Source organism: Globicephala melas, chromosome 7 (assembly GCF_963455315.2).
Source record: "Globicephala melas chromosome 7, mGloMel1.2, whole genome shotgun sequence".
In the NCBI taxonomy this organism is placed as follows: domain Eukaryota; kingdom Metazoa; phylum Chordata; class Mammalia; order Artiodactyla; family Delphinidae; genus Globicephala; species Globicephala melas.
Window position 1 is genome coordinate 42,725,067 of NC_083320.1, and position 288,358 is coordinate 43,013,424.

The window sequence follows — 288,358 nt, forward strand, 5'->3', positions numbered from 1 at the left end:
AGAAAGAATAGTGTTTTCAACAAATTGTGGTGGACTATTGGACATTTATATGGAAAGAAAAAGCAAATTTGACCCATATTTTGCACTATATACAAAAATGAATCTAAACCTAAATGTTAAATCTAAAACTATAAATTTCTTAGAAGACATAAGAGAAAATTTTTGTGACTTTGAGTTAGCCAAAACATTTTTATATACCACACTAAAAGCATGATCCATAAAAGAAAAAAAATTGATAAATTGGAATTAATCAAAATTCAAAACTTCTGCTCTTTGAGAGACACAATTAAGGAAGTTAATAGACACAAACCACTGACTGGGAGAAATATTTGTAAAACATGTTTGATGAAGCATTTATAAATTTATAAAGAACCTTAAAAATGCAATATTAAGAAAACAAACTATCCAATTTTAAAAAATGGGCAGAAGATTTGAACAGACACTTCACCAAAAAAGATATATGGGTGGCACACAAGGACATGAAAAGATGTGCAATATTATTAGTCATTAGGCAAATTAAAACTGCAATGAGATATCACTATACACTTATTAGAACTGCTTCCTCAGCACAATACCAAGTGCTGATGAAGATGCAAATCCACTGGAAATTTATTCATTGCTGGTGGGAATGCAATATGACATACAGCCACTTTTGAAAGCTGTCAGTTTCTTATAAAGTTAAACATATACTTACCCCATGATTCACTTATCTCGTTTCCGAAGAGAAATGAAGACTTATAGTCACATGAAAACCTGTAAGCATATGTTTAGAGTGGTTTTACTAATAAACACCAAAAATGGGAAAGAGCTCAAAAGTCTTTCAACTGACAAATTGATTTAAAAAAAAATGTACACCCGTATAATGGAGTACTACTCACCAGTAAGGATGAACAAACCAATGATTCATGGAAAAAATGTGAATAAATCTCAAATGCATTATGCTTAGTAAATAAAGCTATACACGGTGTGACTCCTTTTTTATGACATTCTTGAAAAGGCAAAGATATAGACAGAAAACAGATCAGTGGTGGCTGAGGGCTGGTGGTAAGGTGAGGGGTGACTAGAAAGGAGCACAAAGGAATTTTGGGGGTTAATGAAGATGTTCTGTATCTTGATTATGGTGGTGGTCATACAACTGTAGCATTTGTCCGAAGTCATAAAACTGCTGTACACTAAACAGGGTGAATTTTATATATTATATAAATTATACCTCCATATACCCGACTTTTAAAAGAATGAGAAATGGGGTGGGGAGGAGAGAGGGAGAGGGAAAAGAAGATGCAGGTAAGCCAGGGCATTGAGGAGGTTAGAAATTCACCATGATGAAATGGCTAAGGGATTTTAAGAGAGTAATATCTAAATTTCATTTCCATCCTCAGCTACTTTTACTTAAAAAAATAAACCTTTTACCACCAACAGCATCGTGGGAAGTTCAGGAACAGAATGACGTAGGCAAATGTGTTTGCAGCCTTGCTCAGCTGAGGCCGACAGCATGAATCACAGCAGCATGTTATCAAGGGGGGACAACAGAGTCCACGAGGACCGGGATTCAGGTAAAGGGAGGTCTAAGTGGGAGCTTCAGCCAGAGCGTAACAGAGAAGTGGGCTGGTGTGGACCGACCCTGGAGCAGAAAGGAGACAAGCTTCCCTTTTCTCCAGAGGCACCAAAGAAGATGATCCTTGAATGGACACAGGCAGACACTTGGATTATAATTCAGAAAACAATCCAGACTTAATTTTTTTCTTCTACTGCCTATCATCAAGTTGTATTGGCTCAATCTTTTACAACAGAAGTATAAACACAGCCCTGCGTCAAGGATTTGCTTGTTTTTCTGCTTTGTGAATTATCACCACTATAACAGATACATTAAATATTAGTCCCACTTAAAGCTATAAAAACATCAAAATCCATCTTTGCATTGCTAACAAATATGATGTCAAGACTCTTCATTTTATGAAGAATGAATAGCATCTTTTTTTTTTTTTTTTTTTTGTGATACGCGGGCCTCTCACTGTTGTGGCCTCTCCCGTTGCGGAGCACAGGCTCCGGACGCGCAGGCCCAGCGGCCATGGCTCACGGGCCCAGCCGCTCCGCGGCATGTGGGATTTTCCCGGACCGGGGCATGAACCCGTGTCCCCTGCAACGGCAGGCGGACTCTCAACCACTGCGCCACCAGGGAAGCCCTGAATAGCATCTTTTAATTTTACTTTTTTAAATGATGCAGGGTTCAACTTGGAGAAGAGTTCAGTGCTGCTCTTTAGAAATACTCTTTCTACAAATTAGTTAGGTTCAGCATTTTATTTGATTTAGTTCAGCTAGTCACAAACAAATATACTAAGGAAAAGTAGTTCTCCTCTGTAAGCTTCACAAAAGAGAAAGGAAGAGGAAGAAGTGCAGTCAAATCAGTTGGGAAAATGTGGCACAGCATTTCCCCTTAGTATTCACAATGCACATTGGTCCTAAAGAATCTTCCAGGAAGCAAGCTTCCAGGAAGCAAGCCTGTGCTCGACCGGGTGTATTTTGCCCAGTGTCCAGCACAGCTCCTGAGACAAGGAGGCACTTTGTCTCTTTTTTTGAATGAAGCCAGTACTTCCCATGCTTTAACCAGAAGCATGGTTAAAACAACTTTCTTTTATAACATCTGTTCAACAACCTGCATATCGGTGTTTTCAGGAACTTCTGAGTTAGCTATTTTTAAAAATCAATGAAGAAATTTAAAAGGAAAATTTGCATTGCTCAATAAAGGAGAATAGAGGAAAATTTTTATTAAAAAATCACTTGAGGCCCTACTGTCAGATATAGTCATGTCCTTCCTTTGCTGTTTAGAGTTTAGCTAAAATGTGGTGAGTTTAGCAGTTTTCTAATTTGGGGGCTTTTTTTCTTAGGCCTCAGGAAGTTCATTCAAATGATATTCTGACTTTTTACCACTATCATGTCATGTTTTTAAATGACAGGGTGAAAAACAATAATGTGAAAAGCTACAAATTATGTATTTTGTGGGGGTTGGAAAAGTTCAGTTAATCATAATCCTTTTAAGATTGATTTTCACAACTTATCTCGTCCCAGAAGGGTCTGGAAATAGGAATTGTCAAAATAGATTAAGAAAGCCAGTCTTCAGCTCTGTAGATCAATTAGACAGCCAAAAATCTCATAATACAGCTCAGTTCTTTGGGGGGAGGAGAGGAATGGGAGAGGTTGGAAGGCTGCTAAGGCTTAGGAAAGGCTTTTGCCTGATGGAAGCACTGCCCCCATGGGAGGGCCCACTAGGATGTGTGGCTTTCAGCTTCCTCCATCGTCCTCGACAGTCCTTTGCTGACAGAGTCAGGGACCTTCTTTCTTCACCTGAGGAGTCTTGCAGGGAGGTGCTGACAACATATACTTGCCTGCACACAGTAAGAGCACTTCCTGCTTCCTCCTTTGCCACCTGGGCTTCCTGGCGGATTACCAAATGCAGGGAGAGGCAGGAGCCCTGGATGCCCCAGGCTTATCTTTCCTGGAGATCCAGCATGAATCAATCAGGGCTCAGTCAGAGAGGCAGAGTCCCTCTGTGTGTTACAGGATAAAGGACTTCTTACAGGAATTAGACCTTACTCAAGTGTGGGAGTTTCTCTCTATATAACTTGAGAAGATGGAGGAGATAATCCCTAAGGAAGTTTCTAATTCTAAAATTCTACATCTATGGAAACTTTATATCTGGAGAGGTGAGTTTGCCATTTCATGCAGAGGATGAAAATCTGCCAGAGAAAACCTCCAGCTTATGGAAAAGAAAAAGCAGTAGTCATCAATTCTCATTAGCAGCACCAGATTCCGCTACCTCAGCTGGATGCTGGTTAGTCACCTCCAGTAATAACCTCCACTCCCAGCTCCACGCTGCTGCCCAGGCTCAGGCTGAAGTCTGTGGTTATGAGTCACAAACTCTTAGATCCAGGAATCGAAACGAGACCACGAAAGGCAATTTGCCTTCCATAACTGGTGTCCTAAGAACTGGCAGGGGCTTCCCTGGTGGCGCAGTGGTTGGGAGTCCGCCTGCCAATGCAGGGGGCGCGGGTTCGTGCCCCGGTCCGGGAGGATCCCGCGTGCTGCGGAGCGGCTGCGCCCGTGAGCCGTGGCCGCTGGGCCTGCGCGTCCGGAGCCTGTGCTCCGCAGCGGGAGAGGCCGCGGCGGTGAGAGGCCCGCGTACCGCAAAAGAAAAAAAAAAAAAAAAGAACTGGTTTCTTCCCAAAAGAAAATAATAGTATTTGTGGCTTATGAAATATCGTGTCCTATTTCCTCCTAGACACATAGCTCCAGATATGAATTTTAATCTCCAATTGGAAAAACCAAGATTTTGGTTTTAGTTATTGTCGGTTGTTGGATCCAGAGCTCCTTCATGGGACATTAGGTCACAGCAAATGCAGTGCTTAACCGAACACGATCATTGACACAATCTGCTCCTATCTGGGAAGTCTGATGAGGCTACTTGTTCTTTTGGCATTTTCGCTTTACTTAATTTTAGGGCATGGGTTCAAAGCATGGCTTTGTGATAGCAGTGTCCTTCTAAGGCCATCCTGCCCACCCCCCTCCCCATAGGTATGCTCACCTGAGCTCCTTGCTGGGCTTCTACTAGGTATCTAATAAATACTCACTGTCAGTCCTCTCCCTGCTGCTACGTTATGAGAAATAAGAAGGAGGTGATGCCAGTCCTGCTTTTAGAGTACCACATGCAGGGCAGCCTTCACTGCCTAATTTCAAAGTTTGAGAGGAAACAGGAAATGCAATTTGTGGACTATAAAAAGAGTCTTGGAGAGGATCAAAGGTTGGATAGAAATGGAAACCCAAGTGTCTTCTGCAGAGCTAGCACACTGGGCCCCAGGGAATGGCGGGGAGTGGCTGTGTGGACAGTGTTACTGCCAGAATTTGGCCAAGGGAGATAAAGGGCAAGGCTGAGGGTGGGAGTGTGATCCTGGGAATCCAAAATGAGTACATGAGAGGATAGAAGCACAGAATACAAGCGAAGAGGCTGAGGAGAAGCGAGGAAGACCACGAAGAAGCAGTGCAGAATTTAAAGATCAAGCAAGCTGAAAACCCAAGACGTGCTGTTTCTTCTAAGACCTCCCATGGGAAGGGGAGGGGAGTGGGAAAGTGTTCCCAGAAGATCCATTTCCCTTCCAACTTCCAGGGGAGGTGACATCTGTGCTGGTCTTAAAGACTGTGTTGGAATGAGTTAGTGATACTGCACAGACTAGGAACCCAGACAGCTGGGCTCCAGCCCAGCCCTACTGCATGCTAGTTGTGTCATCTTAGCCTTAGCTGTGCCTCAGTTTTCTCATCTGTAAAGTTCATTCATTCAACAAGTCTTTGCTGAGCCCTACAGTGTACTAGGCAGCATTCTGGTGAATAAAACAGACAGAAATCTTTGCTCCCTACAGCTTACCTTTTAATGGATGAGAATAATGATAGTAAGAATAATAATACCCAAGTCAAGGGGTTGTCATGAAGATTAAGGAGCAAATACATATCAAGCACACAAAACAGTGACAGCATATGTAACAGATGCTCAACAATGTTATTATTATTATTATTTTAATTGTTAGGTGGGCAAGGAGGCGAGGGCATTCCAGTCAGAGGTGGGAAGGATGTGGTGAATATGGAAACAGCATGAAGTTAATTATGGCCACCTTGGTGGGTACCAGGGGTAAAGATAAAGTTGGAGAGTTGATTTAGGACTCCAGCTCCCTGAGCCCTCAGCACTTCCTACACATCTTCAGAGGCAGCAGTGTTCAGGCTCTAAAGTTTGAATCTCAGCTCAGTTGTTCACTAACTTGCTTACTATGTGACCTTGGATAAGTAACTGGAGTTCTCTGTGCCTCTGTTTCCTCACTGTAAACTGCAGTAATGAGATCTATTTCACAAAGTCGATGGAGGATTAAGGAGCTTAATACTTGTTAGCTCTTAAAACCTTGTGATCGCAACTCAGGGAGCATCTAATAAATCTAAGCTATAATTAGTCATTCTCATTATTATTATTTCTGTCATCTTCCTCAACTCTCTAGTTTACCCATAGGTGCTACAGTCATGTTTTATCCTTCTCATTGTTTTTCTTTCCTTCTATCTCCAACATAACTTGCCAGGAAGCTCTGCCTTTTCCCTTCATTGGGTCTCTGGGATGCTTCCTTTTTCTCCTAGGGTTTCTTTTCTAGTCTAGGCCCTCACTGCTTTGTTCCAACAACAGAGCAGCAGTTTTCTAGTTGGCTTCTTTTTCTGAAGCCATCCTTTATCCCAGTCCGTTTTTCACAGAGCTGCCATTAAAATCTTAAAGAGCATCGTCCACGTGTTTAAGAATCTATATTGTCTGTTGTACATGTTAGCCTCATCCTGGCATGCAGAATAACTTCATAAGCCCTGCCACCTCAACCATCACCACTACTATCCTACACCTCTCCTACCCCTCCAGGATGGCTAGCTCAGGTGCAAGGTAGAAAAAGGTACCCTGTCCTCAAGATATTTGACTGCCATCTGTTATAAGCCAGGGTCTCATCAGGAAACAGATGGTACATTGGAACTGGATAATTTAGGTACAGTTAATAAAGGACTATTTACAAAGCTTTGGGTAGGATTTAGGGAAACAAATAATGGAGAGTGTAGTGCCCCAGGGCTTGCAACAGTCAGGAGCCATTATCACGCACTAGGCCTGGAGGGCAGGGTGTGGTTATCACAACCCAGAGAAAGGTAGCTGTATGGAAAGGGCTGTTTGACAAGAATTGTGGCCTTCAGTATAGGGATGTGGGCAACCTATGGTGACCCGGTAAAGAGAACCAGGGGAAGACATGCTCCCACCCCACATTCCTCTTACCCTCTGATTTTCTCTGAATCCAACCAGAAGCCATTGAGATAGCTCATACAGGTCAATTTCTTGGACACAGAGCAAGGTGAAGAAGTGCAAGAGTGGAACGGGAGGAACAGATGGGAGATGCTCAGCAGAGTTATAATAACAAACAGAAATCTATGATGACCGTACAGTTGCACAGTAAATAATCTGCACAGCCGAATGCAGCAGCCCTGACACCACACTATGACCAGAACTACCTCCACCTCCAACCACACTCCCACCCCTGAGCCTTCCCCACCAAGGCAGAGGCTTGGCCGGAGGGAGCCTCTGTACAAATTAGAAGAAGGTATCCCTTCCCCAAGACATTTGACTTTTATTTGATGGAAAGGTTTTGGAACATACTGAGCTGGTTAGAATAAGATGTCGTACAGTCATCTGTCAGAAAGTGTTTATTATTATAAAGATACAAGTCTGCAATGCGAATGAGGTCTATGACTTCGGGATGGCAGCTCGAGGAGGCCCACAGACCCACTCCCCAGAGAAACAAGCAAAACTGGTGAAAACCACATTTAAAGTCTCGGAAATTGTCCTGAGGGAATAAGGCAAATGAAGAAACATTTTTTCAAGAAAATCTACCAAAGTCAGAGAGATCCTGTGGCATTTGAACCACAGCCCATTTCCTCCCTTCCCCCTGCTTCCCCTGCAGCTCAGCGGCATGGAAATTCCACTCCAGGCAGGGGTAGCCACAAAACTGGGGCTTCCTTCCCCCCTTGGCTCCCTATCAAGAGTTAATATACCTCACCAGGGGAGGACGCAACCAGCATGCCTTACCCCTACAACTCTGAGTTAAAGAGGCTGAAGTCCTTCTGAGTGTGGCTGAGAGGTTGGGGATCTCTTCTGCAACTCAGCTACCACTCATAAGAGGGGGCTCTGCCCCAGGCATGGAACAAGAATCCTGGAATGTGGTCACTTTCACCTCAACTCACTGATAGGGTATAGGTTCTACCCTAGACGAGACAGGCTGAGAAGACGAGAGACTCTTGCCCTATGGAGCACCCAGAATAGTGGCTTAGAGATTTTGACCCGGGGGAGACAAAGTCCACAAGAAAAGGGAGCTCCAATGCTCTTCCTAAAGAAATTGACTTATTTATTTATTTATTTATTTAATTTATTTATCTTTGGCTGTGTTGGGTCTTCGTTGCTGTGCATGGGCTTTGCTCTAGTTGCGGTGAGCAGGGGCTACGCTTCGCCACGGTGCGGTGGCTTCTCTTGTTGTGGAGCATGGGCTCTAGGCGTGCAGGCTTCAGTAATTGTGGCACACGAGCTCAGTAGTTGTGGCTTGCAGGCTGTAGAGCACAGGCTCAGTAGTTGTGGCGCACAGGCTTAGTTGCTCCACGGCCTGTGGGATCTTCCCGGACCAGGGCTCGAACCCGTGTCCCCTGCATTGGCAGGCGGATTCTTAACCACTGCACCACCAGGGAAGTCCCAAAATTGACTTTATTTAAAACAAAGTGTGAAACGGAGCGGAACCCTGTGGGGCCCTCCTGGGTACAAGTCCCTTCTGTGTCCCCCATTTCTTGTTTGCAGGAAATAGGCTTCATTCAGCCTGCTAAAATCACTGTCATTCCAGGGTGGTGCTGTACAGACCCAAGTTTCCACCCTCTGAGGAGAAACACTCCCAGAGGGTGAGACAGCAAGGGAAACAGCCTTCACTAAAATAGTCTAACCTAGTCACTAAATAAATAAACAAGCAAACAACACAAACTCCAGAGACAAGGGAGGGAAATTGGAATCCAGAGTTGCTACAATATGTTACCTAAAATACACAATTTTCAACAAAAAGTTACAAGACAGGCATAGAAAGAGGAAAGTGGGACCCATACATGGGGGGGCGGGGAAAGCAGGCAACAAGAACTGCCTTGACAGGGCCCAGATGTTGGATTTAACAGACAAAGACTTCAAAGCAATCATTATAAAGATGTTCAAAGAACTAAAGGAAACCATACTTTAACAAGAAAAGGAAGATATGATGATAATGTCTATCAAGTAGAAAATATTAATAACGGGATAGCAATTATTTTTTTAAAAAAGAACTAAATGGAAATGCTCAAGTTGAAAATACAATAACTGAAATGAAAAATTCACTAGAGGGCTCAACAGTAAAAGTGAGCTAGCAGAATAATGAATCAGCAAACCTGAAGATAGATGGATAGAGACTGTTCAATCTGAAGAAGAGAAAATAATGCAAAAAAATTGACAGAGCCTTAGAGAAATGGGACACACCTTTAAGTACAGCAACATACGCATAACTGGAGTATCAGGAAGAAAGGAGAGAAAAAGGAGCAGAAGAAATAATGGCTGAAAACTTCCCGTTGTGAATGACAGCACTTTAGATGTGATGCTTTTTATGTGACACACAACTTGTGCAACTGTACATGGCAGTCTGAATTTACCACCACAGTCATCACCACCATCACATCGCTTCATCCCTTTTTCTTCTTCAAAAGAGCAACTCTGCTCTAATCAGTTCAGTCTAAGCTGTTATCTGAACTTGTCTTAAGTCATTCTAGCACAAGTCTTTTCCCTTGACATCTCTTATTCTTGGCTTACCCTTCTGGTTTCTTTTTATTAGTTACAAACCCATCATTTCTCCCAAGTTCCCAAGCCCATGTATTTTTTATCTAATTATATATATTGCTGACATGCTTTTTCTTTGTTGTTTTAATATTTCATTTAGATATCTAACAAATATTTATTGAATGCCTATTATGTTTCAGGCATCTTACTTAGCACCAGCAAACAATAAGACAAAGACCTTGCCTTCATTAGCCTACACACAATACGCAAATAAATAGCATAATTTTAGATAGCAACAGGTGCTATGTGAATATAAAGCAGTGTGACAGAGTTTACCTGAGGGAGGACAGCTGTTTTAGATAGCGTCCAGAGAGGGTCTGGCTGATATTGAAGACAAGGAGCCAGCCAGGTTAAGAGCAAGGAGTGAGAGAGTGGCACGGACATATATACACTACCAAATGTAAGGTAGATAGCTAGTGGGAAGCAGCCGCATGGCACAGGGAGATCAGCTCAGTGCTTTGTGACCACCTAGAGGGGTGGGATAGGGAGGGTGGGAGGGAGACACAGGAGGGAGGGGATATGGGGATATATGTATACATATAGCTGATTCACTTTGTTATACAGCAGAAACTAACACAACATTTTAAAGCAATTATACTCCAGTAAAGATGTTAAAAAAAAAAAAAGGCAGGGGAAACAGCAGGGGTGAAACAGCAGGGGTGAAAGCAGGGGAAACAGCAGGGGTGAAAGCCTTGAGGCATTCATGGTGGGTCTAGAGAAAAGCAAAAAGGACAGAGTGATAGGAGTCCAGTAAACCAGTAGGAAAAGAGTAGGAGGTGGGTTTGGAGGAGCAGGGGGAGGGAGCTCCGTTGTGTAGGGCCATATTGGTGTGCCCTGTCTCTCCTTGGGATGTCTGTCTGGGAGTACTTCTTGAAATACCCAAATCCTCCCTCATCCTCTACCCAGGCCCAATCTGTCCAGTGAAAGAAGGGAAATTTTTATATGCAGGCCTCAGAGTCCCTGTTCTTGAAACTGAGAACTGTTACAGTCAAGAGTGAGGGCCAGATTGACTGGGGAACAGGAGGCACAGAGCTGAGGGTTAGAGATCAGTGATGGTCACTAACAATGGTAGGGCCCCAGCAAGTCGACAGATAGATTTATTGGAATATTACTTACTGTACACTTAATCTATGTCAAAGCCTTTATATACACAACACCATTTAAACTTGACCACAACCCTGTGACACAGGCATTACTATCCTATTTTACACAGAAGGAAACTGAGACACAAAAAGGTTAAGTAAGTCGTCCACCGTCGCCCTGTTGGTGGTAGAGCTAGGATTTTAATCTACATCTGTTTGGTCCCAAAGCCCAGACTTTTAACTGACCACTACACTACCCCATAGAAGCTCAAAGATTTAACAGGAGGCCCACCAGAAGAACAGGAGGAAAAGGAGGAAAGCAGTGAAGGAATTTAACAGGAAGAATTCCTTAATTCCTTTGACCCGAGAATGTTTTAAAAACATAAGTAAATATTCCTGCCTATGGTCAATCTGTTCTTCTTATTTCACATAAGTAAGCAATCGAATGAGAATTGACTTGAGAGTACAGAGATGAAATCCTGGAGTTTTTACTGTAAAACCAGCAGCAAGCCTTTTGTTTTCCTCTTGCGAAAACGTTGTGTGTTTTTTTGTTTGTTTAATTTAGAAAACACAGAGAAGAAAATAGAAAAAAACAAAAATCACCTAGAGAATACTCATTCAGCTTAAGTGCTGACATACCTGTCTAGAATCTTCTGGGTCCTCATTGTAAATTCTTAGGAGAATCTGATTGGTTCAGCTTGGATCATATATGTTCCTCAATCCAATCACCTGTAGCCAGGAGGGTTAGGATTATACAGTGATATTGGAGTTGCAGAGACCCACCCCTTTTGATTTTTAGAGAAGGATATCATCAAGGACCCCAGAGGCTATGAAATCTGGTTGTGGAAGGCTCTCTCTGAAGGCAGTGTGGGGCGGGGGCAGGGTTGGGGTGCAGCAGGACCAGAAACAGAGAGATGAATTGGGGGCTGTTGCAGTGATCTAGGTGAGAAAAAAAGGGCTCCTGAACTAAGTAGTGGCTATGGGATGGAGAGCTGAAGAAGGAACTCAGAGAAAATTAGGAGGGAGAACCAATTGCCTTTGGTGACTGATTTGATATGGGAGATGAGAGTGGGTTTAGGTAAGAGGATAAGAAAATCGGTTAACAAGATCATGATTTTGAGATGCCTGTGGGATATCTAAGCAGATGTGTCCCATAGGCAGTTGTGAGCAGTCAGAGCTTAGGAGAGTGATCTGGGTTGGAGTGAGGTGGCGGTTCTAGCCTGGGGTGGGGGGTGGGGGGTGAGGATAAGATAATCAGGGAGAATGTGTAGAGTGAGAAGAAGGCTGAGGACAGAACCCAGAGAAGGCTGTTAATGGATAAGGGACAGGTCAATTAGGAGGCTGCGAAGGGGTGGCAGAAGGGTAGGAGTACCAGCATGGAGTGCTGTCATGGAAATCAGCAGAGAGTATTGTCGGAAAAGCTGACGGGAAATGCTGCAGACCAATCCAATGTCACAGAGCCTAGAGAGAGCCTGTTCAACCTAGCAGCAAGGTGGGTTCAGCGTGGGGAGGGGTAGAGGGTGAAGCCAGGCTGCAGGAATGATCACATAGTGAGAACAGAGACCATGTGCAAGGACTTTCAGGAAGCTTGGCCATTAAGGGAAGAAGAGAGGGTAAGGGCAGAAGCCAGAATAAAAGAAATATGGACAGATGACAGTGTGTGTGTGTGTGTGTGTGTGTGTGTGTGTGTGTGTATAAGACAAAGAGAGAGGAAGAGGGAAAGGGAGAGAAGAATGTGGCTAAGTGCCTTTAGGAAGTCTAATAAAGAGTAAGATGCAGGAGACAAAAGGAACCCTGAGGACAAGAGAAAAAGACGTACCAGTGCCTTAGACAGAGAAGAGTGAGGGGTGAGTCTGGGTGGCGGGCAGTGTGTAGACAGAGAAGCAGCGGGCTGAGAGATCTCTGCCTGGTGGCCTCCTTTTTCTCAGTAACCAGATAGAACAGGTCATCGCCTGAGAAGGTGGGAGGAGGTGGGATAGGGCTAGAGGAGCATATGAACTTTTTGCTGTGTGAATTGGAAATATAATAGAGACATTTCCCGCTGATACCGGAATCCATGATGCTGTGGTGACCTTAGTCTGAGCAGTGGGGACTTCTCTGTCAAACTCGGCAGCTGGGGCTGAAGAGAAAGAATGCTCATGGTTAGGCTGATCTGGTTTGGGGTTTTGGCTGAAAGTGGGGGACAGAATGGCAAAAGGGAAGGGCTGGAGGACATAGAGAAGATGGAGTAGGAAGTGGGAAAGGAGGAGTGGCCAGGGCCAAGGTGTGACAGCAGGAGTACAGCATTATGTGATGGAAAATGATCTAGTTTCTCCACCAGGTGGGATTGTATGGCCACTGCTGACAAAGCCTTGACTCTTTTGTGCTTTGATGTTGTCACTCTGTGTTAGGCTTAGACAGTCTGGCCCTTAGTCAAGGGCTTTCCTACCCACAGTGGTAATAACAAACTAATAATAAGCTAATAATAAACATTTCTGAGCTCTTCGGAACATTTGTGCTAGTGGCTTCTCAAGTTTTACGTCATCTAATTCCCATGACAAATTTTGTCCTGATGTCTGGTAGTACCCTCATTTACAGAGGACATTTGGATTCAGGGTCTAATCAACTCCAACAACATGTGAGCTTGGTTGATTTTTAAAAATAACCCCTTCCCCCAAATCAGCTCCAAATGGGGTGTTAGCTTCATCTATTGAACATTCTACCAGAGTTCCTGACAGCCTCATATATAACCAGATAACCCAAAGTAGATCAAGAAATATCAAAGAATACTCATTTTTATTTCCATAAACTGTATGAATTGGAAGAGAAGTGGTCCTTAAGCCCATGGGTAAAGGGCAGGGGAAGCAGGGGAAGGGTAAGGATGATGGGGAGTACCCTGAAAGTGCTGAGAACCCCCCAGAACTGCAGATTCTTAACTGAGGTGTATCTGGCAGGAAGCCCCAAAACGCCTAAAATCTTGAACCCTTTGATCAGTGGCTTTTCTGAAAACTGTTTCTTCCTCGGCCTGCCCGACACGTGCAGGACTGAGAAATCTTATTAAAGGCCTTTCAAAAAAGCTCCACGTCGTGGAGCATCTGCTTCTGGTGTGCGGGAGATTATACATGCGTGATCTCTGCCAGAGGGACCCAGCCAGCTCTAGGCTCCGTCAGGGAGACAGGACTTCAAAAGAGACACGCTCAATTAAGGACACAGCCTTTCCTGGTCTTGGCTCTGAATCTCATTTCCAGCACAGGCTCATCTGGTTAATGATAAGAAGCCCAGGATAAGAGCCTGCTTGTCGCCTGAATGGCTTCCTTCCTGAGGGGGGAGAAGAAAAGGAGAGAAAAAGATTAGCACAGCATCAGGCTCCTGATTTAGCTTTCTTTCTGAAAAAAAAAAAAAATTTACAAAGAGCCCTTTACCATCTGAGGCTGTTTGGATTTCTCTTCTGGCACTGCCCCATTCAGGTTGTGTCTTATTTTTTATGGTTGACCCTGTGCATTGTGGGGTATTGTGTCCTTTTTCTATGGAAGGCACTTAATGCATTAAATCTGAAAAGAGTCAATGGTAACCAGACATCCATTAGAGAGGACTATTTACATGCAGTCACTCCTGCAGTTTTTGAAAAGCACAGAATTAAAAGAAAAAATTGCTGGAAAATACAATCATTAGAGTCCTTTGTCCCTCCTGGATATTCCTCTTCATACCCCTCCACCTGCTATGGGGGAGGGGAAGGCACCGAGTCACTTCCACGGGATTGAATTGGGAGGGTGGGCGTGGCTTCTGGGGTGAAAAGGACAGCGAGGACCGATGAAGACTGTGAGACTCCTGGTTCTTACCGTTTTCCATTCCGCTGCTGCTGGATCTGAGGGTCTTTTCCTCCGGCGCTCATAGAAACTCTCTTGAACAATCTGATTCAGAAAAACATCTAAAATTCTTTACAAAAAAACCCCGAGATGGCCTGATTTGAAATTTCAGATTCAACCTTGTGCTTGTACTTTAAATCAATAAGAGTCCTGGGCCAGAGAGGTACTGACAGGGAGCTTTGAGAATTTTACATCTCCAGCTCCATCCATTAGAGGATTTGCACCTTTGAGTCCTTCATTTAAAGGACTATGTTATTATTTTGTTTTGTTGTAACAATCTACACACTGAAGACCTCATTTTTGCTTTTCTTGTGCTTTGCGATCTTCACAGGGTTAGCACAGTTGTTAGCCGGGCACATCTTAACTCATTAATGGAGAAGGCTGGTAGCAAACACCAGATTCATGTCTTTTCCAGGTCATATTCATTATGGATGCAGAAATGGGATCTTTGCCTGATTTAGAGAAAGTACCCAGACGAGAGGAAATGCAGAATCAACACACTCATCTGTTAAGAGATAAACTGAGGCATATCAACAATTTTAAGCGTTTGAGCAAAAATCAATTCAAATCAGATAGCATCCAATTTAGCAGAAAGAAAGGAGCTCCAAGGAGCTGTACAAAAGGAGAGACTGTTAGAGCCAGAAGGGAGCAGGAACAAGGAAGTTATACTAAGCAAAAAAGTGGTTGGTTATTGCAAGGTCACTTTCCTTTAGGGGATGGCAGGGGTCTATCAGGCAGATGACCTCACTAGTGCTGATTAGGTGATTCCTGATTGACTGGTTTAAGATTCCATTTCAGGGAGAGCTGACACTGTAATTAAGACTCAGTTTGGGCTTGTTGTCTTGGTTTTTTTTTTTTTTAACAGATCTCAAATCACTCTTTAAAGTAGAAAGGCTTAGGGGTTATAAAATTAATAAAAATTCAAAAATCTTTTGTTAAGTTGTATTGACAGCCTAAAGCAAAATGAAAATCAATTCAGCAAATATTTATTGACTATGCTAGATGCTTCTGGGAGTCAAAGATAAATTTAACATGAATGAACGTCAAGTCCAACATTTAGGTTCAATCAATTACATAAACTCACAATACATGGAACATGGATGAATCAATTAGGAGTTCCATGTGAAAAAGGCCTTGAACCTCTGATATGAATGGAAAACAGCTGGTGAAGCCTTGGGCTGCTCCAATTGAGGTACGATACCTTTTTTTTTTAATTGAAGTATAGTTGGTGTATAATATTATATGTTACAGGTGTATAATACAGTGATTCACAATTTTTAAAGGTTATACTCCATTTACAGTTATTGTAAAATATTGGCTCTATTCCCCGTGATGTGAGATACAATACCTTTTACAATAGGTCAAAGTGGGCGTGGCCTCAGAGCCTCCTCTCTGGTGGGACCATGTCTGGAATATTACATTTATTCTGGGCATTACACGCACTACACTACATTTTAAAGTAAACATTGACAGAGCAGAATCCACGCAAAGGGAGGCACACGTGTGGTTTTCCAGCTTGGAAAATACGTCATCTGAGGAACAGTTGACAGAATGGAGACTGTTGAACCTTGAGAAGATCCAATTTAGGAAAGAACTAGAATCACAGAACTGAGAATGACCTCTTCTACATCTTTTACGCTAATCGCTGTCTCTTACAGATGCAAAAACAGGCCCAGAAAAGGGAATGCCTTGCTCATCTCCATCTATAGTCTTGCCTCAACCTGGCAGTTTTATTCCTGTATCATCAGGTTACCTAACCCCAGTACTCACTATATAGCTCAGCTTATGCGTCCGGTCATTTGGTTGATTCCAGTTGTCAGAAGGATAGACCTTCCCTGCCCTCAAAGTAGTAGAAAGAAGAGGAGACCAGGAGTCTAATTCCTCTTCCATCCTTTGCCTGACAAATTCCTACTCATCCTTCAAGACGGGTCAGATGTCACCACTTGACTGAGCCCTCACGGTCCTCCACTGAAAATTAGTTACTCCCTCCTCTTAGGTGCCATGGCTCTCTGTTAATATCTCACTGTAGCATCTTTCACATTGAATTGTAATTATGTATTGCAATTATGTGTATGTTCATCTTTCCACTAGATTCTGAGCATCTGGCCTAACATGACTCAAAGACTCAGCCTGGCTGACACTGTTGCCCAGCACCCCATGTGACCTCTCCATTTGACCAGGGCTTCCCCACAGCGCGGCTGCCTCAGGGTTAGTCAGGCTCCACGAGCAAGTGTTCCCGTGAACAAGGCAGAAGCTGCATAACCTTTTATGACCTTGCTTCAGAAGTCACACGGTGTGATTCCCACCATGCCTGCCAAGATTCAAGGGGAAGGGCACAGACCCTACCTCTCTATGAGAGAAATGTCAAAGAATTTGCAGTCATGTTTTAAAACTACCACAGGTGGACAGAAAATAAACTAATAAATACATAAAATACTAGACAGTATGTCTAGTGGTGATAAATGTTACAAAGAAGAATGAAATTTTAAAGGGGGGTAGAAAGTACAGTGACTTGAGGAATTGGGGGTGAAGTTCTAGATAGGATGTTCAGAGAAGGCCTCACTGATAAGATGGCATTTGAGCAAATACTTTTCCCTACTTAATCTTTAATCCATATGTTCAACTATCTTTCCATTCCTTCTGTGTGTTTAGGCCTTATTCTTATTGACTTCACAGCACTTAAAGTTGTTCCAACCATGGACTTTTAAACTTTTATTTTTATGGCATCGTCTGTCAGAGTCTGCAATGTGGATTCCCCCTGCCTATTGCTCAGGAGATATCACATATAAGCAATCCTTGTTTGCATGACACTGTGTAAATGGAAACTCCTGCATTTCAAAACTGTCCTTGGGACTTCCCTGGCAGTCCAGTGGTTAAGACTCTGCACTTTCATTGCAGGGGGCGCAGGTTCGTTCCCTGGTTGGAGAACTAAGATCCTGCATGCCTCGCAGTGTGGCCAAAAAAAAAAAAAAAAAGGGAAGAAGAAACTGTGTCCTTGCTAAGAGGTGAGAGGTGTCAGTTACTACGGAACCAGGAAAGGGAGCACACAGTCCCTTCCTATTTGCATGAGTTTCAGTTAATGTGGTGCTGTGCAAAGCAAAGACTGCCTGTATTCTCAATGGAATATTACTCAGCCATAAAAAGAAACGAAATTGAGCTATTTGTAATGAGGTGGATAGACCTAGAGTCTGTCATACAGAGTGAAGTAAGTCAGAAAGAGAAAGACAAATACCGTATGCTAACCCATATATATGGAATTTAAGAAAAAAAATGTCATGAAGAACCTAGGGGTAAGACAGGAATAAAGACACAGACCTACTGGAGAACGGACTTGAGGATATGGGGAGGGGGAAGGGTGAGCTGTGACAAAGCGAGAGAGTGGCATGGACATATATACACTACCAAACGTAAGGTAGATAGCTAGTGGGAAGCAGCTGCATAGCACAGGGAGATCAGCTCGGTGCTTTGTGACCACCTGGAGGGGTGGGATAGGGAGGGTGGGAGGCAGGAAGATGCAAGAGGGAAGAGATATGGGAACATATGTATATGCATAACTGATTCACTTTTTTATAAAGCAGAAACTAACACACCATTGTAAAGCAACTATAGCCCAATAAAGATGTTAAAACAACAACAACAACAACAAAAAACCCCACGTTATTATTTCAAGCCTCTCCTCAGTACTTAAATACCTCTCCTTTGCATGCACTGCTTGGCATGTTTGATCCAGGACGCTTAAATGTTTGGGATGTTGAATGAGTGTTTTCTAGTAGAGAAAAGTTCACAGAGGTGGAAGAATAGTCAAACACAACCTCGTGGGATAACACACAATTATCCCTCGTGGGATAACCAGAACTGAGGTAGCTGGTAGATATTGTGTGAGTGTCTGCATTTTGCGTCTTCCTGTGGGCTCACCTGCGTGCCCTTTTCTGCATTCACATAGTGTTTCTCACAAACAAAATGGCACATAAGCAAAGGCAAAATTAGTGTTATGCTCAAATTACTCCCTAATGCATTGATCATGTTAGAACAAATTCACAATTTCAAAATAAGTGTTATAGCAGAACTGACTATATTGTACTGAGCTTGAGATGCCTATTGTCAGGCAAGTGGAGCTGTTGAACAGGCATTTATCTAGAATTCAAGGAAGAGACCAAAGCAGGATATATACATCAAGGAACCATGAGTTTATACATATATCTAAATCTACAAGATCATCCAGGGATCGAGTATAGATGGAGAAGGGAGTCAGACTGAGGTATTCCAACATTTAGGGATTAGAGAGATGAGGAACAACTAGCAAGAGAGCCGAAGAAAGAGCAGCCTGTGACATAGGAGCAAAACTAATGACTGTTCTAGAAACAAAGGGAGGAATGTATTCCAAGGAGAAGAGAACGATCAGCTTTGTTCAATTCTGCTGGCAAATCGAACAAGATGACGACTGGAGGTTAATAACTGATGGAATGGTAGGAGCCAAAGCTTCACTGCAGAGGGTTCAGGAGAGAAAGGCAGGAGAGATATTGGAGACAGTAAGTATAGGTACCTCCACCAAGAGTTGTGCTCCATCAAGGAGAGCAGAGAATTTGTCCATAACTAGTATGAGATATGAGGTCAAAAGAGATTTTAGAGATTTTTTTTCCCCAAAGATGGGAGGAATGGCAGTCTTGTATACTGACAGAAATGGGGAGGGGAAAAGGAAAAATTACTGATGCCCTGGGGGAAGAAATAATTAAAGGAGAGAAGACATTCCGTATGTGAGAGGGGATGGATGGGATTCTGTGCCCAAGTGGAGGGGTTGGCGGCAGATGGGGTGTGGACAGTTGATCTGTGGTAACAAGAGGGAAGGCAGAGAACACGGTACACATATAGGTAGGTATGTACATGAGGTGGTGGGAGTTCTTGTAATAGCTTCTTTTTCCTCAGTGAAATAAGAAGCAAGATTAGGGTTCATGAGATGATTAAGTAATAATCATATAAAGTGTTTGGAACATTGCCTAGCACATCATCATAATTAACTCATTGGTAGCCATTTGTTATCATCATCATCATCATCATCTCACACTCTTTACTCTTAAGAAACTTGAAGCAATCTTAAAAAGAGGGAAGAGGGATTTAATATTGAACATTTAATGTAGCCTCCTTACAAGAATTTTCCATTACTATTGCCCACCACAAGGCCTTGCTTTTAACTAGATCAGAGTTTGTCTACCAATTCAGTCACTTACTCTAGGCTGCTGTGACGATTATACAGGCAACTCTGGGAGTGTCATTCACTCCCAAATGTGACCCAAATTGAGCTATCTTAGAACCCTATGTCTCTGGTAACAGTAGTCCATTGCATGGTAGGCACATGACCCAGTCAGATTCTTTCCCTATATTGCTATATAAAGTTGAGAGAGAAAGAGAGAATTTTCTTTCTCTTGGGTTGCCTAAACTGGGAGATGCTCCATATTGTTGTCCAGTTGATGCTTTCAACTGATTGCTGGTGCATCTCCATTCCTTCTTTAGAACACACTGCATGATGCCCACAGCACTTTGCATACTCACTCACTGCTTCTAGGGGACGCTCGTGTTTTCTCATTTCTGCTCCTATTGGTTGAGTTATATACTTACCGAGAGTTGGTTGCATTTGTTCCAAACCTATTTATAACACCTGTTCTTGACTATAAATGTATAATGTAATGTATACTGTATAAATCAATGATATCTATGTGTGTAAAGAGAGTTGTGCCTATGAAAACAAAGTCAAAGTCTTTGGAAAGACTTGATAAAAGCAAAGCACTACACAGAATAAAGTTGCTATCAATTTAAGTGTAGGCAAGAAAACTTTAAAAGATTGACAGAATCATAAAAATTGAGATTTAAAAGCATCTTGAAGTTCTCCCTCCACAGTAAAGAAAGCAAAAATAGAAATGATAAATAATACACAACGGAATGGCTTATGCAAGAAAGGTCACTTAGAACTGTAGTCAGAGAGAGCTCGGCCCTTCATCCAAAAATCGATGAATAAATGCACCTTAAAATGTTTTAGGTTAAAATAGAATGTTTAAGATGAATGAGTATCATTTTTTAAATTTTATACTGTAATCAATTTTTAAAAATTTACCTACCAACTCCCAGACCTGATCCCATAAGATAAGAATAATTCTATAGCAGTTTTTGAAAGCTCTATGTTCCAAATTTACTAGGAGGCAAAATATAGACAGTGGAGGGTTCCATTAGATAAGTGGCATGCAAGAGCAGGCACTGAATGGGGAAGGGGGGCTTGGGCCAAGGTCTGATCAGGAGTCCAGCTTAAATTGGTTTTGGGGTGTTCCTTGATGCCCCCACAGATCTAAATGGAAAAGAAAACAGTTTATGGGAATTTAACTAGAGCAGGAGGATAAGTGTTTCCAGGCACGTATGGGGGGTGATGAGAGAGGCAATCAGTCTAGAGGCAGGATTCACAAGTCATGCAAGCAAAAAGCAGGAGTGGAGGTGAGCACTGACCCTAAGGGAGAGGTTTTGGGCTGTCTGTACCACCTTATGCTGCTAATAGGGCCTGGTAATCCTGGGCCTCAAACTGCTATCCAGAGCCAGAAGGATGTCAAACAGCCTCAAGGTGAATCTCAACCCAATTCGAGAAAGAGCTAGAGATGCTGAGATTACTTCACATTATGAAAGATTTTGACATTAATTTTTAGTGTGTAGGCTAGTCTTATTGAACAAAGTTATTTGAAGTAGGAAGGCAAAATACTTTCTATTTTGAAAAGATTATTCCAGGCATTACTCATGACTGAGATTTTTTTGTACTTAAAGACAAGTGCATATATCCTCAATGCCAGCAGGCCTAGGAAAGAATTTTAATTCCTCTTCAAATGCCATATCAAAAGAGCAAACCTCACGTACCCACCCTGCACTTAATCAGTTTCCACAGATAAATCAAATACAGTCACAGGCTTTAAGTCTTCATCACTTTTACTGAAAAGCCAAAGGCCCCTTTATGTATTTTGAGAACATACTGTAAAGCTGGATTGATTACTGATACAACATAAAGTCTAACTTGAATTTTTTGCTATATTCAAGATTAAGTCTCCAGAGTTTTATGAGGCTTTCTCAGAAGACAAGATGAAGACATCTTGCTGTGCATCAGAATTAAACAGTAACTGTACGATCTGAATTTCTTTTACTTCAAACAACTCATCAATTACATATGTTTCAATTGCTTGGACAGACGGTAACCTGCTGAGCCTCCTATGTGATCAATGCCTGTTTCGTACCCTGGCTAAAATTTATTTTAAGGCTCTGTAAAGTCAATTTCTCCATCTACAGAAGAAAGTATTCATAATAAATATGTGGAAGGATCTGGAGATGTAACAGACTAAGTCCCCCCAATGTATTTGGATTCAATTCTCGGTGGAAATCTGGCCACATAGGTCTGAGGTCAAGTGACAAATTCAATCCAAGGAAGCTTCATAATGATCTTAAAACTGCAATTGAACGTTTTTGGAGCAGTCAAGTTGTAATCTTTCATTTGTTCATTGGTTTTCTTCCTTCACATTAAACATATCTGAAGGTTTTATGTGGAAAATGTAAAGGTGAGATAGGACATGGTTATATGGAAACTTAAATGTTATTAACAGGTGCTCAATAACATAAAAACCAAGTAGCAACAAGATAGTCCATTTCTAATTGCTAGTGAAGTGGTGTTGGACAATGCATGTTGTGAATTAAAAGGAGGAAGAAACTCTCATGAGTTAATGTGCAGGATGACATCCAGAACAAGCCAGGACTTGAGCAGGGTCCTGGAGGATACGCTGGAAACAAGGAAACGAAATGCACAGGATGAACTAGGGAGAGGGGAGGATGAGGTACCGGCATGGAAATGACCGTGCTCGTTTAGCAGGATGGACCAGTCTACCTGCGGTAGCTGCCAAAATATTTTTGTTGAGTTTAACTGATGGCACATTGGAGGAGAGTTTTCAATGCTGGCCTACAGGTAAAGGAAAGCCTTTGAAGCCTCTTGAGCAGGGGCCTGGAAGGATGAAATTACAAAAGAAATTCCTGCTGTAGTTGAGGTATAATAAAACAAGGGCCTGGATTGGGTGCATGGGCCACAGTGATTGGTTCAGGAAAGTGAAAATAGTATCACATGTATCCATTTAAAGTGAATCCTAACATTTTTGTGGGACGTCTGGAAGACAAATAGGCCTCTGTTGTGATATAGTTCTGGACAATGAGATGTAAGTTGAAGTTTTGGAGAGGGGCTTCCAGGATAACTCTTTCAAAGGTCAGATTCAATAAACACGCACTATTTTGCCTTTTTTGCTTTTCCTTAATTCCTGAAAATTGGAAGTGCTGACTAGAGCCACGAAAAAGAAGGGCAAGGGGGGAATTCCTCGGCAGTCCAGCGGTTAGGACTCTGCGCTTCCACTGCAGGGGGCCATGGGTTCTATCCCTGGTCGGGAGACTAAGTTCCCACATGCCTCGCGGTCGGCCAGAAAAAAAAATTTTAAAAGGCAAGAGCCTTACTGACATCTTGGCCTCGATGATTTTGAGCCACCCAATGAACATCAGCGGATAACTGCCCATTTCTTACTAGTTCCACGAGAGAAACAATTGCTTACCTTGTTTTAGCCACTGGTATTTGGGTTTTCTGCTATATACAGTCAATTTCGCCTCTGCTAACTTCTCTTCCTTAATTTTCCAATTTTAAGTTTCTATTTTCCCCCATACTCTTTCCTTATCCTGCTCATGTATTTTCTGCTCCAACAAGAGCAAAATACTTTCAGTTCTTTCAACAAGCCATGTCTTCTTACCTACAGGCCTCTTTCTCTCTCTCCCTCAAACCCTTCCCTGGTTAATTCCTGTTCAACCTTATGCCTCCCCACAGGGGCACTTCCTCCTTGAAGGTGTCACTTTCCTGCCCCCTCCCACCATCGCTGACCCCTGTCCAGATTTTAAGCCTTCCTATGAATTCCAAAGCACACGTTATTCTCTCCATAAGAAAAACAGCACATCAAAGGGGCTCTTTTAAGAACATCATGCCTTTCAATATGCTCAACATATGGGAGAAACACAGTGTGGTAGCAAGGTTTACACATCCAGGTTAACCGTCTAGCTTTGCTCTTTCCCAGAGAGCCTCTCTGCCTGACAGACTGTCAAGAGATCTCGTCAAGTGCTGGATTCCTTTACTCCCGAGGGAAGATCTTTTACCCAACAGAGTAGAGACCAAAAAATGGAGCAATGTAGTTCATATCCTCTACCACACTGATCTGAGAGCCGATTCAAAACATAGGCAGAAAAAAAACCAAAACCAAAACAAAACAAAAACAAAAACATAGGCAGGCTCAGCCTATCCTTTTTCGCTGGTAATTTAATACCCAGCTCGCTTTACCATGCTATGATGTACAAGATCCAACAGAGCCTGGCCTCAGTTTTACCATGGTTCCATCCTTTACAGCAGTTTATTTTCCATTAAAAAAACTAGTAATTGTGGGTGGATAATTTTCTCCACCTGTATTCTTTCCTTTTTCCTTCCTTCTATTCAAGGAGGTCAGGAAATCAGCCTTGTTCTCATGGTCTCTGGGTAGGTTTGTAACAGGGATGGATCAGAAGTAGCTTAGAGAAAGATCTGGCTTTGTCTTACAAAAACCTTCTCTCCTGTTCCTCCCTCTCGAAGAGGATCTCTTGGCCTGCTTGTGGAGAGGAAGAGGAGAAAGTGAGAGAGAGAAAACAAGTGAGAATGAGAGATGGGAACAGGTGAGTTCTGAGAGAGAAAGCCACAAGCAGAGGCCACAAGTGTTGCTCTCTCCAGAAGCTCTGAGGGGAAATGACTGCATGGTGCATCTGGGGAAGGGACCACAGGCTTCTGAGCAAGCATCCCCATGCTCCAAAGATGTAATGGAAACAGTAGAGAGCCACCAGCCCTGCAGGCGATGTACAGATAAGATGATGGATATCACAGTGGCAACGTGTGTGGACAACCAGAAGTTGCCTCCCTGCTCTCCCACCTCCCCACCCGAGGTCTTGGAAGTTCAGAGTATACAAGAACTCTGACACCTACCCGGATGGGATCGGGGAGAAGCCCAGGAAAGACAGCCAAAGGTTGTCAGGACTACTGCACATGCATGTGTTGGTGGCCAACACAAAAGTACCTGGCTGAGGGGTGCGGGTACAGGCTGGGTGAAACCTATGTGTTTCCTGTGCCCCAAGCTCTGTACCTAGAGGAAGAGGCTTTTTGTGATTTGCTCACCTGAGGTGTGTTTTGTGATTCTACCACCTGGAAGAGGTGCGTTTTGGAAACCGAGTGTTAGTGGAGCCCTGAAAGTTGACTTCCACCAACCCAGAGTCAGAAATGAATGAATTCTAGAGAGTTCTATTCTTCCACACCTGAACTGTGGATGGGATCCACAGCCACTACACGTGTGCCAGGCCTACCTGATGGATGGCTGAGCAAATCAAATGAGGTAACATGTGTGAAGAAAGTGCTTGAAAACTGGTGACATGCACGTATGCTGGAGGCATTATTATCAACAGCTTTGTGCTTTGGGGCCAGAACACTTCTTTCTGTGTTGGATCCATAGAAAACATTAAACGTCTCTTGGATGCACTTCACTTGGCAGTGAGAAGGGCTAAGCCTACAAAACTGCATGTTCACTTGACTCATGTCATTGCATTTGGCTTGTGGAATGGTCGTTCTAGGTCCTTAGATCATTTGTTTGTTTAACAAAGGCAATACATGTTCTGTGTACTATTAAAAGAAATTGTGACACTAAAATTAAAACTATAAAGGACCATGAAACTCAATTAAATTGTTCTCAAAGGACTCTGAAAAGCAAACTTTCACAGTGCCAAAATAATTTCTTCTGTTGGAATATCAGACCAGGTTTAAAATGAAAATATTGTGTGAACATAAAACTAAATTGTTTTGTCCTATATTGTCACAGTAAGAGTTGAACCCAGGGACTCTGTTTTGGAAACTGATTCCAATAAGACTTCTATTTTGGCTTTGTAAAGGCCTTTCTCTCTTTCCTATTCCTGTCTCTTTTTATTTTTTAAGCTATAACTAAAATTACTTAGTAAAAAAATGTTTTGAGACATATGAATTCATTTACAAAGTAGTTCTGCTGTAAAATATCTTTTTGGCATCAGTTTCAATGAGCTCACTCTCCCCCTCATTCTTATGTTTAAAAATGATAGAAACTGGTAGGAGGAAAAACTTGGGGGGGGCGGGGGAATGGTCGGAGCCCTCAGGACTGCCAGTGATAGGAAGTCCCAAAGGAACAACCCACGGTTACAGGAAGTCCCAAAGGAACAACGCACGGTTACAGGAAGTGAGGGGCCTCTCTTCCCAGAGTCTTCTGCAGCTGTGTCCACTGAGAAGGCCACATTCCTGCACCGACCTCTACTCAATTACCCTGACCAGCAAAGCCCCAGACTTTGACCTCAAAGTTGTGAGAGTATGTCCTGATTTGAAAAGTAGCTTTGGGGCTTCCCTGGTGGCGCAGTGGTTGACACTCCGCCTGCCGATGCAGGGGACACGGGTTCGTGCCCAGGTCCGGGAAGATCCCACATGCCGCGGAGCGGCTGGGCCCGTGAGCCATGGCCGCTGAGCCTGCGCGTCCGGAGCCTGTGACCCGCAACGGGAGAGGCCACAACAGTGAGAGGCCCGCGTACCGCAAAAAAAAAAAAAAAGAAAAATAAATAAAAGTGGCTTTGACTCCTCACCTCTCCTAGGCCAGCCACTGCCGGGCTCCACCCCCTGGAAGTGCCTCGGGGCCTCCTCTTCTCCTGGGACTATTCCCAGGCACAAGGTACAAGAGCTGGGTGAAACCAAACAGCCTTAAAAGGAAGAATAGCAGACTGACAGTCTGTTGGATTTTACACATCCTCCATTTTCTCTTAGTAAAAGTGTAATATCTCAGGGGATTCCAACCAGATCTGACGAAAATTTGTATTCATAATAAAAAAAATAGTAACTGGCTAGAGGAAACAGAAGTTATTGACCCAGAATCTGGAGTTATATATATGAGTCGTTTTACAACATTTCTAATACCCTGGGCAGGAAAAAAAATGTCCCAGCAAGATATGTTTGCTTTCGACCTTCAGAGGAGGAATGTGATTTCAAGCCTTTTCAATAGTTGAAATACCTTTAAGCAAAAAGAAATACGCTAAGTTGAGAGAGCAGATTGTTTTTCAGTGGTGGGAATGGGATGCTCTTAAAACTCTTGCCTTTGTTTCCTATTAGAGTCTTTGGGGAAGCCATAAGAACTCATTTAAAGGCACATTAGTTCTTCTAGGTCACTGGGTGTCATTAAGTAAATTACTGGCCCAAAACATTTTAAGGTGCCTTTGAGACCTGAAAGAATATGTGCTTTTCTCAAAGAAGGACTAGATCACTGATGGTTGGCCTGCCTGCCCTTCTTCCCAGGAAAATCAGAACCAATCCATCTCAAACTCATGTTTAATTCTAGGAGGTTGCTATATATCAATGCCAGGAGCCAGCTTCTGCTGAATTGCAACTCTGTGCTTTGTATAAAGGCTTGATACACTGATTCTTCACCCTGAAATGTTCCCAACGTTAGGCTAGTGTTTCTCAATGCTTTTTCCATTATTGTTCTCATAAGGGTTCTTTTAAAACATTATTATTAATTGCTACCCCTCTTCCTGGAAAATTAAATACTAAGGAACTAAGGAAGAAGATTTTGCCAGGTAGGGTTGAGCCGCTGTAACATGTAATTTACTGTCCTTGTTGAGAAAATATGCATTAGACCAGGGCTGCTCAGCTTTGGCACTACTGACACCTAAGGCGAGATAATTCTTTGTTGTGGAGGCTCACCACACAGAGTAGAATGTTTACAGAAGGATGTTTAGAGCATCTCTGGCTCCACCCACTAGATGCCAGTGGTACCCCACTCCCCTGCCCCAGTGTGACCACCAAAAATATCTCCAGACATTGCCCAATGTCCCCTGGGGGACAAAAGTGCCCCCATTTGAGAACCACTGCTTTAGACATATGAACAAGTAGGAGGTGTGTCAATGTGCAGCAAGAGTCAGAACAGCATTTTTGACAAAATGCAGGAAAGACAACTTTTAAAGAAAGAACTCAAGGAAATCTAGGAACTAGAAGGTCTGATGCAGAAGACAATAGTGAGAAAAGTGAAGTGCAAAAGGCAATGCTATGTGGGGGCATGGGAAAGGGAACGGTTGGGAAATCAGACCTATTTATTATTTGTCCTGGAGGACAGCTCTCTGATCTCACTCCCCTCACCCGTTCTGCCCCGTCTGCCCTCGGGCTCCCAACACTTTGAGGGCCTGATGGTAGCCTGTATGCTTATCTTTTATTTATAACTCTGTGGATCAGTTTTTTGATGTTTTAAATCATTAGTTCTGCTTCTTTTTGTGAAGTCTAGGGGAAGAGTTGGCAGGGCTTGTTCTGGATTTGGGTTGAGTTGCTAGGCAACCGGCCTCAGTTTATAGCTAGAGTTACCAAAGTGAACAAGAATTTTGACTTCCCTGGGGCTTCCCTGGTGGCGCAGTGCTTAAAAATCTGCCTGCCAGGCCTTCCCTGGTGGCACAGTGGTTGAGAGTCCGCCTGCCGATGCGGGGGACACGGGTTCGTGCCCCGGTCCGGGAGGATCCCACATGCCACGGAGCGGCTGGGCCCGCGCGTCCAGAGCCTGTGCTCTGCAACGGGAGAGGCCACATCAGTGAGAGGCCCATGTTCGGCAAAAAAAAGAATCTGCCTGCCAATGCAGGGGACACGGGTTCGAGTCCTGGTCCAGGAAGATCCCACATGCCGCGGAGCAACTACGCCCGTACGCCACAACTACTGAGCCTGTGCTCTAGAGCCTGCGAGCCACAACTACTGAGCCCACGTACCACAACTACCAAAGCCTGCGTACCTAGAGCCCATGCTCCACAACAAGAGAAGCCACCACAATGAGAAGCCCGTGCACCGCAACGAAGAGTAGCTCCCGCTGTCCGCAACCAGAGAAAAGCGAGCGCACAGCAACGAAGACCCAACGCAGCCAAAAATAAAATAAATAAATTTATGGGAAAAAAAAGAATCTTGACTTCCTTGACAAACCCCTTTTCATAATCAGTAGCACTCATCCTCTACTAATTGATTCTAAACGAGTTAAGAGATGATCTAGACCAGTAATTTGCCTGTGGCCCCACCCTTGCTTCAATCAGTACAATTGTGCTTCAGTCTGTTTGGAGTGTATTCATAAGATCTTATTCGAAAAAAGAATTCTTCTACTTAAAAACATTGATCATTTAGAGGTGGTGAGTGACATCCTAGAAGTGCATTTTACATAGAGTGCTGAGAAAAGAGCTAAAGGTATCAGAACAAACACAAATAAAATACTGTACCTCTGCCTTATTATATCTGATTCCAAGGAGTTCTGAGGATCTGCGGGACACCCCTTGAAAACCAGCAATTGATATAGTTTTGTTGTTAAGGAACCCCTATAGTGATGACAGGTCCCACCAAGGATGGGCAACAATGGCTTAACATGACCTGGAATAGCCCTATTTAGATTGGTATGATTAGATTTCATCTCTACCTGTGAGAGTTGGAGAAGACTGAGAAGGCTTAGGGAAGTACAGCAGAAATGTGTAAGAAATCGTACACCTGAAATTAATATAATATTGTAAATCAACTATACTTCAATTAAAAATAAATGAATGGGGCTTCCCTGGTGGTACAGTGGTTGAGAGTCCGCCTGCCAATGCAGGGGACACGGGTTCGTGCCCTGGTCCGGGAAGATCCCACATGCCACAGAGCGGCTGGGCCTGTGAGCCATGGCTGCTGAGCCTGTGCGTCCGGAGCCTGTGCTCCACAACGGGAGAGGCCACAACAGTGAGAGGTCCGCGTATCGCAAAAAATAAAAAATAAAAAAAAATTTAAAAAAATAAATGAATGAAGTAACTACTGATAAAAGCAAAAAGAAAAAGAAGTATGTAAGAAATAAGAACCAGAAGGAAAGGATTAAAGAATGTTCATTTTCTTGAAAGGGAGAGGCCAAGAGATGATTTAGTGCAGAAAAAGGAGAAGGTAGTTTCTAGATAACATCTTAGAGTCATTTAATCTTTACAATAAGCTAGAGTGTAATGCTACCATTTGCCCTGTAACATTCATTCTTTCCTTTTGCCATGGTAATAACATTTTCAAGTGGGCTGATAGCCTCCAAAATAAACACTACGTTATATGCCGCAGAAGCTGGAACAGAAGCAACCACCTTGGGACTTCAGGTCAACTTGGTAATGTAGGCTGCTATGGACAGAGCCACAAGATGAAATGAGTCCCTAACAGCATGGAGTGCCATACCCACTCTGGACCAACCTCCAGATTTATATATGAGAGATAAATAAACTTCTATCTTGTTTGATCCTTTGTTATTTCAGATTTTTCTGTCACTCAAACTTATCCAGTCTCAGCTAATAAACCTAGGTAAAGGCCATTAACCTCCTTTCCAGATGAGGAAATTGAGGCTCAGAGGTATTAAACAGTCCAAAGTTTGAAGTGCCCTTTGTCCAATGCCAAAGCCTATGTGCTTTGTATTATACTGCAGCTAAACTACCATATAAATTTAGACAGGTCTAGGTAGAATGAATCTTATTACTGCTGCTCTTCATATCTGGGACAGAAAGAATATAGGTTTATCTTACAGTAAGTGTTTGGTAGACCTATTGTATTGCCTGATCCCTAATTAGGAGAGGTCAGACTTCATCACTGAATTTGTATCTATGGTTTAAGTATAGACCTGCCTGACAAAGAGGACGATCTGAATTTATTCAATCTTCTGTGAACAAATGTCTAATGAGCATCTCTTAACTGCCGGGCACTGTTCTGACACTGAGGAGACAGCAATGAACAAAGAGGCAAAAACTCTTGCCTTCATGGAGCTCATTTTTTCTAGTAGAAGTAGAAAATAAACAAAAGAGTAAAATGATAATATTTTAGATGGCAGTAAGTATTATAAAGAAACCTATATTAAGGAAAGGAGATAAGAAATGGGGAGGGGGAGGAGGGGAGTTTGCATTTTTAATAGAATGGTCAGGGAAGGCCTCACTGAGAAGGTGACATTTGAGCCAGACCTGAAGTAAGTGAAGGAGTGAGCAAGGTGGATACCTGAAGGAACAGCATTTTAGGCAGGGGGAACAGCCAGAACTAATGCCCTGAGATAGGAGTATATCTACTGTGTGTTAGCACAGCACAGAGGCAAGTATTCCTGGAGCAGAACATGAGAGGTAGTTAGAGAGATAATGAGAGGCTAGATGGCAGAGGGCCTTGTAACTCATTGCAAAGAATTTGGCTTTTACTCTAAATGAGGTGAGAAATAGAGGGTTCTGACCAGAAAAGTGAAATGATATGACTTTAATGCTAAAAGGATACTTCAGACTGCTGGGTAGAAAACTGAAAGGGCAAGCCTGGGAGCAAGGAGACCCATTAGGTGGCCATTGCTATACTCTAGGTAAGAAACGATGGTGGGTTCTGGTTCCGAGAATGGTAGAGTAACATGTATCAATTAAACCTCTCACAAATAACAGTTATAAACTCTGAACAAAATGTTTTTTAAGAATTTTAAGGCACTGTCAAGTGATCAGAAGCAGGTAAAAACTGGAGAGAATTCAACCCTTGGAAGAAAGGAATCACACTAAGTGAGATTGTGGGTTTTCACTGGATAGCAGGCTCCAGTCCATGTAACATGGGGCAGCTAGAACTCTCTCAGAAAGCAGTCTTACCAATTTGAAGAGACAGATAGAATTTAGAGGCTGTAAGAGCAGCTGGAAATTGAGCAAAGAAGTCTCAGAAAAAAAGATTCCACAGAGTGGGGACCCCAAAATTCTGCATGTAAATTCCATTCAACTCCTTGGTGGACCCCTGAACTGCAAACACCTGGGGTAACAAAAGTCCAGAAGAAAACAATAGGAAGAAGACTATAAGAACTGACCAGAAATTTTAACTGCTGCTCACAGAAGGGGAGGCAGAGTTTGGAGTTTAAGTTCAGCCAAGTAAATTGTTTGCTAGAACAAGTGGATAACAGAATCCAAGATTCTCCACAATATACCATCCAAAATGCCCAGTTTGACATCCAAATCACTAGACATGTGAAGAAAGAGAAAAATGTGACCCATGGTCAAGAGAAAAAGCAATCAATAGAAGCTAACCCCAAGATGACCAGATAGTGGAATTAACAAGCAAGACCTTTAAAGCAAGTATTATAAATGTGTTCAATGACTTAAAGAAAAAGGTAGCCATAATTATTGATGAATCTCAACAGAAAAAATGGAAACTATGAAAAAGGTTAAAGTTCTAGAACTGAAAAGTACAATACCACAAATGAAAAATTCACTAGATGGGCTTAACAACAGACTGGAAATAGCAGAAGGAGGAGTCTGTGACCTTCAAGATAGATCAACAGAAATGATCTAATCCACAGAATAGAAAGAAAAGTTTTTAAAAAATGAATAGAGGGCTTCCCTGGTGGCGCAGTGGTTGAGAGTCCGCCTGCCGATGCAGGGGACACGGGTTCGTGCCCTGGTCTGGGAGGATCCCACATGCCGTGGAGTGGCTGGGCCCGTGAGCCATGGCCACTGATCCTGCGTGTCCAGAGCCTGTGCTCTGCAACAGGAGAGGCCACAGCAGTGAGAGGCCCGCGTACGGCAAAAAAAAAAAAAAAAAAGAATAGAGTTAAGTGACCTGTGGAACAACATCAAGTAATATATTATCTGTGTACTTGGAGTTCCAGCAGGGCAACAGAGAGAATATAGAATAGCAGACCTGCACTACTAAAATGACAAGAGAAGAACTGTTTTCAAAATGAAGACAAAGGACACCAGATGGAAATACAGATTTACAGGAACAAATGAAGAGCACCAAAATGGCAAAAATTAAAGATCGCATTTTTCCTCTCTTTATTTTAAAGATTGCTCACTTTTTAAAGCAAAGAATATAATATTATATTATTGTATTATGAGATTTATAACATATGTAGATATAAAATACAGAAGAAGGGTAATTCAATTGGATATCAAAATATATAATAAAAGTAATGGAATATAATGCATTCAATAAAATATGTCCCTGAGTTCATACTGATATAAACAAATACATAATACATAAATAAATGGGAGATGGAAAATCTCCTTTTCACAGAATAATGACAACTAATAAATTTAGACGGAATGCTGGAATTTGAAAAGTATCAATGGAAACTAAAACTAGTGGTTGAAAATTTGATGAGGAATAGCATCTTTACATAGTCTTAAAGTTAATTATAATTTAACACTGAAAAACCAGGTAGATACCATTTTAATCAAGTGACCAAAGTTCAGAATAAAATATATGTATGTTTATTTGTGTGTGTGTATCTGTTTGTGTGTGTTACATTTGTGTGTTTGAGAGAAGGAAGAAAAGAGAGATGAGTGAATGACAAAGAAATTGAAGAAAAATGTAAAACATTGGAAAATCTGGATAATGGGCATATGGGAGCTCTTTATACTATTTTGGCAACTTTTTTACATGTTTGAAATTGTATTGAAATAAAAGGAAATGATGGCACCTTGAACCAGATTGGGGTGGTGCATGCCATAAGAAACAGATTCCTGTTTGAAAGTAGAGTTGGAAGGATTTGATGATGGGTTGGCTGTAGGGTGTGAAAGACGGAGGTACCAAAGATGACCCCAAGATTTGGGACTAAGGCAAGTGGAAGGAAGAAGTAGACATTTACTGAGATAGGAAAAATGTGGGTAGAGAAAGTCTGGGGAGGTGGAAATCAGGAATTTGGTCGGGCACATAGTAAGTTTGAGATGCCTATTAGCCAGCCAAGTGGAGCTGTCCAGTAGGGTATTAGAATATATATCCGGAGTTCACGGGAGGGGTCTGGGCTGCAGATATACATTTGGGAGTCATCAGTTTATTTAAAGCCACAAGAGGATGTAGGAATTAACATATCAATAGAAGGCAGAATTCTGGGATACTCCTGATGAAGACCTTCCTGCTTTAATCTATAAACGGCATAAAAGTCTACAGTCTAGATTTAGCTATTTGCATACTCATGGTACAATTTAATATGTTCTTCTAATTTATTCATTGAAATTTTATAAAACAAGCATTTATTGAGTATCTTCAGTATGCAAGGCACTGTCTTGATGTGCCTATAGCATAAGCATCAACATGTCTAAAGGATTCCACCTAATAATAGGACTTAGTAGACAGCATAAGTAAACAATCCAGAGTCACGTATCTTATCATGCTGCCTAACTGATCCATAGAAATTTATTGCCCTGATAAATTACAAACATGTTTTAGGTAATATCAAGCACGCTTTTGCAAGAGAAAACACATAACTCTATTTTCTCACCACTTCTGGGAGAGCAGGGAACAAAGCTTATCACTGTTTTGTTTACTTATTTTTTAAAAATAAACCTGTTCATGAAAGATTACAGTAAATTGGAGGAAACTTAACCCAAACTCCTCTAGAAGTAAGTTTGCTATGTCAAATCAACCCATGACCTCTGTGAGACATTGCCTTCCCAAGCTAAGTTATGGAAAAATTCACTCAATTTTTTGGTGGTTTTATCTTCTTTCTTTTTCTTCATATCCTCTTTAATTTTACTGTAAAATAAAACACTAATATAGACAACTACATGAATTAAATGTATGGCTTACTGAATTACTATAAGGCAAATGTCTCCAAGGTCCTGAAATAGCACTTCACCAGTCACGCCAGAAGCCCTTCAATGGGTCCCAACCCAACCGCAAACCCTCCCTTCCCCATAAGTAACCACTATCCTGACTTAGTCTTCTGTTCTCTATATTTCCTGCAAACTAGAAGGTGAGTCCAGAGACAAGGTTAGACTCTGGTTCATCCCCTTGACAAATCTGTAGGTGGTATTATGAAGACTTTGGAGGCACATAACATCTGATTGTCATTCATTTTGTGTTTTTAGAAACTGCTGACACTTAATACCTACCACAAATTGTGATTTTCTAGTTCTATAAATTTTTTAAATTTATTCATTAGAATACTTTCATAAAGAATCACTCCCCCTCATCCATTATTTGGTTGTACTGTGATACAGTTCATATAGGAAAGGAGGGATAAATATTTGGTTATTTAGCTCTACCTGCCAGTTTTCAAGATAATTATTTGATTTTCTATCATCTGCCAAAAGTAATAATTACTTTCCGTATTTTTGTGAAATCATGGATTAAAGATATTTGATGAATTTCAATCCATTGCAATTATCAATATTAACTCAAAATTTTCCATCTTTGGCTAGTGAGAGCCTCCTCAGGTTGACTCCAGGGTCCTTTAGACACAACCTGAGCAGTGTTTTTTTTTTTTTTTGCGGTACGCGGGCCTCTCACTGTTGTGGCCTCTCCCGTTGCGGAGCACAGGCTCTGGACACGCAGGCTCAGTGGCCATGGCCCACGGGCCCAGCCGCTCCGCGGCATGTGGGATCTTCCCGGACCGGGGCACAAACCCGTGTCCCCTGCATCGGCAGGCAGACTCTCAACCACTGCGCCACCAGGGAAGCCCCCATTTATTTCTTCATTCAATTATTTATATCAGTATGGACTCGCATTCTTTTTTATTATGTAAGTTTCAGGTGTACAGCATTATAGTTCAACATATGTATACGCTACAGAGTGATCACCACCACAACTATAGCTGCCATCCACCACCATACAATTGACCCCCTTTACCCATTTCACTCACCCTCCTACTCCCTTCCCCTCTGATAACCACTAATCTGTTCTCTGTAGCTATGAATTTAGTTTGTTTGCTCATTTTTTTGTTTTATTTTTAGATTCCACATATGAGTGAAATTGTATGGTATTTGTCTTTCTCCATCTGACTTATTCCACTTAACATAATACCCTCAAGGTCCATCCATGTTATCATGAATGGCAGGATTTCATTCTTTTTTATGGGTAAGTAGTATTCCACTTATCCATTCATCCATTGATGGACAAGGACTCATATATTCCTATTTTATAGGTTATAATCCATTACTATCATTATTCATTTTGTTGTTCAAATTGTCCCAGATATGGCCATTGGGAGTGCCTTGAAGTTGGATTTTAAAAAAACTTTGCTAATTTATTGATGTATAAAAAGCAATCTGGGGACTTCCCTGGTGGTCCAATGGTTAAGAATCCATCTTGCAATGCAGGGGATGCCGGTTTGATCCCTGGTTGGGGAAATAAGATCCCACATGCCGCGGGGAAACTAAGCCCGCATGCCGCAACTACAGAGCCCACGCACTCTGGAGCCTGCACGCTGCAACTACAAAGCCCACGTGCTCTGGAGCTGCGTGCCACAACTAGAGAGAAGCCTGCACGCCGCAAGGAAAGATCCCACGTGCCGCAACTAAGACCCAACGCAGCCAAAAAATAATAAAATAAATAAATAAATATTTTTTTAAAAAGCAATCTAAGTAAAAAAATAAGATAATTTTTCAATCTCCTTCATCATATTGCTGACCCCAAGTCTCTCCCATTTGGGCATTCCAGAGGTGTCCTACTTCCAGGCTATGAGATTTGGACTTTATTCAGTAGGTGATGATGCGTCGAAAGAAAGAAAGAAAGGAAGGAAGGAAGGAAAGAAAGAAAGAAAGGAAGGAAGGAAGGAAGGAAGGAAGGAAGGAAGGAAGGAAGGAAGGAAGGAAGGAAGGAAGGAAGGAAGGAAGGAAGGAAGGAAAAGAAAAGGCAGGAGCCAGCTGATCAGGACTGCAAATAAGAAAACATGGTTCTGATACAGTCTGAAGTTTGGAGGCTGGAGGCAGGTAAGGCAACAACACTCTAGCAGGACCAGTGAAGACAGGGAGGGCGGGTTATTTTAAGAGAATGGAGGTGCTACTGCTCTGGTGCAAGGAAGAAAGATCTGTGACATCACGTAATACACAGAGGAAATGTGCATGGAGGGCTGACTATATGCCAGGTGCTCTGCTAAGCATCATCTCACCCTCTCTTCCTAAGAAACCTGTGAGGTCAGTACTATCAGCATCCTCACCAAGCATGGCCGCCTCTGATGTTTGGCCCGGCACCCTGGACTTTAGAGCAGCAGATTCAAATAATCTCTAATGGACCTTGAGCCCTGCATCACTCCCCAGAGACCCAACATTCCACAAGTGTCTGAGTCAGTATGAAGGTCCCATGACCCAGGGAGGAAAAATATCTGCTGCTTTTAACTTCTGTGGTGGGTTCTGCCTCACTGCCATTCTTGTATTCCCTTCTAAATAGAAAAGGTATTAGAGGCTGGGCAGCCAAAATAATGGGTGCATAATCCAAAATTATAGACAATGATGAAAGGAATATCTTAATGCTTCAGTTATAGAATGCTTGGAATTGTTATGGCTTATAGTGTATATATTTATATACTCCCTTCCAAAGGATTGTACCAATTTCCACTTAGTCTTTGACACTGTGGATTGGTTGATCCAACAGTAAATTTCAATCTCCTCCTCTCTTGCTATTTTCTACTATAGAGGCTGGAAAAACAAAGCACTTGGTTTTCCTGCCACCTTTGCGCTAGTAGTGACTTTGTGATACAATGTGATACAATAGAAGATTACAGGGGAGGATTCTGAAAGTTTTGTTTTTTTAACATCATCCTAGTTTTTTCTTTCTTTTTTTATTTTCTTTCTTTCTTCCTTCCTCCCTCCCTCCCTCCCTCCCTCTCTTCCTTCCTTCCTTCCTTCCCTCCTCTCTTTCTCCCTCCCTCCCTCCCTTCCTTCCTTCCTTCCCTCCTCCCTCCCTCCCTTCCTTGAATGCAGATGTGGTGTCTGGAGATGCAGCATCCATTTTGCAAAAATGTGGCAGTAAGCATGAGGGAAAGGCCAAGAAAATCAGAGACACTGCCATGACATCAACAGGCTGCTGAACCATCAACAGGCTGTCAGCACCTATTTGTCTCCAGATATCTTCTTCTGTGACAAAATAAACCCTTCTTGGTTTAATTCACTATACAGAGAAACAGAACTAATAAGATGTGTCTATATATAGAAAGAGATTTATTTTAAGGAATTGGTTCACATGATTTATAGGGTTGGCAAGTCCAAAACTGCAGGGTGGGCCAGCGACTGAAGACCCAAGGAAAAGTTGATGCTGCAGTTCAAGTCCAAAGGCCATTTGCTGACAGATGCTTGGGGGAGGTCAGTCTTTGTTCTATTAAAGCCTTCAATTGATAGGATGAAGCCCACTCACATTATGAAGGGCAATCTGCTTTACTCAAAGTCCACCTGTTTAAATGTTAATCTCATCCAGAAACACCCTCACAGAAACATCCAGAATAATATTTGACCAAATGTCCGAGTACTATGGCCCAGCCAAGTTGACACATAAAATTAACCATCACAGTCACTGTAATTCAGTTTGTGTTACTTGCAGCCAAAAGCATTTCTGATACATAGTGCTATTTGAAATCTATGGGTTGGCCAAAAAGTTCGTTCATGTTTTCCCGTAAGACATTACGAAAACCCAGACAAACTTTTTGGCAAACCCAATATGAAACTACTTAGATAGTCCAAACATTTCTCATTCTAGTTCACCTCAGTCATACCACACAAAGTACTTGCCTACTCTGTCTTTATGTATGCTTCATCTCCTACATTCTCAACCAAGATCTATGCATCCATTGTACATGAAAGGCCCTAGGAAACACTGGTAAATATCTACATATTTTTAGATAGATAATTATTTTTTTCAAACTTTTACTCAAATGTTTGTTATGGTATAGACCTATGACCTTTAATACGGTAGCCACTAGCTACATGTGGTAACTGAGCATTTGAAATGTGGGTGGTTTGAATTGAGCTGTGTGGTAAGTATAAAATATACATTGAATTTTGAAAATTTAATTCAATAAAAAGATATAAAATACCTCAATAACTTTTTTACATTGATTGCATGGTGAAACGATAAAATTTTTGGATATATGGGGTCAAGTAAAGTATACTAAATATATGATTAAAATTAATTTTATTTGATTGCTTTTACTTTTTTAATGTGACTACTAGAAAATTTTAAATTACATATGTGAACTGCATTTGTGGCTCACATTATATTTCTAATGGGCAGGGCTGGTATATGCATAGAATTTTCTGAAAAATTTACTGTCATTTTGTAATTTATTAATATTGCATGTACATTTTACTTCAATTTAAAATTTTTATTCAACTATATAAGTTGACTTATTTGTTTTATTATTTTTTAAAAAGGCTAGCTGAAACAGTTCAGAAAAACAAAAATTATAATGAAAAAATCCTATCTGTAATGAAAGGGTTATAAGAGCAGAGAATCAGCACTTTGTGTCCAAAAAGTTTAGCAATTTTCCCAGCTCACTGAATTGTGGGAACTCAGCTTTTCCAGGGAATAAATATGCTATTTTTAACATTTTTATTATACAATTTGTCACAGGCTGTCTCATGAGAGTATCAACAATCAGTTTCAAACAGAATCCAACCACAAATACTTCTCCACATGTGACTTGGAACATCTGTCCTGCTCGAGTACCGTCCATATCAGGAGAGAGCTGGTCTGCCTTTGATTCTTACTCTCCTAAAATCCTTTGTCCTACTTCCCACACTGGACATGAGACAGGGTGAAAACCATCTTCTAAAGAGCCAACCTTAAGCAAGTCCTTCGCTTCCCCTCACTGTAGACTGCAGACTGCAGACCCTTTGTGATGGAGGCAAGTGCTGCACTCCAGGGATATCACTGACTCAGTGATTTATGTGGCATTTTCCCTAATGAGTCAAGATGAAAGCTTTGATCTAGAAAAAAATCCAACCAGCACCTCTTAGCTGAGGAGCTCATCATACCTGCCCTGAGCAGAATGCTTTAAGCAGGAGGTGCACATTCTTAGGAGACTATACCCTCAGGTAATGAAGAAAAGGCTCATGACTGGAAAAATGAAAAAAGAAAATGTGCTCATTCAGTTAGGGGTTCTGAAGCCAAAAGAGGGTGATCTAGTGGGATGTGGAGAATTATGTAAAGGGAATCCAGGAATCTTACCTCCCCTTTAAACAATATCAGTCTTTTTGAAGTTAGACACTCAGAATTAAAAACTCACTGATGGGACTTCCCTGGTGGCGCAGTGGTTGAGCGTCCGCCTGCCGATGCAGGGGACACGGGTTCGTGCCCCGGTCTGGGAAGATCCCACATGCCGCGGAGCGGCTGGGCCCCTGAGCCATGGCCGCTGAGCCTGCGCGTCCGGAGCCTGTGCTCCGCAACGGGAGAGGCCACAACAGTGAGAGGCCCGCGTACCACAAAAAAAAAAAAAACCAAGAAAAACAACAAAAAACCTCACTGATGTTGTTGGCTATCTAAACAAGTTCCATGGTGAGTGCTTTCCTAAAAGAAAAAAATCTTTGGTGAAGCAAAACTATCCCCAAATTATGTTTTCCAAGTACAGATCTCTATACCAGTTTTTCTTTAAATGAGCGCACACGTAGAAAATTCTAGTTCATAGGAGAGGTAGAGTCTTTGGGATAGCATGTATTTACAAGTAAATGCTTGTTTGACACTTCAGCTCACCCCTATGCAATAGGTAAACACATTACACCTCTCACTACTCCATGACTCACATGAGAAAATACACACTTAGTTGTTCTCAGCAATGATAACAAGACTCACAAGAAAGCATTTGCCTCAGCAGGAAACAGATTTCATTTTTAGGATGGTTATTATCAAAGTAGTTGAAAATATTTAAGCAGACTTGATATGAATAAAAATTTTACTGTAAGATGAAATATATTTGAATGAATATATGCCATTCCTTTTTTATTGTTATTAATATTAAATATTAGTATGCTTGTTCCTTTTTGCCATACTCATAATTGTATGAAATAAATGACAGAGAAGATAGCAAAAGATTCAACTTGAGTTAGACTCAAATTAAAGTCACTGCTACAATAACTTTTAAATTCAGTCTTTTAACTGCAATGACAATGTTACATGTAGCATATGTATATATTTTGTACATAGGGCACAATTTTTATTTCCAGACTTTTACAGGGAGTATTATATACTTTTTATGTCATTACACAGTCATCATAGTATTCATCTTTGTGAGTATTTAATGGGTGAATGAATAAATGAAAGGGAAGCAATAATGCAGGAAAATAAAAGAAATTCTGCAAAATCAATATAGTATTTTCGGGCTTCCCTGGTGGCACAGTGGTTGAGAGTCCGCCTGCCGATGCAGGGGACACAGGTTCATGCTCCGGTCCGGGAGGATCCCACATGCCGCGGAGCGGCTAGCCACGTGAGCCATGGCCACTGAGCCTGCGTGTCTGGAGCCTGTGCTCCACAATGGGAGAGGCCACAACAGTGAGAGGCCCGCGTACCGCAAAAAAAATATATATATATGTATATATATAGCATTTTCATTGGGAGGATGTTCACACAATATGCCTTTTAATTTTAATGTCTAATGAGAATTCATGCAACTTGTGGAAAAGGTTAACCACCTTATCTAGTTGGTGAATGGTCTTCCACATCAACAGTGCGACAACCTCTCGTTTGATTTTTCCCTTTGGAAGAAGAAAAGTTTGAGTGATGTTTAGATAGACCACAACCGGGGAAGGAGAACCAGCACTAAGACCTACATTGCAGGGCCGTGATCAAGTTCTTCCTCTTAATAATGATGATGTTGGAGTAATGAGTAGATAAAATATTTATGACTATTTAAAAAAAGCCAGGTTATTAACACTGTAATGCTTCCTCCAACATTTCATTGGGTTTTGCCCATGCTGAAATCCCCTCTAACCACACAGATAGGCTGTATTCCAAGAGTTAATTAAGTTCATTGTTAGACACATGAATATCTTTTCCTTTAAAAGTTGTTGTAAAAGATAGTTGGGATCCTATGCTCATATCCAAAGCTTATTCATATTATAATGTGGCTGTAACATTATGTTTGCAATGACATATAGTTGAAAATAATACTATAAAATATTAGTCATTAAGAGAGAAAAATAATGAGGTAAAATAAAAAATATTTTCACTGGAAAGCAGCACTTAAGGAAAAGTTTTAACTAGAAAAAGATAAGGAGATAGAATCTTATGTTTACTTTCAAGGATTTTAGAGCTTGATCATACTGGTTTTTTTATGATGTCTACTTTCAGTTGCTTTTTCTTTTATTTAAATGAGGATAATTTGATGCATTTATTAATTGAATGTAAGCTCCAGGAGTCTAGGGACTTGTCAATTTTATTTGTCATTATATCCCAGTACCTAGGATAGTATCTGATATATAGTAGGTGCTCAATAAATACTGCATTCATTCATTCAATAATTCAGCAAATATTCATTGAATGTCTGCCTTGTGCCTGCAAATATATAGAAGCTGGGAATATAATAAAAGAAGTGAGAAAAACCAAAGTCACCACCTTCATGGAGTTATTCTCCTGCAGGGGAGAGAGAAATTCACAAAAGAATCTCACTAATGAATGTAAACATTCAAAGTAAGCCAAGTGCTCTAAAGGAAAGTGTTACTTTGCCATGATTAGCACACATTTTTTGGCTCAAAAATGCCACGAAGATGAAGAAGAAATAAAATTCTCCTGAGAAAACTGAGAGGCTAAAGGGCAAGAAGGAAGGAGATTATAAAGAGTATGTGTAAGCAGAAAAGGATAAACTTTCCAGAGATGCAGTGAACCAAGCTGAGAGAACAGAAAGACAGAGATGAAGCACAGCACCCCTAGGAGAAGGTGGGGTAGAAGGAAGGAAGCGTGGGGAGGCGATGTCCTCCGCGGGCAAGAAGCGATACTGTCCAGAGCAGGTCAATGAGAGTGGAGTCGTGGGGAAATGAGGGAGCTAAAATGCCACGTCATTCAAATACACAAGATGTTTCGTCCTTAGAAAGTTCCTACGTTGTCTTTCTGAAAAGTTAATTTTATGATTTAGATAATAACTTGATTTAATGAGATTATTTTTATAACTGAGCTCTGGCAGACTAAGTGGCAAGAGAAGTGTTAAGGGTATAATAGACACTTTATTAGTTGGTAAGCCATCTAACTCGAACTGCCTCTACACACGGCCATTTTCCATCTACACAGCCAGTTTCCTCCCACTTATCATCCAGCCCAAACCTCCATCCTTAGCCCTGGTAGCTGTGCCTTGACCGCTGCTCTGTTCAGACTGCTTGGCTACATCCCCGTCTCCACGACGTCGTCATCAGTCCTCCTATCTCTCTCACCCTTTTTCCCCAACAGTCTGTCAGAATAGCCTAGAGCCAACACACTAGTCCACCCTGCAGAGAGAGATGGAGCATCTTCCTGATGGCATGAAGGGAAGCAATATTTTTCCAGTAGGGAAGGAATTAACAGTGGTGTTTAGGGGGCTGGCATCTGGGACTTTGCATGGTGGAGCATGGTAGTTACAGAGCATGGAATTCTATTTTGTTATTTGCTTTTTCAAACTTTTAACCCAAGCGTTATGGTCTTTGAGGGACAGAACATATTGTTTTCAAGGGAGGCAGAAAGATGCAGGATTATGTTGCAAAATAGTTACAAAAATATATCCAGTACTTCCTGATGAGATGCATCACAGATAAGGAAATCTGCCTATTTGCAAGATGAGGTTAAAGTTCAAAGAAGCAAGTGCATAATGAGGTATTTTTCCTTTTTCTTTTTGATGTCTACCCATATGCACATGCGCGCGCACACACACCACCTTCAGAGCGGAGGATTCTGAACACCTTCAGTTTTGGAGAAAAATTTAGCCACAAGAGAGACTGAATCATATGGTTTCAAAGAATAACATACGTTTGATTATTTTAAATATCCGTCTGTCAGTCACAAGCACATGGAAATCTTATGACTGTTAGGTCAAGAGAGGCCCCATATCTAAAATTTAAATGCAAATAAGGCTCCCCATGTTGAATACGTGACAGAAATAGAAGGAGGAAGAGTCTATATGTTAGCTTCTTAGCATATAATCCCCAAGGTTTTCAAGGGGAAAAGTAGTAAGCTATTCCCTACAAAACTTCAATGAAGCACACATTAAACTATGCAGATATAATTATTTCTCTTTACGGTCCAGAGCACCAGCTGTGCAGACTCAAGAGCCACAGTCTGCAGGCTGTCTCTACTCTATTAGCTGTCACTCACACCAAGTGCTGAAGGACATGCTTAAGATGCTGAAACCACCACCCTATTACTCCGTACTTCGGTAGTTGAAAAACTACTTTCAAAACTGTAGCCATTTTTGCTTGTAACATACCTGATCATATTATTCTAATTCTCTTCAGTAACAGAATTATTCTATTTGAGGGCCTAGAAAATAAGAGAGGCAACATAAAAAGTAATAGCTTACTTTTTTTTTTTTTTTAAAGAAACATGTGCTATACAGAATATACCCATGAACAACAAAATCTATCCCCAGTGGAATAATACAAATATGTCTGTCTTAGGCATATTCTGAAAAGTTTAGCATTTTTGTAAATTCTGCCTCTCATCATTTTACTTTTTACATTTCTTTCTGATAACTTGTTTTTGAATTTTTCTCTGACTGGAAGTGGCTTCCAACATATCAGCTCCTCAGAAGTGGCAAAGTGCCAGGCTGCCACACTGAAGCAGCGTATGTAGCTCTGGGGCTGTGTCTTTGGAGGGCTGCTGACTACCCTGCGTGTAGGGCTCCTAGGGCCGGGATAAGTACCATATGCAGGTGAAGAAAAGGAGGGTGTCAAACCTCTACTTTTTAAGCGAGGACCAGATGCTGCTGTCATTTTGAAGAGAGCAGACTTCTCCAGATCTGCTTCAGAGGAGAACCAAGGTGGAGATCACAGTCACAGGCTTTATACAGGTGTTCTCTAATCATATCTTCAACTGGAACACAATTTACTGTGGGTCATTTTAATCTTCATCAATTTAATATCAATTTATCAAAAGCATTGACTTTCAGTTACTAATTTGTTAAGAGAAACTTGTGAGCAATCCTCCCCAGATATCTTCAGGGCCACACTCCAACGGCAATAATTTGGGCTTCTGCTTTGCACTTGTCTTGAGGAGGTTTCGAGATGGAGGGATTAGAGAGATTGAGATAAGCAAGGAGAATAACAGGGCAAAGTGAGCATTAGTGAAAGGTTTGTCCTTAAAAAAAATAAACATGAGCCCAGTGTGTGCTACAGAAGCCCTGGGCTGTGTGTGTCTGTAAACCAGGATTAAGAACTAATGGAGCGGGACTTCCCTGGTGGCACAGTGGTTAAGAATCCGCCTGCCAATGCAGGGAACACGGGTTTGATCCCTGGTCCGGGAAGATCCCACATGCCGTGGAGCAACTAAGGCTGTGCGCCACAACTACTGAGTCTGTGCTCTAGAGCCCATGCGCCACAACTACTGAAGCTGGCCTGTGCTCCGCAACAAGAGAAGCCACTGCACCGCAACGAAGAGTAGCCCCTGCTCGCTGCAACTATAGAAAACCCACGCACAGCAACAAAGACCCAACGCTGCCAAAAACAAAACAAATCAAACAAATGGAGCTGACCGACTGTAGAAGGAGCTTCCAATCTGCTCTAAAAGGCTCTTCCTAAAAGATGTGAGGGCCCCCAGAGTCTAAGCAGTGCAAATGTGTACAAACACCCATCTTTACTTTGTTTATCTGAGGTTGCAGGCATTGGCTTACTGCAGCCTCATGGAACTCAATGTTTCCCTGATCCTTCCCATTAAATAAATGGTGTGTTGCAAGCAGCCACATTGTTCTAAAAAAAAAAAAAAATGAAGTGCCAAGTCTCCTACAGACTTAATATTGTTACTTTACACATGGTCACTATCAAATAAACTTAAAGTAACAATTTCCCCTAAGAGATAAAATACCTAACTGCTCTATGTCTTCTCAGACAGCTGGGGGTATCTGTTCTCTCCTCTTTCCTTTGGGGAAATCAAAAGAGTCTACTATCGACTTGTCTGAAAGAGCCCTGAACCCAAGGAAAGGATCATCTGAGTTAACGTCTGACTCTGCCTGGCACGAAGCACAAAAGGCTAAGTCCAGTAGGATTCAAGTAACAATTTCATGGACTTGGGAAGATGCAAATATATTTCTGAAATGGGTGTTCCTGCTGCAGGATAGTTGATACTTATATTAAAGATAAGGTTTGTTTTTGGAATATACACCATCTTAATTCGCTTAGAGATAGCTTCTATAACACCAGAAAGAATGAAGACCAGGGGAAGACTTATTTAAGTATTCATATAAATGTTACTTTCCAGGATCGCAAGAGAGAAAATTTCTTTCTGAAATATTTGCCTGGGAATTTAGAACAACCCGTCTGCTTGTGCCACTTCCTGCCAGTGGGATGGTCTCACAAAGTTATGACACAAAATTATTGGTGGTGGGGAGTGGACAGAGGTGGGAGTTGAGTTTTTATTTTTTTATTTTTGCGGTATGCGGGCCTCTCACTGTTGTGGCCTCTCCCATTGTGGAGCCCAGGCTGCAGACGTGCAGGCTCAGCAGCCATGGCTCATGGGCCCAGCTGCTCCACGGCATCTGGGATCTTCCTGGACCTGGGCACGAACCCGTGTCCCCTGCATCGGCAGGCGGACTCTCAACCACTGCGCCACCAGGGAAGCCTGGGAGTTGAATTATTATAAATAAATATCTTTGGGAAAAGCAGGTTTGAACATTCAATTGTATAAACTGAACGAACAAGGACAAGTGAAATCTTCATGTTTAAGGGGACTGGAACACTCGGGCAGGGTGGAGGTGGAGGGACAGAGGGTTAGAAATGGAGAAGTTGTGCTTCCATCTGCTCTATCTGCTGAACAATTACCATGTACTGGGCACTGCCAGTTTGAGCTTCTACACTGGGGTTCCATCTTTCCTGCATGATTTTTTATATTGTGGCATCTCCCATTAATACCCAGCACTATAAATTCATAAATGAAAATTCAGGAGTTTGATCATCCTTTTCTAATCCAACTAAGGGAGCCTGTGGTGGGGAGTAGAAAAACCAGGAGACATGAATTGCAATCTAGTTCTGCCAGAGACCATAAAAACTTGGACCAATCACTGAATCTCTCTGGGCCCTGACTTTTCTTATCTGTGATGTAAAGGAACCGGAAGATACAGATTGGCAATTCTCAAAGTATGGAGTATTTGCAAGGGGTCCATGATTCCACATGAAGCTCTGTCTGTTGATCGTACTGATGACTGCAAATGTATGTAGTTCCTTTTTGCAAATGTGCTGAGATGTTCTATGATTAAGCAAGTGCAAATTTACTTAAGTAATCAACTTAGAAAAATTATGTACCTACCCAATCAGAAGATGCTAAAAGCATGACCACCATCATGCAGGCCGTCATGCATAAATTAAGAAGGGGTCTTCATACTAGAAAACATTGGGATCCACCCAACTAGATGACAGACGTTCTCAATATTGTTTCACGGCTATTCTTGAAACTCCAATGTGTAAAGGAAAGATTCTCTTTTTAGGTAAGAGTTGAAAGTGCTTTTCCTTCACTAACACTTTTAATCCTCGGCAGCCACATTCTAAATCAAGGTGGCAACCTGGGAGACACTCTCAATGTACCTTCATTTGAACAGCAGCGTCGGGTTTCTACCAAGCAATCAGCTGGCATTTTTGTCTAGTGACACACATTTGGCAAGACTTGTTGAGGTGAAGTCTAAGATAAAGCAAAATGGCCCATTCAGGGATCTGATTCTGGTTTCAAGACATTTTATTAGCTTCATGAAAAGAACAAGTGGTAATGCAATTATTGAAAAATAAGTGAGGTGATCACATCAAAATAGGACTCAACGTCAAAACTGGAAGAATTTAAATTTTTACACTCAACGTAAAGCAGTTCCCATTACAGAATGTACCATGTCTCAGCAGAAAATATAATTGACCCTTGAACAATGCGGGGGTTAGGGGAACCAATCCTCTGCACAGTCGAAAATCCATGTATAATTTATAGCTGGCTCTCCATATACGTGGTTCCTCCGTACCTGTGGTTCAGCACCCAGGGATTCCACCAACTGTGGATCGTGTAGCACTATAGTATTTGCTGTTGGAAAAAAATCTACGTGTAAGTGGACCTGCGAAGTTCAAACCCATGTTGTTCAAGGGTCAATGGTATAATGAAATCCTGAAGTGGTTGCCCCAAAGTATTCAAAGATGGGTTTGTTTGGGAGGTAAGTGGCAACCATGTGACTAACGATGACTTCTAAGGAATCCAGGACGAGTAGAGCAGACCTGTACCAATTTTCCTAACTAGCCACAAATGCCCATCAGAAATGGCATCCTTAGACAGGGATATGAATGGTGTCTGCATCTGTACATATCAAACCACACTTGTGAAATAAATTATTTCAACAGACTTTGTGTGTCTGGTGTGGGCAGTTCAAGACACCACATGACATCTTCATCTGTGGGGTTTCTTTTCTAGTGGAAGGAACAAATTGGGGGGTGGATTTCCTTTTCATAATGTTTCAGCGACAGCTCCCAACTGCTTTTCCTTTAATGTTACCAGATCCCTTTTTTTTTTTTCAGATCCAAGTCCAGCTTGTGCAAGGAAGTAAAGAAAGCTGTTACCAAACAGCCTCCGAGATGATCAGAAAGACTAGGTTCCAACTACTGACACTTCCTGAATCCCTACCTTAATTTGTGCCGAGTGAGTCCATAATACCCAGACACAAGAACTTTTCCCCCATTTATATTCAAAGCTATAGTAAAGTGACCATGTTTTCCAACAAAAAGACATCTATGAACATCTCTCTTTTTATTTTTGTTTATAGTCACCCAAATTTTACAAAACAATGATAGAAATAAGTTGTCTCCCCTCCTGAGTAAATGGTATGCCTGGGCAGCATTAAACTTGTCAAGCCCTTTTTGAACTTGAATCTCAAAAATGCCAGCTGGGACATCTGAATAGAAACTTGCTGATTTTCCCCCATCAAAAAAGTATTCAGTAGTTTCAACTGAATAAAATGGTGCTGAGTCCTATCTAATAGATACAGTTCTATCTTCCGTGAGCTCTATTCTAAAAGCAGTTTTCAAACTTTAGGAAATTCATTTCAGGTCATTTTTAGGGGCTATAACAAGGAGAATGAGTCATTATAATTACTCTGCTTAAATATAACACTATCCCCTTTCAGAAGATAGAATATATTCTAAGAGACAACAGAATGGCAATATTACCATATACATTATATTACTGAATAAACAATGAAGATGACCTTGTAGCTGAAGGACTACTTTCAGGTTTCTAAATGGAAGAAAGTTTTATTTTCTTCTATGCAGTGCCTCAACAACTCCATCCCTCTCCCTTCTGTGTATGAGCTGAGACCCATACGAGCTTCTTCCTTATTTGACTTACAGATAATGCGTACCTTTCTGGGAAATTATTATTGTTGCATATAAAATCAATATTAAACATATTGTTTGCCTACAATTTGCCCCTCATGGGGGAGAAAAAAAAAAAAGGATCCATATGCCTTTACTGCTCCACTCTGTCAATTAAAATCTCGACCTCAGGAAAGCTGAGTTTGCAGTGATCATTTTAGAGAAGGCAATTCTGAATTTAACTAGCTCAGAACTGCACACAAGAGAATGGACTGGGTGATTACTAGGAAATGATTTAGAAAAATCATTTTTTTCTAATTAAAAAAAGTGTGGGAGTACCAGAGAAGCCACAGATGCAGAATCCACCTGCAACACCGCCTGGACTCATCTACAAATATTATCTATTTCTATAGATAGATATTATCTATCTCTATTATCACTGCACAATGTAAGCTGTTGTAACAGACTGAAAAAATATTGCAGAAGATTGTTAAAGAACTAGAAAAACCCTCAGAGGTCTCTCATTATCTACCATCAAAGAACTTAATCGAAGAGGGAAACACCTAGAAACAAAAGAAAATACTCACATGCACTTACATGATAATTTTATGAAGACTTTATGGAAAATTGTAAATGGGGATGATTAGTAATATGGATAGGAACCAATGAGTTAATGGAAAACCAAAATATCACATAAAATTAGAAGTTGTTAATTTACTTCAAGGAAACCTTGAATATTTTCCCCATATGATCCCATTAGGAACTCCCATGCCCAATCCCTGTGGCTAGTGAAGGGCTAATTTTAGAAGTCCAAATTTTTGGACTTCTATCTTTTGAACTCTATCACTACTCAAAATACCTGAAAATGTGTATTTATTAGTTTTAATGCTTTCCCCCCTCCTATCACAAGAACGTAGGACCTCTAAGAGTTATGAATTTCCCTTCTAAGTGACTATGACAACATTTCACAAAGCTATAATAACCGACACAGTTTACTATTGACACAAAGATACATAATCAATGTAATAGAAGAGAGAATAAACAGTGCAGTAGGGCAAGGATGACCTTTTCAATGAAAAGTGCCGGGTCCACTGGGTATCCATATGGAAAAAAAAAGAATCTTGACTCCCTAGCTCACACCATTCAAAAACAAACAAAAATTCCAGTAAACTAAAGAGCTAAATGTGAAAGGCAAAACAATAAAGCTTCTAAAAGAAATCATAGACAAATCTATTCATAACCTTGGGTAAACAAATATTTTGTAAACTGGAAACTAAAAAGTACCAACCATAAAGGAAAGAATGGGCAAACTGGACTACACTAAAATGGAATGTCTATTCATCAAAAGACACTGGTAAGAGAGTAGAAAGGAAACCAGACTGTGAGAAGATGCTGACCTCACACACATCCAATAAAGGTCTCATATCCAAAACACACGTGTGCAAATCAAAAAGACAGACAACCCCAACAGAAAAAATGGCAAAATACTTGAATAGGCACTTCACAAGAGATGATAAGCAAATGGCCAATATTGAAAAGGTACTTGAGCTCATTAGTCACCAGGAAAATGCAAATTAAAGAGCCATCAGAAGGATCAAAATGGAAACGACTGACAAAACGACTGACAATACCAGGTGTGGCAACTGCGACCCCATACACTGCTGGGGTGAGTGTAAACTGGTACAGATTCTTTGGAAGTCAGTTTGATGGAATCTACTAAAGCTGAACATATCTTACCCTATGACCCAGCAGCTCTATCCCTAGGTGTATATCCAGCAGAAATGTGTACAGATATTCACCAAGTGATGTGCACAAGAATGTTTGCAGAAGCACTATGCACAATAGCCAAACGCCCATCAACAGCAACGTGGATTACAAAAGTGCCATCTACCCACATGATGACGTATCACGCAGCCAGGAGAACAAACTTTAGCTACATGCAATAATATGAATGAATTTCACAATTACAGATCTTCCTCAACTTACGATGGGGTTACGTTCCTGATAAACCCATTGTAAGTTGAACATATCACAAGTAGAAAATGCATCTAATACACCTAATCTATGGAACATCATAGCGTAGCTTGGACTACCTTAAACATGCTCAGAACACTTACATTAGGCTACAGTTGGGCAACATCACCTAACACAAAGCCTGTTTCATAATAAATGTTGAATATCTCATGTGATTTATTGAATACTATACTGCAAGTGAAAAACAGAAGGTTATATGGGTACAGAATGGTTGTAAGTGTATCAGCTGTTTCCCCTTGTGATCACGGAGCTGACTGGGTGCTGCGGCTGCAGCCACTGGCCACCATCACGAGAGTATCATATTGCTAGCCCAGGAAAAGATCAAAATCCAAAATTTGAAGCAGTTTGAATGAAAGAGGCCAGAAGGAGGAGTATATACTGGATGATTCTACTTATAGGAAGTAAAACAAAAGGGCAAAATTAATATATAGTACTAGAAAACAAGAGAAAAGTTACTTTTATAAGGAATTATGTCTGGGATGGAGAAGGGGGCTCCTGGGTGCTATCTTTGGGGTGCTTCTTTTTTCGGTGCTAGTTACATGGATGTGTTCACTCTGTAAAAATTCTTTGATAGGTCCATTTCTGGTTTGTGTACATTTCAGATGTATATGTCGTTAAACAAAAATATTTTAAAAGAGAATATGCCAGAACCATTAATTGGTGAGAGAAAGAAAGAAAGGAAAAGAAAAAAGAAAGTTGGGATGAGTATAAGTGAAATGACCTAAGAGAATACTCTTAAAAGTCCTCATCACAAAAATTAACTATGAGAGGTGATGGATGTTAACTTATTGTGATAATCATTTCACAATAATACACCCATAGCAAATCATTATGTTGTATACCTAAAACTAAATGTCAATTATGTCTCAAAACTGGATTAAAAAAAACATTAAAAAACTAAGTGAAATGATAAGGTAAGCTGGCTGATCTATTGATATTTCTTTCTCTCAGTACTGCCAGGCCTTTTGGTGAACATGGAATTAAATTCTGTTCCCAGTTTCCTCCTTAAACGCTGAGAAGCTGAGACTATTTTCCTCACAACCTCAGATTTTTGTTGAATTTTATGTAACTGAGCAGAGGGATCTGGCCACCATGCCAGCAAAAAAAAGTTAATGAGGAAGAGATTGTGGTTTACGCTGTACTGTGATTAACTCCAGATTCTGAAAATGATCTTCAAACCAAAGAGAACGAAGCAAATGATTCCAAGATTTGGAAGAAAACAACTGAAAAACTAATTTTCTACTGAGTGGCTATTGGAATAGAAGCTGATGAGACCAGAAAGCAAGTGCCAGCTGGTCAAGACCGCAGCTTCCTAGGGTTTAGCTAAGCAAACCCTGAGAATGAAAGCGCACGGAATGGGAATTGTTAAAATGATATCCAAAGAAAGAGCACCTCAGCTCCTCAACATTGAATCTTCAAACGGACAATGAAAACTCACAGCTGCTACTCTTACCAGGAGGAAAGAAAAGCAGAACTACTGGGCTTCCCTGATGGTGCAGTGGTGGAGAGCCCGCCTGCCGATGCAGGGGACACGGGTTCGTGTCCTGGTCCGGGAAGATCCCACATGCGGCGGAGTGGCTAGGCCCGTGAGCCATGGCCGCTGAGCCTGCACGTCCGGAGCCTGTGCTCCGCAACGGGAGAGGCCACAACAGTGAGAGGCCCGCATACCGCCAAAAAAAAAAAAAAAAAAAGCAGAACTACTGCCCTTCGTTCCACTGCACTTTTTTGTGAATTTGAGTACTGCAGTATTAATGGAAAAACAATGCCCAGCTTAAAAACAAAGGCTCTTACTACAATGCCTTTTGGCAAGAGCCTAATATAATAGACGATTATGGAATTTACCAGCAACATACACCATTTTAAAAAGTGCTTCTTATTTGAATATCTTAGGGCCTAAATTACCTTACCTAGTACATGAAAAATAGCGTATAAAAACAAACAAACAAAAAAGCTGTTGTCTATTATATTTAGCCTCAAAAGAATTTTAAACCATGCTGTAATTATCATAATTACACTCAGTTACATGAACTTCAGAGTTCTCACTCAGCATATTATTGAAATGACATGATAATAAAACTGTTTATTCTCTTAGATTTCAGCCAAATCTTCAATACTAAGGATGTCCCTGATTCTCAGAACCCTTGGCCCTGGTGCTTTGCCATTACAGACATACCTGTAACCCCTGGGGTATGAGCAAAGGTACTCAAACTACAGCTGAAGGTCTTACATCTAAGTACTGGGTCCAAGTTATTATTCCAAGAGTGTGAAATACAAAACCGTAACCAGTCTTTAAGACAGTAACTTTCCCACGTTCGCTTCTTACCTTGTGGTAGATGGATGTCAAAGTCAAGGGTAACGGCATCAACAGCACTGCAAACTTGGCGACTACCATGGTCTGATGTTGGTCCTCACTGCCTGGTTACTTTTTTCAAGCACAACATCTACAAGCCACTCCAGGGGCTGGGCAACTAAGTGGTGGTTGGGAACAAGTTAGGGCTGTGTCACTAAGGTACACCAATACTTTAATTCTCCACTGCAGGAGAGTGACAGAAATTCAAAGATACAGAAGTACTGGACGCACACCCGCTGTAGTAAGCAACATTACAGCTTATCAGTAACCTCTAGTCAGGCATGGGGGTGGGTGGGCAGCACAGGCAGGTCTGGCCAACAGTGCCGTGCCCCTGTGAACTTCCGTTCAGGAAACAACCCAATGATGATCAGTAGGGGACTGGATAAATACATTATAGTGCACCCATACAACGGAAGACTATACGGTACAAAGAATGAAGAGCGAAAAAGGCAAAGTAAAGAACAGTATCTATAATAGCTTTTGTAAAGCAGGAGGAAGATAAGAATCTCTTTTTATTTCTTCTTGTAAGCATATGCATAAAGTAAAACCAATTAAAAACAATGGTTAACTTTGCAGGGAGGCACAGGAACTGAGCAGATGGGTGACTGATGGGATGGAGAATTTGTATTACATATCTTTTTACATTTATTTGTATGTTGAACAGTGTGAATGTATTACATATTTTTAAAAACATTTTAATAAAACACCTCTCAATTCCAAATTTCTACTCACCTATTTCAGTAATCATCAATCTACCACTTTATATACATGTTGGAAAAGACAAAGAAAGTAATTATATCCTCTACCTGAGCCAATAAACACAAAGGCTTCTGAGAATTTCTTTATGGGAGCAACTTTTTAAAGTACAAAAGTTAAAAGAAAATCCCCAGAAAATACTTTCAACGAATGTTTCTGGTTTACAAAAGCTAAGTGAAATTCAATTACACAGAGAACGCGTAACGTTTGGATTGTAAAGCCTTTCTGTGCAACAATACATTGACATACAACGTAAGAAAATAGCTTGAAATACAAAAATACAGTTGTGATCCAGGAAATGGCACCAAATTCGAACAGTTTTATTATTTAACATACCAATGTATATACATTATCCTCCCAAATGAGAAACGATTTGATTCCGAAGTTTAAAAGATAGTTTCCAAAGTGAATCCTTACTGTGAATTTGGGGGGGAAAATTCTGCAAATTAACACACACCATTTTGATCCTTGGCTAAAATATGTACCCTGTACTAATCATCTCTCTCATACAAAATGTATATTATAAATAAAACTTTCAAAAAAGATCTCGGATGTCTATTGCACATCATATAGAATGCTTGCCACCATCTGAAAGGCTTTCAGCCTTTCACTGTAATTTGGGTGAAAACAACACTCTGCAGATATTAGCATATCTAGGATCATATATGATGTTTACCAGAAACAGGAAAGTATAACCTTACTGGACTGCTTCTGTCACTTTTTCTAAAATAAGAAAGAGTCTTTTCTACCGTTAAAAGCAATTACAAGAGATCTGAACACTTTAAAAGTCCTGTTCAAATGTCAGTTTTCTCTTTTCAAACAGAAACCACACGTAGAGGCAATTTTACCGAGTCATATATCAATGTATCTACTTCCTAGGACCAGCCCTTCTTGAAGTATATATTGTTAAAGATCATACTACAGGGTTCCTAACAAATGCTGTCCATCATCAACAGTTACTGTTTTGGTCTCAACATTTTCAAACTCTCTTAGCCCTGGTACAGCCAGCACAAACCAGCCAGAATGCAATGGCCTTAAAACAAAAAAAAAAAGGTTCCTAATAAGTTTTCGTATCACCTAGTACAATGCCTAGCACAGAGCAGGCATTCAATAAATAGTTGATGAACGGATGCACTATCTGTTAAGACCGTTTCCTACACTTAGATGTATTAATGATTTATGAGTAATATATTGCTTTAGGGCACAAAGATCTAACATGATGACTAAACAAGGAACACGCACGACATGGCATAGTTATTGTTAGTTTCTACAATCTTGTCCCAGGACAGAATGTGTACTTTAAGGGTTAAAACTATTCCAATAGTAAAAACTGATTAGTCAAATATTTTTATTTTGCCAAGGGACTCTAACAGTATTAACCTTTGGCAATTCCCGAACATACAAAGAACCCCAAACAAAGCAAAACCAAATTGCACTATTACAAAGAAACGAGTCCATGGAAGCAGAGGGGAGGCGCCAGTTAAGGGACAGCGACTTCAAGAAGACGGTTGTTTTTTCGCTTGCATGTTGGGACACTCCCATTTTTCTGGTTGCCCTGAATAAACTTCACACATACTTTGTCTTGTCTGAACTGCACCAGGAACCTAGGAGGAAAGAATAAGACAAACTGAAGAAAAGTACACATTAAACAGCTGATGATTACACTAACATCAGCTTTTGTTTTTTAATGGATATTTACCTTGACAAGTATTCCCCTTTCCATCAGCCCTTCTAGCCACAGGATCACACCAACAGGTATTACACTGCATTTTGCTTCCAGTGGCCATAATTTAGCCCTAAGTAAACTCAAGTTCATTAGCTCATTATATTCCTATACCGTAAGAAGGGCTATGAATAATTATTTCCATGTTTCAGACGGAAAGATGAACGTGCTATTTTCCATTTTTCTCCATTTCTGCATAGCAAAAATATTATCAACAAATTGAGAAAATGCAATACAGAATTTCAGAAAAGGGGCCTAGGGCTTCCCTGGTGGTGCAGTGGTTGGGAATCCACCTGCCAATGCAGGGGACACGGGTTCGAGCCCTGGTCCGGGAAGATCCCACACGCCGCGGAGCAACAAAGCCCGTGCGCCACAACTACTGAGCCTGCGCTCTAGAGCCCGTGCTCCACAATAAGAGAAGCCACCGCAATGAGAAGCCCGCGCACCGCAACGAAGAGTAGACCCCGCTCTCCACAACTAGAGAAAGCCCGCGCACAGCAACGAAGACCCGATGCAGCCAAAAATAAACAAATTAAATAAATAAATTTAAAAAAAGAAAAGGGGTCTAGAGACACTCCAGACTATGGTTTCCAAATGTTGGATATTTACATATACCCTACACATCTTTTTTCATATCTACACACTAAATAAATGTTTCAAAATAGCTGTGACCTACTGAATAAAAATGATGAAATCATGAGTCTGATCTGCCAGTTATATTTTTAATATCCACACATACATAAAAATCTATCAGTGTACACCTAAAGCCACCTCTTATGCTACCAGTGGTATATGTGGTACACTGTGGGAAACCATATTCTAGTTCAAATCTTTCCTTTCATGGATCGAGTGCCTGCCCACAAGATTATCTGTCACTCCTTCCTACAATAGACATATGACTGGCTTCCCCCTGGGCTGGGTGCTGTGAGGGACAGACATCCAGATGTATAAATTGAGGTCTCTGCCCTCCAGGACGGCATCACCAAGGAGGCATGAGGGCAGTATGGCTGAACCAGAACCCAGCCCTTCCCAGCTCAAGGCCTGTGCTCTTTTCTCTCCACCATCAGAATCAGTGTAATGTTACCATGCTTTCGGTTATGTTTCTCAGGGAACTGTTTTCTGAGTCACTGGCATACAATTAAGTGAGTCACTCTAAAAACCATGTGATGGGTCACACGCTCCCTGGCACCCACGATGACAGCTCTGCTCTGTACATGTTAGTCTCTGTTTCAAGGTCTAAAGAGGCCACATTTTGCAAACATTAGCTACTGGAGTGAAACGTGACACATAAGTTTGTACTCATCGGTGGTACTTCTGAGCTTTCAAATGGGCTGTTTCTTTTCAACTTGAAAGCACTAAAAAAGAAGCTCTAGTTCCAAATTCGCCTGAGATCTCTCTCCAGCATGTATACTTATATCTATGTGCCTCAAAGGAAAAACAAAACCTTTCAAGTTGAACATAAATAATCAAATATTTTTACATTTTAATTTTTAAAGGCCACTTGTAGTAATAAATGCACGGGGAGTTCTTTTCCCAATAACTTTAGCATACACCGGCTGTCTCTGTGTTCGCAATTCATGACCGTGATTCACTCTAGAGATAACGGTAACTAAACTTCACCGAGTATTTACTACGGACCACACTGTTCTTAGTAAGTTACACATATTAACTCAACTTTAAAACAATCCTATGAGGTAAGTACCATTATTTATCTCTATTTCATAGAAGAGAAAACTGAAGCCTGGCCCACAGTAAGGACAGAGAATCATCCTACAGCAAATAATCATGTCAGATGCATGATTTCACAGCACCAATAACAGAACGTCACAATAAAAGGAACATACATTAGTTGTTTGGATTTGAAATATTCAGAAAAACAACTGTATAACTTAAATAATATATGTGTATGTGTGTATTACATGTATGTGTGTATCACATGTATGCATATACACATGCATATTTAAAATACTGAATAGAAAAATTCACTTTAGTTTCTATTACTATAGATTCATTTTTAGAAATACTATAGATCTTATTTAAGGTTATCCTTAAAATGCAATCTATTTACAGACTGAATAGTTTGGGAGTTTAAGGACTGGGGATTATAAGGCAGTTGAGTGTCTCACTGAATTCAATTCTCACTTCTACATGTGCAGGTTAAAACTGCTCTAAGGAAGTAACAGGCCTTTGACTTTCCTCCTATAAACTGACATATAGGGATTGTGGAGACTGGGTTTGTTAGAATAACTACTTCTACTTCTGAAAAGGATCTACTGAGGAAGGTCCTGGTCACAGAACAGTATGCTGTTTACAACACTGGTCTGTATAGTCTGCAAAAATACGTCATGGGCACTCCTCCCCATGACTCTGTAAAATTTTGTTTAAAATGCAAAATTTTGTTTAAAATCCTCTCCAAAAAGGAGTATAATCCCTGCTTAAGAGCTCCCAGAGATTATGAATCAGAGGCTACATGGGAGCCTTGCTCTGCCACGTGGCTTCCTGCACTGCCCAGGAAGGGACCACGGTGCTAGGCAAGCTTCCATCAGCTATTTTATTTTTATGAGACCAACTAATAATTAGGAATAGGGGAAGGAAAGGTGTTCTGGACTGGTTTATAATGCTAATAAATGTTTGTTTTCTTCACGTGGCCACACAGAATCTTCGCACAGTCAAGCCTGTTTATTAAAAGCCTACACAGCTAGAACATCACACCCCTCTCCTGTGACAAGCAGGGTCCCTGCCGCCCTGAAGCAAACTATCCCCATCAGTGTTCCGAGATCATGTGCCTCGAACAGAAATTGTGAGAGCCACTGGAGGGGTCCTGTGGTTGATACAGCACATGGCACCCCCCGGAGCCCCTCAGGAGAGTCACAACGTGCAACAGGACTGCAGAGGCTCTGGGAGGTGCTATAGTGAAGAAGGACTGTACACTTCTTCACAGCACATCACTACTAACATCCTGCAAAGGCAGTGTTCTCAGAATGCCAGTTTGGGAGGTGCTTAAAGGCAGCAATCCTTTGTGGTCTGGATGCTGGCGCGATTTTCTCTGCAAAGATGGCCTTATTAATGTAGCAGACCAAATGCGAGGCTGCTTCATCCATATATCAAGGAGCTTCTCCATCTGAACACACAGAATCTTTCCACGATGAGTGGGAATGACCAGTCCCACCAAAACAAGAAGTGTAGTTTCCTGAGTTATGAAAAACTTCAACTAAAGAGAGTTTAAAGATCTAACAGCCCTCACAGGTTAAAACCTTAATTGCCTGGAACCCAACAAGCCCTTATCTTTTTTCCTAATTTCTTTGTTTTATGAGAAAGGACTCAATCATAAGGAAAGTTATTTTGTGTAAATTGCATTTTCCAATATAGAGTATACATAAAGGCCAATATCCCCACACCCCCGCGCCCCATCTAAACACCATTCTTAGAACAGACAATGAACCTAAGGTTCTGTCAATCCTAACACATCAAGGAGAGTTGGTTTGGTTTACAAGGGGACAGGAATGGGTATGAATTTATTTTAGAGAGACTTTTATAAAGACTTGAGATAGAATAGGCTGGCAAAATCTTCATGAGTAAATAAAATCATTTCCTGAGCGATATGGTGTTGCAAATTTTTACTCTGCGTGCAAGGAAGTAGATACAGAGATAGTAAACAATCTATTAAAAAGTAATCAAGTAAGTGGCAATCCACATAGTAACTAAAATTCATGTCCATGATCTCATATTGACCGATTTAATAAATAGACGGATGCCCCAATCTGCATACAAATCACACGTCTCCACAATCAGAGCCCTAATGTGAAGCCAAAAAAGCGAATTTCAAACTCATAGCCGTCTTGACACTAGTGAACCGTTGTCAACATGGAACACTTACTCTATAGCTCTCGTTTACATGTGAGAAAAGGTATCTCAAGTACCTAACACATCCCAAACCGGCACTCCTGACTCCCCACGCCTCAGCCACCCCCAAACCCCTCTTTCTTCAGTGTCAGCTACTGCAGTAAATGGTACCATGGAGGCTCAGGCCCAAAACCTAACACCCAGTATGGTAATAAGTTCTCGTTTTCCTTCAAATCACACTCAGAACCTGACTACTTCTCACTACTTCCCCTACTCACATCCTAGCCTAAGCCTCAACGTCCTTACCCTCAAGAGCTCACAGAAGCTCCCAACTATCTTCTCTGCTTTCACTCTTGCCTCCCTAACAGTCATTCCCCACCCTGCAGCCAGAGAGCTCTTCAAAAATCATAAATCGGATCACGCCACATTCTTGCCCATAACCCACAGTGACTTTTCATCAGCAGCAAAATCTCAATTCCTGACCTCAGCTACCAGGCTCTGCACAGCCGGGTCCCTCTCCCTCTTGCTCCAGGGTCTTTCCTCCCCATTTCACTCTGCCACCACGTCCACTCCTGCTTCAGGGCCTCTGTACCTGCTGCCTCCCCCGGAAGGCATCTCCCTAGATTCCAGTTTCGATTCAAATGTCACCGCATCAAAGAGGCCTCCCGGATCTCCATATCAAAATTAACACCATTTGACCTTTAACCTGCCTTTTTTTTTTCTCCACAAGCACTTGACACTAACCAAAGTCACACCACCTATGTATTATTTCATCTCCTCCACTAGGATGTCAGGTACGTGAACGTGGGGACTTGGTCAGTGTCCCTCGCTGCCCATCCATCAGCTAGAACACACGCCAGACACACACTTGGTACTTAATAAGTAGTAGTTGTAAAAATGAATGAGACCAGATCGCTCAACTAAAACAATCAAGTTAAAAGAAGGCATAGTCACACCATTCATGAACATACTCATCAGAAATTTCAATATTGAGCTTCTGTTTGGTCTGGCTGAGAGTCGTCCGATAGAGCTTGGTGGCCATTTCAATCAGGTGATCACTGCTGAAGAGAAAGTCTCCTTTACTAGCTGCTTCCGAGCCCTGAAAGGACAAACCGAGAGTCAGGTTATCATCATTAAAGACAGCTCGGGAGATACGTGTTTACAGGTTTGTCTGAAAACACATTTATAGTCTCTTTAAAAATATCAGCTCCTGGAGTCCATCCTCCCGAAGAAACAATAATGACAAAAGCAGTATTTCTTCCAAGTTGCTCCGAGCACTTTAGTAAGGTTACCTAAGCCCTTGCCACCCCACGTCGGTCGACGGACCAGAAGCACCATCCACATCACCTGGGAGCTTGTTAGAAAAGCAGACGCTCAGGCCTGACCGCAGGCCCACGGCAGATGGTTCCACAAGAAGACCCCTGGGTGAACTCAGGCTCGAGAAGCGCTGACCTAACCTATAACTCATTCTGAAAGGCCTGTTCTAAAAGCTCCTCCATGATTTGGTTAAAAAAATAAGAACAACAACAACAAAAAGACTTCCAACAAATACTCTCAGGCAGTGGCTTTCAACCTTAGCTGCACAAGGCACTCAGCTGGGGAGCTTTCAAAATACAGGATGCTTTTGCCCCATTCCAAGAAACTCTGATTCGGTTGGACTGGGGAAATGGCCTGGGGACCAGCATGTTTTAATATATAATTGAGGCTCGGAATCACCGATTTAATATGCTCCTTTAGGCTAAAATCCAGAGTGGGGAAAACAGGCTGAACTAAGCTTATGGGATTTTCTTATGTTTAGAATCAGCTAGATAGGTTACTATCTATTAGCTAGGTATATGTACCTATATATGATTAATATTTGCTGACATCTGTTTATTCAGTGACTATTTGTTATGTGATAGGCCCTACGCTAAAAGCACGTTACATAGTTTCTTTTAACCCTTACAACAACACTATGAAGTAGGTACTAATATTTTCCCTATTTTAAGAAAAGGAAAATTAGGTAGGCATATTAAAGTTAAATGACTTGGCCAAGGTCACTGTAAAGTTAGTGACACCAATACCAGAGCCTACACTCTTAACCACTCAGTTGAAGTCAGTAGGTCTTAGTTAAGCTGACATTAAAAAATCTTTAGGTCAAAACTACTAGGCAGTTGTGTTATTATAGTTGCATCCTTTAATTAAAAACCCCCAAATTAATGATGAACAAGAAGACATTTACTAATTTAATAGATAGAAGAAACAAAAGAAGGAAGTATAATTTTGAATGTCTTGATAGTTCTAGGAATTAGTCTCAAAATAAGGCACATCATGGTGGGTGTAAACAAAATGCTACTCAGTGAAATGAGAACTCAAGTGAACGAGTCAAAAAGAGTCATTAATCTTATTTAGTTACTGAAAAACCAAGCCTGAGATTTTACATGCGTGAATATAGACCAAATTTGCAGGTCGGTAAACAGAATATATAAACTTCAAGTAATAGGATTATTCACATGTGGAAACTTTTAGATCAATCTCTGAGAGATTGGACCAATGCAGAAATCTTTCAGTCAAATAGTTAAAGCTTTACCTCTTTGAGGTGGACGGCAAAGAAGCCATCATTTTGTGAGCTCATCGATACTTTGGTTACATCCACCAGGGGAACCTCTGACTTGATCTGTCCAGACTTTTGATCAGCAAGAAGGAGATTATTATTTGTTAAGAGGAAAATCCGGGATGTACTCTACAAGAAACCAAAACAAAAAAGGATGTAAAACCAATGATCAAAAATCCCCCCAAAAGAGTTCATGAGTTTAAAGCACTGTTATTTGTAGAAATGTAGAAAATATTATCCTAATATTTTTCAGCATGCACACCTACGTAAACGAGAACACACTAAAGAACACAGATAATCTATTTTAACTCACAAAAATTTCAGAGAACAAGGAAAATTCCACCTAAGCTTAAAGGTAAGAGAAAACAGCTCCATTCACAATCACTCTGTAGAGTATACGAAATGCAAATTTTTTTGAAGTATAGTTGATTTACAATGTTGTGTCAGTTTCAGCACAGAGCAAAGTGATTCAGTTATACATATGCACACAGACACACACACACACACACACACACATATATATTTAGATTCTTTTCTGTTATAGATTATTACAAGATAATGAATATAGTTCCCTGCGCTATACAGTAGGACCTTATTGTTTATCTATTTTATATTTAGTAGTGGGTATCTGTTAACCCCAAATTCCTAATTTACCCCTCCCCACTCCTTTCCCTTTTGGTAACCATAAATTTGTTTTCTATGTCTGTGAGTCTGTTTCCGAAATGCAAACTTTAACATTCAGAAAACTGTCCCAACTGATAAACACTTCTTACAGGTCTTCAGGGTTAGCGTTTTTACCTTCCCATTAGCACGGTTAATTTTGTTCACCACTTCAGCAATGATAATCTTTTCTTCAATGGCATCTTTGAGTTTCTTATACTTGGGATTCTTGTTGATTTCCAGGTAAGGCCCTTGGAATGGCTGCCCAACACTAAAGGAAAAAAGTTCCTCACGTAAGAAATGGTTTCACATGGAAGTACTACTAACTAGAAAAAGGTAACAGGTCAGTTGATTTTGAAATTCAAATTTCAAATATATATTTTTTTTTTCTTTTCTTTTTTTAACATCTTTATTGGAGTATAACTGCTTTACAATGTTGTGTTAGTTTCTGCTGTATAACAAAGTGAATCAACTATACGTATACATATATCCCCATATCCCCTCCTTCTTGCATCTCCCTCCCACCCTCCCTATCCCACCCCTCTAGGTGGTCACAAAGCACCGAGCTGATCTCCCCGCTGATCTCCCCATGCAATGCAGCTGCTTCCCACTAGCTATCTATTTTACATTTGGTGGTGTGTATATGTCAATGTTACTCTCTCACTTTGTCCCAGTTTACCCTGCCCCTTCCCCGTGTCCTCAAGTCCATTCTCTACGTCTGTGTTTTTATTCCTGTCCTGCCCCTAGGATCATCAGAACCAATATTTTTTTTTTTTTGGATTCCATATGTGTTAGCATACGGTATTTTTCTCTTTCTGACTTACTTCACTCTGTATGACAGACTCTAGGTCCATCTACCTCACTACAAATAACTCTATTTCGTTCCTTTTTATGGCCGAGTAATATTCCATTGTATATATGTACCACATCTTCTTTATCCATTCATCTGTCGACGGACACTTAGGTTGCTTCCACGTCTTGGCTATTGTAAATAGTGCTGCAATGAACATTGTGGTACGTGACTCTTTTTGAATTATAGTTTTCTCAGGGTATATGCCCAGTAGTGGGATTGCTGGATCATATGGTAATTCTATTTTTAGTTTTTTAAGGGACCTCCATACTGTTCTCCAGAGTGGCTGTATCCATTTAGATCCCCACCAACAGTACAAGAGGGTTCCCTTTTTTCCACACCCTCTCCAGCAACAACATTAGAGAAATGCAAATCAAAACTACAGTGAGGAATCACCTCAAATATATTTTTGATGTGATCATGGCATTTGGTTGGTAAGACTTTGATAAGAAAGAAATCACTCACAAGTAGGAGAGCCAAGACCCATGTGCATGGACTCACAGGAAGGAATAGGTCATTCCTTTTAATCTGTTATTATAAGGTTAACAGCTGCCTACACAGGATTCATTAATATCTTTAAACAATACGTAGCAATGGTAAAAAGAACACAAATCATTACCATCACCTGCTCCAGAGAAAATTTTCATTTTCTCACAGAGAGTAAGGAAGTGAGTAAGCCTTCTGGGGAAGAACAGATCCAGAGCAACCACTTGAGAAGAAAACTGCAGAGCACTTAATATTACCGTGTAACTCTGGCTCTAAGTAGGTCATATATGAAAGAAAAATCGGGTCTTTCCTCTTAGGATATGCCCCTAAATGGACAGAGGTGGCCAAGGCAAACATTCAGAATCAGAGCAGTTTTCTTCCAAACTACTTCTTGTAAGAGGCGTGATCACGCACACGGCACCAAGGTGGCTTTCCCTAAAGACCTGCGGGGTGACGGGGAGGCTTCTTCAAAGACGTCAAGGAAAAACCACGGCTTCATTTTGAGCTATAACGTTCTCGCAAGTTGCAAATACAACTTTAAATGCTTGTGCTGTGTGTGGAGGATCAGGGAAGAAAATCCACGTAGGTGGTCAGTGTTTCACAGCTCCCAGGACAGAAAAGGCCAGCACCCCTAAGGGCTGCCACTTCACACAGCGGTGGGAGGGTAAACGATTCGACCTCTCTCAATGCTAGAGGGTGAGCACGCTACCATCCCCGAAAACTAATATAACTACCCAAGAGGACTTGGCTTGATATGAACATTTTTTGGTTGTTGTTCATATTCAAACACAGTTTTAATAATACAAAGTGCTAACAGTCTTTGAATTTGTCTCTTCAAAAATGCATTTTTTTTCTCCTTCCAGTTTCTAAAGAGTCATCCATAGGGAATGTTAATTAAGAAGGTCACTCTATAATTTAAAGACATACAAAGAAAAAGTTGAATGAATTAAGTTGGTGGAGAAAGAATATAGACAATCTACCTGTCTGAATATGCTTTACAGAGCAGGCACTTTGAACAATGTTGGATTTAGACGCTGTGTTTGATTGAGGGGAGTGTACACACCCCCTCAAGCAGCCAAGTCAGCTGACCAAGGAAGCTGTGCCATTTAAAATATCTAAAGCAAATGAGTTTGACAACTTATTGCTCATTTAATCCTTTAGGAAGAAGCGCTTTCAAATATGTGTAGACGTAGAGAATATAGACACCCCACACGCAGTATGTGTGAATATACTTAGCATATAATGTATTTTTATTTCTAAGACCTTCTTTGGGAAAAGCTAAAAGTTGTTACAGATTTGGCTTGAAATTGTACAATCTACTTTTTTAGAAACACCAGATGTAAAGGGGATAGGAATCCTAGGGGGGAAAACGATGAACTTGGGAGATGTAAGAATACTCTGATAAGCAGTTTTTACCAAGAACTTCGCTTGGCAAACTTGCCGTTGGTGTTCCTTCTTTTACTGAGTACTTGGTGTCTACAATAAAGGAACTGAACTTGCTGCAGAGGCCAGTGAACTCACAGCCAATAAGTTAGCCGACCAAAGGCCACCAGGGGCCAGTGCCTCAGAAAGTGACAGACTGGCTCATTCTTCATTTATCTTACAAGTGAGATTCTGACCCAGCTTGTTAAAGCAGGAAGATTGGAGTGGTGATTACAGTAGATTGCCATCAGAAACCAGCTAGCGTCCAAAAACTATAGAAAACTAACGGGAATTTACAGTGTAAATTTATCTTAACAGCCTAGACAATTTTTATTTTAAATGACAACCTCTAATTATTTAGGAAGTGTTCAGGTAATGCCAATAGAGTAAAACCAACAAATGTGATCTCACTTCTCTACGTATACTATGGAAGCCCTCGCTCAAATGTGTTACATTCATATCCAGCTGATCATAAAGTAATTCATGAAATTAAAAACCTGTGTAGTACTAAAATCAAAACCCACTAGAAAATGCCTACGAATATATCTGAGAAACTTTTAAAATATTGACTTTTATGGGTAAAGCAAAGCCGTAATACCTAGATGGGTATAAAGCCTTCTTGTCTTTGAAGAGTTCACTGGCTTCTAGTTTCTCTTCATAAATAAGTTTCTGTTGGTCTGTGAATTGGTCCCTGTATTTTTTACACTGTGAGATATGAAAAGAAGAAAAACAGAAGGACATCACTTATATAAATAAATCATTACTCATCCTTAAATATGCTAAGCCAGTTTAACAGCAGTAAGAATAATCGTAAATGTGTATGAAATATTCATTTCAAAGGCCAAGAGGATTTTTCCTTCCTGAGCTTTAAAAGGTTGGTCTTAGAAAATGTCATAAAAACTACTGTTTGTATGGCAGAACTTGCGATGCTATTTCAAAACATCTGGCCTGGGTCCCCTGGGAGTACCGTTTCCTCCCACTGTGACGTCAGCCCTTGGACATCCACAGTCCTGAGCTATCATACTCTTTCAGAGACTCACAGTAAGGAAAACATGGTACATCACAACCCAGTGCACATATTCATAGACACACATATAGACAACTTACACAAAAGCTTCACAAAACAATACTTATCCTTTCTACAATGTCGTATATTCCGTTATTTTCTATCGTACTGTATTTCATTTTAAAATGCTGGTAGTAATCAACTAAATTGATTTCATGACCCACAAGTATGCTATCACCTATGGTTTGAAAAGCACTGTTCCGAATCCTCCATTACCATTTTATAACGTGGACACGGGACCTGAGAAATCTTCCCTTCACCCGATTCTGAGATTGCACTGAAAGGAGACGGGGGTGGTGGGAGGGACAGGACCAGGTTCTGTAGATGAACTCTCTAAGAAATTCAGTTCAGGGGTGGTTGAGAACCACCCACATAATCATATAAAGGAATGCTAGCATTGCTGCCCACCCCTGGAATAAACTCATCCCTCCCATTCTCCACCCCCAGTTCAATGGAGGTAAAGGCAAGGCTCAGGGGCTGGGGGAAGAGGACAGGCAGCATTAGAAGCTCCCCGTCATTACTTCTGAAAATAGTTTCCATATCAGACTCAAAGGGGGAGATGAACATTGAAGACATTGGTCAATCTTGCCAAACTGACTCACTAAGTTAGGGAACAGAACTCAGAATCCAGTTCTATATGCTGTGTTGGTATCACTGATCAGTGATAATGTCTCTATACATAATTGATTTCAGTTAAGAAGAAGCCCATAGTACTGGGCAGGAAAGTTTCCCAGAAGACGTATCCATCAATCGTTCACTTACTAAATACAAGCCCTTCAACCTAATGATTCCATTCTATCTGAATGACATATATTTAGCATTCCATATATCAACTAAGTTACTGAAATGAAGTCAACCTCTGTACAAGTACCCCATGTATTCCACACAGAGCACCACCTAAATTACATGTTATGCTCTCATATAAAATTAAGTGAGCCAAAATATAAGGCCAAATCAAGTAGATTTTCAGCTTCCCTTTCACTCAGGTAGGGAAATTTTAATCTCTTTAATGTCCTTTGGGTGACTTTAGAGCTTCTTCCCCCCAGTCCATTAAAATGTGTGTGTTCTCATGTGTGTCTATGTACGTCTTCATAGAAAGTAAACTCATACAATTGTCGAGACTTCACTACTCACATGAAGATGTTCAAATTTTATTACTTCTACCTCCAGCAAATATTCCTTCAACTAAAGAGGAAAACAAAACCAAAAAACTCAACTACTTGAAAGCAACTGGAATCTGGACGGGAAAGACAATGCAGCCTTGCTCTTTCCTTCCCAACCACGGATGAGAGAAGATGTCACAGGAGCACCTGGGGCTCTAGGAATTCTCACAGAAAGCCAAGCACGGTGCCCGCTTCAAAAACACCAACTTCCTCAACTAATTCTCCTTGAGGCTAGAGGAAGATTCTGCTTTTACGTAACACTCCTCAAACACTCAAAATATACGAAAAGAAGTCTCTGAAAAAACATAGCAAGACAATTTTTACCCTCCACAAGTGGAAAATCCTTTTCAGCTCCTTGTGAGTAGAATCCAAGAATAGGTAAGGTCTTGATGGCCAATTCTTATCTATCGGAGATAAGGAAGGCACCTTATTTTTCATTTCCAAGAAGTATTTTTGCACCTGTGTTGGGTTTGACAGAAAATACCAGATGAGTAAAATACACCAGAAAAAAAAAACACTGTTTGACATAAACCAGACTCAAAGAAACCAGTCTTTAGTGGAATTTACCAAGTTTTAGTCCATAAGACTTTGTAACGCTTCTGGAAAGTCTCTATTCCACTCTTCGCATTGGTTGGAGAAAGCTGAGCTCCACCAAATGGTTAAGAGAAAAGAAGAATCCTAACGCGCATACTAATTTTAATATTAACATTAATACTAATACCGGTCAACATTAGAGAGCTGCAGTGTTTAACAGGTAGCCAGTAGGCACAGGTGGTTATTTATACTTAAATTTTAAGTAATTAAAAAAATTAAAAATCCAGTTCGTCAGTCACACTAGTTACATTTCAACTGCTCACTAGCCACACGTGGCCAGTGGCTACTCTACTGGACAGCAAAGATACAGAACATTTTCGTCACTGCAGAAAGTTCTACTGGACAGCACCGCTCTAGAGCAGTGGTCCCCAACCTTTTTGGCGCCAGGGACTGGTTTTGTGGAAGACTGTTTTTCCACGGAGGAGGGGGATGTTTCAGGCAGTCATGCAAGCCATGGGGAGCGGCAGATGAAGCTTTGCTCGCTTGCCTGATGCTCACCTCCTGCTGTGCAGCTCGGTTCCTAACAGGCCTCAGACCAGTACCAGTCGGCGGCCTGGGTGTTGGGGACCCCTGCTCTAGAGCACTTAACATGGGCCAGGCACTGTGGGAGCTTTATAGTGTTACTTCATCTTAATCCTTACCATACCTCTACAAGTTTAATGCTATTATTATCCCCATTTTACAGATGACAAAATGAGGCTCGCAAGTCTGTGAGCGGTGGAGCAAGCTGTCTCCAGAGTGTGCGCTCTTCACCACTACATCTACGCCTTTTTGGAAAGATGGAAGGGAACTTCAGAATCCATCCCGGGAGAGGGGCATAGCCTTGTTCTCCCTCACCCCTCCACCCACTAGCTTGTTTGCCAACCTTACTTTGCAGCCGCTCGTGGCAGTTTAGCAGGGCAAGCTCTTGGCATTCCCCTCAAATTCCTATGCTGAAACCCTAACCCCCAAAGGGATAGTGTTAGGAGGTGGGGCCTTGGGGAGGTAATGAGGTTGAGAGGAGGTCATAAGGGCAGAGCTTCCTAGATGGGATTAGTGCCCTTAGAAGAGACAGGAAAAGAGTTAGCTTCTCCTTCTCTTTGTCATGGGAGGAGACCAGGAAGAGGCCCTCACCAGAACCAGTCCATGCTGGCACCCTGATCTTGGACTGTCCAGCCTCCAGTACTGTGAGAAATAAATGTTTATTGTTTAAGGCACACAGTCTATGGCATTTTTGTTATAGCAGCCTGAACTAAGACACCTGGCTTTCTTGGGTTCACTTTCCCCGAAGTATGTTCTCTCTGTCAAAGAAGAAGAATATTTGATTAATCACGTACAGGCCTCTTTCTGACACAATTCTACTTGAATTTTAGAACCGATGATAAAAAAGGTCACAAACTCTCAGTGGCACAGTTATGATTTAATCGTTACCAAACAAGTCACATATTACTGAGTTGATGCTATTAACTAGTTAATGCAGTAATGCTAATTAGCCATATGTAAAGTATAAACTTACAATTCTCTGAAGTGTAAATTCATAAATTTTCTTTCCAGCATTGGCTCTGAAGAATTTCCTGTACTCCCTGCGGACCTTTAAAACGAAGCAGCAGAATACAGAGGTTAATGCGCGGCCAGCAGATGCCCATAAAGGTGATAACACCTCTGTTAAAATCGAACATAGATGGAACAAGTAAATTTATGAGTGTCTTTCTGGATACAGTAAAATAATTGAAGCATACTGAGACAGTGGGTTTTAAATTGGAGAAAAAGAAATTCAGAGATGCAAGATAATACCAGAGTGTTTTGATGTTTTTAATCCTCTTAACTAGTTTTTAAAGAGCCTGACAATCTGATGAGAAACGCTTTATAGGCATAGCTGCAAACCCTACACAAATCGAAATACATTCCAGAAAAAATTATATAAGGTAATTTTCACTTCAAATTGTTCTTAGAAGGCAAAAAAATGCCTGAAGAAATATATGGCAGTTTCCAAAAGCCTTGCATATGAAGACAGGACTTTAGTACTGCATACGGAGAAGTGAATGTGACTAAAAGTAAGAATTTAAAAGGAAGCTATTGAATGATCATTATCTCCCATTTAATTGCATTACTTTTTCTCTTACCTCTACTCCCATCAAACTGTCTACTAATACTAATCACAGCACTTAAGACCTCATATTACAGTTTTAGTTTACCATTTCTTCCTTGCTATATTGTCGTATTTACCTTGTATACTAGTGTCTAACAAATAAAATAACTGAGGTGTTTGCTAAATGAATGAATGATAGCTAAATTTGGAAACGGAAAACATTTAAAATGTTTATCATCATTCAGTTATAAATGGGAGAGTTAGAATTTAGCAAAATATTAGCCTACTTGAATAATTCAGACATTATGTATGTTTTTCTTATATCTTTAGCTTTCTGGGTTCAACTGCACATGTTCAAAATATTTCTACATTAGGGGCTTTACGTAAACTAGCAAACTAGTAACCAATTGTCGAAAAATGTTTTATATGCACATTTTAAAATTAAGACCTTCACACAGGAATTCAGGCTGCAGGTTTCTCTTACAATTTTCTAAGATCTAGCAACAGTGAGTCCTATTCCCATGTGACAAGGACTGAGTGGACCAGAGCAGCCATTGCTGCCTTTGGAAGAGAGCTGTAACCTCCAAACTGCAGGAGGCCCGCAGGAGGCCCGCGGTTCCTACCCTACCTTCCATCTGCTACTTCCCTTGTCCATGTGACCTGCCTGGTCCCTCTGGGCATTTGAGCACCAGACCTATTCTCTACATCTGTGGATTATTAAGGGTTAAAAATTCTCCCATACACCACATAGGCAGTTCTTCCTTTAATTCATATCTTATGTTACTGATTATCATTTCTCTTTTAGCCATGGAGTTGTCTATAACTATTTCAAATCTCACTTACAAGGTTAGAAGGAACAAGAAGAAAAATGATACCTATTAATTAGCCCCTGAAATTGTAAGAGTGTACAAAAGCAGAGAAGTTAAAGTGAGTTTCATGAAAACATATCCTTAGAAATATACTAGAAGTCCTATATTTACTTGAATTTCATTGTAACTGAGCTCAATGCAACGTTCTTTTTGATACTCACAGGACAGGCCCTTTCTCCTGAAAAACAGCTACACACAGAAGAGGCCTGGTGACAACATGCTGGCATACAGAATGGGTTCCCTTCATGGGGCCTGGGGTCTTAAAAAGGGTCCACTGAACTTTGTAATCAATTCCACAAGAATCAAATCATTTAAAAGGGCAAAATTACTGTTCATATCAACATACTTCTTTTTTTAAAAAAATACAAAATTATTACATTCTTGGACTTCAAAGATGTTTAATCTTATAACAATAATGGTAACATATTAAAATACTCCTGTTTTGTGGAAACTGGAAAAAAAAAGACAGTTATGTCTATAGAGTAAGCCCAGTTAACTTCAGCTAAAACAGTATTCACCTGTGAACTGAATTTGTGTTATAGGATGCAAGCATACACTCTAACCTAAAAGTACTTTTTAAATCATATGCAATTAGTTAAATCCAGAAAACTGAAGATAAACATGATGTTGCTGGTAGAAATCATTATAGAGAGTAAAAATCCCGACTCAATGTTGTTTGTTCCTTCCTTTTATGAAAATTAGAATGCAAATTAGAATGTGAATAAAATGGGAAATAAAATCCTCCGTTTTAACTTTAAAAAAGCAGTAACAGAACTTGCTCAGAATTCTTGAAATAGAACATCTTAAATTCATATTTAAGTTACTTCTTAATTACCTCAACAATTACTTGATGAATATTCATTATAATAAAAAAGTTAATTTACTAAAAGTTTATAGGCTAAACTTTCAGGGAAAAACGCAGATTGTTCAAAGCAGAGTTTACAGATACTGCTAAAACAGTTCAGGTTCAGAGTCAATGGTTTCCTGGAGAATATTCAAATATTTTAAAAAAATGAATTATAGTATTATAGTAAAAATAACAAAGAGGAAATGTCAAAAAAAGGCCTAATTATCCCCAAATGACAATATGGATGGCTCCCTACAGTGAGGAGTAACTGAATATTAGGAAGACAAAATCCTTATATTGCCTAAAGGTCGTTCTCAAGGTTTTCCAGAGCTCAGAGTCATATTCGCTAACATGCAAGCTTACCTCAAGTAGGAAGTATTGCTTTAAAATAAACTCCGCCCTAAATTAGAGGGCATTTGAATCTAAAGTTCTCTTTAACCTGAATGATCTACTGCTAGTCTTATTTGTCAAAATCTGTATATTTATGCAAAACCCTTTCGTTTCTATGCTGAACAATTAGAACGATGGGCACTTTGAAGAAAGCTCTGCTCCAGAAGCCGTCAATGGGACAGAATAGATGGGTAAAGGGAAACAAAAGCCCAATATTCCCAGGCTGGTCACTGCAATGGTAGGTCAGCTTCTAAGCTCAACTGCTGTAACTCTGTCTCATAAATGAAAAAAAATCTTCATCCTCATAAAGAGAACATTAAACAGAACTTGGATAACAAAGAATAAAATATGCTACATTACTATTTAAAGTAATATGCTATTACTTTTAACTTATTATTTAAAGAAAGACAATGCAATAAAATCAGAAAATTTTGGTGTACAGGATTGTTCTCAAAAGGAAACCAAATTAGGCAAGATGACATTGTAAAAGACTGTGCAGACCATGAGCAAGCATAATCAATCGTTTGGTCAGAGTTAGTAGGTGCTAGGCTTCACTGAGTTCACCGTGGACAGAAAGAAGAGGTTGAGGAAGTACCTTCAGTCCAAGCCAGTAAGCCCAAATGACAGCAACTGCATGCTTACGCCTAGCCTCCTCCTTCAAGCGTTTCAATTCCCTTCGAGCCTAGAATGTTTTAGATGGTAAATAAAAGAGACAGCCCAATGCAGACAGCACAAATGACCAGAAAAAGACACCCCACCAAACAGAAGAGCCAATTTATGTATCAGGATTTCAGAATGAAAGAGAAATGGTGCACAATCATTTAAACCCAAAGCATCAGTGTCAGGCTAGCGTAGTCCCTTGTATTTTCGGTGCATTGAGACTCTGTCCCAGAGGAGGGTACCTGAGGGAAGCACTCCCCTGCCCTCCCCCTTACTTCCATTCTGTTTCTTTTCTGTCCCCTGTTCTCTCTCCCTCTTCACTCCCTTCTCCACACTCTCTCACTCCCCTCCCTCATCAAAGCCTTAGATCTGTGAGTGGCACCTAACGATTTACATAGACTTCCCTTTGCTGCCAGCCCACTGGGCTAAAGAGGCTGTGAATTCCTGAGTTCATGCATTTGGATGTATAAAAAGATAACTCTTGTGAACAACCATTTAGAAAACTGGAAGGAATAAAGGTTGCCTCTCTGAAGTTTTGAACAAAAACAACAAAACTCCCAACTTTTTCCAGTTGGAAAATTAGAAGTAGCATGTATCAAAATTCAATATTAGGTAAGGCCCTAAACAGTGAAATATATGGAAGCAAGATTAAAAAAGTGAAATAACTCGTAGGTTTAAATCAATCTTAGGGAAAAATTAATCTGAGGCATGCTATTTTAAAAGACAGGAACAGACAGGCACTAAGGTTTCATTACATTACAGTACTCAGGCTGGGAAATGGATTTCTCTCATTCAGTGGAGAAAGCCCAGAGTAACTGTCTAGGAGTCCCTCTGCCTCTGCTAAGACAGCTCCCTCAGTTTATAAAAGGGAACTAGTCTGTTCCACACAGATTTTCAGGGGAGAACACAAATGAACAACTTTGGTTAGTTTGTGGCAAGTTAACATCTTTATACAGGCAAATGTTGACTTTTCTCATTTTTCTCACAAGACGGGTTTATAATGTTGACAAGGTAGACTTAAAAACAGGACTGTAATGATATTTGAGTTTCTAACTGGGATACACATGCTTAGCAGAGATGATCTTTGATTTTCTAAGTGACAAATACATCTAAAGTGCTCCCTCCCTTGGGATATGTGAAACGTTCACAGAGCCCACGACTCTGCCTGGGGATTAGTGAGAGTATTTCAGGAGGCCTTTGTTTCTGATCACAAACAGCTGATGCCGAAATTCCTGGGATTCTTCAGGGGCAATGACAGCTAGCTTTGCATGAACAGAGCTTTCTGCTAAATCACAGATGATATTTCTTTTCACATATAATATTTTGCTTATAATAATCAACAGCTGCCACAGTGAGCCTAAAAAACAATTTCATTCATGGATTAATATTTTTGTCGAGCATGCGTTAAAGGTGTTTCTATTATTAACATGTTGCAGAAGACCAATCGAAACCCAAACTTTAACATTCCCATCATGCCCCCATAGCGCATAAAAACACCTTCAGAAAACTGCCAGGATATATTAGGGGGGTAAAAAACAAACAAAAACCCCCCCAAAACTAAACATGCATGTTACTCGAGAGTTTAAAAAAAAGAGCAACTATGCTAGTACCTCTTTAGTAAGCAATTAATTAGTCTTTTTTGCCTACGCATGCTTAAGCTTCCTAACGTGCTCTCTTGGCACGAACATCTCCAGGGTTATTAAATGTGGCTACTAGGACATGCGCCAGTGTGAGCCACTGTTAACCATGGGTCTTCACCCCCTGAGATGCTAGAGATACGGATTGATTATTGCGGATTCCAGGATGGGAGTGATGGGATGTGCATTTCAAGTACCTTAGATCCAAGCCAGTAAGCCCAAATAACTGCAATAGCATGTTTATTCCTAGCCTCCGCCTTCAGCCGGCTCAGTTCCCTTCGCGCCTGTGATGCATTTGAAAAGGAGTTACAGAAAAGTTTAAGGCAAGAAAGGTTACTGCTGATTCCCAATGGAGAAAGAGGAAGAGAGACACCGGTCACCATCAAACAGTAAACACAGAAGCGTGTGCCACCACCCCACACCGAAACGTTGGACAGAGCAAGAGGCAAACACGTGCTCAGGAGCTTAAGCCAGTGAATCCCGAATGGGAGGGTCCGTTGCTCCACACATCACTCCTGACCCGCTGCCTTCCTGGGCGTCTCTGGCCTACCTGGGTACCATGCCAATACGCTGCAATGGTGGTGGCTGCTTCCTCACAGCGCTTCTGATGCTTCAGTTCCCTCAGGATTTTTCGGGCCTAAAGCACAGAATGACCCAGAAAGATAGAAAATCAACACCAAAAAACTATATCCATAGTGACTTGAAAAAACCTACCTGAAGAGATAACCATAATCCCCCTTCTCAAGGGAAAAATCAGTAGCTTAAAGAAAGGAAAAGGGAAGGTTGCTCTATTAGCCCAAAATGGACCATGAGAAGGTGGTAAATGAAGACATTATCAAGCATGACAGTGTAGCCCCACTCAGATAGACAGCAGCCTCCCATGCCCTGACACGTGACAGGAAAAAATCTGACCACAGCAATACAAACTGGACACGGCAGATGGAAGGAACAGTTCTCAGAAGGTGGTCAGCGGATCTCCAATGATCCACCAAAATCCACTTGATCACTTTTATTATTATTGTCTGGAAGGAACTGTAGCTGTACTTTTTTTTCAAAAGAGATGGCTAAAAGCTTGCTATAAAATAAAATTATCTCACTGGTTCAGTACTAGTGGCTTCTTCCAGCAGTTGCTTGAAAATGATTTAGTGGGGGCCAGGAGGACAGCCGGTTTGGAGGCAAACCCTGAGTTCTGCCTCTGAAGTCTCTAGACGGGATGCCTGGACCCAGGACTCGGTAGTAGGTCAAAGAAAAACCTGTGTGCAGCAATCTCACTTACTCTGAGCACACCAGACTTGTATTTGGCAATTGCTGTGGGACAACCACTAAGCACCTGGGCCGCCCACGGGCCTAGACAAAGGGCAATGGGAACGGCAGGACTCCTGAACCAAGATCTGGCTTGTGGGCTATAGTGTGCTGACTCTGAATCACACTTTGGCAGGAAGGACCCAGAACCAGGTGGTGGGGGCACTAGGACAGCCAGCGCTTAGGATCTTTCAATCATGATGGGGCAGCCTGCAAGATGGTCACAGGGAAGGTATGGAAGGCACTGTGCTGGGGTGCTGACGTATGGCAGGGCTCACAGGTATGGAGGCAACAGTGTGAGACAGCCTTTTGCGCTACAGCTTCCCTCGCAAACAGGGGGCAAGAGGATATTGAAATCATGTACGGTATTATTTCAAGGACTTCCTGCTCAGAGAACAAAGCTCTTGAAAAGAAAGCAGGAAGCAGCCAAGACATGTTGTAGGGCCGGAGCTTGGCCCATAATATTTATTTTTTCCATCTGACTGTTTACAGGGTAGGCAGGAGATGAGGAACCCTCCCCTGCAGGGTGAGCCCGGAGACATCATCCTTTGTAAAGAACGTGAAAACCTCACATAAATAAGGATCACTTCTTTTAAACTCACCTTCCAACCCCGGATGTAAGACTGAATTACCAAGGTAGAGCTCTTTATCTGTTGATACCTCTTTTGTTGCTGTCGGATGAAAAGGGGAAGATATCAGCAATTCTATGTACATATCCATAACATGCATACTGAGAAAGAGAATTTGCTCACTTAGTGCAAGGAACTCTCGATCACCCATATTCTTTCCGGGAACCAATAAGTACAGAAATCAAAATATCCAACAATCCAAAATTATTATGATTAATTCAAAGTTTGCTTCAAGGATGGTAAATATAATTAATTTCAAAGTGACTCAGGACCCACCATTATTAACATCTGTTCTTTGTGTCATGCTGTTATAATACAACGTCGAGCGCATAGCAGATACCCAGTGAACACACATGAATGAATACATGCTGAGTTCTGCATCTGCTCCTAAGCCTTCTCTCTTCTTGGTGCCATTTCTCAGCGTGCTACTCACTGGGTCAGCCTCTAACGGCCCCAGTTCTTTCTAGGTTTGCTGCTTTTACTGCCTCAAGCTGGGAAACCAGCTAACAAATTGAAGTCAACTCCTATCCATCGACTAAACTTTATTTATTGAGCTCCTACTCGCCATAGAGCAGAACCCGTGAGGATGTTCAACTGCAGCAGAGGTTATTTCCAGGTGGGGAAGGTTAAGGAAGACCCAGGGAGATCTTCCCAAGAGTCGGCTCGCAAGCGCGATGCCCAGAGGCCCTTACTTCCAGGGCCAATGCCTTGGAGAGTGGAGGCTGCTAGAACACTATCCCTAGATAAGTGAGCGCTTACTGTATTTAGCGGGGAATATTCACTACAACGTGGGCATCTGTGATGAAATTTCACAGCTTTTCAAACAAAATACTGAAGCCAGGCTGTGACTCAGACCCTGGAAATGGCAGACTGCCCAGCTCCCTTTCTCTGAGGGGGAACAGATGCTCCCAAGACTCTAGGCTATGTTCTGGAAGCTCAGAGAAAATGAGCAGCAGAACAAAAAAGGGTGCCAGAGAGAAAGGTAAAGAGAACCCTGGGACCCTGTACAAGTCACCACCTTCTCTGGACCTCAGTCTCTTCATCAGTCAACTGAGGAGCTGGAAAATCTCTAAGATTCCACACGGAGTGATAGTCTACGGCTGTAGGGTCTAAACTGTACCTACAATATCCGACCATCACTTCTGACATTCATTTGGTACCTCAATGTCTTCTTTTAAAATTCCTACATGGCTTGAAAATAACTGTCTTTAAAATTCACCTCAAGGAGCCATGAAATATCACAGAATATGGATTTTAAGATAAGTAATAACTGAAAATGGTCATTCAGAAAATCTTTGAGTTATTTGGTCAAGGGAAAATCACTGGCTTGGATAACTGTAGTTAACTGGTGGAGGTATTTACAAGCATACCTTGTTTTATTGTACTTTGCAGATATTGCGGGTTTTTTTTTTTTTTTTTTTTTTTACAAATTGAAGGTTTGTGGCAACCCTGCGTTGTCAAATGATGGTTAGCATTTTTTAGCAACGAAATATTTTTTAATTAAGGTATGTACTTTTTTTAAAAGATATAATGCTACTGCACACCTAATGGATTACAGTATAGCCTAAACATGACTTTCATGTGCACTGGGAAACCAAAAGATTTGTGTGACTCGCTTTATTGCAATGTTTGCTTTATTGGAGAGGTCTAGGACCAAACCCACAAAGTCTCTGAGGTGTGCCTGTAGTTCAAATTCTAAAACAGAAATAACACTAGAGCAAAATTAATACTTCCTCTAAAGTTTGGGCTATTATTTATCATTCTAACTCTCAGAATCACAAATTAATGATACATATGGTGACTTTTTAAAAATCTCGAGATACAAAAGCTCCTTATTGGGAGGGAGGGTGGAAACAACACTTGCTATTTTTGGTTCCTTGCCTTTACTCCTCATCCTTCTGATGAAATGGCCCCTTCCAGAAGGTCTTCCTTGACCACCCTATCTAATCGCCAGTCTCCTCATTACTCTTTATCTCAGTTCTCTAGTTCCTTCCTAGCACTTACTCTACAATCTGTCATTGTTCTATTTATTTGCTTAAACGCATATTGTCCCTCACTAGCCATGAACTGTATGAGGTCAGGAATCAGGTTGTTTGGTTCACCTTGCTATCCCCTGAACCTGGCAGAATAAGGGTTTCAAAACTATTGGTAGAATTCAATACAGATGAATTCAGGATGCTTCAAAACTTGGTTTTTCTTAATGACCTCAAAATAAGAAATAATAAAAGGGGTTCCTTGAGGACTGCCTATTTGTGGGTCCTCCCTTTCTCAGGCAAACAGAAAACAGAGCATTATGAATCTGCCGAAGGGCCAAGTACCACTGCTATGTGCAGCCAGGTTGGTGACACCAGTCTTCTGGGCCTTTGCAGGATACATGTTAATGAACCCATCGTTAACGTGGCTGGCTAGGGTCATACTTTAACACTTGTACTGTTGGTTACACTCTTTTAACTTGAGGAAGCAATTTTAAAGATATTCTTTTAAAGATCACATAATTTTTCCTTACTTTTCATTTAAGTAACTCATTAATTTCTAAAACTTGGAAATTATACACTAAAATGTATTATATGAGAACAGGTCAGCATAAATTATGTCCTGATTATACACACCCTTAAAGCAAAACTTCTCTACAGCTGAAAAAGAGGAAGAACACGCTAAAGGAGATTTGATTGCAATTTTAATTCATTTTCCAACTCACTCTCTAGTGAAAAAGCAGAGAATGAAAATGTGTTTGGAAGCAGTGCTCTTATCATTAAAATTCATTTTGTGAGAACGCAATGCCAAGTTCAAGCTAGCCTAGAGGTAAACCTTCAGGTTCCCCTCAAACCTGTTATGCCTCCAATGAAACATCTATAATTGAGTGAGAAAGAAAACTCCCCAGAGAAATTCCATATCAATTAAATAAACATACTTTATTTTGGAGTCTTTTCCCAAAGGACCAGATATCTGAGGACTAAAGGAGATCCAACCCTTTAACCCAAACCCAGAATTCTACTAAAATGTGGCATTAGCTTTCTGGAATTAAAGCCACTTTCAGTCTTCCTACAATAAATGGAAAACAGCCAATTATTTGGGAAAATTGACCCTACTACTTTGAATAGCAAAGGGTTAAATGACATTATCTCTTCCAATCTGATAACCAAATTCAAGATGTAGATCTCCCACTACATGTATCTCCATCAGTGGAAGACAGCAAGATAAACTAGAGCTTTGACGTTGTCCTGGATTCAAACCCCATCTCTGCCTCATAGTAGCTGTTACTTAACAGCTCAATGACTTAGTTTTCTCATCTTTAAAAAAGGGACCAGAAAAGCACCCATTTCACGAGGTCATTCGGAGGATGAAGTATGTAAAAAAAAAATACCTACACAGTTAAATACGTAACAAATATTTGCAAAAAAAAGCATCGTGATTACAGCTCAAAAAAATGTCAGGGGCTCTCACCGCGTATCTCCTGTACCAGGCAGCAATCACGATTTGGCTTTTTCTCATCAGCAGGAAGTGTGTGCGACATTTCCACCCCCGATAAATCTTCTGAATGAGAGTGGCCAGGTCCTCAAGACGCTGCTTCCTCAGGTCTTCTAATTTGAATAACTAATAAATAATAGATGGATTTATCAAAAATCCACAAAAACTCGTGGCATATGTGAACATCATTCTCAGGAAATAAAATGTCACAATGTTGGTGTGAACCACATTGAGGAAAAAAAAATTACTTAATTACAGATATTATGAATAGTAGTCCAGAAGAAAACTATTGGGATGAATTCACGCAAGATACACAATTTAGAGTACAGTGTTTTAGAATTTATGACGAATCATGTAAGGGCTGAACTGAGCTCTAGATGTACCTTCACACTATCTGTGAGGATGAAATTACCGGAAGGGAGGTGACGGCAAGGTCTCTCTCAGACGATTTGAACACTTTCCTAATTCTCCAAATTTCCAATAAACTGCTATGTAAATTATACTTCATGCTAGTCTATTCAGTTATAAAAAGGCTCCAATGGAGTTCTTCACTAAGTAGAATTTTAAGTGTTCTTTTTAACTTAAAAAAAAATTTAATTTGGGTGCCTTCGTGTACCTCTGAATAGCAGTGTTGTCTTTCCTAAAATTACTGTATAATTCAGATATTACAAATACAGACTGAAGTAACCTCCAATTTTTACGAGTTAGGGAGGTTTTATTGTAATACCAGTTTCTTTATGATTTCTTAAATGCTGTACAATCTATCAGCTCAAAAGTTTTGGTGTTTCATAAAAAATACAAATGTTTTTCCATTATCCCTTATTAAGCCACCCCTTTGGATATTTGCAGAAAAACACAAAAATGTGACATTCGTGGTAGCATCTTGGGTAACATTATAAAGTTAAATATCCTTTAAGAATTTGCCCATATGATTATAACACAAATTCAGAGTGTAACGTTTCGATTACATACTGTTCTTGGGTTTCGAATGAATATCTTTGATCTACCAAAGGAGTACTCTTCCACAGGAATCTCCAATTCATTAAACAAAACCTCCACACCAGCTCTATAAAAATAAATAAAAACAACAAATTTTCTGAGTTACAAAAGTAGGCTATCTTATCTTAAAACATGGTATTAGGTTCTCAGTTTTTATTATTATAAAAAAACCCTTCAATTCCAAGTATAAATGATCTTTCAAGTAAGCATCCTTCCATCAAAGAATTTCCAGAGTGAATTCCACAAATTTAACCAAATCTAGTAAATGCTCAAAAAGCATTTTGGGTTTAGAACTACGTATTCTAAGAAAATATGGTATTAAAGACAATTTCTTGATTTCATTAGCAGAGGTGATCAAATATACTTGTAACAATGGACCAACCAGAGCCAGAAGGGTATGCAAGAAACTCACATCTATTTTGAACCCACTCAGTTACTTCTTGCAAACATTTTAAACACTGCTCCTGCTACTCAGATTGTGGGCAGGTCCCAAGAGTGCTAAGTGCCAGGCCAATGGGATGCAAAAGAACACAGGGTGGGAGCAAGGCCTGGACTTGACTCTGACCTCTCCATCCTGGACCGTGGATTTAATGTCAGACTTTAGTACTAAACTTCGTCCCACCAACCTGTGGACTGGATGCCAGGCTGGGAGTGAATCCTTGTTCTGTGTATTATAGTAGATGCTGACCATAATACCCTGGAAATTAGCAGTGGGAAATGAAATAGTACCCAGACCCTACATTATTTGGGTATTGAATTATGCATCAGGGACCACACCATATGTCTGGAGTTTATCTTCTTGTAATACACGGTGAAGTGTCTAATCCTACTGATTTTCCTGTGAAAGGCCAGGTCCAGTGACAATGTGGAGTCAACACCAGTATAGTGAAAGAAAAATCCCCATAAAACAGGCACGTCTGCCCTGCTGTAGTAGCTGGGAGAGCTTCTGTGGCCTGCAGAAAAGGGGCAACTTCTGGGACTGGTGAGAGCAGAAGGAAGGTCACTGCACAGACAAGGCCTGGTTTCTCTTCTGCAGCAGCCCCCTGCCAGTACACAAGTTCTCTCTGCATGTAGAGCTCACAGGGGCTGCTCCATGGGATGAGTCTGCAGTGGTCCAGCACTCTGTCTGTGACTGGATGGATGAGTGCAATTTAGGGCAGATGAGCTGAACGCCACATGGCCCCAAGTTCTGCCATATTCTCCAATCCAGCTTTACTCACAATAACACTGACACTGTGAACCCTATCTGCTCCTGTATCTATTTCTCGGTTGGTATAGACTTGATCAAAGAGTGGGACCCCCACCCTTCATTCACTCTCTCTGGGGTTAATTCCCCAGAAAAAAAAAACCCCGAAGAGCTGAGAGCAGTGATCCAAGATGCCTGTAGCTCTACCCTTGTATGAGTCTACACAAATATACCCATCAATTACAAATTCTCCTCCTGCTAACTTGCCACGACATAGTTTAGAAGTTTTATTGACATACAAGTTCCAAATGTGGATTTGATAAGCCGTGTTTAAACCTTAAAGAAAACCAAGACTTCTAATAATTAATAAGAATTAGCACAAAGTGGTATCCTGCTGGAAGATGGTCCAAAACAGAGGTTACAGCCAACTTTTCATAGAATTCTGTTTTGCCTAAACAGCACGTGAAGAAAACAACATGGTATCTGTATGCTTTAAAACTTCATAATTAAATATGATCAATGAATGTCTTACCTTGCTGGTCCTTTCCAATGAGGCCATGTTTGTTTACAAAGCATTTTGTATCTTTCTAAGCAAGGTTCATAGGCCTGCCTGAAGGCGTAGCCTGCTCTCCTCACGCGGACATTCTCCAAAAGACCCAGATACCTGACCTGATGACATACTAGACCCTCGTTGAAGATGTGTGCTGCCTTTTTATCATTCGGTTTGATACACCTAAAAGATGACACAAATTTTAGGTTTTAAACTCCTTCTCTTACGGATTTATCTGTCCATGTTTTACAAAGCATCATATATAATTATTTCAAGGTGAGATAATTATTTATTATTCTTGGAAAACCTAGTCATTTCTTTTGAAATTATTTCAAATCGTTTTACGAAAACCTGAAGATAACTACACTGCAGATACAGCAATAAAAAAGAATAATGCATACAATAACATGGGTAAATATCACTGACATTCTGTTTAATGAAAGAAGTCTGATGTAAAAGAGTACATATTTTGATTACATTTATATGAAGTTCTAGAAAAACTAATTCCTAGTGAGAACTCAGTGTTGCTTTACCTCTGGGGAGAGGTAGGGGTGGAGATCGACAGGGAAAGGGCACAAGGGAACCTTCTGGGTTGATAGACTTGTTTTATATCTTGGCTTGGATGAGGCTATACAGGTGTATACATAGGTAAAAATTCAACAACCTGTACAATTAAGATTTATATACTCTATTGTATTGTACATACATTACATACCTCAATGAAAAGGTTAAAAACACTGCTGTCTCGCTAAATCCCTATTACCTCCCTCCTTTTCAATAGGGCACTTTGCTGCCCAAGGAAAGACTACATTTCCCAGCTTCCTTTGCAAGTAGGTGTGGCTATGTGACCAAAATTCTAGCCAGAGCATAAGTAATGTTTGCTACTTCCAGTGTGTCCTTAGAAGGAAGGGACTTGTTCTCCCTTTGCTCTTCTGCTAAATGCTGGCAGGAATGTTGACGAGGTGGAGAGCTATCTTTGACTATATAGATAAGAGGAAATACCCTGGCAACTGCAGAGCCACAACATAGAAGGCGTTGCTCTATTAGCACTGGAGTCTATACACTTAGAAGTACACAAGAAATAACTGTCAATCTTGTTTAAGCCTCTATTATTTCCAGATCTTGTTGGAGCAATCTCTATATCCTAATTAATATATTGTTAAACATTTACAGTTATGTCTGCCTCACTTCAACTGTCAAATTCCACACATACATGTAATATATGGACAACTAAATCTTACCTAGTTTGACCTTGGTGTTTTTATGGTTTTTCTTTTACATTTAGAAAAGTAATGTCTACTTCTTGGCTTAAGGACAAACAGATCAATGGAACAAACTAGTGAGTTTGGATCTAGACTCCTACACATACATTCAATTGATTTTCGATAAAGGCATCAGGGCAAATGAATGAAAATGGAGATTTTTTTTCTTTTCAATATGTAGTGCCAAAACAACAGGATAACTATATGGAAAAAATAGACCTTAAAATAAATCTGAAACTGTAAAGACTCTAAAAATATATATATAATAATATATTCACAACTTTGGAGTTTATTAATTAAGACTTCTTAGAGATACATTAAAACCACTGAAAGGGAAGGGGAATAAAGGAACTTTCTGGGGTGACGGGAATGTTCCATGTTTTGACCTGAGTGGTGGTTACCAAAGTGTATACAATGGCGAAAAAACAATGGAGCCATTCACCTAGGATCTGTACATATCACTCCATGCAAATTATACCTCAGTAAAACAGAATCTTAAGGTTAAAAAAAAAAAAGTTTACTCAAATGAGAATAACAAAAGCAACTGATCACACAAAGTTTCTTGGTTAATTTTTTTTGAAACTAGGATCCTTAACCTAATATATGTTCTAACCTGTTTGCAATCAAACCAGGGGATTTTACCTATTTACATTTGTTATGAATATAAATACTAGGTCAACAAGTTAAACACAAAAATGTTCTTCACTCTAACTTCCTCATAACTGAATTTTCAAAGACAACTGTAGAAGGTACATGTGGGTGTGCACCTGCCACATGAAATCTGACCCATCAGATACACACCTTCTATTACCTAGTTCACCAAATATACACATCACAAACTCTAATCCTAGTTGGTCTTTACTGAATTTTGAGAACTAAGATGCCCTAGAAGCAAACCAAAAAAAAAAAAAAAAAAGAGAGAGAGAGACAGAGACCAGATGCTTTTTAAGGAGTTCTTTCTACTGTTTTGAAAAAATTATTTAGATTGTTTCAGAAATCATTAGTTTCTCTGGGCCTATAACTCTCACAGGGAAGAAAGAGGCACATACTTCCTCACACCAGACGTGCAACTGAAGCCCCAGGCGCTTCAATGCTCCAAGTCAATATAACAAGAATCCAAAATGAATCCACCAAAACAGTTTATGCAAAACGCTTACCAGAAAAAAATTTACATTTTGTTTCTTAACTTGTCATTAAAAAAAACCCCCAAAAAACCCAAAGTTGAGAACTCCTATGTGCCAACAACCCAATTTCATTAAGTATCTATTCCCATCCCCCGCCACAATTTTTTTCTTTTCCCTTTTTAAAATTCCCTATTTTGAGGCCACTGGAGTATTTTTTAAGCAAACCCAAGACACCGTATTATTTGACCCCTAAGTACTTTAGTTATCCTCTCCTTGGGTTACGCTCAGATTTAAGCAAACAGGTAAATGATCTTCCTTGAGAGTGCCTTCATAATTGAATGGTCAAAGAATTTTATGTGCCAGAAATACCTAATGTAGTTTGGATTCTTGGTCTGTAGGTTTTTCATCAGAGTGGCCACCGATGCCTTGAACTGTGAGCCGGCTGTAGGAGGCCTTTTTAGGTTGATCTTGGCAGGGTTCCCTTCGGGGAACAAAGACTTGATGAGGGCATGGCCGGCCTTCCACATGGCTTGGGACAGGTCTCTATAGAGAAGGTCGTTGTTCTTATCCACAAATCCTTCCACTTGGTACAGCACCTATGAGCAGCAGCACATGGGACTCAGTGGCTGACACACTGCACGCTAGAACATCAAACAACTGTTAAAAATATCCCGAGACTATCTATACTGCAGCCTCTTCTTTCTCCATCAAAAAATCTCCAACAAGTTAGTCACACTCTAATACCAAATTAGCCTCCAAGTTTAAATTCCATCTGTCTAAATCACAGAAGAGTTCAAAATAAATTCTATTACCCTTCAGGATTTGCAAGAATAAACTCCAAAAATGTTATTATAACATTTTCAAAGGATTTTAGGATTTTTTTGGTGTTCAAGCATATTTTTGAGGTTTTACTTGTATTTTTTAGTTTACATGTGCCAATTCTAGTGTGTTTAAAAGGAGACGGGGGAAATTGAGATAACACAGATATTTTCATAGACATCCTAAACCAGCAGAGAAACTGACCAGGAAAGTATCTCTTAATAACATGGGCTAGTGAAAAAAAATGAAGTACCAAGTTCCAGCATTTTGAAATTAAAGGAAAAGGTACTATATACTTCATTTTTACTAAAGCCATAATCAGATTTTTTCCCCTTTGAAGTTTGCAAGCTTATTTATAAGAAAGGAGGTATTAACTCCAATCAATAATCATTCAGGACCCCCAAAATCAATCTATTGTCCCAATTGTTTTTAATATTATCTTTATATAGTTGATGACATAAAATTAATTACCCCAAATACTAACCAAATTAATAAATGCTTAAAAAAAAAAGCAGATGTTTTCTCCAGTGTCGTTTCAAAATTCAATCTAAGAATTCATTATTTTGCTAAATGGTTGGTGCTTTTAAAATCTTACTGTAAGTCTTTTTTATTTTTTAACATCTTTATTGGAGTATAATTGCTTTACAATGGTGTTACTGTAAGTCTTTAGTGAATGCTAATTCTTTACTGGCAAATCTTTTATCAGTGTTGATAGATCTTTTTTATAGGCTAGCTTTCAGAGCTTGAAAATAATAAAATCGATTTTTAATATATACTTGAACTCTTTCATTAAAGCCACTGGCTTTCCTTTCAGCTCTCAGTAAGATTTTGCTCAATATGGTCCATATTCTATTCCCACTGAACATTTACTGACTCCATGCTTTCAGCAGCTCCATTTATCCTCTGGAGCTGGCGCTGGTCAGAACGCCATCTCTGAGGCTGAGGCTCGGGGTCCTCCAGGGGGGCCCGGGCTCCCGCACCTTGCCGGCGTAATGCTGGATTCTGAAGCAGCTGTGAGGCAGGGACGTATCGTTGAGGAACCGGGAACACTTGCTCATCCTGCTCTCAAAGTGCTGGTGAGTGGCGCACACTTGGTTCAGCTTTTCCAAGAAGGTCTCGTCGGTGACCGTGCCTGGCCTCAGGCACTCCTCATCCAGCATGGCCAGGATTCCGTTTGTGTTCTGGGCGAAAGGAGATAAAAGGGTTTCCTTCCTTCCTCGCTGTATTAATAATTATTCCTAATTATGCCATTAAACACAATCGACTTAGTCACAAGAAAATTCCGTTCAGGCACAACAAAGAGCAGAGAATCAAAACAAGTAACAAAACGCCCCCCATAGAAATCAGCCCTCTTCCAGCGGGGTCCCAGGTGCTCTGGGGGGTGGGGAGGGAGGAAGTATCTGCATGAGTCTCCCCCCCCCCCCCCCCGCAGCCCACGATGCCTCCCCGACGGCAGAACAGGACTTAGGTATCACCTCAGCCACGGGTTGATAACTGAAATTCATGTTGTTTAGCAAAAGGCAAGTCAGACCTCAAAGATTCATAAACAAATCTAAAAGTCAGAAACTAATGTGACAATTCTGTCTCCTTATATAATGTGGTCATAAATCACAAAGCATAGTCTCTTAAGGCCATTATTTGACTCACAGCTTGAGAAGGAAATTGGTTTCACATGTTTCCAAATTGTTCCTATGTTCAAAATAAAGTTTATTTTCTCGAGGAAAAAAAGTGGTGTGATTCGGGAGGCTGCTTTTAATGATCAATGCAATCAAGCTGTGTTTCAAGAATATCTGTTTAGAATAAAATTCTCCTTCCCTATAAAATTTCGAAATGGATGTTAAACATGGGTGAGAATTCGTTTGTTGGGTATTCAGACCCTGTGATCATATTTACCCCAAGAGCAGTCAGCCCAGCTAAAGAGAATCAAAAGTCAGGAATCTTCTACTTTGCTAAATAAAGGCTGTTGTTCCTTTGATTGCCCCTACAGGCCCACACATCTCCATTCCACAGAGAACAATCCACTGACCATGAGCCCCACCGGCTTCCGCCAGGGCAAAGTCCCCCTTGGCTCCTCTCCCCTTCTCCTTACAAGGCCATGACATCCTCTGACCAGCACTTATTCATTCCACACAAAATCTGGGGGAAGTGTGGATTCTCAGGAGTCAAGTGTGTTCATAACATCCCCGGAGTAAACATTATTGTTAGGCGATGCTGGAAGGAAACATTTCCTTTATGTATCCAGGCTCCTACGTGAACATGAGTTTCTTCAATCATATATGCAAGGGGATTTTTGGCTGAGATAATCTAGTTAAATTAAGTGTATTACCACTGTTTTTTTTTTTCTCCCTTCTTAAAGGTAAATAATTAAGTGCAATGTTACCTTTATGAAGAAAAACGTGATAGTCACGACTTCTGAAAGTTAAAACCTCCCCAGCAAACTACTTTGGTCACAAAATTTACCAGAAAAAATTTTCAGGAAATCCACTGATTTTCTAAATTTTAGACTAGAGTTTTAAATTGCTTAGGTGGAATATTAGTGTTCACAATCCAACACTGTTTACATTTTTCAAAACAAAGTTTATTTTTTAATTGAAAAATAGTAATGCTTCAGAATATTTTTTTAAAAGTTCAATTTAATCAAAGAGGTGGCTTTCAAGAATATCTTGAATACTGAGGGATAAGATACTGGCTAATTAATAATATCCAAAACGTCTTGTTAAAGATGAAGAGAAAATGATTTGCTGGACATTTGGAGCCTGTGAGTCTATTGCTGAAGCAGAGCACTCACCTACACTGAGAGCTAAAAAGACTGTAGAAAACAAAGTTTATGCATTGTTTCAAACTACTTTGTTATTAAGGCCAGGAAGATTTAGTAAGACTAAGCTTTTACACACAAATCAGTCTTCTTGCAATCAATTCGTTCATGATAAACTACATGATAAATATGATGTAAAAACAAAAATCTCAGATTCAGAAAGGTTACTAAAAATTATGCAGTAATTTTTCACACGTTAAGCCTTTTCACGTACATAATTTGTAACCTGAAAAATCCCACGGCCCTTGGCACCTGTCAAGTCACACACACACCATCTCTCACGTCCCTGAAGCAATCTATGGTCCATACCAGCCACTCCTGGGATCCTACTTAACTTGGCTCCTGAGATGGTCCCTTTACCCTCCTTTATTTTTACTTGAACAGCATGGAGTTTTGTTGTCGTTGTTACTTTTTAAGAAAATTTTTCCAGCTTTACTGAGATATAATTGACATAAAATACTGTGCAAGTTTAAGGTATACAACATGTTGATTTGATACACTACCATAGTGTTAGTTACCTCTATCACATCACGTAATTACCATTTCTTTTTTGTGATGAGAACATTTAAGACCTACTTCTTAACCACTTTCAAGTATATAATATATAACACAGTATTGCTAACTATAATCTCCACACTGTACATTAAAGCCCAGAACTCACTCATCTTTCAAGCGGAAGTTTGTACCCATTGGCCTACATCTCCCCATTTCCCCCAAACTTTAGCCCCTGGCAACCACTATTCATTTTATTTTGTTTCTGAGTTTGTTTTTTTTTAAGATTCTACATATAAGTGATATCATACAGTATTTGTCTTTCTCTGACATATTTCACTTAACATAATGCCCTCAAAGTCCATCTTTGTTGTCACAAATGGCAGGATTTCCTTCCTTCTCATGGCTGAACAATATTCCATTGTACATATACATCACATCTTCTTTATCCATTCATCTGTAGACGGACGCTTAGGTGGTTTCCCTATCTTGGTTATTGTGAATAAAGCTGCAGTGAACGTGGGAGTGAAGATATCTCTTTGAGATCCTGATCCTGTTTCTTTTGGATATATACCCAGGAGTGGGATTGTTGGGTCACATAACAGATCTAATTTTAATTTTTTATAGGAACCTCTATACTGTTTTCTTTTTTTTTTCTATACCAATTTCTATATCGATTGCACCAATTTACATTCCTACCATCAGTACACAAGGGTTACCATATCTCCCCACATCCTCACGAACAATTATCTTTTTGATAGTAAGCACTGAATACTATGTTAAGAGGTCGCTAGAATTTTAGAAATGAAATGGATATTTTGACTTGGCAAACACCTTCTTTTTTTTGAGTCTCCTCTGATCAGTGCTCATATTTCCACGAGCTGTGGATTGGACCTGGGTTCCCAGCACACAAGAAAGAATGGTGCACCTAAGGGCATGGCATCTGAGCGTCATGAATGGGCTCTGTGATACGGCAACAGGATTAGCATGGGGGAACCTGGCTAAGTATCAAAAAGTCCAGCTGTCTATGTATGTGTTCGAGAACCATGTGTGAGTTCTTAAGGTTGTAATAAAGTTTCCAGAACTCTGTATTTCTCTGAAGTGTCGAAATAGTGAAAATACAAAAGCTTGACAACACTGAAGGCAGTGAGATCGTTCGTAAGTAGTGAATTACACTACCAAGAACTTCTTTGGGAAACTGTACCTAATACTCACATTTTCTATTAGGTCACAAATGATAGCATTATTGAAGTACTCAATGTGAGTCCATTCTATGTCCTGAAAAAGAAAACAGAACAAAATCAAATCCCATATGATGATGCTACAACACTACCATCTCTAACATAAGACTTTGCCCATCTTACTATACTCCACTTCCTCTCTGAAAATTTCCTTTATAAAAATCAGTGCTGCAAATGTCATCTTCCGGTTCCCAAAACTTTCATAATGCAGCAGTCTAGCACTGACACGATCCGACTGAAACAACCGCCCTTGACCTGTGCTGAGGCTGTCTCCCCTTCCACCCTCCCATCTGTGGCAATTTCCCATGCACTTCGCTGGCCCCGGGTCATTTCTTCAACAGGCCCTTGGGTCAATATTACTTTTTGTATATTTACAATGTTTACAAGGAAATAAGTCAGAACTTGATCCCCAGATTTTTCTGTTCTTAATTTGTAATCACAAGGAAGAAATTAATTTTAGAGTCAACCCCATATTGTAGGGCCGTTAACTATTTCAAATGTAAAAACAGAACAGTGCTAAGATAAGTATTTTCAACATAAGGAAAGACATGAAAACCTATCCACTGGTTCTAACACTAGCTACAAAGCCAAATCTGGGAGGCCAAGTGTAATCATTCTGTATCTGCTTACACTCTCCATAAGTGTAAACATTTATTTTTCTTCTAAGGGGAAGAAAGTTAATTCATACGGCAAGCTAAGGATCTTCCTATATACTCTTAGAAGTGTTTTAGACAATCTGTACAAACTGTTTTAAGTTACAGATCAAAGTTTGCGCATTCTCTTTATGATGATAAGACAGGAAGAGAATGAATCTGGCTTTTAGGATGTTTACGTTACAAAAGGTGCCATTCAAGTATAAAATGTTTCTAAAGCATGATAATCATTTCAAATGAAAGATGAAACATTCATGATTTAGTTTTTGAGTAGATGAGTTATTTTACTAAGTCACTGGGAATAATAATCACTTTAGAAAAATCTATACTGAGAAGCCAAAAAAAGAGGATTCTGTGTCCTTAATGACTTAAAATGACACTATAGAAAATGAAGAGAAGGAAGTAATATTACTAAAATATTAAAGCAAATAAATGAAAGGGAAACAAAAATATAATACGATATATACAAAAAAATTTCTCCTTTTTGTCTGATATAAATAAATTTATACTTAGAAAAACACTGGCTATTTAAAAACTGAAAGGGTGAAAACCAAGTATGTGTTTTACAATTAAGGATGAAAGGACTCTGTAAATATTACTTCTGATTATTTTCCAACGACATTCAGTGAGATAATCCATCCACAGCACTAGTATAATACCTGGCATATAGTAAGCACTCAACAAATGTTACCTGTTTTTATTATAAAATTTTTAAAAATCAATGCTTTTCAAGATTGAACAAAATATTAAAATATTGTTAAATACTGAAATAGTAAAGTATTTTCAAATTTATATACGGTGATAATTGACTTCTTTGGTATACAGTTCTCTTAGGTTTTGTCAGATGCGTAGCATCAGGTAACCACCACCACAGCCAGCCTCCAAAATTCCCTTGTGCTCCCCCTTGGCAGTCACACTCCTATCCTCTGGCCACTACTGACTATTAGACACTTTGACTCTATAGCTTTGACTTTTGTAGAATGACATATAAATTAACTCATACATATGGAGCCTTTTGAGTCTGGCTTCTTTCATTTAGCAAAATGCATCTGAGATTCCTTCATGCCATTGTGTGTATCAGCTGTTTGCTCCTTCTTATTGCTGAGTACTAGAACCTTGTACGGATGCACCGCTGTTTTTTTGTCCATTCATCTCAGACTAGTTTTTTAACAGGGTATTATTTTACTTCACTCTACTTGAATCCAGTGAGACTCAAGTTGGTCAGCTGATGTTCACTGAGCACCTACTATGTGCTGAGCACTGTCCTGGGCACTAGCAGCAAAGAAAATCCCAGTTAGCTTAGATGTCATACCAAACAAATTTTTAAAAGGTACAATATGGCTAAACTTTGAAAAATCTGATTTTAGGGTCATGTTTGTACAGTCTTCTGAATCCAGAATTTGTATTATGAGTAAAGGAATACGTAAAATTTTTTTCAATATTACCTCCCGTATATATTCCTCCTGCTCTTCTTTAAGAGTCAACTCAATGAAGATTTGTTGCAGCTTTTCATTACAATAATTAATAATGAACTGCTCAAAGCTGTTGTCCTATATGGAGAAAAATGAAGACAGCCTTATAAAGCAAGCCACTGGCACTCCCATGACCATGCCACTCTAACATCTCACTCCACAAGAAACGCCACACACAGTCTTGCAGACTTAACTGCGGCCCAGCACACACCCAGAGGCTGGCACATCACAGGCACCCAAGAAACGATTCATGAGTCAAGTGAATGAATGAAGGATATACAAGTTACACACTATTTGGAGAATGAAGAATTTTAGTTGACAAATAAGCAGCCCACAAACGTGGTAAAAAAATGGGAAAGAAATACATTTCCCCCTAGAGGATCAGCAAAGAAACAGTGAGATTCATCATCTCTGTCACCCAAGTTCTCAATCTTCCATTCTCAACTCTGGAGCTCAAGAAAGTCTTTCTGACCTGACCTCTTACTCCCCTACCCAGGGTCAGATCCCTCATTCTGACACTTACATACCAGCACTTTTGAAAAATCATGCTATGTGTATACATGCGTGTACATGTGCATTCACATGTATTGATTAGTGTCATATTTATCTGTCTCTCTAGATTGCACATTTCTTAAGGGCAAGGGTTGACCATACATCTCTTGTTCACCAATGGAAGCCCATGCCTGCAGCACCTTGCACCTAGCAAGCACTCAGCATGTATTGGCTAACTACACGAATGAAGTGTCCACAAAATACAGACTCAAGGGAATCAGCACATCAAAATCATCTCCTAGCTAGAAACTCTCTCCTCTCAGAAGGGTCACACATTTATCACTCTTATGATTCTCAGCAGTGTCTTCTTCATATCAGAGTTATTGCCTGTGAAGATCTATGCCTACATCATTTCTGAACGATCTGCAGGGCTTAACGTATTGCTGTACATATTGAGGGCACAAATGCAGGTCTGTTGGATGAATATACTTCACCAAGAACCACACCATCCAAAAAGAGGTAGATCTAGCAATAAAACTTGTTATTTTCACCTCTCTCCCCCTCTCTGCAGAGAGAGGCGATGGTGGCAGTGGGAGTGAGAGATGGTGACCCCACCACTGATAAACCAGACTCTTTTCCCACTGAGGTGGCCAGTCCTGGCCTAACTGGCTATGAGGGTTCACCTGTAACGGCAGAAGCTTGCCACTCCCTGTGAATACAGAGCAGCTGCCTTCAAATCTTTCCATAAATGATGAAATCCAAAGTCAAAGACTTTTTTGAAAGTTGATCTTTCAAAATCAAGTTTGGTGCAACCAGGACAAATTGTAAAAGGATACCTAGGACGCAGCATCTCACCACATGCCTTCCTGGAAGGTGGCTGAGGATTTCTAATCACTAGTGAACTAATTAATCCGGGGAAATTTTAAACTCAAAACCATAAGTGACACATAAAATACATTATCACTGACTAATCTTTTAATGTTAAATGTAGTCGAAGATAAAAGTTTCTTTCTTTGTTTTAAATCCTGAAGGTTCTTACTTAAAAGGCACACATTTATCACCAAAACGTTCAACAAATATAGTCCTGGACACAAAGGTCATTCCCCAGTCCCCATTTTCATGTTACGTTTTAAAAACCATGTGTTCCAATCCTCAGAGCTTAACAATTTTGACCAGAGGCTGAAGTCAGTCTGATATAGATGCCTTATAATCAGTATAAGGCCATTTCTTTATGAGGAAGTCTGGCTTTCTCAGTTTGGTAAAATATATCCCTATATAGTGCTACTACCCCAAATTAAAACTTATAAATAAAATTAAAATTTTAGTGACTTATAGGAGATCTTTGGTTGTTTTTAGAAAACAAATTCATGGAGTAAATCCTTTCTGCTATTTAATAGGGCTGTGCCTATGGAGCTATTTAGACAAAATTATGCTAAATTTTCAAATGGCAACTAATGAGGAGAAGGGAGGGGAGAACAACTGGTGTCTCTGACACAGTCTATGGCTGTGAATAGCTGGAGGTACACTTCCAGAACGGGACTATGAAATACACACAAGCAGATTAGAAACCAGAGGCAAAGCTTCACAATTACAACACAACCTAAGGAGTAAGTCTGAGCTAAAGTAAATATCCTCTCAATTTTTATAAGTTCTTGTATGAATTCTGTATTTCATATCCACACACAGTTAATCAATGGTCATTTACTGCAAACTTCACACAGTTGGAGAAGCTATTAACACAGGAGCATGCAACAGACCGGCACTGCAAACAGTTCATACTTACTGCATTCTGGTGCACAAAGGGACAGATTACACAAAATGCAGTCAGTTCTCAATTTGCAATAAACTTCTAAAAGTAAACACTCATTGACAGTTATTCATCGGCGCAAATGACACATTTTATCATCCAGGCTGTATTTCTTTTTTTTTCTTTATTTTTTTGGCTGTGCCCCACAGCTTGTGGGATCTTAGTTCCTCGACCAGAGATTGAACCCAGACCCTCGGCAGTGAAAGTGTGGAGTCCTAACCGCTGGACCACCAGGGAATTCCCCAGGCTATATTTCTGACTTGCACAAAACTTTAGATCGAGATACGTGTCCCATCATCTCAAAAGACAGGAACACGATACCTACGTGTGGTATCTGAATTGGGGTTCTGCTAGGTGAGAGCTATTCAGGATAAAAAACAGTCTGACTGAAATAATATACCATATAACTCGCTGGAAGTCCTAAGGCTTCAGAATCAAATACTTCTAATGCTAAATTATCAGGAAAATAAAATGTGTCTGACACATCCACCCAAAGACTCAGGAACAAAGGCAGTTGGCAGGTCACCGAAAGAGTGAAGAGATTCAGCAAGATCCAGGGCATCCCCCTTTCTCACCACAGCGACCCACGCCTGTGCTGCATGAGCTGTATCCCCCCTTCAAACACAAAAGAGGGAAATGAGAGTGTTCTGAAGACAGCCTAAGAACAAAAACTTGACTCTCTGACCTGATCCTGCTGCTTAAAGAGCAAAAACCAAAATCAACAGCACAATCATTAAGGCCCAAACCAGCTGACTTCCCCACAGAAATACCTCAGTCTCTACTGCAAACCTACCTCACAGCCCCCAAATATGTCATGAATCGTCAGAGCGATTCATTATTGCTGAAAATGAAGGCAATCACATTTCCTCTGATTAACGTTTAAGTTGTTGATCGTGCCCAAATGTTTGGGAAATGAGACTTCACAAATCGTTAAAAATAAATTGCAAAAATTTATAATTTGCAGAAAATTAAGGAAATGTCTGGTGACAGTCCATAAACTGCAACCTGCACAGGTCCAATTTCTTCATTTATACAGGCATTAAATATCACGCGGTTTTCCCACTCCCCTTTATAAAACAGCTAAACTGGGTCTAGGAACCGTCACTTGAATATGAAGGCACCAAAGCAACTTGATATTTGGGTGCTTTTTTGGTTTGTCAAGAACTCTGTGGGTGGCAAGCAATCCCCGAGCCGGGCTCGCTCTTGCACACAGCAGTCCCATGAATCAAAGTCTCCAAAGGAGGGCTTCCCTGGTGGCGCAGTGGTTGAGAGTCTGCCTGCCAGTGCAGGGAACACGGGTTCATGCCCCGGTCCGGGAAGATCCCACAATGCCGCGGAGCGGCTGGGCCCGTAAGCCATGGCTGCTGAGCCTGCGCGTCCGGAGCCTGTGCTCCGCAACGGGAGAGGTCCGCGTACCGCAAAAAAAAAAAAAAAAAAGTCTCCAAAGGAGGAAGTAGGCAGGAGCTGAGTGCTCCCATGAATGACTCACCTCCTCTCCCTCCAGTCTGCTACCCATGCTCCATGCATGGAATTTTTCTCCATTGTCTAAAGAACATTTATCCCTCAAGACTGAGGGATAAACTCATACTCCCAATAAAGTTCATAACTAGTTTATACCCTTAAGTGTCAACCATGAGCTTTCCACTTGGAGTGATTTTGAAAGAGGGATCAAAAGTACTGGCCTGTTACCATATTCGTATATTCTCAGCAAAGAAGGCTAATGACATCTTACGCTCTTTAAGAGAGATATTTAAATCTTATACTCTTTAAAAATAATGTATATTGAAAGGAAGATGTAAAATAAAGGAGGCAGCTCCATCACCGCCATCATTAGGATGGTGGATGGGAAGGAATTTGCAGGTGAATATCATGTAGGAAACGGGTGGGGCGGGGTGTGGCAGTTCAAACACTAAGATCGTGACTTATTTCAGCAAAAAGTACTATTAATTACATATTTAACTGATGTTTCTCATAGCTCAACACTTTCGTCTGAGGTCAAATTTTGGATATAACAAGTTGGGTGGGGGGGTTCCATATTTTACATACAATGTAAAATACATAATATTTTATTTAATGTATTGTGTCTGTTGCATAATAAATGAAATGGTACATTTATCCAAAAGTTATAAAACTTTGTAACAGCACTGTTTCAGAGGAGGTGGGCTATATTACTGCTTTAAAATGTGCTGTTGGTCTTAGCAAAGATTTACTCGGTGGAAAGCCCTTGGGCAGTCCCCATTTATAATGCTGTTCCTACAGAAAAATACAGTGCAATTAACAATCCATTTTTAAAAATTCACAATTTCAAGAAATGGGCCCCAAAACAGGAACCACATTTTTTTTTTTTTTTTTTTAAGAAAGTAAACTTAAAAAAAATAATCCTCGGGCTTCCCTGGTGGCGCAGTGGTTGAGAGTCCGCCTGCCGATGCAGGGGACATGGGTTCGTGCCCCGGTCCGGGAAGATCCCATAGGCTGCGGAGCGGCTGGGCCCGTGAGCCATGGCCGCTGATCCTGCATGTCCGGAGCCTGTGCTCCGCAGCGGGAGAGGCCACAACAGTGAAAGGCCCACGTACCGCAAAAAAAAAAAAAAAAAAAAAAAAAAAAAATCCTCAAAATCAGAGAAAAACATTTAATATTAAATATTTTCCTTTTAAGACAGTCACAAAATTGAATGACTGGCTGAAGTTACAAAAAACTTTCCTTTAAATATGTAACATTTTTCTTCTAGGTACATACTCAATTATGGTCAATTTTAGAAAAATATCAATACCATTATAGTGCTCTTAAATATTTTTAAATAGCCTTTGATTTAAAAAGTTAAAGCAACAACACTGATGAACGAGCATATACATCTTATGAACCATATTAATTCTCACCATTTTCGTTCTAAAATCTACTTTAAATTGTCTCCTTTCTCTTCAACTACAAGTTCCCTAGCAAATAAAGGACAAAATTAAAGGCAAAAAACTGGAACAAAAAGTGTTGCCTGTAACTAGAATCAATTTTCTTTTAAAACAATATTTTAGAAAACGAATCCTATAATCATGAGACGAACCTACCAGTTGGTCTTACACTGACCCTTCCCCAACTAACAGATTGTTTTATTTGAAACAATCGTTGCACCTTGCCTATCACACCCTTACTGTATATGGCCACTTTCAACGAGGTTGTAAGGGCAAGATGAATAAGAGTGCCTGAATCCAAATAACTAGCATTTGGCCTGTACAAAACTAGCTCGATCATACGAAAAGTGAAATACTCAGCCACTGCTGTCCTGCTTTGGTCTACAGCACACTAATAGGTTTCCCCAGTAAACCACCTATCCATTCTAAGACCTATCAGATAAGTACTTAGAAAAAAGTTGAATCAGATTGCCCAACACCGTTTTGAATTTAATCTCATTTTTTAAAAGAATAGCACTTGTTATTTCATGGAGATGCTATAAATATTCCTCAGAGATCTAAGGCCATGTTTGCAGTTATAAGAATATCCAAACTGAATTGTGTAGAATTGGGAGTATCTGGATTATAATTCTCTGCCTTTGCAAAACTAGATATGTTCTACCAGGATTCATAGCTAGATTTTTCTCCTCAATGAACTTTAATTCACTTTCACCTTATTTTCGGTATCAATGTTCCACTCTAATCTGTTTTCCAAACTGACATCAGATTACACGCGGCCAGCAAGGCAGAGCTATTCACCCAGCTGGCACTGGAATGTTTTGCAGTCAAATGCATGTGTCATCATCCCATGGTTTAATGCATCAGTTTCCCTCTTCCGTTTAGAGAGAGACGAAAGTAAATGAAAGGTTTTCACCAGCTCAGCTGAAAAACGTTCTCATGGGAACTGTCAGTCGGGTCAAGAGGCAGAATTAGAAACATTCAAAAAAATTTCTTCTAGTGTCCTGTCCCATTTTTAAAGTGATGCCCAGGGCTCTCCAAAAGGCAGGATCTTAATTCCTGCAGTCAATTTTCGCTGAAGAAGAAAGGCAGAATTTTCTCTATGATCTATCAGTTTATTTTCACTTGAGTGGACAATATCATAGAAATTTTCATTTTTGCACTGATTTGAATACCTCCTCTTGAGTCACACTCTGAGCCCTTGCACTTCAGCTTATGGTACTTTTAAGTCCTTAATTATATGCATTCCTAATGTTCAACCCTACGAGCTTTGACATTTCCATGTGTTCCAATTTTGCTGAGAATCCAGGAAAATGTATGATAGCATCTGGGGTATTTATGTGAATAAATTAAAAGAAAAAAAACCTTTCTACTTCTGTATCAAAAACCAGGTAAAAGTATCTTAAAAGTGCCCAACCAAATCTCTACTCTGCCTTCCCCCCAAATAAGTTTATTTATAAAATAAATAATACATAAATAGATTATTGAAAATCAAGATGTTTGGAAGATTAACTGAGGAGGTTTAGACAGGAAAATGGAGAGAACAGTTAACTATCATGAAAAACAAATCCGAATTCTCGCAAGAAACTGGGGAAAAAGAACCCCAAAGCATTTATTGCATGGAGAAGGAAAACTAACTTCTAAAGATTTTATGGCCATCATAAGATTTGCTGTAGACATATGAATGGTTGGATTTGGCCTTGGCTGAAAGGTCTGCTTAAAAAGAGTAAAAATGTAACCTGCTTGGTTTTAGGAATATTACATATACACAGATTAGGTTTAGGTTAAGAATGAAGTGTGGGTGATGTAGGATGTTTTACAAGGGCATCTCATGCAGAGGTCAAACGGCAAGAACACCACATATGTTTGGAATTTACAGTTCACGCTGAAGATTCCCATTTACAAGAGCAGCTGGTCTCAACCTTGACGGCACACTGGAACTACCTGGGAGCTTTAAAATACCGCCGCTCTGGCTGCACATCCTGAGGTTCTGATTTATCGGTCTGGGGTGTGGCCCAGACAGCTGAATTTTCAAAAGTTCCCCAGGTGATTCCAACATGCAGCTAAGTTTGAGAAGTACTGAACTGGAGTGTATTCTTCTGAAGAAAGGAGGAAGACTGTTTAGAAACATAATGCAAGCATTTTCATGAAGTCCATAACTGTAACAAGGTTGAGAAAAATGGTGATATAACTTGCAGAAGGAAAGGATGTTCAGAAAGACACATTTGTAGAGAAACTTGAATTAACCATAAGTGAAAAATATTCCTGGATTGCTAAAGGGTGTTTCGCTTAGTGCAGGTTACAGGATGTTTCCACTTGGAACATCTAAATTCTGTTCTGATTAGGTCTGTAGCAAACACTTTTTAAAAGTAATCTAGTTTCCTGATTAGAGCTTCCTACCAAATAGGATGTGTCCTCAGCTAGCAACAGAACCACCATCTTAGGTCCAAGACCATAAGCTCCATGCAGGCAAGGAACATCTTTGCCTTGCTTACCACTGGCATCTGGCTCACAGTAGGCACTGAATAAATACTGGGGAAATGACTCCCTCACTTATACATGGTCAAATTGCTCATGAGGTTTAACTCAGTTCCCTGAGGGCTGTGCGTGTCTCTTTTCCCATGGCTAATTAGATCTTACTGGAAGATGAAGCCAAGCCAATGTCCCATCATGACCCATTATCCTATAAAAAAAGAAAAAGTTTCCGGGCTTCCCTGGTGGCGCAGTGGTTGAGAGTCCGCCTGCCGATGCAGGGGACACGGGTTCGTGCCCCGGTCCGGGAAGATCCCACATGCTGCGGAGCGGCTGGGCCCGTGAGCCATGGCCGCTGAGCCTGCGCGTCTGGAGCCTGTGCTCCACAATGGGAGAGGCCACAACAGTGAGAGGCCCGCGTACCGCAAAAAAAAAAAACAAAAAAAAAACGTTTCCATGTATTGTGACATGATATTAAGCACCTGCCCACTGACAAGGATCAACACATTTTTTTCTGGCAAAATAAAAATAAAATCAGTTTCTTTGATTTTAGAAATATCATTGAATACATCTCCCCCCCCCGCAACTTTCTAGTGAGATCTCTGCTTTTGCCCTATTCATGAAACACCTAAATAAAGATCAGCAATGTGCCAGGTAAGAAATCTCTTTCCCTGCCAACTGTAAAGAATGACTTTAGCATTTAGTGCCCATTTAGTGACAGTAACCTGAGGTCTTGCTAGAAAGAAACTAATTTTAGCACCATGACTTCTGAGTCTACTCCAGCAATCCTCCTAACTCACAAATCTCAAATTCTTCCTCTTACCAAGGGACTGGAAGCTTTCCTTTCCAGAGTCTGCTAAAGGGACACCAATATAAGCAGACATTGTGCTGAAGGGGAGTTTTCCAGGGCAGCCCGAAGCACACGTGTCCCGCACACTCTGCTACCAGCACACAGATGAACTCCGGGAAGGCTCCCCGTGCTGCCCAGGAGCTTAGAATGATGCCAAAGGTGCAGAAATAGGGAGCATCAGAGACTTAAAGCATTTGGTTTTTTTCCTTATTTCCAGATACCGGGAACCATGTGAGTTTGGGGAGAAAAGTGAGGAAAAGCCCTGTAGAAGACCTTTTATTATTTATCAAGGAGGTCTAAGCTTTAGATCCTGAGTCTGACATTTAGTAGCCATGTAACCTTGAGATAGTTACTTGACCTTCAAAGCCTCACTTCTTCTATAAAATAAAAATAATAATAGCAGCTAATTCATGAGACTGTGATGGCAATTAAATCAGACAACATACATAACACCACAATCCTTGCATATAGTCAGCCCTCAATAATTATTTACCACTAGCTATTAAATATGGGACATGATAAAGCAAGGCACAGGCGCTATCCCCAAAACAAATGTTCTAAGAAAAAGGCATTTACTAGAAAGGCCTGGCTGAGCTGCAGGAAATGGGCTGATGTTTTTTCTATGACTCTGTGAACCTGATAACTTGAAACATGTCAATCCTTTGGGTGGTCATTCTGGGTAGGGCCTGGTTGTTTAAAGGAATTCACAAATTACTTACGGGGAGAGTTAAGAAAGGAGAAGCCTGATCTACTCGTTATTTTCCTGAACCAAACTGAAGTACCACTGCTAAAAGTGAGAATAAGAGTTTTAAAAGCTCCTTAAAACGGCTTCTAAATGTCAGAGTTAGCAAGGGGGTGAACAGGAAATTCTAATATAAGTCTACAATGTTTAAATATTTAACTTGAAATAAGCATGGAGTCTTTTTTAAAATTTCATTATGAACCTCAGCAGAAATTTTTTTTCAAGCTTTGCAGCAGAACTCATAAGATCACAGTTGTATGACACCTGGATAAGACCCAACAAATCATCTAATACAGAACCTCTCTGCCTGAGTCCAACAGAGGTGAAGTGACCAGCTCTGGCCAGGCCATAAGCTCTGGTTCTCCCAACTCCTGGCTTTTTTCATGGCACCAGCCTACTTCACTTTCAAGCAACCTACAAATGAACAAATGACTACAGACATAATGTCCGTATACCTTGTTGGAAATTTCACAGTAAGAATTTTGAATCTGCATTCTAAAAGTCAAGTACTAATACAAGGAAGTCTTTTTAAATAGCCCTGTCTCCAAAATGCTGGATCTCAGCACTTAAAACACACACACACACACACACACACACACACACACTTTGTTACATCTTTACAAAAGTTATTTGTAGATTCAAACATTTAATTATATTAAATGTTGTCTATAGAATGCATGATTTAATCTCCAAACTGTTCTACATTAACAAAGATAATACCAAAAAAAAAAAAAAAAAAAAGCAGCTCACCTCAAAAATTTCGAAGCCATAAATGTCCAAAACACCCATGACCTTCTTTCTCACTTTTGTTTGTGCCTTAAAAATAGTTTCAAATTGAAGGGTTAACTTAAGCATGAAATATAACACTAAAAGCATACCAAGGAATATAGACATATATTACAAGTTAATTGTGTTTCAGACCTAGAAGAATATAATTTAGTTGTTTTTAAATGTATGAGAGAGGACGCTGGTATGGAATCTTCCAGAAATCTTAATAGATGACTTATTTAAAGAAGGCATGACTAAGGCCTTCTTTATTAGATGCTTAATTATAAAAAAGAGATCACTGAATCTTATAACAGGTAGGGTCTTTCAAAATCCCCTAGTCCAATACCCTCATTTACTGAAGAACATATTAGTAGCTAGAGAGGTGAAGTGACCTCTTCAGCCAAGTGTGTACAACTAGTTAGTAGATCAGTCACAACCAGGACCTGGGATGCTGTCTCTCACAGTTACTCTGTAAATACCATTAAACTATTCACCAGTGAGATTTCTTATAACACACACGGCAAAACAAAATAGGTAGAATCACTGACAAATTTCAATCCTAAACAAGGTAAATTCTTTTCAAGGAACAATCTCTGTAAGTGGTAATCAATTACCTGATTATAAAATTAAAGTATCTTTAATGTGTATACTCTGAATACCATTTATTATAACTGAGTTATTTGTTTATAGAGATTCAGTACCTTAATGCTTTCATTGATTCGATTTACCAACCATGAAAACAACCTGCTGTAGAGGTTTTTAGCCAGAGCATCACGGGCATAATAAGCCTATTAAAAAGAAAAAGAAAAACGCAATATCTGCAATTACCACAATGCTTAATTTCAATAAAATAATGAAGTTTTTAAAAAGATACTGAAAGCTCTTTTATTTCAAATTTCTTTTCAAGAGCGTTTTTATTGTACTGTGGATGAACAGTCAAGCCATTAAGAAAATTGGGCAAATTGTTTATACCCAGTTATTATACTTTTCCACATCCCAGGAAATTAATTTTAAATATTGCAAAAGCTTTCACCACAAAGATATTAATCTCAATGTTATGGAACAGAGAAAAATCACAGGCAATTTAGAAGTCCAACAACAGGGGCAGAGTAAAATAAATAAAGAAGCACCTATTGGGCGGGAAGTTACACAGTCACCACAGAATGATAGTTATAAAAATTAGATAATGAAATGAAAAAAATCCTTGTTATGTTTTGTGACAATAAAAAATTATATATTTATTATAATAACAACTATTTTCTTTAAGCTACTACATGTAGGAAACTCAAAAGGATATACATTAAAATGGTTTTGACTGATGGGACCTGTAAATATTTTTCATCATTCAATCTTCTGAGCATTCAAAAAAAATCTTTTGTAATAAGCAGTAAAACAATACATTGTTGGATAATACTTTGTATAATAAAAATAAAGTCCTTTTACTTGCTTATCTATTTGTTTGAAGGCTGTTCATAGCTACTTGACAAAGAAGAGGTAGAAGACATATATGTCTCTCTGACCTTGACTTAGAGTGCAAAGGCTGGAGAAAAGTTGGGTTTGGTCAGGAGAACCTAATAGCCCTTAAACATATTGGGTGCCGAGGGTGTGCAGGAAGTACTAATTATATGTCTGAAACCAGTGCTCCGGGGGAGGCCTGGAGATGGGCGGCAGCAGCCTGAGAAGTAACGGGCCCCAGGGGAGGAAAGAAGAGGTTTTGCTGCTGTCTTCAACACTGGACATATGTGTGTGTTTCATTGCTTATAAGTAGAAAGTTGGGCATTACAGTTAAAGTAAACCATTATATTTTTATTTTATAAAGAACACAATTTACTGGATTATGTGAAAATTCTTTCTCTGCAATTCTTCCTAAATGAAGTGTAACAATTTAAAAAACAGATTCACTCCCTGTTGCAGGCAATGTACTGCAGCTGGAAAGAGAGTACCTTTTCCCTTCATCTGATACTTCCGTGCTAATCCCAAACCTTGCTCGCTAAGTCTCAGGCAGCTACTCCAATGAAGGTTAGAAAATCCACCCAGAAGTTGGTAAAAAATAGAGCCTGACTGTCCAATGCTAAACATGGACATGGAGGGGGGTGGGAGGGTGGGTAAATAATTCCACAGCAGAAAATGTATGTAAAATGCTGACACAAAGAAAGAAGCCTTAATTAAGATGGATATCTTTTCTCCAATACCCTTTCTTCTAGTTTTTATTTTCTTGAAATAGAAAATTTAAGTGCCTAGAGCAGTACCTGGCACATAGTAAGTCTACAGGTATGCTTATAATTATGATTTTTGAAGTATCCTCATTCTCTACTACTGCCTCATGAGCCTAAATAATTCTTTCTTAATCCTTTCCCTTTTCTTCTTGTAAATTCAAGTTATCTCCAAACACTACTTATTTGTAAACAGACCCTATTTCATCATCACGTCATCCAGCCTTCTTACTTGTGTGCTATCTGCTTCCAACAAACCACCATTTCAGTATGCAACTGAACTAACAGTGACCACTTATTCTGGTAAATGGCTTTATAATTTTTAAAGTGTATCCACAGACAATATTAATCTTCCTTGCTTTCCTTCAAATACTTATTCCAGAAGTCTCAAATTCAGATGCTTTCAGGGACTGAACAACAGAAATGAACGGGAAATAGTGGGATCTTTGGGGGCTGGAGACTGCATTTCAGGTTAAAGGCACTCAAATTCAAAATTTAAAAAGCAAGCTAACAACAAAACAGAAAAAACAAAAAACTACCCTTTCCTCAAATATTCATCAAATAAAATATGCCTATTGAGCTACATCTGGCTGCAGGGGCTGTCACTTGGCTACCTGTAACTTCTTGAGTCTGATTCGTGCCACCTCATCTCCACAATAATATCCTCCAAAGTAAGGGCAGGAAGGGTTACTCCCATTTAAGGATCACGGACAAGGTGCGTAGAAATGAGGGAAGACACCGAGGATGCTGACTTGCCATCTCAGATTCTAAGCACAAATGAAAAGACTGAGTTTCTGCAGCTGATGAAGCTCTTAGAGAAAGATCCCAGGTGGAATTGCTTCCGTGATGACCACTCTCAGGCAAGCCCAGGTCAGTATGGTAACTGGAGACACGGAGATGCACACATGTGGGGTCCGCCCTCCGGGAGCTTACAGCAGAATGCGGGAGGTCAAACCAAGCAGTCAAACAATCAAAGGGCAGGTTCCAAGGGAGTTTGCAGGAGAAAAAGGAGTTCAGAGAAGGAAGACTCTGGGGCCTATGTGATCAAGGAAGGCTTTCTGGATGAGGTGCAATTAAAGGACCATTTAGACAGCAGAAGGAATTAGCAATGACATGAGCAGCACGGGGGATAAGCAAAGGGTTAGGGCTAGGTAAAATAAGGTAACAATAAGCATGGCATTTAGAGAACCAGCAGGGAATCAACTGAGAAAAGTCATTTTGGGTCAGATGACAGAGGACCTTGGAAGCCAAGGAGGGAGTATGTGGTAGAAGCTGAATAGTAACTCTGCCTGGAGTTTCTGTTATTTCAATATTAGTCATTCTATCTGGGGAAAGATCTAAATGCCTTGAGGAAAATGAGGCATGGGGCAATAAAGATGATAATGGGGCCCAAGAATTGAAGCTATGAGGAAAAGTTAATAGAACAAATCACATCTCGTAGAATCAAAATCTTCTAGGCAATAAGATCGGTAGAAACAAATACTCTGAACCCTACATTAAAAAAAAAAACTTGAAAAAGGAGCTGAATAATCAAAGATCTGAAGCCAAACTCTTTTATGCCAAAGGTTAAAAGAATGTGGAAAAGTTTTACCGAGTGATGCAAGGTGACTCAAGCTTACCAAAGTAAGAGGCACCTGGGCCTGGTTTCTGTAGAGGATGATTAAAAAGCAAGAGTAAAACACACAATAAAAACAGACAAAAATATATCCATGTACATATCCCATATATATCCACATATATTCCATATATGTATGAAATATTCCTAAAGGGCCTCTTAGATGTTTTCTCATCGCATCACTATGTACTTCACAATCTCCACTCTGGCTACTGAAATGTTCTCAAAATGTGACTTCTGGATGGACCACCATGGCAGCAGCATCACCTCTGAACTTGTCAGAAATGCCAGTTCTTCGGGCCTACCACAAACCTACTGAACCAAACACTCTGGGGGTATGGCCTGCAAACCGTGTTTAAGAAACCCTCCAGGTGATTCCGATGCACCCTCAAGTTTGAGAACCACTGCTGCAGACGCGCCACTTGGACACCAAACGTAACCTTTCCAGCCACGTTGCTTTGAATCCTCTTCACATATCTAAAGCCATAGCCAAGCCTGATCAACCCTTTTCCTGATATGTACTCCAAACCTGGCTCCTCTCACTGTTTTCTTTTTGAAATGCTGTTTCACCCATTCTTTATACATCTAAATCTTTCAAAGTCTGGCTCAGAAACTATTTTCTGCGAAAGTCCTTTTTAATCCCTTACGTCCCTACTAACAGTCTACGGGGGGGCTTGTGCCGTGCAGGCTCTCAACAAACTTTCCTTGATGAGGTAAGTGACTCACCATCTGACTTTGAGTGAGTGAGGGGGACGGGGACAGACGTGACGGCAGTAGTAGTAACTTAGAAAGAAGGACACATGACAGTTATAGCTAGAAACTTTATGTATACATCAAACTAACATATGCATAAAGGTACAGTATTTCCATAACCCAAATCCCTCACCTAAAACAAGAAATCAAAGTTGAAAGAAAGTTAAAGGTGTGTAGGCATTCTTGGGTTACTAGGAAAGACTAGGCCAGAGCAGTAGAGAGGAAGATTAAACCCAATCTACTGTCTTAAGCTTAAGGCTACTTGCAAGGAGGATGAGAATACAGTTGGACAAAATAGGCCTGAGTGGGAAAAGTCCGGAATTAGTCATTTAATTCTAGGCCAGATGAGCACTGACTGGTGGGACAATGTCTAAACCATAGAACAAAGGGTTTACACTGAAAGGGTCTCCACAAGCTCCTAGGTATACATGCATGCATGTATACACCTGTTCATCCATTTTGAACCAAAGGAGAGAAGACACAAGCAACTCAGATTTGTGTCTTAGAAAGATTTCATTGGCCTAAGTGTGGAGGCTGGAGGGGGAACAGTCAGAAAGGCAGCGAAGCCAGTTTGGCCTCTTGACCACAGCCAGCTTCCCCCACTGCCTTCTGCAAATCAGTAAGTGGCAATTCCATTTTCCTAGTTGCTTGGGCCAAAAATGTTGAGGGTCATCCTTGACTCTTCTCTTTCTTTCATATCACACATATCAAGGCATCAGCAAGTCCTGTTGTCTCCACTTTCAAAACATATCCAGAGGTGACCACTTCTTGTTCCACTGCCACCACCTGGTTCAAAAGCCACCATCATCTCTGGGTTAGCACACAACTGTGTGCTCCCCTGTGCTATGAATGTCTGTGTCCTCTCACCCCCAAACCCATATTGCTGAAGCCCTACTCCCTAATGCAGTGGTATTTGGAGGTGGGGCCTTTAGATTTAGATTAGATTAGATTTAGATGTGGTCATGAGGGTGAAGTCCCCATGATGGGACTGGTACCCTTATAAAGGGATGAAGACATCAAAGCTCACTTGCTTGCTCTCTCTCTCTGCCATGTGAGGACACAGTAAGAAGGGAGCTGTCTGTAAATCAAGAAGACGGCCCTTACCAAGAATTCGACCCTGTTGGCACCCTGATCCCAGGCATCTAGCCTCCAGAACTGAGAGAAATAAATGTTTTTTGCTTAAGCCACCCAGTCTACGGTACGCTGTTATAGCAGCCAAAGTGACTAAGATGCCCGTCTGTCCCCTACACTCTGCTCTCTACGTTGCAGCCAGAATGACTCCTTAAAATACAATGCAGATCATACCACCCATGCTCAAAACTCTCCAGCCACTTCTCAGCTCCCTCGACTTCTCTGCCCCCAACACTATGGATGTCCCTTGCTCTGCTCTACTGTTTTCTCTTTGCCGCCTGCACTTACCACCTGCTAGCTTGCTATATACATTTATTTATTAGGTCTACTGCTTTGGCTCCTTCTGCCAAAATTTTAAGCTCCATATGGGCAGGGATCTTTATCTGTTTAGGTTACCCTGTGTCCCTAGTGCCTAGAACGATGCCTAGAAAACAGCATGACAGTTAAGATAATAATCTAAAAAATAAAATTTTTGTTTCCACTTATATAAAAATACCACAGACTTTAAAAACTCCCTTCCAGACATTATGTTTCACCCACCTGAGCCACGTTCAGTGTAGTTGAAACTTTCTCTTGCTTGGCCTCAACTGTTCGGAAACTGAAGGCTCGCTCTAGGACTGACTGGTCAATGCCGGTCAGCTCGCAAATTTCTTTTAACTCTGTTGTGCGGGAATGGACAAACAGTGACTGCATATCTGCTGTTCATAATCACTTTCAAGGCTTACACTGTTCTTTCTAAATCGTTTTCAAACCCAACAGTGTAAAATATATAAATCAAAAGACTTCAGACTGAGCTGTAATTATGTTTCTGCTCGATTTCACTAGAAAGCCTTTTCAACTCAGTGAAAAGCAAGTTTTACTTTCTATATTAAAAACTGGGCAGAAGTTCAAAGCCAGTTTTGCTAAACAGGGTCTGTCCTCTGCTGACTTACCATTTTTATCTTTGATCTTGCTTTCATCTAAGCCATTCACTCGTGATTCGGGCTTGAACTCGATGTTCCCCAGCTTCAACACCGCGGCCACCACCTCCAACACGGACTCAACTTCGTGGTCCATGAAACCCACAATCTGCATGGCATTCTGGGGAGGGGGGGAAAGCACCTGTTTTCTTTCTGTAGCTCTTTATTATTTTTTAAAAATAAATCATACAACAGATTCGGCTCTGAAAAAAAACAAAAATAACAACAACAACAAAAAGACAAAGTGTCCTGGAATAAACTTTCCAAAAGACAAACCTATTAAGAGACCTGAAATAGCACCAATGTGGGGCTCTATCTTGTTCAGTGGCTTCAAGCTCTGATTCAAGGAGCCCTGGGGTACTTCACGGGCTGTGGCAAAGGGGGCATGTAAAGAGGAAGACAGAGGGAGAGAAGGCTGAGAGCTGAGCCCTGGGTTCCCACTCTGACTCCAAACAAACAGCTTTCATGACCCCCTACAAAAAAAAACCTCTTCGTTTATTTTACGTACGAGAAAAACTGTAGTTTGCAAAGGTGAAGTGCCTGATTCCACAAACTATGGATAACACAGAACAGTCGTCCAGTCATAAATTTTTATTGAGTGCCAATGATTTGCCAGGCAAAGCAGTTATGGAACTGGTCCTGAACTCAAGTCTTAAAATCATGTCCAGGAGTCAACAGGTTTCCGTAAGAGAATGTTGAGACAATTTTAAAAAATGATACTCTTAAGAAATGCTTTCTTGTTAAGAATAGCCCAGCTTGCTCGCTTCCTTATTTACTTTATCTCTCTGTGTCTCTCTATCTACCTACCTATCTGTCTATCTAACTATTTACAGTGACTAGGTTACATAGTAATGGGAGTGCTGTAAGATTTTTTGTTCTAGAAAATGTCAAACGTATATAAAAGTCTAAAGAGCAGGAAAAGAACCCCATGTTATTTTCACTCACCCCCAAAGATGAACCGATTCCAGTCTTATTTTACCTATAATCTAACCTATCCCCCCCATCACCACTATCACAGCTCTCTCATTTAGAAGTAAATAACAGTTATCAGATCACGTCCTATAGAAGTAATTTTCCAAGTGTCTCATAAACATAGAATGTAGAGTATAATTTAAAATAATTTCTTTTCTAATGAACACAAATGCTAATTATTCTGGTTTATGCATGATTTTTTGAAAACTGTATATAAACATGACTTTCTGTCTGAAAAACAGATTTGACTTAACATGACTGTAGGACAGGTTTACATGTGGAATTTAACTACTGAGTTTGGCTATAAAGACATTTGGAATTTCAGTACAATACTAAAAGTTAAACCCCAAGATAATATAATAAGAAAGCTCCTTTTGACAAACAGTAAAACTGCGTGCTCCAGTAAAGCATGGCCCTCTCGATACTACAGGATTTTTGAGCTAATAAAAAATCAAACTAATAAAAATAAAACAAATTCTTCTATAATTCTAAAACCTCAGGGAGCATGAGTTATACATCAAAGAAAACTCAGAATTATTACCAATTCTGATTGAGCAATATAGTGTTACCCATTTTAAAGAGTAATAAGAGGGTTACATCTTACCCTAACGGTTCTGAAATTTGCTGCGTCGTCCACTCCATTAACTTTGGCAGAGTCCAGACTCAGGTAATTGTATCTGCTGAAATCCCGCTCAAGTTTAAGCTTATCTATTGAATCACACATACAAGTTTATAAGGTACTTCAACCAATCTAATCATCTTCAATATCTCATCCCCTTAACGCTTCAGATAAAAAGATTTCACACTATGCATTCAAGCAATAGAACAAAAATTGATACCCAAAGATCAGTATTTTTCTAAAATCACCTTTATCACCATTGTACATATTTCAAACTCTGCTTGTTTTTACATGTATTCTTATCGAGACAGGTTCTTTCCAAACTTTGATAATATAAAGTATCTTCAACGTACTATTTCCTTATAACGTACGATGTCTGCCCAGGGATTCCCCCACTGCTGGACGTTTGGATTTTCTCCAGTTTATAATAACAAATAAAGGACAGTGATAAATGTCTTCACACAGAATGTTTCTTTGGATTCTTTTGAATTATTTCATTGGGTATATTCCAAAAAGTGGTGCACCTGGGCGGTAGGCTCTGATCATTTTATGACTTATTCTGCTTTGCCAATTAGTCCCCCCAGGAAGAAGTCCTCACTTTGAAGTGACACCCACAAGCTCTAAGCAGATCAGTGCCTGACAACTCTGCCAGCTTTATCCTCTTTAATAACTTTTGCTAATACATGTGTGGTGAACACTTCAGTGCTGTTTCAATTTACATTTGTCAATAATTAGTAAGGATGATTTTTTCCCCCCCAGTGTGTTGACTTTCCATAGCTCTTCTTGTTTGAACTACTTGCTCAAAACTTTTCATCACTTAGCTATTGCCTATCCTGATGGACTTATATTAATTCTCTAAAATATACATAGGTCAGACTTTGATCTCTTGTATCAGTTGCAAATGTCTTCCCACTATTTTTAAATCGTCACTGAGCAATTTGTTCTTATAGAATTGTATTCATCTACTACTCCCTGCTAATTTTTTCTCCCCAACTGGACTAATTATATTCTTCCGTTTTATTTTTTAAATTGATGATGAGACCCTCCCTCAACTTTTAGCTCTTTTAGCAAACCATCTGAGACATGTCCCAGTACCTGGTGAGGTACTCTGGGGACAGATATCAAACAAAGACTGCAAGGTGGCAGAAGCCAACACATCTTGTTCTTCCCTTCAGCCAGAATCATGGGAAAATTTTAAGAAGAAGAAAAGTGTATGGAATGCTTCTGCTTTGGAAAATGTTGCAAGAGTAAAAATTAAAACATAGAAACAGGGACTGGGGCTTCCCCAGTGGCACAGTGGTTAAGAATCCGCCTGCCAATGCAGGGGAGATGGGTTCGAGCCCTGGTCCAGGAAGATCCCACATGCTGTGGAGCAACTAAGCCCGTGAGCCACAACTACTGAGCCCGCACACCTAGAGCCCATGCTCTGCAACAAGAGAAGCCACCACAATGAGGAGACTGCACAGCGCAACAAAGACCCAATGCAGCCAAAAATAAATAAAATAAAATAAAATTCTTAAAAAAAAAAAGAAAAAAGAAAAAAAGAAACAGGGACTTACTGAGGAGCTCTTCAGAGGCACCAGAAAGCAGCTGATAGAACACGTGGAAGTTTCTTTCACCTCTTGGCTGCTTAACAACACGAGATTTCTCTAAAAGATCTAGAGAGAAAAAGAATCAAATTCATAGTACAGTAGTAGTTTCACTTTCAAATACACCATGCTTCTTTCTTTTCCCCCTCACTTTCTTTTTCATTTTCTGTTTTGCATTAATAAAATAATAACAGAAGCTACATTTTCAGTTCTACTTTCAGGAAGAAGCACAGCTCTAACTAAAAGCACCAAATTAAACAAACCAGGTTCTTTCTGAACCATAGTGAATATGCAAAATAAGTTTAACAATACATTCGACAAGCTGATTAAAGACAATACAGCTTTTATAATAATATTCTCTTGATTTTATACATGATGACATTAAGTTCTTCAATATGTAGTATTACAAATCTAAGCAAGGAAATGCAGCCATTCAGTTAAGAATTCACTTGAGTTATAATGATAACAAGTTAACATTTTTGATATCTTATTTTATGCTAAGTGCTTTATAGACATTATTTCATTGAATCCTCCCCACCATTTTTGTAAGGTATGATTTTACAGATGAAAAAACTAACAGTCCAAGGGTTTAAGATGGATTTGAAATCAGGCTCTCTGACCCAAGTGCAGACCCCACCATATCCACATGCCCTGCTACCTGACATAAGTGAACCAGACTTTCTTGATCTCTTGCAGTCTTAAAGAATGAAAGGTGGTTCTCATTTAATGGAATCTGGAGTTATTTGACAGTATACGTTCATTGATTCCAGATGATCTTTCATCCTGTAAATCTGATGCCTTATCAAGTTTTCAAGCTTTCAGGAAGGGGAGGAAGGAAGGAGAAAGGAAGGGATGAATCCATCAATCAAGTGAACCAGAAAGGTGCCGCTGTGGCAGCAACAGGGGGTGGCAACGTACAATGGCAGAGAATATTTCTGCCTGGAGTCCTGTTTAGCACTGACCAGTGATATAAAAGAGGGTCTGGATTCTGTGAGCAAAGGCCAGATTAGTTATAAAATTATGAATCAGTGATCCTATCATTGAGCACTAATTTGATTTCCCATCAGATTGAAATCTAAACATAATTCAGAAAATGAGTAAGGGAGTGAACGATGTGCAATTTCACAGAGACTTGTCCTTGAACTTCTTAAGCTGTATTTCTGGAATCTACACTAGCACGTAAGGAGGAGTCTAGGTAGAGTTAAGGAGTGTAGATTTGATGAATGAGAAGCCCTAGGGTGCTCCAAACACACAAGGCCATTTGTAAGAATGAAGAGATGTGTTGTAAGGACACATAAAATAAACTTGACAGGAAGAGAACAAAAATATGTAAACACAAAAATTATTAGGAACGGGATGCTGCAGAGTTTTCATTTTCATCTCCAGCTCTAACTTGACCTGGACGACTGCCAATGCCCTCAAATCATACATGGAGAATAATGAAGACTTCATATTTAGCCAAAAAAAGAAAAGGATTGTGTAATAGTCATCATCTCTAAGGACTAAACGTTTCAATCAACTTATAAATACTGACATCCAGGGCAGAAGACAGAATAAACAGGTAAGGATAAAAGTGCAGTATGATTGCACTTATCATGGACCAAGCTCCTTTGGGGTCCTAAGAGTACCAGCACAGTTTTAGAAGAAAGACCTCCCAGCGCATGGGCAGAGTCTTCATTGAGAAGCTATTCCTTACAGGAAATTCCTCGAGCCTAGAAGAAAGTAACTCGACTACATGAAAAACATAAGCAAATGCTTCCGTTTACTTTATCCATTCCCGCACAAATTCCTTCAATCAACTCACTGCTCACCCACTATGTGCCAGCACTACCTGGGAATGAGCCCGGCACTGACTGCAAACCTGAAGACCTTCTTCCTCTTGACCTACAACTGTCACACATACGTGCTCTTGATTACACCCACCACCCAAACCACGAGCAGTGGCACTGTCCAAGGTGGGCTGGCAACACCTTTAAGAGAGAGCAGGAGATGGGGGTGAGAAAAGAGAATGACCATGTGTCTTTCACCTGTCCTTTCACCTGTCACCAAACCCCAGGCTCCCCCCATAGCACCAAGAATCCCGCCATGCCTCACCAGCCTCACCTCACAGGGGCACCTTAATGATGATGACAAACAACTGTTCTGTGGCACTCACCCAGTCACACTCCACAAGCAAACTGTGGTATTTCAAGACATGAAATCACACCTTCAGAGCACCTGACAGGGCCGCACTGTGCAACAGCAACATGGCCAGCCTTACGTTTGGCACTTTTTGAACAAATGCTCACACACAATGGAGAGTTTAGAAAGAGCAATGGCTATAAGATTCAGCAGATAACAGTCACCAAGTTAAAGGATAATATTCACAGTCACCAGGTTAAAGAATAATATTCGCCTGTGCAGGGTGGAAGGGAATGTTGGCCAATGTACTCCTTGCACCACACATGCTGATATGATCAGTGATCACTATCATGGTCAAATCTGAAACATAATACAACGTGCGTTTAAAAGGAACAGTGCAGGAGGGGAAGTGCAAGGGAACTTTGACTGACCTTCCGCTCTGCATTCAGTACTTTTCATTTGTTACCATATTCAACCCTGAACACCTCCTCTGAGGTTGGTTTTATAATCCCCATTTTGTAGATGAGAAAACGAGGCTCACATCACATTGTTACTAAGCAACAAAGCCAGAATGCAAAGCTTTAGGAGACTAAGGTATCATGCTATGCTCTTTATAATTTTCCAGCAAAAAGAATGCTAAATCCACAAACACTTGCAAAGGCTGAGGCTGTTCTTTACATAAAATATATGACTTCACCTAAGCAACTCAATCACAAAATGAGGAACCTTTTATTACAAAGCAGTTGAGGGTTTTCCCACCTAAAATGCTTTGTTGATTACCCCAGAGCCTCCTATTTCTTTATGACTTTTCTTGTAAGTTACAAGCTTCTAGGCAGAACAGTAATCAGGGAAAATGTTTGCTCCCAAATAATTTACTAGTGCTTAAAACCATTCCCTAGTCTATTTCTTTTTGAAAAAACCCAACATAATCTAACAGCATGAAGCCATATCAAATAATTACTCAAGGTACAGAACATAAATTCAATTCACTATAACGACTTGCCACCTGAACATTTTAATGTGCCCCTGAATTAAGGCAAAGCGAAACGCTGGCACAGCCTTCTCTTCTGCTTTAGATGCTTCTGCTACCACTGACTGCGCCTCTACTAACAAGACTTAATAAAAAGGAGTATAGGATATGCCAGATATTTAGTAGAGAAGAGAGTATAATAGCCTCCGTATATTCCAATGCAGCTATATTCTTGAACCCTCAAGATATAAATTTAAGTTCATATCAAATGTTATATAAATTTAAGTTTTAAGGGAAGAGATAAACCTATTAAGCCATTCTAAAGGGGAAAAGCAATGGGTAGGGACAGAGAAACTCTGGAATCAGAACTTTCCCACCAACTCCACCATGACACTGCCACCTGACTATTAACAGAATCAGACCATCACTGAGGGGTTTTCTTAGTTTTGACTAATTACCAGCTAGTCCACAGCATATACATGTTCCTGGGCACTGGGACACCCTCCCTAGGGCATAAGATATGAAAGAAGTAAAATGTCCATGTTTGCACCTGCTGGAGACGGATGCCTTTTAATAAGCCAAGGAATAAAAGAACAAGTAGTGGTTTGGAAGGGGGAAAAATCACATTACTTTGGAACATAACAGGTGAAGGATTAGGTAGCATGATCAGTTTCTATTTTTTTTTTTTCTTTTTTTGCGGTACGCGGGCCTCTCCCATTGCGGAGCACAGGCTCCGGACGCGCAGGCTCAGCGGCCATGGCTCACAGGCCCAGCCGCTCTGAGGCATGTGGGATCTTCCCGGACCGGGGCACGAACCTGTGTCCCCTGCATCGGCAGGCGGACTCTCAACCACTGCGCCACCAGGGAAGCCCGATCAAAGTTTCTTTACTCTATGTATAATCTCCCTTCCTGAAAAAGAAGAAATGGTCCAAGTTCTTGATTAAGGCTTATGGAAGAATTTGCTTTGTCTCAGTTTTGCCAGTAAGGCCGGAATGACAATGAAAGCCCAAGATGCAGACACGACCGACCCTGCTCCTCTCCAATTGCTCAAAGATACACATTATGAAAAAAGTGTTTGAGTGGCACTGAAGGCTCTTCCAACGGATTTGTGTCCCTTTAATAAAGTGAAATGATACAGTTAGCAATAGTGAAAGGCCTGCAATCTAAGTAACAGCAATTTATCTCCCTTCGGACTCCGCTGTCTTGAAGAAGAAAAAATGTCAAATAACCAATGAGTTACTGGGCATAACTGACGGTAATTTCAGTGGAAAACTTGGATTATGAACTAATGTTTGCTCCTACATTGGAGTATATATTCTAAAATAAACTCTATACTTTTTCTGGAAATACACAACATAATCCTCAAGATTGAGAATTAGGAAGTTTCACTAAAGACAAGCTTTAAAGTAAAAAAAAGATGGCGCAAATGTCTTCTTACAAATCATTCACTGTGCACGTGTATTACAGAAAGCAGAGGTGGGTGTTCACCCCAGTACTCTCTCTCAGCCCGGGTCTCACACAGACCTTTGTCTATCTGCAGGTTACAGGCTTTGAGAGGCCTCAAACACCTGGCGCGCCGTGACAGGACAGTGTTTCCCCTACCTCCACCTCCATGCAGCATTTTCATTTCTAAGAAAGCACCTTAAAGTTTTAAATCAAAAGTCAGAGTCCTGAAGTTACAAATTAGCACCAGTGACAGCTGGACATGTTACATGAAAAGTTGTGAGAGGGTTCCCAGTGTCTGCACATGAAAAATCAACTTGGGCTTTAAAACGCGAAGAAAATTTGCCTTATTATCTACCTAATTAAATGCCATTTTTAAAATCAGGATCCAGTTGCATACATATAGCATTTATGCATTTTCACAACAGACTTTTTTCTAATACAAATTTAAAGTTTATCTAATAATTGGAAAGTAACTTATGTGTGTATCTGAATCTACAATTTGATACCCAACCCTGAAATAAAATTAATGAAATATCTAGTCCATAATATCTTATTATTATACATACAATTCTAATAAACCTTTATTCATTTCTTAATCTGAGGTTAATTTAGACATATTTGAACACCTGATTTCTTCTATAGTATGGGTATATAGTCTTGTTTCATGATAAACATGTAGTCTTTTTTCATGGTAAACATATTTTTGTATAAGAAAGAACACCAAAATAAAATTGAGACAAAGGAAAGCATCTATTTTTATATAAAGCCATCCATTACAGAGTAACAGAATTACTCTTTGAAATTTCAGTTTTATTGCTACAGATACTTCACAACCCATGGTTGATTATTTCTGTCTTCTTTAGGGGTATTAAATGTCAAAGTGCTAAAAAAGCCCAGCCTTGTATTACAAACTAGGTAAATTATCTCAGTTTTTGATGAATTTTGACCCTAAAGAAGACAGCTACTGTTTACTGATGAATAGTCACTAGCTGTTGAGAACTGACTCATGTACAGGTAAGTCCCCAATTCCATATATATACGGATCAGAGTTTCCTTTAGGAAGTGTTATAACATAGCTTTGCTCCCAGTCACCCACCCACTCATCATCAATTAAACCCAAGGTATGATATAAAAGGAAGAACAAAGCTATAAGTCTCAAACAATTTAAAAGGGTAAACTTATATTCCATATGCTACAAAATGGCAGGAATGTGCCATACATAAGGATTAAACAACATGCCCTGAGATAGTCAGCACATAAATTAATTGCATCGTAAATTCAAAAGGAATGTAAAAGAAAAAGAATTCAGAGCAATTTGTTCTACCCTCCACCTTCCCTGTGAGTAAGGTAGGCATTTCTTCCTGCTTTATGATTCCACGTGGGAGGATTTCATGAGATGCACTCCCCAGCTTCTCAGCCCCTTACTCACTCCTCTCCTCAGCAGGAGGAAAGACTCCTCTGAGCAGCGAAGTTGGGAAGAAGAAATGGGCATGCATGTACAGCTCAGCCCCCTCATTCCCCACACTGTGCACAAATTCAGCCCCACTCCCAGGCTGTAAGACAGATGGGGCAACGCGCACAAGGAGAGGCCAGGGGTTGCTCGGTGCTGTCAATGCCTGCCAACCTGCCAAAGGACCACTAGCACACCCTCTTGGGTGATAAACCAAAAGCTGCTTTCTTCAACCTTGCCTCTACAGTAATAAAGTTGCTTCCTCTCCAGCTTATTTCTCATGTGTTTCCAAACTGGGTGGGGAAAGGATATTACCTATTAGACCTCTGTCTCAAGTTATTTTCTGCTGCATAACAAATGCCCCCAAAACTTACCAGCTTAGACCAATACCATTTATTAGCTCATGAGTCTGAGAGTCAGATTTGTAGTTCCTCTGATCTAAGCCAGCTTGGCTGATCTCTGCTGGCAGGTTGGCTGGCAGCTGGCTGATCTAAGGTGCCCTCATTCACACGTCTGCTGGTTTATTCCATGCGCCTCTCATCACCCAGCAGACTAGCCCAGGTTCACGCACATGGTGGTAATGAGCTCCCCAGAGAAGCAAGAGAGGATAAGCCCCAGTAGAGAACCAACTTTCGAGTCTCTCATTGTGCCATGTTTGCAAATTGTTCCATTGACCAAAACAAATCTCATGGCCAAGCCTTAAGTCATTGAGAGGGGACTACCGAAGCATGTGGCAAGCTAAGAAACTATTGTGGTCATTTCTGAAAACAATCTATCAGCTTTAGGTTGTTTAAAATAAAATGGTCACGAATTCTTTTCCCATTCTTCCCACTGAGAGGTGGAATCTACATTCCCCAGCACTGAAACTGAGCAAGCTTGTGCACACATGGACTTAACAGAGTCATAGTGATGCTGTACGATTACCCAGTCTACTCAGGCTTCTTCCTGGTTCTCTTGGAACACTTGCTGTCAGAATGTTCTCTCTTGGAACACTCCCTCTCACAGCCGCCTTGCTTTGAGAAGCCCAAATCACACGAGGCCACACATAGATGGCTCTAGTTAACAGTCTAGCTGAGCTCACCCCTTGAATCATCCCAGCCCAGGAGCCTGACACATGAGCGACAAAGCCTCCAGAGGACTCCAACCCCCCAACTCATGCAAGTTGCCCCCAATCACTAGAGTCTTCCCAGCTGAGGTCCCATATGTCATGGAGACAAGCCAACCCTGCTGAGCTCCATCTGAATTCTTGACCCACAGAATCCAAGAGCATATAACAGGGCCGTTGTTTTACTCCACTAAGTCTGGGGTGGTTTGTTGGCCAGTAATAATAACTGGGCCACACACCAATGTCAACGTTTGCTTTCCTTCATAACCACAGGATTGGGTTACTTCTTTCAAGCTGAACAGAGGCATTAGTAACAGATGGTGCTTGATTACCAATAACTTTGTTTGCCTTTGTGGGATTTAGAAAAAGTATTTTTAAATGATTAACATAGAATATTCAGATAAACTTACCCAATAAAGAAGCAGCTTTATTTCTCAATAAATTTCTCTATGTCAAACTGTGCTTATTGTACATTAGGTACTTATGTGATTATTACTTAGTTAATTCAACAAATATATATTAGAGGTTAGACACTATTTTAGTTGCTATCATTTAGCAATGAACCATACAAACTGAGTCTGTCATTATAGGGTATATATTTGGCTAGGAGCTAGAGACAATCAACAGATAAATATACAATAATGAAAAGAAGCAAACATTTATTGAGTGCTTACTATGTGCCAGGCACTGTTAGATGTTAACGAATTATTTACAACTCATCACAACCCTATGAGATCAGTACTATTATCCTCATTTCAAAGAGAAAGAAATGGAGGCACAGAGAATTAAGTAACTTGTTTTCTTTTTGTTTAGACATTGGCAACCACATGATAAATCACTGACAACTGCATATATAGGATCATGGATATGTCCCAAATAATAAAGCAGGAAAATATAGAGCCTGCCTATATTTAACCAATTCCATCCTCATCTCCAGCATTTACCGAGCACCTGCTGTGTATCAGGTATCACCCTAGGCTCTTGATACACTACCGTGAACAGGACAGCCATGTCTCCCATCCTTACAGTTTACGCAGGTATATGCACATTTGAAATCTTAAGGCTTCTTCTTAGTATATCTCTATGCTATTCTTCTTTTAGGAGATAACATCCCTTGAGACTTGTACCACATTTTCTCCAGTCTAAATTGCCATTTAGTGCCACAACTGTAAGAAAGTATCTGTGACTATTAATAAAAGCAACAGGTTTCCAAACATTTCAAGTTCATAACACTAGATCCAAAATCCTCAAATGTAATTGTATAAATGTTATGAGACCCACACGCATTAACAAAGTAGGAGAAATAGTACCTCACATCAGCCAAACATCTGGATGTATTTCCATGTTTTATCTTCTCTACTTAAGTAAATGTTTGACATTTTCTATTTTTGTAACACTTCTCTCCTAATGATACTCACCTCAGAGATACGTAGCTTTCAAATGAGTTCAAGACTTAGGTTTTACAGCATACCTCTCTTAGAAAGAGAGGAAGAGAGACTAAGTTATTGGGCATTTTTTCCCCACTTCCTGGGTACACAACTGGCTCAAATGATCCTGTGACTTTTTCAAGGTAATAATTACAGCCAACAACGACCTATGCTTTTACTAGGCGGCTGCTGGAAAAGGAAACAAAATAGATGACCTACAAAATGGCAAATCTTGTCTCCTTTTCTGGGTACAAGAAGCTAACTGTTGGCAGCTTGCAGAGAACAAGAGTGGGTTTACCCATTGCTTTATACCCCCTCAAGCCAGCAGGCAGCAGCTCCCCGTGGCCACCTATGAGTCAGTCCTCTCTCTCTATTCGGGGTGAAATTTCCTGCTCTCACCACTAATGTATCCCTTTCCTTTCCAAAGCAAAGGATACTCTAAAATACCAGGGTGTTCCCACTACCACAAATTTCAATATAATTTCATTGTGGGAACAAATGGTAACAAAAACCATATGACGTTCATTCATGATGGTTTTTAATCTTCACTGGAAATGAACTGGGTGTTTACTATTTATTCTCCATGGATACTGCAAGAATTAGAGACAGGAAGACATTTCTGTTTGAAACTTGAAACTTCAAAATGTAAAACCCAAGTTATTTTCTGATACTTAGAATAAAGGCATCCTTAAATATTTTCCTAGAGTCCTCAAGAGTAATACTGGTTCAATCATTCTAGAATGTTCTATAATACAAAGTTAATGTAGCCTCATTTTAAAAATAGTGTATTACTCAAATAATAACTAAATTTAATTTGTCTTGTAAAATGCAAGTGTTATAAAAGTGTTATAAATATGTTTCAGAATAAAAGCTAATCTTTCCTTAAAATGGTGGTCTTAAAACTGAGGCATACCTTTTCCTATACAGCTCTCATCAGCTGCCACATACTGTGAAGGAAGTTTGTGTAACAAACTTGGCAGGGTTATAATCACTTGCTTTTGGTGGTATTATATATGATTCGCATGAGTATTTCTGTTTCCTTATTTGACAGTTAAAACCATTTAACATAAGTAGTACCATCCTAGCCAATTTCACCTCAGATTAAAACTTCCTCTTCAAGACGTTTTTCCAATAATAATACATTTTTACAATACGTATAATCCCAATGGTTAAGAATCCGCCTGCCGTACTTCCCAGGTGGTTCAGTGGTTAAGAATCTGCCTGCCAATGCAGGGGACACGGGTTCGAGCCCTGGTCCGGGAAGATCCCACATGCCACAGAGCAACTAAGCCCGTGTGCCACAACTACTGAGCCTGCACTCTACAGCCCGCGAGCCACAACCACCGAGCCTGCACGCCCAGAGCCCGTGCTCCGCAACAAGAGAAGCCACTGCAATGAGAAGCCTGTGCACCGCAACGAAGAGTAGACCCCACTCGCCACAACTAGAGAAAGCCCGCGTGCAGCAACAAAGACCCAACGCAGCCAAAAAAATAAATAAACTATTTTAAAACTACAAATGGTAGAAATGGGGAACCATGGAATTCATCCAGTTCAATCCTATAGTTTCCAAGATAAAGACTCTAGACCTAGAAGTTTACTCTACGAACTATGATTTTAAAATTTTTTTTAAAAATTCAGCTGCATGGTTTGCCCAAATTCTAAAAACACTCACTTTCAAATGGCATCCCTCTGGTTCTAGTGTTTCTCTGGAAGATCACAGGGGCCACCTGGGGGTCTAGGGGTTCTGGCTGCTCATCTCCTCTTTAACCAGATCAGGCCTCATTTCATCTGTTTCATATTTGGAATAAAATTTCATTTGGAGAAAGAATGCCACTGCTATAGCAAAAAGCAGTGCTTTGGATACCTGAGCCAATTGTTATTTTTTAATCTAGTACAAACTTAGATTTTTTTCATTCCAACAATCCGAACAGCATCTTAGGGTGGTGAAAAGGCCAGGGGAAGCGGTGTGTGTGGAGGGCACGTCAGCAGTGTGGCCCTCAAAAAAAACCAAGAGGATAACCAGGCTGCAGCTTCCCCTGGAGGTGCACTAACCCTGAGTGGTCATCGTATCCTTGCCAAACGAATCAGCTACAGAATCAACAGGAGCAGAGACATCAGGGCGGTGCCACACGCACTGAAGCCCCCAAGCATGGATGAAGGGGCCTTATCTACAACAGATACTGACCACTGTGCCCACTTGAGAAAACTCTGGACCTGGGGCTGTTAAGTAGACCTCACCTGATTTTGTTCATTTTTTCACCTTTGCCGGAGAACATTTCACTTCTACAATCACAAATCATGACTAAAGAAAGCTAATAAATCTGTCTCTACCTAACAGGTGTACGACATTTCAATTTTTTAAACACACTGAAGACAAAATTCTCACAGTAAAATTTGAAGTACAGGTTTTTCTCATTTTATCGGGTAACTGTTACCCCCAAAGTCATTCAATTAAAATCAATTATTATTTATATTTTGTTTTTAACCACAGAGTAATTTTGTTAAAGAAAATAACGGTTGGAGAATCTTTTTTATTACTGGATTGGCTTGAAGACCTATAGGATATAAAATACAGTTGGGCTAATATTTATTTCTTTAGCAGACTTCTAAAAAGTTTTTCAAAGGCAAAGACTTTAAGTGATCTTTTAAAAAGATTTAGAAATTAAATATTATAAAACAATCTGAAATGCATAGGTTAAAAATTTAAGTATAAGAAAAGGAAATGTATTCTTAAACCTATCTCTTAAAGACCCAAGTATCTAAAATATTCTGTTATAAATATATGTTTTACTATTCTGAACTTCTTTAAAATACTCACAGTTACTTATCACTCCTCCCAGGGGATCGCCTTTAAAATCGAATTCAATATCCATATATTTGCCCTGCCAAAGAAAGACTTGGTGAGTTTTCAAGTTCACCTCAAAATATTCAGTCAGTGTATCTTAAAGCACAGCATGATAAGCCCTTTATGTATTTGTTTAAATGTAATTAAGAAAGACACAGTTTACGTAACCATGATGCAAAACAATGTGCCTCCAAAAATAATTCATACTAAATACCCCATTAGCTCAAAGTGAGCATATCTCGTTGCTAATTTAAGAACAGATCTTCTCAGCCATCGTAAGACTTTTGGATACGTTTCAAATTTCTCAAGGACGTGTGTATTCAATTCAAGAATAAAAACCGGGAAAATTAGTATTCCTTGAATAGGCACTAGCTGGCAATATAAATTATTTCATTTTTATAGGCAAAGTATGTTGTAAGCCATGGCTAGACATTCCAAACACACTGGACAGTGGATAAAATGGAAGACTTCAAGTTCTGTTTTTATATCTACTCAAATCAAATGCATGATTATGTGGTGTGACCAACTCAGAATCAAAGGCTCATCATTATTACTTTCTTTGGCTTTTAATCTAGATTATACAGAAATATATAACCCATGTTCATATTACACCTTATAGATGGTACCTTAAACACACAGAAACACACATGGAGTCTTACACTGTGATTTTTAGAGAACGGGTCTGGATTGTCTGGTTAAAGAGTAACAAATATATCAGAATAACCCTGAGAGCTGTTTTTTGTTTGGAAAAGGGTGTGTTGATCTAATAAGTAGTCTTTGGTTTTGTTTCATGTTCTACCTTAGTCAGATCGATGGTTTGTAAATAATTCTCCCAGAGAATTACTTTAATTCTATTTTCAAAATAATGGTAAGGGAGGAGAAACATGATCACATGGCACACAATCAACAATGTAATCTGTGATTTTTTTAGTAGCTCGTGCATGCTCCCCCACCTTCTCCTTCTTCATTGTCACTGGTCATCTGGCCTTTGTAAGTCTTCACTTGCTCATTAAGCAAATGTTTATCAAGCATTTCCTGGACACTAACGTAGGCACAAGGGAAAGCAAGGTATCACTCCTGCCCTCAAGGAATTTACAGTCTTGGGGGGAAATGAAACATAAATGGGACATAACCATGTATAGGGATACATCCTACGGTGGGATCATGGTGCCGTGCGCAAAGAACAGGGGACAGAGGGGGAGGAGGAGATCTGCCCGCGCTTAAAGGCGAAGTAGCAGGAGAAGTCAGGCAGGCAAGGAGGCAAGGGATCAGGAAGGAGCAGGCATAAGCAGTGGCATCCGTGAGGATGGTGGGGCAAGTCAGAGCACATCATGACACCGACATTTTCTCCTGACAGCCAAGTTGTGTCATTAAAAGTTCCTCAACAAGGACACCATGATCAGACTTGCCTCTTTACAAGACCACTCTGGCTAGTGTGGAATGGACTGGAAAAGACCTATCAGATGTAGCTGACAGAGGTGGCAGCAATTAGGGGAGAAACACTGGTGGCTTTACACCAGAATAGCAAAAGAAGAAAGTAAACAGAGTTGAGAGCTACCCAGAGAGTCACGATGACTGGTCATGGTTGGATGGAGAAGGTATGAAAGGAGGGTGTTCAAGAATTTAAAAGTCCAGGAATGTGGCCCAGACAACTGAGTGGATAGCGACACTCTCTAGGATGCGAGGGGACACTGGAGGCAAAGCAGACATGAAGGAGGGAGAAAGAGTAACTTCACAAGACAGTCAGAGGATGACCGTATGAGAGGGGATGATTTTGGTGGCAGGTGGTCCCTGGGCAAAGGAGGCGACAGATCTAGAGTACAGGTGCAGAGAGATAAGTATGAGAAAGGAGTGTGTATACTGATATGGAGACGGGGAGGTGCCAAGGAGCAGGGCTAATTTGGTTGGAGAGCTTGGAAGAGGATGATTTCTGTGAAGCAGGCATAATAGCATCAGCTGAGAGTAAAGGATAGAAGGTTTGAAGAGAGTAGAGCAAACACTGTGGAGAAAGGAAAAGGAAGCTGACTAGGGCTAAACTCCTGCACAACACGGAGAACTCAGGTGATGCCCACACTGATGACTCCCCAAACGCTTGGTTCTGGTCCTGGCACTAGACTACTCACAAATAACCAGCGGCTTCCCACCACCTACAGAATAACGTCTGAGACCCTGACCCTGCTACTCCAGGCCCTCCAGCTGGGGCCCGGACCCACCTTTCCAGCCCTCTGGCCCACAGCTCCGTTCACAGACTCCCTGGTCTGGCCATTAACTCTGGCAAATGAAGGTCCACACTGGTTTCTCTCCTCAGTTTCTCAGGCTGGACTGCCACCTCCTGCTGCCTGCCACCCCATTTTGGCTTCTTTAAATCTTGTGGACCCACTCAGGACTGTCCCCTGCCCCGGACTCCTCCAGCTTCTCTATTCTGAGCTTCCATAACACTTCATCTATACTTTTCATGGGGAACTTACTAGTTTATGTGTTGTGTTATAATTATTTTCAGCCATGTCCATTTTTCCTGACTAGTTTATAAGCTTCTTAAAAACAGGTATTCAGGGCTTCCCCGGTGGCACAGTGGTTGGGAGTCCGCCTGCCGATGCAGGGGACGCGGGTTCGTGCCCCGGTCCGGGAGGATCCCACGTGCCGCGGAGCAGCTGGGCCCGTGAGCCATGGCCGCTGAGCCTGTGCATCCGGAGCCTGTGCTCCGCAACGGGAGAGGCCACAACAGTGAGAGGCCCGCGTACCACAAAAAAAAAAAAAAAAGGTATTCATTCATCAATAAATCAATGTTTTCTGAGTGTCCACTATGGCACCGGCCCTGCTCTAGCTCCTGGGGCCACATCAGAGAACAAGAGGCCGAGGTGCTCGCTTCCTCCGCACCTACTCTCCAGGGCCAATGATGATGTAAACGGGGGAAGGGAGCACATAACTCCAGAGATTGCTGAATGCCTAAAAAAATGAAAATGGGATGAAGTCACAGAGTCTCCAGACGGCATCATGGAAGTGACATCTGAGATAAGACCTAAATGATACGAGACGCCAGCCATAAAAAGATCTGGGGACAGAATGCATGGTGTAGAAGGACCGGCAACAGCAAAGGCCCAAGTCCAGGAAGCACCTGGCACACCTGCCGGGCACAAAGGCCTGTGTGACTGAGGCCCAGGGAGCCGGGGAAGGCTGGGCCGGCCCACCTTGCGTGGGGAGGCTTGGGGGAGCCCGGGCTATATTTTAGGTGCAAGGGGACCACAGAGGCTGTCAGCCGGCAGGGGACGGCAGCGTGTAAAGATCACTCTGGCTACTGGTGGGGAAAAGACTGCAGGCTGCAAGGGCATACGCAGGGAGACCTAAGTTTAACTATGTTTAAAAGAAAACCCGGAGGTTTCAAACAAATGAATGAATTGTGTGTGTGTTTCTATTCTTACTGAATGAGAGGAGTGGTAATGAGATTTTCCAGACCCTAGAGCGCTCTCTCCCACACTCTCCAGTGCCCCACTCAGCTCCTGGCACACCGCAGATGCTCAACAAAATCCCCCTCCAAAGTCCTTAGTCGAGAACAGTGATTTTCGAAGCCTTAAACTGTGTTTTCTTTTTTCCCCAAAGCAATGAGTCTCTCTTACTAGAAGCTCAATACGCCAAGTTAAAGTGCTGGGGTGAGGGTCACTGTGAGGCACCTCCATGGGAACAGTGGTCCACACTGTCAGCTACAATGAGGTGCAGGGTCTCCCAGGCTTCTCAGCAAAGAGAGCAAAAAATGTATTCGGAGTTAACCTGTCAAACACAGTTGAAGGAAATGTAATTTCCCTGGAGTCATAAACCTCTGTTATATATACAGTAGTCATTTTAAATATAGTAGAGTCCTACTATAATATTATAACATAGACTCGAGTATACTACTGGTCAAAGTCGCACCCACAAAGCAGAGAAATTACTAAAAACTGGGCATGAAATGATTTAGCCTATAATCAAGTATTAATCTCATATCCTAATACCCGTGTTATGATAGGATTTCTCTGAAGTTACTTAACAAGCCAAAACACCTGCCAAGCCTTTCGCTAGATTTTCCGATGTCTCTAGGTACCAGTGACTCTTTAAGCAATACGGTTTTCTGTATTTTTACGGCCTACAGACTAAATATATTTGCAAGTATTTTTTTTAAAGCATGTGTATATGAGATTTGCCAAGAGCAAAAATAAAATCTCTATCCTATAAAGAAGCTTGATCTATTGGAATTACTTCTATCTGCCCACACTTTGCATCTAATTCTATTTATGTAATGAGATTAGTCATGTTACCACAACAGGAAAAGGCATGGCTCACATCAGTTTTAACAACTTAAGGGGCTAATCCAATGGAAAAAATTCACTGCCTTGGAATTAGGAAACTTAGCCTTCCACTTTCCAATCTATCAAAACGATCTCCACCTGAGGTCATTTGCATGCCTTAAGCACAGGATAACGCCAATGAGAAAAAAGCAAAAAGGGGGCTAAGAGAAGCTGGGGAGTGGAGGTGTGGGGATGCAGGAAGGGTGTCTGGCAGCGAGGCACAGACGATCATCAATAATGGTCCCAAGTAATGTATATGAGAAGACAGCTTATAAACTAAATGATCTTTTATTACGAAATTTATAAAACTGGCTCAACTATAGAAAAAAAGCCATCAATTTCAAAATGCCACCATCACACTCACCATATTTCCCCCAGCTGCCTCCAGGCAGTGTGTGTCCCTGTCAAGACCAGAGGCAGGAAAGAAGGCAGCACAGCTGGGGAGACCCAGGGGCTGATGTGCCAAAGTGTACACTGCAGAGGTGGGAGATGAGGCTGGAAAGGTTTCCACTATGGAAATTAGCATTTTCCAACTCAGCCCGACTCAAAACATCAATTAGCTTCAGTTTTTACTATTCAGTCCTCCCCACACCCCCCATTAGCAGCCAGACTTACTGATTTTACCTCTATAAAGTTTTAGAATACACCTCCATCCTTTCTGGTCCCACTGAAGAACGGACAAGAGCTGTAGCGTATACAAACTTGACACCTAGTTTACCCTTCTTTCTATGGAATTTCTGAGTCTTAATTGACTTCTAAATATCAAAACTCACATTAGTAAAGAGTTACTCTAAACAGCCTCACTGAAATTGCTCATGGAATTTTATGATAGATGACAAGAAAACATGAAAAAAAGATAGCGTGTCACTCCAAGAAGAATTAAAAAGGAAAATTCCAGAAAGCAGAAAAATAGTCCTTATAGAACTTTTAGCCTACGTCTCAATATGGTGTTTCTTATTTTTTAATTGTGTGTATTAAGAAATATTAAACATCTACTGGTTGTTTAAACACACATGAGGTAAATGTTAGTGTTAACACTTATGCTTATACAAATACTTACAAATCTAGAGGAGTTGTCATTCCTTACAGTCTTGGCATTTCCAAATGCTAGTAGGAAAGAAACAGATGTGTGGTCAAGTGACAGAAAACTAATTTCAAGCCAAAAAATAAAACAAATGTAATATCTGACATCCATAAATCCTAGAAATGCAACTTGTAGCAATGACATTTCTGTCCAGAAAATTTCCATAGAAACTACTTAACACGAGTCTTAATAAGCTGCTAAAGCTTCCATGTCTTCTTATAAGTTCACAGAAAGACTCATGCCTATGATTCACAGAAGTTTTTTCAAGTACTACTGTAAACTCAATCCTGTCTAATTCAACACATTTTAACTGTTTTGATAGTAGTCAGCTGAATGGCGAGCAAGCAGGGCTTCTGTGCTCTTCTACCGTTATTAACAATGAATAAGGTTATTTTAGAGATGACTACTTAACATTAACAAAGGTTTTATGAAACTCAGTTGATGAGGTTTTCAGGTGGAAAAAGGCATGAGAAACTTTAAATTGTTTAAGTTCGAAATAAAAGGTATTTAAACGTGATTAAATATATAACTGAAATACAGAAAGAGTAAGAGACTTGGAAACTAACATCATTTCCAATAGGCTAAAAATACCATATAGTTTCATGAGTTTATGTCCATCAGACCTAAGTGAAACTTTCCAGAAAAGAAAAAAAAATCAGCCCACAATGCAAAAATCCAAGTTTGTCCCAATCTTAGCTGCTTCGAGGAGCTAGAATCTCCCACAGGCCGCCCTTTCAAACGAGAGCACCTAAGAACCACAGGACGACACTGCCCCAGGCACAGAATGCTCCTGTTTGACAAAGGTATTTCAGTGTCATGAGGTAAAATGACTGCTTCATCAAGCTTGTGCACAAGAGAGGAGCAAATTAATCTGGGCCTTGGTAGTAGAGGATGTAAGTGGAATAAATGTAAGTCGTATAAGGAGAGGGAATCCCTGCTTGATGCTCTGAAGCCTAGCAGTGCACCTCAAACTTTAACGTGTAAACCAATCACCTGAGGATCTTGGTCAAGTGCACACTTTGGTTCAATGAGTCAAGGGATGGGCATGAAATTCTGCTTCTCTACCAATACCCTCCCACCCCACCCCGAGGCTGTTACTGGGATCCGTGGGCCACACGGCCGCCAGCAAGGACTACAGAGTGATGCACGATGATGCGGCAAACAGAAATGAATCTTTAAATTAAGGGGTCGGGCATCAAATCCCTGGAAGCCGCCACAACTTCATTAAATTAAGATTAGCCTAACAAGAGCTCACATGATTAACAATGGCTAAAAGCTGGTCCAAGTTTTGAAAGCAATCACCTGATCCAGATGTGTAACGCTCACTGCGGGTATTCAGTAGCCAAACCTGCTGTGTTATATTTCACGTTAGCTAGTATTTTTATGTTTTTGATTGTAAAAAAAAAAAACAAAATAGTTGGCTCCTGCTAGTTAAGACAAAATTTAAAGTCAACACAGGGCAAGTTCTTTGATTCAGAGATTCCACTTGGAATGGGTATGGTTTCGTAGGTCCCTGACACCAAATTCTCTCTTTAACAGAAAATAAGCTGAGATGTTATATTAAGTAAGGAAACCTGCACATGGGAAACACTCAAAAAAGGATGCTGAAGAGGTTCACATCCTTATCCTACGTCCACCACCAGCTAAAGGATTTTAATAAATGCAACCTTGATAAGGGTGAGTGTTGACCTAGTCATCATGAAGACCATGACATTTTTCGTGTTTTCACAGGCTAGATCTTTGTGGTGGGTGTCAACAAGCAGGGATGCCAAATTAACTAATTTGCACAGCCCCAAAGTCCAGCACGAGATGCTGACACATAAAGGAGAGTTTATTGTGGCTTGAAGGTCAAGGGCAAGTGAAGGAATTGCTTCAAAAAAACTTTATTCAGGGTGCCATTTGCAAGCCATAAACCATCTTTTCATCAAACAAATCTGAGTTGCACATTACTAAACACAGCTCTAAACACTAAAGTCTTTTACTGTGAGCCACAGAATCAAAAACAAGTGTTCCATTATAGAACACTTGAGACACATTCCTCAATTGTTTTTTTTAAGTTCATTGTTCTAAATGTTCATTTACAGTAGCAGCTCCAGTTAAAAAGTAAAGCATTCCCACAAAAGATAATACATGCCCACAGTAGACATTTCTTCCAGTTCCTGCACTGGGGCCTAGTTTCAAATACCATTGAATAAAGGGCCAGATTCTAATCACAGATGCAAGCTATAGCATTCCACAGTGTTTCTCCTTTAGATCACAGCATTCTTAAAATAAGCATCTATAGAAATATAACACATGTATAGCATCCTAACTAAAAGCAAAAGACAGCAAGCAAAAAGTAAAAGACTGGAATAATAAGATAAAGATAAAACACTTTCTACAATAGCTTCTTTATTTGTTAAGGTCCTGAAGGGGAAGAAAGATCAATAACAATGTGACAGGTGTTCTGGCCTTTGCTTCTCACAAGCAAAGTATTCTCATGAGTTTTATTTCACTGTCTGGAGGATAAAGATGCATGGTGCCTCCTTGTAATAAAGTGGAAGGAGGGACTAGCCTGAGCAACAAAGACAATGGGCAGAGTTCTGTTCCTCCATACTGGGGCGGGGGGGGGGGGGCGGGTCTCCCCCCACAGAGCAGTTCTGCTTTAATCCATGTTAAATCTTGACCTTCCATGACTTCGAACAAAGGGCTGAACCAAACTACTCTTCTAGACCAGAGATTCTGATCAAGGTGGTCTTGATGCCCTCAGGGGACATCTGGCATTGTCTGAAGACATTTTCAATGGTAACAACTAGAGGCAGGGGTGCTATTGGCACCCAGTGGTTAGAGGCCAGGGATACTGCTAAACATCCTACACTTCACAGGACAGCACCCCACAGCAAAGACTTATCCAGTCCAAAATGTCAACAGCACCAAGGTTGAGAAAACTACTCTACCCCAACAACTGTGTTAAATGACAACACTGGTATGCTTACAATATAAAGCAAGGCAAAGGGCTTTCCAGCAATAGGAAGAGGCTTTGAGTTACTGTTTCCAACATAAGGATGGTTTATACTGATGGTTTACGCCAACCTCCATGGCAGAAGGGGACTTCTCTCTGGCTTTGTTTTCTGATGGTATTATGGACTAAATGTTTGTGTCCCTACCCGACCCCACCCCCCAATTCATATTTTGAAGCTCTAACCCCCCAGTGTAATGGTATTTGGAGATGGGGCCTCTGGGAGGTAGGTAATTAGATGAGGCCAGGAGCCAGCGCCCACCTGCCCATCATCCCCCCTCCCCCTCCCATATACACACACAAAGAAGAGGTCATGGGAGCACATAGCAAGATGGCAGCTGCCTACAAGCCGAGGCTTCAGAAGAAGACCTACCTTGCCAGCAGGTGAGCTTATACTTCTGAGCCCCCAGAAGTGTGAGAATATAGATTTCTGTTGTTTAAGCCACCCAATCTATGGTACTGTGTTATGGCAGCCCAAGCTGACTAACAGACACAGATGGCCAACCACAGCATCTGAGCTCTAAAGTCAGGTGTAGGCTTTTTGTAACCCTGAGAAAACTGGTCCTTAAATATTTCTCTGGCATAGCCTTGGTTTCCCTGACAACAGAAATCACCAGCCATGGGTGTTATCCTGAATGATAAAATAGCACTGCCCTCACATTGCTCTCTTCCACCAAGTTTCTCCCAGCTGTCAAGTCAAATGCAAGTATCAGCTGATTATTATTAAGCAAAATGAAAGTAATTCAAATAAAAATTAAAAGGGAGAAAAATGATTGCAACTGGGAGAGCTCCTTTTACACGAGTAAAGCGTTCCCTCCTTCAAGTGCGTGAAGCCAGGAGTTCCTAGGATGCCTCTACCTTTTGCTCAGCAGGTCTGGGCCTGACTCTCCCCCTCCCAGCCCACCTCCCAGCACACCAGGTGCCAGAAGTGCCCGGAAAACTGGATTTACCGTTCCAGTCATACTGACCCAATGTACACAGAAAATCCTACCTTCCAGGACTGGGTTGGACTGTAAAAGCTGTTCTTTGACTTGATTAACTTCTGCTCCTTTTCCACAAACAGCTGCTACGTAGGACATAACAAGCTTGCTGGCCTCTGTGGGTGAAAACAAGCCATATTAATAAATTAAGCAGAAATTTTTTTTCAACTTTCAGGAGAAAAGATTTGGGAGAGAAGGCCCACTAACAGTGTTTTCAAATGACTTCACTCCTGGGAGCAAAGAATGTTTTGGGAACCTTTAAAAATATTCATGCTTTCTATTCAGACATGTCATTGATTCAGATATAACAGGAATTGTGCTTAAAGGTTATCACTGGGTTGCTAAAAAACTGACTGAGTAAACATAGCCAACAAAATCTGAGGAGGACTATCTTCTTAAAGCAATTGTTTCTTAAAAAACGAAAACTAGAGCTACTATATGATCCAGCAATCCCACTCCTTGGCATATATCCGGAGAAAACCATAATTCGAAAAGATACATGTTCACTGCAGCTCTATTTACAATAGCCAAGACATGGAAGTAACCTAAGTGTCCATCGACAGATGAATGCACAAAGAAGATGTGGTATATACAAATAACAGAATACTACTCAGCTATAAAAGAATGAAATAATGCCATCTGCAGCAACATGGATGGACCTAGAGATTATCATACTAAGCGAAGTAAGTCAGACAAAGACAAATATCATATGATATCACTTATATGTGGAATCTTAACAAATGACACAAATGAACTTATTTACAAAACAGAAACAGACGCACACACATAGAAAACAAACTATGGTTACCAAAGGGGAAAGGACGGGAGGGATAAATTTGGGAGCAACAGATACACACTACTATATATAAAATAAACAACAAGGACCTACTGTATAGCACTGGGAACTATACTCAATATTTTGTAATAACCTGTATGGGAAAGAATCTGAAAAAGAATATGTATGTGTGTGTGTATGTGTGTGTGTGTGTGTGTGTGTGTGTGTGTGTGTGTATATATATATATATTTAAGTGAATCACTTTGCTGTACACCTGAAACTAACATAACATTGTAAATTAAACATACTTCAATAAAAAATAAATTTTTTTAAAAAGCAATCATTTATATATAATTACTATATTATACATAGGTGATTCAAGTCAAAATTAACTTGATAACCTGGGTGTCTTTATCAAATGTATTTTTTAAATTTAAAAGAACTGTCCTTCCTCAAAAATAGTTTCTAAATAAAGTTGGTTTGCTTACAATCAGATTAAATTAATTACTCTTCAAATTGATTAAAAAACTAAGCAACTAATCTTAAGGATTTGAATACAAGAAATACAGACCTTCCAGGGCATCTTCTAGTTGTTTTCATAGGCTTCACTCATAGAACAAGTTCCCTGCTAAAAGAAGCAGGCCACCGGAGGCATATGAAGAATTCTTAGCTCAAACTGGTAAGGTGGGCCAAATTTGGTTTTATCCTTCCCCTATTAGTACATGTCTCCTCTTAGCATCTGTTTCCAAGAACCTGATCCTTTTAATACTGAGTTGCAAGGAATGATAATAGATATTCAGAGGAAATGAAGTCTAAAGTCAAATGAATTTTGGGCCACAGTAAGTTAGATGAAGTGAAATAGGTTTCCTTTTAAAATGGCTTCTTAAAGGAGCATGTGCATTGTGGAACTCTGGAAAAAGATGGAGAATGCACCATCTCCCAAACTTATTTGCCATAGAATCTGTTTCTCATTCAACTGTCCTAGTTCTAATGTTCCGTAATCAGGATCTGGGAAATACTCAACTATTAAATGTCAGTAGAATAAAACATGGGCCCAGGTCCAGGCAGTCAAGGCAAGAAAAACCAATCTCCCAAATCTTGCTTTCTTGCAAGTTCTTTGCTCTGGTGCCACTGTCTGAGGGCAGGAAAGCCTTCCCCAGGTGTGAGTGGCAGTAACCCTACCTATGGGTGTAAGGGGACAAACCTCAACGCTGCTCTTTCTCACAGGGAGACCTGCAGGTGACTTCCAGCCCATTTCCCACCACTGAAGAAATAATAAATGAACAGTTGGAACGCGACCTTGGGCGCATTGCCCAACGTGTGCTTCAGGGCCTATATACAGCCCCAAAGCATCACCTAATAACAGGAGCCACAGAGCACCAAGAATCTATGCAGGTCCCATAAAGTTCTCAGGGGAGTGCTAGCAAATATGGTGCAGAAGAAGCAGGCGATCTCATGGAGCTGAGGATTGTGGTGGGATGCTGGGTACTTCTTCAATGGTTGGAGTTAAATCTCCCTCCAGTTTGCTTTCTGGGTAACGAGAATGGGTCCAAGTAGATTCTCTGGTGGTCTGTGATGGCGGATTTCTGCAGTCTCCTTTTAAAGGCTGTAGCTGAGAAACATCAGTCTTTTCATCTTTGCAATACCCTCCCTCCAAAGGGCATAGTCCCTTAACACATCCTCCATTGCGTAAAGTTCCTGAGCTACGTTTTCCAACGTTCTCAGGGTTTAACTATTTAAAGGCCGGTGAACTGTATGGACACACTTCTGCTGCTCCATCAGGCTGAACTGGCCTCAGTCATGAACAAAGAGTTTATATATTATTACGTTTCATTTCACTTCTTGGTGCTACATTCCCCTCTACCCACCAGTTCACACTGGAACTCTTCTTCTGTCACTTTGCGATATTTTGTTTCTAGGCTCCCTGGCTTTCAAAGTCAGGTGAGGCTGCCCTCCCAGAAAATTCCTGACATCTTGTGCTACCTGGTCTCCAACTGTGGGCCAACTCTCCTGCATCGCCCACACATTCCAACCCTACAGTCTGGCCTCTGAAACAACTCACCTCCAGGCTTTCTCATCATCCTTTCTCAGCAGCATTCTCTGGTCCCCATCCCCACCTACACTCTCACATGTATTTTGTATATTCTTCCTTGACTTAAATTTCTAGCCTTCCAACCCATTACACTATTAGAAGAGTGGAAGCATTTATAGACAAAACAACTCCAGACAGTGGCAAACAAATATATATGTACATATTTTACATGAAAAGCTAAGTTTTCTTTTAGGTAAACTGGCAAGAAATAGTAAAAGTCCAGGTCAGCCTATATTGCTTATTCCAGTGATTATGAACCTCACTGCAGCCAAACCTCCAACCTCAGATACATGGCTACACCCAGTTCTCTGGAAATCCTGTTCTGGCCCAGGGTGGACACCATGGACAAACTGCTTTGTGTGTATGTGTGTGGGAGCAGACGGAGCGGGGGGTGATCAACCAAGAATGAGAACACTTTGGTGGCTGCTAGCATTGATTTGACCTCTCAGAGACCTTTTAATGGCCTGAACTAAATGGCATCAAATTCTCTCAGGGTCAAATCTATTTAAAAATGGCGCCAGGAGCAGATCTATTGGAATTTGGATTGGACCTACATCACATGGCTGTTAAATTGTATGTAAACCCACAATATCTACTGAGATGTAAAGATGGGTTAACTTAAATTGAAACAAGGAATCAGTTTTATTAACTTTAAAATCTATTTAAGTAATTCAAATATCATTTTTAAATATACTTCGAAGATCCTTCTTTCTAAATTGTTAAAAAGATTTTATGCTCAGGTTCTTAACTATCTTCAGGAATTCTATTACTGCGCTCATTTTAATAATTCATTTTTGGAAGCTGGGATTAAGGGTAATTTTCTTCAAAGTCTCATTGTCTAAAAGAGACAACTCATTATTTTTTTCCTGACATAATACTTGATCTTTAACTCAAGTAGTTCATGAGATAGTCACTACTTTAGAAAAAATAAGTAAACCTGTACGGACAAGTTGCAAGGTCCAATGTAGTTTAGAGGGCTGTTTTCATTATATTTCATCATGCTGCAAACAGGAAGTAACAGTTATCTCATGAGGTTTTCTGCTTCATTTCCTTTGGCTCTTCTGTGCTAAAGTTCAAATAAATTTGCATCTTTATTCAAATGTTTACATATTTATCCAAATCAAAACTTTATGTGATAACCTCTATGAATGAAAAATATTGTATTTCTGAGGAGAGTCAAGAATTAAATTATCATCCTCCTCCATACTGCAAAGCCTAGTTCTTGAATCATGTGGACTATCATAGGAACCAATTAAACATGACCTTGGCAAGCACAGCATAAAATCTTAAGCATTTTCCAAGGCAATACTTTTGAGTAGACCGAATGCATTAATCTAGTAATCATACTCTCAGTGACAACGTCTTGCATGTTTGCTGTAAAAATATAAAAGGATTCTACGTAGGACAAAAAAGTGTATTCTTCACGTGTACTCAAAATACTGAAAAGCACCGCCATTCTAGATATAAGAATGCTGGCATTTAAAATTGGCAAACCATAACAGCATTGCTTAGAACTCATTCTTAGTTCATCATTTTCTCTAACTCACAGATACTTTACATAGGTAGATTTATGTGCATATATATGTTTGAATGTTGAATTTTAAAATGCATTGAGTTGGACAAACAAAATATGAAGTCTTCAAAGTCAAAATATCTTCTCACCAGAAAACAGTAGAACATCTAGCGTTATCAGATATCCTGCACTAATGAACAAATGGCCTATAACAAAACATTTCTAGATCAAAATATCTAGACCAGAATTCATTTCTATAAAGAATGGAAAGGGGTTATAGATGATCGTTTATGATTCTGGGAATTTTAAATTCCTGTTAAGGTAAGAATGATAACTAATTTAACTCTGCATACTCTGGTACCTTGCATTGGGTTGTGAATAGTATCTACTATATGTTATTATATAATTATGTAATATGTAATCATATAACCATATAAATTCATATACTATAATATTCTTTATGTAAGAAAACATTGTGAAATAGCAATCAGTGAATGAGAAAGGGAAAACAATGAAAGACATTTGTAACCATGAGGACAAAAGGATGGGAATCTCATGGGCAAGTATGAAAACCTATGCATGGAATCGAGCAGGCTCCACATAGATACTGTGTCAGGAAAAAAAGGTAGGAATACAAGCAAGGCTTATTCTGAGGTTTTTTTCCAGAGCTAATAAATTTATCCAGGAGTTAACAAATATCGATGCATGCATTCATAGATACAAATAATGTCACAGGTCACATACATATCATATAAACTATGTCATATATGTCATATAGCATAGAGAAAGCCATACATTTACACACACACAAATACTGACATATTTATCTACTTCTATACCTCTCTATCTCCTTGGTTAAGACACCCAAGTTTTTCTAGGGACTATGCTTACAAAGGTCTGGTGGTCCAGTGACCTAAAGAGTATGACTGCCTAAATCAAGCAAGCCATGTTTGTATACAATGAAACAAGGACTCTGTAACACAGAAGAACACCCTTTTTTAGCAGTCCTGAGTCTGCAGTGCTGCAAAATCACCCAGCTGCAGCACATCCAAACTGACCCGACAGGCAGCTGGGAACTGCCCCGATCACTGTACGAAAAACATGGGTCTTGCAATGAGAAACGCAGCCTCTGCTCCAAGAGGAATCATGAACGGCAATGTTTTTATTGAAATACAACTATATGTAAGTTGCTTTGCTTCTGAAAGTTGGCCACAAAATCTGATAATTCATGTCAAACACGTGAGTCAAGAGAGGCCTCTCTCGCATGAGGAGGAAACAAAACAAAGCTCATTTTGGCCTCGAGCTTGCTTAGCTATTCTGCTGCCATGTGGAGATACTCAGCATTGGAAAATGCTCATGGATGTTTAGGCTACAGCCAGTCAGTCACATCTCTGTCGCTGACCGAGTCAGAAAACTATCACAGATGTAGAGCAGTACAAGCTCACTTGGGGTTCAGAACCAAGGGTCTTAATGAGCAAGGCAGGCTTTGTAACTCTTTTAGCAGATGGCTGCAGAGTTCCTAGAAACTGATGTAACTGTAAAATTAGAAATCAAATAATTTATAATGCTTTCTTATATCAGGATCATCTTCTCAGGCCCACAGTTTACTCTGATGGCCTTGGAAAAATGCAGTTACGATGGTTCCCTCATGTTCTGCCTGCCTGCCCCCATCGGTGCTTGAATGGTTTCCCACAAACTATTTGTATTCATGATAGTGAATTGTGAGTTCCCTGCCTAGAAATAGTTGGGCACTTTTATGAGGCATGATGGATTTTTTATTTAGCACAGCAGTAATGAATTAAATAGGCCCCCAAAGGATTCAAAATGTTCACGCCTCTCCCTGAGTGCCCACATTATACAACCCTACAGTGTAAGAGTGTCTCCAGTGTTTAAGACCAGTAACATCATCATCTGCCAGGGGGGTTTACAACCTCGTTAACTTAATTACTTCTTATAAAATGAGCCCTCGGATACTACATGGTGGTTCTGTATATGCTATTAAGCAAAAACTCTCACTGAAAAGGGATGCTATACGTAAGTACATAGCACGTTCCAGGCCCTCAATAAATGTTAGTTATCTTCTTCTTTCATTCATTCACTAACACAAAAGTGCTAATAGCTACATGTATTCAAAAAAATTTTGGTGACTAAGATAATGTGACATTTCCAAAATGGCCTGGCATTCCTCTTCCCCACAGAATTGAGAGTAAACCCCTTCTTGAAATTCCTCACACACTGTACTGCAAATCTCTGTATTATTTTCCATCATTTCATTTTCCCGTAAGTAATCTCCATGAAACAGAGACATTAAACAACACAGAGTCTACTCAAAACTATAGTCTGATGACAATTAAAACCTTAATACAATTTGAAACAATTTCTGTACCCCTGCTTTCAAAAAGAAAGAAAAGTAGAAAAAGATGGGAATACATAAGTAAAACACTAGATGTCTCTATGGAAATGGAGAGGTAGGAGATGCTATTGGGATCTATAAATGTAAAGAAAGGGCTGAGCAGCTACCAAAGAGTATAGCTGAGTAGATATTTAAAAACAGCAGCTCTCAGTAGTGGTGTCCACTGCCCAGCACCAGGATTTTAATGATAACGGACAAGTGAAACATCACCAGATCTAAAAAGCACAGTAGCTCAAAAACAAGACAAATGCTTCGAGAGACTTCTGGACAGTTGCTACTCAAAGTACGGTCTGACGACCAGCACTACTCAAAAGCTGGTCGGCCCCTGGACTGCTACTGGTCTATCTACATATGAGAGTAGGCGTTGAGAAGTTTCTGTAGCAATTTGGTAGTTTGTCTGTGGAAGCTAAACAGAAATCGGGGCCTGAATTTTCTATGTCTTCTTTTATTTTATTTTTCTGGTATTGGTCAGCAGCAGACTGCAAGAGAAGGGAACCTGGTGCTTCCCAGTGGAAGGTTTGAGACGTACTGCTCCAGGGTGTCTGTGGTACCCTCTCCAGCCTCTTGCTGAAGCAGCACCTGTAAACAGAGCTTCCTACCAGAGGAGGAGGTGATGACCCTGTGAAGCAGCTGTCCATTCTTCAGCTTATGACAGAGGGCAAAGGAGTCCTAGAAGGGACTAAATCCAGGGAAAACGATAGGATTTCAAGTGGTGAATGGGACACTGAAACAAAGAGGACAAGTTATTGACTAGAAAAATAGAAGAGAAAAGAGAAGAGAAAAATATAGAAAAGAAGAATGAACTCCATGTGCCACTAGATTTCCACCAGAGGAATAAGGTGTTTTTGTTTTTCTCAGAAAAGAATGAATGCCCTCCCTGTGAAACAGTAACAGCAACCTCCACTCAGTTTCTTAATAAAGAAGGTACACGAGCCTACCAGGAGATGGAATTTTGCTCCAGGAGGAAGCAGTATGGTTTACAACTCTCTGAGAAGGAGGAGGTCATATACTCATGGCTCATGAGTGGATGTGCTGTCTTCTTGGAACACATGTTCCAGAGGAGATGAAGAACTGGCCAATACCAATCAAACCAGTGACCACAACCCACTTCTGATGACTCACTCAGGAACAAACTGAAACAATCAGATACTCAAAGAAATCTTTAGACATGATGAAGAATGAGTAAAAATCTAAAAAAGTGAATAGGCTTAGGAATATTTTCATCTCTTCCTCCCTTATGCTTTAAAAAAGGAAACACGTGAAATGAATAGGCTTGTAGATACAGTCAAAGGGATTGAGGTAGGGGTAGGTGGCACGAGATACATCACTAATACAAATGACTTCTGTCAGGGACACAGTTTTTAACTTGCCTTGCCACCATTTTCACTGGTTAACCTGGAAGCAAACAAGAAGCTGTACTGCTTCTAAGAATTAAATTCTGTTTCACAAGAAAAGAACTGGTTAGTGACACGGAAGGAGCAAAAACTTTCCCCCAAGATACCAATGTCCTCTTAAAGTTCTTACTGGAAACAAAGAGTTCTAAACAACCAAAGATATCACAAATTTCTGAGTAAACAGTGGTAAGAGCCTATATCCAGAGTTCAAATGAATGATCTAAAAAGGGGTGGGAAACTCTATATAATGACACTGGCTACATACAATAAACAGCAGGCCTTTTAGTGAAAAGTAACATGAGCTGCCATTAGAAGGGGGGAAAGCATGAGGGGAAGGTGAAGAACAAGGTCGAGGCTAGATCAAGCAGAATCTTGTGTAACAGGCACATGGGGTTTGGCTTATATTTTGGTGCAATGGAAACTATTAAATATTTTTATGTAAAAAAAAGCTTGATGCAAACAAACATGGAAAAACAATATACCAAAACTGATGAGATGCAGCAAGAATGTTTCAAGAGGAAATTTTATAGCTATAAATGCATATATCAAGAATAAAAGAAAGATCTTAAAAAAAAACCCTAACATTATACCTCAAAAAACTAGAAAAATAAGAACTAAGCCCAATCTTAGCAGAAGATACAGCTTTTTTGAGGAAATAATGAAGATTAGAGCAGAAATAAATGAAACAGAGAATCAGGAAAGCAGTAGAAAAGATTAACAAAATTAAAAGTTGGTTCTTTGAAAAAATAAACCAAATTGGCAAACTAACCAAGAAAAAAAGAAAAAGGGCTCAAATAAATAAAATTGTAAGTGAAAAAGGAGACATTCAACAGATACCACAGAAATAAAGGAACATAAGCGACTACTATGAACAATTATATGCTAACAAATTAGACAACCTAGAAGAAATGGACAAGTTCCTAGAATCATGAAGAAATAGAAAATCTGAACAGACCGATTACTACTAAGAAGATTGAGTCAGTAATCAAAAACCTCCCAAAAAGAAAAGCCCAAGACCAGAACTATCTCAAACTCTTGCAATACAAAGAGGGAACACTTCCAAACCCAGCATTACCCTTATACCAAAGCCAGATAAGGATACTACAAGAAAAGAAAACTATAGGTCAATATCCTTAATGAATATAAGGGCCAAAATTCACAAAATACTAGCAAACTGAATTCAACAGCACATTAAAAGGACCATATACCATGATCAAGCGGAATTCATCCGTGGGATGCAAGGATGGTCCAACACATGCAAATCAATAAATGTGATACCTCACATTTAACACATACATCACATTTTAATAGAATAAAATCATATGATCATCTCAATAAGTCCAGAAAAAGCATGTGACAAAATTCAACATCCTCTCATGATAAAAACTCTCAACAAATTAGATAAAGAAGGAGTATACATCAACATAATAAAGGCCATACAGGACAAGCAGGCAACTAACATCATACTCAATGGTGAAAGGTTGAAAGCTTTTCCTGTAAGATCAGGAACAAGACAACCCTCCCCACTCCTATTCAACATAGTACTGAAAGTCCCAGGCAGAGCAATTAGGCAAGAAAAAGAAATAAAAGGCATCAGAAACAGAAAGGAAGAAGTAAAATCGTCTCTGTTTACAGATGACAGGATCTTATGTACAGAAGATCCAAAAGACTCCACCAAAGACTGTAAGAAGTAATAAACCAATTTAGTAAAGTTGTAGGATACAAAATCAACATACAGAAATCAGTAGCATTTCTTTATACTAACAATAAATAATTTTAAAAAGCAATAAAGAAAACTATCCCATTTCCAATAGCAACAAAAACAATAAAATACTTAGGAATAAATTTAACCAAGAGGTGAAAGATCTGTATACTGAAAATGATAAGACATTGGTGAAAGAAATTTAAGTGACACAAGCAAATGGAAAGCTATTTCACATTCGTGAACAGAAAGAATTAATACTGTTAAAACATCCCATACTATCCAGAGCTATCTATAGATTCAATACAATCCCTGTCAAAATTCCAATGGCATTTTTCACAGAAATAGAACAAACAAGCCTAAAATTCATATGGAAGCACAAAAGACCCCAAATAGCCAAAGCAGTATTGAGAAAGAAGAACAAAGCTAGAGGCATCATACTCCCTGATTTCAGATTATACTACAAAGCTACAGTAATCAAAATAGTATGATACTGGCATAAAAACAGACACATAGATGAATGAAACAGAATGAAGAGACCAGAAATAAACCCATGCATAAGCAGTCAACTAATATTTGACAAAGGAGCCAATAATATTCAATGGAAAAAAGGCAGTCTTTTTAATAAATGGTGTTGGGAAAACTGGATATACACATGTAAGAGAATGGAACTGACAAAAATTAACTACCACCCACAAAAATTAACTCAAAATGGATTAAAGACTTAAATGTAAGACCTGAAACCGTGAAACTTCTAAAAGAAAACATAGGGGAAAACTCTTAGACACTGGTCTTGGCAATGATTTTTTGGATATGTTTTGTTGTACAAACAACAAAAGCAAAAATAAACAAGTTGGATTACATCAGACTAAAAAGCTTCTGCCAGCAAAAGAAATGATTAATAAATGGAAAGGCAACCTACTGAATGGGAGAAAATATCTGCAAATAATATGACCAATAAGGGGTTAATATCCAAAATACATAAATAGCTCATACAGCTCAACCAAAAAAACCCCAAACAATCCGATTAAAAAATGGGCAGAAGACCTGAATAGACATTTTTCCAAAGAAGACATACAGATGGTCAACAGGCACATGAAGAGATGCTCAACATCATTAATTATCAGAGAAACGCAAATCAAAACCACAATGAGATACCACCTCACACTTGTCAGAATGGCTAATATCAAAAAAACACAAGAAGTAAGTGTTGGAGAGGATGTGGAAAAAGGGAATTCTTATGCACTCTCGGTGGGAATGTAAATTGGTGCAGCCACTATGGAAAACAGTATGGAAGTTCCTCAAAAAATTAAAAATAGAACTACCATATGATCCAGCAATACCACTCCTGGGTATATATTCAAAGGAAAAAAAAATACTATGTTGAAGCGGTATCTGCACTCCCATGTTCATTGCAGCATTATTTACAATAGTCAAGAAATGGAAACAAGTGTCGGTCGGTCTATGGACAAATGAATAGAGAAAAATGTGGTGTGTGTGTGTGTGTGTGTGTGTGTGTGTGTGTGTACACACACAACTGACTATTGTTCAGCCAAAAAAAAAAAGGAGGAAATCCTGCCATTTGTGACAACACGGATGAACCGTGAAGGCATTATACTAACTGAAATAAGTCAGAGAAAGACAAATACTGTATGATCTCACTTATATATGGAATCTAAAAAAAAAAAAAGACAAATTCATAGAAACAAAGAGAAGAGTAGATTGCTGGTTTGAGAAGGAGAAGGGGGAAATGGAGATGGGTGAAAGGTGATCAGAAGGTACAAACTTCCAGTTATAAGATGAAGTTCTAGGGATCTAATGTACATCATGGCAACTATAGTTAACACTGTATTGTATACTTAAAAGTTGCTCAGAGGAATTCCCTGCCGGTCCAGTGGTTAGGACTTGGCGCTTTCACTGCAGGGAGCATGGGTTCGATCCCTGGTGGGGGAACTAAGATCTTGCATGCCGTGTGGTGAGGCTAAATAAAAAAGTTGCTAAGACAGTAGATCTTAAAAGTTCTCATCACACACACACACAAAAAGGTAACTCGAAACAAAATTTTTTTAACAGGCCAAGGGTTTGATCCAGTTTTCAGTTTTACAGATCATTCTGGTGTCTGTGAAAAAAAAACTGTAGGCAAGCATAGGGGGAAAAGAAGAGACCTGTTAGACATTGCTACAAACAGTCCTCAAAGGAAGTAATGGTTAGTGGCTTAGTCTAACTAGAGTCGCCATATGGATACAAAGAAAAGGAAGAAAGAACTTGGCATGAGATATATTTTAGAGGTAGGGTTGACAGGATTAGAAAATGGGATTCATGTGGAAGATACAGGAAAGGAAAATATCAAGGATGACAGTTACATCTCTAGCTTGAGAAACTAGGCTGATGGGTGGTCCCATTTATTGAGACCAGGAAGTTTGGGTAGGAGGGTAAAATCAAAAGTTCGATTTAGGGCGTGCTTAGTTTGAGATGCCTCTGAGAACCCACATAGACTGTCAAGCAGGTACTGGATGTGTAAGCTGGAAGACAAAGTAAGAGGTACTGAGTGGAGGGTACAGTTTAGGAGGCAAAAACATAATCTGAGACTAGTTGTGACCGCCCTAAAGAGAATATAGAAAGATAAAGAAAGATGATCCAGAACTAATCAACACAACAACTTTGTTTTTCTTTTTGGCTGTGCCACGAGGCTTATGGGATTTTTAGTTCCCCGACCAAGGATCGAACCCAGGCCCTCGGCAGTGAGAGCTCAGAGTCGTGACCACTGGACTGCCAGGGAATTCCGCCAAATTAACTTTTAATGAATTAACTATATTTCAATTTTCAGTTGTCAGGATCAGTCTTTGTCCTGGTCTGATTCAGTATTTTCGTCAATTTCTTAAATTAAGACACAGAAGGAGGCTCGGGTTGGAGGATGGCATTTATTCAATCATTCAAACATGTAGTGATTGCCTAATGGGTCCCAGGCATTAAGTCAGGCTATAGGGACACAAAGATGAAGAAAACATAATCCCTGCCTTAAAGAGACACTGGAGGCTAGTTTAAAAAAAAAAAAAAATACCAACAAGGGCAATGGGTTTAATGGCACTCAAAAAGCATCATGTTCAAAGTATGAAGATACAGCTTAGCATAGTGGATAAAAATGGTGCCATGAATTAAATGTTTGTGTCCCCCTGAAATTCATATGCTGAAACCTTAACCTCCAAGCTGGGGCCTTCAGGAGGTAACTAGGTTTAGATGAGGACATGAGGGTAGGACCTCGGTGATGGGATTAACGTCCTTATAAGAGGAAGAAGACCAGAGACTGCTCAGGCTCACTTTTAAACTCTCCTCCCATGTGAGGACACAGAGAGAAGGTCCTCACCAGGCACCTTGACTGGACTTCCCAGCTTCCAGAACTATGAGAAATAAATGTCTGTTGTTTAAATCACTCAGTCTCTGGTATTTTGTTACAGCAGCCTGAGCTGAGACAAGTGGGGTCTCTAGAGCTATATATCTACCTGCGTTCAAGATCCCAGCTCTGCCACTTACTCACTGTGAGGTAGGGTTGACAGGATTAGAAAATGGGATTCTAATTCTAAGTTTAAGCAAGTTGTTTAACCTTTCTGTGGCTCAATTTCTCCATCATAAAAATGGGGATAAGAATACTTATCTCATACGTGCAATATGCTAACCACAACGCCCAACACGTGGTAAGTGCTCATGTAAGTTAGCTACTATTATTATTTCCCAATGGCACGGCAGTGGTTCTATGGGAGGGAACAGAATCATAAACAAAAGATTCTACATGTAGACTTAAAATAATTTTGTTGAACAATACCCAACTGAGAAAATCTGACCAAACAGAAGTTAATATACAAGAAACCTATAACACCTTGCTCGATGAAAAGACCAATATGAGTCAATACACGTACCACATGAATAGAAGTCTCGTATCCACGTTAAGAGGGCAATAGTTTCACAATAACCAGGAGCAAATTTGAAGTATTCTGTTTACTTCTTGGGATGCAATTTTATAAAGCATATTGACAAACTGGGCAGACGCTGGAATAATATGACCATGACAGTGAGGGATTTGGGAACGAGATTCAATCCACCTGTTACATGTTCGTATACGCACCCTTACAAGTGTACACCTCACTTCACTACACTTAATGTTCTGTATATAAATTGTATGTAGACCTGTATACATTTAGATGTATGTACATATATAGCGCAGAGCTATTGTTTATCTCCTGTACTACACTATAAACTTGACAAGGACAGGAATGGTGTCTGGCTCACCAATGTATCACTGGTACCTACTGCAGTACCTTTCACCTAGTAGGTACTCAGGAATTTTCCTAGATGAATGAATAAATGAACGTGTATCACATGAGAAATTTTTAAAGAAAAGGGATTTTTAGCCCTAGGAAGCTTTGATGGATGACTTCAAAGAATTAAGTGATTGTCCTGTAGGAGAGAAAGTAGACTAATTTGGTAAGGTCCCAGACTGCAGAGTTAAGACGAATACACAGAGGCAGAATTCACCTCTAGGTAAGGAAGAACTTTTGTTCCCAAACCTGTGTGACAAAGTCCACAGGCCACCTTACAAAGCAGTGAGCCCTGCATCACTATAAAAGGAGTTTGGCTGTCCCTGGGGAGGACCCTACACTAAATGGTCTCTAACTAAGATCCCTTCCAATTATATGAGTCTGTGCTCTCTGTTACCTTGATTCTTACATGCCACTCTTTTCCCCTCCATTTCTGCCCATCCAGAGCCTAGAACCTGCACAACCTTGCAAAGAAACAGTGCACTATGTCTCCAAAGGCTCCGGGAAGGGAGCTGGACACATCTTATCTAGCCATTCTTTCTCCAGTTACGCTGAGGGGTAGGGAAGAGGTACTCCTTAAGAAAGTGGCAGAAGAAATAGGTATAGAAAGAAAAGCCATTTCAGCGCAGATGGGGAGAGTTTAAAGACACAACTCTAACTAAGGGCTAATGAACAAAATGAATTCAGTCAGTTGACTGAAATATCCACAGGGGATTTTCTTCTCTTGAGCATCAGGAAATCAAAGTTATTAATCTGATACTTAAAGAGCCAAGTAAAGTTGAAGCATTTAAATCCCACTTTGGCAAACTAACAGAAATGACCAATGATCAGAGTCTTATCTATAAAACAAGAACATCTTACAGATGAACCAGTTATGAAAATACTATCCTCCTCTTTCCTGGACTCATCAGTTCCGTCAAAGAAACCTACTGACAACAGCAGTTCTAACCTGTCTAAGTTTGGACTCAGCGATCACAGCTCTTTTGAACGTTTTCCAGGTAGCTGGGCACCATGTGTAAAATCACTTTCTCACTCAAGACAATCACACAGATTGCTTTTATTAAAAGCACAAGAAAAAAAAAGCACACTCCCTCCCCATGTGAGGGGTTGTTTTATGGGGAGGTTGCCAGCCTGTCTAAAAATGTGTACAAAAATCTCAATTCTTCAGGCTTCAGAGGAAGACTTTTCTACAGTGAAATCCAGCATTTTCCTGGCGCCCTCCCTCACTTTTTAGCAGAGAGATAGTCTGTGGTTGTGGGATCTCCAAACCCAAACAGTCTGGCATTTCTTAGGGAAGTGGTGAGACCTCGCACTAGACCTTGGTGTCTTGGAGGGAAGGTAAAAGACCTTGAAGAACGCAGGAACTGCAACAGAAAGGTCTAGAATCCAGAAAGACACTCCCACATTGGTTGGAACCCTTTTGATAGGTGCCTGCTCCTTCACAGGAGAGATGAGGCAAGTCCTTCCTGGAGAACATTCCAGGATCCTAATCACTAGCCTTCCCAGCATGAGTCCTGTGAGCGTCATGCTAATAAGGCTCCACCCACCTGCTCTGCCATCATCATTCTGTGCAGCGTCTACCCTTCTACAGGAGAAAGTAAGATTGTCCAGTGGCCTTACCTGTTTTTCCTGCTCCGCTTTCCCCAGTAATCAGAATACACTGGTCTTTATCTTGATCTCTTAGGGATCTGTATGCTTCATCTGACAGGGCAAAGCTGCAGGGGATAATGGGAAAAAAGTCCTTAAAATTCAGCTCATTATTATGTGTTTATCAGATATAACTAACTACAGGCTCTTTAAAGGGTCACTGATACGCTTTAGATAGAAAGCTGAGATATCACATTTTATTTCTTTCAAATTCTTAAAGTAAATAAATAAAGCTATCCATTGTTTGTGGCCCGTGTTACCTTCTCCTATGCATTCTCTCTTAACTGAAACGGTACTGATGTATAGTACTCTAAAGATAGAGAGTACATGTCCACATGTCCACAACTGGATAATGTTGCTATTTCCAGGACAATACACTGGAGTTTCGAAACAATGAGAAAAATTTTTTTTCAATCATTAGAAAAATGTTATCAAATACCAAATAGCTGATATTACCATCACTAAGCTAAACACAGAACTACTGCCTTCACAAACAAGATGGTTGAAACTGTAAGGTCCACCAGAGGCAGGTGGTACTATAGGTTTGCCGTGGTTCTTGTCCGGTCCTGTGCGCTCTATGATGACAAAGGGCCCCCTATCAAGAAAGTCCTCATGTTGACCTTCCCCTCCTCAAAATTTACTAACAAGGTAAATTTTGCTCCCTCTAACTAACTGCAAAATAATTGGGACAATATGATACTGTACTTAAAATAGGAAAGCTCCTCTTCTAATTCATTTATTAACAAGTACTTATTGAGTCTACCTTATGTGAAGAACACGCTAGGAATGCACGGGAGAGAGATACAAAATAGAAAATAGATTAAGTGCAAGGAAAAAGATATGTGCAAAACATTGCAGAACCAGACCTCAAGGGGGTAGGGGTGTGGAGTAGGAGTACCTTAAGAGGTAGAAACACAGCCCTAAAGAATTCATTAGCGGGCTTCCCTGGTGGCGCAGTGGTTGAGAGTCCGCCTGCCGATGCAGGGGACACAGGTTCGTGCCCCGGTCTGGGAAGATCCCACATGCCGCGGAGCAGCTGGGCCCATGAGCCATGGCCGCTGAGCCTGCGCGTCCGGAGCCTGTGCTCCACAACGGGAGAGGCCACAACAGTGAGAGGCCCGTGTACCACAAAAAGCTGCTGAAAAGCAAAGCCTGAGGAGTGATGCGCTAGAGAGATGGGCAGACTCCAAATCAGGAGAACAGAGATGATCAGGAGCCACCCAGAGGGAATGTAAGCAACAGAGGGACAGGATCACATAGTTATCAGAGAGTAATTAGAGCTAAACATAGCAGCATTTACCCTGTACCAGCATGGTCCCCAGGCCCTTCATATTTAATCTTTTTTTTTAATTTATTATTTTTTTATTTGTTTATTTTTGGCTGCGTTGGGTCTTCGTTGCTGCACGCGGGCTTTCTCTAGTTGCGGCGAGCAGGGGCCACTCTTCATTGCGGTGCGCGGACTTCTCACTGCGGTGGCTTCTCTTGTTGCAGAGCACGGGCTCTAGGCACACGGGTTTCAGCAGTTGTGGCACGCGGGCTCTAGAGCACAGGCTCAGTGGTTGTGGCACATGGGCTTAGTTGCTCCGCGGCATGTGGGATCTTCCCGGACCAGGGCTCAAACCCACGTCCCCTGCATTGGCAGGCAGATTCCCAACCACTGTGCCACCAGGGAAGCCCCCATATTTAATCATTTTAAATCTCACAACAAAACTACTACGAATAAATTATTATTAATCCCATTTTCAGATGATGAAATTGTGTCAAAAAGTGAAGACAGAACTTGTCATGGTCACACTGGCAGTGTGCTCTTGACCACTGGGACACACCACCTCCGTGCTCTGGACAGAGATCACAGGACGGCATGTAAGAGAGACCAATCTGGAGGCAAGGAGCCTGGGGAAGGGCTGGGATACAGGAAGAGCGTCAATTCAGCCAACCAGACTTTGGCTTCTCTTCAGGAAGTGTGTGGCGCCATTAATAATGACAATGTACTGAGCACCTTCAGTGTGCTAGGAGCTGAATGAAGTGTTGTGTTCATAATCAGATTTCATCCTTACGGTAGCTCTGTGAAGTGAATGCTACCTGCATCCTTAAAGAAAAAGGATCCAATGAGACTGAGAGGTGACATGACATGTCCGAGACCAGGACAGTCATAACCTGAACCCAGAAATCCTGTGTATCACATTCTTCCCCTCTCCGCACATCCTCTTACGATTATCTGTGGCCTTATCCTCTGGCTGGATCGACGTGAGCCCCCAAAGAGAGTCACCACAAGCCTTATTTGTAACCGTCACATCAATGACTCCAACCAAAGCCTTGCACATAAATACAGTCATTTGTCGAATGAACATATAAAGAAAAGGCAAGAAACGGACTTTTTCGAGTAACATGTTGCTTTAGCTTGCTTATGTGAACAATGTACACTGATCTCTTTCCGTCCAGCATGTCTTCCTCACCCTCAGATCCCTTCAGCCATCCCCTAAGTAACCAGTGCCTTGCTGTGTGCCAAGGTCGACCAGTGCCAAGGTCGCTCAGTGGCCTCATCCTTCTCTAGCGTTCTCTGAATCCCCGAGGAGGAAGCAAGCATGCCCCTCTGCACCACTGCATACTGGGACAACGGACAGAACAGTGAATCCCAGAGGCAGAGGCATCCTAGATGGACAGGGTTCCCCGGGCTCCAGACCCCCAACTTAACACCTACAGGACCCCGAGCAAGTCCCTCACCCTGGCTGAGTTTTCTTCAGGTACAAAATTAAAAATGTAGCCACGTACTTCCACTTAGAGGATTAAGTATACCTGTATGAAAGCACTTTAAAAGTGATCGAGTCCTGAATAAATGTCCAATGTCCTTCTGTAACATAATTAGTTATGCAGACATCTTCTGATCCCTTACCAGAGTGTAAGCTCCTGGGGGCACAGCCTTGCTGTGTAATTAATCTTTGTGCATCCCACAGAGATATGAACGTAAGACATCGTCTATACCAAAATACGAATGAATGAATGAGTGGATCCTCTCAAGTACTGACAAAGTCCCTACTGGACTGCACTCCGTAAAGGGTGGTGAACAGGAAAGCCATGTCTTCTGTGACCTTCATAAGGAGAAGGAGAGCTTTACTTAGATTCCTTATTAGCCTTCCTCCCTCCCACTCCTCCCACCTCCAGACAAGAGCTCAGTGATGCCGCTGTCATTTTCATCATGGGCAAGAAACAGAGGAAAGCATGTTACGGGAAATATACAGATGAACTTTTCCAACCATACACATCTGCCGACCTCTTCATGGGTTAACACAGGCCTTTTCCCATGCTCCTAAGACTGCAAGTTAGCTTTATATATTACACTATTACCAGATCCCAAAGGATGCAAAATGACTTCTAATGTGAATAACCACATATGATTGTGCGTGCACATGTATATGTGGACACACACACACGAGGGTTCAGAAGATCACCAAATGACCCTGGCATGGGTTTATTTCAAGTCAAAGAAACACCTAGCTCGAACACTTACTTTCCACTTGTCTATCTAGACAGAATACTTAACTGCTGTTCCCCAAACTGGGCTTGACTCATCTAATGAGGAGTATATTTTAATTTAAGATAAAGGCTAAAAGGGATAGTTATTCTGTCCGGACTCTGGAGAGTCCCTGATTTCAAACTGCCATGAAAATTTACCAATTAAAGTATTTAAGCACTGGGAAAATTGGCCTGGACTACTGGCACAGGCATCTCAAGCAGAGCATAAATGTCATCATACTCATTTTGTATAAACACGAAAGATCTTGACTTCACTTAAAAATGACAAAGGGGCAGGCAGGTCCTGAAAGACACCAGCTCCCCTCCCAATCTTGTTCTCTTTCTCTCTGGCAACGTTAGCACGTGCCCGTCACCACGGCCAACATTTATAACTAAACTGAAACCACATGCCAGTCTTCCCAACCGCTCTATAATTAAGGAACTTAAATAAATCTTTAGAGAAGTTTCTACTTAAAAACAGTTGTGACCCATATGCTTCGCATTATTTTGTGAGCGTGTCATCATTGTGATTTACCACACACAAAAATGAATGGTTTGTTGAACTACGATGACGATAACAACGGGCAAACATGGTTTTCATCCCACCACATCAAGAGCGGTGTTTCATCCACGATGTCTGTCCTCTAGTTGAGCTCTAAGAATAGCGACAGCCTGACGTTTCAGTGTAAGTCCCCCCTTCATTTCCAGATCAGCTAAACGGCTGTTCGTTGAGAGCCAAACTTTCCCCAACACCAAGCATGTTTGCTGCTTATCTGCAAATAGCTGTATCTATCGCTTTTAGGTTTTGGAAGCTTGGTTTGGGGCTCATCTGTTATGTTCTGTCAGAGCAGAAGATAGGGTTTCATGTTCAAAATTATCTAGTCGGTGTTTATGTCCCTTCTCCACCTTATTTCTGTTCAGAATGTTAATCTCCACCGTGGCCCTGCTTTCGTGGGCATCAAGGGTGATGGCAGGGCTTCTTTTCCCCAAACTCCAAGCTCTCCACCCTGCCATTTCCTTTCTAGGTTTCTTTCACCTACTGTACGAAGCAGAAAAGATGATGTGACACCCAACACATCACCCACCACCGCCTAAAGCTTATGCTTATGTTCTCCCAAGCAGCCCCCTACTTTTCAGTCCCTCTGGCTATCCTCTAATGAGGCGCTTGAGGAATCACTCTCCAAAACGGTCAAATCCATTTGAGGACTTTTAGTTTGTCATCTCCATTAGCCAAAGTGCTTAACGGCACAAATGTTGTCTCAGGAAACTCTCCTGAACTTAGATAACTGTTTCTACCTTTCTGTTTCAGTCTTTTTCTTTAAGAGCTCTCTCAAAATGGTATTCCCTTTCATTCAATCCTGAATCCTGGAATACTTTCAAATCACACTAGGGAAATTCTGCTTCTGAATTTAACCCTCTTAAAATAGCTCTGTCTCAAAATTCTCATCTACACTGAGATCTACAAATCTCAACTATTTCTCTCCTTTCTAGCTCTGGTTCGGCCCTAAAAACTGTGTGCTTTTAAAATTAAGCAACAAGGGCTTCCCTGGTGGCACAGTGGTTGAGAGTCCGCCTGCCGATGCAGGGGACATGGGTTTGTGCCGCGGTCCGGGAAGACCCCACATGCCACGGAGCGGCTGGGCCCGTGAGCCATGGCCGCTGAGCCTGCGCATCCGGAGCCTGTGCTCCGCAACGGGAGAGGCCACAACAGTGAGAGGCCTGCGTACCGCAAAAAAAAGCAACAAAAAGTAAGTGTTTTTTAAAAAAATTCCTAACCTCTAAGTGTGCCACCAATTCCTAATCTCATACTAAACCCGATTAAGGGCTAAGGCAGTCCACAGCAAGGACGTGGAAGAGAAGGAAAAGGAGCAAGGGAATTGTGTGTGGTGTGTTTTGCACAGTAACCTTGAGGTCTGTTTGTTTATTTGCTTGTTTGTTTTTAAAGGAGAGGCACAATGCTGGCCTTCCTTGTAAAATACTATTGCAAGTATCTGTACATCTATAATTGTCTCATATTCTCAATTCAGAAACATTCACTCGCTTGAAAAATATCACCCTGTTAAATAAGTGTTACGCCCTTCCGTGAAACATTCATCCTATCATATCTTAAGGGAAAACTTCAGGGAAAATAAGTTTTTATACTTCTTTGTTACAAGTAACTATAACTTTTTTCATCCTGGAAAGCTTTATTACATTCTTGTCCTATGCCAGGACAGGCATACCTCATTTTAATATGCTTCATTTTATTGCACTTCCCAGATACTGTGTTCTTTACAAATTGAAGGTTTGTGGCAACCCTGCATCAAACAAGTCTATTGGCACCATTTTTCCAACAGCATTTGCTCACTTTCATGTCTCTTGGTTGGTCACATTTTGGCAATTCTCACAATTATTTCAAACTTTTTCATTATTATTACACTTGTTACAGTGACCTGTGATCCGTGATCTTTGATGTTACTATTATAACTGTCTTGTTGTTTCGTATTTTTCATTTAATGTATGTACACTGTTTTTTTAAAGACATAATGCTGTTGCACACTTTATTGACAGACTACCATACAGTGTAAACATAACTTTTACATGCACTGGGATACCAGATAATTTGTGTGACTTGCCTTATTGAGATATTCACTTTATTGAGGTGGTCTGGAACTGAACCCACAATGCCTCTGAGGTGTGCCTGTGCAAGCATGGTAAATTAACATATTTACAACAATACAGTTTTTCCTACACAGCCACAGCACTGGTAAGCATTCCTAACAATCCAAGTCTCAGAGCAAGAGAAGACAGACAACAAAAGTGAGCCTCTCTTCAAGACAGACAGCAATAGGGACTTCCCTGGTGGAGCAGTGGTTAAGAATCCGCCTGCCAATGCAGGGGACACGGTGTTCAAGCCCTGGTCTGGGAAGATCCCACGTGCCACAGAGCAACTAAGCCCGTGTACCACAACTACTGAGCCTGCGCTCTAGAGCCCATGAGACACAAGTACTGAGCCCGCATGCCTAGAGCCCATGCTCCGCAACAAGAGAAGCCGCCGCAATAAGAAACCCATGCACCGCAACAAAGAGTAGTCCCTACTCGCCGCAACTAGAGAAAGCCTGTGCGCAGCAACAAAGACCCAATGCAGCCAAAAAAAAAAAAAAATTTTAATATTAAAAAAAAGATAGCTAGCAATGGGCATATGTACACCATGAAGTTAAAAAGAAAGATTATGAAAACAAACACAAAGAATAGAATTAGAGAGAGATGGATGGTAAATGGACCTAAACGGTTGCGAGGTTTCTGTATTTTACGTAAAGTCGTACAGTATTAATTCTATATGGATCTTGAAAACTCAAGGGTGTATATTACACCATGAATAACCACAAAATAGAACACAAAGAGGTACAAAATAACAAAAGAATTAAAATGGAATTCTAAAAATATTTCAAATTATCCAAAAGAAGGCAAGAAAAAAAGAACAAAAACAGAGGGGAGAAATAGAAAGTAAATTATTGAATGGTAAACCTAAATTCAACCATATCAATAATCACACTAAATGTTAATGGACAAAATACTCCAATTAAAAGGCAGAATATGTTAAAATGGATATAAAGGCAAAACCCAATTACATGCTTCCTATAGGAGTCATACTTAAAATATGAAGACATAGATAGGCCAAAAGGACATAAGATGGAAAAATACATACCATGCCAAAACAACTGATCAAAAAAAAAAAAAAGAAGTGCATTGCACTTTCTTTTCTCTTTATACATCTAAACTCAAAGAGGTCCCTAGTTGTCATCTCAATGAAAAGAAGGATGCTATGCCATGGCATGGCATATGGCAGAGTAAGGTGAGACTTAATTATCTCTAAAAATTATCTACAATCATTTTTCTAGGAATATTTTATCAATACTTACTTTTCTAAGTTCATATGCATTCTTATATCCTAAACATAACTAGTTACATGGGTTTCTTTTGGCTACATAATTGGAAAAGGCTTGTTTCTATTAGGTACAAAACAGAAATCTCATCAGGGATGAATCATTTTAAGATGACATCCGTTCTGAAGTGAGAACAATTAAGGCATCAAATAAAGCTCAAAAGTCAGGTTTTAAAATAAGACATGACAAACAGGCACAAAGGGTTTCTTCTTCCTCTAGAATTACACAGGCTTCCAAAAAACAGACTCCACAGTATTTTCGTGAAATTTCATAGACTGCCTGAGTCAATGTCAATGTACACTAGGGTCTCTCATTACTTTTTAATGGGTCACTCAAAAATACTTTCTGGACAGTCAAATATAACCACTAAAGGGACAAAAGCCAGAGACCCAACGCAGCCAAAAATAAAAAGAATTTGAATGTTTTGTGTGTATAAAATGGTTCACATGTGTTATAACGTTTTAAGGAATAACAGAAATCCCTGTGTAATTAGACAAGAAATTCTTCTCCTTCAGTATTAGAATTTACAAACAAAGCTCTTTATCTCACTGATTCACTTGCTAGTTATGCAATATTATCCAAGACAAACAGCAAAGAGCACTTAAGGGGTAGTCTTCTTTCAAGATTTCAGAAATTCTATTTACATCCTCTTGTGATGAAGAAGCTTTGGGGCACACCCCCATTCTTCGACCCCATGGGCCCGACCATTATCAAAATCATAATGGAGTTCCTCAGGTCTACCCCGGCCAAGGCCAGCTGGCTAAGTGTCCCTCAAACAACTTCCTTCTCCTGGAGACGCATGTGAAGGTGGACTGGGCCAAGGGATGACTCCTTTTCAAAGGTGGATTGCAAAAGCCAGGTATTGAAGACATGCATTAGGAAGTAGATAAGAGGTTTAAAAAAGACTAAATTATGTCAGGAAGGAAAAGGACTGGACTTAAGATATGAAGGCAGTGAGGAGGAAACATCTGCCTTCAGGGCCTGGAAGCCACTCTTTGGAATTTAGCGGTAATCCCTTTGCCGCTAAGGACTTCCTTCTGCAAATGGTGCCCTGAGCATGAGAGGCCACAGGGGAAAGCCCTCCACAGGGCCAGCATCCTGCTTGGGGCTTGGCAGGCAGTTAAAAGCACAGATTCCAGCTTATCAGTCTTTGCTGCTGCAGGCCTTATCTCACAAATTAACGAAGTGTGGGTGGTTCCTACTGTGTGGATCAGTCCCCTAACAACTAAAATGGAAGAGTATGCGGAGGCTAGTGAGAACATTCACAAGCGTGAGGTTCCCAGGCACCCATGAGCTGAAAGGCATTATGCTCATTCACTGTGAGGGTTCTGGGAATGAAGATGAAGAGAATCTGTCCTCAGTCGAACAGGGAAGACACTAAGTCCCCCCAAAAAGAGGTGTGGGAGAAGGTAAGAAACACATGAGCAATCTCCTAAAAACATTCAAATTGGGAAAAAATGACTTTTACTGACAAAGGCATGTCATGGAAAACTGTAAAATCTTAACCCCAAGGCATATGCAAGGAGAGAGGCTGGGAGAATGCAGAGAGTAAGGAGGAAATTATGTTATTTCCCCTGTCCAGAAATTAACAAAACACACCTGATCTGGGGAAAAGAACAAACAGACAACTGGGCTCTTAATTCAAATTCAAAAAGCCCTTATAAGTATTTTTAGCATCTCTTTTAACAAAGGAATACTAACAATCATCTTTTATTACCCAACTCTCATAAAAGTAACTACACAGTTACTGTCTACAAGAATAGCCTTTCCTGAGCAAGGTAAATACAATTGAACAAATTCCCAACACAACTGTTTCTTAGCTTTTCGGCAACATAGCTTATTTCAACCAATTTCATAGTTTTTATGACTTTATTACAGGCAACTCAATCCTGGGGGTGGGGGAGAAATCTATCCCAAGAGAAGTTATTCCAATGATCGTCCTAATTGTCCTTAGGACTTAATGATTTATTCATTAAAGTAAACAGAATGATTTCAAGTTCTCAAAATGCGAACAGATTTTTCAGATAGGTGTTCCCTACTGATTTGAAGCGTAAAAATGTGCCACCTTGTATGCCATTCTGTGTGTCTTTGTGTAACACTGAAACACACATTCTGATCTAAGGCACCTCACATCCACAAACCAAACAGTTACGACTGTTCAGTAAAATCAACCTTTCATGTTTACAATGTTCAAATGTCAAGCACTCTGCATCTCTAACTTTGATTAGCCCCCGCCAGTGCCTGCCAGGTACACAGGATACAAGGACATGAGGTGGAGTCCCAGTTTCCCTCCAGTAAGAGAAAGAGAGAGACACAGGGACATTCGTCTGCAATAGACGATGCTGCACTGGGCACCTTGCATGGCACCATGTACTGAAGAAGTGCAGAGAAATCTGGCTTCGGTTATCGTGGAAGGCACTGAGTGGAGATGGCATCTGAATGGGAACTCCAAGTACACATTGCTGTGGTTTATTTAAAAAAAAAAAAAAAAAAGCACAGAGGAGAGGGAGTGGGCAGTAGGGAAAGCTAACAACTTCTTCAAGCTTTGGTTTATGCATCCAGCCTTACAGAGCTGTGCAGAAGATGCCCCTTGCACAGCGTCCACAACAGAGCAGGAGCTGAATAAACGACTGAAAGGCCAGATGGGTCTAAGTTTGCATGTTATGGAATCAAGGTCATAAATATATTCACATCTGAAGAACGAGATCCACCACCATTTCATAGAGTGGATGCAAAATTCAATGAAATCAACAAATATTAATAAGATGCCTGATTATAAAAAGATACATGCACATACATACAAACACATAGACCACAGGGTATATACAATGTAATGCCTGAGTTTGCATATATTATTGTGGAGAAAGGAAAGTGAATTGGCAAAATGATAATAATAATGAGACTTCCTGAAATTAGCTAAATTCATATCATGATATTGTAAGGGAAGAAACATCTTGGAAATCATTTTAAGAGAATTTAGTACTTATTAATTCAATAAACATTCTATGTGCCACAGAGAGTGTCAGGCAGAGGAATACAAATGATGTCATCCCTACCCTCAGGTGCTCAGTTTAGAGAAAACATGTATTATCTAACTAGATAATAACTCAGTCATTCGCAGATAAGTCATTTGGTCTACGTGGCTCACTTAAAAAACAACAAAAACCTCTCTCTAAAGCACGAGGGATACGAGTACCAGAAAAAAATTTTTTTGAATTAAAATTTTACTTGACTCTTTCATCCAGGTACCCAATACCCTTCAAATCTTCCCCTTCCTCTCCTCTCCATCACTGGTTTTTTTACTGCCTTAGACAAGTTCCTCACTTCTGGTCTGAGCGTCAGTAATTCTTAAAGGGATTTTCTATATCCAGGCAAGGCACTTTCACAAGCCACCATGATACAACGCTGTCAAAATATGATGCCATTTTTCATTAACAAGACTTTTCTCCCCTGTCCTCACTGCAGCCAGATTTAACTTCTTGCTTTTATGTGTTTCTGTAACAAAGTTTTTTCCCCAAATTTGTTAAACTCAAAGCAAGGTTATATCATTCCTGTCCCCCCAAATTATGATTCTATGGAGTACTCTAATTTTAAGTACAATGCTTTTATTTTGCTTAGGCACCAGACAGAAGTACTGGACACATGTTTGAGAATTTCATAGCCGTCTGAACTGAACTGGAGTGATCCTAAGAGGCTCTCCTCCCCAGCAGCGTTTAATATGTACCTATTCCAATAAGGTCTACAAATTCAGGACAAAGACAAAATGCAGAAATCTTTCCTCTGGGTTTCCAAACAGAAAAAAACCGGAAAAAAAAAAAAATTACACAGGACTTCCCTGGTGGTGCAGTGGTTAAGAATCCGCCTGCCAATGCAGGGGACATGGGTTCAATCCCTGGTCCGGGAAGATCCCACATGCCGCGGAGCAACTAAGCCCGTGTGCCACAACTACTGAGCCTGTGCTCTAGAGCCCGCGAACCACAACTAATAAGCCTGCGTGCCACAACTACTGGAGCCCGCGTGCCATAACTCCTGAAGCCCGCGTGCCTAGAGCCCATGCTCTGCAACACGAGAAGCCACCACAATGAGAAGCCCATGCACGGCAACGAAGAGTAGTCCCCACTCGCCACAACTAGAGAAAGCCCGCACACAGCAATGAAGACCCCACACAACCAAAAATAAATAAATAAATTTAAAATATATATATATTACACAGCCAAATCCATGTCTCAATTTTAAAAAGCAACTCAGTGACTAAAGGGAGGAAATCAGAAGATTACTAATCAGACCACCGAGACAGAAGTGCCCTCAGAGAATGCGCAGGCTCCGGGCTTGGGGTGACTGACAGCCCTCTCTGAGAGGCGGACCTAGGATGACCACTCCTCACTTGGGTGTGGCTCCCAGATGGTTCTCAGTCCCACTCCCTCCTTACCCCAGTCCTGGTCCCCTTCATACGGAAGGAAGAGGCTTCAACAATAAGGTAAGGCAGGCTCAAGATGCCAGGAGGTCTGCTCTGTACAGTATTTGGTTAACTAGTGTGTGTGTGTGTGTGTGTGTGTGTGTGTGTGTGTGTGTGTGTGTGTGTGTGTGTGTGTGTGTGTGTGTGTGTGTGTGTGTGTGTGTGTGTGTGTGTGTGTGTGTGTGTGTGTGTGTGTGTGTGTGTGTGATGCTAAAATGTCTGCCTTTTAAAAACGGCTCCAAAGTGGCCACGTAAGAATGGGTAAACCGAAAATACCATACGACACTTACCACTTGCTCTGCAGGCTGGCTTCCCCACCACCCTCCTCCTTCTAAAATGCGAGCAGGTCACTCTCTCCTCTGCAAGCTTCTCTGGCTCTCCACCACTCTGTGGCGGAGCCCGGCCCACACCTGAGGCGGGGGATGATGAAGCAACAATGCTTTGAGCTACCCCTGGAGGAAGATTTAGTGCTGATACACAGAAAGTGCCCTGACACTGACAAAGGGGTCTGAAACAACTCTCGTATCACTCCAGCACACAGAAAGCACTGCTCCAAATTGGACTTAAATACAGACCATGCAAGTCTTTTAAGCCAGGTCACAATGTCTGCAAAGTGGCCACAAGAAAATGACTGCCTTGAAATGTCACACACACAGATCACACATATATTTGAGAGAAAGACTCAGATGTGCAAGCAGGCAGTTAGTATTATCACCACACATTTGCAGGGGGAAAAAGTCATTTGACAAAGACTGTGCTCAAAGACCAAAACTTTGAGAAACTAAGAATAAAGTACCGGAAGCCAGCAAAAATCCTCCCTGATCAGCAGGGTAGGGGCAAGAGATCCCAGATGAGAACAGACCATGCCCTGAGGTGCTGGATACCAATACTAGGTCCCCTATGCACAGTGCCAGTGTACGTTTTTATTATAGAATATAAGCTCAAGACAAGTTTCTATCTTCAACACAAAATCTTAAACTTAAAAACTTCCTTCATGGATATCCTGACCAGTTTCTGGCCAGAGGGGTCAAAATCAGGCAGGCCACTCACCCAGAATCCAGTCTCTAAGAGCCTTATTTCTAACAGATTAATCCGTGCCACAGATTACAAACCAAGCAAGGCCCTTCCGAGGAGCAAGCCTAGCTCTCTCTCCTGGCTTATCTCCCTATTGGTTCCTCCTCTGCCCCACTGTCCCCACCAAACACCCTCTTCTCTTGCAAGTCTTCAATGATTCCCCTTGTTCTAAGAGATCCTTGCCTATACACCTATTTTTAAAAAATCCCATTTATACATCTACTGTATCCTTAACATGTGGTTTAAATTTCTGGAGACCATTTTGCTTAGTTTCCCTCCCTTGAGGGCAGAAATTATTACTCATCATCTCAGTGGCTGACACACAGTGTATGGTCAGAATAAATTGGTGAAATGAATCCTAAGATAGTCTTTTCTCTGAATCATGTAAGAAATTGACAAAATTAATGTATGGCATTTTCAAACTCTAAGTTTACCAACTGATTTGTAAATAGTTGGTATATATAAACCAAGTAAGGGAGAAATTGAAAGATATGTTATTCAAGTATGCCTATGTAAGTGCACGTTCATATCTTTACAAAAAAAGAGCCTTCCCAAATTTAACATACTCAAAGAAGAAAGTTGAAGAGAAATGGGACTCTGTTTTTTAAAATTAATTAAATTTATTTATTTTTGGCTGCATTGGGTCTTTGTTGCTGCATGCCAGCTTTCTCTAATTGTGGCGAGCAGAGGCTACTCTTCATTGCGGTGCACGGGCTTCTCATTGGGGTGCCTTCTCCTGTTGCAGAACACAGGCTCTAGGCATGCAGGCTTCAGTAGTTGTGGCACATGGGCTCAGCAGTTGTGGCTCGTGGGCTCTAGAGCGTAGGCTCAGTAGCTGTGGTGCATGGGTTTAGTTGCTCCACTGCATGTGGGATATTCCCAGACCAGGGATCGAACCTGTGTCCCCTGCGTTGGCAGGCGGATTCTTAACCACTGCGCTACCAGGGAAGTCCCTGGGACTCTATTTTACACTTTCTAGCTGAAATTCTTCACTTAGGTTATTTCTTATTATCTAGGAATTCTCCCTAATGCTAATCTATATAGATTCTGTTTAAAGACATGGGCAAATGGTCATCTATAATCTTCTGCTTTAGAAAGGCATGGTATGATTATATTTGCACTGGTAACGCTCTAGGACCTTGCTAGTTCTTGAACTAAGTGGCAAAAGCAATTAGAGTCATTTCCAGAACTGGCTGATGAGAAGATCCTGCTTCTACTGCTTCTTAAAGCCCCCAGTTGGTAGCACTCTCCTCTCCAAAATATGTAGAGTCACTTCGCAAGGTCCCTCTAAGCAAATCATCATGTTTATCCTAACTTGCTTCTCGAGTTCTGCGGCCAATATCTATCGAGTGCCTTCAATCCACCAGGAAATGTGCACCCAGTGTCAAAGGACATGAAGATAAAAAAGAGGCTTCTCCCTACCCTCCAGACCATGAAGTTCAAGGCTCTCCCTCAACCACAGCCTGTTAAGAGTCACTCATAACAGTCCCATTCTGCTACCCCCAGCAAAAGACCCCACCCCCCAAGAAGGAATGGAGTTTCACTGTTCTGGAATTTATGTTCTTCAGAGCAGAGAGTCTACACAAGAAAATCACTGGGACAGACAGAGGTGGGGCACTCAAAATTTTTGTTACATGAATAAACCAATAAATCTTCAAAGACCCCACACATTAAATCTTTGTAACTTAAACTGGTTAAAAGACTGCTTAGACAAGCCATTGAGATCTGACATGCCGTGGAATCCAACCAATTTAGTGACATGTCCTAGAATGATACCAAATGACCCTTAATGGAGCTTTCTATATGCCAATAGCAGGCTTAGCGACAGAGGGAAATCTACAGAGGTTTGGAACAAAGCCACATTTCTCAGGTTTCAAAACTGTGACACGCATTGGAGGAAGACTTCTCCACAATTTTTATAAAGTCATTCAAATATGGAATCCCAATTCCTAAAACTATTCTATAGTCCCTAACCTTATTGCTTAAGGTTAAAAAAAAAAAAAAAGAAAACACACACACACTCGCAAACACCTATATGACTGCTCTCTCCAGATATGTGTACTTCAAATACCTACTAATTGAGGAAATACCAATCTCTGCAATAACTCTCCAGACCCAAAGACTGGCACCATCCCTATACCCTACATGGTTGCCTAATCACCACCATAAACTAGTTCCAGTCTAGAGAATCTTCTATTTGTCATGTCTATGGTCCGTAACTCTACGGAGAGCAGGGGGCCATCTATTCAAATGAGTCTTGGTTTCCTTCCTCAATTTTCATAAAATGACGACAACCTTATTTTAAAATAAAGGCTCTATCTTTTTATTGACAACAGAGCATGTGGACTCTGGGCCCTTTCCAGAGAATACAACCTCTAAGGGTCTGCACACCACCATTAATTCAAAGCCCAGTTATTAAAAAAAGAAAACAAATAAAGGAACATACAAAACTGTCACAGTATCACTTGAGGGAGAAACTACAATCTATCTGTTCCTTGTATTCCTGAATCAAACCAAACCATCAATAACGTAGGTACTTGTACCAGTGGTTCTCAACCTTGGACGCACACTGGAATCACCTGGGGAGTGGATGCCTCACCGCCCCTCCCCTACACTCCACAGATTTGATGGAATTCTGTGGTGGTTCTGTTGAGCAGCCCCGGATGACAATGTGTCTTATAGACTTGCTTTTCCTAAACTGTGCTTTGTTGTTATGTCCTCTGCTTCTTCTTAGTGAAGTGGCATGAAAAGCAGCCATATAAAATTCACTACTTTATTTTCTGCAAGGAAATTTTGGGAGGTGTTGCTCCAGATGACATCCTTCATCTCGTAAGTCCCATAAGACTTTAAAATCACTTTTAAAGCTAACTGGTAAGGAAAACTTTTCTTCTCTTGAGCAACTCAAGTGCTTTGATCTTATGTGCAAAAATAAGTTTGTAACTGATCATATTTCCCTTTTTGTTTTGACCACCAGGAAATGAAAAATCCAAGTTCAATAACCATAGAGGACATCATGAGATTAACTTTTGCTTAGGTCTCATTTCTTCTTTTCCCTTTGCTCTGACTTTTTTTTTTTTTTTTTTGGAACAGAGAAAGGTTTATTACAGGGCCAACCAAGCAAGGAGAACAGGTGGCTTCTGCTCAAAAAAGCCCCAACCTGCTCTGACTTTTTAAAAGCTATTTATTTTATAATACTGACTATAAAACAGTAAGCTGCCTTCAGTCAATTTTCAATATGAGGAGATATGACAATTAGCTCCCATTCATATTCCTCACATATCTTTGAACTATAAATGATCAAATACTGAAATTGGTGAGACTAAAATCCATGGATACATGTACAGTTCTTCTCTGGTTTTTTTTGGGGGGAGCAGGGGGGTGAGGATAGATGGAAGGATAGGTAGGTAGGTAGACAGACCTCCCTCAAAATATATGAGCCCCCTTATAAGCATAGCTAAGAATGGCAATTTCCCAGAAAATTTTCATTTATTCACTTAAAACTGTTACATTCTAAATTCACAAATCTAGAAAAACCTTCAGTGTGCAAGCAGATAGACACAGGTTTACCAGAATAAAAAGACTACAGTTTAAAAATTACAGCAACACTGAGTCAAAAGAAACCTCAAAAGGCTATCGCCCCACCTCATGTTATGGAAATAGGAACTCTGAATGCATGACTGTTGGCATGGATTCTGTATCTATTCATTCCTAATTCTATGCTTTCTCCTAACCCATCACCCAATCACCTCAAAACTCCCCCCCTCTTCTGAAAAACTCCAATATTCTTCTCCTTCCTTGCCCATTCCAAGAGGACTCTTTCCTTACATGCTTTTTTGGAGGTACTGAAAAAAGGCATGTGCTTATGAAAATGTACAGTTCCATTCACTACGATCTCTGGAGTAAATTAACCAAATCTTGGTCACCAGCAACTCAAAAAGAGTTAATAAAACTTATTTCTTGAGAGTTACCTCTATAAAGAGAATTGGAAAATATCTGCCTTCTATTCCATGCAAATAAGACTTTGCTGGTACATCTCCATGCTGATAAAGCAGAATTTCTGTCACAAGTGCCCAGTTGACAATAAGTTGGAAAAGGGCAAAACCAGGCTTTAAATCTAGATATGTTAACTAATCTTCAATTTCTCTAATTTAGACTGTGACCTCAGAAACTCTAAAGAATGAAATGGCCCCGACTACCTAGTTATTCTAGACAACTGAAGCAAACCGGTTATTCACTAACATTAAAAAAAAAATTTTAATGAATTTTTTCCTAAAATACATCACACATTTCTTAAACAGGAGGATCATATACTCATAGGGTTTTAGAGTTGAAAGGAACCTTAGAATTAAATATTTTCCATTCACAAATTCTTTGCTGGCATTCACAACTCAAAACCACCACCAATAAATCTGTTGACAGCACAAGTTTACCTGTGAAAATTTAGCTGTAATATTAGCATTATTACATTCACATCTCATACTTGAATAATTTTACTGTTTTCTACTCTCTATTATGAATACTTAAAGAAGGTGGTTCCTAAATTTTAAAAATTATATCACACCATTTGAAAATCCCCCCCCCCTTTTTTTTTTCAGAAGTCACTAAATATCAAGCTAAGATATCCAAGCAAAGTCCTTACAGTCTGGCTTCATCTTCTGATATGAATTCCTAGAACATCAGAAATTTCTGAACATGTGATTAAAGGTTTATCTAATCTATTTAACTGATATTACAGACTGTTTAATATGTGCCAGACACTGTTCTAGGCACTGGGAATACAGAAGTGAACATGGACCTGACTTCCTGTGGGTGAGGTGGAGGGGAAGGCAGGCAATAAAGAAAATAAGTAAAGTATGTGCTGGAAGTTGGTAAAAGAGAGAAATAAAGCGAGGGAGGGATGGCGAATGCTGGGACAGGGCAGAAAAGGGGAGCAGGATGAAATTGTTAGAAAGGATAACAATGGAAGGACCTGCTAAGAAGGTGGCATGTGAGCAAAAACTTGAAAGAGGTGAGGGAGGAGAACTTGTGACAGACAGACAGACAGACAGACACACACACACACACACACACACACACACACATATAGATTGTGGAGGCGGAGGCATTCCAAGCAGAGAGAAGAGTAGAAAACCCCCAATATGCAAGTGTGCATCTAGTTTAACGGTTAAGCAGAATCCTATTTTAACTATATGATAGTTTAATGTTCTATTTAATGTCATCAAAGAGTTGATTGACAATGATTTTTGATCATACCTTTGGGTACATCAGCCTACAAATATTAACAGTGACAATGAGCAAGATACTTGATTTGGTACTCTTATACCATTCAAAGAAAATAGAAAACTTAGTCTATTCCCAAAAGGAGATGCAGTGTTGTATGAAAAAAAAGATAAATACACATACGAAGATAATTAGCTATTTAATAAATGCATGGATATGTATAAACTGGAACTTGCTTTTTATATCCAATGAAACTGTTTACCAAAAAACAAGCATATTTTTCCGGATTAAGAGGATGCAAGAAAAGTATGTAAAGGATGTACTGTAAGCATTTTTGCAAAGTACCTGATCATGGCCAAAATTAACAAGAGAAGGACTGGTATAAGTTGGAAGTAAAATGAAAAAGTAATATATCGTCTACATTATATAAGATGAAAGTACAGAGTGACATTATTTATTGGGAGTGCAGGGTTGTTTTTGGTTTTCCCACCATGAAAATTAGTATTATAGCTTTAAAATGAAAATTTATCAGCCAGAAGTAATATTAATATTCTTCTGCAGTCACCTCTAAAATTTTAATATTTCTTCACCTTCCATCTTTGACTACATTCATATTTGGAAAAAGAATTTAACTAACATTGTCCTTAAACACAACTTAAACTTCTCAGTGTAAGGGAAACTGATTCTTATTCATTCATTCTCAGAAGAGTTGAATCCAAAAAAATTAACATTGCACTGGCTTAAGTTTCAAAGCTGGTGAAACCCATTTTGCCACAATTCCCAACAGATGAATATGTGAATTAATATAGATGAGATCAGCATCTAATTTTCTAAAACTCTCAATAAACATATTGGCTCCAAGAAAATTGGTAATATAGGAATTGGACCAAAGACAGATCTACTGGCATAAACTATTAAAGTATTTAGATAATATTCACATATTAACTACTCCTGTGAACAACTGCAATGAAATGTGACACTATTAAAAACCTTTGTTCATAATAAACCAATAAGCCACTAGTCTCTGCCGATTAGCAGCATGAAAAAAAAAAGGAATAACAACAGAAACATGAAAAATGAATGAACAGTTTTACTTTTGTAGTTTAAAATGTATTCAAATAAGATTCAAATGGAAATGTGAAAATGCACGGTGATTACAGTCATTACAAGGAAAAAATATTTGAAAGTGCTTTAAGAGGACTTATTTTCTTTCTAAATTATACTACTGAACTCATGTTTAAATTCATACAGAAGCTTGCTTTACATGGTAACCCATGAGTTGAATTATCAAACAGTAACAACCCTAATGAAATGAACAGATGATCCTAGTAAACAGGAGGCTATGCCACATGTTGACTAAATCCCATTCCATTTTCCCCTTCCTGGCTGCATTTCCCAGCTTCCTTTGCAGGAGGTTGGGCCCATGTGACTGCACACCAGCCAATGAGGAAGAGCTGACTATGCTCTCTCTTCACCTCCCACAACAACCTTAAAAGCCATGTGTTCCAGCTGCTACAACTACAGCTTGTATATGAGTCACCATTTAGAGGACAGCCTCTGAGGAACACCATCTGACCCCCATCAGACTGCGCGGTCAGTGACAAGCAAACCTTCAGCGTGTTGTGTCTTGAGCTGTGAAGCCTTGTTGTCCAAGCATAGCCTACCTTATTCTAATACATCCCTGAGATTCCCTAACTAGATGTCAAACATACTTAGACTATTGCCTTGAGGTTTATTTTGGACAGGTAGAAAATCTGTTAACAACCAGCAGAAAATAGCTGAAGGCTAAAAATAAATACTTCCTGAGTCCCTAACATGTCCCTAACACTAGGTCTCCAAAGTGAGGTGTGTGCATCTCAGGGTATGCCCACGATGAGCCACTGGAATATGGATATAAAATATTATAACTTCTACTTACAGATCTTTATCATTTTTTAAAGTTCCTGTTCTTGTGGATGTTTTATAATGTACACAATACATTAGGATGGTATGACTTGAGGTTAACTATAGATAAACAAACATACTGGATGGATTTTAAGACCACCGATCTTGAGGCAAGAAAATAATTATAATTGCATAGTCCCTGCTCAAAAGATGCTTCCTCTTGTCCAACCCTTAAATAGGAAACAATTAATGAAATATATAAGGTAGTATGCAACAAAGTCCATACAACTGTGACATAATGCATGCTATGGAAAATACGTGTTAGGACTACCAAGTGGCATTTTTGGGAAGAGGCTTCAAAATGCAGGTGTACCCCGGATGCATCTTGAAAGATGAGTAGGATTTGAATACGTGGAGAAGAGTGAAGTGAGTGTAACAATACAAGACCAGGGTGCCTGGAAAGAAGAAGAAATGAAAGCAACAGTGGGATAGGCAAGAAGAGGCCAAGAGAAGGAGAGCTTACAACTAACTGATCCCTAGCCACAAATTTATTCAAACTCAACCTCCCTATTTTCACAATCAAAATTTTCTCTTAGGACTGATTTTAATTTTCTAAGTTCTGTTCAAGATCAATGCCAGATACATGCAAACACCAAAGAAAAATCTTTAATATAGAAAATGACAAAGATTTTCAAGTTCTAAGACTCATTTATGCTACCTTATCTATGCCTGCAAGACAAAGTAAGGCACACGCAATCATAGATGGGATACTGTTACAATGACAATCATAGTACATTATGAAAAGGAAGCAAATGTTCAAAGCATTATACACCATTTTCTATTTGTTTTAGGAGCAATGTCCAAGAAACACCCACACATTTCCACACTTTCTCCTTCCTTATACCCATGTTCCAGGTAATGAGTAACCAGACAGCAATGACTCACCCATATTGCGTAATCTTACAATAGCTACACGGGTGCATTTTATAATTTATGTCCTAACAACTTTACACTTCAGTAACATTGTCTTTAATACATTTCTCTGATCACGGATGGGATTCTGCCGTTTTTAACATCCTTGTTTTTATCCACAATGCTATTCACACGACAAAATTATGTATAAGCTTTTGCCATTTAACAATGGCCAAGGCAATTATAAATATAGAGAAAAGCAGCAGCAACACTGTAGGACGGAATGTGAGGTAGGGTATATGAGGGTGAGAGTATGTCTTTTGAAAGTAATCAAAGGAGTGGCTTAAAAACTAGCAAGCCCTAAAGAAACATTCAAGAGCCCTTAGCAACCCACGCTTCATGAAAATATAGATGGTCAAAGTGGAAATGGACCCCTCCGGTGGCAGTCTAGGTCTTAAGTAGGCAACCCTAAGAGGATGCCTGCTTGTGTGTCCCCAAAATAAAGGTCCATGGTGCAAAACACCCAAATAATCTTCCCTCCGTTCAGGTGCTTTCTAATGTTGTGCTGTTGAGGTGGACTGAAGGACAAAGATGAGTAGAAAATGTATGCATTCTAACTTATTCCTCTACTGCTAACTTCTTGTGAAATTAGACTAAACCATCTATTACGTTATGTTTCTAACGTAATTGGGCATATTCTTTTCAGACCTCAAGCTGACGGCCCACGCATTCAGACAATGAACACAAATATCCCGAGGGGAGGGTTCCGTCTCCAAAGGAGAGCACATCCTTCGCATAAGTCAATGACGAGTGAAAATCAGGACTGCTGTGTATCAAATGTTCTTCCTCCTGAATAACATTATGATTCATCACCAATAGCAACTAGAGGTTTTGTCATAAAACATAATGAACTAACATCTGTTTATACTTACAAAATGCATTTCAACATTCAGTCATTTACCACTCATTCATTAAAACACTGCGTTTATACACGTACACACTTAGGCATATTTAACAAGTCACAATTTTTTTTTCCACTTGGTGACTGAAAATGCAAGACGGCAATTTTTCCCGACACATAAGCTTGTAATTTTAAGTAATGCCCTCATCCCAAACTCTCCTCCTATTACTTTAGAATAAACATAATCCTTCAATCCTCCCAATGATTAAAGTAGACTGGTATTTGAATGTTTTATTTAAAAAAAAAAAAAGTTCTACATGTAGCTATCATCTCAACTCAAATACCTTTTACCTTCCTCAAATACCTTCCTATCATCCTGGCTCACTGTGGCTTAGCCAAACTGGTCCGTCCTTTGCTTTATCTTCTATGTAGATCATTATTACACTTTACAGTGGCCACCTATTTCTAGAATTCCTTCTTGAAGACTCAACATAGGTGGCACCTTCAGAATCTCTGAACCCACCAATTTTTTGTGCTTCCACCTTATTCCCGGTCATTGCAAGAACACTATTATATTAAAATGACCTGCTCGGGGCTTCCCTAGTGGCACAGTGGTTGAGAGTCCGCCTGCTGATGCAGGGGACACGGGTTTGTGCCCCGGTCCGAGGGGATCCCACATGCTGCGGAGCGGCTGGGCGCGTGAGCCATGGCCGCTGAGTCTGTGTGTCCGGAGCCTGTGCTCCCCAACGGGAGAGGCCACAACAGTGAGAGGCCCGCGTATCGCAAAAAAAAAAAAAAAAAAAAAAAAATGACCCGCTTATGTAGCCATTCCCCTCTCCTCCCAACTAGCCTGAGATTCCTGAAGACAAAGATCACGTGTATCTTCTAGACACAGTTCCTAACAAAGAGTAGGCTCACCATATTCACTAATTCAGTCACTCACTCAACAAATACTTATGGAGTAGCTGCTACAGGACAGACATTATTCTAACTGCCATGGATTCTAATTGCTATGTGAAATAACAAAGCCCCTGTTCTCCTAAAGATGACATTCAAATACAGGAGACAAATAATAAAGACACAACAAACACCTAGTGAAATGTCAGATGATAAACGAATAAAAGTAAAGCAGTCTAAGGGGACAGTGAATGGCTGGGGCAGGGGTTGCTATTTTAGGTATTTTAGGTAATCAGTGACGATTAAGGCGTTCCCTAACTGAAGTGAGAGAACAAACAAGTTGGTCCCTTGAAGGGGAGAGAGTGACGCAGAGCGGGTGGCGTGTGAGAGGAGCAGTGAGGAACCAGCATGGCTGCAGCAAGGGGATGGGAAGTTCACAAGTGCAGTCAGGTGGCCAGTGCCCACATCAAGTGGAGCTCTGCAGGTCACGCACGAGCCACTGCAGGTTTCCAAAGCAAAGAAGAACAATCCCGTGGACATCTTTAAGAAAGAGGACTTTAGCCCACAGCCGCCACATTTTTGGGGAAAAGATGGCCAGGGGATCGAGGTGTGGGAGAAGGCGACAACTGGAGAGTTGAAACAGGAAGACCCGTTAGGAGGCTGCCACAATAATCTAAGTGAAAAAGGATGACAGCTCAGACGAGCACGGTGGCTGTGGTGGCGAGACTGGGATATGTACAGGCAGCACCAACAAGACCCGATAGTGGACTGAATGCGGGGTGGGAGAGAGAAGGAAGAAAAGGTTTGTGGTGTGAGTAGCCGAAGGATGGTACTGCCGCTGCCCGAGAAGAGAGAAAGGATGGGGACGGGGGTGCCCTCCAGTCTGAAGCATGTGAAGTTCCAGGTGCCTCTTGGACACCCCAGGGAGATACTGAAGGGTTGAATGTAGCTGAGTCACCAGGAGCTCAGGGGTGAGGTCCAGCTGGAGACCTAAATCTGGGGGCATCAGGACATATTTAAAGCCCAAATGGGCTCATCTAAGTGCCTACAGAGGAGAAGGAAAAGGCCCCAAAGCCAAACCCTTGGACATAACAGCATTCAGAGGTAGAGAGGAAGAGGCACATCCAGCCTTCTACCCAGGAGATGGAACAGCCAGTGTGCTAGAGGAAAACAGGAAAATGTGGAGGCCAGAAAGTCAAATTTTAAAAAGGGTTTTAGGAAGGAATTGGTCACACTGTCAAATATTACTGATAATTAAAGAGAGAAGAAGATTCAAAATTTGACTATTGGAGTTGACAACATGGAGGTCATAGATGATCTTGAAAAGAACAGTTTTCATGGAGAAGAGAGATAAAAGTCTGACTAGAGTGAATTTAATAAAGAAAAGAAGATAAACTGGAGACAACAAGTATGTGCAACTTTTTCAAAAAGTAATGAAGGGAATCAAACAGTGTGATAGCTAGGTGACATGGAATCAAGAGAAATATTATAGCATGTGCATTGGTGGAAAGGGAGGAGGGAGAAGAAAAAGTTGATAATACAGTGGAGAGGGGAAAGAATCACAGAGTAATGTCCTTAAGGGTATAAGAGGGGCTGGAGGGGGTCCAGGGCCCATGTAGAGGGGGTGCCTGAGAGGGGACTGGACAGCTGAGTCTTTATAACATTCAATGTTTACGGAACTGAACTACCCTTAGGTTGAACTACCCTTAAGATATTTCTTATAAAAAGAAGGCCCACTAATTCAGGTTTCTAGAACACCATACAGAAACTCCGACATCAACCTGGCTTCAGGAAGCTAACACTCAAGTCTTATTTCAGGACAAGCTTACTATGCTTCTTAAGAAGGATGTACCCATACGTGCATGCATATCTGTGGTACAATAAGAAATATATTTCTTCTGTGTCTCTGGTTCCCAGCACAGAGCTCCTAAAACCCTTGGAATTTCCTGAGCAACAGGACTGCCTTTTGTTATTCATAACAAGCCCCTTCTGCCCACACCTGAGTTTACACTAAGGAAGTGACTCGTGGTGGGACCCCTAAGTAGCTTCAGGCTGGGGACTGGTCACCAGAAAGACCAAACACATGATCAGAGGGTGGGTACTTAGCTCCACCTCCCCAGCTCCAGGAAGGGGATGGGGGCTGCAGATTGGGTTATAAAGACTCTTCAACAAGGAGATTCCGGAGCTTCTGGGTTGAAGGCACTGATGTGCTGGGAAGCTGGCCTGCCCAGAGAGGGCAAGGAACCTCTGCACCCCTCTTCCCCTATACTTTGCCCTACGTATCTCTTCCATGTGACTGTTCCTGAGTTGCATCCTTTACAATAAACCAGTAAATATGAGCGTCCTCCTGAGTTCTATGAGTCATTCCAGCGAAGTACTGAACCTGAGGGGGTAGTGGAAACCCCCAAATTTGTAGTCAGCTGGGTAGAAGTGTGGGTGGCCTGGGCACTCCATTTTTCACTGGCATCTGAAGTGGGGGCTGTCTTGTGGGGCTGAGCCCTTGACCTCTGGGACCGGCAATAACTCTGGGTAGTTAGCACCAGAATTGAATTGTATCATTAGACACCCAGCTGGCATCGGAGAATTGGTATTAGAAATAACCATACCTTTGGTATCAGAAAACACACAACATCTGCTCTTGGGCCACTGGGGAATAAAACAAACAGGTGATAAGGGACCATGGGAACTGATGAGAGCAGTGAATGTCTCAATGCTGAAATTTCAAGCCATCAGGTTTAAGGAATAAGAAAATAAGACTATAAAACTGCACTCTCTTAAAAATAGACACAGCGAACCACAGACCCAAAAAGCAGAAAACATGGGAGAGGGGAGTTCACACACAGCAAAAGTGGGTCTATTTGCTTCCCGAATCATAATCACCTGAGGAGAAAGATCAAAGCCACGTACAGCCAAGGAGTTAAGAGGCATAAACAACTGAACACAGAACAAATAATTACCTTAAAAATAAAACAGCTACATGGTAAATTCATACACTAATGAGGGATTATTCAAATTTTACTTAAAACCGTTCAGAAGCATATTTATAAAAGAGAAATGCTCAGTGACTGAGCGTGAGTGCAAAGGAGCCAATACTGGAAATGTAGGTCTACACACGTTCTCTTCCCCAAGTTCAGACAAGCCACTCTGTCCCCATGCTTGGATCAGGGAACACGAAGGTGCCAGGGAGGAAGCCCCCTACTCCATGTTCATGCCAACCCCCAGTGCCCACCGCTGCTTTACAAGGCCGTCTCCAGACTAGTTCAGCTTTTCGGGAATTGCTTGGCATCCACCCCCCCAGCTCAGCCGGGAGTCATGACTGGCCTTGGAGCCTCCCTCCCGCCCCCCTCACCCTTCAGTCACTCCCACCGGGTTCTATGGGTTTGCCTCCGAAATGTCCACCCATTTCCAGATGAGACTCTGCCCTCTTCCCTTCTAGTCTGGATTACTGCCAAAGCCAACCAGATCCCTAAACTTCACTGTCCTTGAGTTCCTCTTCCCCTGGGGCTCCTGAACAGTCCACATCTCAAGGCTGACCTTATCTCTCCTCCTGCCTGCTTAAAACTGCAAATCCTTAGCACACAAGCCATTTGTGACCCAGATCTGCTCTTCCTCTTCTACCATATATCCCCCTTCCCAGCTTGCATCCTGCATTCCAGCCTCTGGGAACCACAGGAATTGAGATCACGGACGGGCCATGTCGTATCTCTGGGTCTCCCCTTCGGTTCTTCGCACACGCCGTTCCCTTGGCCCAGAACGCTCCTCCCTCCGCACTTCACACGGCTCGCCCCCTCACCCCCCAGGACACGACTGGAGTATCACCATCTCAGTGAGGCATCCCTGGCCACCCTATATCAAACGATACACCGTGGAACCCTCACCCTCACACCGTCCTTCTGTGCCCTCGTCACCATCTCCAACACCATTTAGTTTATTTCCTTCTCTGGTTTATGGTCTCTCCCCCTGCTAGGATGTAAGCTCAAAAGGGCCAAGATATTTGCCCAGTACCTGCACTCATGCCTGGTACTTGACAGGCACTCAAATAACAACTGCTGAACCACTGGATCAACACTATTCCCCCTGCTGGGAAAATTATCTCCTGGGCCTAAACCCTATTCCTTATCTATGTGGCAAATTCATCCTTCAAGACTCCCACTGTCCCATCCCCCAGCTCCTCAGGCAGGGCTGAACACCCTCTCCCTGGCACACCCACAGCACCTGATCCACGGGGACCACACTCAGACACCTGTGAGGACAGGGGGCACTACTGATAATTATGCTGATACAACAGGAGTGACGGACTGTCCAGGGCAGGCCTGAACACATGGGCACTCTGATCTCCCACCTTTTTCACGGCAGTTCTCTCTCTTCTCCAGTTATTTGCTCACTGGTCTGTTTCCCACACTAGGCTGTGAATCCTTAGGGATGAATAATGTTTGTATCCCCAACACCTCACACATACTGTAGATGCTGAATAGTGTTGATCAAATGAATGAACAATCACTTCTGCTCGAGGGTGTGGATCCCTGAGACAGGCTGGAGCGGGTGGAAAGTACACCTAGACAGTGAGGACAGCACAAGCCCCCTTCCTGGGGCTGGTCCTCCAGGGCCTGCTTCCCTTGCATGGATTTCTGTCCCATGACAGCCCCAGTGCCCACTCTTGGCTCCCCAGTCTCCCAAGGATGGGCCCCCTTGGGAGCCTTACTGCACTCGGTTTCTATTACTCCTGGCTTTGCTGATTTCCCCAGACTGGATCAGGACCAGTATTTGCCGGGCCCTGTTTAGACAAACTCCCACACAGTTCCCTTCGACCCACCCATCCGGTCCTACTGCCACACAAGTCCCAGCACCAGACCACAGCAGCGAGTCTTATTTCAACAACAAAGGGGGCACCCCTCCCCTGAACACACCCCCTCTAGACAGCACTCCTCACGTGGGTTCCAAGTGCAGATGAAGTGTTAGGCTAACGCTTTTCAGGGCTGAGGCCTCAGTGCCACTCCTTTGGATGAAATGGATCTCTTCCAGAAGGCTGCAGAATTTCTCAGGGCCTGTGAAAGTCCTGTAACATTCTGGCAGGAAGCAACCTATTTTGTCAAGAATCCATTTTTTCCCCTTAGTATGATACACCAATGAAATAATCATGTATGCTGGTATGAACGTGTGCTCGGCTCTAGGAATTGCCTTTTCAAAATAAACTTTCAAGTCTGAGATGTGCATTTTTCTGAGAAGTGATAAAAATTCTAATTAGGGATCTAGAAATTAGGATTCTGAGACTTCTCAGACATACAAAAACACTTTTCATTAATAAATGTATTCTTCTATCACAATGATTTTCATGGTAAAAACATTATGGTAGTATAGACCCAACCTTCCAACTTTAATTTTAAAAGTTCATAATCTGAAAGAGAAATTAGCTGAGGTCCCTTTCTGCCAAGAGTATATATTCTGAAAGACACTGTTTTGAAAATAACTCCCACAAAGCAACAGACTGAGAGTAAAAGTTTGAGAGTTAAAGGCAGGAAGTTCAGTTCATGGAGCTTCATAAAATCTGATTCAGTGCGAAGCCCAGACGTGTCTCTCAGCATGGACCCAGCTTCAGGAAGCTTCAATTTAACACCTATCCTTCACTACCACATTGCATCGCACTGCTAACAGGAATCAATCTCTCTCATCAAGAATTCTTCTCATCCACATTTGTCCAGAATCCAACAAGTATGTGCCAAGACAGCAAATACGGTGGCTGCCTTCTGCTTATTCTGACCCATGACAGTCGTGCAGAAAGGGAAAGGGGCAATTTGAACTCTTTTTGAGATGGTGGCATTCCACATGTGATGTTCACTTAAGGTATCCCAACTAAAGAGTAAGACGGAGCTCAGATGCCCCCCTGCACACGTTACTCATGTGGATTAGAGACGTACACAGATGCAGAGCCTTCCAGATCACAACCTATGGGCTACTGACTTAAACTACCTGAGAGAACATGACTTAGAGGTGCTTTATAAGAAGACTATTTAAATTCATTTTGTTTTTCACAAAAGCTTCCCTCCCTTTGCTCTACCCTTTTCCCCCCTAACCAGTGGTTTGAACAATCTTGGTTTCTGTATACTTAAGTTTGAGGATTGTCTCCCTCACGAAGACAGGAATTTTATCTGCTTTGTTCAACTGCTGTATGTCAGTGCCTAAAAGAGAGTCTGGCATATGGTAAGCTCTCGATAAACATTTGCTCAGTAAATGAGTAACTTTCCTAAAGCAAAAAGTAGAAAGAATGCTAGATGGGAAAGCATAAAACCCTTTTCTGCAAGTGGTTTTCTGGGAGGGACTGAATCAATAGGAGGCTCCACTATTCCAAAAAGGAAATGAGGGAAATAATACAAAAGTCTCAGTGACATCACATCGACACACAAACACACACACACACACACACACACACACACACACTCCTTCTCACTTTCCTTGAGAAAGAACTTTAACACCCGGTTGTACAAGCAACCTCTATGAGAGTTCAGAATCTAGCTGTCATAAAAGTTCTCAAAACAAATAAAATTCTACTCACAGAATTTCAACTCCGCTATAGAGGAAAATACTGATAACAAGAAAAGGGACAACACCTGGGGCTTCTGCCCTAAACCCTTATCCTAAGCTCTGGACACCCAACCCCAGCACTGGCACATTTTGAGATATAGTCAGAAATGTTTTTTATAACATGTATCTGGTTCACCCTGAATGGAGTAAAATAACACGATTAACAAGGACTCAAAACACACAAGCTTTCTAGCAATGTCATTCTCTGGGCACTAGTATCTGGTCCTGCAAAATCAACTGTCATAAAATTAGGGGTCAGAGGTTCCCTAGAGACAGGGGGTCACATCTGGACAACTGACAGGAACATATTCCAAATCCTCCCATTAATCACCTGTCCATTTTTAGGTGAGAGTAGCCAGAAATTTTTCAAGGCCTTAAGACATTTTTCTCAGTTTTTAGAATTTGTTGCAAGGCTTTTCATTTACTGAAATGGAAAGACAGCTTGCTTCTAACAGTGCTTTCGTAATGCCTGCGTAATATGGCCACCACACCATGTCTCAATCTGCGAAGGACACATTTTAGCTCACTCCTGGGTCGTGACTACCGGGAAGCATTGGTGGTGGGGCACTTTTCCTTTTAGCAGCATGTCCCCTTCAACAGACACTGCATATAATTAGACGGGAAGTGCTCTGCATCAGGAATAAACCGAACCTGAACACTCAGTGTTGAAGAGCACTATAATACTTTAGTCTACTTTTTTATAAAAATGAAGAAAAATTCTCATTACACTGCATGAAGTTTTGAATAAACGCAGCCAATAGCATGCGAAGAATACTCTGATTTCCTTGAGTTGTCAGAGATGAGATAGTACAAGTAAAATGTAATGAAATATTATTTAAAACCTCTTTTGTTCTCTTGTTATTGAGCTCTTAAGAGAAAAGCACTGAAAGCACCACAGAGATGCACAGGATAAAGTTCCTGGTCTATAGAAGCTTCTATCTCATTAAAGAAGATGACACGGAAACACAATTCACCACAGTAAGAAAGGTGTGCCAGATCACATGAGTGGTTCTGAGAACTCAGAGGCAGGAACAGTCACTGGTGGGTTAGTCTGGAGCTGATCAAGCCTTTAAGACAGAACCTAGGAGACAGGCGGGATGTTAAGAGTAGAGTTGGGGTATGAGGTGGGAGAGGCAGAAAGGAAAAGACATGGAAAGCTGCGACTCAAAAGGAGGTTCCACGAAGGCATGAAGCGGTGTTTGGGCTGGAGAGGAGGACGAAGGCTGGACTGCCAAGAGCCTGAACGGTAAGCCAAGGAACCTGGAGTTCACTCAAATAGTAATGGGGAGCCCAGGAAGGTTTCCGGGAATAGCATGATGTGGTTTTAGGAAGATCCATCGGAGGGTGATACACTCTATTCTAGTGCTGCAAGATGAAAAGGCAATCACCCAAGGGAAGGCCAGTGGATTTGGTAACTAAAATATCAGAAGGTGTTTGTCACCGTGCTATTCTGAGTGGAGGGAGAGTAAATAGTTCAGTTATCTCCCTTATCTCTCTCCCCTATCATTCTTTCCCATCCCTGACGTTAGGCAGTTCTCCATGAACGCAGTTACTGAGAGGTCTGAAATGTACTGTACGAAGTCCTCACTGGGATATTTAAGAAAAATTCCTTATGTGCAAAATATTTAAAAATCATGCTGGAAAGACACAGCTTACACAATTAGAAAGGTAAACAGTATCATCTATGCTGCCCAGCAGGGCCCTCATTTCTCTGGGCAAGCCACCCAACGTTATCACGCTCAAGGTGTAGGTCCAAACATACCGGGGACAGGAATCCAGAGAAGGGAATAGAAGAGGTATGACAGCAGAAAACCATTTTTGAAAAGGAACATAGATAAGAAGCCACTGTTTATCTTCATTTTATTCATTTATACATTTCTGCTGTCTGAGTCACGTACTTAAGTAGAATGTAAATGTTTTTCAATTGTCTGAAATCTAAAGAAAGATAATTTCTGGACACCTTCAAAAACACATGAGTTATGAGGGAAATATCTGGATGGTTTTGCAGACTAACAGTGAACAACAGGTCAAATGAAATTCCAAATGTAATCTGGGCTTAATTAATCAGCAATTTTCAAGGTACTTGGTTTGAGCAGCTGCTTAAGTTCTTTTTTTTAAAACATCTTTATTGGAGTATAATTGCTTTACAATGGTGTGTTGGTTTCTGCTTCATAACAAAGTGAATCAGTTATACATATACATATGTTCCCATATCTCTTCCCTCTTGCGTCTCCCTCCCTCCCACCCTCCCTATCCCACCCCTCTAGGTGGTCACAAAGCACCGAGCTGATCTCCCTGTGCTATGCAGCTGCTTCCCACTAGCTATCTACCTTACGTTTGGTAGTATATATATGTCCATGCCACTCTCTTTGTCACAGCTTACCCTTCCCACTCCCCATATCCTCAAGTCCATTCTCTAGTAGGTCTGTGTCTTTATTCCCGTCTGGGGTACCCCTAGGTTCTTCATGACCTTTTTTTTTTTCTTAGATTCCATACATATGTGTTAGCATACGGTATCTGTTTTTCTCTTTCCGACTTACTTCACTCTGTATGACAGTCTCTAGGTCCATCCACCTCACTACAAATAACTCAATTTCGTTTCTTTTTATGGCTAATATTCCATTGTATATATGTGCCACATCTTCTTTATCCATTCATCTGATGATGAACACTTAGGTTGCTTCCATCTCCTGGCTATTGTAAATAGAGCTGCAATGAACATTTTGGTACATGACTCTTTTTGAATTATGGTTTCTCAGCGTATATGCCCAGTAGTGGGATTGCTGGGTCATGTGGTAGTTTTTTGTAGTTTTTTAAGGAACCTCCACACTATTCTCCATAGTGGCTGTATCAATTTACATTCCCACCAACAGTGCAAGAGTGTTCCCTTTTCTCCACACCCTCTCCAGCATTTATTGTTTGTAGATATTTTGATGATGGCCATTCTGACTGGTGTGAGATGATATCTCATTGTAGTTTTTTTTTGTTTTTTGTTTTGTTTTGTTTTGTTTTTTTGCGATACGCGGGCCTCTCACTGCTGTGGCCTCTCCCGTCGCGGAGCACAGGCTCTGGATGCGCAGGCTCAGCAGCCATGGCTCACGGGCCCAGCCGCTCCACGGCATGTGGGATCTTCCCGGACCGGGGCACGAACCCATGTCCCCTGCATCGGCAGGCGGACTCTCAACCACTGCGCCACCAGGGAAGCCCTCATTGTAGTTTTGATTTGCATTTCTCTAATGATTAGTGATGCTGAGATCCTTTCATGTGTTTGTTGGCAGTCTGTATATCTTCTTTGGAGAAATGTCTATTTAGGTCTTCTGCCCATTTTTGGATTGGGTTGTTTGTTTTTTTGTTATTGAGCTGCATGAGCTGCTTGTAAATTTTGGAGATTAATCCTTTGTCAGCTGCTTTAAAGTTCTTTTTTATTCAAATTGGAAACAAATTCTTGAAGAGTTATGATTAGAATGCCTCAAAAGCTTGAAATCATCTTATCCTATTATATCACAAAGATCCTATGAGAGAAGGTCAGGTTGGGTTTTAGTAGGGAACCTAGCTAGCACTGACCCTGTTTCAGATGCTGTCAAAGATGGACACTCACAAAGAATAATGCAGGAAAATGCATTAAAGGAAGTGGAAATGTCCCACCGTGGAGGACAAAGTGGTAAGGAAGAGCCTGTTAAAATGTCGGAAATGTGTCCCACATATCTCATTATTACATTAATTATTATATTTATCACTGTTAATAGCAACAGCTGTCCATAACGACAGATTCCCTGCTAAGCACTTTACTTATATCAGATAATTATATTTTCTAAATATCTACTAGATAGTTATCCCTCACAAAAATCCTATGAGTTAATAATTATTTTCCCATTGTACACAACAAATTACTTAATTTATGAGTTGAAGTTTTCTCAAGTAATATGCTCAAGATGACATGGTTTGTAACTGGAAAATCTGGGACTCAAACCAAGTCCTGTTCAATATATTTTGAACACTTACTTTCAGGTGCTAAGAATATTATGGTGAGCAAAAGCTGGCATGGCAGGTGAAGCTGACATGAATCAAACAATCCCATGAAGAAATGTTTAACTGTAACTGTGACAAGAGCAATAGATCTGACCTTGGCAAGGAGGGGGTGAGGGATGGACACTTCTTCCTTGAGGTCTAATGCAATCTAAGATCTAAAGGAAGAACAGGAGTTGCCTTGGGGAAAAGGGAGGGAAAAGCATTCCAGGCAGAAGACACAGAATGTGCAAAGATGACATGGTGGGAAGGAGTGTGCTGAGGACTGAAAGAACAAAGTGAGGTGGGGAGGGAGCTGTGATATGAATCTAGGGAATTCAGGTTTATTAGATGAGACTGTACCTTTCACCCCATGCACAATGTTTTATAGATCATGGTAAAAAGATTCTGTCTTTATCTTAAGCACACTGGGAATTTATTTTATTGCTGTTGTGGTGTTTTTCCCTTGCGGGGTAAGGGGTGAACTTGGGTAGGAGTGCTATGCAGCCTCTTATAGGAATCTTTCAGAAACAGGGATAAAAGTGGATATTCCACAGCATGAATTTCTATGTTCTAGGATGGACATCTATTATATATCTAAACAACCCCAAAGTGGAGATTTAAGCTGAAAATGGAAGAATGGCATGTGGTCTCTGGAAGCAAACTGAGGCACAGCTAAGTTATCCTGGAGCGTCCAGGATGCAGGAACACAGGCAACCCAAAGGTAGCAGAATACAACTGCACAGTAAGGGGCCACAAGAAGAAAACGGTGGAACCCATTTCCAGCTGAGAGGCACAGCAGATGACTGTTTTCACACCTCTGCTCCCGACCCACGAGCTTTGATAAATGACTTATTTCTCTGAGACAACTTCCCCATTTGTAATGGTACCTTCCTCACAGGATTATTTTGAGAATGATGTGAGTTATAATACATGGAAAGTATGTAGAGAAGTACCTGCACATAGTAAGTATTCAATAAATACAAGCCATTACTGTTACTGTTATCATTAATGCTATTATTGTAAAAGATCATAATTTGCGGTAAGCAGTTAAGGAAGGGAAAACATTTGTAAATATATCTCTGAGACAACATGTTCTCAAACTTGCACATACATATGAATCACCTGGAATGCTTGTGACAAATGTAGATTCCTGGCTTGTTAGAGGTAAGGCCTAGGAAACTAGGTTTTTCCTGAGCTCCTGGGGAACTCTGACATAGCTGATCTAAGCATTTGAGAGGCATGGCTTCAAGGCCTAGAATTTAAAATAAATATTAAGGCATCAAATAAGGTATTTCATTGCAGGGACTTTAACTATAGGGATAACTTTATCAAACAAATTTCAGATTTTTTTTTGAATTTTATTTTTTTATGCAGCAGGTTCTTATTAGTTATCCATTTTATACATATTAGTGTACATATGTCAATCCCAATAGATTTTATTTTTGTTAAGGCAAAATGAAACAAGTTCACTTGCAAAACATACTTCTAGGAGAAAACTGAATAATCAGAATCCGCTTGATTGGTAAAATACTGTGTTTAGTTTTTAATAACCATTTTTACAAATTATTTAAATCTTTAGTTCCAAACAGTCCAAAAATGTCACTGTATGCTCCACTATCAAAAGAAACTAAAATAAACATCTGGACAGTGGTATGTATATTCTTTAATTATTACATTTATTTTCTAGCAAAAATAATAGAGCCCATCTTCAATCATACAGAGAAAATTCTTCTCTGCTAGGACACAACTAAAACTCTGCAGATTCTTTCACTTTAGTTCAGGGTTTCTCAACCTCAGTACTGTGTAATTATTGTAGGTTATTATTTACAGGAATTATTTACAATAACAAGTGAACTCAGAAAAATCAAACAAGTGACTAACTTCAGGGAGGGTGAAATCATTGGCTTAATGTACACATCTGGTGAACAATGTCCATGAATATTATAAACTGAAGGGATTACTTATTCCTTTTCCTCAGAAACTATTACACAACCCAACACTTGGGATCTTTCTTGACCCAAAAAGAGCATGAAAATGCTGCTTGGGCTCTTTATAATAACAAACAATGACCATTCCTGTTTTATTTGAAAAAATAATTAGCAGCAGCTGCTACTTACACAGAATTTTTAACAGAAGATACTTTACATACTGAACCCAAATATTTCAGAACTTAAAGAGCCTGAGGCCAAATGAAATATTCTGCCTTTTTTTTTTTTTAGTTTAAAATAAGGCATAACAATTAACTTCCACATTCCTTCATCTAATTTTTAAAAATGACTAAAACATTTTCCTGAGACTCAAAGGAAACAGCTGGACACATCTGTCAACTAGACAGCTCTGGAGTGAAAGAGAAACTTAATGCTTTAATACCATACTTACATGTGTGGGCTCAGTTCATAAAAATTTCTGTTCCTGTAATCTTCCACTTTCTCTGGTGAATAAATGGGCAATGACCGGTATGGGTTAACAGATATAACCACACTTCCAATGTATGTCTGCAAAAGAAAGAATAAAATATACCCATTTTAACATCTTAAGCCTTAATGTTGCATGGGTTCATCCTTTTAAAAACACTAGTTCTACGGCCTGACCACTCATTTTATACTTTTCAAGAATATTTCTAAAGACAGATGGTCAATAATGTTTATTCATTTTGCTGATAAATGGAGAGCATAGATTTATACATTGAAAATATCTTTCAAAATAAATCTCTAGATTAATTCATGACCCTGGATAAGAGTCCTCCAAAGCCCTGTCATACTTGCCAAAAATTTTGTCACCAACCACGGCTAATTGTGAGCAAGAGCTATGCCTTCCCCGATTCCGAGTACAACTGGTGTTTCCCTCTCTCATCTTTATCCTCCTATTTCAGTCTACAGTAACCCAGCCTTCCCCTCCTCCCTACCCATACCCATACCTATCCAATGGGGCCTTGACTTTGGCACTGTCCTTACACAGCCTGTCCATCTCTACAATGGGCTCCGACCACATACAATTCAATATTAGAGTCACAGTTATCCCTTGGGTAGTCAAAGAAAATCATTTCATGTTATATCTAGTGGACTTTAATCTCAGAATTTAAATGTACTTGCTGAAAGACAGTACATCTCATGTTGAATTTAAATTTAATGTAGAATTTAAATGTACTCTCAGAGGGATTAATGCTCCTATTTTAACAGGCAGTAACACTCTCACACTGCAAACCAGAACACTAGTTATCTTGCTTTCCATTTCGATTTTAATTCCTGGCAGCAAGAGCAGTGTTGGTTTAGGTCATTTTGTACAAAGACTAGCGCAATGCCACAAGCAAAAGTCACTTAACTGTAACTCATCTTAGCTCCATTTTTCCTTTCAGTTTCAACATTATAAAGATGGCTGGGGGGGGGGTGGAAGGGGGATGCTAACAAACATATGTCAGTGATAAAAAGCTTTTTTAATAAAAAGGTGAAAAAAAGAAAGGAAAGAAGAAAGAAAAAAGTCACTTCCAACTTCCCCGCCTTTCCAGGGCCATGCAACAAAAGATGACATTTTTAGAGCAACAAGTTTTTCCAGTATTGTCACCACTGGATTCAAGCAGATTGTCAGATCAAACAGTATAGAAAAGAGAACAGCAGAAATGTTCTGATTTTTTTTTTCAAAACATGGGTCACAATTATTTTAATTATAAGATTTTTCCCCCAACCTGGAAAAGTGAACAGGTCATTTTTATACCTATTTTCATCCTATAAGAATACAATCTTAGCAAGAGTACATAAGACTGCTGCTGTAAAGAAAAACTCTCAGCTCCCATGCAATTAGGGTTATCTATTTCTGACACCCTAGCACTAAGGACCCAACTAATCTGGCCTGACAAGCAACGAGTCCAAATGTCTTAACTTATTCCATTTAGATAAGACTCTTCCAGAAAGGTTTCTTCACAGTCCAACCCACCTGGGCAAGTAGATGGGAGATGCTAGAGACTGAATAACTGTCTGAACAGCTTATAACTAACAGACTAGAATTACTTAGATTGGTAGATATGAGAATACAATAATTGATTTATTCCTTTAATATCTGTTGATTGAAAGATCAGCCTTCTTTAGTAGAAAAGTACATGAATCTCCCTTTTTAAGGTAGTTTCTTGAATACAATAATTAAAATACATATTTGCTGTTAGCAGAGAAACCAGTTACCAAGTTGCTCTTTAAAACCAAATTTCACGGGCGGCTAAATTCTTGATGAAAATCTGCCTGTGTGGCATTCTTGCATGGAGAACAAACTCAGCTGCCTCAAACCCAAAATCAAAAGCCACACTACTAAGTTTTAAATTTCTCTTTGTTACTTGTGACTTTCATACATACTGAATTGTGTGTGCTTTTCCCCCCAGCTGTTTTATTATCACCTAGAACAGGGCTGGCCCATGAATAATGTCCCATAAATATTTAACTGAATGACTAACATGCACAGAATCCATTCATCACTAAGAACATGGATGGTACGAACCACTTTCACACAACTATTCTTCTGTTGAAATATAATACCGAGTACACTGCCATACAGTGCCTAATATTTTACTAAACCTATATGCCACGTGTAACCACCGAACAAACCCTTCAACTATATCCTTCCCGCCTCGGGTTCCTTGTCCGACTGTGGTAGACTGTTTGCAAAGATGGCTGGAACAATTCCTATCACCCCTTTATGCAAAACCTTCGAAATGTGACTCTGCCACTCCTTCTATCAAGAGACAGAGTTTATCCTCCACCCCGTCAATCTGGACTTGTCTATGTGACAGATTTGACCAAAGGGACATTATAAGATGAGATACAAGCAGAGGCTTGAGCATTTGTGTATTAGGATGCTGCCCCTCCCCCACCCTTATGACTGACACTAGAAGCCATGATGCAAATGAACTTGAGCTAGACTGTTGGAGAGGTCACACAGAAAGACAAGGGCCTGAACTACACAGCCTGACAACCATCAGACACATGAGTGAGGCCATTCTAAACCATCCAGTCCCTGTTAGGCCACCAAATGCCTAAAGCCACATTCACGATCCCAGGTGAGACCAGCAGAAGTTATACCAAGCTGAACTCAGCCTATATTGCTATCCCAGAGAACTGTGTGCAAACAGATGGTCGCTGTTTTATGCAATTAACTGGGGGTGGGGGTTACACAGCAACAATTACCTTACCGATACACCAACACGGCTCAATGAGTAAGAAAAAGGACCAAGCAGGACAAGCTTTATCAATCTGAATAAGCAAACAGTAAAGGAAACTGTGCTCTCCCTCTCCATTCCACTTCATATGTTTCAGATATGCATCCTCTAATCTTGAACTTCTAGTAGGTTTGTCCCGTACTGTGTGATACATGCCCTTGCTGTTTATGGGTTTCTTCCTTGAAGGTTCCATGTGCATTAGTCAAAGATTTAAATAGTCCCACATCTGCCAACAGAATAACTCAAATGTTCATAGTCACAAGCCTCCTTTCTCTGAGACACAAAAGATACTCCTGGGGCTTCCCTGGTGGCGCAGCGGTTGAGAATCTGCCTGCCAATGCAGGGGACACGGGTTCGAGCCCTGGTCTGGGAGGATCCCACATGCCGCGGAGCAACTAGGCCCGTGAGCCACAACTACTGAGCCTGCGCGTCTGGAGGCTGTGCTCCGCAACAAGAGAGGCCTCGACAGTGAGAGGCCCGCGCATTGTGATGAAGAGTGGCCCCCGCTTGCCGCAACTAGAGAAAGCCCTCGCACAGAAACGAAGACCCAACACAGCAAAAATAAATAAATTAATTAATAAACTCCTACCCCCAACATCTTCTTTAAGAAAAAGATACTCCTGGAAGCAGCTGATAGGCTGGGTGGAGTTTACCATCCTATTCCAGTTTTAGGCAGCTATCTACTCTACATTCAAGTAACTGCAATAACAAATTAAACCTCCTTTCCAAGGAGCAGAACAATAGTGACCAGACAGTTCATTTTTACATCAATTAACATTTGGGCTTATAAATGATATACATCTGTCCCTCAGTATCCCTGGGGGATTGGTTCCAAGACCACCTGCAGAGACTGACCAAAGTCCAAGGATGTTCAAACAAGGATGCCTTCTATAAAACAGCATAGTATTTGCATGTAATCTACACACATCCTCCCTCCCGTGTACTTTAAATCATCTCTGGACTACTTATAATACCTTATACAATGTAAATGCTATGTAAATAATTGTTGGCTCATGGCAAATTCAAGTTTTGCTTTTTGGAACTCTCTGGAATATTTCCCATGAATATTTTTGATTTGTGGTTGATTGGACCTGTGGGTGAGGAACCCACAGACCAAGGGCTGACCGTACTTCATTATTTTTTTAACAAGAAACTGTATACAATTTAAAGTCAGTATTTTCTTATTGCATTATGCTCTAAAAAAGATCCTAAACTAAATCATTAAGTAACCACTGGAATAAAGAAGTTGGAGGTAAGACACAGTTTCTTAAACTTAAGTATGTGCATAAGAGAGCTGGGCATTACATGTCCTTTTTATTCTGAATATGCCAAGGAGAAAAAAAACCAAAAAACAAAAGAAAGAAAAGCACTGTAAACTTTTACAAAAGGGAGCAGCAAAGAGGATCCGCCTCTTGTCCTCTAGAATTCCACTCACTCACTCAACTGGAAATAAGAGGTAGGTATGTACTGGGTCCAGCACCAATGAGCTACTGCGGACTCGGACGGTGCCAGTGAGAGAGCCCACAAAAGGCCTCCAGCAGCTTAGCTCATTCCCACCAGACCACTTCTGGGCTGCGCTCACATTCCACCTGGTCCCTATGTCCCAAATGGCTCACAGAGCAACTCCTACTGGAATCCGGAGCCTGCTCTTCCAGTAGGCTGATTACACCAAAAAGGACTCCTTTCTCATAACGGCAAAAACTACTTAGCAATTAGGTTCTATCTACCTTCTCCAACTGAGACAAGTGTGGCTCTCATGACCCTCAATGGATGGATGGATGGATGAGCTCAATCAATGTACTTACTTCCTCAGTGGAAGCAACCTCCTAGCCATCCCGGCCAACCTAGTTCACAACCTCCATGCTCCGGGCCCCCAGCACCCCAAGTCCTGAAGCGTGCACACCACCCTGACAACAGAAGGCCACCTCCACTCTCACCACCCTGCGGAACCAGCCTCTGACATCTAGGAGGGGAAAGGGAAGGGGAGGGGAGGGGAGGGGAGGGGAAGGGAGGGGAAGGGAGGGGAGGGGACAAGACAAGAAGAAGAGAAAAGGAAAAGGGAAGAGGGAAAGGAAAGCTCTACCTTTCTACAAATGGCATATTCAATTAACAAGTTTATCTTTCACTTCTCAAGGGCAGACATTAAACCAAGAATGTACAAACACTCCTAAGTCAAAACAATCCCTGTCTTCGTATTTCAGATATCTCTAGAATCCCAGAACAGATGCCTTGTGAATAACCAAATGATACTCGAGTGCTCCTACTGTGATTACAGTGAAAACAGAAGTCTTTTCTGGAGGTGGTCATCCAGCAACCGCCACTCTCCAGACCACAATCCAGAAGCCAGAGGGAAGGTCCCTGACAGATATATAACCCAAGGATCACGCATTTCATTCTATAAGAAAGTTCTTCCAGAACCCCATCCTCAGAGATTCTATTTCAATGGTCGGGAGAAGGGCCAGGCATCTGCATCTCGTACAGCCTCCCCGGAAAAAGAAACGTGTAACCAGAGTTAAAAACCACTGCTTGGGGGCTTCCCTGGTGGTGCAGGGGTTGAGAGTCCGCCTGCCGATGCGGGGGACGCGGGTTCGTGCCCCGGTCCGGGAGGATCCCGCGTGCCGCGGAGTGGCTGGGCCCGTGAGCCATGGCCGCTGAGCCTGCGCGTCCGCAACAGGAGAGGCCACAACAGTGAGAGGCCCGCGTAACACACACACACACACACAAAAAAAACCACTGCTTGTAGCCTTCACCCTCAGGGCTCACAGGACCAGGTTTTACTTTCAAATGCAGCAACCATGCTAGTGTCGCTGTTGGTCTATCTGCTATTTTACCTTCCCCTTTAAATTGTCCTATGTAATTAATTCTGTCAACATTTCAAGAACAAAAGAAAATTCTTCTGGCTACCCTTTCATTTCAGCCACATTTATAATAAACTTGGCATATGGCATCTCAGCACACTACAGAGAAACAGCGGCAACATCTGTAAATTGGGGCCTTCTCATGGCAGTATGTTTCAAATGTTTGACTATGACTCACTGTAAAAAATAAAATTTGCATCACAACCAAGTATGTGTGTTTGAGTGTATATTTACATACACATATGTGCAAACATATGTATGAAATAAGTTTCACAAAATCATAAATATCCTTATCATATGCAATGTACTGATATACTTTGTTCAATTCTATTCATTACAAAATGTTTTAAAACTGCTGGTCCTAACCCACTAAATGGTTTTCATCACTCAATGGCTGAAGCTTGCAGTTTAAAAACTACTGCCACAGAGCACTTCTTAATATTTTTCTAGTTGTTGATGGCTTTGAGAGGCCAATGAAAGCTATGAACCTTCTTCCCCCAAAAAACACACATATAATATGCACATAAAAGTTTGCATACAGTTGATATACCAGGTTAAAAGCTCCCACCCTAAGCAAAGAAACAACGGCCACTAATGGAAAAAGAGACAGAAAAAGGATAAAAAAGAGAGACCGAGAAGGAAAGAAAGGAGTAAGGAGTGATCAAAATAATTCTAAAAGTATAAAAATGAAGAGTTGTTCAGAATAAGAACCAACAGCTCAGCTCAGTGGGCCCTGAGTGCCTTATTACAGCACTGAGTCGGAACACAGCCTAACAATCAAGGGCCAAAACGAGACAGACAGTATTCTGTTTTCGACGACAAGGACGTATGCAATAAATACATTTTGGAAAGATATCCAACCAAAAACACTTGCTTCAAGTTAAATAGTGAAGCACAGTTTTAATATTTTGTGCATCTCCATTATGCAGTACTGTACACACATTCCTCCACAAGGCCAGGTAAAGGAAACGTCAGTACACAACAGAAAAGTCACAAGACTTTCACATCTTTCATATCATAGTTCTTCCCAGGGCAACATTAAGATCTTAAGAAGCCCTAACCCTGAAAGTTTATATTTCAACGAAATTGAAAATAAAATTATAACTAAACCATAAAATACACATAAGGAAATCCTATAATGACTTCTTTTCACCATGATGAGGCTTCTCTCCAAATATCAAATTCTTCCAAAATATTTGTAAAGCCCCTGCTCTGTTGAGACTCTAACTAGGCATCCCATCTGCCTATCTACCAGCTTCTTATTTTCCTCAGAATGACTTTTGGCGACTTGTTTACAAATCGTCACTGCAGTTTCTTAAAAACTCATCCCCAGAGTTATTGAAGTTCTGATATACAATATACACTGAAGCACCTTTTTACTAAACTCTTCCTAAATCCCCATGAGGTAGAAATGAAGTCTCCATTTCAATGTCCATAACAATGGAGCACAAAGAAGTTAAGTGGTATGACCACATTATCTAACAAAAGTGGAATCAGGACCAGGAGCCAAGAATCTGTTCTCTTTTCATTAGAGCACACAAGCCATGTTGTCAGGCCTGGAAAGCTTTGGCAAAAAGTGGCCAAGAACACCTCATCACAGCAACTTGTGTTGTACAACGCCTTACCCGGGCGTCTTCGCCTTTGTATAATAGAGAGCTACTCTGTTGGGCAGAAGCCTCCCTTTTGACTATCTGCAGAATGCTGAAATCCTTACACCACCAGGAATAAACAAAAAAGAAAGGGGGAGAAAAGATCTTCTAGCTACAGGGAAATTTTTTTATCTCAACAGAAAAGAATTTTTTTTTCAATGTTTATCCCAGCACATCAAGTTGTGCCTACCTCTTGAAGAAATGCAAGACGTTGTGTCACAATCATCCTTTAACTTCAGAGAAATGAATCAGGAAGGTAGCAATGCAACAGGTAATGTTTATTTAAATACCTCACTTCACGCTAAGTATTTAGTCTAAAATGTCATCAAAAAATATTCAAGAATGTGTTGGAGTTCTCCAAGTCCCAGTCTCCAAGCCATGTTTCTTTCACCTCTAAAGTAATAATAGTTCAAATCCAGGATGGATCAGGACTCAGGTAAAAATAACCCTTCACGTGGCTGCACAACCGCATTGATTTCCTTGACTGAATTTAGGCTACAACCATTTTAACAAGCAAGCAACAAATTTATCAAGAGCCTTCTTTAAGCAAAACATCATCTTAGGCATGGTGAAAATACAGGACACTCCTGTGGTCTGTGCCCCTGGGAGATTATAATAGAGCTTAGGAGGTGAGACTTTTATATCATAAAACATAAAATTTAAGGGTTAACAGCCATAGGCACAAAAACAGATGCAACAGGATTTAAGTGATTCCTAGCTAAATGAGTGCATTAGTCTTTCTTTTCATACTGCCTAAAGGAGTGCTTTGGGTTTAAACGAAGCAAAGGTCACTGTCAACTGCAGAGCTCCAAGAATGCTCTGGAGAAGTCACAGGATTTGGGTAGGTCTAAAAGGATGGGCAAGATTTGGATAAAGTAACATTCCACCGAAGAGCAGCATATGAGATTCTGGTTTTTAGGTCATAGTTGAACCCTGCCCTTTTTAAAAATTTTTCGCTAGGATAGTTGTATTCTTCGAAATGTATTTTTTTTAAGTATGAATTGCTAGAGACTCAAAGCAGATATCTGTACACCCAGGTTCAACTGTAGCACTGTTCACAACTGCCAAAAGGTAGAAGTAACCCAAGCGCCCACTGACGGATGAATGGGTAAACAAAGTATGGTGTACAGATACAATGGAATATTATTCAGCCTTAAAAAAAAAAGGAAATTCTACACAGGCTATAACATGGATTAAAACATGGATAGCAGCCTAAAGGCCCACCCAACCACATTTCAGACACAGGGGATAAAACAGCTTGCCTCAAGCAAAGACCTCCTGTGAGTAATAGCTTAGAAAGTAAGACTGGAATCAAATTTCAGACAGCCTCAAATGTCAGAGTGAGCAGTCTGGGCTTCAGTCTGAGAGCAGTTTTGAAGTAAAAGTCAGTGTGTGGGGTAAGGGGGGTTAGATGATGAAACTGACTGAACTTGAACCCAAGTCACCCCGACTTCAGTGTTTTTGAGCTCTTTGCTCAGATTCTATGTCATACAGTAGGACAAGGCTTCAAATGTATTTGAAATACTGTGTAAACCTTAGCTCCAAGTTATCTAGCAAAGTTTTTCAGTTTTGTGTGAACCTGGGCACATGACTGAACCTCTCCAAATCCCAGTTTCATCATCTGGACAAGGAGGACGATACTGGTTCCTCCTGTCTAATCTGAGGATTAAGTGAGATTGTGCGTTAAAGCACGAACCACCTGACACATACAGCAAGCATCTCATAAATGTTACCTACTGTGAGTTTGGCTCTACTGGAATTTTTGGCCACAGTAAATAGCCAAATCAGGACTCAAAAGCCTACAATACACGTTAGTATCTCAGCTAAATGCATGGAGGAGTCCTATGATGCTGAAGTCTTACCAAATGCTCTCTGTATACAGGGAATGGATGAGTTATCAGAGGGGCACACGAGGTACGTATGGTCTTAATGAAGCCAGTAGGAAAAGCCTGGGATACTGAGAAAACGGCTCTACAAGACAAGCTGGTGGAATCTTCAGAAATGACAACATGCTATTCACTTCACACAGAGGAATTCACCCTCTTCTTGGGTCTCGGGTCCTGGGAATCTGATCACAAGACATCAAGACATTATGGGTCGCAGCATTTTAAATTTAGCCATCTGTAAGATTTCCCAAATTTCCCTGAAGAGGGCTTTTGTCTTAATTGTTTTTTTTTTTAAAGACACAGTTTGGTCTACCATACGCTCTGGTTGGTTTTTCAGACACAGTTCAAAATCGTGAAAAACTGCCTAAGTGAAAAATTACAAACATAAGGTCAATCACTGATGTAGGCTTCTATCTGGGTCTTAAATCTGAAACAGTGGAATTCAGACATACACCTCACACCCCCATCTAAGAACAGATCTGTGATACATATAACCAATAATGACAGCCTAATTTTCACAGAGGAAGAAACTAAAGGCATTAGAAGGTTTTAAAGACTTGCTCAAGGTCTCACAAGTAGTAGCAGGAGCAGTTTAACGCCAAAGCTCTACACCAAGGTCTGTGATGCAAGAATAGAGAAGTATGATTTGTCAAGCTCTGTCAGCTGCTGGGCACAGAGATGCCCTCAAGTTACATCAAGTACTGAAGGTTTTACTGTGATAATCACATACCCAGGAACCCCCGAGGAACCCATTACCGAGCTACAAGAAAAGCTGGGACCCAAAAGTGAGTATGGATGGCTGTGAGGCCACATTATGGAACAAAGCAACACAAGTTTGTGAAGACCTCCTTTCCAGTCCCACTAGCAATGTGCTCATCCCCTTCTCACATTTCTGCTTCCTCTGGGCCTGCTACTGACTGGTCTTCTCACTTTCTACTCCAAAGCTGGCCTGTTGCAAAGACTCTTATTCACAGTCTCTGCCTACACACGGCCCATCATGGCCTCACCACATCATGACTCCTGGCGTCTGCTTCTGTTGATATTTTATTTTTTTCAGTATTTCTCAACTCAAAGTTTGAGGAGAGATTCAAGCCCTATTCATCTTTTTATCTATGCTGTGCTAAATCACTGGCCTTAGATCAGGCAAGCTTGTCAGGCATGGTCCCTGTCAGTGTAGTCTGCGACATGCCTTAACTACCATCATATTATAATCCTTTGTTCCTGTGCTGACAGTCATTTCAGACTATGAATTAAAGAACTATATATGAGCTCTATGCCACGCCGAAATACCGGCTAAAAATATCACTTCGGGCAGCCTTTATTTCAGAGCAGGATAACACAATACTACCTTATCTTCGTTGCTCTGTAAGGAACAAGTATTTTCCAAATATGTATCATTCTCTAGACCTAATAAGAGTCTCTTAACTAAAGGTACTGAGTGGTCCTGTGTTTCAGGTATGCTACCAGCTACAAGTCTTGAAAATAATATTATGTGGCTAATTGAAAGTAGTAATCCAACAAAAGTGAAATCTGTGTAATGAACACCAAAGTAGGAGGGGGTAGGGAAAGGGGAGGGAGGAGAGGCAACGACAGAGTCAGGGAAGGGGAGAGAGAGAAAATTCTGATTATAAGAAAAGCTCAGGGTCTGAAATCTTGAAGAAAAGTCATGCTGGGTTTCCAAGTTTTTCAGATGGTCATGTGGTCAGGTACTCCATTCCAACTATATGTCAAGCACCGGGCTAAAATGCCCCTTGGGGCTTCCCTGGTGGCGCAGTGGTTGAGAGTCCGCCTGCCGATGCAGGGGACACGGGTTCGTGCCCCGGTCCGGGAGGATCCCACGTGCCGCGGAGCGGCTAGGCCCGTGAGCCATGGTCGCTGGGCCTGTGCATCCGGAGCCTGTGCTCCGCAACGGGAGAGACCACGACAGTGAGAGGCCCGTGCTTACTGCAAAATAAATAAATAAATAAATAAAATAAAATGCCCCTTAATCTCCAAAACAACTCAACAAGATAAGCATCATGATACCTCTTTTACAGATGAGAGAACTGACCGTCAATTACTTCAATGGTCACAGTGGTTGTGAGTGACCAAGACACAACCTTGGCCTGTCTGCCAAAGGCCCATGCCTTGCCCAATATGCCACAACACAGTTGGATGCACAAAACAGCCTCTCTTTAGAAATTAGGATTATCATTAATACTTATCTGTACTATAGATCTAAGAGCAGAAAGAGATGTGTGTGTAGAGGGGAGGGGTGAATCAGCCGCATGAATTAGCCACATGGCTCTTGTGGTGAATTGCTTCTTCCTCCTCTACTCTGTGCTCTTCTTTTTTTTTTTTCTGGCTGTGCCCTGCGGCATGCAGGCTTTTAGTTCCCCGACCACGGATCAAATCTGTGCCCCCTGCAGTGGAAGCACGGAGTCTTAACCACTGGACCACCAGGGAGGAAGTCCCTCTACTGTGTGCTCTTAAAGATAAAGGACCCTGTGCAGTTATCAATCACCTGCCATCCAGTGAACAGGATGAAAACCCATCTCCTCCCAAGATCGTCTCCCACCTTCCAGAGAGGAACACACCATCCTAACGGTTGCTATCACTTTTCTTTGACTAGAGAGCACCTACGACTTTAGAACTGAATGCACTTATTCCCTGTCACACTAGTTCACGTCACTGTACTGCTGAATGCTAACTCAACACGTGGCAGGAATACGGATTATCTCTTCAATTGTTTGTCTGGGTTGTTGAGGCTGCCTTGCTCCAAAACCTATACACTCAGTATCATACTCAGTTATGTTGAACAGCACTTTGTAGGCTGAGAATGCTTCCCTATTAGTGGTATCACTGATGCACATGGTAACTGCGTAAACTTAGCAGGACCATTATTAAGAGCATGAACTACAGAGCCAGACTTCCTGGATATGAATCCCAGCCCCATCACCTACTCGCTGTGTGACCTTGGACAGGTTACTTAACCTTCTGAGTCTCAGTTTCCTCATATGTAAAATGAAGATAATTTGAAAACCTTCAGTGCATAGGACTCTAGTAAAACTTAAATAAACACGTACATGTAAAGTGCTTAGAATAGCATATTGTACCAATAAGGACTTAATACGTGTTAACTGTCATTGTTTATCATTTTACCAATAAGAAAACACTCTCCTGGGAGTTAAAGTACTTGTTCCAGGTCTCACAGATGGTAAGTAACAGAGCCAGGACTGGAGCTCAGGTCCTTGCTTCCTAGTACCCACCACACTGCCACCAAAAGATGACATTTCTGCAGACCTGAAGTTGGGCCTTAATTTCCTCCAAAGTGAACTTCAAGTACAGCTTCAATTACAACATTTAAATTAATATATTATAAATATTATTCAAATATATCAAGTACTATATAGTGCCTGCATGTACTCCCTAAGCTTGGCAGATAACAGATAAACTCATGCCATTTTGCAAGTTCTAAGAGGAAGAATTTTTTCAATCACCAAAGGTTTTAAGGGAGCTTGGACAGGTTGAAACTGGCAAGCTTTTACCAAAAATCATTGTTTTGAAAAGTATTACAAAACTGTCCAAGAGACAGACTGTGCTCCGAAACTAGACACAACAGCCTCATGGTCTGCTGTTGTTCCCCAGCTCTATCTAGCCCCCTAATGCTGTGACTCCATTCCAAAAACCAAAGCTACACTCTTGAAAACACACACAATTTGTTCTCCATGTTTCCTTAATTGTCTACCTTTTCAACGAGCCGCGCAGGCTGAGTCTGCATTTGGTGAACCCCTCATACACAGTCAAGTCTAGGCATTTCATTTCACCAGCTCAGGAGTCCGTCTTCCTTCCCCCACTTGGTCAAGGTGGGAGGGGAGGTGGCATTAAAGAAGGTTCTTGTTTCACTCAAATTTGCTGGGTCTGGGTTCTCTGGGTAAAGGCCCATCCACCTAGATGAAGGAGAACCTTCTACTTCCAACTCTAAAACCAAAACAAATTTAATTTTTAATCAAACTTACATAATCTGGAAGATGACCCACCCAACTACCATTACTTCTGGAAATGACTGGGGTACTGAGATAAGAAAATTACATTTTTATGTTATGTTTTTTTCCCCAAAGCATTTGTTACTTGTGTAATTTTTTTAAGGCTGAGATAAGAAAATTACATTTTTATGTTATGTATCCCTATGCTATCTCATTTTTTTTCCCCAAAAGCATTTGTTACTTGTGTAATTTTTTTAAGGCTGTTTAAAGGAAATTTTAAAAAGAAAAAAATTTAGAGAACATCTGGGTAGGAATAACACTAAGCTGGGCATACGAACTCCAGCCCTACTCTCTGCCAACAGCCCCGTGAGCTTGGAAAAGGGCCGAGCCCCTAACAAGACTGCAGTCCTGGCTGACACCTTGATGACAGCCTGGTGAGACCCCAAACAGAGGACCCAGCTAAGCCATGCCCGAATGCCTGTCCCACAGAAAGAGTCAGATAATACATGTATGTTATTTTAAGTCACTAAGTTTGGGGCAATCTATTCTGCGGCAAGAGAAAACTAATACACCATTTATACTAAATTCTCAGGAAAAATGTTATCCCCAAAAGGTAGGAATTTTCATGTATACAAATGAAAAGTGGTTTTGACACTTCACATAAACATATAAATGTTAACTAGTATTTTTTTTTAATGTTTACCTCATTTATTGTGCTCAGCCAGCACCCTTAAATATAATTTTGTGGCTGACTTGGGCGCATAAAAAATTTACGTATTTTACTTATAATCTCATTGGTTGTTTCTAACAGTATCCAAATTATTTTTTCCTGTGTTTCCACAACATAACTAAGTGTTTATTCTAAAAGAACCTCTAACGGCTCACAAAACTTACTGAATCTTCAGCTCAGAAGGGCTATTCCTAGCAATACTAGTTGTCCTCTGAGCGTTTCATATAAAATTCTAAGTAGGAAAAGACAGACAGCCCGAAGACCACCTCCAGCCCCGACCAAGGAACTCTTTCCTGCCTGTCCCTGAGTTAAGGCAGATAAGAGAAACAAAGCAGGGACCCTTGGTCTACTCTCTACCTTTTATCCGAAGCTATCGATATAAGCACCTTCCTTTTCTATTATTAGTCAAATAAATGTTAACTAGTATTATTTTCATTTACTTTCCAATATTTTAAACCAAATATATTGTACTTACATTTGAATATTTTTCATAAGAGTATTGGATCCCATCCTTACGGAGATCCTAATTCTACTACCAACTTCTAAAAATTAAGACAATTTTTACTAGACTTTCAAAGCAGTCACTCTTACATCTACAAGTAGTTTAACTTAAGATTCTAAAATTGGACTAATTCAGACCTCTATATCTGGATGATCCCCACCTGACAATTCAGATAGAAAACAAACTAAATCTACTTGTTAGTACCAAAAATACTTCCTGTCAGAGAATGGACACCTTGGTTCTTTAGTTTCCAAATTTGCCCTGGGCCTTGTTCTTGCTTAAATTGCAGCTTTCCTGTTCCTGAACGGAACCACAGTCCTGCCCAGTCACCCTAAAAACAGAATCACGTCTGGCTGCATCTCCTGCATACCAAGTTCACATGAAATCCTGCCACCATCCCATCTGGCTGTGGACGGGGGTGGGGAGGCCAGAAGAAGCTCTGACAAAGGACAGAAAGAATACAGAAGAGCGGCGCTTAGGAATGTCACAACCAGCATTTCCCACCACTGACCCCACAGAGACTGCTGGAGCACGTCCTGCAGCTGGGCCCAGCCTGCACTGCACTCGGCCAAGAGTGAGGAATCAAAGCAAACAGTCTCTGACCCTGTGTGTTACCCCACTGGGCCAACATTCCCTCTATCTGTTCTTACCTGATCCACCTCCATCTCCAATGGAACAGCCTTCCCGCAAGGACCACGTCAACATCTGGAACTGTCTCAGATTTAGAGACCTGCCCGGCTACAGACAGGGTGTTGAACCAACTCTGGGCTTTTTAAACAAGTGTGTGAACCCAACTCAAAGCAAAGAAGACATAATCCTGAAGCATGCACTTTACTATCTTTCGTAGAAGTACTGGATCCTATTTTTATGGGGATCCTAATTCTAGTACCAACTTCTAAAAATCAAGACAATTTTTACTAGACTTTCAAAGCAGTCCTCTTACAACTACAAGTAGTCTAACATAAGATCCTAAAATTGGACTAATTCAGACCTCTTATATCTAGATGGTCCCCAACCTGACAATTCAGATAGAAAACAAACTACAACTACTTGTCAGCACCAAAAATACTTCTTATTCAAATAAGGGTTGCAAAGAGTAGAGTAGATTAAAACAAAACCATATGATATGCATTACAGAATAGAATAAAACTTTGAATGACTTTGGAAGCAAAGATTTCAACAGTATTTCCCCAAAGTGGACAGACTTCAACTACCCACCCCAGGGCCCTTTTTACTCTTCTCCTTTTTTTTTGGCCACACCATGCGGCATACGGGATCTTAGCTCCTTGACCAAGGATTGAACCTGTGCCCCCTGCAATGGAAGCGTGGCGTCTTAACCACTGGACCGCCAGGGAAGTCCCTACTCTTCTCTACCATAAGGAGTTCTCCAGGAGAAAAGTCTTGAGAGGCATGCCTTTGGTTGCACCTGAAGCTTAGAATTCCAATCATAAATGCTTCTCATGGAACATATCCTTCAGCATGGTAGCAACACCAATAAAACCACTTCACTATAGAATTCCCTACCAAGCCTGTGACGGGGTTACAGCAGAGGGCCTCATCAGCATCCACTGCCCTTCCCTCTTCCTCACACGCTGATAGAGATATTTAGTAGAGTATTCAACCTACTTACACACAACCCATCTACTTTGGAGAAAACTGACCCTCCGCCAATCCTAGGAGCAGACATCATTTTCTGAAGCCATTCAGCTCATTCTGGTCACCTGGCCACAGTCAGTAGTTTGAGGAGGACGTGTGACTCATTGGCCTACCCAGAGCTTCCGGTTTAGTATGACAGGATCACCAGGGATTCCACTTCCAGATTCAGCTGGCTGGAGATCCAGAGGATCACTGGGGGTTATAAATACTCTAGAGAGTTGGTAACTCTTATCTTGTGAGAACTCTGTGAAGGCAGGGAATATTTCTTACCTCTAGATATGGTGGTGAAAGCGGGGGTGTGGGGGGCAGGTTGGAAGAACAGGGTCCCCTGACCTACAGCTGGCTCACACAAGAGGCTGCAAAAGCTCTGGGTACAGCCAGAGTTCTAAAGTCTGAGCCAAGCGTCCCTCTGTTCACAGGCCCCCTTATCAACCACGGCTTCTGAACATACAAATGACTGTTCGGTATGTTTGCATGACGGATCACTCGAGACCATCACACAATTTTATAGGATAAAGTAAAGCTATGAGACTACAACAGAGACTAAATAATAAAAAAATTTTAAAAACTGTACCCTCTCTTCCTGGGAAAGAATTAAAAAACAAAGTGAAATACAAGATAGTAAAATATTGTATGTCATTAACTTGGCCTTTGGCATCAGCTGAACAATTTTCAGCAACCCAAGAAGAAAAGCAAAGCAGGACGCTTATCAGAATAAGGGCCAGAAACAGATCTCCCAAGGGTAGTATATACATCATGTGGGGTTACACAGGGTAAGGTGGGGTAATCAAATTTATCGTACAGTATTTTTTTAAAATTACAAAACCAGGGCTTCCCTGGTGGCGCAGTGGTTGAGAGTCCACCTGCCGATGCAGGGGACACGGGTTCGTGCCCCGGTCCGGGAAGATCCCACATGCCGCGGAGCGGCTGGGCCCGTGAGCCATGGCCACTGAGCCTGCGCGGCCAGAGCCTGTGCTCCGCAACGGGAGAGGCCACAAGAGTGAGAGGCCCACGTACCGCAAAAAAAAAAAAAAAATTACAAAACCAATACATACTTGACTTAACAAGCCCTATAATACTGAGGTCTAAAAGAGTAATAACTCTTCCCCGTCCCCATATCCCAACCCACCCCACTAAAGTTAGCATGCCTAAATCCACCCATGCTAAAGTTAGCATGGTACTAAAGTTAGCATGGCTTTCTCTATGTTCATACAAATATACAAACATATGGACACATCCATAAACCCCCATTAAAAAAAATAAGATCATACTACACACATTACCCTATAAGCTGTTTTTTTTTTTCTTTTTTGCTTAAAATAGAGAATGCCCAATTCTCCAATAAGACGTGTGTTTAAAGTTACAAAATGAAGGCACACATCTCATGGAAATAATAGTCCCAAAGTATCATGGAAAACATTAATTATATGAATATCTGGAAGCAAAAAGCAATTTTCTGCTTTTGTCTCATACCAGAAAGAACATTCCTAAAACAGTCAGAAAATAAAATCATGTAAGGCTGAAACCCAGAGAGTTCGTCTGCTAAAGACTCATGAATGTTAACACTTGACATTTTGTTAAAAAGGAGATTCTTTTATTTTTAGTGGGCACAACAAATCAGGTATTTGAATGCATGTAATGTTCTACTCTCCATCCTATTCTCAATTCAGCTGAAAGTGAACTGTGCCTCTTAGAGCCAGAAAGAAAAATGATCAGCCAACGTCGGTTAGGATATATCTGATGCCTCCTATCTCCATCTCAAAGACCAATGTTTAAAGTCTGTCTTTTATTTGCTATCAGACCACATTTTCAATTAAAGCTGCAGAACCATGATGTTTTCCCACCTGAAAACTGAACTGCTACACTTTGAGGAAAGGTGACACGGGGCCTCACTGCCAAACCAAACAACACCTCTCACCTGCTCTACAGCAATGGCGTTTTATACCTCTTCCATCTGAATCAGCAGTTTACATAACTACACCTCTTAGTTAGTTTGGCAGCCAGTTACCAAATTAATATTCCAAAGCAGTATCCATATATCTCAGGTTACTGTCAACCTCCCCCTACCTCCAACAATCAAATCAAGAAAGACTGAAAGTTCAGTTCCCAGATGGTGACTCCTGTTTCATCAAGAAATTAATTATCCGGGCTTCCCTGGTGGAGCAGTGGTTAAGAATCCGCCTGCCAATGCAGGGGACACGGGTTCGAGCCCTGGTCTGGGAAGATCCCACATGCCACGGAACTAAGCCCGTGCGCCACAGCTACTGAGCCTGCACTCTAGAGCCCGCGGGCCACAACTACTGAGCCCGCGCATCTAGAGCCCGTGCTCTGCAACAAGAGAAGCCATCGCAATGAGAAGCCCATGCACCGCAATGAAGAATAGGCCCCGCTCACCTCAACTAGAGAAAAGCCCGCACGCAGCAACAAAGACCCAGTACAGCCAAAAATAAAATAAATTTTAAAAAAAAGAATTAATTATCCAAAATTATCCTTGAAACATGATCGCCTATCTGGAAAGGAAAGCTATAGGCAACATAAAATACAGCTTCGCATATAATTTTTAAAAATATGTTAGTTCTACAAAGTTATAATCAGTTACATTCTCTCGTTTTATTTACTTATGTTTCCTCCTCCTGTCCCCACACTGATAGACAGAAAAACATGAAGCATGGTCCCAATAATCCCATTCATATCTAGACACAGATAGACTACAACATGGGGAGAAAAGAACTCAGAAGCGAGTCAGAAGCTATTAAAACTACTTCCACCCCATCCATCCACTTCCTTCTCAGCTGCTGGTACAGGGAATCTTCATCTCCTTGGTTTAGTTAACATGTCTCTACCTGAACAGATGCAAATTCCTGTGCTTTATGCAAATTCCTGAAAAGCTATATATAAAAGCATTTTTGACTCATGTTTTAAATATATTTAACAAACTTAATAGAGTAACACTATGAAATCCTTTATAAAGAATTTTTACAACATAAAATTTCTATTACTGTATATATTTATATGTTTTCATTTTTGTGTCTGACATGATACTTTTGTATAGCAGGACATGACTATTCCCAAATCTCCAGGGACCAAACACATATTCGTATCTGGTAATTTGCTCCTGTCTCTACTAACTACAAATGTTAAGAAGGTTTATGTCTTTTTTGACGGTTCACTGCCTTGCATCTTAATGAGTAGCTTCTCAAAGGTCAGGCTGCTAATCTTACGAAGGTATCCAAGAAGCCGCCTGTGGATTTCAAACTTCCTCCTGAATACATGTTCCTCCGAGGGCAGAACTAAGTCTTCCACTTGTTTTAGAACACCCCCGACATCCAGGGCAACACTCTGCACAGTCAGCCCTCTACAAACACCGTGTGGAAAGCAGACTCACTCGACTCTAATGCGATATTACTCACGTGCCAAATGAGCAAACCCAAAACTCTTCCTGAGGGTATAAACAAATACCTCTGGACTCCAGTAAACAAACAGAAAAAAGAGAGAAGAGTCTAAGGAAGAAAAGCCAGGTCTGTGCCACAAAATGCAAAGTCTAAACCCCCCAGACGACCTCCAGTGCACACTCACATATATCTCATTGTGATCAAACCGTTTCTTGAGGTTGTTGATGACGGTCTCCTCATTGAGAGGTTCTAAAAGAACCATATCTCCAACTCCAATCATATTGTCCAGAAGTGACGTTTTCACCTCCATTTTGGCCATAGTCTCTTGCTGTAAGAAAGAGGGAAAGGGGGACAATATAAATGAGCAAGATAATTTCAGATGGGTTCTTAGCACCAATGGAGAAATGAAACACTGCTAGTTCCAAATGGCCCTCACCTGCCTCATCAATGTCGTAACCCGCCCCCGCCCCCAAAACCTACGTCAGAAGCCTCTGCGGAAGCTGCAGTCACTGCCAAGCTGCTAGAAGCCCCACTTGCCAACCTGCTGCCACAAACAAACCTCCCTCCCAGTCATCAACCCAAGCAAAGTCCATCTACAGAAAGAGCCACTAGGAAGCCAGGGTCACCGTTTTCTTCTGTAGACCATCTCCTCTCCCCAACCAGAAGTTGCAAAGCTCTAGCAAGAGAACCCAACCCACCCCTTTCCACTAGCCCTTGCCTACCAATGTCAGACTTGAACCCACAGGAACCTGCTGCCCGAAGACGGCATCCCCCAGTATTCCATGATGAAATGCAGAATGCCATTTCCCAGGAAATGTTTAAAAAATGATGCTAACATTTACTGAGTACTTTTGTCACATATCAGATGCTGTATCAAGAACTTTCCATGCATTAATTAATTTAATCCTCACAACTCTATGAGGTAGGTTGTTATCATTATCCCCATTTTAAGATAAGGAAGCTCAGGGAGATTAAGAAATCCTGCTTATGGTTAATTAGGAGTGTGTTACATTTTGTGCTAAAAGAACTTAAATCACCACTTATAACACTACATCTATGGGGAGAAATTTCATTCCAGGAGTCAACGCTGACTTATAAAGAAAATGATACACCCCACTTGAAAATCAAAGGTTGCCTATATGATATAACCTGCCAAGAGTGACCTCAATATTCTCAACGCTCATTCCAACAGACACACCGCTAGAACAGCAAAACTGAATTAACATGCAACGAATAGACCAGAAATACTAGTTTCCTTTTAGCTCAACGTGAAAGCCTACCAAGTGGAAAACACAGGCACGCTGCAAAGGCAGCACTGGACTCCCACTCTAAAGTGCGCGGTGCCACCCAAGAGCAGAAGGTTAAATGCCCAAGACTTCAAATCTGATCACTGTCAAGAGTACTATCTGAATTTAGGAGAGTGTGTGTGGTGTGGCGAGGTGTGTGTGTGTGTGTGTGTGTGTGTGTGTGTGTTATGCTGCTTTCTCTAATATCATCAGGATGTAGAACTAAATTCATCTGGGCCATTCCCTCTAAATACTTCCAATGCAGAGGTCAATTTTGTTTAACTTCAGGATACTAACACTAAATAATATTTCAGGATACTAATCAATGTTCACATATATTCATGCCCCTAATACTGAGAGGGGAGTACATTTGATTCTTTCCATGAAGGAGTCACTCAAGCATCCTATATCTTATAAAGGTCAGTCTTCTTGCTTAAGGCTTAGCAATTTAAATAAATGTACTCTATTCTAGTCTAGAACATCTAGTAGGTCTCTTAGAGGCAAAAGAAACTACATTTAGTTGGGCTATTTTAAAGAGAACTGGGAAAGACCGGGAATGACATAATTCTTTATTATTAATTATTAATGATTTCTATGAATCCAAACACATTCTTTATTTCTGACCCATTAAAAAAGGAATTTTTTTTCAAGTGTGCACTGAAAAGCCAAAAAACTGAAACCAAGAAGCAGCAGCAAGATTCTCTCATAAACGAAAGCAACCAATAAAGAAGTATTTAATACTCAAAAGAAGAAAAACAGGGTTAACTTTTTGTTAATGTCTTTTTAAATTTCATACCAAGTACACCTGGAATAAATAGCCCCAGGTATCGCTAAAACCCAACAATAGTCGTACCAAGAACGGTTTCACGCACTTTGAACTAGGCCAGATCTTTCAAAATAAACCAGGTGGAGGGAGGGGTACTTGCCACTCTCTAGAGATGCAGCAGAAGCCAGGGAGACAGCTGGGCCCATGCCAAGTCCGTGGAAAGACTTGTACAGGAATAGGAACATGAGTACCCAACCTTTGTCACAATAAATTAACATTTAAATCAAATTTCAAGTTCTCAGACTCGAGAAATGCCAAAAGCACTCTAGCTGCGATGCATTACATACAATTTGGCAGATGAGGGAAGAAGGCTTAGGGATTAAGGGGGAAGTCAACCTGAGAAGAGTTTCAAAAATAACCACCGCAAACCAGCAATTTAAATTAAGCAAAGAGGCAGAATGGGAACTCTTTGCCCTGGGGTAGATTCCTGTATATAATAAAGTCTATTTATGGAAACAGCTGCAGAAAGACGGCAGCTTCGCTGCAGGTAACAGTAATTAAGCAGCCAGTCTTTCTCTGTAATTAAACCTGTTTCACCATTTCTTCAAATACAAGTTTCAAGCAAGAGTATGGGTTCTAATTTTTACACTTCTATCCCAACTTTATAATCTGAAGGGCGGAAGAGAGCAAAACAAATGCTGAGTTACAGGCAGTGGGTAAAAGTGAAAAACTCTGAAAATACAACTTTTGCAAATCAAAATACAGCAATAAAGTAAACCAACTGAAAAGGTAATAGCAACATCCACTTAGTCATGCCAGCAGTTTTGTTTCCTATCATTTAACTTTTTTAGCACCTAGGCACTTAGGGGGGAGGAAACAGTGACATCCTCCCCCTCATTTTCATTCTCCTGGTGAAACTGGGACACTGAGAAAATGACACAGAGATACTTCCTATCTTCGCACACATGGACTGATTTCCCTTACCATGACGACCATCTCCAGGCCTGGTTGGTTCACTTCGACATCTCAACGAAATTAGTCGGAATAGTTCGTTCAGCCAAAAGAAACTGATTTGTTTTTTCTCTGAAAGAGCAACGCTGACTACAGGAACAAATTTCAGAATCACTTGCTAACTCAAGGTTTCCATAAACTATCAGAAGAATTCATATGGGAACGTACATAGAGCACTAAGGATACTTTTTGTTTGACACACAGATGTCCACCTGCACCCTTCCCAAGACCCACAGGGGAAACCACATTGTTCCAGGCAAGCCAATTTTATCCCATGCTCCGGGAATGTAGCGAGCGATCCACACTGAGGCAATCAACACATTTCCACCTCCCAGACGCTGTAATTGATTCAGGGCTGGTCATAGAACTGAGCCTGAGGCTTTGGCTTGGAATATGAGGACAAAGGTTCGTTCCATCTACCTCTGGGTGGCATGATTTACAGATGTGATACTTGGAACTTCTGTGACCATGTCTGCTTTCATGAGGGGCCTAGTCTGAGGAGGAAAACAATACAAGGAGGAGGGCAGGGAAAGAAAATAACCTGATAACATCACAAACCTCTGGATCAAATTACACCTGAAGCCCATCCCACAGCTCTCAAGTTGTCGGTCACAGAAGCCAATTAATTCTCTTTATTATTTAAACTGTTTGAGTTGGATTTTCTGTTATTTGCCACAGAAAGCATCTTACCCAATAAAAGAAGCTGGCATGAGGAAATGGAGTGCGTCAGTAACACACTGAAGAGCGCGGACTGGCTGAGCCAAGGACACTGAGTGGAGGCATGAGGACCTACTTACTATCTTAGACTGGCAAGATCACCTTTGATACTTAATAGAGACACAGCTGATTAAACCACGGCCTGTTGTGCCTTATGACATGGACCCGTGCCTGCAACTTTCAAGAATTCGAGGGGAAAAAAAAAAAGATGCCAGAGTATGTGTTGGCTACTTCTTAAGGATCTACAAGAAAAAGACATGCTTGCTGTGAAACTGGTCTGTCTGAAAGCCAGAGAGGAGAACATATGACGCTACTAAGTTGAGTCATTCTGCCTGGGGGCAGGGGACATAGAGGAGAAGTCCTCTATCCCAAGCCCCAACTGTTTCATCTCTACAGCCTGAAAAAGGGATAGCACTCCCACCATGAAGATGCAGCACAGGGGAGGTATCACCTGCTCTACTGCTTCTTAAGCTTCTTAACTGTTCCCAGGTGGATTCCATTAACCAAGAGCTAAGGCACTCGGCAGAGCAACAAGGCCAGGTCCAATCGCCCAGAGACAAGTTCTCAGACCAAGTTCTAGGTTCAAAACCTGAGGGGTTGGTAGTATATCTGGTTTTAGTTATTAGTCCGTGGAAGCAGATAAACCTCGAAAGCCAACAACGTTTATAAGGGATCTACACTGCAAAGAAGTACGGCTGACAGTGACTTACAAGTGGCTTGACTCTTAAGACAATCAACCCCAAGACCTCCAACTCATAAAACAAAAAACAACTGCTAAAGCATGACAAAGTCATCATCCCCAATGCTCCACTTAGATGGGGCCACAGAAGACAATGGACAGAGGAGGTTTTCTTGAGAACCTCTGGGGAGGGGGTGGCTCTGTTTTCAGCCATACAGGGAAGAGGTGCATTATGTTGGCTGGGGCATTTTATTTTCGTAAGCCTAAGTATGGAAAGAAAGGCTTATGTGAATGTTGGGCAGCCAAAGGGGGAGCATAGTAAACATTGGTCTTTTATTTTAAAGGGGACACCATCCAGTATACAATCCTATTCCTATTTGCACCCAATCTCCCTTTCAGGGGGCCCAGTTACCTTGCGACAAGTAATCTAGTGAGAAGCAATACCCAGTTCCCATTACAGAATTCAAAGGAGACAGATCTGCTCTCTCTCTACCCCAAGGAACGTGGCTTATATACAGCCAATGACATCCTCCTGTGACTTGGAGTCCCAGGTCATGATGACAGCTGGTGGTTACACTCATTATTCACTGCAGCAACAGCAGCATCATGAAACCAGGTGGTTCCTGTGCCATGGTTTCTGCTACGGATCCTGCCGCCCAGCCCTCCAGTCTCTCTTAAGTTCCTGCCTAGCTTCTAAGCCCGTATCCTTCCTGGTCCTCCAACCTCTGCAATTCTGTGAGTCTCTACATCGTTCCTGCATTGCAAGCAACCAAGATCCCTAATCGACATGAACACTAAGTACTGTGCCCAACATATAATTTTAAACCACGGTTACATCTTCAATATTACAGGTACCTCATCTTTTTCTTCCAACCTTGGTGAAAGCCATCTACAAAATACAACCACTGGCGGAGCCCTCCGAGGAAACACAGAGGAGCCTGGAAGTGGGGCCTCTACCTAAGAGTGCTGATTTAGCCCAACCACCAAGCACATCAACTGATACCCGGTGACTCCATGGCTGCCCCAGCTCTTTCCATCTGTTTGTCCATCCAAGAAAAACAAAATATATGATCACAACCACTCCTTCCCCCACCGACTCTCATCTCAAAAACTTCCAAAATTACTACCTATATTTCAGTGTACACCAATTCACTTACTGGCATCTTTTGCAGTATAAAAATACCATTTAAAGTATTGAAAGCATCATTTCAAAAATTCCTCAAAATCCGAAAGAGAATGAAACATAAACATCCTAGAGCATCTTAAAATGCCATCTGTAACCTAACATTTAAATATGAGTAGTCTATTCAGTCCCAACCTTAAATGACCAGCCACCTACCATGTTAACGTCATCTATGCTCGGAATGTCAAGACCAGCATTCCCCAAACCAACAGCCCTACACAGACATGGCCAAACTTCATGGCACAACCTTATGAAGGCCATGGCCATTCTACGATTGATATCAAAGCAGCAACACTGAAAAGCTGTTGCAAAGTAATTGATAATTTAATAATGACTAAGAAGAGATGCAGTTTAAGTTGAAATATAGCATCTGGTGGTCTCCCATGTTATTCGAAGGTCTCAGAGTGCCACAGATGAGAAACGATGTGTATTTTTAAGTTGAAAGAGTTTTACTATAGAGTTTGAAAGAACACTCACAAATCAGAGCTCAGGGTGCAATGGTTAACAGGGATTAACATTAAGTCATGAACATAATTTTAAATTTGAAGAAACTCTGGGCTACAAACTATTACATAAAAAAGATAAACAACAAGGTCTTACTGTATAGCACAGGAAATTATATTCAATGTCCTGTAATAAACCGTAATGGAAAAGAATATGAAAAAGAATATATATATATATAAAAAACTGAATCACTTTGCTGTACACCAGAAACTAACATAACATTGTAAATCAACTATACTTCAATTTAAAAAAATAATAGGGCTTCCCTGGTGGCACAGTGGTTGGGAGTCCGCCTGCCGATGCAGGGGACACGGGTTCGTGCCCCGGTCCGGGAGGATCCCACATGCCGCGGAGCGGCTGGGCCCATGAGCCGTGGCCGCTGGGCCTGCGCGTCCGGAGCCTGTGCTCCGCAACGGGAGAGGCCGCAACAGTGAGAGGCCCGCGTACTGCAAAAAATATATATATAATAACAATAATAATAATAATAATAAAAAATAATGAGAATTCCCTGGAGGTCCAGTGGTTAGGACTCGGTGCTTTGACTGCCGTGGGTCTGAGTTCAATCCCTGGTCAGGGAACTAAGATCCCACAAGCCTCACGGTGCCACCAAAAAAATAAATAAATAAAATAAATAATAAATTAATTAAATAAATAAATCTGAAGGAAATTTTAAAGCAAAGCCATAAAAGCCACTTGCAGGAAAACTTAATGAAAGGAGATTATCTACTGCTTTGGTAATTGTAAATGGGGACAGTTGAAACACGTCTATTATAATGTCATCAATAATACACATCAGAGGCAGCACCTTCAGGGTGTCTGCTTAGCATAGTAACAATTGTTCTTATTTGACTCGAGTTCCCCTCATTAACCTGCTTGTAGGGTGGTCATGTATGCATCCTAGACCCTTTTCTGGAGAATCAGCTCCTTGGTGTCCAGAGTCACCCTTATTCATCTTTCTCTCCCCAAAGGCACAGTGCACAGCCTCTGGCATATGGCAGGCATTCACAGAAACACAAAAGGAGAACAAGTATGCAAATTTACAGTTGACAACTGATTCATTCAATAAGGGCACATTCTCACAGCTGCCATCCTTGGTTGCTTGGTTCTGTCAAAGCAGACCAGAAGGCAAAATAATGACTGCGGCTTCAAGCCGCTTTGATCCATTCCTCTAAAAACATATTACTATCAACAAAGGACAGGAAACAGAATTGAGCTATTTGGCTCCCAAAGACATTGCTAATGCTTTTAAGAATAACATGAGAAACACATTTAAGTAAGAAAACAAGGCCAATGTGGCAAGACTTCATGAACAAAATAAGACTCAGCAAATCCTGATGGCAAGACAAAGGTAAAAGAGGGACCAAGTCTACAGGACGCGGTTCCGGTTCCGTACCTAATGCAATGGGCTAAGTGACTGAGAAGCACTGGAATTTCCAGATCTTTCAGAATAGCATGGAATCTCATCTCTGAGAAAAGTTTGATTAAATTTCCATTCAACTCAGTTCAACCACCATTTACAGTATTGAGCCCTGTTGGTCCCTGGCATTGTGTTAAGTGCTAGGGACACACTGTGAAAAATCATGGTACTTCCTCCTCTTATACACCCCCAGGAGCTCACAGTCCAGTAAAAGGGTTAAGACAAGAGAATAGGCCACTTCTGAAACTTCAAATGACCCTTTTAATGCTTAAGAGCAATACATGTTCACTACAGAAAAAAGAATCAGAAAATGTAGATGAGCAAAAAGAATATAAGACAAATCCAACACTCTCATGCTTTAGTTTAAATCCTTTTGGATTCATCAGAATCCTTACAAAACCAGATTTTTTTTTAATTAATTAATTTATTTTTGGCTGTGTTGGGTCTTTGTTGCTGCGCACGGGCTTTCTCTAGTCGCGGCGAGCGGAGGCTACTCTTCGTTGCGGTGCGCGAGCTTCTCATTGCGGTGGCTTCTCTTGTTGCGGAGCACAGGCGCTAGGCGTGCGAGCTTCAGTAGTTGTGGCACACGGGCTCAGTAGTTGTGGCTCACAGGCTCTAGAGCGCAGGCTCAGTAGCTGTGGCACATGGGCTTAGTTGTTCCGCAGGCACGTGGGATCTTCCAGTACCAGGAATCGAACCCGTGTCCCCTGGATTGGCAGGTGGATTCTTAACCACTGTGCCACCAGCGAAGTCCCAAAACCTGATTTTTATAACCAATGAATTGGCCATCGTTTCTGGTGTTACAAATTTTCATATATATCAATATTTCTGCCTCAGGTAGGAATGTGAAATAGATCCACAGGAGCTATGAAACCATGGAGCTGCACCAATGATATCCCCAACACTTCTAAATTCAGCCAAACTGCATGGCCATCTGCCCCCTTGTGCTTTAGCTTTTCCCCCTCCCCCAAATCAGCAACCCACATTATCAACAGCCCGCCCACCAATCATCTCTATCACTTGGCTGTGTCTAACATCTCGGCACACAAATATGTACACAATACATCCAAAATTTGTCTCTTGTATCATCACACACCAAAATACAAGAAAACAAAAGCAAAACAAAACCCTTCCACTCCCCCTAAATTCCACAGCCACAACTGATTCAGATTCCCATCCTTGGCCTCTCCCTGTCTCTTCCTTCCCTCACAGCCAACCTATCTCCTTGATTATATCAGCTTAATCACTCCCACTCCATCCCTTCCCCGCCCTTCCCCACTGTGACTGCCCCAGCTCAGCCTTCATTATTTCTCACGCTGAAGGCAACATCTCCTAAGTGGTCTCCCCGACAGCCTCTGCCAGCCCTCTCCTTCCCCCATCCATGGGCCACACCACCGAAGTCGCCTTTCTAAATCACAGTCTGATCAGGTAAGTCCTGCTTTAAATCCTTCAATAACTCTCCAGTGTCTTTAAGCTAATATTCAAATGCCTTAGCAGATGCTCAAAAAGATGAAATGGAGAACTGCCATACGACCCAGCAATTCTACTGTAGGGTATGAAAGGAGAGACTCAAACACCCACATTCAAAGCAGCATTATTCACAAAACAAAATGTGACATATATATACAACAGAATATTATTCAGCCTTAAGAAAAGAAGCAAATTCTGACGCGTGCTACAGCACAGATGAAACTTAAGGACATAATGCTAACTGAAGCCAGTCACAAAAGGACAAGTACTGTATTACTCCACTTATATGAGGTCCTAGAGCAGTCACATTCATGAAGACAGAAACTAGCATGGTGGTTACCAGGGGCTGAGGGAGGAGGGAACGGGAAGTTGCTGTTTAACAGGTACATGGTTGCACAATAATGCGAATGTACTTAATGCCACTGAACTGCACACTTAAAAAGGTTAAAACGGTCAGTGTTACATTATGTATGTTTTACCTCAATAAAAAAAATTCCTTATCAGAGATGACATGACTCCACAGCCGGACTCCAGACATCCTCCTCCTCCGTCTCATCTCTCCCCAACCAAGTTCCCCTGCCCCCTAAGGCAAACCTCACAAGAAGGACCACCTGGGACAGACAGAAAAGCTGCTTTAGATCCTGACAGTGGTTCAGCTGAGCTGCTTGTCTTAAATAAATCCCCCGACTTCAACCAGTGTCAGCAGCGCTGCCCCATAGGCAGCACGCTCTGAACAAGCCCTACTCCTCCAGCACAGCTGTTAGCCTGCTGGTCTCCCCCGGCCCCTGGAGAAGGCCTGAGCTCCCCATGTGCGAAGACCCCGCTGCCTGGCCGAGGGGGCTGGCTCACAGGGCACTGGGGTGCGGAGCAGGTAGATGATGCGTGTGAGAGGGACACCGCGCGCTCTTCCTTCCAGGGCTGTTTCCATCATCTCTCCCCTTCCCGTCAGACAGCCTTGCATGGTTCCCCAAGAACAGGAAAGATCATGAGAGACTCGGGTTAGAAACCGAACGGCGAGACACTTTCTCGGTATTTACGAAGCTAAGGGCAAGCGGAATGAAAATTGCATCCTTTAGGACAATTTACTCAAGCAGCATGGTTCTCAAAGGAGCAGGGGTTAGTGGGCCACACAGAACCACTCGGGGTGCTTTGCAGGGCTCCCCAGAGATTGAGAAAGTGGGCCGTGACATGCTTTTGCGAAAAGGCAGAGGGGATGCCAATTCTCACTCCTATCAACACACTTCCTTAGAGAAGCTTAGACAGGGTATATCGATTCATGGCATTTACTTCACATAGTTATCTGATTTTCCAATCTTGTGTTCCACCACTACATACTGAGGTTTTACCCACTTTTCTCTAAAGCTTTTTGTTAAGAATATATAATAGATTGCTAGTAGGAGGGCTTTTGTTACAATCTTGGATTTAGGGAAAAACAGGCCCAACTACTGGGCAGTTTCCATACAATAACTATTGTCTTAAGTTCAAACTATGGGTAACACAAAGGACATTAAATTATCAGGCAATGATACAATGGAACAGATTTGAACTGGGAATGAAAATAAACAGCTAAAAGCATACGGAAGCCCCTAAGCCATAAAGTCAGACTCAAATCTTAAAAAGCTCTGTGAATGGGAAAGGCAATTAATGCAACATTCTGGGTACCTAAGAGTTCACACCCCAGAGGGTTCCTCTGAATAGGCAGAGACGGGCCAGGACCACTCAGTGTCAGGGGCAAGGTTCGTTTCTGTCTGGGTAGAGAAAGGCTAGCCATATCAACCAAAGCCATCAACCAGGAGCTGGGCTCCCCTCAACCCCAGGCACAGTCCAGTTATTAAGGATTTGAAAGATAGCATCTAGATAGAACTTTACAGTTCATAAAGTGACAGGTTAAAAAAAAGTTTTTTTCTAACAGTGGAAATGAAAAATGTATTATCTAGACTAATTGGAAAGATTTTTGAGTCAAAAATAACTGGCTGCCATGACAACACTGAAGGTTTTGGATTACTACAAACTATCTCTTCTGATGTATGAGCAAAATTTCTTAGGATCCCAGGCAAAACCTTCTTTTAAGAGACAGAAATGGACCCAGCAGATGTTGCACATCTGGTTTCTGGAAGAGCCAGGGTGAGGAAGCTCTCCTATCTGTTCTGACAGTAGGCTTTCACACTTACTATATTAATATTACACACACCCTTCAATCTAATTCCTAAGTCACCAAAGGTCAGAATATTCCACAGTTTTTAAAGAGAAGCTTTACTTGGGAAAGAGTAACTTTCTACAAGTTTAGCTGCAAGAATTTTCCAGGACTGAGAATTCCCTTTTGATCCACCCCAACATGGAACAGCACAGGCTTTGAATCACTGACCCAAGCTCGAATCCAAGGGAATTCATCTATGGAATTCAAGTTTCTGATCTAAAAATTCAGGGATGACAACATCCACTCCACTTTCTCTTTTTTTTTTTTTTTTTTTTGCGGTACGCGGGCCTCTCACTGTTGTGGCCTCTCTCGTTGCGGAGCAACAGGCTCCGGACGCGCAGGCTCAGCGGCCATGGCTCACGGGCCCAGCCGCTCCGCGGCATGTGGGATCCTCCCAGGCCGGGGCACGAACCCGCGTCCCCTGCATCGGCAGGCGGACTCTCAACCACTGCGCCACCAGGGAAGCCCCACTTTCTCTTTCAAGAAAGCAAAGCCTGACTCCCGAGAGGCTCTCACCAGATGTTAGCTCCCTCCCTTCGCAATGCCCATTTCTCCTGATCCTGAAGAGCTCCCCTACTCTTGCCCTGCTGTCTTCTGGCAGGTGTGTCCATGCAAATAACCTCAAGCACTGCCTCATTTGAAATAGACACCCCATGGAGTTCAGTACCCGGAGGAGGAACGCAGCCAACATCACTGTCCCCACCGTCACTTCCTGGAGGAAGCTGTGCAGAGTCATGGCAGGAACAACTGCTGAAGGGCAGGGAGACTTCAGAGAATGACACCGACCCCTAAGACTGGGTCTGAAAGCCACCCCCAGCCCTCCCTCTCCACCTGCTCCCCAAGCATGGTACCCTCACCAGCCAAAATCCTAGAAGGTCAAGAATGTAGGGCAAGCCATCCTGGCTTTAGGGGGAACCTATGGTCATGCTGTCCTGTACTGGATGTTACGAGAACTCATGAGCTAACGTCTGAAAAGGCCTATGAGTTCCTGTGGGACACAGTAGCCAAAAACTCTAAACCACTGTTATAGCCAGAAACACAAACTCAGCTGCACTGGGATGTGCTAATTATAACCCACAGTCCTCTCAATTTGTTCCCTCATGCGGATTCAAAAATATTCCAATAATAAAAACGTGTTTAGTTTGGCAAACCTGACACCCTGGAACCCCTAGGTGAACGTAAAACAGCTCACATGTAACTGGCACACCTGACAGCTCTGACTGGTTCCTGGCCGGTGTGCGGATCCCAAATACCACCAGTGGTCATTAAATAGAATACAGTCACCTGGGGAAAATCAAGTTTCCTTCCAGATGAATTGGCTTGTTAATCAGAGGGTCCCAGTTGAGTCCCACACGCTAATACGCTCACCCAAGTCCTCCTGTCCTTGGCCCCTCCCCCTGCTTACATCGCTTGTACAGTGATTCTTTCTGCTCTCTTCATACTTGATCAGACCATCCGAGCACTCAAGATGTTCCCTTATAATTCAAAGTACGGTGAATTGCACCTAGGAGCCACCCAAGTAGGCTTTCTTGTAGCCATCAGTTTGGGGGTCCCTATAAATCAATTTTTGAAGACATCTGGCTGAACAAAGACTCTCACATAAAATAGCCTGGGGTACACCAGAGCAAAACGACCTTCTTTTAAAAAGGTACCTTTCAGTCATTCGGGCTCTTTTCAGTGACAATGGAGGGAAATATATTGAATTTAGTGCACTCTTTGGGGTAAGGAAGCAAGTTATCTCTCCGGGAAATGTCAGCTGTTGCATTTTGCAACAGACCAGAGGTTGGAATGACCACCACAGTGGCTCCAGAAAAAAACCCACAAGTGCCATATTGCAGACTCAGGTCTGCAGCTAGCGCACAGTGTGATCCTAGGCACACTGCCAACTCTGAGCCTCAGTTTCCCCACAAAGGGGTCGGATACATCATCTCCTAAGATCCTGTCCCAGCTTCCATCATTACTGATTCAACCAAAAAAAAACTCAACTCTGGAGAGACTGACTTCCTTCATTTTGGGGTGCACAAGCCTCCTGGGTCTGGTTACAAAGAATGTTAAAAACCAAAAATGCCAGTCCACAAGAAACTTTCCCAGTGACATCTACACAGAGGTAAAAGAAAGCAGCTCTCTTTATTCTGACCTCACCAGCAAAAAGAATGTATTAAGGGTCTAACCATACACAGCACAGAAGGAAATGCACAAGATCAACAGCATCACCATGAGCAAGGGCATCAAGGTACACGTGAATGTGTTCTCTCTCTGTTTACAACTACATGGTTAGCTGCAAAATGGCACTGGCTTTTTTAACAAATGCATCTAGTTAAGAAAGCAAAAAGGGATCTCAAATTACAAATTTGAAAACCTATATAAAATCAACTATACTCCAATAAAATTTTTAAAAAAGAAACCTATACAGTAAAAGAAAAATGTGCGTCACTCAACAGTACATCTTCAGTAATGCCTCTGTGCTTGTGGTTAAGAAAAAGTATTTTTGGAATAATAAAAATTCAGAAGCTTCCTCAAGCAGTTATCCACTAAAATAAAGTCTAATACACTACGTAATCAAAGAGAGAGATGTTTATATATTTACGTTAGGGCTTCATGAATGTTTATTAGTTCAGAATCGATCAAACAAAAATAGCTAAGATGTTACCAAAATGACACTGATAATGTAAATTGAGAAGGCATAACAACTTTGTCACTGAAAAAGAATTTTTAGAAAAAATAGCGAAATTGCAGTGGGTTACTTCACCTAAGTTGATTAAAATCAGCAATCAGATTCGAATTTGGAAGTATTTTCTCGGTTAATTTTTTTCTAGTTTTTCTCATTTGGAATTTAAAGCACCATAATTTTTCCATATCTCTAAACACATTCTAAAGTGTTTACGAAGAACTAAAAAAATACACAATTCAGCAAAGCAACTTACGAGACATGCCATAACTAAATAACCCTTTTTAAGTCACAAATTAAAATGTTTAACAAAATCTATGTTTACTAAATTTAAATTGATAAATGTTAACTAAATTTTAATAATAGTTCTGTTAATTTCCAAAAGTTCTGTAGGATGCAGCAATTATTTCATATATTGACATAAGGATACATATATACAAATGCCCCCAACATATAAACACATATTTTTTCCCTTGAATAGAGCACGCACTTAACCTGTAAAGCTATACAAAACTCAATTGTTAACCAGATTGACCAAGTATAGAACCATACAATAAATTTTCCCAACGGAAGTTTTGGTAAGAAATAAACATTTAATAGTGCACTACCCTGTATATGGCTGATTAAGAAAAGTTCATTTCCTTCTACAAGTAATTTATGAAAAAAAGATTTTCAAAATACCACATTGTTATATTGTAAAGCATCAAATCAAAAGGCCTAAAAACTTAAAATTTACACTCTACCCTTAATCATGTCTCTCAATAGGTAGGTAGGTAGATAGATATAAAAACTACAGAGCGTTCTCTTTAAATGACATAATTATAAGGTTTAGAAATTAAAACTACATACCAACTTTTCTTCTCCATTGTTTTTTCCACTGATTTAACTAGCACTTTAGCATTTAGTACATATGAAAGGGAGAGACAAACATTCATCGTGACCGGGAGAACACACCACGTTCAACAAATATTTTACAAACAGATAAGGAGGGAAAAGTAGGTCAATATCCTGTGGCTAGGCAGAAGCAGCGTCAGCTTCCATCCAGAACTGAATTATATGATTAACCAGGCACAGCCTACTGCTCTGACCTATGCACCTAGGATGCATAGGCGCTGGGAGAAGAAAGAATTAGAGACACATCAACTGCTCCCCAGTCATTAGCAAGCTAGTTGGGGAAAAAAGTTCTTAAGAGCAATACAACTAATAAAACAAGTGCTCACCTAGGGCAGATGATTCACCACAAAAAGAAGAAGATAGAGCCTACCATTTATGTTTAGAGGTGAACTATTATCATGGTCTAGGAGGATTAGAGAAGGATGGCTGACGAGGTGAAACTTGACCTTGAGGGTCCTTTTTGAGGATGAGTAGGATGTGATTAAGCGGAAAAGAACTTGAAAGCAAGAGGTACGAGACATATTCAGAAGATGGTGTCTAGACAGAATGGCAGCAGAAGACAGCTGGTGTCGTGCCCTGCTGGGCCATGAAGCTGGAAGGAAAGGTAAGCTGAGGCAAGTCTGAGAGTGCGGGCTGAGGGGGTGGGAATGGGTGGGAGAGGAGAGGGAAGCATCACACAGCCTGCCTCATCTGTCTACACTGCTGTCATTACTGACATCAGTGCATCCAGAAGGCAACAACTGTGATCCACAGTCACTGGTGATGGTCTGATGGAAAATAAAGTTGAGGACAGCCATTATAGATGATTGGGAGTCATCAATTTTTGAGCTGGCACAGGGACAACAAAAATTTTAAGAAGATTTATTTGATCAGGCAATAGTCTGAATTAGTTGGGAGAGTGACTAGAAGCAGGGAGTGGGATTGCTCTGTGCAGTTGTTCAGTTTGTGCACTGCATAAAAATGGGCCAGCCAAGAGGGAATATGGGGACTGACATCAAGTCAAGCTCCTGAGGGACTGGATTTGCCCTAAAGGACACCTTTTCCTACTTGCATAAATGCACTGTACAAGCTAGCAGTAGGGAATTCAGTTGGGGCACGGATCTAGAAGTTCAGGAATAAGAACGAGGGTAGAACTAATAGAAATGAAATGAGGATAAGTGCAAGAGAACTAACAGACAAATATATCATAAAAGGTGGGAAACTAATTTGATGGAGGGCGCAAGAGAGAGAGGAGGATTTAAGACTCCTGTAGAGGCTCTCTCATCCAAATGCCTAATGATTGACAGTTTGGCTGGTTGCTTTTTTTTAAAGGTCAGTTAACGTTGGAAGTCATAAGTAAACGATACATACCTAAACCTATTATTTTAAATAAATCCTATAAAAATATATATTTTCCAATCTTTTTCTGTAGGGCTGAGGCCTTTTGAGTGTATGTCCACTGACTGTAGTACCCAGTGGTCTCTTGTAAAACATCCTCATGGCCTCATCCTCCAAGTCTAATTTCTTTAAAGAAGAGTGAGGCTGTAAAGACACCTGGGACGCAGAGCAGGGTGGACTGCACTACTCCTGACAAATGCTCGATAATCCCTCTGTGGGAAGACCATCTATCCCTGAATTGCTGAATTCAGGCGTATGGCCATAAAGGTTTCACGTCCACCCTTCCCTCTGCCACTGGGATCAGCAATGTTCCAGAGGGCACAGCTCCATCAGACTATGCGCTGGAGTGAGGGCCAGGGCAACATGGGGCAGACCCCCACCTGACCTACAATGGCCACCCAGTGTGAGTGTGCATTATCGTTTGAGTCACTAAGATTCCCAGGTTCTACATAACCACAAATTAATCTCCCTATCCTGAATGACTAACAATATTAGTGGGAATACTTTTATTTTATGATCCTCCAAATCCTTTAGTTATTTCAGTTACTCCTAAATCACTTTTAGCAACTTATTAGGTGGTTTACAAACAAACATTCACATGAATATTCATAGAAACAATTCTTTTTGCACATATATTTTAAATCACTATATTAAATATAATAATAAGTACAATTGGCATAAACAGGCTTGGGAATAAACACAGTTGAGTCCACATAAGCATAGACTGGTAGGAACAAAAACTCAAGAGCACACTCAGGGTAGCCCTCTGACTCTGGGCATTTACTGTATCATGGACATCAGTTGATATATTTGACAAAGGAAAAGAACACCCACTAATCCAGCAAATCTGGAGGTCCCTAAGAGCTCACAGAGTTTTCTAAAGCCATGAGCCTCTAGACAATTAAAAGAATGAATAGTACTATCGTATTACCAGGTTAAAAATCTGGTTGGTTTCTCAAAACCATATCCAACTACCATATTTATTCTGTCCCAAATGTATAGTCAGAAGTGCCTAAGTCATTTAAGCAAGCACAAAAATAACACTTCAAACCCACAACCAGACACAGAGTCAAGAGTACAAGGTCACATCTCATTCCAATAACCTGCCTCTTAAAGATAGAAAGAATAAACACATAAGTTACTATTAAAAACTAAATTTGAGTTTCATACTTTAAAATTATGTACTTCTTTTAAAACTGTTGACAGAGATAAATGTTCCTCTCCAGGTTGCCCAGCAAAATCTGGGTGCTATTTTAGGTGGCCAAACAGTAAATCTATCCGTAATTTATACACTTTTAGAAATCTGATAGTCAGCCTTTTCAATAAAAATATGAACTTCTACGTAGAAATCATACTGATATATTTCAATAGACTATTGAGAGAAACACCATGTAAACACATGTACACCAGAAACCCCAGTGCAACCAACCACAGTTTAAATAACATATACCCACAATTTAACCCCAACTCCCTCATCAACACCATGCATGTGAAGCCTCCCTCCTCAGCATCAAATAGGATAATCATAACTTCTATACAGTTTTAATTCCAAAAACAAAAAGCCACATCTGAAGGAAAAAAATGCAGTAATACCATACCTACCCAAATAATTCTGCCCCCAGGCACTACTGGGATAGCTACCCACTCAGTCTTATTTTAACCAAGATAGGCTCTTGGGAAAAAAAGGAATCCAAGACCAAACTCAAGGGGATAAAACAACAACAACATTAATTTGTAAAATATGAGATAAACTCAAATATAAATTTTGACTGAACCTTGACCTAAATCAATGTTCCCACTGTTTTGTTTTGTTTTTCTTTTAAACTGTGAAATAAGCAGCCACGAGGACAAGATTACAAAATGGTTTAGTCTTATCATCAAATAAAATTTACTACAGGGTTAACCTGACACAACTTTTTATACCTGAGAGAATTAATACTTTGCTACCTGAAACTGAGTTATAGTTGAGAAGGAGATGAAGACAAATAAATCAACTTGATTCTAGCAGGAGAGGAAAGCCAAGGCCCAAACCCTACAGAACCTGGACACCAAGGGACCAGGGGGAGATGAGACCAGAGCATGGGTCACCAAAGCCAAGAGACAAGAGTACGATGAGAAGCAGCAGAGGGTCAACAGTGTGTGTGTGTGTGTTCGGGGGGAGGAACGGAGGAAGGAGAAAGGATAAGTGTGTCATCAGGCCTAGAATCCATCTGTTAGGAGCTGAACTGTGTCACCCCCTCCCCAAATTCATATGTTGAAGTCCTAACCCCCAGTACCTCAGAATGGGGCTGTACTTGGAGACAGGGCCTTTAAAGAGGTGATTAAGTTAAAATGAGGCCATAAGGGTGAGCCCTAATTCAACATGACTGGTGTCCTTATAAAAAGAGAAGACAGGGACACAGCCAACACAGACTGAGGGATGTGCATACAAGGCCCGGTGAGAAGGTGGCCATCTGCAAGCCAAGGAGAGAGGCCTCAAAGAAACCAAACCTGCTGACACCTTGATCTTGGACTTCCAGCGTCCAGAATGGTGAGAAAATGTACTTCTGTTGCTTACGATACCCAGTCGTGGCATTTTGTCACGGCAGCCCACGCAGACTAATATACTGTCCTATAAGCCCTGGTAAGACTGGCTACTTCTCTCTTCCTCTACCGCTAAGCTTTTGACACAGCCTACCTTTTGACAGTTGCCACCCTTCCTAGGCACCCACAGCTCACTCGGCATGTGCCACTGAAACATCTTCAAGTAGAACGTCACCACCTGTTTGCTGCCCGCGAACTCCTTCCTTAAAACTCTCCCCTACTGTAAAGCAATTATACTCCAATAAAGATGTTAAAAAAAAAAAAGTAGGCAGAAGACCTAAACAGACACTTCACCAAAGAAGATATATAGATAGCAAATAAGAAAAAAAACAACAAAAAAAAAACTCTCTCCTGCCCTGGCTTCCCTCTGGCCACGTCTCCCTGGCTCTTCACTTCCCACCCCACCACTCCTTATTTTCCTTAGTGGCTTCTCCTTCCTCCACTTGTCACAAAATAATGTCTCCCAGACTTCTATCACCCACCTTCCCTGCTTCTCCCTCCGCCCTCCAAGTGATCCTCACAACATCCACAGCTTCGACCACACCAAGATGCTGGTAGTCCCTCCATCCAGACCTCAGGCCCTGGCTTGTCCCTGAGCCCCAGCGTCTGCTGAAGCTCCCTCTCTGCCTGGAGGCCCCACATCCCAAATGGAACCCACCCCCTTCAGCCTGTCTGTGATGACCATACCCAACATCACACAGACGAGAAACTTGGGAGTCATCCCAGACCACCACTTCCCCTGCTCCCTCCAATCCAGTCACTACATCCACCCCACTGCTTAAAGAGGGGTACATCACAACAGTCACCACAATCATTGACCCAGTCAGCTCATTCTCAACAGCTACTGTCAGAAAATAACCCAAAATAGAGAAAAGGTTATATGCACAAAGATGTTCATCACAGTATTATTATTTACAGCAGCAAAGTGGTGGAAGCAACCCAAATGCCCAATAAAAAAGAGGTGTTTCAGGAAATTACGGTACTCAGTGGAATAACACAACTATAAAATGTATCTCGAAACTCACAGCAGCACAGAAAATACATGAACTCTATGATTACAATCATTCCAAAATATACACATAGAAAACTTGGAAAGGAATACTCAGAAATGACCATAGTTGATATTTTAAGAGTTAGTTAACTCAAGAAGAGTCTTTTTTAGTTCCACTTTCCAAACTTCCTGTAATGTTTCTTCTTAAGATGATTTTTTAGTACAAAATATCCAAAAGGGAGTGTTAGTAATCTTGGACTTTCTGAGTTGCCTGGTTTCAGGATAAATGGGAATCTTACTACAGGATCCCCTTCAGCTGCCATGCTACCTTCATGTTACATCTGTTGCAACATCCAAAACTAACTCCCACAAAATAACGTTCCCCCCAAATCCTATTATACTTGTAGCCCTCAGTGTGAGATCCTAAAAATTAATTCTTTCAAGAAGTCCAACTGGACACATAAACAGCTGCAAAACTGCAGAAGTGGGCTCCCAGCATCTGCCATGGTCATTAACTGTTCTCGTAAGAAAAGATCACCACACGCGAGCTGCTGCCAAGAGGGCAAGTGCAAAGCTGGAAACGGAATCACAGAAGGTGAAGCCCCCGCTGCACCCAGGGTCTGACAGGCTCGCTGACTGCCAGGTAAGGAAGGGGCACTTTCCCATCCAAGGAGAGAACTTGCCAACTCTTCCATCCCAGAGTCCATGAGATACGAAACAGGTCACCCCGAAGGATGTATAACGGCACATGTTTCCTGTAGCAGTTTACCTATACTTTTCTGTTTCTTTTTTTAATTGCAACAAACAGCAAGCATTAAGGTGGGGCTGACAGTTTTACCATTATTTCTCAACATCTGTGGCACGCACGTGTCAGCTAAACCCAACAGATTTCTCTTCCTCCATGTATTGGGGTATATGAAGTGAAACAGACAAGATGCAAGATCACGTCTGTACCTGGTGGGCTTGTGATAATACAGACCTTTTACAACTGCTGCCTTACTCAATAGTGGTATACATGTTGCTTCTAATTTAAAGTACTCTGCTGATGAATCCTTTTGAATAGTGAATACTAAATCCTAGTTATACCCATCCTATAAATCCAGATTTTACCCCAACTAAACTAGACTTCCTTACAGCAGAGAAAGAATGCGCATAAATATTTATGTTCAAATTAGGCATTTGTGGTTGAAGATGAAGAACACTACCAACTATGGAATAAGGTATAGGAAGGCATCCCTTAATTTAAATCCCCTCTACTAGATTTTACATTCAACTGTGAAATCTCACTGAAATTAGCAATATTTCTCAAGTAAATAGCTATTCTGTTGAGTAGCAACATGCTGTCATACTTTCTTTGAAATCCATGTCGGTATAATTTTGAGATACTTACAGAAAACCACTGCTGAAAAATAAATTCCTGTAGATAAAGCAAACTTAGCAGGAAAGCCCATTTCTCCACTCACAATTATTCAAGAAGAGGCACATGAAAGGAAAACTGGAAAGCTCACTGAACTTTTTAAACGGTAACTGAAATCAATGGGCTTTTAAGGAAATGTGTCAAATTTGGCAAAGTTCTCTTTCTAAAAAATGTATTTTGGTAATTTTCCAGAATTCGGTTCTTTCAGTTTGGAAAACTTTAAAAATTCAGAGACATAACTAAATGGTAGCCACACAGATGACCCTCAGCAAAATAAGAGAAAAAATTCAACTTCAGTATCCCCTTAATCTCCCCTTCCTTTCAGTCTCCCAAGTCCCCCAAGATTCTTGGTGCTTTTAGGAAATCACAGACTCCCCCAGACTTTAGTGAGTTAGTAAGTTAATTCATGAATTCCAGGTATGAGTAAACAAAAGGCAACTTAACGTAGGTTTTTGAGGGTGAAAAGTTACATTTATTTTTACGATTAAAAATAAGAAATAAAATTTAGTCTTTACTTGGAATTGTAGCAATGTGTGCATCACTGCCATGTGACAAGCAAGTAAAGGAGAAAGATGGGGTATTGAAAGGAGTGGTTTTCAAGGGGAGGGGAGTAAAAGCAGACCAAAGAGAGTAACAGATGGCCAGAGGCACTCTCAGGGAGCAGAGCAAGAGACAACAAAGGGAAAATAATGACAGAAAAAGTAACATTCAAAGAAAGAAGAGTTTCACAAGGATCCACATCCCCATCTTCTAACTTCCTGGGATGCTTCTGCTGAAGACTTTTAAATACTGTTGCGTTCCTGCAACTGTAACCATAAATGGGAAACTACTCCACCTGCGAATACAATCAGAGCAGGGAGACCCCAGGCGTGCCACCCTCTTCGGCTGCACTTTAGTGAACCGCTGAGGCAACTGCAGCCTGAGCTTTTTCATAAGATGTTTTGGTATTGTTATTAGTTCAGAGCTAACATAACCAGATTACAGAAAATGCAGAAAATAAAGAGGGTTGTAAACGTAAGTCATCCCTATCTACTACACTAACACAATCACTGTTAACATTTCGGTTTCTTTGCCATCTTTCTTCCTATATATTTTTCAGAGGAGAAACTAGAGCCCCGTATCAAATCACACATTATATACACTGCTTGGAATCAAACAGATCTGAATATCTGGTGGGGGAAGAGGAGGAAGAACTCCAGGAATCCATTTTCAGAAAAGACTGAGTAGCAACTCACATTTATACTGTGCGCTTGCTCTGTGCCTGACATTGTTTATTCTATGGACATATGTGTGTTTACTCATTTAATCCTTATTACAATCCAAGGAAGAAGGCTCTACTATTACCCAAATACCGCAGGTGAGAAAACGGAGGCAGAGACAGATGAAGCTATGTGGCCAAGGACATGGGCTGCTAAACAGAGTCAGGTTTCAAACCCAATACTTTCCCCAGAGCGCAGCCCATCACCATTGCACCACACTGCTTCCCACTGAGCGAGGACTCACTGCCACGTAAGAGAACCAGGCTCTGATGCGCTTGCCCCAGGTGCAAAGCCTCGATGACCGATGCGCGATGCGCGGTGATTCTAGGTGGAATGAAGTGTGCGTAACTCAGACCAGACCCCTCCTCCCACCCCACCCTTTTCACATCAGAGCCCTCAGTGTGTCTCTAGAGAAGGTGCCAGAAGGAAAGGGGAGAGAGAGGGCTGAGACACTGAAAGGGCCAAAGGTGGCCCCCCCTGCTCAAGAGCCCTCCCAGGAGGAGAGACAGGGCTTCTCCAGACCTCAGAGCAAGACCCAGTCCAATAGTACAGAACCCAGGACGTTGGCGTGCCCAGCAGCCACCAGTACTCAGGGCAATGGCAGCTCTCAAGGGGTAGAGGGAGGGTTGGGGGATGGGCAGTAGCCCCACTCAAGCCCCGTCACAGAGGCAGCGCACTCTTTACTTGGGCAGTTTCATTTGAGGAGGAAGGGGAACATACTGGCCAAAAATAAACATTTTCATGTCATCATACTTAAACACTACTAAATACCACTATTATGATGATTTACTAAGAAGTACCACTTTTTAAGTCCTTAATTACTAAAATTTCCATCAATCTATCATTAAGAGCAGAACTGCACCCCAGGGCTTCTGGGCCCGTTCTTCACTGCCTGGAAAGCTCTACCATCCTTCTCTTCCCGCAGCAGTACCAACTCACCCTTCAGGCAGCTGCATGAATGCCTGTTTCCTCAGACAGGCTCTCCCTCTACCCCCAATCCAAAGTCTCCCCTCCCCATCTTTCTTATTCTCACAGCATCCTGTCCTTTCCCTTCATAACAAATATCACAATTCATAAATATGGCATAAATATCTATGTTCACTTCCGCAATGTCTCTCTCCCCTCACATTCCATGAAGACAGAAACACAATTGCTCTGCTCACCATTAAAGACTCAGTGCCTAGTACAGTGCCTGGCACACACTAGGCACCCCAACATTTGATGAATGAATACATGAATGCATTAAAGAAACAAAAAACACCTCCACCTCCCCTTACTTCTAAAAGTATCATATATAATTTTTAAATTACGGTGAGTTATGACATTTCCATTACAGGTTTGTTATTTTACGCTCTATTAGAAACACCACGCGACTCCAGGCTCCTATAGCAAACACAGGTTGAAATGTGATCAATCAAGAACCCATCGGGGCTTCCCTGGCAGCGCAGTGGTTGAGAGTCTGCCTGCCGATGCAGGGGACACTGATTCGTGCCCCGGTCCGGGAAGATTCCACATGCCGCGGAGCGGCTGGGCCCGTGAGCCATGGCCGCTGAGTCTGTGCATCCGGAGCCTGTGCTCCGCAACGGGAGAGGCCACAACAGTGAGAGGCCCACATACCACCACCAAAAAAAAAAAAATAGAACCCATCAATAAACAAATACAAAATCAATCCTCATTCCTGTATACCAGCAACACCAATCAGAAATGTGTTAAACAATTCCGCTCACAATGACCATAAAAACCATAAAGCACCATGGCACAAGTCTAACAGAAGACGTGAAAGAGTTTTTACACATAAAATTATAAAATTTTATTGAAGGACATAAAAGACCTAAATCAATAGAGAAGTATATCAGGTTGCAGACCGGAAGCCATGAGACCATAAAGATCTCAATTCTCTCTAAATTTTTATATAAACTGAATGCAATTCCAATAACACAAAATTTTTGAAAAATAAACAAGTCACATGCTTGGAGAATATATGTGCAAGTTAACCTCTGTGGAGGGAGCGAGAAGAACGTGATGTGCGTTTGACTCATCAACTGACACAAATATGGAAAACGGCATTCTGTGTGAATTCCAGTAATTTAACTATTATGGGTATGCAATGTTACTTCCAATGTTTTGACTCTTTCAAATATTTTCTCCATTTTAAGTTGTGAAACAGTAAATGCTACAAGTTCAGGAAAGCTGGGTTGTGAGAGATGCGTAGGGGTAATAGGTAGAGAGGGGCTTCCAGGGCGAAGGAAAGATCCAGGAAAAAAATAAGGTAAAAAAGCAGAAGACATGTTTCAGAGAGAACCAAGTATGGCTCACAGAGAACACATATTCCCACAGAAAGCCAGACAGTGATGGGTCTAAAAACGGTACAATGAAGGGACTACAGCAGTATTATCTACACAATGATCCTGCCAAAAAGTGGGACACCGGTCACATAAGTTGGGACATGTGCATACCCTATCTCCCTCTTGGAGATCCACAGTGCACGGTCACAAATAAAAGTCCGCCTTCTGTAAAGAAGAAACTTATTTTTTTAAGTTTATTTAAAGAAACTTGTTTAAAATGTTGTTTAACCAACACCTACTTGCCCAAGGAACGCTTTTCTACAGTAACGTGTACAAACTTTTCATGGAACAACCCACTTCGGGAAATGCTGTATTCTAGTAAACCAGCCTTTTAAAGGTCTGAACCAGAATAGAGGTTTAAGGATTTGAAAATAAAAGGCAACAATCAACCAAACACTGTAACGGATTAGATGGATGTAAGAGTCACAGAAAATAGAGAAGTCGGTGAGGCTTCTGAAATCCAAAGTCAAGATGATGATAAGAATGCTATTAGCACAGTTACATCAGAGACGGTCAACTATTAGGTAATGGGCACTAAGCGTGGATTTTGATGGGTTTGGAGAGACAGTGAGATATTCCCCTAGAAAGAAAACTGAGCAAGAAGTTAAAAGCCTTGGAGTCCAGTGCCAGAGCTGACCCTGGTTAACCTTTTGAGCCTGAGCAGTTCTCAGATACAAGTAAGTAGTTATGGTGGTGGCCTAAAGGCCCTTTCAACTTCATCACGCTACCATTCCAAAAATTAAACATTTGAAGTCAAAATACCAATACAGTCAAGTTCTACCTTTAAAGGAGGTGTGAAATGTTTAAATATAGGATACAAATACACAATTCAAGAATCTGAATATATGAGTTTAAATATATATGGATGAGAGGTTTTTAAGAGATTATGCAATTATAGATGTTGAAGAGAGAGCCCCAAAACCTACTAAAGCTATAAAGTCTAACTCCAGCCCCCTCCTCCAATGTCATAGAATACTTAGTACTCTGCTTCTGCAGAAAGCAGATTCCTGAATCTGACCCAATGTGGCAGTTCATATATTTTTATGAATACCTCTCAACAGCCTGAAGAGTTCAAGCAAGTGAGAACTCTTTGCGAGACAGCTCACCACATCAGGGGTAAATCAAAACTGTAGTCTACTTATTACAACTGTAAGCAGACTGCATGAGGAATGCAAAAAAAAAACGAGCCATGCAAATTGGCCTAGGCCCAATGTTTATAAAAATTAAACTTTTCCTAAAAGCATTTAGGCAGGGACTCTAAAATGAATAAAATAGTGATGATCCCTTTGAAGCCCTTTCAAAGGAAAGAACGAGCAGCTAGGACCTGGGCCTATTTGCAACCTGGACGTTGCAAATAGCGCTTCAGAGTCTAATAATATAGAATTTAAAAGGAAGCAGCACTGAGGGAGGAGAGAGAAGGTGCACAGTGGCAAAAGTAAGTGGGGCCAGCAGGAGGTTTTCAACCAAGGTTTTTGGTTTCTTTTTAATTTGGGGGTTGAAGTGTACAGAAAATGCTTTCACGAAACCAGTGAAAATGAGCAGGCAAATAATATGCACACACACAATAATGAAACCAGTAACGAATAACCTGGTCCGTCCGTCCCATTGTCCTTTCAATGCAATCTTCTAAAGTCTCTTCAAGGATGCTGAATTCTTTTTTTTTTTTTTACGAGTTTAAAAACTTGTACAATTTTGAATTGTATTTTCATTTCAACACAGCAAAATGAAGCCATCTGTGTAACTTCAAAGCATCTTGAGTCCACGCAGGATTGATCAGAAAGTCCCTGGAAAGCAGAGACCTGGTCTCCTCCTGCCTCTCCAAGCTATCTAGGAAAGCCAGGCACCTGGTATTTTTACAAGCTCAGCGTTGTTGTTTATCTGATAAGCAAAGGAAGGATGTCAATTTTCACTTATCTCCAGACCTCAATTTCAAAAACTGCCTATCTTGGACGAGTATAAATTCTATACCAATTCTTATCTTCCTTGCCTTGTCCAAAGTCTTATCCCCTAAGTTCCAGCTCTGCAGTGGTGCTCCCACCAATTCATCCACATGCCTCAGACCCTGAGCTCTGACTGGATGACCAGCAGCATACAGTGCTTGAAAAGACTGGAGACCAGAGATCAGACAAACCCCCTGAAAATCCCCAGAAGGCCAGCAGATTCCCACAGAGAAGGCAGTGACCAGGAGAGGGTGAGAAAGACAACCAGGCAGGGCTGGCTCCTTGGTCTCCCACCAGCAGGTTGAATCTTGTTTCACCACGTCCCCCTCACTTGGGGGAGGAGAATAATGCAGGGTTGCCAAGCACAAGACCCAGAAAAAAAAAGAGCAACTCAGGAGCATTTGAACCAGATCCTCAGCCCTGGTCCAACCAAGGACACACGCAGGAACCCTGACTCCAGGGGACAAAGGAAGAGAGAGACTGTCAGGGTGGGCTCACTCTCTAACTCTGTAACACTCACTCCTTAAAGTGGCCCAGAGCTTCCAAGAACACTGTCCCACGAGGTAGCACGTTGTTCTGTAAAGCACACAGTCTTGGGCTTGATCTCTACTAGCCCTGGGCACGTTACCCAACTCTCCCAACTACAGACATCTCCTACTGAAGGAGAACAATGAGGCTTAAATGAAACAGGCTATGGAGAGAACCCAGGACGCAGCATGACACAGCGCAGCACCCACTACTTAATGACAGCAGCGTGAATGTCATGTAACAAAATATAATTCTTTGGGCACTTGGCATTTCTTGTCCACTATGCAAATATGCCTGAAGTCTATGAACAGCCTTAGTGGGGTTGAATCAACAGCCATGCTGAACCAGGATGAGGAAGGTTGGGACGCTGGCAGGTGGGGAGGGAAGAAAGCAGGAGGACACCAAGCAATTGCTGTACACCAGGGCCGACCATGTAATTCAACACCTTCTCCCATGGAGTGGTACTTTATACACCCTCAGGGTCCAAAAAAGGATCCTCTCCTCTCTCCTCCGGCAACGAATTCACGAGAAAGAGGTTTCCTAACATCCCAACCAATCCTTCAGAGGCAGGTGTTCAGAGACCCGACTCCTTTAGCACCATCAGAGGTTGGGGGAAATAAAACCAAGGACAAAGAAGGAACAGGCATTGTTTGGGTTCCTCCCACTCTCACGCTTTTGTCTCAGTAGCATGTGTTGGCGTGGCCTTGGTCACCACGGCTGTCACAGTCATCTCACCAACATCCACTCTCTGGGCACACTGCGCTGCCCTGCTACATCCTTTGATACACAATGGATTTCCTTTGCTGCTTTTTAATGCCTAGCCTTGCATCAACTGTGTGCTTAATACAATACAAATTGATGAAGACACTGGCAACTGAAAAGAAACCTACGACAGGTTAGAAGAGCATCCTTCATCCTTCTCAGCTGGTAAGTTGGAAAGTGCTCCCTGTTAGAACTCAGCAGACCACGTGTGTGCATCCCCTCTAAATATCCAATGGATGAGAATCTAATGGCCTCAGGAGACAGAAGTTACTGCACCTACACTACAGTCTCTGAAGACCCCAAATGATGTCTTGGCTTGAAATAATTAAAAAGTAACAGTAGAACTTTCAGTCTTCATAGTCTTAGGAACGAAAAAAACCAATATTGACTTTTCCCTTTGCCCGGGAGCATTCTGAGAAATCCATAAATAATCGATGATGACGCCAAGTGTTCGAATCCACTCTGCTCCTGCACTCGGCGGTCACCCCTGGGTCAAGGTCAGGAGACTCCTGCCTGGCACCATACTCCATTCCACCCCAAGGACGGATACCACTTCCATTCCACTTTCACGTGGATGCCTAAGCTTGTTCACTTCCCCTGTGGGGAAAAGATGAGCACAGAAATCCTGTGGAATGTGTGTTCCCACAGAGCTCAGAAATGTGATGATGTCAGAGGATATTGTAAAGAAAGACCCTTGACACTTCCCTAAGGAAGAATGTCTTCTGTAAAAGGCGACTGCCAGGACAAAAAGCATGTGCTGGGAAAATCTACGGCCTGCTGCTGTGTATGACTCCAATTCTGATGTCCCACTTCCTCTTTATAATCACATTCCTTCCCTCCTTATTCCTCTTCTAAAAAGACACTCTGGCATTGGGTCTCAGTAAAGAAGCAAAGTGCAGTGTTCTAATAAAGGCTGGGAGATAAAAAGGGCTAAAATAGATTTCAATAAATATCAAATGACTATAAGTCTACTCCATTCCACCACTTTTAAATGTCCCCTCACCCCAAAAACACACTTATTTTTAAACATTGGCAGCCTAACTCTTTAAAGTTTCATTCACTTAAAGTTTATTCACACAGGCCATCAAACAGCAAAGCTTTTGAACAATAATACAGTTTGAAAAGTTGCGATGTCACTAATCTAGCCTTCCAAACCTATCTCACAGTGGTTTTTGAAAAAATCAATTACGATAATATATGCAAAAGTGATTTGCAATCTGCAAAGGGCTAATCACATAATCAAACTGCTGTCATTCCTAGTATTAAAAGATATCATACCATACAGTGTGGACCTTGGAATCAGAGATTGGAATTCAAATCTCACCTCTACCCCTTACTAGTTACCTACACAACTAGGCAAGTTACCAAACTCCCTGGGCCTCAGTTTCAACTGTAAAATGGAGATAATACCCACTTTACCAAGTTGTTGTGAGGGTTAATAAAATAATGTGTGTAAAATCCTTTTCACACAGTAAATACTAAATGACAGTTTTAACTACTGTTAGGCTGTTTAAAATCCAAAGGTCCAGCTATTGAAAATAGCAGAAGGGAGGGGGACAAGAGAAGAATCTCACCCAAAGGAAGGACAAATGTTAAAAACCTTTAACATCCTACATTCTGAGGATTCCCCTCTTGGCCCACTCCTACACCCCACTCCTTCCCCACTGTTGTCGGAAGCTCCTCGTTGCTTTGCATAACCGCGAAGCAACCAGGGAGAGTCAGTCTTTACCTCCGGGCTTGACAAAGTGATGATTCATCCCATCCTGTGAAGAGGGTGCAGTTTGCAGCCAGCCTCATCACACATGGGGAATCCATCGGACGGCCTGCAGCCAGAGACCAACTATTTAAGAGGCTTCCCCATCCATGTCTTTGGTAGCAGTAATCTTATGCTTTGCATTTTGTTAATGTATATTGCAATGAGTACTCGGGAGGAATCCAATTGTGCTATATTTTACAAAACAATTCACAACATAAACGAAAAGTCCAAAATGGCAAGACAACGATAACGAAGGAAGTCTCCCTCTGTTCGCTGCCCATGACACAATGTTTTGCCAGGCAGTGTGTTAGTTATAATGACAAACAGCTTGACGGTTGGACAACATCCCACCTCAACTGCACATCATAATGGCTCTGGAAGACAAATCCCACTGTTTTCCAGCCTGGCCTGAAAATCTGACCACATCCTCCAAGAAAAAGACAAACCCTCACGGTAGCTGGTACAGCTCTTTTCCATTACCGCTTAGTGGGCAGGAAACATTTTTTTTCCCCAGGAGTAAGCTCTTCATTCCCCTTCTAAGATTAAGAGACTTTCAAACTTGGCTGTCTTAAAATGAATAGCCAACGCGGTGGTTCACCGGTGGGCCCTCAGACTTGTCGAAGAAGCAGCTCTAGGTCATTTCCCAGCCCTGCCTCAGCCAGACTACTACAGCTAAATGTCTCCTCAACTATCACCACAGTAATTCTAACCTTCAGCCCAGCTTTGGGATCCTTCCACCAGTGTCCCATAGGCACAAACCATGAATGCCTGGAAATGTCAGCCTCCTCCCAAAACGGTTTTGCTTGGAATACTCCATTCAAAAAACACTCATCATTCAATCCACCCTGGCTCCCTCCCGAGGTCAACCAATCCTCCTGGGCTTCTTGATTCCAATCTAGGAAAGGGTCACTTAACATATGCCCAACACATTACATTCAATTCTACCTCCCCCTAAAAATAATTCCCATTCACCATAGTGGCAACTGTTCCCTTTCCTAGTCCAGATGACCCACATTAGGGGAGTGAAAGCACAGAAGTCACGACTCCTCAACTGAAAACCCAAAGGGTGGTGTGTATGATGTGTTTTCTGGGAAAGACTGTAAAGGGTTTTTCAATTCAGTGTTACCTAATCTGATTCATTTATTTAGCAATATCTAATTTTCTAGTGGTTTCCCCCCCAAACATTCCTGGAAAATTGTTTTACTCTATTACAACGGAGAAAATTATTCTATGTCAAAATCAATGCTATAAAATCTGCTTCCTACCCATTCAAGCCAATATCTACTAGCTACAAACACGGATCCACAGGCACATACATACACACAAATACCCTGATTTATAGCCCAAAAAAAAGTCTTCTTCCACTGTAATTAAGAAGATTTGATTTCAGCAAACTAACACTGAGAGCGCCTAGAAGTCAGGGAAGTACACAACTTGTTGAAGCAATAAACGCTCGGCCGCAGCCTGAACAAAGCATTACAAATAAGCTCCAGAAACCCACACAGCAAGCCCTTGGACAAAATGCTGTGTGTTTGTAATCAACTCTCCAGTGCACTCACATCACCCACTCCCCAACCCTCTGCCCCGGCCCGGCAAGAACCCTCCAGGACTCCCGTTCCTAATCTGGTTTCCATTCCAGCCCCGCCCCCTCCCCTTCCCTCTCTAGGACCGTGAATCAATCCCATCCCGGGCAGGAAACGAGACCCAAGGCAGCCCCCTCCGCTGCGGCGGAACAAAGGAGCATAGCTCAGCTGCACGCGCAGGATGCCCCGTCGGGTCCTGGGCCCCTTCTCCCCCGCCGCTGGGGCACGCCGCACCTGAACCCCACTCCCCAGGACGCCCCATTGTTCTCCCTCCGCTTTCCTTCCCGGAGGAGGCCACCCCGTGTCCTTCCATAGAACCAGGGGGCCAGGAAACAGCTGTGGGCCAGAGAGATGGAGGGGTGTGGGTGAACACCAGGAAGACCTGAATTCCACTTTGCCCACAGGTACGAAGGGGATGGGGCAAAGTAAGAATAACTTAGTTTAGCGCCCTCTACTCTCCCACCCGCCCCCGAAGCAACTGCGGAGTCGCGACCACCCTGCCCGACCTCCAGCGTGCGCGGTTCTCGCCGCAGCGCCGCCTGGCCCCGAGGAGAGACCGCAGACCCCGCTGACCCGTGTCCCGCGAGCTGCGGCGGGGCCACGGGGACCCCGGGCACAAAGGACCGAGCGGGCAGGGCAGGGGAGAGAAGGAAAGCGCTCGCACTACCTCGCCGGACGCCACTCCGCCTCCTTGTCGTCCTCCCTCTCCGGCGCGCTCCGGGACGCTGGCCCTCCGCGAGGCTGCGGGGCTCCCGCGCAGTTGCTCGCCAGACGCTGCTGGCGGACGCTGCCGGCGGACGCTGCCGGCAGACGCTGCCCAGCGGCTGCCTGCCCCTCGCGCCCGCGCTCCCACACCACCGCGACGCACGGCGCCCGGGTCTCCAGTGCGCGCCCGGCTGCAGAGTGCGCTGCCGCTGCAAAGTGCTGCGCTGCGGCTGGAGGCTCCCGGCCACTCCCCTCTACCCCGAGGGCGGAGGGGCCGGCCGAGGGGCGGGGGCGGCGACCTCGCAGCTTGGGATTCGCCCCTCTGAGCGCCGGCAGGACCGGGAGCCGCCGCCTCCCAGCCGACTCACCTCCAGCCGCCCGGTGCCGGCGGCACAGCGCCCCCCGGTGAGCGCGGGTGCAGCCTCCGCCTCCGGGGCCAGCCTGGATGGGGCAAGGAGTGGAAAAGAGGAGGAAGGAGAGGCGTCCCTCCCAGCCCCACGGAAGGCACAGCCCTTCTACCTTTCTCACTCCCGGATTTATTAACATCAAACGACAAATACAATAACTGGAGAGGCAAGCCAGGGGGAGCGGGCCGAGGCGGAGGGGGTGAGGAAGGGGGCCGCGGGGAATGACAACTGGAACCCAACCTGTGGGCAGATGTCAGCAGAGAGTGGGAGTGTTCTCAATTGTTCCTTCTCCCTTAGACCAAAAAAAGTTTGGATACCCAGGAATATCGGAAAACATTAATTTGACCGAAAGGGAAAAGAGTGTACTGAGTGGCAAAGTGTGCTTTTATTTACAAGATTTTTTAATATCTATTAACTCACTTAATTTCACATGATGCTAAGTAGACACTGGCCAATTCTCTGTTACAGAAATTAAAAGATAATTGAAAAAGAAATTTCAACTATATGTATATATTTATATGAAAATATATAAATGAATATTGCGTATTAACTGGCACTGGGTGATGATCAATGATAGGGTGTTAATCTGCATATTATTTATGCGTGCTGGAGGAAGCCAGAGAATCAGGCCCTCCAGCTTCTCACTCCAGCTGGCTTCTTGCCTCTTTGTACAGTAGAATTTAGAGCAAGCCACTTGACCCTTGTCCTGGTTTCCTCATCCCGGAGGAGGGAAGAGTGCTCATCCAACCTTACTCACTGGGTGAGGTGAGGATTACTTGGCTAAGGTGTTAAAAGAAATGTAGGCGCAGTAATTATTACTCATGGTTCTAACTACTTCGTCCAATAATGAAATAAATTGCCATAAATGGAGCCAGGTTTAAATGGACTGACCTGGAAACTGTCGCTAAAATGAGGTGAACCAAGAATTCAGACCATATATAGTAATTATTTTCCTACCGGCATAAGAACCACAGGCACTGGTATTTGTCAAATGCTACCAGTAGAATTTGAAAAGGTAACAATTCCCCAGACTGTATCTGCTTTGGACCTACACCATCATTGATGGCACCATTAGCATCACCTCTGATCCACATGAGACATAGTGATGTGCTAAGCTTTAAACATATTGAGTACCAGGTACCATTCTTTTCCTGTTTAATCTTCGCAAAAACCTGGGAGGAAAGTTACCCTCTGTGTCCTTGTTTTACAAACCAGAAAAGCCAAGAACAGAGAGTTCTTCCAGCTAATAAGTGGCTATACTAGTGTGAAGACATGTCCACAAATTCTTTTTTTTTTTTTTTTGCGGTACACCGACCTCTCACTGTTGCGGCCTCTCCCGTTGCGGAGCACAGGCTCCGGACGCGCAGGCTCAGCGGCCATGGCTCACGCGCCCAGCCGCTCTGCGGCATGTGGGATCTTCCCGGACCGGGGCACGAACTCGTGTCCTCTGCATCGGCAGGCGGACTCTCAACCACTGCGCCACCAAGGAAGTCCCACAAATTCTTTTACACTCCCATTAAGGAATGGAGTCTAATTGTCTTCCTCTTGCATATAGGCTAGACTTAGAGATGTGATCCTAACGAATAGAATACAGCAGAAATGATGTAGGTAACTTCTGATTCTAGGTTGTAAAAGGAGCTACAGCTTTCACCTGACCTTCTCCTGGGCCAATCACCCTTGGAACTCAGCAGCCATGCTATGAGGAAGCTCTAGCCATGTGGTAGGTCATGTATAGGTGGTGTGTCTGCTGCTGATGCCAGCTGAGGACCCAGCCTACAGCCAGCTGAACTGCCAGGCATGTGAGTTAGCAAGCCTTTGAGATGACTCCAGCCCCAGTCACTGACTGAGAGATCTAACTGAGCCTAGTCAGTGCCCAGAAACAGAAGGTAGCAATAATACGAGATGGGCTTCAGGGTGGTCGTTGTATAGCAGTAGGCACCTGGAACAGTGGCAGAGCTGGGATTTGAACCCAAGCCTTCTGACTCCACAGTCTCCGCCACAATCCAGTACACTGCCTCAGACCTTGATAACCTAGCCTAATGAACACCCTGAAGGTCCCTGTCTTCGCAACAGACAACATATGGACCTGCTACCTGATGACACTTGTAGCCTCCCTTCTCCATTTTGCCCATCTGACTTTAGATTCCAAAGTGACTGCTTATAGCAGTTTGGCAGTAAGGGAGCCTCTGACCTCTGCTGTCCAGTCCAGCTCTTCAAAAATCACAGAAATTCAAACGGCAGCTTCACAAGCACAAAATGTAAACAGATGATTTGAAAGAGTGGGGGAAATTCTGTAATCTTTTGATCTTGGAAAAAGGCCAAGTTTTAGTAAAAAGTAGGTTTAAGACAAGTATTTGCTACGTAGGACAATTAAGAGAACTTCTCTTAGGAAGGTTTTGGAGCTCCTGCCCCAAGAAAGAAATTGGGAACATAGTTATGTAGGAACAATTTTGCCTCTAGAAGGATCTAGCAGAGTGGGGACACTTGAGGCTTTCTCCCTGTTTTTTAGCAGGTTCGGGAAAGAAAATAGTAGAAGCTATTGAACTCATTCTAATAACATTGAGAAAACGAACCCAAGAAGCTATTAGAAAGCCAAACATGTTTCTAGAGCAAAGCTATGCTTCTCTTTTAAAAATACCATTAACCTAGTTTTCATAAATCTCAAAATCCAAACTTCTGAAGACATACCATGAGGTTTTTAAATACTTTTACCTTCCTGGCCATTCTTTTCAAAAGTCAATCAATCAACAACTTTTGAATTTAAAAGAAGCAGATTACAGTTGTTCTAATAACTGTCAAGAATAGATAATAAATCCACCAAGTACAAAAGCATTTTTTACTTTCCCCTTAGTCTATTTGGAAGAAGCAGAAGCTATGAAGAAGCAGAAAGACTATTATTAAGATTTTAGGGTCATAAACATAAATTATCAAGTTATAGGAGTAAAAGAATGTAAGAAGTGTGCTTTACCTCAATGAAAACATGCAATGATTTAATTCAAAACAAGGGAAATCCTGCCGTCTTTGTGGAAAAACTTAGAAATAAAAGCACATCTGTGTGTGTCCCAGGAAGAGAATGACTACTAAAAGTATAGAGTTGTTGTTGTTGATGTTTTTCCTTAGTTGTTTTTACTTGAGCCCCTTAAAAAAATTTTTTTTTCAAGAATTCAGCATTGGAAAATTGACCAACGAAAGGACCACGTAACCTGATTCTGCCTCATACTGGTGTAGCAAATGAAATGGTGGGCTGGAAGTCATAGTTTTAGATATTCTCACTGGTTCTGTCTGCAACTAGCTTTAGAATTTTAGCCAGAAAGCTCATGCTCTCTGTCCTTAGTTATTTTGCATCATCTTGAATGTGTTAAGAACTTCTGGTTCTAAAAGAAATCTAATAGTCTTTATATTTGCCATATTTTCACTCCTTGCCTACCTGTCCAAACACGTAGTTTTCACCCACTCTGCTTATCCTCTGAGACCACACTCAGTTCTTACCTATTCCTGACCATCTTCTTGAATTGGATCTTGCTTCCTTTGCTGTGGTAACATCTTGATGCCACATCTTCTCCACACTTATTAATTGGTTCCAGGTTGTGAAACCTTTCAAGTTGTTCTCTTATAAATGTTTGGCCTTTCCAACTAGATGGTAAATCTCTAGATTAGAGGAGTAATTCAATTTGAAAACACCAGGCCCATGACAGTAAGAACTATCTTAGAGAGCTTACTGTGTTCTAGAAAGTAATCTAAATGCTCTGCATGTGTGTTAATTCATTTAACCCTCATAACAGCCCAATAAGGTAGGTTATTATTATTATCCCATTTTACAGATGATGAAACTGAGGCAGAGAAAAGTTAATTACTGGCCTGAGGTTACACAGTAATAATGTTAGAGCCAGGATGTGAATCTGGGCAGTCTAGCTTCAGGGCTTGATCTCTTACCTCAACGCTATATAAATACTTCCTCTCACATCTGTGAGCATTTAATCTGTGAGCTCTTTTTCCTTTTGTCTCTGAAAACAAGTAGTGTCTCATCTCTTTAATTTATATATCTCTTAGTTTAGAATAGTGCTCTAAATGCAGTAAGCACTGCATTAGTATTTCTTAGTTCCATGCAAAAAAAAAAATCTTTTTTATGTATTTAAAGAATGCTTTGAAAATAAATGCATAATGATTAAAGTATTATTTGAAATTCAGATTAGGTATTATAAAAAATATTTCTATAGCATTTTCAGCCATTTCAGGAAAAACACAACTCTTACTCTAAGTATTAAAAAAGCTGTAGATAGAAAGTAGCTAGGAGAGTAGATCTTGAAAGTTCTCATAAGAAAAAAATTAAAAATTTTGTAACTATGTTATGATGATGGATGTTAACTTGTCTTATTGTGGTGATTATTTTGCAATATATACAAATATCAAATCATTACACTGTATACCTGAAATTAATATTCTTATGTTGATTATACCTCAATAAAAAGAAAATTAATTTAAAAAAATTTAAAACTGTAGATAAATGACAACAAAAATATTAGAGGATAAAAAGATTGATGAAATTTCCCCTAGGCAGGAAAATTTGCTAAAGCTTTTCGAAGATGAAAAGAGAAGAATTCAAAACTCAGGAGTAGGATTCCTTATAGGTACTATATGTGATGATCGAGAGCAACTATTCCCTAAAACAACGGTACTGATGAACCTAGTGGCAGGGCAGGAATAAAGACACAGACGTAGAGAATGGACTTGAGGACATGGGGAAGGGGAAGGGGAAGCTGGGATGTAGTGAGGCAGTGGCATGGACATATATACACTACCAAATGTAAAATAGCTAGTGGGAAGCTGCTGCATAGCACAGGGAGATCAGTTCAATGCTTTGTGACGACCTAGAGAGGTGGGATAGGGAGGGTGGGAGAGAGGCTCAAGAGGGAGGGGATATGGGGATAAATGTATACCTATAGCTGATTCACTTTGTTATCCAGCAGAAACTAACAACATTTGTAAAGCAATTATACTCCAATAAAGATGTAAAAAAAAAAGTACATCTGCACAAACTTGAAATATGTGTACAAGGTTAGTCACTGTGGCATTATAAAAAAAAAAAACAACTATTCTTTACAACATATAACAGTGTAATTGACCCCTAAAATTGGGTAGTGAAACTCGAAGTGTAATTTTTTTTTCTCCACAAAATACATTTGTCTATAGCTTAGAATACTGTGATCCCTCAAATAAATTATAGATCCATTGCCAGGAAATTTAAATTGCCTGAGTTTTTCCCCCACCGTTTTATAATTTAGCATTTTGTCTCTTCAACTAGTAGAATAATTGTCTTTTTTATTTCCTTGCAAACTGTAACAAGTTAGTACCATTATGGCAAAACCTTGCTGTTAAACAATAAATCAATCTGAAAAATGACTAGAATTTTTTCCCAATCTTTTTTAAAAAGCATTTTCATCTTTCTAATGATGACTGGGGAGCTTGTCACCTCATTGCTGAGGAGACTTGAGGAGAACTATAAGGAAAAGCAAATATTATGGCAAAGGAAAAAGAAATAGCTGTCTATACCAAATGAAGTGCAATTTAGCAAACATATGAAGTAATATTCTGTTTCTGCTTCAGTCTCTAAAACTAAATGCCCATTTATTTGTGTCTGGTGTATACTTTCATCACAGGTGTTAGCATATGTAAATACCGATAAAGATAATTGTGTAACCAAAAAATATTTTAATTTATTAACAACCAAGACAACATATAATACAGGTATAGGGACTGTTGACTAAATAAACCAAAATTTAACTGGAACTAAAAACCAAGGCTTAGTAATAGATTTCTCATTAGTTTTAGCAGTGTTCTCAATCTTGACATCTTTTGTACAAGATGAGAAGCTCTGTGAGGGCAGGATTTTTGTCCCTTTGGCTCATTGTTGTGTCCCCAGAGCCTAGGAACATATGAGATACTCAAATATTGTTGAACTGATGAATGAATTTTTTTTTTTTTTGGCCACGCAGCTTGCGGGATCTTAGTTCGCCAGCCGGGGGTTGAACCCGTGTCCTCGGCAGTGAAAGCACAGAGTCCTAACCACTGGACTGCCAGGGAATTCCTGAATTTTATAAATTATTTTAGGTAAATTGAACTGGCCCATAATCTCAGTCAATATTTCCAGACGGGTCTTAGACCAATTTTAAGGCTTTCCACAGCAAGGTTAAACAAAAGCAGGTCCTCGCTGATGGGTTCACACTGGTGATCTACTTCAACTCTGAATAAAGCTGGAAAACTTTAAAGAGAGTAGCACCAAAGCACTGCCCATGTCCTGCAGAGGAAGCAGCAGACCATGTGAGCCTGGGCATTGAAAAGCAACCCAGCTGCCAAAGCAATCAAGACTTCTACTGAAAAGATACATAACCTCCTTTCCCACTAGACATGCTGAAATCCATTCACATTACTAAGAAAAGGGAGCAGACACTTATGTCCTAGACTCTGGGACGCTCTTACCAGGCCTCACCCGCCCCAATCCCCTCTCGGCCAGTGGGTGTTTTACAGGTTCTCCCCAAATCTTGCGTCTGGACCTTAGATAATCTTGATCCAGAGACCTCAAACGTTTTCTTCTCTAGAGCACTAGGTCTGCAAATTTCTTCAAAAATTCCTGAAGTCACCTCAGAACTTATCCCCCCCTGAGGTATCCTGCAGAGTCCTGCATGCTTCTACAAGTCCATGGAGTCCTTAAACTGGAAAGCATGCTAAAGCTTTTTATTTTTCTTTATGAATCTTTATCAGCCTAAAGCAACTAGCCCCATCCAGATGTAGCCTGGGCATGGGGAAAAGGATTTCGTTATTTCCAGACACATGGGCTTTTCTGTGCTTTTGGTCCCACTGGGTGATTTTGATTGGCACTATAATTGCTCCAGATTAGCAGCCATAAAAGAGCTTCAACCTTAGAGACTCCTTCCATTCCAGTGCCTGTGGTCCTGCACCACTACCCCAGGGCCAAATAGTGAAGTAGCTGAAACCTGTCCTACATCAAGAGGTATTACTTGAGGGACTTCCCTGGTGGTGCAGTGGTTGAGAGTCCGCCTGCCAGTGCAGGGGACACGGGTTCGATCCCTGGTCCGGGAAGATCCCACATGCCACGGAGCAACTAAGCCTGTGTGCCACGACTACTGAGCCTGCGCTCTAGAGCCCGCGAGCCACAACTACTGAAGCCTGCATGCCTAGAGCCCATGCTTTGCAGCAAGAGAAGCCATCGCAGTGAGAAGCACACGCACCATAACGAGGAGTGGCCCCCGCTCGCCGCAACTGGAGAGAGCCTCTGCGCAGCAATGAAAACACAAAGCAGCCAAAAATAAATAAATTAAATAAATAAATTTATAAAACAAACAAAAAAAAGAGGTATTACTTGAGTGTCTATTCAGTCCCATACTGGCCCTGTTGCTAGGATGGGACAGTGAACTTCATGATCTCTGACCTTACAGTATGTAAGTCTAGCTTCAGGTCTTTGGCTCCTTCTTCTGGTGGCTAAAACTCCCTTTTCCCTTATAACATCCTCCCAGACCCTCAGGCAATGAGAGTCCTGATGCCTGTCTCCCAGGCCTCACCATTCCACCTGGTCCTTCAGATGCTGCCCTGAGCATTTTAGATCAGTTGTTCGCAACCTGGGGTCGAAGGGCTACAACGCGGTCCAGGATTTCAATTCTGAGTGAAAGATTAGAAAGCTGCCTTTTGTTTCTTCATTTCAAATATTTAATTTCAAATATTCAAAAATTTAGTGGCTAAAAACCACCCATTGACATTTTTCTAGTCAAGAAAGTCAAATACTAAAGAAACTACTTGAGTTGTTTTTTAAACTGTTGGCCTCCTGTGGGCTTTGGGATTTCATGCTATATTTACTTCTTTTTCATACAAACAATGTTCCAGTTTTTGTAATAATAAACATGCATTATTTTTATAATCAGGAAAAATAATAAAGCTATTTTCATCTTGGACAAAATATGTGGTCTGTAAATTTTGAGAGGATGTTTTTATGAATTGGCCCTACTGAAAAAAATAATAATATTGCTTGCACACTTTTTCTAATACCTTTCCATCAGAACAGTTCAGTACTTGGTGATCCTTTCCATCAAATATATCAGAAACTAGCAGATCTGATAACTAGCCCCGCTGAGTGAGGGTTTGTGCTAAGGAGAGCATTTTCTTAGAATGCAGCGTCCTTGGATTTCTTTATTGAGTGCTCTTTAACTGGAGAGGACCTTCTTTCCATTTCATGAAGTCTTGTGCCCACAGGTAGTGGGCAGAGGGTGGGAGGCAATGAGCGGTTAGAGGGAGTGCTGGGGGAAATCTCTCCATTGACAACCTGGTGGGTGACAATAATGCCTGCCTCAAAGGAAAATTACGGCTGTGAAGACATCTGCCAAGGGCAATGCATCCAAGATCCCTGGGCCAGTGGGCTCTGTTAGAACCCTCAAAAATGGCTGGAACACTGCATATATGTGAGAACTTAAATATGAAATCTTTAAATTCCCAGCTAGCTATTTCCTGGGCTAGTTGCTATTGCATACAATACCATAGTTCTACCTGGTTTCTATTCAATAGTAATTCATCCATGACTCCTCACGTTTGAAATTAACCCTGCAACTTAATGACTGCAACCCCCGTCCCTATCACTGTGGTGAGGTGTCCTGGTGAATTCTACATTGGTAACCTCAATGGGTGGTAGGGCATATCTAAGTCTTGAGAAGTGGATGATGTTTTATCCTATACTATAAATTCATTTTTGGAAAAAATATTTCTTTTATAATATAAATTACTGTAAGTAAAGTTAGAATAAAAGGTGCTTGGTGGGTCGAAATATTCAAAAGATTGAGCCATGATCCTCGGGGAGAAGGGAGTTCTATTTGATGAAAATTTTGAGGTAATAAAGTTGCATTCTTATGTTTATTGAGAAAGGAACCTGGGTCTTAAAAGCTCTGTCTCCCATCAATCAAGTTTTAGAAAGCTCAGTAGGTTTGTGTCTGATTTCTCACCTCCTTTTATACCCAACCCTTTGCTCCTGTGACTGTATTAGAACTGATCTTGCCAGTATCCTCAATGAACATTCAGTCGTCACATCTTAAAGGCAGTTTTAAGTCCTCATATCACTTGACCCCTTACCCATGACACTTGCTGCCTTCTTGAACCACTCTTCTTTTTTGGCTTCTGTTTGCCACCCTCTCTTATGTTCCCCTTAATGCTCTTGCAGCCTTTTCTCAATATTACATAGCATTCCTTTGTCTCTGCCTTTCCCCCTTAAATGTTGATGTTACCTTAGGTTCTGTTTTCAACCCTCTCTTCTCTCTAATTTCACCCTCACCCAAGGCTTCAACTACTGATGACTCCCAAATTTGTGTCTCTTAAGATCAAGTCCCCTATATTCAAGTGTCTACTGAACGTCTACCTCAAACTCAGTATATTCAGAACAGAAACTCACAAGTACCTCAGACACAACATGAAAAAAGAAACCATCATCTCTGCCCAATCCCAGCCCCATTCCTTGTCCATTATTCTTGATTATGGTGAATGCCATCATTACCAATATAGTCACCCAAGTCGAAAGCAAATAACATTCTAGACTCCTCTTTCTCTGTCATCTTCTGAATCCTATCAGTCCTGGAGCTCTTGTTATTATACATGCCAGCTGACTCAAAGATCCATGCTCTTGGCCGCTGAGCCTGCATGTCCGGAGCCTGTGCTCCGCAACGGGAGAGGCCACAGTGGTGAGAGGCCCGCGTACTGAAAAAAAAAAAAAAAGAAAGATCCATGCTTTTTTCTCCATATTCACTGCCCCTGCCTTCTTATCCTAAAGCCTTTGACTTCAGATTACTCCACCGTTAGCAGGGCATACATGTGACTTGTCCTCCCTCTCCAGCCCATCTCCCATCACACCCCCCACCCAGGCCTTCTGCACCAAGTCATTCCAGTGCCTGATCTCTCAGGATTCTTACTTTCACCTTTGCATACGGTGTCTCTGCTGCCTGGGGTGCCTCTCTTTCCTTTTTCCCCTTGCCAATAACTTCTCATTCTGGAAAACATCACCTTCTCAGAGAAGGTCTTCTGATCTCTCAAAACAAGAAAAGAACACTTCTTCAGTGCTCCGATAATACTGTGCACCCCTGTCATAGAATATATCACACCATGGTTAAATTCCCTGTTTATCAGTCTCTCTTACTACACTGAGACAATATAATGTCTTATTCATTTTCTTATTCCTATGTTTAACAGAGGTCCTGGAATATAGTAGGCACTCAGTAATGCTTGTTGAATGAATGAATGAATACCAAGCATTTCCAGTATCTTCTTTCATGGGTCCTGCATAACTCTTGTCACTTAGTGTGAAAGATTACCCCTTTCCGATTATAGAAAGCCTGAAGAATTTTAGTGTAATATCCTCTTCTAATAAACCCAAACACAAAAAGCAGCTACAGATGTTTAAAAGAAAGCCAATCTTTCATTTTTAATCAATCTTGGAACTGACATCTCCTATACTTCTGTACACAAACTCATACCTTAATGCTAAAAGGTTCTCGTTTCTGTAGAAACAGATACACTAGGCTGACTCCACTGAGCTTGTCACTAATACACAATAATGGTTTCTATCTCTACTTCAGAGCCAGTACATAGTTTTTCCTCGTCTTTCTGCCCAAGTCAGTCCATAAATATTTTAAATGTATGAACTTTTAAACTCAAAAAGAGTTATTGGGCCACTTAAAATACTTATTTCTTGCTTACATGGGATTGAAAGATCACAATGGCTCAGAATCAATTGCATTTCATCTTTTCAGTACTTATTTCACAGCTGAGCACGTCTCAGAGTTATGAACATGAGTCCAGTCCCTGACAAGCCATAGCAAAGGCCAAAAGAATGAGCAAAATTATCCACCCTAGAACCCACATGGGATAGCAGAGATTGAATAGGCAGCATCTGCTGTGACTTTTTATAGCATATATGTTGCACTAGGCCCCAGATCAATCCCCAAACAGAAGTCTTGTGTCATGGGTCTTTCACCTTAGGAAAGCAGCGTACATATACATTCAACAATAACGCTACATAAATCTCTGTCCCAATTACAGAACTTTATCTCATGTGGTGCCAATAAGAAAAAGAGCTATCTCAAAACAGCAGGAGAAAATGATTGTTTCGTGTACAGAAGCATTTAATATCACTATAGAGAGATCTTTTCACACAAGTAAGACATGGAAATATCTGCCTAAGGATTAGTCCAAAAGAAGGAAGAATCTCTCCAAATAATGTCTGACAGATTTTGTATTTTGAACTTAAATCCATCCTTTAAAAGGATATAAATGGAAAGAAAATAAGTTATTTGTAAAACTACAGTTTTACAAATAAAAAATACATGTATGTTTACATACATAGGCAAAACCCAGGGCATCCTGGATATTAACAGAAGAATAATATTTGACCAAGGACCACGTGGTTGGCCAAGGGGATGGGGTATTCTTAATCTGGAATCAACAAGCCTGCTAAGATGTATGTCAGAGTGTGCGTGTGCACGCGTGTGTGTGCGCATATGCATGCGTGTGCATGCGTGTGCACCTGAGAGGTGCACCAGAGAGGATTCTGACCAGTCCCAGTATTCTTCCAAAAGGCCTTTGACTCATAAAGTGTTGCCAACCACTGCTCTATAGCAAATATTTCCAAGATTCACAAACAAAGAGGTGTTGCTGTCAGGTGAGATTCAAGATCATTGAACCTAGTGATGATCAAAACCACATTACTGTAAGGTAGATAGCTAGTGGGAAGCAGCCACATAGCACAGGGAGATCAGCTCAGTGCTTTGTGACCGCCTGGAGGGGTGGGATAGGGAGGGTGTGAGGGAGGGAGACTCAAGAGGGAAGAGATATGGGAACATATGCATATGTATAACTGATTCACTTTGTTATAGAGCAGAAACTAACACACCACTGTAAAGCAATTATACCCCAATAAAGATGTTAAAAAAAAAAAACAAAACATTACTGGAGTCCTGAGGCTGTGGTGCAAAGTGGATGGGACCTGTCTACTCAGATGGAAATGAGAAAGTCACTCCCAACTCTCATATGACCTTTTGTGTAAAGTCCATATTAGTAAAGTGAGAGCAGAAAATCCTCCTCCCCATATTTAGGAGAGTGAAAACAATAGGGTGTCCTCAACAGGTGCAGATAGGAAAAGATACTCCGTTTACCTAGTGCACCGCTCATGTGCACCCCAGACTTACCCTTGACTCTGGGTTTTGAGAGCTATTGGTTTTGCCGTGTGTATAAAATCCCCAAAGGAGAGAAGAAGAAGGCCATGCAGAGCAGCACTCCCCTCTGAGGAGCTGTTGATCCGAGATGCTGCTATGTGGTGGTTTATCATTGCTGCTGTCCTTGTTTAATTGTTTTTAATTGCTCTTTTCATTTTTATTGTTTTACTACATCAAAATTATGATTAACCCTCTGTCTCTGGGAATTTTGTGTCTCTTTCAACATTGGCAGACATACTAAAGCCTTAGTCTAAACATGTTTACAGGGTTGATTCAATTATACACAAGGAAGATTCCATTACCATGTGTAAATTTGATCATCTCATCAGTCCAAAAATCAACTAAAATTTGTATATTTATTGTAGTATTATTTATGTAATTACTCTTTTAAGATTTAAGCTATTACTTGAGTGTCATCTCCTCTCTACCTATAACTTCTAGAGTTGTATGAACTGCTGTAACAAATAACGATCCAAATATACAATGGCACAAATGCAATAATGGTTTCCTTCTTGTGCATGTGCCAGTTTGAAGGTGGTGATCCTGTTCAGTAGGCTGCTTTCCTCCATGTGGTGATTAGGGACCTAGGCTCATTCCATCTTACGGCTCTGCCATTCTCTGAGGACTTGTTGTAATCCAGATTCAGCTTACGAAGACATCATATAAGACTTGAGTTTTGAGAGGTTCAGAGGAGGTTATAATTTTTTTAATTGATTTTAGATTAGCAATTTGTTATAAAAGGATATAACTCAGGAGCAGCCAGATGGAAGAGATGCACAGGGCCAGGTATGTGGAAAGGGCGAGGAGCTTCCTTGCCCTCCCTGAGCCTGCCGCTCTCCTAACACCTCCACGTGTTCACGACCTGGGAGCTTCTGTTTGTCGTTGTTGGCATCAGGAGCCCCCTACTTCAATCAGGGCCCAAATGAGAAAACAGAAACCACTGTAGGTGTTCGAAACAGAGGGAATTTAATACAGGAACTCATTATACATGTGATGGAAGCACTGGAAGAACCAGAACCAAGGAGTGAAGTAGGATGGTGAGGGTAACCCAAACATTAACAATAGTCAGAAGCCATTAACCTCCATGCTTCCCCCCTCCCCAGGGCTGGAGAGCCTCAGGGAGAAGTCAGTGTTATCAGAGCCTAGAAGTTAGGATCATCAGAGAGAAGTCAGGAGCACAGAGGGAGGATTCCTGGCAGAGGCTGAGACCAGGAAGGAAGGGACTATCTGACAGCAACTGAAATCATGGAATAGAAGCAGCTGCTGCCAGAGAAACCACTCAAAACAGAAAAGAGAGGGGGAGAAACTCCCTGGCTTCTCCCCTCCTCCCACTCTCCCGTCTTCTGCCTGTGCCTCCCATTGACTCAGCTTGTGTGGAAGCCAGAGGGCAATGAAGCTGGAAAATGCAGTCCCCCATGATAGAAAGCAGAGCAGGGGAAAGGCCAGAGCAAACAGGGAAATGGTCAGCACATTCCTTTTTATGAAGATGGTTTTGAGAATGAAACTGAAGAAAAAAGCCACATGGCTATGAAATTATTTGTTGATATGGGGAGGGGAAGGGAGGCAAAGGAAAAAGGTAGGAAGGGAAGAAAGGGTAGCAAAGATTGCAAGTCAGGAAGAGGTAGATGTGGGGGGATCTCTCTCCAAGTCTGCTAGAGCCGCTGCTGAGATCAGCAGCTCCATTTATACTCACTGTCCAATGGTAGCTAGAACAGGCCAACAGAAGAATTAAAGAGCTGCATGTGACCTTAGATACCACTACAGTACTCAAACCCATACTTAGATGTTATTGAAGTTTGTATTTAATACATAATTGATTGAAACTAATGTGAATTTAATTCTCTCTTGTCAAAATGGAATTTAAACATCGTTCAGGGGATGAATGAAGGGATTTCAGAAAGCCAAGCCACTGCAGGTCCTTGTGTTGAGCACAAAGGCAAAAAGAACTGAGAACAAACAAAGCAGCAAAAAATATCTGTGTGAGGGGAGAGGGTGTGGGAGAAGAGAGCCCACGGGATTTCTTTAGCAATGTTTGTTTATGGCTGTTTCAAATTAAGGAACTAATTTTGGATTGGGGAATAAATAAAGAAGTTCTTCAGAAATAGACTACTGCTAAGAAAACAGCACTGCCTGTAGTTAAGTCGGGCGGGTGGGGGGAGTCTATTCCCACTAATACCTGTCATATTTATTTTATGGTGTTGATGTGTTTGTGGAAAGACCCCACTTTGCACTATTTTTCTTAATATTTCCTATTTATCTGCTCATGCAAGACCATGTTTTTAGAAGATGCAACAGAGGTACCCCTGGAACTTGCATCAGCTCTTTCAGGCACTATTCAGCAGTGATTAAAAGCCTGGTACGGTGTTCCTGGGTTCTGTGGACTCCACTGCCTGGACTGGTGCACGTGCTTTTTGTCAAATGAGTGAAGATGTCTTGGGCCAACAGTAGACTTTGGTTAAGAGCTTAGTAGAAGAGGGTCCATGTGGAAACAGCTGATGGTTTTTGAAGAAGGCCAGTCCATGACTGACACCTTCACTGGGCCAGGCTCAGCTGAAGAAAGGAAGCAGAAAAAACCTGCTTGAAGTTCTAAAGTGTCTTATAAAACATTTTGCCAGTATTAAGACTTCATCCAGGAATAGTTTTAGTTTTTGCTTCTGTTTTTTGAGCCACTAAGAAAGAATATTGCTAGGGAAAGTTCCCATTTAATATTCACTTTCATCAACTGAGTTATTCATAGAAAGCAGTTCATGGCAACTATATCTAAGGTGCCGATAAATGCCTAGTATTGCAACAGCCAATGACATGTTGATCTTAAATGGATTTTCCTAAAATTGTAGCTTTGATTCTACCTTCTAGAATGTTGAAAACATACCATTTCTGCAACTCGTCTTCTTAGCCATTCTTATTGTAGCTTGCAGGCCACATTTTTCAAACTCATGTACATGTGGGTCCATGCTTGGTAAAACAGACGCTGGGACTGCAGAGAGTATGAGATACTATTCCTACTTTAAGGAGTTTATGATCATCAGCTGAATAATCAATCTGAGTTACCAGCTCAGTGGTTCTTTTCTCTTCTAAATCTCCCTAAAAAGGTAATCATTATATCTACAACTTTTCAAGTGCCTATTATGAGCCAGGCGCTGTATTTACTTCATTTAACGCTCACAGAAATCCCAAGTAGCAGGTAAATTAATCATACCCATTTTAGAGAAATTGAAGTTGAGGTTTAGAGATATTAAGTAGCTTTCCCAAGAGTCACACAATTATAAAGCAGAAGGGCTGGAATTCAAACTCTTGATTTCAATGCCCATGCTCTTAACTACTCTACTCAGGACTGCCTTTCCTGGGTGTGTCACCTGGGCAGTAGCACAGGGCCTGGCTCCTAGAAGGGGCCCACACTTGGTTTAATGTTCTGCTGTCACTGTCTTGAAATTCTTAATAATTCTTAAACAAGTGGTTCTGCATTTTTATCTTGCACTGGGTCCCACAAATCTTATAGCCGGTCCTGAGCATACTACATTTCCTGATATCCTAAATGAATACTATTGGGTGGGCCAAAAAGTGCCTTGAGTTTTTTTAGTAAAAATAAAAGACACATTTTTCTTTTTCAGCAAGAACTTTATTGAACAACGTATTCACCCTTTTGTTCCACTACCTTCTGCCATTTTTCAGGCAACTTCATAATTCCATCTTCCCAAAACTTTTTATCGTTTTGAGCAAGGAACTCTTCCAGGTGTCTTTTACAGTCTTCCAGGGAACTGAACTTTTTTTCCATTAAGAGACTTTTGTAAAGAATGAAATAAATGGAAAGCCGAAGGTGCATGTCTGGTGAATACAGTGGATGAATCAGAACTTCCCAGCCAAGCTGTAACAGTTTTCGCCTGGTCATCAAAGAAACATGTGGTCTCGCGTTATCCTGATGGAAGATTGTGTGTTTTCTGTTGACTAATTCTGGACTCTTTTCATCTAGTGCTGCTTTCAATTGGTCTAATTGGGAGCAGTACTTGTTGGAATTAACCGTTTGGTTTTCCGGAAGGGGCTCATAATAAAGGACTCCCTTCCAATCCCACCATATACACAACATCACCTTCTTTGGATGAAGACCGGCCTTTGGTGTGGTTGGTGGTGGTTCATTTCGCTCGCCCCACGATCTCTTCCGTTCCACATTATTGTACAGTATCCACTTTTCATTGCCTGTCACAATTTGTTTTAAAAACAGAACATTTTCATTATGTTTCAGTAGAGAATCACATGCGGAAATACGGTCAAGAAGGTTTTTTTTTTGCTTAACTTATGCAGAACCCAAACATCAAAGCGATTCACATAACCAAGCTGGTGCAAATGACTTTCAAAGCTTGATTTGGATATTTTGAGTATATCGGCTATCTCCTGCGTGGTATCAGGTTGATTGTTCTCAATTAATGTCTCGATTTGATCACTGTCAACTTCAACTGGTCTACCGGACCATGGAGCATCGTCCAGCGAGAAATCTCCAGCACGAAACTTCGCTTTTGACACGTTCGATCAGTCACAGTACCTTCTCCATACACTGCACAAATCCTTTTGTGTGTTTCAGTTGCATTTTTACCTTTCTTGAAATAATAAATCATAATGTGCCGAAAATGTTGCTTTTTTTCTTCCATCTTCAATATTAAAATGGCTACACAAAAATTCACCAATTTTGATAAGTCTTTTTTTAAATGCACGCTGATATGACAGCTGTCACATACAATCTAACAAAATTGTTTCAAATGAAGTTAAAGACAGCTAAGTGCTACTAGAGCCATCTTACAGAAAAAAATGAATGAACCTTTTGGCCCACCTAATATATGTAAGAGTTTAAATTTCTTCAACAGTTCGTCCTCTAAAAGGTAGAACAAAAATCCCACTCCCCACTTGACTGCAGGCTGGACTTAATGATTCTTTTATTTATTTATTTAGTTAGTTAGTTAGTTAGTTTTTAGCTACGTTGGGTCTTCATTGCTGCGCAAGGGGTTTTTCTCTATTTGAGGCGAGCGGGGCTACTATTCGTTGTGGTGCACGGGCTTATTTTGGTGACTCCTCTTGTTGCGGAGCACAGGCTCTAGGTGCACAGGCTACAGTAGTTGTGGCATGCAGGCTCAGTACTTGTGGCTCATGGGCTCTAGAGTGCAGGCTCAGTAGTTGTGGCTCACGGGCTTAGCTGCTCCGCAGCATGAGGGATCTTCCTGGACCAGGGATCAAACCAGTGTCCCCTGCATTGGCAGGTGGATTCTTAACCAGTGCACCACCAGGGAAGTCCCCAAATGGTTCATTTCTAATGAATGGAACGTGGCAGAAGTGATAGTGTGTGTCTTCGTGATCAATAATAAAAGGCATTGTGGCTTCTGCCTTGTTCTTGGGTCACTTGCTCTGAGAAGGCAACTGCCATGTTGTGAGGATGTTTAAGCAGCCCTTGGAGAGGCCCTTGTTGTGAGGAACTGAGGCCTCCTGCCAGCAGCCATGTGAATGAGCCGTCTCGGAAGCATTCAGACAAGCATGGAGATGACTGGGTCCCTTCACCCTCATCCCGCTCCCCTCTGGCCCAGAACTCAACTGCAGCCTCATGAGAGAGACCCTGAGACAGAACCATCCAGATAAGCCTCCTTCATTCCTGACCCTCAGAGACTGTATAAGTTTGTGGTTTTAAGCTCGGATAACTTTTTATGCAGCTATAGGTAACAAATACTTCATTGCAACCCTGCAACTCAAGAAATGAGAGGAACTTTTGATTAAAAGATGAATACAAGGCTTCCCTGGTGGCACAGTGGTTGATAGTCTGCCTGCCGATGCAGGGGACGTGGGTTCGTGCCCTGGTCCGGGAAGATCCCACATGCCACGGAGCGGCTGGGCCCATGAGCCATGGCCGCTGAGCCTGCGCGTCCGGAGCCTGTGCTCCACAACGGGAGAGGCCACAAGAGTGAGAGGTCCGCGTACTGCAAAAAAAAAAAAAAAGAATACATTCACCAGTATTTGGTGCAATATTAAAAGTAATTTAGTTGTCTCTTCAGAGCATGTAGGTGTTTTATTCTAGGGGACATAATAGCAGTGCCCTTCAGCGAGCATCAGAGGGCTTCTTTCCACATGGCCATTGTGTAAAGGCTTTCCTTTAATCTGGGGCACAGCTTTTGATGGTAACACTTGACATTCTATCCTGATTGCTAATCCACAGACTACCAAGCACCTTTCTTCCATGACAGCCACCTCTTTTCTGATTGAGAAGGTCTCTTGTTCTTGGTATTCCCAGTTCTGCCACACCTGTGCCATGTGGCCTGGGGCTGTACTTCACGGGGCTCTGACAGCATTTCTTCCACCTGCCTGGCATGGAGTTGGGTCCCCTGGGCTTGCTCCCCAACAGCTGCTGGGCTTTGCTGCTGTCATCCAACTCTGCCTGGTCCTGCCTACGGGATAAGTAGTCCCTAAGTGCTGCCAGACTGGCTCCATTCCATGCCCTTGTTCTTCAGGATCCAGTCACACTGGGTCATAGGAAAAGTAACAATGGTTCATACACAACAACAACAGACCAACTTGGAAAACAGATTCGACACTGGCTGTGCATGACATCCACGCATCAGAGTCCTAAGTGTGAATTCTAGTTCAACCACCCAGACATTTAAAATTTGATGCTGGAAGTCAAACCATCTCTTGGGGTGGGAGGGAGATGCAAGAGGGAGGAGATATGGGGTTATATGTATATGTATAGCTGATTCACTTTGTTATAAAGCAGAAACTAACACATCATTGTAAAGCAATTATACTCTAATAAAGATGTTAAAAAAAAAAAAGAAAACCCATCTCCTGGCTAGGGCCCCATGTACGTGATACCTAAGGGCTTGCCTGAACCGACAGATGAAACAAGACTTCAGCTACATCTTGCTGTGTAGTAGAGGAATCTTACACATAAAAAGCAAATTATGACTACTCTAACATGGAAAGTTAGAGAGTTATAGCACCCTCTTTCAGGGCCACAAATGAAGTGAAAATTGTCTGGTATCAGAGGATGATGTGGGCGAGCCTTGTTGAAAATGTCAACTCCAGATCCTGCTTTTTACTCAATTATATAAGACAAACAAAGGAAGATGGTAGTGATAAAGATGGGAATGAGGAACAGTGAGGGAAGACAGGGAATTGTATGATAATCTCTGTTCTATAGAACCAATTGTATATCCATTCTTCTCAAGGAAATCTATTCACTTTAAATTGTCTGATTATTCTGATGGCAGATGCAGCTAACTAAAGCCTTATATGTCTAAATGAGCATTTTTAAAGTAAAGGCATATGAGATTTGTTTATTATCCTGACAAGTCCCCCCTCCCCCAGTGCAATGGCCCTCTTCTGCTCCCCGTTTTTTAACTGAGGATTTCAGAAGATGAAGGTTGAGCCAGTCAGGCCCCTAGGGCAGGGGACGGGGGCAGGAGCTCCCAAGAGAGGCCCTCTTTGCCGTTTCTCATACCAGGCATGTCCTAACCTCGATGCGGACAGGACCTGCGCCATGAAGACTTGTGCTACCCAAAGTTACTGACTGGTCTGCAGGGATTTTGTTTGCTTGTTTGTTTTGCTCTCCATCTTTGAGGATGTCAGCTCCATAAGAGCACTGTCTGTGATGCTCACAGTTGTATTTTCAGTCTCATGACACATGGCAAGCATCAACAGAAAAATGAAGGAAGGAAGGAAGAAATAAACTCACACCTAATGGAAGTAAACAAGACTCACTGATTCTGGAGTGTCCTAAATGACAACCCTTAAGACTGCTAACAACCAGTAGCTTTCTCCATCATTAATTCATCAAACGTTTAACCAGTACCTACTCTGTACCTTGAGTGAAGGCATCACCTGCCGCTCTTAGTACCTACACTTCTCATTTCATCCCTTCAGAATATATTCTCTCCTAGAGTTGAAGCCTGAAGCAATCCCATCCTCAATTCCAGGACAAAGTTCCACGAGGATAGTAATTTTTCAAAGTATTTTTCCAAGGAAGGGCTACCTGCTTCACTACAGAAAGGACCACTGAGCAGCCAGCAGCTACCTTTATGATTACATTGGTTTAAAAATTCACTACATATTTCACTTGAGAATTCTATTAGTACGTCAGGCGATAGTTTCCCCAGATGGAATTAATTTTCCTACTTAACATGTTTTAGGTTATTTTTATCATGGGAATGTTAGCAAAAGAAAGGCAAAATTCATATTTGAGGGACCTGGTTGATTTTCCCCTTCCTTAGAATTTATTTTCTTAGAGAAGAATAACAGTTAATCTGTACCTGATGTAGTGGCCTCTGCTGTTTATCTGTCCAATTATGGAAGTAAAGTGAAACAAACTTTTTTTTTTTTTTTTTTTTTTGCGGTACGCAGGCCTCTCACCGCTGCTGGCCTGTCCTGCTGCGGAGCACAGGCTCCGGACGCGGAGGCCCAGCGGCCACGGCCCACGGGTCCAGCCGCTCCGCGGCACGTGGGATCCTCCCGGACCGGGGCACGAACCCGCGCCCCCCCCGCACCAGCAGGCGGACCCTCAACCACTGCGCCACCAGGGAAGCCCTGAAACAAACTTTTTAAAGAGTGAATAAGCTAGGCACCATGCAGTTTTAATCTCAAAAGTGAATTTTGTTTTTGCATCTTTTATGGTGTATGTGAAAGAAAAATAATATAACGCTCTCTAGAATCCCATTTTCTCTATCGTATGGCAGATGATACTATGAATGAAGAAAGTATGCATAGAATGTTTGAAAAAGTTATTCTGAGGCATCTTCATCCTCTTCTTGAGTGGCTTCTCTCAATACTCGGTTCAACTATCTCTTTCAGGCGAATGGAGGATTCCTTTGGGACTCAGAAAATGTTTCCCATCCTAATGCAGGTCTTTGTAGGACATTTAGAAAAGGGGGAGGGAAATAAAAATATTTTCCCAAGTCAGAAGACTTCTGGTCAATAGGAACAAATGTGGAATCTGGAGAGATTCCAATCAGAATCATCCCAAGGTTTTTCTTATTTTTAAAACATATCTTTCACTCATGTAGGCAACATGAACAAATAACTGATAAATTTCATGAACATAAAACATGGATCATATGGGATAAAATATCTTCCTTGGGAACAAGTTGCTTTTGAAAAAATTCTTAGTGCCCTCCACTCTCGATTTTTTTCAGCATATTGATATTTCATGGTTTCACAGGTGACTTAATTGTTTTTATACACACAGATGGGATATGAATTACTGTTATTATTTGAATGTACTGAAAGTCTATTTCAAACCCCTCTTTAAAGAAAAAAGCTACTGCTTGGGACACTCAGTGGAGTCTTGTAACCAACCTTCATTTTCATCCTTGAACAGGACTCTGCAGGGGAGAAATCTTGCCCTGGACCTCAGCAGGGGTAAAATCATGAGTGAAGCAAGAATTTCTTTTGTTTGTTTTTCCAGAAGAGAAAAGAGACTGCAAAATAAATAAAATGTTTTTCCTAAAGAGAAAGAAAAATATATGGTTTCTTCTTTTCCTCACCTCCTGCCTCCGTACTTAAATGGAAGAACAGAGAGCCAGGAACCCCCCTGGGGCCCCTAGCAAAATCTCAGAAGTCATAGAGTTCACAGCACTCTCTCTGGGCCTCAGTTTCCTCATCCATGAAAGAAGACATAATATCCCCCTCATAGAGTGGTTCAAATACAATGGAAGGCACTAGGACAAAACCTGCCACATAGTAAGTGCTCAGTAAATGTTAGCTTGCATTAAAGTGGAAATGGCCCTGTATAATATTGATTATAAGAGTCAATGATTTGCAGTTAAGAGTTTGTTCGAAAAATCTGAGTAAGGATATAGGACTCTTAGGGAAAAACCATTCGATCTCGCACTTTCCATAACTATTTTATCCTCCAGAAAACGCACATGGATTGTTTACTGTTTATGGGCTACACTGCTAGGAGGGAGAGAGGTTGGATGAGAGAGGTCAGGACCTCACAGTCCAGTGAGGAAAGCATTCCTAAACCAGTAATTGCAATGCAACTCGGCAAGTTCTGTAATAAAAATAATTACACCTATTAGTTATTGACTGTGTTTTTGGGCAGATCAGCATGTTGCAAATATTGTCCTACTTGTTTGTCACAACAACTCTATGAAGTAAGTATTATTATTCCCATTTTACAGATGAGAACTCAGATTCAGAGAGGGCTAAACAGCTTGTCCAAGGTCACACAGCTAGCGAATGTTAAGTCTGGATTTTGAACTTGGGATGTTTAAATCCAAAGTCTATTCTTTTTAACCACAACACTATATTGCCTCCCTAAAATATAATATAGAAATAATAGTGTATATTATTTTATTAAAATAATGAATATATTATTAAATAAAAATAGTAAAAAATATTTGAGAGCCAGGAGGGACTAGCTGGCTAACACTGCTGGAGCGAGAAGAGGAGAGTTTCAGTGAGGAGGTGACATTTGAGTTAATCAACAGAACTATTTTCATGGATCCATCATGGATTAGATTCCAATGTATGTTTTATTTGGTTTCCCATCCCACTTGGCTACCAAAAACCTAATTTTCATCTTCTAATCTGCAATACACTTTCAAATTTCTTTCATCAACATACTGTAATTGGTCACTGAATACATATAGTCACTGAAACTCTCAAATATCACCATCGCCTTTTTAGGAGAAAGAAAAAGTCACACATACACACACACATACACATACACACACACTAGTATATCAGGGTTTTCTTTAAACAACAAACTCCAATAGATCATGATACATTTTTACAATGCATAAGTAGTGATATACATCAAAATGTCAGCATTGACTACTTCTAATTTTACAGATACTGAGTTTGTCGGTGCAATTTGTTTACTTCTAAATTTTGCAAGTTTTCTCAAATAAATATTTGTCACTTTGGCAATTAGATTATATGTGTATTTAAAATAACAGGCAACAAAACCTCCTAGCTGTTGTCCTAAAGTCAGTGCATGGTCAACTCCCTCAGCTACATCCCGTCTACATCTCCAATAATAAGTTCCTTAATGACAAGGGCTGCATCCCCAGGAAGAGGTCCAAGTAGGCTTTGCACATGGAAGGCACTTGGCAAATATTTGTTATCTCTTGACGTGAAAAATGAATACTTGGGGGAACTTTTACAACTTACAAATGAAGTCAGAGCTGAGAGACTCTTGAAATGATACTTTGGTGAATAACACGCAAACAAAACCACCATGCACATCGTGTTCCATAGGTTTTCTCTCAGAAATGGAGCCTGTTATGTATACAAGGTGCTGAGTAGAAAGAAGAGGTCAGGAAGGGGCTACTCTCTAGCCTTGAAAATCTTGCATTTCAGCTGCGGAGACCAGACATTAATGCAGGAAAAGATCGCTAGCAAAACGTGTGTAGAATATGCATCTCTGTTCACAAACTCAAGTGTGCAAGAAAGGTAAGTTTTATTTCTCAATAATAAAAAAGATACATTCCTTTAATATAGAAAATGCTGAATGTCCACAATTGATATCAGGTTCAGATTCTTCCAAGAGGAAAAACCATAATCTTAGGTAACTCAAAGACCCCCTCTCTTCACCCATGGTATCAGTTCTAAGTTTGAGGGGTCCAAGATGATGGGAGGAAGAATGGAGAACAGGCAGGGCCCAAGCTGACACCCACTGAGATCTATCGTCTCATCTGGCGCTGGGGGATTGGACTGCCAGATGGCTGCTTGGAAGGACCTTGTTCCTATCCAAAGGGCCCCTTAAGGTCGGTGACTGTCCTTGCTACTAAAGCTCTCCCCGAGGCCCCTGCATGTCAGGCAGTAGGGTCTGGGGGGTTGTCCAAGGGCCTTGGGCAGTTCTGTGCTCCCTGTGAGCACACTAGAATCATTCCCCAGAGCCACATCAACTTGGGCTGGGGGTGCTCTGTGAGGCACCCTCAGGCCCACAAGTTGAGACAAACTTCACAGCCATTTCCATTCTGACATCTCAAAGCTTCCTGAAGCTCTACCTGCAACAGGGGCAGTTACCTCGACACACCTGGGATTTCTGTTGTCTCCTACCTAACAGCTGGATGGGGGGTGGGGATGAGATGTCTTTTTTCTAGGAACACACTAGCAGCTCGTGTACTCTCTTTCCCCTCTGACACTCAGTGAAACTTATCAGTCTTGACCCATCAAACAATCCTTTGGGGTGGAAAATCTTGTTCCTGCATCATTCTCTCAAATCCATCAACTTGTTCCCTGTAGGGTGTGTACATCTGAACTCAAGTCAGGAAAATACTTCTTTTTCCTCTGAGTCGGGGTGTGGCTCGTACTCTGGCTGTAAAATGGGAGAAGAGCCGGAGGGTTACAAGAAAATACATGAACAAAATCCTCAGGTAATAAGTCAAAGTATCTTGCTACCAATTGTTAGAGTGCCAGCTCAAGATGATAAAGGAAGAGATGGCCTGGCCTAGACCTCAGACCAGCCTGGGGCCTGCTGGGGGCTGCTTCTTCTCTCCACCCAGTCATGTACTCAATACTCAGGGATGTGCAGGGCTTGTTTTACGCATGCCTGCTCCTGGTGGACAGGCATGTAGGCTGCTAGAATTTCCACAATGGTCAGGCAGGAGGAGAGACCAGAATAAAATAAAGCCACCCGTGATTATGGAAAAGGGTCCATCTTGCCCTGTCACAACCCTCATTCTACACGAGAAACATCAGAGAAGACGTCTGGGTATCAAACCTCCATGCTGTGTTACCTCCTGTTTTATATCACTGTTCCCTTTGTGTTTCTGTCTTCCTTGCCATCAGTCATGTCGTTGGTGTCATTCACCTGTCTGGACATACATGCAAGTGTCACAAAGGTATAAAGTATAAGAAACACATTTTATACATATTAATATTGTTATTCTTCGCAAGCCCAAACAATGCCTTTGGGCAAGTCACTTAACCTCTTTATTTATCCATTCACTTAACAAATATTTTTAAGCAACTCATATGTACTAGGTACAGGGCTCATTGCTGCAACAGGACAAGAAGCAAAGTAGGCATAGTTGCTACTCTCGTGGGGCTTATCATTTCTGGGAGAGATACAAAAATAATTTTTAAAGATCACACAAATATATGATAACCTGTAATAGTCTCTATGAAGGAAAAGTTCGTGGAACTCATCTGAGGGCAAAGGAGCTCTTTTTGAGGCAGTGATATTAAGCTGATACCCAAATACAAAAGGTTGAGGAGGAGATAACTGGATAGAGTTCTTGGGTGCTGGCCAAGGGCATTTCAGGTCAAAGAAACAGCATTTTCAAAGGCCCTGAGGTAGGAGGCCGGAGTGGCTAGAAAGAAGCATCATGAGGTGAAGATTGAAGGGTGAGAAAGGGCTCCCAGACCATGTTAAGGATTTTTATTGTTTTTCTTAAGAACCACCAAAACGTTGTAGGTGTAAATGACACATTCAAATGTGTATTTCAACGGGGAGATCAGCTCGGTGTTTTGTGACCACCTAGAGGGGTGGGATAGGGAGGGTGGGAGGGAGACGCAAGAGAGAGGAGATATGGGGATATATGTATACATACAGCTGATTCACTTTGTTATACAGCAGAAACTAACACACCATTGTAAGGCAGTTATACTCCAAAAAAGATGTTAAAAAATAAATTAATTAATAAAATCTAAAAAAAAAAAACAAGAAAGAAACCAAATGTGCATTTTTAAAAGATCTCTCTGGTTGCTGTGACATCATTGTTTCTTCACCTCACCTCAGCCCCCAATTCTAAGAGCCACATCAACAGTTCAGAACAGTAACTTAGAAATCTTAGTCTGGCCACAACCTCCTGTTCTCCCAGGGTTGCAGCATATACCCCAGGTCACCTGTTCATTTATTTCATGGAGACCTCCAGTGGCTTTCGTGCTCTACTGTCTACATACTCATCCGTCTCTCTCCTTCACTCTCCTCCCTATCTAGCTGAAGGGGATCAGAACCTACCGCCCCAAAATATGTCACTTTGACTTATTATTTTGAGCCCAAGGCACTTAAGAAACGGCAGATGTGGGAAGGGCTCTCTGCCCTCCCCCTTTCTACCTAAAAGCAGGACATAAATTTCCAGTGAGAAAAATGCCCTCACTGTACCATGAAAAGGGGAACATTCTTATCATGAGAAACGAGATGAATCTGTACAAACAGACCTACTAAGATAGCCCATAACTTTCATTAGTTCCCCCCATATATTTCCTAATCCTTTTCCCACAATCTCCTGCCCCTCACCCCAAACCCTTCTTCCTTTGCCTTGCTACATCTCCACAATGTACTGTTCTTTGTTGCTATGGTATACAAGCTCTCAGAACTATCTGCTTCTTTGTGTCTTCAGTTCTTTTCTATGAAGTCTCCTGTGCCACATGAAAATAGTACCACCAAATAAAACTTGTATGCTCTTCTCCTGTTCGTCTGTCTTTTGTCAGTTTAATTCTCAGGCCCAGCCATAGGACACAAGAGGCCAGAGGAAAAGTCTTTCTTCTCTTACATAGCTAAGATTCAGTGGTCCATCATTTAAACCACACTCTTACCTTGTCCTAGTCTTTCTCATATGACATCTGCCCAGCAGAACCTAGCACACAGCAGAGGGCCTGGCACGGAGCAGATACACAAGAAAAATTTGTGAGTGAATGATTGCAACAGTTCACCATTTCCAAGTAAACTCTGCATCGTGAACGTAGCTGCAGAAGATCACATACCTTCTACCTGTGTCACTGTGAGTCAGTGGTCACCAACCTCAGTTGGCTGGGTCCTCATCTTGCTTAGTTAGCACTTTGACTACTTCAAATCTTCCCTCTGAACTCACCTCACCCTCACTCACTCTCAGCAGACGACACCCTTTGTATTTAAGAGGCATCACGAGCATTGCACAGGAGCTACACCAACTTCCGGCTACCAAGTCTGCAAACATACCTGAGTTTGCCTCACCCTTGACCTTCTCATGCGGAAGTTGTCCTTCCTCCCATGTCCTGGATCCTATCCCCTGCCGCCTTCTTAGGAATCTTTTTCTCGCCTAGATTTTCAACATCTCTCTCTCTACTGGCTTTGTTGTATCAGCATTTAAAACTGCTCATGTTTCTCCCCTTTAAAAAAGCCCTCCCTCCACCTTACCTTCCCAGCCAAATTTCTAGAAAATGTTTTTGTTACCAAGGCTGTTGCCCCAGAATCATACCTCTGCCCCCCCTGAAATAGAAACCCATCACTCTTATCTAAGTTTTAGGAGGAAGCTGCAAAGAGAAAAAAACAAGAACTGGTTAGAAACAACTAGGTCCAAGGTGGTGGAAGATTTGACTTGCAGTGACCTTGGGCCTCATTACACACTCACTGTAATGCATTAGCATGCTAAAGGACACACCCACCAGTGCCCTGAGGGTTGATGACTGCCATGACAGCAACTAGACAAGTCCCTAAGAGGACTGAAAAGGAAAGGTCCAAACCACTCCCCTGTTCTTGGATAAATCATGAATATTCTACTATGTTCAATTTCCTCCTTTTTATTTTTTTATTTTATTTTTTTAACAGAAAATACATATTTATTATAAAATAATGTTTGTTTCATGATGAGATTAGAAAAATAACGGTACGGGCTCCAGAAAAAGTTCTGGAGCTCAGTCTCTGAGAAATGGGATGAGTGGCTTTTGCATCACTCTGGAAGCACAACCTCCTGAGGTGCTCCGTGTTCCTGCAGGACGTGGGGCACAGCATACTCAGGGAGTGTGTGGCTGAGGTCCTGCTGGAAGCCCAAGGAGCCTACACGGTCCACACAAGGTACTCTGGCCACAATGATCAAAGAGGAAAACTTGAGGTCAGAAGGGAATTGGTTCTGAGAAGGGCCAGGCTGGCGACAGCTTCGCCGCTCCCTATACTGGAGTGTAGAAGAGCCTCTTGGGCTGACGGTCCAGGTTTAGAAGATGGTGCCCAGTGGCCTTATGCTTGGTTTGTTCCCCAAGGTGTCTGTGCTGAGGAAAAGCTGCAACCTTTCCCAGGACAACTTGACCCACCATTTCTCACTGGTATGGCTAAAGTATCAGAGGTATGTGTGGTCTCAGCCTGTGAGGGCTGCTGGCTGAAATTTTTGTACTTCAAATCCTGTCCATACTGGAGAAAGCAGCCAGGGTGAGCACCTCAAGCAGCAGCTCTGAGTCACAGAAGAAGAGCAAGATGCCGTTCATGACGGCTTCCAGGCGGAGCACGTAGGTCTGCAGCAGCAGGTAATAGGAGGCCATCATGGAGATGGGAAGGTCAAGGCCACACTAATAGCAAGCGGCATCTTTCGTTGGCAGAGGTTTCCCTTTGTACCAAAAAATAGTCGAATTACTTCAATTCCAAGATAAAGGAAGAGTATCGCCACATCCAGTACTAGATTGGCTGTTGGATATGGTAACAGGAGACCTGCCGATACAAAAGTCAGAGCTTTATACAGAAATATGAAGAGTTCCAGCAGGAAATAGGTAGCATAATACCACCCGTTCAGAAAGAACAGGATTTCCAGGGGGGTGGAGGACAACTGTTTACCTCCAGAATCTCACCTCACAGTGACATCTTCAGTCCTCCTCCTTTTTATTTTGACCCTCTTATGTACTGTATTTGGTGTCTCCGCCCAAACTGGGTTGAGAAATTGATTTGCGAACCAGGTTCCCACTTCTCCATTCTTTGGTCATTGAATAAAGCTTGTGCTGTTCCAGTCTCAGCATCGTTTCGTTATTGGCTGCACAAATCGATTGGAAAAAGAAACTCCCTGGCAGAGACAAGGGGTCTCAGCCCAGGCTAGGACCCAGGCTCGGGTCCAATCAATTGGACTACATTTTTAGCGTAATTATCACCATGTCCTCACCTCACATTCAACTTTTCAACTCACTGCAATCTGGCCTCAGCCTTCAGTGTGCCACAGAAACTGATCCCACCGAAGTCACCAGTGAGCTCCTTGTCCCCAAATCCAAAGAACACATTTTAATTCTCAGCTTCCCTTGCTTCTCAGTAGCTCTCAATATTATTGACCCCTTCCTCTTTCATAATCATTTTTGGGGGAAGGGAACTGGGCCTTCTTGTTTTCCTTCTGTACCTATGACTGTTCCTTCTCTGTTTTCATTACTGACTATTGATTCCTAATCTCTACCAACTTGACAATGGTGGGGTTCCCTAGAGTTCTATCCCAGGACATCTTCCTTTCTCACACTTGACTTTCTCCTTACAAGGTCTCATCGCATTTTCTATTTATATCTGTGTGCTGCTAACACCAGAATCTGAAACAGGAGGGAAGGGGGCAGGGCACAACCTTTAGAAGAATGACATAGCCCAAGGACACAACACAAACTGATTAGAACCAAACAGGTCCAAGATGGCAGACAAAGACAACTTCCACTAGACCCTGAGCCTCAGTATATGGTCATCGTAACACATCAGCAAGCTAAATGACACACCCACAGGCACCATGACAGTTCCAAGGCTGACCATAAAGGTCAAAAAGTGGGTGGTGGCCCAATTTCTGGAAATCCCCGTCCCTTCCCCAAAATAGCTGGAATACTCCTCCCACTCATTAGCCTATGAAGTTACCCACCCCTAAAAAGCTGACAACCCCACACCCTGGTGCCTTTCTCACCTTCTGAGACGGCCCACACTCTGTCTGTGGAGCGTGTTTCTCTCTAAATAAATCCACTTCTTACCTATCACTTTGTCTCTCACTGAATTCTTTTTGTGATGAGACATCAAGAACCTGACCTTCATTAAGTCCTGAGACCAGGTGTGTGATCTCAGTTGGAAGACTGTGGGTTCAAGTCCCAATCTGAGTTATATGGTGTCAAATCTATGTGAACAACCACAGTCTCTCTTTTGAGCTCCTCATATGTAAGTGCTTTCTTAATTGCTCCTCTTGAATATTTTTTAAGTGCCTCAAACTCAAAATATCCTGAAATGAACACATGAACTTTCCTCCAAATCTGCTGCTTCTCTGATGTTCTTCTCTACCTTGGCAAATGGCAATACCATCGATCCTCTTGTTTAAGCCAGAAACCTTGACTCTTCCCTCTCACACCCCTAATCAATGAGCTCACACTTCCTGCCGCACTGGGTCAGGCTGCCATCACCATTTTACTAAAACGGTATAAAAGCTTCCCCACGGGCTTCCCTGGTGGCGCAGTGGTTGAGAGTCCGCCTGCCGATGCAGGGGACACGGGTTCGTGCCCCGGTCCGGGAAGATCCCACATGCCGCGAAGCGGCTAGGCCCATGAGCTCATGGCCGCTGAGCCTGCGCGTCTGGAGCTTGTGTTCCGCAATGGGAGAGGCCACAGCAGTGAGAGGCCCGTGTACCGCAAAAAAAAAAAAAAAAAGCTTACCCTTGGGTCTCTCCCCATCCAGTCTTATCTCCTCAATCCGGCCTCCCCATTTCAGGCAGAACAACCTTTTTAAAAATGCACATCCGATCATGTCACTTTCCTATTTAAAATACTTTAACACTTCTTATTGTCCAATAGGCAACCTCTCCAGCTTCCAACCCCTCTGTCCCACTTTTTCTCCTCTCCGGCTACCCTGGAATCTTCTCAGTCGTTTGAATTGAGCAGGCTCCTGCCCACTTAGGGGGTCCATACAAATGATGTTTCTTTCACTTGGAACGCTTAGCCACCCTCCTTTTGGCTAATTACCTGATTACCTCCCATTATCACTTCTTGGAAGCCTACCCTGAACCCCCCCCCCCACTAGTTTAGATCCACCTGTTTCACATTCCTGTAAGACCTGGTACTTGGCACACTTGTAATTGTCTACTTTTATGTCATTACTTGTTTCATGTTTATCTTCCCAGCTAGATTACAAGCTTCGTGAGGGTGAGGCTAGTACCTGCTTTGCCCGTATTGGCAGCAACAGCAGCACCTAGAGAAGGAACTAGCTCATTGCAGATGCTAAATCCGCATTTCTTCTTCTAATGACCAGCTTACACATAGCTAATTGTAGTTTCTTTACCTTAGCATCTAAAAGTGAAACTGGGGAACTTCCCTGGCTGTCTAGTGGTTAAGACGCCGTGCTTCCAATGCAGGCGGCTCGGGTTCGAGCCCTGGTCGGGGAGCTACGATCCACGCTGGTGGGTGTCTGACAGCTCCTCAGCTCGCCGGGGATGCAAAGCTGGGGCCTAGGAAACTGAAGACCAGTACTTGAATCTTTTCGTCAAGGGTGCTGACGGCATGATCAGACGTGTTCCCACCCACGCCCCTCATTTAGAGGCGCTAATGCCACCTAGTGGACAGAGTTGGTGTGCCGTCTTGGATTCTCCACTTCTTAATATTTATCGCTAACACAGCTCCACGTTCTTGTGGGTTTTAGGAACTTGTTAATAGATTGTTATGCAATGATATACTTAGGCACCATGCTATGCTCCTCAGGGATGAACACTTTGTCTTTCTTTAATTGCATTTAATTTTTATTGAGTCTACGTTGAAGTTTGATAAATGCAAATAGAAAAAACTTCTTTGGTCATTGTCATTCAGCGCTTTTTCCTTTCTCATAACAAGAAAGGCAACATTTATATGCAGGAAGACTCAAATTCTGCACCTCAGTTGCTGTATTTTAAAATGGTAATAATAGTAGCATTTACCTCAGAGGATTATGATGAGAATCACATAAATTAATCTGTATAAAATGATAAAAAAGTACCCAGCACACAATAAACATTCAGTAAGTGTTACCTATCTATTATTTATACTGTTCCACAGGGAAATTGGATACTTTTCTCGAGTATTAAAACAAAGATAAACATTTCAATTTCTGGTGTGCTCCAGAGTCATTCCTTTTGAAAACAAAGATGGCATAATCGAGAAGCTTAACTATTACAAATAGGCATAAAATTATGGATTAAAGTTTTCATTCATTCTATAATGCTTTCCTGAGTCTCTGCTATATGCAGAAATGCTGGAAAGCAACGGTGAGGGACACGAGTCGCTGACCCCAAAGAACGCAGAGTCTAGGGACAGAATTAGTGTGTTGACCAAGCAAATAACCTGAGTGATATGTGCTGTCAGGAAAGTGCAGGGGCCCTGCGAGCAGATAGTGGAGGCAACTAATACAGTATTTTTTTAAATTGGAGTATAATTGACATACATTATTATATTAGTTTCAGGTGTACCACATAGTGAATTGATATTTTTATACGTTATAAAATAATCACCATGATAAGTCTTGTTACCAGCTGTCACCATACAAAGTTATTACAATATTATTGACTATATTCCCTTTGCCATACATTACATCCCCATGACTTATTTTGTAACTGGAAGTTTGTACCTTTTAATCCTTTTCCCCTATTTCACCCATCCCCTCACTCCCCTCCCCCTTTCTGGCAAACCACCAGACTGTTCATTGTATCTATGAGTCTGTTTCTCTTTTGATATTTTTTTTCATTTGTTTTGTTTTTTAGATTCTACATATAAGTGAAATCGTGCAATACTTGTCTTTCTCCATCTGACTTATTTCACTTCATGTAATATCCTCTAGGTCCATCCATGTTGTAGCCAATGGCAAGTTTCATTCTTATTTTACTGCTGAGTAATATTCCATTGTGAGATATATAAATGTAGCCATCTATCTTTTTTAGCCATTCATCTATTGGTGGACACATACGTTGCTTCTGTATCTTGGCTATTGCAAATCATGCTGCAATGAACATTGGGGTGCATATGTCTTTTGGAATTAGTGTTTTCATTTTCTTTGGATAAATACCTGGAAGTGGAATTGCTAGTTTGTATCACTGTTCCATTTTTAATTTTTTGAGGAAACTCCATACTGTGTTCCGCAGTAGTAGTACCAATTTACATTCCCAAAAAAATGCACGACAGTTCTCTTTTCTCCATGTTCATTCTCACCAACACTTATTATTAGGTTTTTTAGTTTTGCTTTTTTTTTTTTTGACCGTGCCACGTGGCCTGTGGGATCTTAGTTCCTTGACCAGGGATTGAACCTGGGCCATGGCAGTGAAAGTGCTGAGTCCTAACCACTGGGCCACCAGGGAATTCCCTATTTGTTGTCTTTTTGACAATAGCCATTCTGACAGGTGTGAGCTGATATCTCACTTTTTGATTTGCATTTCCCTGATGGTGACGTTGAGCATCTTTTTATATGCCTGTTTGTCATCTGTATGTCTTCTTTGCAAAAATGTCTACTCAGGTCCTCTGCCCATTTTTTAATCAAATTATTTGTTTTTTTGATATTGAATTGTATGAATTCCTTATATATTTTGGTTACTAGCCCCTTATCAGTCATATCGTCTGCAATTATCTTCTCCCATTCAGTAGGTTGTCTTTAGTTTTGCTGATGGTTTCGCTCACTGTGCAAAAGCTTTTCAGTATAGTCCTATTTGTTTATTTTTGCTTTTGTTTCCCTTGCCTGAGGAGACATATCCAGAAAAATACTCCTAAGACTGATATCAAAGAGCATACTGTCTATATTTTCTCCCAGGAAAATATATGGTTTTAAGTCTTACATTTAAGTCTTTAATCCATTTTGAGTTTATTTTTGTATTGGTGTATAAAAGTGGTCTAGTTTCATTCTTTTGTATGTAGCTGTCCAGTTTTCCCACCACCATTTACTGAAGAAACTCTCATTTCACCATTGTTTATTCTTGCCTCCTTTGTCATATATTAATTGACTATATAAACATGGGTTTATTTCTGGGCTTTCTATTCTGTTCCACTGATCTATGTGTCTGTTTTTGTCCCAGTATTACACTATTTTGATTACTATAGTTTTGTGATATACTTTGAAATCAGGAAGTGTGATGCCTCCAGCTTTATTTTTCTTTCTCAAGATTGCTTTGGCTATTGGGGTCTTTTGTGGTCCCACACAAATTTTAGAATTATTTTGTTCTAGTTCTGTGATGCCATGGGTATTTTGATAAGGATTATATTGAATCTGTAGATTGCTTTGGGCGGTATGGAAATTTTAACAATATTCTTTCAATCCATGAGCACAGTATACCTTTCCATTTATTTGTGTCACCAAATGAATTCAGTAAAGTTACAAGACATAAAATATACAGAAATCTGTTGTGTTTCAATACACTAATAACGAACTATCAGAAAGAGAAATTAAGAAAACAATCCTAATGCAGTTTTATGGGAAAGGCTGGTAACAGATGAGGTTGTAGTTGGAGAGATGGACTTTGGCAGCCCCATCGATGCTCACTCCCCTCCTGGAGGCACCCTCATCTTCTAGAGAACTTCCTTTACCACCTTAAAATTCTTCTCTCTCTTTTCAGGTAACTGCCGACAAATCCATGTTAATATGTGAACAATCACATTTTAAGCTGTTACCTAGGAACATGTTTCTTCCAAGGGGTATATGCATTTTAAGGAAGAACTCTAGATCTTCTCACAGTTTGTGCCCCAGACCAAAAGATCACCAAATATCCTTTTTGACCTTAAGATTCTTAAACTTAGTTCAACAACACAACCTACAGGATGGTGGCCAAATAATCATTAGGGAAAAAAAAATTAACAGTGAACTTTAATAAACAACACCATTTCGTGTTCTCATAGATGTGAAAGTATTTTGAAAGAAGAACAAAGCGCTATGCAAATGTAGGATATTATATTCCCCTCTCTGTATGCATACTCGCTCCTTCATGCCATGGGTATTGAAAGATTCAATTTGGGACTGTGTTTCTGGCCCTGGGTCTAGATATCATGGTCATAACAGCTGTCATATAAATGAGCTGCATAAAACAGGGTTGCTTGTATGAGATAAATACGGCCTGACTTTCTGAAAAGAGCTGTCTGGATTAAACGTTGTGTTGAAAGGCTTTAATTATATCTGTGTTACTCTTCAATACCAAATAATATCACAATTCATCAACAAGCTTTTATTCTTCCAATTTAAACATAAAATTGTATTTTGTCATTTTTGTCAGCTTATCTATCTGCTTCCTATCTGCTTCTGTCCTTCCCCTCCCCACCATCAATCAACAGGAGGTAAAAAATAAAAATAAAGCAAAATTCTCCTATTCAAAGAGCAAGACTCCAGACTAGAAGTATGTAGTCAAATAAAATTAATGGCTGGGTGAACAGTGATGCAGAAGGAATGTGTTAACCCATCAAGGTGGCCACAAAATCCTGAATGTCATATCCTGTTAGGATTAAGTCACAGGTCCTCATCTAGTATCGGAGAGTAGATCTTAAGATCTTACCTCCTCCAATCCCCAAACCACCAAATCCCTCTCTGCACTAGGCTTCCCACCTCACATTTGTCGGAATTTCCACTGGGGAAGACAGAGCAACAGAGCTACTCCCCTCAGGGTCCCCATTCACGCCCTCCCTCCTTTCCCCAGTCTGTTCAATTAGTTTGGAGATAAATAGCATCTCCTCCTCAGAATAAGATAGGGGACCTGTTATAACCTATCTGAGACCTTCCCAAGTTTCCCAGTCCATTAGGAAAGTAATACAGTATTAGCAGGATGCCTAGTACTGAGCTTTTGCATAATAGGCACTAAATAAATATTTGTTTAATTGAACTGAATAGTCTAAGAGGCCACAGCCTAGCAGAGGCATGAGGAACCACGGGGGACTGTTTGGATTCTACCGCTGATGAACATGGCTCATTTATCCAAGACATTTTGTCTCCTGATAACTGGCTTTCCTAGACTGTCAAATAGTTTGTTGAGCAACCAGTCTGGTTCAAACTAAGGAAAATGTTCAACTAAATGACTAAAAAGGTGGGAGGGGGTATGGACTCTCAAAAGACGACTTAAACTGACAATCACTGTATTTCACCTCTATTTTCACAAGTGGTCACTTTGTATTTTCTTAAAAACTCCTGCTGGGCTTCCCTGGTGGCACAGTGGTTGAGAGTCCGCCTGCCCATGCAGGGGACACGGGTTCGTGCCCCGGTCTGGGAAGATCCCACATGCCGCGGAGCGGCTGGGCCCGTGAGCCATGGCCGCTGAGCCTGCGCGTCCGGAGCCTGTGCTCCGCAACGGGAGAGGCCACAACAGTGAGAAGCCCGCATACCGCAAAAAAAAAAAAAAAAAAAAAAACCCAAAAAACAACAAAACAAAACAAAAACTCCTGCTGTGTGGTTGTTTTCTGATCCACTGTGTTGAACCAGTTTCCAAGTCTAGCTGGTGTAGCATGAGTGGTCTCCTGGCTGGAGAATGCTTCTTCCAAAGCACTCTGCTTTGCTCACGTTGCTCAATCCAGGTCAGCATGAGGGCCTGGGGGAGTACCCAGGCTCCCCTTCTAGTGAGTGGCTGTTTCCAGCCAACCACAAATTACAAGTTAATTGCTCTAGTCTCAATAAAACTGGCTAATTCAACCCCTTATTTTAAAGTTAAAAATCTTAGTGTAGACAGCCTTAAATTAACTACAATTTGTAAATATTGCCCAAATTGTTGGGTCTTTCCAAAGTCATTCTGAAAACAATAGTGATGTTGTACAAATTACAAAAAGATGACATTTTTGTTTTAAAAAATATGGGGAGGGCTTCCCTGGTGGCGCAGTTGTGGAGAGTCCGCCTGCCGATGCAGGGGACACGGGTTCGTGCCCCGGTCCGGGAGGATCCCACATGCCGCGGAGTGGCTGGGCCTGTGAGCCATGGCCACTGAGCCTGCGCGTCCAGAGCCTGTGCTCCGCAACGGGAGGGGCCACAGCAGGGAGAGGCCCGCGTACCGCAAAAAAAAAAAAGTGGGGGGAAATCTGGTTGTGGTGAATTTAAAAAGGACATTCAAGACACTATGGCCTGGAGGGAAGGACTTGTTTTAGAGTTAAAAAAAAAAAAGATCTGAGGATTGGTTGGTTCATCTGCCTAGTAGGATCGTAAAGTACCACACCTTAAACATCATTCAAAAGTACATGGCTTTTATTTACTTATCTTTAAAAGTCACAGAATAGACCTTCTAGGAAGGACACATATGGATTTGGTTTTCCCTATTCCCTGGAAACCACAGGGAACCACCAGCACATCAAGGGTCAAAATTCAAACTGTTTATATCAATAAACTAAACAAAGAGTTTTAGTATTAGAAACATCACAGAGGGCAGATTTCTAAAGAAGCTCTTACTATATATTTCTTTTAAATCGTTCCTTGGTTTCAGCAACTCTGCCTTTGAAATAGTTCATAGTGATCCTCTCCTCTCCCTATTGCCCTAATCCAGGTTCCCATCAACTCTTTTCTAGATTATGACAATCACCTCTAAAGAGTCTCCCTGCTTCCAGGCTTGTTCCTGCATCCATCTTTCTTCTACAAGGATGTCACAAATCAAAATATAAAGTGCAAAACCAAACAAAGGTAAAAAAAACAATGAATATATGTATATGTATAACTGAATCACTTTGCTGTACACCCGAAACTAACAACATTGTCAATCAACTATACGCCAGTAAAATAAAACCAAAAAACAGAACAACAAAAAAACCAAACAAAGCTAAGTGATATATTGTTTAGGGATCTATACACAGGAGGTGAAGTAATTCTTCAAAAAAACAAGGGAATAATGAACACCAAGTATAGGGTAGTGGTAATCTCTTAGGAGAGGCAAGGAGATGACACAGGAAAGAAGCGTACAAGTAGAGCAATGGAGCTGGAAATGTTTTAGTTCTTAAGTTGGAGAAAAATGTTTTACCTCTTCTATCGGATGACGAGTTCACAAGTATCCATTCTACTATTCTGATTCATAATTTATATATGTGATATATATTCTTTTTAAAATAATTAAATATTACATAATAAACTATTTTAAGTGAGGTGAGTTCGAGTCGTTTAAAGGAAAGTGTTAAGTGAACATTGGTACAGATATTATGCATTACATATGGTGATAATGTGAGAGTGGCAGAAACATGACCAAAATTTAGGAAATATAGGCCTATGGAAAAAAAATCCATATTTCTTAACAGATCATAAAAAGGGCAGTCTGGCTCAAGTGTACTTTTCCAGCAATTTCCTCTCACTGCCTCCCTCCCAAATGTACCAAACAAACAATAATCTTTCATGTTTTGGGGCCCTTGCACGTGCTGTTTCCTCCTCCTGAACTCTTCACCTACCTCTCTCCGCTTGATGAATTCCTACTCATTCTGGAAGACCCAGCTTAGATGTTATCTTCCCCAGGGTACTGAGGTACCCTACCACAGCCTCCAGGCAGAGTTATTTCCCCTTTACCTTTCCAGAGTGTTCTGTTACCCATCCTCTGTTATCGCACTCATAAACTGTAGGCTTGTTTGTTGTTTACCAATCTCTCCATCTAAATGATAAGTTCCTTGAGGCCCAAACTTACTCAACTTTGCACCTTCAGTACCCAGGGCAGTGCACAGCATCCAGAAGGTGTTACTCCATAAGTAACTGAGGACTGATCTCAACAAAGAACCAGAAGTACATCAGTAAGCCTTCCCCTGCTTGAGTTGCACTGTGACCTCCACCTCACTTAGACTGTCAAAGAATATAGTAATTTGAAGACTAATTCTGCAGTCAAAGGGTGGTTAAAGACAAATAAGCCAACACACCGAGGAGAGAAAAGTTTACAGAGGCAGAAAGCCACTGAGCCCAGAGTGTTCCCAAAGCAGGAAGCTGCACTAGAGAGGGACTGAGAAACTGTCATTTAAACACACACCGCTACTCTCCATGAGCAGGCAAGCATACAGAAATGACTGGAACCTTTTGTCATTAGCTCACAGAAGCTTCCCGAGCTTCAAAGACTGAGGGAGACTGACAATGGGGTAGGGGATTGGCAGAGGAATATAACAGACGAAAAGGAGAAGAAACTTGGTCTTACTACCAATTCAGTGAACTCCCACCCACCATAGCAACTCAGAATGAGGAGAAGTTGGCATGAGCTGTAGCCACATCAGGACCACTGACCTCTGAAGCAGGCATTCAGGGAACAATGATGCCTGCATTATTAGACTACGATGAATAGAGCTGGGTTTAGGTAAAAACAGTATATTAAGGGCAGCTTGTCTTGAAAGCCTTTCCATTTTCCTTCACCATTCATTTAACAATGATTTACTGAGCACAATTATTTGACAGGCATGGTACAAGGTGCTATGAGATCTCGAAGATGATTAAGATTTAGTCTTTCCTTCAATGAATTCACAGCCTACAGGGGGGCAAATGTGACATCTGTACAAATAATTACGATATAATTTAGAATTAATAATTATCCTATGTGAAGTATAAACCAAGAAATGTGGAAACACAGAGGAGAGGAAGCTTAAGTCTCAATTTAAAGATACTGACAAGGAAGGAATAACTAAAGGAGGTGACATATCATTTGAATACTGAAGGAGTGGAATTTTAACAGATATGGACAGAATTGAGATGTTCAAGAAGGAAGGAAAATGTGAGCATGGAGTAAATTCTGAAAATCTACTGTACCCTTTTCATTCTGAAAGAATTAGTCCAGAAATCTTTGAGACTGTCCCAAATAACAAATACTCCTAAGGCATATAATACCTCTTTATAACACTTAAGAGAATTAGGCCACAACAGAGAAAAATAAAGGGCATATACCAGCCCCACAATTGTACACAGTAGCCAAAATTATATACTGCTAAATGATGTGAGTTTTCAGCATTGAATGCAATAAGAGATAATACAAATGTGGAATTGGTTTTTTCAACTTATTTTGAAAAGGGCCTTGGGGGTGTGGGATTGGACTAGTCATAATTCATGGTCCATGATACTACTCTTCCTTGGCTAATGCATGAAAACCTTTATTTAATTGCTTGTTAGTTGGGTAGTTATTTTTAATAATGTAACAATTTCTGATTTTGGCAAAAATAACAGGGTAACTGGTACTGGACTTATGATCCCACTGTAAACAACTAGAAAGTTGGACAAAATATAGGAAAAACCCCCCAAGCTTTCAGATACTGGAAGACAAGCAGTTCAGTTAAGTGATCCCTGAGGAAAGGCAATCAAATAAAATGGTCCTATGCTCACTCTGGCTTTCTACATGGAGGTACTTTCCAGACCATACCACAAGGTAGAGGAACCCAAACAGAGTACAGAAGTTGAGTAATGAGTTGAGGAGACAGAAATCAGAAAGACGACAAAATCCAGACATAGAACAATGCAAAATGACAATTTCCAGCATCCATTTAAAAAATACTAGACATGAGAAGAAATAAGAAAATGTGACCTATGACCAGGAGAAAAGTTGTTGAAAATAGAATAATAATTTCTTGTCAAAAATAACATAAGCCAGAAGATAATATTTCTAACACACTGAAAAGCAAAACATGCTTGAAAGTGCTGAAAGTAAAATGCTGTCAACGTAGAATTCTATATCTACCAGAAATATCTTTCTAAAATGAAGGCTATGGCCATTACGGAGTAACAGGGACAGGGTTTGCCCTCCTGTATTAAACCACTTTAAAAAACAGGCAAAATATATGAGCCAATGATTTTTAGACAGTGAACAATAGTCAGTGCAGGACAATGACCATTGAGAAAGGCTAAACAAACCAGGTTAAGTTCTGTGATCACTCCAGAGGTTCATTCCAGGCCACATTACAGGCAGGAAAAACTCAGAGTCTGGTGGGATGAGACCTCAAACAATGTGCCCAACATGAACACAAAAATAATGAGGAAAGAAAGGAAGGTATTTTAAAATCAAAATTAAACTGCTAAGACTGAAAACTATAATATATGAAATGAACAATTACTGGATGGGATTAACCGCAGTCTAGGTACTTCAGAAGAAAGCGTTAGTTAATTTGAGGACATAGAAGTATCCAAAATAAAATACACACAGAAAAAAAAGACTGAAGAAAAAATTAACAGACCATTAATAATCTTTGAGACAATATCAAATTACCTAAAATATATGCAATTGCAATTCCAGAAGCAGATGAGAGAAATGGGGGTGACTAAAAAAATTTTTTTGAAGAAATAATGTCTGAAATTTCAGAGGGAAAAAAGAAACATCACATGAGACAAATAGAACACAGAGACCAAGATGGTAGATTTAAGTCCAACAATGACAATAAAAATAATTGGTAAAAACAGTCCAATTAAAAAGCAACACTGTCACACTTGATAGAAAAACAACCCCCAGCTATTTTCTGTCTGCAAGAAATGCACTTTAAATGTAAAAATATAGACAAATTAAATTTGACAGTTGAAATAAGATATACCATGTCAACACCAAGCAAAGGAAAGCTGGAATAGAGATATAAATATCAGATGAAGTCCATTTCAGTAAAAGGAATATTATGAAGGATGAGAAAAGAAATTTCACAATAATAAAGGAATCAATTCATTAAGTGAACATAAAAATTCTAAATGCATATGAAACTAATAACAGGGCTTTGAATATACAATGCAAAAACTGACAGAACTAAAAGAAATAGACAAATCTATAATTTTTCAATACTGCATTCTCAATAATTGATAGAAATGACAGGCAGACACAAAATCAGGGAGAACACAGAAGATCTGAACTGCACCGTTAAACAAGTTGCTCTAGTCAATAATTATAGAACAGGGCCTTCCTTGGTGGCGCAGTGGTTGAGAATCTGCCTGCTAATGCAGGGGACACGGGTTCAAGCCCTGGTCTGGGAGGATCCCACATGCCGCAGAGCAACTAGGCCCATGAGCCACAACTACTGAGCCTGCGCGTCTGGAGCCTGTGCTCCGCAACAAGAGAGGCTGCGATAGTGAGAGGCCCGTGCACCGCGATGAAGAGTGGCCCCCGCTTGCCACAACTAGAGAAAGCCCTTGCACGGAAACGAAGACCCAACACAGCAAAAATTAATTAATTAATTAATAAACTCCTACCCCCAACATCTTCTAAAAAAAAAAAAAAATACTCTCCTCAGCTGTAAACCAGGGACAATAAAAAAAATAAAAAAATAATTATAGAACAACTCATATTCACTAAGTCATGAGATATCTATCCTACCATACAGAAGTTACCCATATCAAGAAAAAAAGAGAAAGGACATTACTACTGATCCTACAGACATTCAAATGATAATAAAAGAATATTATGAATAATTTTATGCAAATACATTTCAAAACTAAAATGAAATAGGATCATTCATTGAAAGACACAACAACCAAAGCTCACTTAAGAATAAATAGATAACCTGAATGGCCCTATATCTAATTAAAAATTGAATTTGTAGTTAAGAATGTTCTCACAAAGAAAATTCTAAGCCCAGATGACTTCTCTGGTGAATTCTACAAAGATTTAAGGAAGAAATAATGCCAATTCTACACAAACTCTTCCAGAAATCCCAGGTGTGAAAATTCTTTCCAACTCATTCCATAAAGTTATAAGAAAAAAAAAGAAAAAAAGACGAATATTCCTCAAGAAACAAATGCAAAAATTTTTTAAATATTAGCAAAACAAATCCAACCATAGTTCAACCATATATAAAAAGGATAACATGTCATGAATAAGTAGAGTTTATCCCAGGCCAAAGGAACAATACAAATGGAAAAGTATGTATCCTACACCACATGCAAAAATCATCTCAAGATGAATTAAGGGTTTAAATACAAAAAAGAAAACTTTAAAATTCATGGTAGAAAATAAAAGAAAATGATTTAGACCTCAAATAGGGAAAGATTTCTTGTATAAGACATTTTCTTAAAAAGCATCTGCTACAAACATTGATAAATTATATTAAAATTAGTATATATTATTCATCAAAAGATATCTTCAAGAAAATGAAGAGTAAAGTAAAATGGAGATAAGATATTTGCAATACACATATAATTAGTCTCAAAAATATAAAAAGAGTTTCTACCAATCAATAAGAAAAAACACATAAAATTAGAAAAAATAACAAAAGAAACCTTAAAACATTTGCCAGGAGCAGAAACACATACAGCCAGTAAACATATGAGGAAATGTTCAGTATCATTAGTAAATAAAACCAAACTCACACTCACTAAGCCATGAGACAGTTTATTATCTTACACAACAAGAAAGTCATGTGTAGTGTGGGCCTCAGGCAGACCACACACAAGTTCAACTTCCCTTCTCTGTGCTCTCCAGGTGCCTCCCTCCTCCTTACTTCTACTCCATCCTTCCCATAAGAAAAGATACTCTTTCTTCCACATGACTCTTTTTAGGAGTAAGAAAATCTTTGTTCCCTTTATATCTTATTGGCCAGGATTGAGTCATTTACTCCTTCCTGATCAAATTGCTAGAAGGGGAGTGAGAGTACAATGCTTGGTTTAGACTTATGACTCAAGGAGTTGTGGAGTCAACAGCACATCCCCTACACAAGGGACTGCAAAGAGTTATATATGGCTGTAGCATAGCACAAACAGAATGAGGTGGTGAATGACAATAGTTGAGGCACTGGAAGCTAAAGGAGAGAGAGACTGTTTCCAGAAGGACCGTGGTCAAAAGTGTCAAACACTACAGAGAGGTTACTTGAAGGAACTTGTCAAAGTGCCCATTAAAATTACTTTTGGGAGATTACTGGGGCTCTGAGAGGGTAGTTTTAGGCATGATGGGTGAAGTCAGGTTTTAGAGGCTTGAAGACTAAGTGAGAGATGAAGATGGAAAGATCACAAGTGTAGATATTCTTACAAGAAGTTAGATGGTAAACGGGGAGAGACAAGGGGTTGACAGCAACACCCTGGTTACCAAATGCTCTGAGAGAGGAATCACTCAACCTGGGCTGGTCCTAGTTAATAATATGGTATTGCATATTTGAACATTGGTAAGAGTAAATCTTAAAAGTTCTCATCACAAGAAAATAAAATTTGTAACTATGTATGGTGACAAATGTTAACTAGACTAATTGTGTTGATCATTTTGCAATGTATACAAATATTGAATCATTACGTTGTATACCTGAAACAAACATAATGCTATGTGTCGATTACACCTTAAGTTTAAAATTCTTTTAAAATATAGAAAATAAATTTTAAAAGAAAGGAAGAAAGAAAAAGACCCCGAAACAACGGACCTCAGGGCAAGAGACCCCTGGAGCCAAGCGGGGCCACAATCTCTTGCTTGACACCATCCTTCCCACCCCCCACCCCCCATTATGGTCCTGCCTGGCTCTGTGACAGCAGAGTTATCCACAGCTTCTAGAACGGAGCCTGGGAGGTACTCGATGATGACTGTTAACTACTTTCTTGGCTTAAAAGTGATTATGGAGACAGAGGGGCTTTCCTATTCCTGTCAGCATGGTCAGGTCCTCATTCGTGGACCAGGTCCAGTTCTGAGAGCCACAGCTGAGAAGAGAAGCAGGGCACATGGCCAGGGCACACAAAGGAGACCATGAGTAAAGGGTTGGAAAAGAGAGCCTGTGAGGCAGGTTTTAAGGAACTGGATTATTTCCTGGAAAAAAAGAGGCTAGAGGATGACTCAATTGTCATCTTAAGTGTCTGAGGGGTAATTATGATGGGAGTGATACCCAGCTCCTCACTATCCCAAACCCACCCGAGGAGCCATATTTATCCTGTGGCAGGAGGGAGGCAGCCGAACAATACGGAGCATTTCACTTTAGTAAAAAATGACGTTCATAGAAGCCTCCATCTGCCTGAGGCCATCACGAGGGTCAGGCTAGACTTTCTGTCTAAAACTCAAAAAATAAACTGGGTGACTGCTTGAATTCTTCTCCAACTTTAATTCTTAATGTCCTCCTCTACCATATTCTCTTTTATTTCTGTAGGCTTATGAGAACAAAGTTAGCAAAAGCTTTCTCCAATGGGGAAACATGGTATGAATCACTTAAAATTCTCTTTAGCGGCATCTATCCTTGAAGTAACCACAGTAAAAAATGTATGTATACTCTTTCTAAGCAGACAATTAGAACACAGCTGGGAAATTATTTAAGATTTTTTTTTTCCCCTCAAGTTAGTGTCTTACCAGTCAAATTGCTATGGGTATAGTTTGCTCAACAGACTCGAGAATCATCTGGAGGTCTAACTCAAGCACAGGGCTTATAAAAAATATTCCCTAGATCATCCATTCTTAGTTGCTTTTATTTAAAGATAACGGCAGGGGTTTCCCAGGTGGCGCAGTGGGTAAGAGTCCGCCTGCCAATGCAGGGGACACGGGTGCTGGCCCTGGTCCAGGAGGATCCCACATGCCGCGGAGCAACAAAGCCCCCGCGCCACAGCTACTGAAGCCCACACGCCTAGAGCCGGTGCTCCGCAACAAGAGAAGGCACGGCAATGAGAAGCCCGCGCACCGCAACGAAGAGTAGCACCCGTTCACCACAACTAGAGAAAGCCGGTGTGCAGCAACGAAGACCCAATGCAGCCAAAAATAAAAAATAAATTAAAAAAAAAAAGATAATGGCAGGTTTTCATGTCTCTGCTTCTTGTGAATTCTGTGTCTATACAGAGGAGCTGGAGGAATTTCTCAGGGTGTCAAAACTACTGAATGACACTTGGTACAATAAATTAGAAAACAGACTCTGGTCAATAAACAGCAGAGTAACAATAGCTACCCTTTGTGTGAGGCTAGTGGGTGCGATGTGCTTTTCCTGTTAATCTGCATAATGGCCCTGTGAGGGAGGTATCAGTATCCTCATCTGACAGATCAGAACACAGACTCAGAGAGACTTGCTCAAGGTCATGTAGCTAGCAAGTGGTGACACCCAGATTCAAATCCAAGTCGGCCTGACTCCACAGTCTCTTGTTTTCATGCTGCTGCCCTGCTCCTGGTGTAGGAATTTGCTGTTTGGACGGGCTAGCCTCTAACATAGGACCATGCAATTTAAGAGGTTGTTTGGGTCCATCTCCTGATTTCATTATTTTGCTGAGAGAGCTCATTAGCTCCCAAGGTCGATGAAATCAATGGTTGACAGGGACATCGTAATTAAACAGCTTCACCACCTTTCTGCAGTTCCATTTCCCACCCTCTCCATGAAATAATCTGTTGAATTTTTTTTGGCCTGCAACTTTAAAAAATATTTTATTTTTTTATTGAGGTAAAATTGGTATATAATATGGTATAAGTCTTGGGTGTACAACATTATATAATTTGACATCTGTATACACTACAAAGTGATTACCGCCAAAGGTCAAGTTACCACCCATCACCATACAACTGACCCTGAAACTTAAAGTCTTCAGAGCTATGGCTTCTTAATTCCCACGGGTAAGCGCAGTCCTTCCTCAAGATTCTTTAGGTAGTCCTGGCTCTAAAGCAGTGCTCCTTAAGGAGTAGTCCATGGACCTTCTACAATAGCACCTGAGCTATTGGCTAAAAACATAAATTCCTGGGCCTTACCATTGATCTACTGAATCAAAATCTCTGGGGGTAATCTAATATTTAACAAGTATTTAATCTAAATATTTAACAAATATTTATACATGCTAAAATTTGAGATGTATTGCTCCTAAAGCAATGTGTTTCTTAACCATAGGTGCACATTGTAATCACCTGGGGAATTTATGTCTGTGTTCCCCTTCCAGAGATTCTGATTTGTCTGGGGCGTGGCCATGGGCAGATTTTTTAAGAGCTCCCCAGGGAATTCTTAGATACAAGCAAGACTGAGAATCACTTTCCTAGTCCTAGAACACTGCTTTGCAAACATAAGCATGCATCAGGATTACCTGGAGGGCTTGTTAAAGCACAGATTGCCGGGCCCTACCCCTCAGAATTTGATTCAGTAGATCTGGAGTGGGACCTGATAATTTGCATTTTTAACAAATTCCCAGGTGATGCTGTTTCAGGGACCACATATTGGGAGCCACTGGTTTAGAGATTCTTGGATATTAGCACGTATCACTGCTAGATTTTAAATAAGTAAGAAAAAATCTCTTTGCTGCTTTGAAATCCTCAGGGACATCTTGTACTTTCCAGTCCTAATTTAAATAATTTTTCATATGTTTGGTTCACCAAGATCAAGTCAGCCTTATAAACAGAAGAATTACTAACCTATTTTTCCCAGAGGAGATTTAGATATTGGGGGGACTGAAAACAACCTTTACCTGGAATAAATAATTAGATTTCTTAGGCAAATTGCCCCTTGCAAAGCTAGAAGAAAGCTGATGACTGGAGATCCATGAAAGTATAGGTCACTTCCAATATCAAGGTATGTACTAGAGCAATAAAATAGTATGGAAAATCAAACGTTTTGCACAAGCACTTGAATAAATCTTGGCCTTGTCATTATTGGCTCTGTTTCCATTCCTGCTATTGCTAGAGAAGATGGGTGCAGTAACCAATTCCTTCAGGACTAGGGATCACTAGGGAGAGGCAGGGTCACTTTGAATGGCCCGACGGGCTCTGCACTGTGCAACTCTGGGGCATTGTTCATGTAGACTTTGGTGTGAATCATACCCTCTGCAGTTGTGGGAGAGGGCTACACACTTTCTGGAGTTATAGAAATCTTAGCAATCTCTCCCTAGGAACTGTTATACACATGCCCAGAGGTCAAAGTTCAGTCCACTGCTCCACCCTGACCACAACTGCTTCTCCTGCTTCCAGACACTGGCTCTGAGTGACCCACCAGGGGAGGGATGGGGAAAACAAGAAATTCCCACGGTATCTGTTCACACACATAGAGAGAGACGTGGGAAACCTAGCTGGGGAAACCTTGAGAGCCCAGGTCAGCACAGAAAGGAGGTCTCTGAGTGAGGTGTAGACCTTGGGCACACAGGGCCTGAGTATATGTTTGTGAACCGCAGATCCTTTTCAGAGCTGTGGATAACAGTTAGATCTTGCCCCTCAGCCAGGTTCCTTTATTTTCCCTACTGCCTCCTGCACCCTAGAGCAACCATATTCTATTCAACTCAGTCTGGAGAAGTTCCAGTTCTAAACATTTTTCTCTCAGCCTGGAGGTCTGCCCTGGCTTCAGCTCTAGAAACGTGGTTATTCTAAACTGCAGTCTGAAGGACCATCAGGATGTTGCCCCTCCAACGGCCCACTCAGGCATCTACTCTGGCTCTTTCTAGGACATCTAGCATCACCCATCCCCCTCAAATGGAAGTAGCTTCTGCGGCTGAGGACCTAAGCTAGGAGGTGGGGAGCGAGGCCAATGGGGACAATTCAAGGGAATTGAATCCGATTTGGATTCCTTTTATTTCTTTTTCTTCTCTGATTGCTGTGGCTAAAACTTCCAAAACTATGTTGAATAATAGTGGCGAGAGTGGACATCCTTGTCTTGTTCCTGATCTTAGTGGAAATTGTTTCAGTTTTTCACCATTGAGAACAATGTTGGCTGTGGGTTTGTCATATATGGCCTATATTATGTAGAGGTAGGTTCCTTCTTTGCCTACTTTCTGGATAGTTTTTATCATAAATGGGTGTTGAATTTTGTTGAAACATTTTTCTACATCTATTGAGATTATCGTATGGTTTTTATCCTTCAATTTGTTAAGATGGTGTATCACATTGATTGATTAGCGTGTACTGAAGAATCCTTGCATTCCTGGAATACACCCCACTTGATCATGGTGTATGATCCTTTTAATGTATTGTTGGATTCTGTTTGCAAGTATTTTGTTGAGGATTTTTGCATCTATGTTCATCAGTGATATTGGCCTGTAGTTTTCATTCTTTGTGACATCTTTGTCTGGTTTTGGTATCAGGGTGATGGTGGCCTCATAGAGTGAGTTTGGGAGTGTTCTACCTCTGCTATATTTTGGAAGAGTTTTAGAAGGATAGGTGTTAGCCCCTCTCTAAATTTTGATAGAATTCGCCTGTGAAGCCATCTGGTCCTGGGCTTTTGTTTGTTGGAAGATTTTTAATCACAGTCTCAATTTCAGTGCTTGTAATTGATCTGTTCACATTTTCTCTTTCTTCCTGGTTCAGTTTCAGAAGGTTGTGCATTTCTAAGAATTTGTCCATTTCTTCCAGGTTGTCCATTTTATTGGCATAGAGTTGCTTGTAATAATCTCTCATGATCCTCTGTATTTCTGCAGTGTCAGTTATTTCTTCTCCTTTTTCATTTCCAATTCTGTTGATTTGAGTCTTCTCCCTTTTTTTCTTGATGAGTCTGACTAATGGTTTATCAATTTTGTTTATCTTCTCAAAGAATCAGCTTTTAGTTTATTGATCTTTGCTACTGTTTCCTTCATTTCTTTTTCATTTATTTCTGATCTGATCTTTATCATTTCTTTCCTTCTGCTAACTTTGGGGTTTTTTTATTCTTCTTTCTCTAATTGCTTTAGGTGTAAGGTTAGATTGTTTATTTGAGATGTTTCTTGTTTCTTGAGGTAGGATTTTACAGCTATAAAACTCCCTCTTAGAACTGCTTTTACTGCATCCCATAGGTTTTGGGCCATCATGTTTTCACTGTCATTTAGTTCTAGGTATTTTTTGATTTCCTCTTTGATTTCTTCAGTGATCTCTTGGTTATTTAGTAGCGTATTGTTTAGCCTCCATATGTATTTTTTACAGCTTTTTTTTTCCTGTAATTGATATCTAGTCTCATAGCATTGTGGTTAGAAAAGATACTTGATACAATATCAATTTTCTTATATTTACCAAGGCTTGATTTGCGACACAAGACATGATCTATCTTGGCGAATGTTCCATCAGCACTTGAGAAGAAAGTGTATTCTGTTGTTTTTGGATAGAAAGTCCTATAAATATCAATTAAGTCCATCTTGTTTAATGTATCTTTTAAAGCTTATGTTTCCTTATTTATTTTCATTTTGGTTGATCTGTCCATTGGTGAAAGTGGGATGTTAAAGTCTCCTACTATGATTATGTTACTGTCGATTTCCCTTTTTATGGCTGTTAGCATTTGCCTTATGTATTGAGGTGCTCCTATGCTGGGTGCAAAAATATTTACAATTGTTATATCTTCTTCTTGGATTGATCTCTTGATCATTAGGCAGTGTCCTTGTCTCTTGTAATATTCTTTATTTTAAAGTTTAGTTTGTCTGATATGAGAATTGCTACTCCAGCTTTCTTTTGATTTCCATTTGTATGGAATATCTTTTCCCATACCCTCACTTTCAGTCTGTATGTGTCTCTAGGTCTGAAGTGGGTCTCTTGTAGACAGCAAATATATGGGTCTTGTTTTTGTATCCATTCAGCCAATCTGTGTCTTTTGGTGGGAGCATTTAGTCCATTTACATTTAAGGTAATTATCGATATGTATGTTCCTATTACCATTTTCTTAATTGTTTTGGGTTTGTTATTGTAGGTCTTTTCCTTCTCTTGTGTTTCCTGCCTAGAGAAGTTCCTGTAGCATTTGTTGTAAAGCTGGTTTCGTGGTGCTGAATTCCCTTAGATTTTGCTTATCTGTAAAGATTTTAATTTCTCCATCGAATCTGAATGAGACCCTTGCTGGGTAGAATAATCTTGGTTGTACATTTTTCCCTTTCATCACTTTAAATATGTCCTGCCACTCCCTTCTGGCTTGCAGAGTTTCTGCTGAGAGATCAGCTGTCAACCTTATGGGGATTCTCCTGTATGTTATTTGTTGCTTTTCCCTTGCTGCTTTTAATATTTTTTCTTTTTATTTAATTTTTGAAAGTTTGATTAATACATGTTTTGGCATGTTTCTCCTTGGATATATCCTGTATAGGACTCTCTGTGCTTCCTGGACTTGATTGTCTATTTCCTTTCCCATACTAGGAAAGTTTTCAACTATAATCTCTTCAAATATTTTCTCAGTCCCTTTCTTTTTCTCTTCTTCTTCTGGGACCCCTATAATTCAAATGTTCATGCATTTAATGTTGTCCCAGAGGTCTCTGAGACTGTCCTCAATTCTTTTCATTATTTTTTCTTTATTCTGCTCTGCAGTAGTTATTTCCAGTACTTTATCTTCCAGGTCACTTATCTGTTCTTCTGCCTCAGTTATTCTGCTATTGATTCCTTCTAGAGAATTCTTAGTTTCATTTATTGTGCTGTTCATCATTGTTTGTTTGCTCTTTAGTAGTTCTAGGTCCTTGTTAACCGTTTCTTGTATTTTCTCCATTCTGTTTCCAAGATTTTGAATCATCTTTACTATCATTACTCTAAATTCTTTTTCATGTAGACTGCCTGTTTCCTCTTCATTTGTTTGGTCTGGTGGAATTTTATCTTGCTCCTTCATCTGCTGTGTATTTCTCTGTCTTCTCATTTTGCTTAACTTATTGTGTTTTGGGTCTCCTTTTTGCAGGCTGCAGGCTCGTAGTTCCCGTTGTTTTTGGTGTCTGTCCCCAGTGGCTAAGGTTGGTTCAGTGGGTTGTGTAGGCTTCCTGGTGGAGGGGACTAGTGCCTGTGTTCTGGTGGGTGGGACTGAATCTTGTCTTTCTGGTGGGCAGGGTCATGTCCAGTGGTGTGTTTTGGGGTGTCTGTGAACTTAGTATGATTTTAGGCAGCCTGTCTTCTAGTGGGTGGGGTTGTGTTCTTGTCTTGCTAGTTGTTTGTCATAGGATGTCCAGCACTATTGCTTGCTGGTCATTGAGTGGAGC

At 41.1% G+C, this 288,358-nt stretch overlaps 1 protein-coding gene across 4 annotated transcripts; it reads right to left on the reverse strand.

Annotated features, from left to right (window-relative positions):
• Positions 1 to 53,542: 53,542 nt before the first annotated feature.
• On the reverse strand, positions 53,543 to 236,731 carry MYO1B (myosin IB). 4 transcript variants are annotated; one of them, XM_060302127.1, is made up of 31 exons: positions 236,368 to 236,731; positions 204,552 to 204,695; positions 184,909 to 185,024; positions 149,133 to 149,227; positions 133,321 to 133,425; positions 129,308 to 129,354; positions 123,902 to 123,965; positions 112,535 to 112,633; positions 110,961 to 111,064; positions 109,358 to 109,505; positions 108,966 to 109,084; positions 103,415 to 103,501; positions 102,696 to 102,761; positions 92,656 to 92,760; positions 90,532 to 90,594; positions 86,990 to 87,190; positions 85,560 to 85,786; positions 82,787 to 82,987; positions 81,042 to 81,135; positions 80,046 to 80,195; positions 76,575 to 76,643; positions 75,221 to 75,307; positions 74,868 to 74,954; positions 72,969 to 73,055; positions 69,695 to 69,769; positions 67,930 to 68,064; positions 65,975 to 66,081; positions 62,757 to 62,889; positions 61,935 to 62,087; positions 60,337 to 60,464; positions 53,543 to 55,403 (listed from the first exon to the last, which is right to left on the reverse strand). In XM_060302127.1, exons 2-31 carry the CDS (start codon positions 204,684 to 204,686, stop codon positions 55,280 to 55,282), a joined length of 3,411 nt encoding a protein of 1,136 aa, XP_060158110.1. In that variant the 5' UTR covers positions 204,687 to 204,695; positions 236,368 to 236,731; the 3' UTR covers positions 53,543 to 55,279. The 4 variants fall into 4 exon arrangements, with proteins under 4 accessions (XP_060158110.1, XP_060158111.1, XP_060158112.1 ...); XM_060302128.1 differs by lacking the exon at positions 74,868 to 74,954; XM_060302129.1 differs by lacking the exon at positions 72,969 to 73,055.
• Positions 236,732 to 288,358: the final 51,627 nt, after the last annotated feature.

What these genes read in the sequence shown, in the direction of transcription:
- MYO1B (XM_060302127.1), bottom strand. Translation starts at nt 204,686, where the DNA reads ATGGCCAAAATGGAGGTGAAAACGTCACTTCTGGACAATATGATTGGA. An exon ending in CTACACTGAACGTGGCTCAG is followed by an intron (nt 103,502 to 108,965) that starts GTGGGTGAAACA and finishes TCTTTTTAATAG; the next exon opens with GCTTATTATGCCCGTGATGC. An exon ending in AAGAATCCAAACTACATTAG is followed by an intron (nt 82,988 to 85,559) that starts GTATTTCTGGCA and finishes GTCATCTTTTAG; the next exon opens with GTGTATCAAACCGAATGATA.